General features: G+C 41.1%; 4 protein-coding genes across 16 annotated transcripts in view; 1 reads left to right on the top strand and 3 right to left on the bottom strand.

The window, feature by feature from the left end:
- Positions 1 to 41,459, bottom strand: part of LIMCH1 (LIM and calponin homology domains 1) — a 182,399-nt gene extending 140,940 nt beyond the window's left edge. For all 4 annotated transcript variants that reach the window (XM_031048955.2, XM_031048952.2, XM_031048954.2 and 1 more), the window contains exon 1: positions 41,224 to 41,459. In XM_031048955.2, the coding sequence (XP_030904815.1) occupies positions 41,224 to 41,319 (96 nt within the window). In that variant the 5' untranslated portion in view covers positions 41,320 to 41,459. The remainder of the gene's footprint in view (positions 1 to 41,223) is intronic.
- Positions 41,460 to 66,297: 24,838 nt separating this feature from the next.
- UCHL1 (ubiquitin C-terminal hydrolase L1) lies at positions 66,298 to 72,662 on the bottom strand. The gene is made up of 9 exons (XM_034064699.1): positions 72,516 to 72,662; positions 72,366 to 72,377; positions 71,868 to 71,996; positions 70,585 to 70,735; positions 69,217 to 69,302; positions 69,094 to 69,141; positions 68,636 to 68,705; positions 68,226 to 68,284; positions 66,298 to 66,721 (listed from the first exon to the last, which is right to left on the bottom strand). The coding sequence occupies exons 1-9, from the start codon at positions 72,546 to 72,548 to the stop codon at positions 66,635 to 66,637; spliced, it is 675 nt and encodes a 224-aa protein (XP_033920590.1). The 5' UTR covers positions 72,549 to 72,662; the 3' UTR covers positions 66,298 to 66,634.
- Positions 72,663 to 85,343: 12,681 nt separating this feature from the next.
- On the top strand, positions 85,344 to 270,227 carry APBB2 (amyloid beta precursor protein binding family B member 2). Of its 10 annotated transcripts, none has more exons than XM_034064730.1 (17): positions 85,344 to 85,461; positions 140,750 to 140,845; positions 156,980 to 157,089; positions 167,983 to 168,051; positions 172,274 to 173,074; positions 200,156 to 200,361; positions 205,203 to 205,265; positions 205,696 to 205,781; positions 205,889 to 205,949; positions 222,722 to 222,868; positions 227,234 to 227,361; positions 259,911 to 260,025; positions 262,610 to 262,697; positions 263,782 to 263,865; positions 264,346 to 264,461; positions 265,221 to 265,400; positions 266,004 to 270,227. In XM_034064730.1, the coding sequence occupies exons 4-17, from the start codon at positions 168,033 to 168,035 to the stop codon at positions 266,169 to 266,171; spliced, it is 2,262 nt and encodes a 753-aa protein (XP_033920621.1). In that variant the 5' UTR covers positions 85,344 to 85,461; positions 140,750 to 140,845; positions 156,980 to 157,089; positions 167,983 to 168,032; the 3' UTR covers positions 266,172 to 270,227. The 10 variants fall into 10 exon arrangements, with proteins under 10 accessions (XP_033920621.1, XP_033920620.1, XP_033920619.1 ...); XM_034064729.1 differs by having other exon boundaries at positions 200,153 to 200,361; XM_031048931.2 differs by lacking the exons at positions 85,344 to 85,461; positions 167,983 to 168,051 and adding exons at positions 119,305 to 119,325; positions 119,783 to 119,838 and having other exon boundaries at positions 200,153 to 200,361.
- A 470-nt stretch (positions 270,228 to 270,697) lies between these two features.
- Positions 270,698 to 287,311, bottom strand: NSUN7 (NOP2/Sun RNA methyltransferase family member 7). Its single transcript, XM_005149112.4, is given in 13 exon segments — positions 270,698 to 271,098; positions 272,296 to 272,945; positions 274,488 to 274,605; positions 277,925 to 278,042; positions 278,587 to 278,688; positions 279,260 to 279,403; positions 280,044 to 280,254; positions 281,732 to 281,915; positions 283,239 to 283,391; positions 284,566 to 284,696; positions 286,546 to 286,604; positions 287,006 to 287,236; positions 287,239 to 287,311. Coding segments are annotated over 12 exon segments (2,139 nt in total). The 3' UTR covers positions 270,698 to 271,098; positions 272,296 to 272,330.
- Between the last annotated feature and the right edge of the window lie 1,047 nt (positions 287,312 to 288,358).

Genomic DNA, 288,358 nt, shown 5'->3' with positions numbered 1-288,358 from the left:
CCTTCTACACCTGCCTTAGCTTGCAAAATAAACACTACCACAGCTCAGTTAAGGATGTCATCTAAAACTTGTCTCTAAAATGACAGAATGGATTCTGAGTAAGTCAGCTTCTTTTTGTATTACACATTTATACTAGAACTTTCCTGGTGCATGTAAAGGACAAGGTGTATTTGTTATAAAAGATTTGTCATTTGGCATGTAGCACCAACTGCTTTATTCAGTTTTCTGCAATTAGCGGAGTTAATTTCCATCCAATTAAAAGAGCAGGCTATGTTTAGTCTATGTACCATTCTAGCACATCAAACAAAAGTCTTTTGTGATCAGTGAGAAAATTCGCAGAGAATGCATACAGCATAATCATTTTGCATTATGTGTGAAATTCCACATCATTAACCCCTTAAGCAGAAAGTCTTCCACACAGTTTCCCTGGACATAGCTTCAGACAGGTCTTTCTTACCCATACGAAGAATAAATTGGTTCATTACCTAACGAAGCAGCCTGCCAACTAGGGAAACAAAAGGGAAGCTCTTTGTTGCCTACCACACAGATGAGCATCATGCTCTTAATAGACAGAACCAGAGTTGGAAGGCAATAAACACAGGTTTGGTTTTTTGTTGGTTTGGTTTTGCTTTGTTTTATTTTTTACAATTTACATTGATTATGAGTAAATATAAAGGCAAAGATAACTTCACGCTCAATAATTCAAAAGCCAGTTCAGTGGCTGTTGAAAAGTCTTGCTCTACAAAGAGTCAGGGAATGAAGGGGTTATGATGCCATTACCCACAAGCAAAATAAACTGAAATGCAACCCCCTTTGAAATACAGTTTCACGAGACAAGAAAATTGCCATTCCAACTCAGCATATCTAGTAAGAGATTTTTTTTCATATCAAGTCTTAACAGCACTCTATTTTCAATTGTATTTCAAAGATGGCCTATTTCTGGTTTCCCATTACAATCTGGATAGATAATAGTTTAACAAGCCTGGGGCTGAGACATCACCTTTTCCTATGTGTAAGACATAGCATGGTAATACACTTCCCTAGCAGCATTCAAGGCCAGGCTGGACAGGGCTTTGAGCAACCTGGTCTAATGGAAGGTGTCCCTGCCCATGGCTGGCGGACTGGAATTAGATGATCTTTAAGGTCCCTTCCAACACAAACCATTCTGTAACTCTGTGATCTTAGATATCTGAGTTTTATAGAACACATTGGTCAGAAAAATCCTGCTCCAGTCTATTCTAAAGAGTTTATTTTAGGCTTTAGGTAAAAGGACCAGAAATTATGTTCATAAAAACTGAACTTCAACTCAGCTTTAGTAGTCAGAAAAAACAAAGTTGCACTTAACGAGCAAGCAGCATTAGAAAGATTAGCTGAGGAAGTACGTAACTTCAGTGCACTTCAGGTCCCATGTTGTAACAAACCACTGTACATCACTTAGCATATGAAATTACTTTTATGCTTTATAGAATCGGATTACAGATCACATTCCCTCTGCTTTTAAATGCTTTGGTCCTTATTCACAGGTAAGAGATAAAGAGAGTGGTGTATCACAGCCTTCAGAAAACTAAGATGACTAGATAGACCAAAAGCTCCTGATCAAAAAGGCCAATGTAGTTGGATGATCCAAAATCTCTGCTGTAAAGCTCCTCAATCCAGCTCACACAAGGACTCTTAGCCTTTTCTCAGGCGCTGGAGTTGACAGAGCAAGTGCCCTGCTCTGGTGTTGCCAAGAAAATCCCGCATCCCTCACTAGTTTGCACTCATGCACTAGTCACCATCCAACATATGCAGCAGCTGGATAAACAGAGGTTTGCACTGAACAAAGATTTCTTTTGATTTGTAATGAAAACCATTACTGGCCATCACAGATCACCTGCCATGGAACCAATAATAGTTTTAAATGTAAGACATCAAAAGAGTATAAGCACGGAATTCAGCCTGAACTCTGATTTTTATGTCTCTTAAGACACATACTGAACACAGAAATACTTCCCACTTTTCCACATGTAAAACTTCTCATACCTGTGTTGCAGACCTGACTAAAACATGTTCCAAAAATGGTATTAGCCCCAAACAGAGAGGTTGGTTCAGGGCTTTTTTTCCCCATGAGGAAGCAATAACCCTCCTTAAAAGGAAAGTGTTCTCTTCCCATTTCCTTTTTCTGGGGTTCTATTAAATACCTAACTGACAATTATGGGCAATTGACAACCCAAGCCAGCTCACTCTCAATTCCTCCAAAAAGCTGTTTATGGACAGAAGCCAGAGAAATTAGGTTCTGGTCTCAGTAGTCTTCCTCATCATCCCATTCTGCCTCACAAAACAGATGTCCCCAACAGAAGCGATGTGCAAAGTATCTGTGAAGCTATACAAGCACAGCTAATGATAATGATACTCAGAGCATAAAGCCAATGACCCAAGCAAGTCAGGATGCAATTCCCTTTGGCTTTCTGTAGAGCACAGCACAATCTATTAGATCATTATGCACATCTACCCCTGCATGTAAAAGCAAAACACTAAACAGAAGGCTGTGGACACCTACATGACGTACAGAGGAGCAGAAAGCAAAATCCAAAGTACTAGCATGGCTCATGCAGAAGCAGCTGGATGACTGCCAACAGGAGTAATGAAAGAAGAGCAAGCATGCGATCTCAGAAGAATCAGTATGTGGCAAGGTGGATAATGATGACTCAGCCTGAAAGTCTGCAACCTTCCTGACAGAAAGGTACCTAAGCAGAATATTCTTAGGCAGATGGCTACAGAAAGATACAAAGAATAGAAGGACCAGCTTTGGCCACAGTATGGATCTCCAGGGGAATTCCAGTAGCAAATGGCTACCAGATGGACTTAATTACTAACCACTAGTTCTTGTGTCCACCCTGTTTTCCACCTATTTGGCAGACCTCAGTTAATTGGTTTCCAATTTGCCTTGAAGAAGGCAACATCAAAAATCAAGTCAGTCCTCTCAGCCACTGAGTCAGTTACTTCACCACAGAAGGTGATCAAGGTTGTCAGCCATAATTTGCCCTTAGAAAATCCAAGCTATTTCATATCACCCTTTTGTTCTTCACATACCTCCAAATGGCTTCCAGGTGAATCTACTTCTGCCATAATCTTCCTACAGACTAAGGGGGGGCTGACACCCCAAAACTCTATTGGCCCCTAGAAAAGATGAGCCTGATGTTTTCCCACTTTCAGCCGTCGTGGAACTCTTACAATAGCCATGACCTTTCAGTGACAAACATCAGCTCTGCAGTGACATTAGCCATCTCAGATGCACCCCATCACACAAGGACTTGTGCTTGCACAATTTTATTTAACAAGTCCCTTTCTTGATCTTCTCCCACCATGTACTTCACTCCCTCAAACATTGTCATAAGGCACAGGGAAGAGTGATTCCAGGCCTGAGAGAACACCTTATCTAAAGCAGAGAAGGTAAAGAACACCTCAGTGTTTCCATGTCCTTAATCACTATATCCTCTACTCCATTCAGCAGAAGGTCCACATTTTCCTTAAGTTTTCCTTTCACTGCCAACATACTGTGGAAGACCCTTCTGCTGCTATTTACATTCCACATACCTCCACTCCAGTTGAATTTTGGTCTTCCAAATTAGCTCCCTACATGTCCAGGTAAAGTTTTTGTATTGCTCTCACAGTCTGCTCACTCTTGTTTTCACCTTCCATAAAACCCACTTGCATTCCCTACTCATTGGCATTTGCCTGACCTCCTGCACATCAAAGTGAAAGGAACTGAGGAATGCAGCTGGGGAGATGGTCCTCGAAGACCAGCCAGCTCCCCTGGGTCTCTCTCATTCACATCAGCCTCCTGTAAGATACTTCCTACCAGTTCCTTGAGCAAGTTGAAGTTTGCTCTCCGAAAGTCCAAGGTGGTGGTTCTGTTATCAGCATTCTCTTCAATGACAATTTAAAATGTCACGATTGATAGTTGCTGCTGCCAAAGCTGTCATCAACCCCAAATCAATTCTTCCTTATTCACAAATAGTAAGTCTGACAGAACTGTTGTGTTAGCTTGTCTAGCACCTTTGCCAAAAGACTCAGAAACAACTACTAGGGGTAGGGACTGCAGCTTCCGGCCAATAGAGAGTCTTGCCCTACAGAAAACCATATGATTACATTTCTTTCGGTTTGCTGTCAAAAAGCACAGCCAAAATAAAAAAAAAAAAAAAAAAATCAGTGCTCTAGCACTGCTCTTCTCTCAAGATGCACAGAAGAACTGTTTTTTTGGAATATAGAGGATCCAATACAGAGCATTTCCCAGGCACAGTTTCAGGTGTGACTTCCACACAGATCCAATATTCCTTTAGCAGCCATCTGAATTCTTTAGAGGCTGAAGAGCTTATTTTAAGTGCATCAGGAATATGCATGATTCCAGTCTAGCTCTTCAGTATTCTTAAGAAAATGGAAAAGGAAGAAATGAAAGAGGCAGTCACGGAATTTGACAACGTAGTCTTTGTTTATCATTTTGAGAATCTCTATCTCTGGAATACATGGAATTTTCAGAAGGATTTGACTCTCACGAAGGGAAACAGCCCAGATGTCCAATACACAAATAACAGAGCCAGTGTACAGTTGTTGGAGAGCAAGCGTGAAAGACATCTGGCATATTTATGTTCTGTTTGAGTAATGAAATATGACTGATGAGGAAGTTGAATGAATGTTTGAATGTCTCTAAAAGAATGAAGACAGCTGATAAACTATTTTTTTTTGAGAAAAAGGTCAAGCCTGGCTCAAGGGTAAAATATGGAGGTCATCTTCTGTGGGAAGATTTTTCCCAGGAATCCTTTCAGGCTTTTCAAATGGCAGAGTTTTGAAACCACCTAGTAGGTGAACTCCTCTGCTTGGACACTCATACAGTTATGGGTCACACGGTTGTGGTTCAAAGAGCCTACAGAAGGCTGCAGCATATTAGATAGATAGCTGCAGATTTGCTTCAGTGTTGGCTCTGTGGACAACACTTTTCTGATCTCCATGCAAAGCCATCTTCTTCTTAGTTGGGAGCAACCTGTCAGAAGATGCACACACTACATTCTTTTCCAAAGTGGCTTCGTGCCTTCTCTTCTCCTAGTCTACAGTACAAGCCATTCAGCTGAAGAGAGATATTTGCCAATGCTATTTCTCAATCAATACCTTTCCCTCGTTAAGTCCCAATACCTCAACTAAATGCTGGCAACCCTAGCCATGCTTAGAACTTACTCTCCAAACAAAAGAGCTGGATGGGAGTCAAAGATGAGAAATGAAATTTCATACCATACCCAGTATTAAAACACTTAATCCTCCAGCTTGAAGAAGTAGACCCAAAAAAACAAGTGCACTCCTCCAAGAGGACTTCTGGAGAAACTACACATAAAAACAGTCTTTAGTAGTAAGCGATGTTTCAGTATTTCCCAAGATACTTTTCTGCTACTAAAAGTCACTCCACACTTAAGGTCCGACTGGAAGTTCAAAGCAGACTGCACAGATAGCAGTGAAAACTACTGAGAATTTCAAGAATGCATAATCTTTACTGTCACCTGGCAAAATAGTTGTTAGTGTTAAGACCTATAAATCCTTGCCAAAGAGGCATATAAATAAATAAATAAGGAACTTTAGTCATCTGATGTGAATTTGCAAGATTGCTGTGGGAATAACATGATTGTCCCTGTTTTCTATCTCCGCAATGCATACTGCAGCATTGTAAGAGTTGATCTGCTGAAGGCTCTGAAGACGGATCTGGACAGGCGGGATCAATGGGCGGTGGCCAGTGGTATGAAGTTCAACAAGGCAAAGTGTTGGGTCCTGCATTTGGGCCACGACAAGCCCATGCAACGCTACAGGCTTGGGGAAGAGTGGCTGGAAAGCTTCTTGGTGGAAAAGGACCTGGGGATTCTGATTAGTGGCTGCTAAACATAAACCAGCTTGTACCCAGGGGAGACCTCATCGCTCTCTACAACTACCTGAGAGTGGAGCAAGGTGGAAACTGGTCTCTTCTCCCAAATAACAAGCTGCCAGACAAGAAGAAATAGGCTCAAGTTGTGTCAGGGGAAGTTTAGACTGGGTATTAGGTAAAATCTCTTCACCAAAAGGGCTGTCAAACACTGGAACAGGCTGCCCAGGGAAGTGGCTGCGTCAACATCCCTGGAGGTATTTAAAAGACGTGTAGATGTGGTGCTTAGGGACTTGGCAGTGCTAGGTTAATGGCTGGCCTCAATGATCTTAAAAGGCCTTTTCCAACCTAAACAATTCTATGATTCTAAGTTTCTCCTTGTGCAAACACGGCAAATTTTTACACCAGACAGTCAACAGCTCTTGTCACTAATTACTGATGCCTAATGATATTTCATCTTACAAGCTACGCAAACTACGTTTTATCCACTCCATCTGCATTCACTCTACTACTCTATACTGTTAAACCAGCCATACCTTTAGACCAAAGTTAGCATTCACTACTCGGAAAAAGTGAACCAGTTCCATTTGAGAACACAGTATTGAAAACTCTTTCCATTATTGCTTAAGTCTACTAGAACTTGAAGATAAAAACAACAAACAAACAAACAAAAAAAACACAACAAAAAAAAACCTCACAAAAAAAAGACCCACCATAAAACCACCAAACCCTCGCTCCCCCAGCCAAACAGAATAACTCCATGCAAACAAAAATACCCTGAACAAACAGCCTCCCAGTCCAGCAATGCTGCAGTTTCCTTGTTTCCTTTCCTTGGTAGAAGGATTTCTTCTTCCATCTGAATAGAATTTTCTGAGAGCATCTTTTCAGCTTAGCTATGACTGTAACATTTTCCTGGCTGAAGTGGGATTTCTGAGGTCATTACACAGCCAGCTGCCTGTTTATTTTCATTTAGTTAAAACCAACCAAGAAGTCTTGAGTTTGCTACATTACCAAAATACACACATGGCACAAGAAAAGGCTTCACGTCAGGCATTAAGACTGCAAGAAAATTAAGATAATTCATAAATAAGAAATTAATACAATACCATCCAGAAATGACAAATCTAGATCAGTGTCAGAAGAAAACAAGTTTAGTAACTCCTAGTCACTAAACCATCAGTTTAAAGGACAAAATTAAAACACCAAAGTTCAAATACAGCAGGTCACTGAATACAGCCCTTCAGAACCATCTGAGCTCTACTCATTAAACTATATAAAGTATTTAGACAAAATGTCACAAATATTTAGATGGCTATCTGGCAATGCAAATGCATCTGTCTCATAGCCACAATGGCTTCTATAAAATGGCAGAAACAAGTTATGTCAATATCTGCCCAATTTCTAACAGCCTAAGCTCAAATCAAAGGCAGTCAAATCAGAACATGTTAATTTGGATTTAATAGGACAAGACTAAAATATCCATTTCACAGTAAAACACAGCTCCTTATTTTTGCTCCCTGTGAAAACATAAGGTGGCTCAAAACAATCCCAAAGCCAAGAGTTCTGTCAATGATGTCTTTGCTCCCGTGTCCTTTGTGCCCCCACTATGGCCAAGACACAAATCTTTCCCACCCTTAGGGATCCCAAAAACCTGACTTCTTTGTAAATTTTTTTCCAGGAAAGGATTTTGGCAGGCCAGTGATACTGACCTTTTCTTTATGAGCTATCCCTGCTCAACAAAAACTCTTGTTTGACCCAGAACTCGAGAGAGCACCTGCTCTTTTTCACTCCATTCAGCAGATTAACACTACAATTAGTCTCACTGGCCCAGCAACCCAAGTAGCACCCAGATGAGAAGATGGCAGGTCTCTACTTCCCTCCACTTCACTGCCAGTACAAAATACCCAAGAATTAACAATTTTTTTGTTTTGCAAACAAAAAAAAACCCAAGAGAAGAGTTCTAATGGACTTCCAAGATTCCCCGTGCCTCAGAAGTGGGATATCCTACTGAAACCTTATTTAGGAATAACAAACCATGCCTTTCAGAAAACATCTGAGACCAAAATACAGGATTCAACTGTGGACAAAGTTTTGCCCCATCACAATTCAGAAGTACTGAACAAGTGTCAGAGAAAATAGGTTTGCATCAGTCATGTTGTAACCTTTACACAATTAACTTGGCTAACAAAATAAAAGTGTTCCAATTTGACCAATTCCCAATATCCATGTAGCGCTCTCAGTTCATGCTAACTCAAAAGTTCAGACCTGAAGACTTGCTATGCACCAAGACATATGCAAACTGAGACTTTCATGAAGCTTTTCATTGTTTATACAGTTGGCAACCATTTACTGCTAAAGGCAATATACAGTAAAGGGTTTTTCTTTTTTTTTTTTCTTCTTTTATTCCTTTAGATGAGTTGATACCACATGTTTTCACAGACAAAAGAAAAAGAAAAATCTTTAAAAGCCAAAGCAGCCAGATCCATTCTGGAAAACAGCTTGCAAAATCCCAATGAACCACATCTGCAGAATAACTGCAGCAATGATATCAAGTGATTCTCACTAGTTCCTAGTTCCTGAGTACTAATGTAAAAGTTTATCCCTTCATTTTAACACAGCACTGCCTCTGAAAAGGCTCTTCCTGCCTTGGCTACCATCTAATTGTATTAGCCCCCCACCCTATCAAAAATAGTTAAGTATTCAATTTCCATCTATCAATCTAGTGTCCTCATCCCATGAGATTCTCTACTGACATCTCTACGAAATTAAGTAACTCAGATGTGCCTAGGGCAGCCAAAAGAAGCAATAACCTGTAACTGTCTTGGTAAATTTCACTGGCTTGGAAAGTCAAATATCTTGGACTAAAGCAGTCTTGCAGTGACTTCAAGGAGTTGTACTAAAGTACTGACTCCATCTCCCACCTCCAAGTAGTTAAACTGTCTCATTTCAAAGCAATTCAACAAGTTGGCTTTAGCTGCAAGCATTCCACATTTAGAAGTGTTGGTGTTCTTTAACATGAGCCTACAATAGGAAGCCAAACATACTCAGAAAGTAAACTCTGACTCTGACTCTGACTCGGTAACAGACTACTCTGAACTGAAACATGGAAGTTTAACAGGAAAGCACAGCCTAACCCTACAGAAAAAAAGGCTTCAGCATCTTACCAATGAAAACCCCTGGGAAATCCAAGAAGCCTGTCTTGTCTCTCACTTCATCTGTTCCTTGTAGGGAGGGGGAAAATTCCATCTGTGCATAGGGAGCTCCCAATCCGGCACTACAGACGGCATGCTGTTAAATTAGTGCATTCATTAGTACAGTGTTTTGGAAATGTGCCTGTACATCGTGTGAGGAGGAGAAGAAGAAGGATCTTCTATCAAAATTTAAAAAAAATAGCCCAACCCAGTCTATCCTGGCATCTCAACACAAACAGAAATTGCCACAGAATCTCCCTTATGACCTTGTACACAAAATAGAGGAGATCAAGCACCAGGGTAACTAGTGGTGCAACTGCAACTTGATCTCCTGAACAAAGAGTATATGACTTCATAGTATCATTGATCTGGCTTGCTTTTCTTTGAGATCTGTATTTGGCCTGACAGAAGTATGGACAGCTCTCCTGGCCTGCAGTTAGGTGTACATCAAAGAAGAAAGGTAGCTTTTCCAATTTCAAAAGAAACAGCCCCTTTCTCAGCACTGCCATAGATACTTCATCTTGACTGCCTTTCTCACTGCACTTCAGCTCCCATCAAAACTTTTACTTTTTACACTTATTTGAGTATGATCATCTGGCCTAAGAAGTCACTTCCCCACTTTTGCTCATTTGTATGGATAATTACTAGTTACTTTGTAGTACAGCCATTTAAAATAATTTTAAAATAATTTAAAAACTTGTTTTTACCATCCCTGGTTATTGCATTTCTCATAATGTTGATTACACTGGCTGTGTTTTGACACTTGGCAAGGTAAGTGACTCTTACCAACCAACTCCTGTCATCTACTTTAAAGGTTTTCTGCTGGGAGCTCAACTTCAGGGGCCCAAATCCATTGACTTACAAGTGCCTAAGAAAACTAATTTCTTCCCTTTCTCGGTGCCTCATACAGCTTCAGGCATCTAACATAACCTAGCTTGGATTCTTCTCTCCCCAGTTTTAAGGCTCAAACACTACTGATGCTCACATTTCTATATGCATAAATACATTCAAGATCTAGTTTTATGTTGTTTCTATTTCAGCCTCTGCCTTTCCCATGACTTCAAAACTCCTGCCTACATGTCTTCCATCTGTTGATTGAAGTTTCAAGAACATGAAACTCATCAATAAAATATAACTCAAGCCTGAATCTGCAAGCACTCAAGTGCAGCGGCAGTTTTCCACAGAGATGGAAGTCCTCTGAGTGCAGTAGAACTACTCGGGTGTGTAAAGTTACTTATGCGCTTAAGCACTTTAGGATCTGTCCTTAATTTTTAAACCAAGTTTTCTGCCAAAATGGCAAGAAGTTTCACAACAATCAGCAGTTCTTGGGAGATTTCCTCTTCTTGTTCTAAATCTTATAAGAACAGCTGTTCTGGAGAAAACTTGGCCATATCTGAATGTCCAGACAGGCTCCAAAACCACAGGTATAGGCTACAAGCCAGGGATACATGTGTAAGTCTTCCTGAAATTCAGTGGGACTCAGGTTTTCTTTCTCTAACTACAATCCCATCACAGAAGTCACAGTGATCAATAATGAAGTTTCAGCAACGGACATGTATTTGCTGCTCACATTGTAGCCAACACTATTAATGAGATACAAGGTTGAGAGAGTTTAGCAAGACTTTTTGCACTGTTCTCGCTAGTGACTAGTCCTACTGTATTAAGCTTAGAGTATCTTTCAGTATTGCAGGTCAGTGGGGAAACAAGAAAAACTAGACCATGCAGTATCTGGGCAGGGTTCTTGGGGCAGAGTGCTACCTTGCTGTATCACTAGAAAAGGCATTTGTTCAAAGCATGATTACAGTATTACACACGCAGGATTACCCAACAAACACTGGCTGTAACAGCCCTGAGAGCAATTCCTACCGAAGTTTTTGATCAGCTTTACCAGCTACGACTAGACAAGAAGCAGATACTTCACTGACTAACATTAAGAGAATTCATAAGACCTACTCAAGTTCTCTTAAAAACTCGGCTTAAAAAGAAAGAATATATTTTCACCTACAGTCATAGCAATTGCCTGTACCATTTTTGCCACACACCTGTCTTCCATCTTCTCCAAAAGAAAGTGTGCTATTTGTGAACCTTTCAAAGAGCAAATCTGGATGGAATTCTTTAAATCTTCTCTAAGTTACTCTTATTAATTCCACAAAAAGCATATTAATTTGTTTGTATTACCCTCTTGATGTTTCAGGAGACATGAAACCATTCATTTAGCTACTTATTTGAATCTTGTGCCACAGAAACCTTCTCCAGAAGTCATCAGAAATTTATGCCAACAGTCATGATCTAAGAGGTGGGAAAGATGAAACAATTTTAGATACTAAGGTTTACATTATGAAGTTTTGGGCTTTGTGGCTAAAGTATTCTTTTAACAGCTTCTTGCTTGGTCAACTCAAGACCAGATTTGCATTGAGTGGTGATCTCTATAGGCCTATTATATTGCTAATGCCTCTCAACACCTTCAGTGCACTAAACATCACCAACTGTGTTTTATTAGAGGCTAAAAAGATAGTCTATTTCATGCATTATGACTCAAATACAACAAGCTGTAAATGGAATCATAGAATCATAGAATAGTTAGGGTTGGAAAGGACCTTAAGATCATCTAGGTCCAACCCCCCTGGCATGGGCAGGGACACCTCACATTAAAATAACACAAAGTCTTGCTATAACCATCAATAAAGAATAATCAACTATGAAAAATGTTTGTTCAAAACCTAAGACAAACTCTCAGATTTGGAGTACAGAAGAAAAAACCTCCAATAGATTAGAAAAAATACATTAAAAATACTCTCTAACTCACATTCCAACAGAGACAGATCATTTGCTCCTACGTACAAACCCTTTTGAGCACACACAGCACCAAACTCTTGTATTACATCAGAGCTCTCTTCTCTGTAAGCAGTTCCTAGAATTTTGCAGCTTATAAGGTGCAGAACTTAAAGTGGTCGCTGATGCTCAAACACTCACTTTAAATTTCTCACCTGTTCTTTGGCTATTAGATGACTTCTGTAATCTCTAAGGAGACAACTTGGTAAGGATCAATAGAAACTCAAGTAAAGTCTATGACAGCTTTACACGCTCTAAATTGCACTTCATCTCCCTTCAGGTGCAAGTTAAGATGCATACCAAACTGTATTCAAAACCATTAAAAGTCAAGAGAAACTAAGACCTAAACTCTCTAAAGCTGATGAACTAAAACAAAAGCTCATGGTCAATGCATTGCAACAGCAGCAGCAATAAGTGCATTTACTGATACATCCCCTCATCAGCAATGACTAGCAATGGACATCAGCTTTGCAATGAGCATTGCTGGATTTGTCATACATAATCACAGTGGTTTTCTCCTGCCAGCTCTTGGGAGTTAGACAGAGGACCCTACATTGCATGACTAATTAATTTAAAAGATGTACAAATAGCCAAACCATTAATTATGGTCATCACCCACAATGCAGTCCCAAGTCAATTTTCAGTCAGTTTTTTCTTGGTTTGCAATTTCCTTCCTCTGCTTCACAGAGGCAATGTTAATGGCAAACAAGAGTACAACCTGCACAGTGTGGGAGTAGCATATTGTGCTACTTAAACATGGCAATGGGCCTGAAATGAGAACACAGGATAAAAAATGCTTCCCAATTCTGTACCATAGCGAAATGCTATGAAAAGGCAGTGGTAATGGGAAATCAGACATCTTCCACAGTTCTGGAGAAAAAATAAAAAAAAACAAACAAACCCAAAAACCAAAACAAAATCCAGCCAGAGCTGCTCTAAACTTTTTTAAAAGTCACAAAATTTAAAAAAATCTGTTCATACTAGGATTCCCAAGGGTCATTCTGATATGCCTTTTGTTTAAATACAAGTAATACTGAAGAAAAAGAGAGCAGAAAGGAAAGTGGACATACCATACGCATCTATCTACAAGTGGCAACACTCCCAAGCCTGCCATATAAATTTATTGCATCATCTGTGTCTCAGTCAAAATTCATTAGCTCCATATGCCTCTATGCGAGTATGGGAGAGTGTGCATGTTCACACATCTGCTTTCAATCGTTACACTGAGGAAATCCTACACAGTAGACACATGAAATGTCTTTACAACCTGTACCAAAGTGTGAAAGAGACAGAAAGAATTTGAGAAGGAGAACTTTTTCTCCCCAAAAGGAGGACTGATCTGCAAAAATGAGTCACTACATACCAAATTGTTTTGCACTTCAACTAAAGTGTCACTAAAAATTTAGTTTAGGGACTGAAACCAGTAAGTTAGGATGACATATCCTAAGAGACAGGTGTTTGCAATAGTTATTAGCAACTGGTATCATACCAGCTTCTTGAGAATCAACTCAAAGGAAGCTCGTGTCTATTACCCAAGTCTCCAGTGAATACAGATGTGATGGTATGCTCAGTTTGATTAACTAGGTGTAGAGTTGCAATAAGCAGGAAGATATGATTTTCTGTATACAGCTGTGACTATAATAAGCAAACAGAAGGAATCGGAAGCAAGGGAGGCCAAATATAGACCATGAAGCGTTAAGACCCAGAAAAACCTCCAAAGTATTCTCTACATTCTCTGTTCACTGCATTTTGTATCATGTAATGGGCGAATTCAAGTTCAAGTGGTAGGTACCCCAAGGACCTAATGAAGACAGCAGTTCCCAGCTCCAATCCACCAAGCAGGACTCTGTACTCTACATGAAGCTCCACCACAGGCACTAAGTCATGCCAATTGAAGGAGCTGTTAAATCAAACAAGGCCAAAACAGTGCCCATAAATGTTGCCTTTAACACCAGACTGCAAAAAAACTATTCTGATCACAAGCAACCTACAAACTGGAGACCATCTTTAACTTCAATTCCAGCCTTTGTGGCAAGAGCATCCTATCTACAATTCTTACAAAAGAGTTTGGGTATATTAACTGAAAGACATCTCCAATTTAATTTCCTTACAAGTCATATAACAAGGAGAACTCCTCCTTAACTCAGTCTCTACACAATGTAGAGACTGCTTAAACTTCTAAATTTCTGCCACAGATCCAGTTTTGAAGCATCTCCCACAGGTCTGAAGAAGGGTTTAAAAAAATTATACAAGTGGTATTGTAAATAATTTTCTTGGAAAATTAAGTTTTTGAAAAAAAAAGCTTTAAAAGACAAACAATGGGATTCCACAAAACCATTACCCTGTGTCTGTGCATTTCTATATGTATGTTAGCTAGTTGTTTTTTACATTAACTCTGCATTTGGAATGGCCAAATCTTTCCACATTTGCAGTTCATCATAGAGAGCTTCTAAGCCAGGTCAAACCCACAATTAATTTTAATGAACCCCATAAACTACTTGGGAGGGAATTTATAAATGAAACCAAGTAAGGAATAGTAGATATTGTCAAAGCTACTAGACTTCTACAAGCACAAAATAGCCTTCATACAAACATTTCCTCAGTCACTTGCTCTTGTGCAATAGCTTTAATTATGAAAATTTTCCTGGCAGAACAACACTCCTCCTCTAGACCTTTTTATGCCTCAAATCTTTTTTTAGGATACTAACTACAACCACCACTAATCATCAGTATACATGAAATTCTGAGAGTCAGGTGGTTATTCTAGTTATTTACTATTGTGTTTTCTTTTGTATTTTCCCAAACATTTTGTAATATCACACCCAGATACAATTTCATACAAAACACTTAAAATAGTGAAGGAGAAACATTTAAGGTTGATGAAAACTGAATATTGACCTCTTTACACAGTCAGGAGTATATCTTCAGAGATGATAACACCACCTAAGACAGAAATGTTATCATGCTGATAAGCAGTTGTTATTTTTTCCATATAGAAAAATAATTTCTTTGACCTTTATTTCCATTTATTGTTGAAGATGCTAATCAATACTACATACAGGGAACAGAAGCAAAGAGTCTACACATTTCTATGTACTTATTATACGTAGTAAATAAAGGTGGTTTTATATTAAGGAAAAAGAAGTGAGCAATTTTAACCTGTCACTTAGAAAGTTCTCATACAAAGTACTCAAATAAACTGCACAGAAGCCATCTCACTTGACTTGTCTAAATGGGATATTCTCGTCCAGGTCCTTTATCATAACATCATTTAATGCAAACTAAAAGCTATCCTTTCCAATCCTGATGCTTGACAACCATGACCTATGCTGAAATCGCATCTTTATCAGCAGTGCCAGTTTTCCCGTCCCCTAAACCTGGGACCTTTCCTGCCAATGTGTGCTCTGACCTGTAAGGCAAAACTAATGCACCAGCATAAATCTGATGACAGCATTTCATAGCAGTCACTAGTAAGTGAAGTGTCCAAATACATAAGGCCTCAAAATTCTGTTCCAGAGGATTTAAGCCATTGTGTTACATCTAACCAGGAATTCTGGCAAAATACTACTGAGATTAGGGAAAATAATTATGGAAATACTTATGGAAAGTCGAACCTCAGCACTATTCCAACTTGAAAGAACTGTTTTAATTTACAGTCAGAGATCAAATATAAGTCAACTGCTTATTGTTTGGTGGCTCCTTCCCCAGTAAGAGATTGCGCAGTGTACTGCAAGAGACCATTCATGATAGGACCAGAGTGAAATGTGGAGAGCAGCTAAGGATTAAAGGTTAAAAAAAAAGAAAAAAAACCCAGAAGGATTCGCAGGAACCATTTGCAGAACATCCATTCTCAAGCCATGTCTTTTCTCCACACTTCACAGAGCAGATGTCTCTGAAGAAGAATGCTTGCTTTCCATTGAGATCCTACGGTTTCCTTTCCTTGGAGACTAGCAAGCAGTCTTTGCACAGAGTCAACCTTCCTGAGTTAGCACACACCTAATTTGCCAATGCAACTACCCTCTACTGGCTGCTGGCTTGCTGCTATGCCTTTGGTGGCTGTAATACAGAACAGAAATCACAGTGATTGGCATGAGGCAATTGGCCATGCCAGGGTCCCTCAGCGCTGCCTGAGGGTGCCACGTGTGAGCTAGATCACTTCCTCGCTGCTGCAAATGCTGCAATGCTGACCTGTACAGCAGGAATTGATGCCAAGAGCAAAGCTGCCAGGTAGCATCTGTTTAATAAATCCCACAGCCTTCAGCTTTAAAAAAAAAAAGAAAAAAAAAAGGAGAAAATTCAGCAGCAACAGAGCTGCCCCAAAGCCCATCCAACCTTCATAAATAACACAAATGCATTAACCTTATGGTTTGAAAAAATAAAGTACAGTTTAGTTGCTAGGTATAGCCCTTTATCGATAAGCCATGTAAAGCTGAGTGGGAAAACAGCATTTTTGAAATCAGTCTACTACGGATTTATAAATTAAGATGTGACAACTTTTATGTGAGATGGCTGACACCTGTATTTCCTACAGCCATAAGTTAGATACACTATTCCAACACACTGGTGATACTGAACAGCCAGGAAAAACAGGGAAGAAAAAAAGCCAAAAATAACCCAACAGCAAATCCACCACCAAAACCAGCCCCTACCAAAAAAAAAAAAAAATAGAATTCTCTGGTACATCATGTCTGTGCACAAGAGCTTTCATTTCCCCCTTGCTTAAGTAACAAGAGTTAGAAGGCAGAAAGATCACAGCATCAGCCACAGAGGGACAAAATGCATAGCAATGAAAGCTTTCAATATCCCACAAGAAAGCAAGACAGCATAGAGCAGGAAGGTTTAAGTAACTGCAGCTTAATAGTGGTTTTATGCATCACAGACTCAACACTCAGAATGCCACTTTGCTCCAAAAGCCTGATTTATAACCAGACTTCTTGAATGTTTGAAGGAGTTGACTTTCTTTGTAATAAAAGACTTTCAGTGTCATGTTCTGCAAATAGAAAGTTTTCATTATCTCAGCCTTTTGCTACAACATATGGATGATTTTATTGTTCCTAAAAGTTGGCAGAAATTTAAACCACTAGGCAGCTTCATAGGAATGAGGGGGTTGAGAAACAGAGAAAAAATTGTGGGATGGGGGTGGAGTGTGGCATTCCATAGATCAAGTGGTATCATATATATCATTGTGCAGACATTTGTTCCTGGTTCTACTACATGCCACCAGCTACAAGCAACATGATAGCAGTTCCTAAATTTGTCAAAAAGGAAGAAGCCATTTGGACTTGTTGCAAAAGCTAAGGATAGAGGACAGAAAAAAAACCCCAACCAAACTATAGAGTCAGAAGATCCAGATCTGAACTGCTTTGAAGACCACCCTGGCTAAAGACAAACAATGCCCTTTGCTACCAGATTAATTCCACAACTAACTGAGACAGCTCAGCCCAGCAGCTGTAAACTGCGTCAGAACAAGAGCATGCCACTGGACTTGGCACAAGGCAGGGACTACCTCAACTGCCCTCCTCCAAATAGTTTAATGAATATATATATGCACCAGCAGGCAACAGGCAATCAAAATAAATCCGACATATCGATTTCAGCCACATACATTCAAACACGAGCAAAACTGGGTTGGTTTTTTCCTCTCCTGCACTAAGTTTAGGCAGGCTGCTATAAAAACCTCAACCTATCCCTCTTTCCCATTGGGTGGTGAATATGAACCACACACATCAATTGCAAATAAGAACACCCATAAATGTTGAATTTCATAACTGACCCTTAAAGGGGGGGAAATAAAAGAAAGGAAAAAGAAAAAAAAAAAGAAAAAGCCACATGCAAACACAACTTGAAAAAGCCACACACAAACATAGAAAAGGGTGTGGGGAACCAAACTGGACAATTCCAAAATGCTCCATCCCTGCAGAGCATCTGCTGAGCCCATTATAGAAGCTCATTTCATTGCTAAGTTTGATTCCCTGAACATATATCACCTTTAAATGACTGATGTATTGAAGAAAAGGATGGAACTCTCTTCAGGTTCCCTGAAAGAATATATTGTGAAGACAAAGCTGTAGCTTACAAACTATGTTTTCCCTAAAATTATATATACAAAAAGTGTGTATCAGTCATCATCCTGCAGTCCTTTTAGTTCTGGATCTGGTTATTTTTCAACCCCCAGCCAGCTATTTTTTTTCTCATTTTTGAACTAAACAGCAAGACCATGGAAGCTCATTTTGGGCCCCGGAAATAGTCAGGAAGTCCTGCACCAAGGCTGAGCACCGCAGCTGTGGTCTGAGGTTAACCTCAGGCACTGGGAGGCTGGGGTGAAATGCTGCCTCATGGCACATTTAAGAGCAGTCACCCTACTCTTAACCAGCCAGCTACAGCAGCACAGCCTTCCCCTCATAGCTCTGAGAGCACCAAGGCGGTGCCATTTTTTTGGCTTAACTTAAACACAGCGACACTTAAGAAAAAAAATAATACAGATTGATACACTTTTTTTTAACCCCATTGGCCCTAAAGAAAGCTAGAAACTTGGCCAGTAATCACGTCCACTATATTCCCTCCTTGATGGATAGGGTCATGATCGTGGTGATAATTACCCATATATCAGCTGCAATGAAATCTGACATTAAATCTGGATTCTGGTGTGTGTTGATCTATTACATTTCCAGCTGATGCTTTTTCCCAGGCTGCTGTGGGGCTTGCTCAGCATTTAAATGAGTTAGCCCATCGCTAGAACAAGTCTTGGCTACCCATGGCATCCCTTCTGCTGGCAGAATGGGGATAGCACTTAAAAGCAGAGGGGAAAGACTGCAAGTCTCATGGCCAGGAAGAATGGCTCACACCAGGTTAGCAGCAGTCATTTTTGAGGTCAGCAAGCCATTTGGGCAAGACCCAAGAGGAAGGGTGGCCTCAGGATCTGGGGGAGGAGGGAGGAGAAGGGAATTTCAGTAGCAGCTGGACATGTCAGGGATATTTGGTTTCAGTGTATGTTTTAGAAAAGGAATGGCATGCTTAAAGATGGACACAGGCAGAAGTCAAGCTGTGCGCTTGAAACAGCCATCCCCTTCCAGAGTATTCCCCATTAAGTCACATCGGTGATACAGCTGGATGAGTCCTGTCACCAAAGTGACAAGCAAGGCATTTCACTGAAGGCATTCACATGTCACCACTTACCACAGAACATTTCTGGGCAGCAGAGCTGGCTAACAATGCTGTCTCGTTTCAGATCTCCAAGTTCAAAAGGTCCATTCCTAAACTCAGCTGAAGACACTGCCTATTTACCTGCAGAGCTGCCTAATTAGAGGCAGATTTTGCACCTGAATGTGGAAAGAGTACAGTTGTTCCCACATATGATGCTATTAGTGCTGACTGGAGAATATCAATTAGGTACAAGTGTTTTGCACTGATTAGCTGTTAAGATTCTGCATATATATACCATGGAATGAGAGTATCAAGAATTCAAATGACTCATCTACTCTGCTGTGCACCAAGTCTTGTCTTTCTTCTAATATGACCCAAAATCTACAAAGCAAGAGTTAAGAAAAATAAGAGAAAGAGGGGTGTCCTGGGTTCAGCAGTAGCAGTCATTTTTCTCCTTCTTAGTAGCTGATGCAGTACTGTGTTTTTGACTTTCAGCCTGGGAACAGAGCTGATAACACTGACGTTTAATCTGACCAAGGACTCTGTGAGTCTCATGCTCTGCCAGGGAGGACACCTGATCCAAACTAGCCAAAGAGGTATCCCACACCACAGCACTTCATGCCTGGGATGTAACTGAGATTTACCTGGAAAGGCTAGCTCTCTGCTCAGTTGGGCTTGTTTCAGCAGGTGCTGTCTTATTCTCTTCCCCTGCTATTTCTCTTACCATTATTATTCTTGGTGGTAGCAGTAGTGATTTGTGTTATACCTTAGTTACTGGACTACTCTTATCTCAACCCGTGGGAGTTACATTCTTCCCATTCTCCTCCCCATCCCTCCAGGAGCAGGGGGTGGGAGGGGAAGGGAGTAGAAACTGCGTGGCTGACTTGCCAACAGGGATTAAACCACAACAGAGGGATGACTCTCTTACCAGGGAGAATTACCTCCCATGGGACCCTGCTAAATCACACACCTGGGGGTCACAGTTGCAAGGCCAAGAAACCAATAGCATGAAAGTAACAGGAGAATAATATGGGAGAAATGCTGCCACAAGAGCTCAATGGCTTGGTGGAAGAGCTGTGAATAGCAGACCCTTAACCTTACTCAGGCATTAGGCTCTTGAAAGTGCTATGCCATAGCAGTACCTGGGGATCTTTTGAAAGCCAAGAGTTAGGTCAGAAATCTGGCAGACGCCCACATCAATAGCTAAGCATGATCCCAGGTGCAGCAATGATTAGGAGATCTATGCTGGAGAGTTAAACCCTCACAATTAACAGAGAAAATCCATGAACAAACTATTTCCCAGCATGCCAGCCAAGCACAGTGGAAAAGGGTGCTGTGCTCAGACAGCCTCACCTCATAGCCAAGTCCATCTCCGAAGTCAGCCCCCAGAGAGATGGGTGGTCTTCTGGCTGGGGCTAAGGGCCAGCCTACAGCCGGTGGTATGAGCTGTCTCCAGCTGTGTTAAGCCAATCACCATCTTGATTCTTCTAACTTCGATCCCTTAACTGAATCTAACAGGGAGGGATGAAAATGTCAGGTGTCCTGTACCTATATTCAACACTCTATATATATGGCTAGATGGAATAAAAGCCCATTGAAGACTGACAATCAAAATCCTACTTTGGTCTCTGTGTGTCATCCTGTTTTGATTCATTAATGCATGTGAACATTTGTAGAAGGAACTTCAACTGAAGGTGTCATAACATTGTTATGCTGAAATTAATTTTCCCCTGAAATAAAGATGGTGATGCTTCTCACACTGGCAGTCACAAAAACCTTCACAGCAACTGAATTGAAAGAATAAATTTAAGCTTCAACATCATCTTTCCCCAGCCAAAGAATAATATACCAAGCAAGTAGTTTACATAAAGCTCACATATTCAGTTCATATGAACCAACAATCTACTTTTGACAAAACCAAATCAAGAAAAATTGTAGCTTAGAATTTGCCTTCACCACATATACTTAAGTACAGGAAGAAAACCCACCAAGCTCTTTAAGAGGTAGTCAGATATGACTAAGTCTTGATTCAACTTTGTTTATCAGATTTGTGACAGTTACTTTGCAAATCTTTTCTTCATGCATATTTCTCTGCTTTTTTATTTTGTCATCAATTTATATTAGTGTTCAGAAATTGGGTCCTCAGTAACATCTAATGGGTGAACTGAATGACAGAAGATATCAATAGAACACAGTTTTACTCAAAATGTTTGATATTGTTCTAATACCACAAACAAGCAAAAACTGTAAGACCCTAGTCAGAGATATAACAGGAAAAAAGCTATAAACGAGTCTACACAAATATATATATATATATATATATATATATATATATGTATGTATCTCCTAATGCCCATAACCTCAGTCCTCAACTTACAGGGTAACTAAACAAAGACTGATAAATCGTGCCAGTCTTCGGTAAGGCTTTCTGCAAGAGAACCTAAAAAGCAAAGACAGAGTTAGCCAGCTGCCACCTTCCACCCATTACAGAATACAAAGTCTGATTTTCAGAGATGAGAAACCGACGGTGCTCACACATATGAAGAAATGAATAAAATAAACATGCTCCAGATATGACAACCACATACTTGCCAGCAGGATACAACTACCTTCATTATTATATTTGGGGCTTTTCTTAGAGCCCTCAGAGATAATGTCTGGATCATGCACACTCAGCTTCAAAAATACTTTTGGATAGCGTCATTCTGCCAACTCCTCCCCTTCCTTCAAGGTCAGCTCTTTTGGGAAAAAGGGTGTATTCTCAGTTTTTCAGAAACCACCTGGACCTACAGGATTTAACATCAAAAGGTATTTTTCTCAGTCTCGTTATCAAGTGTCTGCCATGCAACTCTCCATGTTCTCTCTGCCATCAACAGAAACCTGCACAAAGCCACCTTGTGCTAAATTCTCAAGTTTCTCCTCTTTTCCACAAGAGACACTAGCTGCAAGCATTTTCCCAGGGTTCCAGCCAAAACTTTTATTCTCCTTCCTTGTGTCCCCATTTGGGAGCCTATCATCTACTCCTACCCACTATCATAGTGCAACTATTGTTCCGAGAAATGATTTCATGCCAACACACCAGAAAAGACTTGTATGATGTAGACCCTGTGCTTCAAAACCAGATAGATAAGGTTTCCTTTCTGATCAACACTTATCTTATGAAAATAGCAACAGAAGTCTTACAATGACATCCTAAAACTTGACTCAAATATATAGCTTTCTGAATCCCTGAAGCTTTTATTTAAGATAAGCCAACTCATGTTATAGTCACAGCACAAAAACAGATACAAAACCCCAAGCTTTTATCATAACATTTAGATGGTCACCATGTACTTTGGAAATTGCCAATTTTTTTAAAAACCTGAAAGGTCTCCAAGACACAAGTGATTCTCTGAGACAAGCCTGAAATTTCCCTTCTAGCTGGATGTGATACTTTGACTGCTGTCCCCAGTGCCTTTCAAGAATTAGTTACAGGGAATCATGGCACCACTTTAAATGCATGGTAGGTGTGCCTGTGTGCACACTTGATGCGCACCTTCTATTTATGCCTCCCAGTATCATGAAGAATCACTAGGCAGTAGGATCTGAGTTATCAACAGTCTGCCGCAAAATACTCTGCATATTGTACAACTGGAGAGTTGTACGTTGAGACAGCTGTACTCAGTGTTCCAGGTTGGGGCAGGACTTGTATATGCCCAAAGAAGGTCTATGGGATCAGAAAAGAAAAAAAAAAAAGCCCAATCATTATTTGCTTAGATTATCCCAGGCTTTGCACAATATTCTTTAAAGGATCCTTTATTTTGTCAAATGCCCACTACCTGTGAACATTTAGCACACCTAAGTTCAAAATGTTGTACTGTGGGTCACACATGGACTCTAAGTCATTCTACTTCCATGACACTGAATTGATTTATTGATCACCAGGATGAAGTCAAACTTACCATGGCTCCTTGTCAAATTTTTTATGGATCCTTTCTTACAGAATAATACTGTAATGCTTTAATTTCTCCTTCCGTGAACACAAAAAAAGTGACGTGCATCTATTCTTAAATATACTAAACAGTAGGAGGCAGTTTTTGCACCTTGTAGCTTGGTAGAAAGAAGTGAAATTTGTAGTTTTTTTAGCTAAAATGAATAAATAAATAATAGATCCCTACTTCAAATCTGCCACGACACAGTTTAGATTTTAGAGAGTTCCAAATGAATACTATTTTTTGATAATAATGAGCACCATAGGTATTAATCATTTCAATTTGATTTTTTCATTTTAATTACAGAAGTTAGCAAAGATGTTACTGAGATAAAGATTTAGAATAGCATAGCGATACCAAGACAGACTCAGTAAGCTCCTACCCACTGCCTTTACAACAGACAAATTTTGATCTATTAACCTTCAAATGTGAAATTTCAGCCAAAGAATTCAGAATACCAAGCAACAGACAACTTCACGCAACAGGACAGATGCTGGCTTGCCCAGCCCTCCTGCCTACCACAAGTCCTTTCAAAACTCCTAATTCATCATGACTTCTTGTTTCCAAAAACCGATTATAAGCATAAAAAATGTTACATTCCAGTTGAAATGTGCAAAGTAAGCCAGAAAATTTGTGCTGGACAAGGTCTTTGGTTGCCTTTATCCAGGGAGGTGAAGACAGAAGGTCTCCAATGCTAGTCAGATTACTACTAATTACAGCAGTTTATTATCTATTAGCAAGGGAAATAAGTCACCAGGACTGTATCCTGGTAGGATAATAGTTTCCCAGCTAAGGGCATTTCAGTCCTCCTTTTTGCCTTTTAGAACAGTAAGGGTGGCACACAGCCCCAAATCTTGTGATTCAACAGCACCCACACTGCTCTCTTAATTTAGGCTGGTGCCAACTTTAAAGCACACAGTCTACTGAGGTATGAGAGTGATGGAATTCAGAAGACAGGAGAAAAGGAAACTGCCTCAGAATTATAAAGATCAAAGAACTGGTATTAAAACAAGAAAAAAATATCAGGTCACACATATCACATGAGACTGAGAATGAAAGCCTTAGAGAGAAACAGTTCAGGCAAGGACAATGATATTTCCTTGCCTGTATAACTTGTATGTAGGCAGCAAATGTAGGGAAAAATTGCAGGGAGTTGAAGAGATGCTGTTATATTTCAACCAGCTATGTGGCTTGCTCAGATTCAAATGGCTTGTCCCACTGTATTCAGTTGTGTTACTAGTCAAGTCATTTATATCAAGCTTTTGATAGCTGATTACTTGTCACACATTGCTCATTTGCTGTGAGTGCCTGGCATCCCAGCACATGGAAGAGAGCCATAGTTGTGCCTCTGTAATACTACAGAATGCTAAGTACATGGCAAAGAATGCAAGGTCTTAAGAGTCTCAAATTAGCATACAGTCCTGAATCTATTTTTTCTGTACCACAGTTCTGGTACTTACTTACAGTCATGGCATGAAATAAGATTCATGTTTGAGAAGACCTTTTTTTGCAAAGATACTTTAGTGATGAGCACCAGAGAAGTCTGAGAATGTAATTTTGTCCTCAGGATTTGGTTTGAATAGTACATAATACACATGGCATAAGACTGCATGTTGAACAGTAAGGAGAAAGTGAAACACTGAATAGCTGTTCATTGAGAGCTGCACTATTCATTCTGCGCACTAAAGAGATACCCAGAAGAAACACAGCAGTGACCACGTATTTAATATGCATGCCCATGAAGGAGAATGGAGCTTGCAGAGACAACACTATTGTATTACTTTAGCAGGCCTGACCTTGCAAATTTCAGCACGTTTTCCAAGACTGAAGACAGAAACACATGTAATTGTTCAAATAATTCTTATTTCACTTGCATTTAGCCATCTTCAGCGAGACCAGGTTCGAGATGCCAGATGCTGTGTGAGTAAAGTTAAAAGCTACCTCCCTTGGCAGAATACAGCACAACTCTTGTTAATTTAACATTTTTAAGTTTTTACATGCAACTCAGTTTAACAAATGCTGCAAGAACAGGCCAGGAGATGAAGTGCCACGAGACTGAATGGTCAGAAAAGCTATATGCTCAAACGAAAAACAGAAAGAAAAATAATTAAGAAGTCAAATGGAAGAAGTTTTCTTGTGCTCTCCTGAAGTCAAATAGCACAGAGATATCCTCTGTACAAAGGAAATTTGCATTAGTGTTCACCTATCTTCATACAAGTTCTGCTGCTCATGAGAGCATGATGTTGGATTTTCTGATACAGTATCCATGGAAGCTATATTGGTGTAAGAAGTCAGATATTCTTAGAGGAATACACTGAGCCTTCCTCAGTTCACATAGTATTATACTAACTGATCTCTACAGTATTAGAAGCCATCATAATAGATTTCTAAAAAATCCATGTACTTCAAAAAGGCAAATAACTTCTTTTCCCATTTGGATTACAGAATTTACTTCTGCTACCCTAAATTAAAGCCATAACAAAAGACAGCAAACTGAATAAGGACAAGTTACTCTCAGCACACTAAATATTTAAGGCAAAATTATAAGCCTCCTGTAAAAATTTAAGTATATAATCTGATGGTAACAATAAAAAACACCAAGAAACCAGAAGGAGTCACTCTATCTAAAGTTACAAAACTTACCCTAAAATCAGAGAGAACAAAACTAGTAAACATCTGGATTCAGTAAGGAAAGGAGACGCTATCACCAGTGACAAGAAATACACGAAATATGGTTGCTGAAGACACACAAAATCTCCCTGTCAGGGACAAAATAAAGAGGTCATCATGAGCTACAATCTTGCCTTCAGCCTGGCCACCTTCAATGGCTGTCAAAGTCCAAGCAATATTGGTGATAGAAATATTACATAGGCATCTCTACAGGGTACTTTATAAAAATTAAAATGGAAGAAGGCTTGTGGGCTTCTGTGCACCGATGGGCTTTGGGTTTGTAGGACCAGGCTGGCAGTTTTTAACTTAATTGCAAAAAATCAAAGGTCCAGAAAACCATGTTCCACTGCCACTTCCACCAAGCTTACCTGGATCATCTGCCTGATCTGCACTGTGTCCTACACTTACCCTTGGCATAGCCAAATACAAGACAGTACAAACAGAAGACAAAAAAAGATTTAAATTCTTTGGTCTTCAAGAGAAATACTGACTCTCTCATTTAAGGAGAAAAAAAAACAACCCACAATCTGTGTCTCAGTACTTAACTCATAAATCTTTCTGCTGATGACATTTAAGTAAGCAAATCAGTTTTTATAGTCTTCAGTTTCAAGAAGATTATTTTTTTTACTACAGACATGGTAGCAGGAATTACTTTTTAAGCAGAACTTGATGTTATTTTGTCCTTCCAGAGAAATCTATTGTGTGTTCATGAGTATGATCTGACACAACTGCTTTTCCAAATATTTGCCAAATATAAAATGGGCTAGTACTTGTAATTAGTAGCATCTTAAACCAAAGTCAGTTAAGTCTCAAAATACAACGCATCAGCTGAACATAGTATTTGAAATTTATCTCCTGTTGAAAGGGACATCATTTCTTTTGTTCTTTAATTCATGGCTTTGTTCTTTCCAATAATGAAAACCACCTTTGTTTTATTCTTTTCATGCCCATGGTTTAGCCCATGAGAGAACTGCTCACCAGAAGCACATCAAATTCATTCAGTGCACTCTGGCAGCAGGATAAATCAGAATAAATTGATGAGCCTAGGGAAAGAGTATTGGTATGATAAAAATTAAGGGGTTATAACGATTCTTTCTAGAATTGCACTGAACATTATAGACACAATGTGTGAATAGGTGTCACTAGAGCTGAAGTCAGATGCAGACCATGAGAGAGCAACACATATGCTTAACATTCTCTTCATCACGCAAATGATCCAAGGCCAGTGAGAAATGTTATTAGAAAAGAAACAGATGTTACAAGAGCATGCATCCCAATCAGAGTTCTTCCTCTTACCTGCTTATTAATAGCAAAATAACCTGCACAAGAAAATAAAGCTTCTCCATTCAGCCTGGATCAGTGCCAGGACAAACTAAGCTGCAAATCTAAATCAGAACTGATTCTCAATTTTAATTACAGGAAGAATACTCACACATTAGCTTAAAAACAGAGCCCCAGACTTTAAGACACAAGTTACTTCCAGATAACTGCAGAGAAGCAAGAGGAATGGCCATTCAGGAAAACAGTGGCCCCAAAACACAAAGTACTATCCTCTCGTTACACCTAGACCAACTGTGCTGGCAAGAACCACTGTTGCCACCTCCACAAGAGAGGAGGGCATCAGGTTGAAGAAACACCACCTGTACCATCTGCACTGGCAGAAAGCACTAGCACCATGGCCACCATCACCACCATTACAAGAACCCTCCTCCCAGGATGATGCAAATTTGGAAACTACAGTAATCATCTTCAGAGAGTAAACAATACAAACACATGATGAGAGTGACCTTCTTGTTGCTTATGGACTTCACTAAGTGTTTAAGGAACAGTTGTACACAGAGCCTCAAGCTCACATATCGTATCTGTGGTGCCTCAAGAACAAAAAAAAAAAGCTGAACAAAGCCTGGCTTAAGGCTTTGGCTTGAAAATATTGTGGGGGAGGAGAAAAGGTAGATAAAAAGCAGAGTATTTATGATAAGTCTTTACTCTTGGCCCACAGGGCAAATAAGCTGGAACTCCAAATATGAAGGATGCAGGGCAAATAAAATATTTTAAGCACTGTAGAATTACTGGTTTAATGAGTCTGCCAAATGATGGCACACTCCCGATAAAGAGTTCTGGCTGCAGAAAGCTCTTAATCTCTATTAATAACTAACTGGGAATAATGTCAGCAAAACAGCTGTCAGGATGAAATGCTGTTCAAGTTGACTAGAGAAACAACTGCCTAGAGCTGTAAAGCAGTATGCTCAGCCCAACCTAAAAGCAAAACGCTGATGTTAATCATGAGCTTAACTAAAACCTACCACCACTACCTTCTACCTTAAAAATGGGGCATATGAAGGAAGACGCCACAAGCAGAAGAGGAGAGAAGCAACTGTTCCCTTCAGAAACACAGCAGCATATTCTGGAATGAACTTGAGAGTTGGGTCTAAGCCTCTTTCAAAGAGATCTGGCAAATCACTACCTGTTTGTACTCAGTGCTTCTCACTTTCCACTGAAATGGAAAAGAATATTAAATGCTAGCACAGAAGAACTGCTGAAGAAATAACTTCACAGAAACAATGTCCCAAAGAAGCTCTATTAAGCTCTCCTGAGCAGCCTACTCTAGTCAAGATTGCTATCACACATTTCTAGTAGAAAAAGCTGCATCCTCCCTGCAACATGATCAGGCCCAGAATGCTCACTCCAACCAGCACTTCCCAGAGGAACAAAAAATTCACAGTGAATTAGAAATGACTTACGTATCTCGTATTCTCTGAAGTGCCTGTTACAGGGTGAAGCTTGAAGCTCTTTATCCAGACTCTGCTCCTCCTCATCTCCTCCCTTCCCGCAACTAAATTTCTTAAAACTTATTTTTCCCTCTGCAAGTTTAAAAGAAAAACCTTGAAAGTATATGCACCAGGTTATGAAGATACAAGGATGGATGACTAACTACACAAAAACTATTCAAATGAGGTTACAATAACATTCTCCTGCATAAAGATTTTTAAAGTGCATAGAGTACATAGGATGTATACATCTGGCAGCATCTATGTGACAGATGCATCAAGTGTCTTGCCACCTATACTCCTCTGGATTAACAAATGAATTATTGAGCAGTCACTTACAGACAACAAAATCCCACAAACTTGCCCATGCAAACAGCAAGTAAATTGGTCCAAAGCCCTCTAGTCCAAAGTCATATTTGAAGTCAGATGGACTGTTAATAAGCAAGAAAGAGGCAACAAGAACAAAGTTGTTATTTTCCCACTTGTATTAGTCCAGATAATCTGTCACTGCACTGGGAGTGAAAGACCTAAAGTTACTTCACTCTAGAAATTCCCAAATGTGCTCTTTCCCTCCAACAACCTCATTAGACTTCTGGCAGGAAGAAATTACACCTCTGAGAAGCACAAGTGCACAGGCCAACACTGCTTCAAGCTCAGTCATTTACAAGATTGGCAATCCATAAATGCAATTGGCTGTGGAGGAACTGTCAAGACAGCAGCTCCTTTCATCTCATGCCATTGTCCTAAGAAAATCTGCTATGAAAGACCTCCGAACAGCAAACTGCATGAGTGTATACACATTTGGAGTGACCTCCCCTTACTAGAAGCTTTCTGCAGTGTAGAAGAACCATGCTTTTTATTGCAAAAAATGAAAGCTTAACTTCAACAAAGAGCACCAGCGAGAGTTTGACATGCACAGGAACCTTAACTTTTTTGACTCATCACATCTGCTTCACCAACCACTTACACTTTGAATGCTGTTGCAGTTTTTGCCATTCTAAGCCTCATCCACACTCCCTCTCCAATAAATACAGAAAAAGAAGCCTACGTTTTGCTCTGTCTGTACTATTTTTGCACACAAGTTGCTCATCTTTTCCCTTTCAATCCCAAAAGAAACCTTCACTCTGGTGGAGGCCACATGCACTGGAAAATGTTCACTTTCCATGGCTAACACTGACAGCCCCACCTCCACCAGCACCTATATCCTGGGTGCACAGGAGCCCAGTTCAAGCCTTGGGAAACTGTCATTTTGATGCTTCATATTGGAGTTCCCCATCCTGTACAAAGGCTGCCATTCCTGCTACTTCTTGAAGTCAGCTCCTCCTAGTCACGTAGCCCTGTACCCAAAGCACACAGTGACAAGAAAGCCCCCTTTGCCTACACCCTTATGTTCTCCCTTTTCTCGAGAGACACCAAGAGACAGGAAGAGACAGAAAACAAAAGCTTTCGACACAGTTTGAGATTGCACCACTTCCAAGAAGTCTGCTCTAGCTTTGATCTATTGATTTCAAGGCCCTTAATGTGGGAAGCTGAAATGCAAGTTTTCTCCACAGAATTTTAAAATAAACAAGAAAACACAGTATGGCACTGGAGAATTAAACACTGCACTGAAAAAAACTAACAAATATTGAGGGGGACAGAAAAGCCACAAGTATCAGATCTTCCTATAACCAGAATACGCACTCAAGAATCTTGGTTGAAATCCAGAAATGAAAAGTAAAGAATAAAAGCTTTTATTCAGCAGTGCTACACCAGAGACACTCTCAAACTTCAGTGAATGGAAATTGATGGATAAAAACCCCACAAGCACTGGTAGACAAGTTTTCTATTAAACCTCACTGGAATTTCACCTCAGAGCTACCCCTGCGAATTTTTGTTGTTATCCCACAACTATCTACAATGGATTTAATTACTTTCTCCCCTGAAGCTACTAACAAGAAGCAATGAGAGAATGCAATGAAGCAGCTAAGCATTTATTACTGAGATGCATTTTAACATGAATATACAGATCTTTTTGTTTAGGATACTCTGAGAAGGCTCTACCATCAACTGCAGTGCATCCTTCATACATGAGGCTAGAATAAATCCAATTTGATGTCTGTCTTTGAAGAGCACCCATACCAAGTAAATGCCTGCAAACCTAAGTGAAGACTGCTTCCCAGGAGAAAATAATCATCAAAAGATAAGTGAGGAAGGTGAAATTACTTCACAGCTCCACCAGCTTTATTTTTAACACCCTGCTCCCTTTATGCTCATCTCTTCACAGGAAATATCTAGCCCCTCAGCTGTAGTGTGCCAAACTAAGAGGCTCTGGATGGCAGGAACCATGATGCAACAGCCACCTATGCTGGAACCACCACACAACAGCCACCAGCTTGTCTTTCAGATGAAGACGTGCCTGGGCCATCCTAAGAGAGCAGTGTAACATTGCCTGCAGCCCACACCTCCAGTGAGCAAACAGCGGTTTGTACAGAAGTGCTTTTCCTTGACAGAAAGCATCCACTGGCCAAGCACCCTCAGCCAAGGAGCAACACGGGCAGAGGAGCACTGATCTGCAGGAAAGAGAAAAAAAGGCCACAGCAAGACTGAAGATCTGCATGTTCATAATTAAAATGTTTAGAGGGTACTTTTGCTTCTCTTTAAAACAGGCAAGCTGTTTCTAATAAGCAATCATTTGAGTTGCTTGAACTTTGTTGATTTATGATTTTTTTCCTTGTTATTACAAAACCGAAGGCCCCTTGTCGAAATAAAAACTGGTTTTGGGAGGAGTAGGATGTCAGGCTGGGCTTTTATATAATTTCTTAAAATAAAGTCACCTTTATGACTCATTGATTCTGACACCTGCTTTTTCTTGCCAGCAGAACTTTTTCTGGGGAACAGTTTATTTTCTTGACTATCTTTAATCGATCTAAACACTGGCAGAAGACAGACACCGCACATGCATGCTCCCAAATGAGGGCTTTGCTTTTTCAAAACCACAACTTCAAAAAACAACTCATCGAAATCAGGAAGATGATAAACGGGAAAAACACCAAACCCAAAACAACCCTCACTTACTCAGTTGCTGTGTTGTTGGGTTTTTTCCCCCCTCCATTTATCAGTTCTGCTTCTGGACTGAAAGAAAATTTCCAGAGCTGTTTTTGTTGCAACAATCTATGCAAGTTAGCCCACTGAAATGAATCACAACAATCACACAGAAACAAAGCCAAGGGATCCAGTGCTGAACGCTCTGGCACTCCGGGCATCCCTGCCCACACCAGTCTGACTGAGACAGGGTGGTTACTTCTGCTTCTCCTCATTCCTCCCTCCCCTTACCCAAAGCCAGTCAGAAAGAGCTAGCTGCCAAATAGCAGTCTTCAGCTAACACACCATGGTTCCTTTTTAAATTGGAAAAGGGAAAAGGAAAAGACAAGAAAAATTGTTAAACAAAGACAAGCAGTTAATAATACTTCAAACAATGAACTACACAAAAAAATGGGGGGAAGATTTTGCTGCTTTTCCTCAGACATTGAAGCTTCATTTCTCTGGCAGCAGACTGAAGAAAAATCTCTTATTTAAGAATTTTCTAAATTAGTAAAGTAGACACTTGGATGAATGGTTTTCAGGGTTCTTCTGGGGGGTGTTGGAAGGAGTGTCCAATACACCCATATCAGGTATAAAACATACACTGCTGATACTCAAGAAATTAAATCAAGTTCCATAATTTCCTAGAATACTTACAGGCAATTGAAGACTAAAATGATAGGTTTGGATTTGGAAGTTCATTTGTTTCAAGACACATACCAAGAGCTCTAAATTCCACCTGAGCCACAATCTTCTGCTATGATACAGCAGAAGATAATGTAACCCTGCTCACTTCATGGAAAACAGTGCTTGCAAAGCACTACAAAGAGATTTTTAACTCCAGCTCCCTGTACTCTGTAGCCATGCAACCATTCTCCTGCAGCTTGAAACCAGCATTATTTATGGGCACCAGCCTCTGCTTACATAAAAGCAAGACTCTGCTTCTCAAGTCAAAGCAAAGGTTACAACTCCATGCCAGGCTGTGGCCTGCTCCTGAAGTATAAATTCATCTGATATTCTTGGCCATGTGGTTTTAGTGAAAAAAACATTCTGAGCTTTTTTTCCTGATACTCTGGAAATGGAAACTTTCAAACCTGGAAGATACACTTCTCTTCCTCTTCAGTTCACAACTTCTCCAAGAGTCCCTTCCTGTGTAAGGGACTTCACATGATTCAGTGCTATTAGACATTACCAGTACTGTGTGTTAAAAGCCCATGAGCTGCACTTTTGCTGAATGTATCAGATCTAAAATACATTTTGGAAACTTTTATGTATTAATATTCTTGCAGATTTCAGCTCCTTTCTGCTTGTGAGAAAAACCTGAATTACAGCAACATATGATCTGAGGAACACAAAGCAGGTACCGGCCTATTTTATCTTTTAAATTAATCTGTAATCCAGCTAGAGATCTGATTGCTCATGATTGCAATACTGTACTGATACCTACCAATGCCTACCAAGGATCCACCAAACAATATTTACAGTCTCAGGATGAGGACTCTTGGGTTTTTGAACTGCATAGGGTATGTGCCACCACTACAGCTTGTAAATAATTGGCAGGCTGGGATTCTTCTGAAGCCCACAGAAACGTCAGACAGAGGCATAAATAGTATGGGGCAAAGACATCACAGAGACTTTGTTCCTTTCATGCTGTTCCTGAAGCTCACTGTGGGATCACAGAGTGCGAAAATCCCTGTCTTATTTCCAGCATGAGCCAGGATCATGGAGAAAACTCTGTGAAGGAGAGATTAATGAAGAGCATTACCCTCAACTTACTCATTCAGCCATACAAAGCAGAATTAAAGAATGGCTTCCCCTGCCTCCACCACACTGCTCCTTAGCCCGTGAAGTGCTCTGTGAATCACTGACAGTGATGCCAGAGCCAAGAAGCCACAGCAATATTATTTTTCAAAATCTTAGCTTGTCAAAGTTGATTTCAAAATCAAGCTGTCTTTGACACCAGACATGAGGCCTCAGAACACCAGAAACCAGCAAAACGAGGTTTCTTTTTAAGTGAAATGGATTTTCTGCTTTCTACAGCAACCAAGAAGTTGCTAGACTGTATTAAGTCAATTTTAACATCAGATGCATGTTGTATCATTAACTCTATTGTTGAACTAGCCAGTTTGCTAAGGGAAGGATTACTAGCAATAATTTTTATATATACACACACACAAAAACCCTACTCCAAAAGAACGAACTAGTTAACAGCAGCAAGTTATACTAGAACTGAGCAGAGTGACTATCAAGGTAGAGGATTCTTATAATCAACTAATACCCCAAACAAAAAACTTGTTAAGGTTTTAGTATCTAAATTCTCAAGAATTAAGCTTGCACATCACTGTCTCAAAATCTGAAAAGCAAGACAGGAGAATTTCTATTCTTTATTGGTCACTTATAGCAGTGCATAGCAAATTAAATAAAAGAATTCTCAACAAGCCAAGGAAATCAATCGCATTTACAGTTTTCCAAAATCAGGCAGGCTTGTCAAACATAGTTAGACTGGAAGGCAAACAGGCTTTACACTGCCTTGAGAAGTTTCTACAAAGGAAACTCAGTGGCATACTCTGAAAATGCCTGCAAAAAGCCATAGGTGTTTTGCCTTTGTATAGAGAAGCATATTCTTCTTGTAAACAGTCCCTTTAGCGCTACAATAACATATTTAACCAATAAAATAGCACTAAATCTAAAACTAAAAATAAAATAAAACTAAAGCAATGTTCACTCACTAACTGTCAAGAAGTCATGGAATAATCAGGTTGGTAAGGGCCTCAGAGGGCCTCTACTCCAACTTCCTGCTCCACACAACAGCAGCTCTCAGGTCTGACCAGGCTGTTTCCAACTTCTCTAGTGAGGCACAAGACACCAGGAATGGTGATCTCCTCACTTCTCTGGGCAACATGCATCAATGTTCAACTGGTCTTGTAGAGAGAAGAAACTTTCCCCTATGCCAAGTCATAACCTTCCCTATTTTAGTTTATGACAAGCATCTCATCTTCCTGCCACATACCTCAGAAGTGTCTGGCTCAGCCTTCTCAAAAACCTGCCCACAGGTACTGTGGGGCTCCTGCCATGTCTCCACAAAGAGACCTCTCCTGAAGAGGCCCAGCCCCATCACCCTCTCCCTCAGGACAAGTCCTCCAGCCCCAACCAGCCTGGGGGCTCTCTGCTCAGCTCCCTCCAGCTTACTGATGTCCCTCTCACACTCTGGTCCCCAAACCTAGATGCAGTATGTCAGGTGTGGCCTAGCAAGTGCAAATGAGAAGCAAACAACCACTTCCATCAGTCTACCGGCTCCAGAATAACCGTGACGGGCTAACCTCCTGCTGCTGAGCCTGTTGTCCCACAGGTCCCCTCAGGTCTTTTCCAGCAGAGCTGCTGCCCAGCAGTCGCTCCCCACCCTGCCCCACATACAGGGAGTTCATTTATTCTGTTTGTAAGACAAAAAGCAGTAATAGGCAGTATTATTCCCCCCCATTTTAAGCTGGGGTGTGTTAGAGTTCTTCACATTCTTACAAGGCTGTCTGAAGGACAAACACCGCCCTTTCACCTGAAACAGCTATTAACATAACTGGGAGAAGTTTCAGCTATCATTTTGATGCCATGTTATTGGTGCCATTGTGGCTGTCGTAGTCATTGTGATCTAAGGGACTGAGCAGGGCAAGGAAAGAGAGTACTTTCTTCTCTAAAGGATATATTGGAAGGAGGAGAAGGGAAAGCTTAGATCTTCAGGGTCAGCATGCCAAAATGTTCATACCTTCAACCTATGCAGGTGCCCTTTTAAGTCAAAATTTCACCTCTATAAATCTTGCTTATTCTGTAATATTGTCCCAAAACTGCTCTTGTTGGGATGTTTGCAGAAAACCAATGCACAGAAGTATCCAACTGTGGACAAAAAGATTCTAGACTGGTAGATTTTCCAAACAAAAGATAATGCCATCTTTATAACCTGTCATGAACAACATTTCCCAGAATAATTTTAGAAGGTAGAAAATGACTCTGATGCATTGACCTGCTATTTCTCCTCCTGACTTGGGAAAGATCCCACTTTCCTTTTTAAAGGACTAAACAAAATTTAAAACATTAAGAATGCAGTTATTACTAGCAGAATAAGTGCAATGAGGTTACATAGCTGTGCTAACTGATCTTCGCCACCCACTGCACAATGGCATTCCAGACTCCCATGTTAAGGGCAGATCTTTTAACCGTTTTAAAATTTTAGTACTGAAAAGGAGAAATTAATTCAGTTTTAAGACAATTAACAGCTCAGTCCTGCATTTTCTGACATTATCCCTTTATCAATAGTATTGTTGTTCTGATTAGTCTTACCTCTGTGCCAAGCGCTACTTGTAACATGGCTTAAACGGATCTCATGACAAGGGAACTGGGTCCATGTACACCAGACAGGAGGTCAGCTGCCAGGCAACTGGGAAAGAAGAAAATTTCTAGAAGGCAGCAGTCTGACAGGGTCAGAGAGTTTGGGCAGGTTCTTGCACCTCCTTTAAATCAGTTTTCATTCCACCTAATGACTAACTTAGCCAGAATGAAGAACATCCCATCTGCCCTGTCTGCAGTCCCTAAACACTGCCCAGGAGGAGATATAGAGATAGCAGTGAAGAACTCTCCATGTCCAGTCACTATAACCACAGTAGTAGTATTCTACATCCATACACATCCATCTAGGACCAGAAGCCAGCCACACACCTTTTGTCTTCTCATGGCTGCATTACAGACACTGTGAGAAAGATTCCTTTGGCCTAATTTTAGCTTGTCCACAAATCAGGCAACTTGTCTAATCCATCTGCATAGGTTTCTTCTAGCCTATCCTTGCTTACTTTAATAAATTAATTCCCAATACATTAAGTATGTAGGTAAGACACACTTCCAGTAGAAGAAAAAGAGAAAAAAAGAAAGGCCAAACACTGAGAAATTTGAACTGTAGGCACTACTTAGCAACTCATTCAATCACTTTCCTATAATATTTAATTAACAAAACCATGCAGTCTTAAAGTCATCATTTACACTTACCTGGTTGCATTCAAATCATCTCCTAAGGCAGTCAGACTAACTTCTCTGGAACTGCTTGCTGGAGAAAATGTTTGTTGGATTTGATCCATTCCTACCCAAACAACAGCAGTGGCACCCAAGGTCCCAGTCTGGCTAGAGGCACCAGTGTTTTAGGAACTATATCAGTGTTCAGAGGACTAGATCATACTCAAGGATTTTAATTCAGGTTCACAGCAAAGGAAGAGCAGATGTCCAAACAGATTTGGAAATACAAACTCTCCTGCAGGACATGGGTTACTCATATACTCAGTGAATCACTGAGCTTACCCAATACTTCTCATCAAAAGAGCTTTATATCTCTGATGTCCCTCATACTATGTTTTGAAGATCATATAAACAAACTTGCATATTCCTCAAGTTTCAGGCCCCTACAGCAGATATTCCAAACAAGCCCCTTCACCAATTAGAAAATGTTCTGTCAATGGTCTCCTTTAAGTTACGCTTTTGCAGTGGGAGCCATAAGCCTCAGCTCTCTGCACTTCATCGTCAGGGACGAGAGACATCCTAAAGAAACCCTGTTTCCAGACTCTGCCACAAGACAGTCACATGAAGTTTATATGCCTGAATCACTTAACTGGTTTTATGGCTTTATTACTCTTTTCATAGAGACAGTGCTGCAGAAGAGTTCTGCCATGTGGTATGTGGTATGACATCCAGAAGCACTAAGGAATACAGTCGGTCCCACTGCTTCTCCTAGAAGCAGCACCAGTGCTTCCATCTTTAATTCAGAAGTCCGACCCAAGTAAGTGTTTTGCTAGAAGGAAAAAATAAAATAACCCACAAACACACAACAAACCCTGGCAAACTTCTCCTTAACTAGAGAATCCTCATGGGGAATATATACAATGGAAAAGTAGCAGACTTACTAGAACTTGATGGGGTTTAGCCTACACACGTCTAAAGCAACGGCAAGGTCAGGCACTCACCATAGGGGACAGAAAAACTTCACTTGTTTATTATTACTGCACAACTATAAAGGAAGCACTCTTATCAGCTGGCAAAGTTTATAAGGAATGTAAGTCTATGGAAAAGCCATCCCTAATTGAACCAAGTCTTAACAATGAGGAGGGAGCATATTAATGAGGCAAGGCTAGGAGGTGTGATGAGGAGATAACAATACCCTTAGGAGTTACACTAGTACTAAATGTGACTTTATTACTGTACTACCCTCTCATGAATCTTTACAGCAAGAGTAAATGTTTATACAGATGTTCTTTCAACCATCAGTTATTCTAATTTAAACATATATACAGGGAACCTTGACATTTTAAGATTACAGACCATTAGTTTAAATTAGATTTGTTATTTTGCTGGTGTAACCCACTACACTTTACAAGGCTGATATATTCTTTCAGTGAAACTGAGATGCCTTAACTGAAATGAGATACCACACCTTTAATAATGCAGACTGATGTAGCTCTCTCATAGGGGCTTTTTTTTTTGTTTGGTGTCTTTATTTTAATTCCTCTGAGTGCAACTAATATGGTTCATTTTATCATTAAGAGGGCATTCTTCACTTAAGTAGAACATGCCAAGCTAAACTAAAATGCCACCACTGGTTTGCTGTTACTCAGGGGGATGTACAGTTGATATTTATGCAAAATTAAGCAAGGCTGATCTCTGTTTTTCTACCCAAAATGACTGGTGATCAAAGCGGAAAGTCCACAGAATTCCAAAAATCTCACCTTCTGCAACATACAGATGACGCCAAATCCTATCACTGCCTGAAATACTGTCTTACAAAATACAAAGTGTTAAACATATAAGCAGCCTTGTCAGTAAGAGTCAGAGCTCTGAGGAGCCCTTTTCCCTGCTCAGGTGAACACCTTAGTGCTGCTGGTTCAGAGTTCCACGGAGAGACAAGAGGATTATTACAGGGATCCACCCAAACTTCAGCACAACTTAGGACTCTCCTATCCTACAGCATCTAGATGAAACTAATGCTGGCAGAGGAAAAAGAAGACTTCTGGCAAGCCAGAAGACCTGCTCTGGTGAAAGGCCACAGACCCAAGGAGCAAAGACAAGATCTCTAAAATCTCTGGAGCAGAAGAAGGGAAGTACCCCAACATATAAAGTTCAACCACTTCATGTTTTGGCTCCCCATGTGTAAAAAGAGGACAGCCTCCCTTTCCATCCCCACTAGAGAATAAATGCACTGCAGACCACATGGTGGATTCCTGTCAGCACTACGCGATGGTGACAGTGGTCATGTGAGGATTCAAACCAGATGAGAATTCAACTAGCAAATCTTAACTGTTAGCAATAAAACATGCAGCAAGTTGAGTTTTCAATCTGCCCATTCCTACTTTAATTTCCTTGTGTGGCAATATTTTATAGCCCAAGATAGGTCTGAAACTGTCTCACACCACTAACATCCTCACTAGCCTGTTCTCTCCATCCTAGGGAGGTACACCAGCCCTGGTTTCTTTCATTTTTGTTTGAGATGCCATTTTAAAAGGGTCAGAGGTGAGCTGGAAGACACAACACACTAGGCATTTGTTGTCTCTAGACCAAAGAATAAACTGGTGAGAGACAATGACAGAGCCAGCAGAAGCAGATGGGTCTAGTAGCCAGACACAGCATGACCCCCATTTCTGGTTTTCACCCAAATTAGCAGGGCTTGGCACACTGAATCTTGATACCTATAACATTCCTTGATTTTTAGATTTTATTTCTTTTTAAGATTGACATTGTTTTTCAATAACTTTGGACTAACCTCACGTTCGGTATAATTCAGTCCAAATCATCCAGATTTAGAACAGTGAATGGTGACCTGATTTTTGGAAGAGATAATAACCCTCATGCTCCAGAGCTTAAGCCAAACTGGGATTAAAAGGAAATACAATGTGTTAGGCAAATTAAGTCACATTTGCTTCACTGGCAGCTTCTTCCTCCTTTCTCTCAGTAGAAGCATCAGCTCTGGGCTTTGCTGGAAAAGCAGATGCTTCCCTCACACCACAGCCATGGCACTCCAGGCTCCTGACACACTCCCTCAGGCAAGAGGGCAGTGGCAATAGTTACAGCTTTGTCATTCATGTATCAAGCAGATTAAAAAAGAGAGGAGGGAGCACAAGGAGATACAGGCAGTTCCCTTTGTACGCATGGGCCCCTCCGGCCTGCATGGAGGACACAAGGGGTTGAGAGCCCTTCTGCTCTGCTCATCAGGCCCTGGGTCACACAGGAACTGGCATAAGCCCTCCAGTCATAGCAAACTTCAGAATACACTGCCAAGAGGGGAATTTCCAGCTGACCCACAAGTTTCTACTCTTACACAGGAAGACTTGCAGCCCATTAATTGTTATCATGCCTGGAGTGGTTGCTGGCAGCTTCATTACCTAGAGAACTGCTTCACCATTGATTTCTTCGCTTCATTAGCAGTCAGCAGAACTCACGGTCACAAGGTATTTCATGTACCATACATATGATGGGGTCATGTGCCACTCTCTTGGACCTCTATTGCAAAGAAGGAGGTATAGGAAGCACCATTTTCGTCTTCACAAGACAACTGGAGCTTATCCACACTTCCTTTACCCTCTTCCAGACTGCATACTCACCTTTCCTTGGCACAAAAGCTCTTATTTTCACATTTCTTACTGCTTGTATGTCCCTCATCCCATACTAGCAAGTTCACTGTGTCAGTCCCCGTTCCCTGAAGCATTACACAGCATTACCTTTTCCAGCTAATACTGGAGTGAACTATTACAGTTCTGAAATTCCCAGGGCTTCAGGGAATCTTAAAGGCACAGCAATTTTAGTAATATTTTGCCTAACTGATGTCAGAAAACAGAATCCACCGAGGCTCACTAAATGCTACAGATTAAATTCAAGGCCTGCAGCTCAAAGGGAGCTGTTACCTGGTATATGAGTTTATACCATATTCACCCGTGTTCTGACCCGGCAATCAGATGAAGAGCTATTTAAAGTGTCTCTATTGTTACCTGCCAAAATATTTAACTATTAAATGTCACCCGCCACCTGCCTGTCATTGCATTTTGCCTCACGATCAAAGAGCAGGCAGCTCTGGGGTTCTGCCCTGCCTGCAGAGCGAGGCCGGGTGTCTCTCCTTGGCTCGGCCGAGCGATGGGAGAAGCGGCTGCAGGAGGTGCTCTCCGCGGGACGTGCTTCCTCCCCCACCGACAGCCTCTTCGCGCACTGCAGAGCGGTAGCTGCGCGGCCGCGGGCATCCCCTGCGGGCCAGGGAAGCTGGAAGGGCGCGGGGCCGGGGGATCCCCAGCAAGGCGGGGGGCCCTCGACGACCCCGGCTGGGAGCCACGCTACGGGACTAGCGCGCGCCCGCTCCGCGGCTCCGCGCACCTGCGCGGCTCCTGTTTACAGCCGCGCTGTTCATCCACCCCAACCCCGGCGGCGCAGAGGGGAAATGGGATTAGGAGATCAAGTTTGGAAGAGATGCGCGGGGGGGAAGGGGTAGGGGCTCACTCAAAAGCGCGTATCCTGCGCGGGCGCTGAATGCGACTCGAGCGGCCCCGGCCGCTTTCCCCTCAGCGAGCAAAGCGGAGGTGCCGGGACTATGCTCGGCATAGAATAAAATGCCCACAGTCTCCGCGATAAGGCGGGCAGGGAAGGGCATCGGGTGGTCCCGCGGGGTATCCTTTTCGCCGGCCATCCCGCCGTCTTACCTCGATCCACTTCTGAGCCTCGGTGAAGGCCAGCTCAGGCTGGGGGGGATCAGGAGGAGGCTGAACCTCTCCCAGCTCCAGCCCCGGACTGGCCATCTGCAGGGCCCCGGCGAGCCGCGGCTGCGGCGGGGGAGCAGAGAGCCCGAGGTGAGCCGGAGACGCAGCGAAGACGCCGGAGGCCGCTGCCTGCCTTTCCCTCCCTCGCAGCCGCCGGGGCGGGGGCCGGCGGCGCTCTGCAGCCCGGCTGGCTGCGGCTCCCTGCGGTAACCTCTCTCCGCCGGTGCCCGTCCGCCCGCCCTGCCGGCTCGGTCCTCCCCCCCCTGCCGCCCCGCCCGCCCCGCCGGCGGAGCTGCGCTGCGCTGCGCTGCCCTGAGCTGCCGGCTAAAAATAAAGCAGGCGGGCGAAGCCGCTTTGCCTTCAGCCCATGCAAATACCCGCGCCGTCGCCTCCCCGCCGCCAGCATCGCATCGCAGGCGGCGCTGCGACCAGGGGGGATGGCACAGCACCCCCGGCTAGAGGCGGGGGGCTACGACACCAATCCGTCCCTCCCCGCAGCGGCTAGCGGGCACCGAGCCACCCGTACAAGCGGAAAGCCGCCGGTTGCGGCTGTTTCATTAAACACCTGGTTCCCTGGTGTTCAAGGCCAGGTTGGATGAAGCCTTGGGTGGTATGGTTTAGTGTGAGGTGTCCCTGCCCATGGCAAGGGGGGTTGGAACTAGATGATCTTGAGGTTTTTTCCAACCCTAACTATTCTATGATTCTATGAATAGATGTTGCCGCACGAAGCACCTGAGAACCTCCAGCCCCCCGCGGCAGGAAGGTGCCCTGCTCGCCCGCCCAGACCCTCACACACATCCCTGGGACTGAGGGCCTCCCACCCCGGTGTCCAGCATCTGTAGGCATCTTGTCGTGTGGCAGGGGGCTGAGAGCGGCCTGGCAAGGACAAAGACAGGCGAGGGCAACCACGGCGCCCGACACCGATTTTTACCTTTAGGAAGTGAAGCAGGCGTCAAGGTGTGCTTCAAAAAATACCTGTGTGATACTCTTGCGTTTTCTGTTTATGCAGAGGAGAAACCGTTCCACAGAGACCTGCAGGCCGAGCTTGCATTGTGTGAGTAGTCTTTGCTCAAAGAGTTGCTCTTTGGCCTAAGGTTAAGTGTAGAAGTTTCTAGAAACAGGAAAGAAATTTTTTTCACAAGGCCTTTTTAAGCTTAAAACCCCTAAAATGTCCATTTATGTGTGTCGGAAAGATGATCCAAAGTCATTTGTGTGTATTTATGCAAGCATAGAAAGATACCAGTGTTAGAAAAATAGGTATGTGAACCCCTACTACTAAGGAGTTTTTGAGAGGAGTCATCGCTGGCCATGTTTTCAGATTGTGATAGTTGTCAACAAATTTTGATGAAGCAAAATCCAGGATCTACTTATCAACATTCTCTTAATTTAGGTCTGAATTCACCTCAGTTCAAAAGTTGGGATTTTTAATCTTGTTTATTGTTATAAATTAGTCAGAGAAAAAAAAGCCAATTTTTCAAATATTAATATATCACAAACCCGCATTGTTTAACTCTGTTTCCATTCTAGGATATTGTCTGTATTGTTCTCTACCTTTTGTTTTGCTCTTTGTTTGTTGTTTCAAATTTGTTGCAGTAACAGCAGGCCTAAAAACTAGAGATAAGGTTTATAGGGATTTTTCTGAGAACTGCAACTAAACAAAACCTTGATGAATGGTAACCTAACCTCAGACATTTAAAAAGAAATAATAAGTGTATTTTGAAATACTTGTGCTAACACAAACTATTTTCTGATTCTCATAAATATCACTAATGTGTATCAGACATCATTTAGATTTCTTCTCCCAGGGCAGTGGAAGGCTGACAATTTAAAATCATTAAAATCATTATCCTCTATTTCATTATTTTTACTGTACAATATTAAATGTCTGATTTTGCTGTCTGGTAATCTCAACATTGCCTCTCAGAAAACTAGAAGAGATAGAAAGGGATAAGCACCACACCACATAGAACATCCCTTCAAGACAGAGACCACCACATTCCTTGTCTTAAACTGAGAGGTGGACATTCATTTCTTATTTATACAGTCAGTTTTAATGGATCGCTAAAGACAATGTGCTCTTATACACACTCTCACACATATTCCTATGCACAAACTTACTTTCAAGCATACACAACTTTTAAAATGTATTAGTTCTACACAGAGATGCAGATATAGAGTTAGTGCAGTCTTTAAAGAGCCCTGTTGTGTATTTAGGAGTGTAAAAGGCACCCTGAATGGCAGCAGGAATCTGGCCACTTCTTTCCTAATCCTAATCCTGACCCTGCTTCCCATTCTGTCAAGTATGAGGCAGCATCCCTACCTCCCTGTTCCCATGGAAACACTTCTAGCATCAGCCCAGCCGGCCTTATTTACTTTTTTTTTTAAACCACCATCTGCCTGGGGAGTTTCAGGGTTTGCTCTAAGCCCCTTCAATACCAGTCACAGGGTTTCAGTCATTTCCTTTCCCTATTACAGCCACCCTGGCAACTGGTATAGTGCAATACGTGAAAAAATCACCTCAGGAACTCCAGCAAGATTTTCCTGAGTTCACTCTGCTGCTCCTGACTAGAAACATAGCAATGGCATTTGTAACAGCAACAAAGCAAGAGGATTTTTCATGTAGATCTTTGCAAAACTCTCTTGTTTAAAAAAAATGCTTCAGTTTAGCTTCTCTGGTTTTCTTTCCAGTAAAGCTCAAGCTTGCATCTCGGCAGTCCTTGGCATCTGAAACAAACTTGCATCCATATATTAGACAGAGGTGCAGGTATCAGTGCCAAGCTGTGTATCTGTGTCCAGGTACAGCCGCTCTTCCCAAAAGCAAACAGTGCCTATGCGCATATAAAGCAATTGTGGGAAAATGTGCAATATGGTGGCTACAGGGGAAGGTAGAAGCGGAGAAAGAGGGCCTTGTCTGGTTATCAGGGATCTCCCTGCTGCTGTGCACAAAAAGAGAAATAGAGGCTTTTAGGAGGATACAGTTTCAAGTAGAGTGCGGGTTCAGCTTGTATTAACTGGTTTGGTCTTCTGCTCAGTTTAGTTTCCTCTGCTGGGAAGTGGAACTCTCCCGTTCCTTTTTGTCTTCAACATAACACCTAAAATCTCTAAGCCTCTTGAACAGGAGGAGCAGGGGTTTAATAAGGCCTGACTGGTATCATGGGAGGCCTGATCTTATCTCACAGCAGCAATGAACAGCTTGCATCAAGGAAGCTGTGTCCCGGACAGCCCCTGCCGCTATCATGTGTATCCCTGAAGAACAGGTCTGGTGTTCAAGCTCTGAGCAAAACTACTACATGGCGTCTTTGTGGTCTCATTCCTTTTTCTGCTTGCATTAACCTGACGATAAATCTTTCTCTTCAAAGCAGATCCTGCAGTAACATAGGCACCCTCCTTTTGGAAAATATTATTTTTACCAGAAAAATACTGCTCAAAGAGCAAATGGGTGGAACACCTAAGGGTCCTCTATTTCTATTATTATGTCTTACCTGGCTTATCGATCTTTTCTGTGTGACCTTTTATAAATGTGCGTTAAACCAGCAAGGCCCTTGGGCTGGTTAAGAAGGGAAATTATCCTGCTAGCACCAGGGCTTTTCTGCATCCTTATCTCCTCCACAATCTGTCAGTCCTGGCTGATATTCTCTGAGCAGATCTTCTTTTCCCCCCAGACCATAATGTTCATAGCTGGGGATGTTGCTCAATCCTGAGCCAGATATTGGAGAAATCTGAGCTGAGCCACAAGCAGACTGCTCTGGCGAAATATCTTTACTGTTGTTTGCCCAAGGACTGTTCTCCATTTCATTGGTTCGCTTGTCCTTTCTGTCCCTTTAACAAACCACTGAATGTCACACAGAGAACTTGAGGCTGTATGGTATTTATTGTAAAAATTCTGCTTGGAATTCCTCCATTCTCCAGAGTATAAAACTGGGGGAGGCACACCCAGCACAGCTCTGTATAACCTCCAGGTTATTTCAGAGCTGCTCAGAGCTACCATGGGACTCAAACTGTTGCAAAGAGCAACGTGGCTGCCTGATGATGGTGTGGGAGTTGGACAGCTCTGGCTTAAAACATCCTTGCTGTTAATACCTCTCAACAGGTATTAATCCTGCTGGAGAGTGGGGCTTTTTTACTGACTACTGAAGGCAGGTTGTGCACTTTCACAGCTTGTCATGTGTGAAAGAGTGAAGTGAGAGGTGAGCTGAGCAAGCAGATGAGAGGAACCCTTACAGCAGTATCCATCAAGGCAGAAGAGTGTGGTGGAAGAGATCTTTACCAGAAGTTTACAATTTTCTTCCTTGATAAAACTAGATTCAAAGACAGTTCAGCTCTCAATGACATGCAGCCTGTCTTTGAGATGATCTCTGAGATGTCTTTGCTGGTAAAGATCCCCACTCAGAAGCAAGAGAGAAAAATCCCAATTCTGAAAAGTGACTCAAAGGAAGACTGTTCCTATTGAACAGGATCTTTAATTTATATCTTAAAAACTTATAAGCTAAACTAAAGTAACAGCAGAGCTTTGGTTATTTATAATTCTCATGAAAAAGCAATGAGTGTGATAATGAGAGCGTGTTGATTTTTTTCAATCACTTGAACAAATACTGTGACTTCACATTTTATTTAACCAGGGCATCTGCTGTGGTGCATTTGCTATGTTCAGCATTTGGCTGACAGCACCTGTTTGTTTATCCCAGCCATGCTGTCTTCTATCACCATCACCTTCCTTCTGCTACCACTCACTCAGCAACATATTGCCAGGCTTGGCATTGATGTTCTCTGTCATTCTGAAAATTACAGGAGTGGATGAATCATCTGAATTTGCTCTTTCCTTGGAGAAAAGCAGTATTATCCCTTCTCACCCAGTCCTGGGAGACTGTGAAGCCCTTTTGAGAAGCAAAATTTGGAATTTTATATTGATTTTTGAAAGCTAGTACATTCAATATTCACCAGGTAGCTGAGCACCATTTGACATTTTCCTATTTGCCTCTGTTTGCATTTAATTAAATGTTCAGATTTTAAAAGCTGTTGACTATCCCAGATCTGATATACTACTACACATGCTGCTATTTAACTAGCTATAGCCTAATGAATCAGAGTGCAGGCAATCCAGAATAAGAGATCATGTGCATAAATACCTGTAAATATTCAACATCATTTACAAAGCATAATTTTGTGTGTCTTTACCATCCTCTCTGTTCCTTATGAGTATCCCTGATCAGTATCTCTATGGTGTGACTGCTGCTATGTTTTAGGTGTGGGGTTTTCCTTGCCAGGCCCTCCGTCCTGACTTTGACACTTGGTGCTGCCTCTCCTGGAGCCTTCAGATCCCAGGCGGATAGCTCTGCTGATTGCATAGAGCCTGGCTCAGCTTGTCTTTCATCCAGAGCCACAGCCAGTTCTCTCACTCACCCAAAACAACTACTTCCTTCCTTCTCTATATTGTTCTCACCAAGACCTGCCTTTCCTCTGGTATAGGAAATTCCTATATCCAGACACCTCTTTAGTGAACATCCTCTTTTTCTCCACCAGCCTGCTTTGCTTTGTCCCAGCCTGCCATAGTCTCCTGTCTTTCAGACCCATTCTCTGTCTCTTCAGTCTCAGGTACTTCTCCCTTCCTGTTGTTCATACATAGTAGGAGGAGGAACAACACATCAAGTATAAACCATGAAAACCACTGGGAAAGAGAAGCAGAAGGAAAGAAGGCCAGTGAAAGGAGAAATATCACAAGTAAGTGGTACCAAGTTACAAAAGGTTAAAAAGACATAAACTAGGTTGACTGAAGAGCAATTGTATAAAAAAAAAGTGGAGGAGTGATGAAAGGGAAGTGAAACAAACAGAAATAATGAGGTACCAGGGTAAAGAGTAGACCTGAGCAGAAAACCAGTGGACTTGTCAGGCCAGGGAGAATGCTTTCATTCTGTGTTGGTAGCTACCAGGCACAGCAAAATACATGGTCTGTACATGTTCTTTCTAGAGCCCCCTTAGAATACAAACCATGTTACAAAAGGAAAATGACAACTCATGCAAACCAGCAACTGAAAATGGACTGTGAAGGAAAGCGTGGGTCTCTCACTCCGCTCTCTGCTCCCAAAGCTGCATAGTTCTGCTCTCTTGGTAGGTCAAGTTGGGAAAAGGATGTGGCAGGACAATGGGCCTTTCAACTGTTGTTATCAAGGATCTTTTTAGCCCATTAAAACAAAAGCATATTGGTGGGGAGCTGATGCGCGTATGTTTGTGTACCTGCAGTGAGACGCCCTATTTCTCTAATGCAAAAACAACAAACAGCCTTCACTTCTCTGCTGAGCTGGAAACAGCACAGAAGAGCAAAACAATATTTCTCTTCCAGTTTTCTTCTGAGTTTGCTTTCTGGCTACTTACCTACGATCTACTTTATTAACTGGAAGTGGAAGTGTGTTCTTCCAAACACAGTTTGATCCGGAGCAGGAATCTCCTCTTCCAGTATGTACTTAAAATAGCCCTCCAGCTGATTTTGCACTCTGCTCATTCAAAGGCAGCATCTTCCCCTGCTGCCACCCACCCAGCACACATCTTACCCCATTTCACTATCCTGAGTAAATTTCAAGCTCACAGAGTTGCTCAATCTTTTCCCAGTGAGGGGCATAGTAGAGGGGTTTTAGTAGCTTCAGGGAGATGTTCCTCAATGCTTATGTGCCATCACCTAGGAAGGGGCTCTTTTAAGCCAGCCAACATGCTCAGAGAGCCCATGCCAGCTGCAAGTTCAGCAGCTGAGTCTGTCTAGGCTGAGTACATGAAAAGATGAGCAGCCAGAGCAGGTTGTTCAGCAGTCTGCAGACCAATGCAGCAAGCCCTGTCTTCAAATGAGTGCTACAGAGCTGTGCTGTTCCAGGGAAACAAGGGGCTGTTATGTATGAGACAGGATGCAATGAAGGCAGTTAGAAACTTTTGCCAAACTGGTGTCAAATGGGATGAAAATCAAAAACTGTATGTGGAAAAAGAGGTGATTTGGAAACCAAGTCCTAGCTTTCAAAGTAAATTCCTAGGTTCTAATATTCATTTTCTTGGTGTATAACAAATTCTGTATAGTGGTAGCATAACCACGCAGCTCACCAAACATGCTGGTTTTGTCAAATATGCAAAAGGAATGGCAAAACCCCTCTCATCAGTGTTAGAACACCTATTTGCTAGGTAGCTGCCTGTGAAAGTTTGAGAGATCTGGGAAAAGCCACATCACTTTCAGCCTTTAATTTTAGCAGTGACTTGCATCATTCAGAAAGAACGGGTGACCAATATCTTCCCTTTACTTTTCTTAGTAACTATCCCTGTGGAGCAGATCAAAAGGGAAAACCTGTATCTGAAATTAACACTGGGCTTAATCCAAATTTGTTTGGGGTATTAGCTCATTCACAGAGAATTGGAATGTTTCATTTACTCAAGATAAGGAAATAGGCAGCTGAAAGTGAAAAATGGAACAGAAAAAAAGAAGCAGGCACAGAAAAAAAGGAAGACTGACTTCATGCAGCAGGACAACAAGGTATCTTATTTAGCAACATTGTAATTTAGTTCCATGACACAAGAATATTTGTTTGGGTTTTTACCTCCTGTGTATTGAATTTCTAAAGGTCAATATTTAGTAGAGGATTGTGTTCAACTGGGGGCAAAAGAAAGCAGGATGTGTAGGATGTAGGTGAGTTTATTCCCCAAAGGCAGGCTCTCTTACTCAGTGATCTCCTGTGGCCTGGCGATCCTTGCAGAATGGGACACTCTTCAAAGCCATGACAGGCACCACTTTAGGGACAGACAGCATCAATCATGCCATCCCAGACATGGATGGTCACGTGTGCATAAGAATCAGGCCATCAAAATCTGCCATCAGTCCAAAATCAAAATGAAGGCTATTATGTTTTCTTTTGTTCCACCCACCATTTCAAAGGATGAAGTATTATTTGCAACCCCACCTAAATTACTACTTTGCATTAAGAGGAGCTGTGGACATCTCTCCAGATAACAACCTTTCTTATAGTTCCTTAAACTGCAAGTACCAGCAGGTTGATATGTCTTAGCAATATTATTTCACAATTTATGTACACATACCAGCTGAAACCTCATTCACCGGAGCTACTGATGGTGGAAAATGTAAATCTAAGTGTGACCAAAGATGCACAATACTTTGCAATGTGTGTGGGACATTTAGATACCAAAGAAACAAGCAGTACAATGAGTATTTATTGGACATTCTTATAAGCTTTCAGTGCTCCTAGGGAATTACTTCCTCTGCTGTCCTCTGGACCTCTTCGGGATCAAACCTGACTTCACTGAAACCCCTGGGAACATTTCTGAGTTAGAAGGTCTTATCCTGCAAGAGTGTGGGTCCAGCAGGGTCTTCCACACCTCTCAGGCCTGGAAGGGCTCACATAAGCTTTGAACTTTGCTCTTTCAAACCCAGACATAAATTCATTCTGCTCCCAGCTGGTCAGATATGAGCCAACTCCAAACCAGTAACTCCATTACTGTACCACTGAATGTGACTTAAGAAGCTGGGCTTATTTGCTCAAGCCCAAGTACCTAGGAGCACATTTTGAAGCAGCTGGCTGTCTCCCAGCCTGCTTGAGGACTCAATGTGGTGACACAGGTCTGTCTGTTTGACCATGGTCCATGTTGACAAACTGTCAGGGAAGAGAAGGGTATTAGACTTTGTTGAATCACTGTCTGAACTGCTAAATGATTTATTATATGAGAGCTGGCCACTCATACAAAGTGGAATTAATGAGATTGCCAAGAAATCGCTGCTATTGAGCATACAGCCAAAAAACTTCATAAGCATGGCCCTTAAAATAGCAAAATAGGGGGGAAAAATCCCTTTAAATTTATTTTCATAACTTTCTCATATTATTACTTTTTAAATTATGTCTTTCTGTCTGGCCAGCAAAAGTGTCTGGAGTTTTTCCCAGTTTAGAGGCCCCAGTGCTCCTCCTCTGTGGGTCTCCAAAAGAAGCCCAAAGGTCAAGAAAACCACAACTGATCATTCAAGAGAAAGGAAAATACTTTCTGGGAGTTGATAATCCATGTTACTGAAATGGTTGCCAACACCTGTTGTCTCATTCTCTGGCACATTTTGGCCACTGGTGGGACTGCCCATCACAGATCTAGCCAGAGGAAAGGGCAGGCAACCCATCAGCTGCAGAACTCTCCTGCCTGTAGTTGATGGAAGCCAGCATTTTGGAGCACATCTACATTTTTCCATTAATCATTAGTTTTTGAAAAGGGCTGTGTTTACCAAGTGGTTTTTCTTCTTGAAATATAATATTCATTGAATATGTCCTCACTGAATTGGTGACCCGTGCTCAGTAAACTGGATAGGGTTTTTCACAGGATGTTAAAGGAGTTAGATACTCAAATCTCATAAAAATTAATGGGATCAAGCATCTAAGTCCCATTTATGCCTCAAAAAATTCCTCTTCTAAGACACCACTGACACTGTGTTTGTTTAGCATGGTAGTAGATCAGCAAAGATCAAAATGATGGTATGCCTCTGAGAGACTGGAGTGCTAGCATTGAGAAAACATTTTAGAAGTCATAGCTCTAAGCTCAGGTCAGACAGCACAGGGAACACTAGAGTAATTCATTGTTCAGCAAACTTCAGTTCATCATCAACCTTTTCTAAGGGACAAGGGGTCTCCAGTTAGCTTTAGACAATTTGCGGAGTGATGCTTCTCTGAAAACAAGTATTTTAATCAGTTTTCTGGGCTAGTTTAGAACATGCCAAATATGTGTCTGTGCACTACTTTTGGACATTTCAATCAAGCTTCATTGCAAATCCTTCTCTTTATAGACCACTTTGCAACCAGAATATAGCAAAGACTGTTGTGCAGGAAGGGATGATCAGTCTCTGGAACACCTTGTGAGACTGGTCAGCATCTGTGAAACTGGGAAATCAAGACCCTGTCAGCAATAAAGACCTTCAAATCTTGTTGGTGATCAAGATCTATGGGATCTTCATCCCAGTGAGTAAGGGAGGTCATGCAAGTGGTTCTACAGAGTGGAAGATTGTCCAGCAACACAGAGTGACTGGGCTATCAGCTGTGGGAGCTCTTATAACATGAGATTGTTTCCTTGGTAATTTAAGGTAGCTGATATCGATACATCACTCAAGTATTCATGATCTAAGCCTAGAGGGGGGCAGGGTACCTCAGTAAGGAAAATAGAGGCTCACGTGTGGGGAGCACAATGTCTAGAGAAACAATGGCTCTTCAAAGCACAGACTGCGGCAACCTGTCTGTATGTCCTGGCATCACTAGGTTGCTGCAGTCTTCCCTTCCACTTTCTAGAGCAGTTAATTTCTTCAGCTGCTGAAACACTGTGTAAGAGTTGAGTACAGAGCATGAAAGCAGCAGAAGGCACTCACAGTGTAAGAGAACCCAGCTGGAAACTGTTGTGGTGTGTGTGTATGAGCATACTGGAGATTTTGTGCTGTGGAGAAGTACAAGAGCTCCTCACACACTCCATTAATACTCCTGGTTTGTACGACTGCTTTATTGCAGAGGTTGTATGGCTCTGGTTTTCTGAGGCTTTGAAAGCACTGGGGCCTCCAGAAGCAGTGCAGGGGAAAGAATAAGACATCAAGAAATTCCTCAGCCCTCATGCAGGTAAGGAGGAGTTCTCAGGGAAGGATTCTGCTTTTCAATATGTAGGATATGGACCTGTTTTTTTTTACTAATTCTTCTGCACATTCCTCATGACCTTGGGAAGAGCACGTAGGCTTTCTGAATACATTTGTATTTTTCAGTGCTCAAGACTGTGAAACCCAGGGAGGAAAGAGAGATGAGGTTTCTGCAGCCCAACCCAGGGAGGAGGCGATACAGTTGGTGAGAGCACATCCTAACATCCAGGATCTGCTTCTTATTTCTCTTTTAAACTTCTGGCTGTCAGTGTCTGAATTGAAAAGACTTTATTGGAATGTTCTGCATTCAAAAGCTTGTGATAATACAAAAAACATCCTCTGACTGATTTCTTCTTACAGAAATACCATTCAAAAGTCTGGAGGGAGATGTTTACATCAACAGATATCCTTAGTTTATAACATGGTGAGTGACTGTGAAAGTTAGGACTGACTTTCCAAACCCATTTAATTTCTCAAGTGACCATGACACAGTTAACAAATCCTTTACAGAAAACATGTACAAAAATAAGGAAATGAATACTAAAACACGTAATAAATCTTTGTTCTCCACAGAATAAATACATTGTGCTTATCATTTATAAACTGTGGCCTACTTCTGCATAATCGTAATAATAAATCTGGCTCGGTTATTGTGTACATTCTACTATCTGTGTATTTACTCTTGAAGGATACTGCTGTAATTTCTGAGAGATAAAGGGATTAGGATTTTTCCCAGATATTTGCAAGTTACTAGTTGTGGGTGATAATAGCAGGAATACTGTCAGAAAGGAAGGTACATAATGACAGTTTACCTTAAAATTATACGTGCAGCTAAAGTTGCACCTGGGATTGGAAAGAGAATAATGTTGCTTTTCAAACTTTTATATATATGTGTGGGTGTATATATATATGTTATTGAAGGAAAAAAACACAAAATGTTTTGGGGCGTGACTGAAACAGTTGCATTTGTGTAGAAATACACCTTTCGTTACAGTTTAGAAAGGAGCAGTATGTTTTCCTTCCTGGGTCAGATGTGTTTAACTGCTTGCTACCTTGCTTTCAGGGATGCCTTGGTATTGATGCTGTGGCAGCTCTCTAGCTGCAACACCTACAAAGCCCACCACGCTGTTATGGGCGCTTTGCATGCTGAGGAGAAGCCATGCTGGTGGGCTGTCCATGTGAATTTCACAAAGGGTTTTGACTCTGTGAATCAAGGTAATATGTTGATATTCCTGGATGAAATAAATACTCCTTAATCTGATGAACTAACAAGTCTTTTTAAGGGGAATGTTTTTTTAATTATATTTTTATAAATGTTTTATGGTTACAAACAGTATTAAGTGAACTGGCATATTTGCTCTGGTGTTACTGAGAATAATGTTTGCTAAACTACTGATGAGCCCTAAGGATGCTGACTGTGCTATTGATACATGGTGTTGTTAAGATAGAAGAGCCCTTGTCATGAACAAGTTACGTGCAATGAGAAAGATGATGGGGAAACCATGTATAACTTGTCATGTGTAAGCAGTTGTTTTTAGTTAGCTCCTGATAGTAATGATAATCATTTGCACATTAATTGCTTCAAATGCCTTGCAATGTATTTGTATTTATGTTTGCTCTGGAAAAAAGTCAGAAGTTGTTTCAACCAGGACCATCTGGTTTGCTGTGGATGTTTAAAGTATTGATGCAAAAGCAGTTGAAGAAATTCACTGAAGAAAAATCTGTCAAGGGATGTTAAATACGAAGACACAAAGTCTGCCTATGTGGTGTCCCTCCAGCCCCTCAAGCTGGTTCAGTATGTAAGGGCACACCACTATATGTTTAGTCTCCTCTTACCTTCCATCCCAAGGTCATGATATTGGCCATCCACAGAGGCTGGATATTAAACCAGTGTGCTTTTGGGTCAGATGCTGTGTAATCTATAACGCTCTTGAGACCAGAAATCTACTTGCAATTTGAGATGCAGCTCAGTGTTACTGATGGTTTAAAGGGTTTTTTACCTTCAGTGTGCTTTTTTGAGATGGCATAATCCTGATAGCGTCAGAAAAATTGTGGGCAGGAAACAAAGCATTTGGAAAGTTACAGTGCCACCTATGGAAGGAACGAACGCAGCACCAGCCTGCAAACAACAATTATTGTCTTCAAAAACCTTCTTTTATACCTTCTTCACAACCAGGTCGCTGTTTTAACCATTAGCTGTAACTAAATGTTAAATCCAACAGAAAACTTGGAGCACTGCACTGAATCTTAGGGCACTACTGAAATCCTTAGAAAGTTTGTTTGTTCAGCTTTCCTCCCTAGCTCCCTCAAACTGTATGTTTCTGCTAGTGTTGTTCCAGCCTTGCATTTGTGTTTTCTAGTGGTCCTCCATCTCCTGGTAACACAGAGCTGCTTGGTGGTCTCAGTTAACAGCTTGGGGATGCCAAGTGGATGGGCTAGTAAAGGTAGTTAGATGAGACTTTGCACAAGATAGCATTGTCCAAAGTCTGATCACCCAGTAGCAAAGGTTCTGACTGGGAGGTCGGTAGTTTACCTCCAGCTCCCTATTGTACTTGCAGCTGGTGATTCTGTATTATAGGAGCTGGCGACCACCAGCAGACTGTTACAGTGTACAGCGAGTTGTACAGCTCTCTGAATTAAGGTTTGCATAAAGAAACTGGATACATATTAAGCCAAAGAGAGGTCCTGAGGTGTTACCTTCATGATGAGGAGTTAGAAACTGGTGTGGAAGAGTCAGATTCAAGTCCCTGTTCTCGTGACTGTTTTGTTGCTTATGAAGTGGAGGACCACCACAGGAAGAGAGAGAACCATTCACCATGAAGTGCCAAATAGCTTAGTATTTAAACTTAGTTAGAGAACTTTAGTGTATTTTTTTAGCAGCAGAGAAGGAAAAAGGACATAACCCAGGGCTGTCTGCCATGTCTGTTTTCTCCGTCATTCACAAGAGCACCTAACATTAGGAGAGTACTTGTGGTAAAAGCATGGTAAGCAGGGAGAAACACCTCCCTGTTGCTGTCACAGTGTGTTTAACTCCTTTTAGAGTAAGTACCCCTCATTCTTCCCATTGGTTTTGCAAGGGACCGTGCTGCCTAACTGAAGGCAGAGGTTTCCCTGAGGAACAGCATGTGTGGGAGCAGGGCTTTGCTCTGTGTAGTTTGAGAAAGCTGGTGTCAGAGCAGTGTGTTTAATGTAAGGCTCTGATGAGCCAGCCTGTCTGCCTGGTCTTCCTGCTTTTCTCTACCAGTTGGCCTCAGCACTGTGGCTTATCACTGAGCATCCTCATTGCTTTGGGCAATACTGGCTATGGTTTGGGAACTCAGCCTCTTATAAATCTGTAGGGTTTGGTTAGGTGAGTAAAAAAAGACCCAGGACCTAATGTACCATCACTTGGCACTTTGCCACCAACTTCAGCTAGTTTAGGAGTTGGTTTTACAAGCCTGAAGGAACTGGATGAACTGTTCTTAAGCTAATGAAGGGAATGGTTAACTCCAGTTACTTTTATTCTGCCTTCTTGCCCACACTTCATTCAGACCCTGGTTCTGGAGGACATAAGATCAAAAAAAGCCCAGCTTCACTGTGCAGCTGCATTCCTTGTGCCTACCTACAGCAAAGTGCTTCCATTTCCAACACTGGCAAAACCTACCTGCAAAACAACTCTGAGAATATGAAAATAAAAGACATATGACAAAAATTCACAGACATTTTAAAAGGAAACACTTTAAAGACCTTCAGTAGTGAAAACTACTTTTTGCATTTATTTGGTATTCATGGAAAATGCTGAGTTATCTTTTCAAAAGCCTTAGACATACTTTGAGGAAAATATTTTGAATAAGCAGGGAAAATCAAAATTTGTCTTCCAGCAGGACTGATGCTTATGATCTTAGATGCAGAGGTAACAAAACCATTGTTAACTCACAGAAGCCTGACTAGCTGAGATGAATGTCTAGGTGCTGCCATTCCAGAAATACAGCCCCGTGGTTTTATTGAAACTGATACCTTCCTTTATCTGTCATGTAGGTGAATACTTCCTTTTTCTAAGAGTGTACAACTCTGCAGAAAGCAGTCTGTAGAAAATAGCACAGGGTAAGATGATGCTCCACAAGAATAAGGGCATGAAAATGAGTCATTATCTCTCACTGAGCTGAGAGCTCCATGGGGTCTCCTGAGCAGAGGCATTCTTTGCACAATCAAGGGAGAGTATCACCCTTTGAGATATGGTGGAATTGAAGACGATATCTTAGGACAAAGACCATTCTGGAAAACAATCCCTACATCATTTCATGCTGGTTAAACCCCAGCATAGCTCATGCTGTGTGGCTGCTGTGAAGGAATGCAGACCTGGGTTGCTTCTGTCCATCTGTTGTGTCTCATCCGGAAGGCTTCCCAGACTAGCACACTTAGAGTTGTACTAAAACAAGCACATCTGGGCCACCAGACAGAAGTGAAACTCATTACCAATTCAAGTACAAAATCTGTATGGTAGAATACAATACATTTCTATATGAAAAACCCATTCAAGACCATGAACATTTTTCATACTAACTATAGTTTTAAACGAACCATGAAATGAGAAGCCTGTCCTCCTGTACTGTGTGCAGCAGATGTGTGTCTGAATACCATAAACATGCACTGTCTGTAGTTCCGGCAAACATTTTCAGTAGCCCATTCCAACAATTTCTGGTGTTCTTCCTTTTTCAATGCAGAAAGGTCAATTGTAATTCCCTACAAGAAATTACATGAGTTTCAGAGTACTTTCCTACATTATAGGTTATTTCTTTATTTTCACAGCTTATAAGTATGTGCATATCAGTAACTGCAGAGATTTCCTCCAGCTAGTTCCCTTATTGTTGCTGCATGGATTTTTAAGGGTACCACTGTGTACCCTTTTGTTTTGTTGCGGATTTCACTGTTCATGCTTTATTTGCAAATAAAGTATGCACAAGCATTTATTTTGCCCCAGATAAGAATGAATATGAATAAATAAATAAGCAGGTGTTGAAAGCCCTTTCTAGTTCCTTATGTCTGTGTTTCCCTCCCAAAACAGAAGTCATTCTGAAAGCTTCACTGAAAGCTTGCTTTGAAAGTGAGTATTTTTTTTGCTTGCTGACTGTGGTACTACATTTGCTAAAGAGATGCAGTGACACAATGGTTTGCTTCTGTATTATCCATGTCACAGGCCAGAATTCTCCGGGGTGCTAACGTTTTCAATTAAGCTGAATTTGTTGGTGCACAGTGGAGCTATTTTTTGTTTAAAGCTGGTCCTAAATGGGAATGCTGAGTGCAATGCCTGGTTTAACTGTTTTCGGTTCTGTGTAGAGTCAAGGCATGAAGTCCCCTCTCACAGGGGCTGCCCACTCAATCTGCTGTTTAACCTGGTGTTGAAGTTCCTTAATATAGGTTCCCCACCCCATACATTCACCACTGTTGATTTTATTCAGTGACTCTGGCAGTGTTGTAGGGGGATACCTGGAGGAGTTGATTGCAATCCTCCATCAGAAAGAGTAGCTCAACAAAATATAGCCAAGGCCGGTCTTTCTGCACCAAGTCCAGGTACTAAGAGCCTAATTTAAATCCTAGAAATGTAAACCTGAGAATTTAAAAGATAACCTATCCCAGCAGACAGCTTCCCCTAAATTCAGTGCAGTAACCGGTCTTCTTTGTGTTCCTAATACTTTTCCTCTTACACTTTAACATGCTTCTCAGCAATATGTCTCAAGCATTTTTAAAAAGTACCATGCAGGATGTAGTGACTGCATTTTGGTTTTATGATTTCTTATTTAACCTTAAAGTTTTAAAAATAGTTCTATATATTATGATGACTCATATTGTATGTTGCATATTTTACACAATGTGGATAAAGTATTAAATCTGTTACATACATAAGAGAAAATAACAAATCTGGGTCAAGTCAGTGACTCATTCAGGACAGTGCATGGACACCTGAAGATAAACTCTGTGGCTGGTTCTGGCCCTCATTTTCTCTAGATCTGCTTGCTCCTCTGGAGAGAGCCTTCACCTGCTGGTCCATATTGTACGCATGAAGTCATTACATGGATCTAACAAGAAGCATACCTTAGCCTGACCGCTGAAGCACACTGGATGGAAAGATTGAGCTCTTGCCATAGACACAAAGAACAATGTGGACTGAATAAACCATATCCAAGTTGTTATTGTTTTCTTTCCTAAGAAGCTTTATAGAGCTTATTTCTAAGAAGCTTTCCAGCAGCATTCTTATGAAAAAATTTTTAAAACCCCAACCAGAGGGAAGCTGCTCTGTTGGTGGCCACTGCTGGTGAACACTCCAAAAGCTTCCTGTCTGAGAATGAAGGCAGAGACAGCCCACACAGGTCTGCGTGCTCCTAATACACACAAACGTTATCTATTATATTGCAGTGTGCAAATATGCTAGAAATGTATACTTTATTTATACAAACTCACGTTACTGCTGCGGTAAAAAGTATTTGAGGAAGCAGTTGAACTTATGAACGCTTACACTTCAGACTAGAGTCACACTGTTGAGATCCACATTTTCTGCCTGGTTATATTCTAAACACTGGATTTAGTCTTCATACAGCTTAGCTGTAATTTCCTGTGGTAAATGGAGTCTGATGAGTGAGGATATGAAATCTTGGAAAAGTTTAATCATTCTACGGAAAACTGTCCCACTTGATGGAGTAGAATCAGTGCAATTTTGTAAGAAGGATTGGCAGTTTGCTAATTCCCTGTCCAATCCAGAATGAAAAATACCAAGTGAGGGGCTTCCACTTAAAAGCAAATGGGTTTTTGCCCTCCTAATATGATGGGATCAGGATCTGAATCTAAGCAGATATGGAAATATCATCAACTGTCTCACTAAGGAAATCGCTTCAGCTTATACATAACTTCAACCATATGCTTGAGCCTAACTGAAGGCTCGACTTCAGTTGAAATCACTGAGTAATTATGAGCTGAGGTGCTTTGCAAAATCAGAGCCCAAGTGGTACACAGTAATTAAAAATGAGCTCTCCTGTTGCAGCCTAGGTGCAGACTTCAGCTAGTGTATTTGAGGAGAGAACTTTTCCCTGCCCCACCAAATCTAATGGAGTCTGCTGCCAAAGTGATAAAATGACATTTCTTGGCATACACATTTCAAATCAATGTCAGTAACAAAAATAATGTTGCTGTGGAGCTACTGTTTCAATTTTTTTGAGAAGAATTTGCTGGTCCTTTGATTGCATCTCACAGTGGCCCAAATGCACCTGTAGATTCTCCTTTCAAAAACACCAGCTAAGGCTATAGGATAAAAAAACCCCACCAGAATATTGTTTGCTGCTGGTGGGACACATATCTCAAGTTCTGAAAATCAAAGAGATTTTAAGCTGATTTCTTCCCATGTTTTTTTCAGTCTATGAGTGTGTGGTTCTCAGATTGCAACACAGCAAGCATATTTGCTGCAGGAAACAGAGGTAGCAGTCACAGGTTCTCCTGGGACTCTCTCCTATTAGAAGCTTCAGAAGTGGCAGCCATGAGCTATACGCATCGAAACTGCAGCTAAGCAGAGGATTAAAGCCCATCATCTGACTGACATGTATCCCTGCAGCAGCTGTGCCATGTGGGCAGTACAGATGAAGCAACTTCGGTAAAAAATGTCATGCAAGATCCCTGGCTGCTTAACCAACAGCTTCTCATTGCTCCAAAACACTGCACTTTCCCAAAGAGCAACAACTTTCCTAAACCCTCATAGCCCAATCCAGGGCATGAACATGCATCAGAATGATTCAAACCAAACAGGATTTTGCCACCTTTTATACATTTGCATGATGTTTTACAGGGAAGCTCCTTGTCAATTCTGCATGTGTTAAACATTTCTCAAACTGCAGCAGGGGTTACTTTATGACTTGCTGTCAGAGGGTCATGAAAATTGAAAACCAAGTCTTAAAGTGTGTCTCATATTTAAGGGAGATCTTGTCTGCCTCTGTATATAGCACTGGGCTGCACAAACACCTCTAATAGCTGCTTTCTGAAGCAGGGAACAAATAACCACTCAGTATTTAACCACTTCTCTCACCTTGTTCAGTAAGAATTGATCCTAACAGATACATTGTTTATAGAAATGACTTGACCATCAGGTCCATTGCTCAATGAAAGAGGAAAGAATGGTTGGTAAAGTCAGAGAAAGTATCAAAGTAGCCAAATTATATTATTTTCTGAATTACCTTGTTCCTTCATCAATATTTCTCCAAACCATTCCATAAACCCACCAGGAACATGGCCACAGCTTTGCCACCTCACTCTTCTGTAGGTCAGAAAGCATGAATACTGCGATCACTGCTTTTTGTGTAATCATCTGCAGTTTAGATTTACACACACTCCTCAACTTCCTAGTGTTGATAAACATTTTAGTGGGATGGAAGAAGAAAAAGGAGGGAGAAAGTAGTGTTTCTTGAATGGTGATGCAATACACATCTACTGGAAAAATATCTTCAGGCATTAGAAGGGGACTCGGGAGACTGTATGTCAATACAGACCCTCATTTGCAGACAGACATGAGTTTGCCTGACTGTTCTCCAAGTCAATCTAGTCAAGGTTAGCCTAACACCGAGCTTCAGCAAATAAGCCATGCTAAGAGGCAGAGTATATTAACTCAGGCCCAAAGCCAAAGTAGAGTAAATATAAAACTCTGACTCAAAAAGAAACCCCAAACCCAACAAGCCACATGTAGTCATAAAGTCAGTTTTAATTCCAGCTCTGCCATCAATTTCAAGCATCACCTTAGGCAAGTCACTGAACCTATGTCTCGGTTCCTTACTTGCAAAGTGGGGATAGTAAAACCACATTTCTCCCACTCTCCATACATTAAGTGGAAGCTGTTCTGGTAGGATGTTAACATATGCACATAGAAAGACTTGACAGGAAAATGCAATTCAGTCTGGCTACAGTGCTGTAAGTAATAATACCTCTCAGTATGGTACTGAGTGTTCCTAAGCAATGGAATTGACTGTCTTGTTTTTTTATGGTACTCTGCTTGAAATGCTAAACCCCCTGAAATACCTTTGCCCCATCTTGTTCCTCCAGCGTCAAGCAGATCTCTTCACTTTTTATCTTGCTGCAGGCCTCGCAGTATCAGCTAAACCCATCTGAAACTGATCTAAGCAAAACACATGTAAGAAATCTTCAAATCAGTTCTACATAGCTCATTACCTGTGCATTAGGCTTCATCTAGAACCACATTTCTGATGAATGGCAATTCTTTAAGGGGCTAAGAAACTTTGTTAAACCATCTTATGTTGTTCATGATACTGCCGGAAACATAACAATTGAAAAAATGCACAGGGATTCTCTCCTTCTCCCATTTTCCATATCATTCTCTACTCTTTTTCCTGTTCCTTGTTCCTAGCAGGGTTTGCTGTCACCTGTAGGAATGTTACACACCTCAGGGAGGACTCCCCACATTTCTGTTTCTAATTTATTGACTGTGGGAGAGGCTCCTTCAAATCCTCCCCTGGCCCAGCTTTCCCCAGCTCTTTTGAAGAGGCAACCCTCCCATTAGTGACAAAATCTGCATCACATCTTAGATGCATTTGATCTGTTCTTGCAGCCCTTCTCGTCCTTCCACTCCAGCCAGACCGGAAAAGCAGCAGTCAGCAACCTCCAGCTCTTCCTGCAGGAATGGCTCCCCCATGCACGGCAGAGGGAGGAGACTCACAATTAGTTCCTTGTCAAGGAGCACTCAGTTCCCAAGGCTGGAGCAACACTAATCACTATTCCAGTTTTTCATCATGTAATAGGTAACCTGAGGCAGTTTAACAAAAGCTGGTTGTTTAATCCTGGTCCCTTGCAAACTTACAAAGATAGAGATGCCCTCATTTCTCTGATGACTTGTTCTAGCACTGTACTACTTTCCCATGAAGAAGTACCCTTCTAGTTTCCAAATATCCCAACTGAACCTCCCAAGCTGCAATTTATTGTTACTGCCCTTTGATACACCATCTCCAAACTACCAAGGAAAACTGTCATCTTTGCAACTGCCACTGAAGTAGCTATAGGCTACAATTAGATCCTCCCTTAGCATCCTCCATGCCAAGTTATATAGACCCAGTTCCAACAGCCTCTGCTTGTAGACCACAGGCTCCATGCCTCTGACTGCCTCAACAGCCTGCTGCTAGATCCTCTCCAGATTCCTTCACATCCTTCTTGGACCGGGCAGGAGGAGATGGGGATGTGGACAGCACGACAGCCAAAACTGAACATGCTATTCTAGGTGCAGCCTCATCAGTGCCAAGTAGAAATGGGTAACTTCCCTCCATCTGTTGGCTTTGCTCCTCCCAACAGAGCATGTGATTTGCCTTACAAGGAAAGCACACGTGTGGGCTTATAGTCAGTTTGGCATCTCCTGTAACCACCAGGACCTGTTGAGCAGGGCTGCAACTTAGCCCACCACCTCCCAGCCTGTGCAGAGACATACAGTGGCTCCAGCCAGGCTCCAAGAAACCTCACTGTGCTGAAGTTTAAAGAGGTTTCTTCCAATACCATCCTCTCATCTATTGAGGTCCCTTGGGTTTGAAGAATTCGGAGTGTCAGCCACTCCCTGTAACAGTATCACCCTGTGCAAGAATTTCAAAATGACAAAATGCAAGTGATACTTTAATTCATCACAAAGGACTTTTAATGCTCTTACTCATCTTTTGAACGTGCTTTTCCCAGTTCTCATTTGCTCCCATTTGGTTCACAGTCTCACTGAGCTGCAGTCCTATCAAGAGTCAGGAGTCAGTCTTGGCTGGAGTCATGAGTCTAGGCTGTCAGCAGCACCAAGAGAGGGATGCTGTTATCACAGGGTTTACTGCAAAACTCTTGTTTTCTCCCTATGCCCAGTACTGGGGCTGGTGGAACTGGTTCCTGGAGCTCCTCAGTGCCTGTGCATCAAAGGCAGAGGATATAATGTCTGGTTCCCTTTTTCAGGTAACTGTTTCTCCATCTTAAGTATTTGTAGACTGATAAGCAGGTCTGTTTATCAATCTAAAAAGCTGGATGCTGCTGGAGTTATTCCCCACTCTTTCTTTCTTCAGAAAGAAAGAAAACTCCCCCCCAGAAAGTATACTATTTAGCATGGAAATAGTACTGCATATATTGTACTGCACTATATACTGGACAAAGAGGTGTGTGGTGCTGTTTCAGCTGCAAATAACCTATGGACCCAACCCAAAGGCTCTTGAAATACATGAGGCTTTGGATGTTGCATCATGCCCAAGTTAACTTTTGTCTAAAATAAGGGTTGGCTATTCAGCTCTGAAATCAGAAGTGTGCTTAAGCAAGTGAGTGCTCCCACTGGAAGCAATAGGTCTACCTGTGCACTTAACATTATATATGTGGCTGAACAAAATTGGGCCTGGATCTGTTTCGCCCCTGGGAACGCCTAAATCAGACTTGTTGCTGAAAGTTTCCCAATGCTGCCACCTACAGAATAGGTTAACTACAGCTTTCAACACAGCTGAGAAGAAAACTAAGGAAATAATAGTTTGGTTCTAAACCAGCACTGTGCAGGTCTGAACAGGTAAGCCTGAAATCCTAACTGAGATTCTGAAATATTTCTCAAATATTTCCAAGGATAGTTCTATATGTTAACTGTTAAAAGTCCACTCTGGAAAGCTGCACAAAAATGGCAGAAACCTGTTAATTCAAATTTAATTAACAGATTCCTCACACATGTGGAAGAGCAGCAGTGGCTGCTGCCAGTCAGATTTCTTTCAGAGCAGGCATAAAGAACAAAACAGGTTTCACAAGCTCCCACCCTTCTCAGTAGCTATCACAGTGAAAATTCAGGTGTAAATTCAGGAAATACACATTGGGTTTTAGATGGGAAGTGGAGAAGGTCAAAAGACAGAACGTAGTTAAGGAGGATGCACAGTAAATTCAGGAAAGGTAACAGTTCCATATGGAACTACAGATTTAAGATAAAAATACAAAGAGGAAAACAAGAAGAGGCAAGAAACAAAATAAGCCTCACTTCAGATAGGATGTCACCAACAGAAAATATTACATCACCAGAGAGCACTTGCTCATGAAAACATGTTTTGATAACCTGGCACTCTGGAAAAGCCTACAGACATTTACACCTCTGGTTCAAACACTTCTGCTAGACTGTGAAACAATAGGCAAAGACTGATGCTTGAAAACTTGCAAATAGGTAAACCTCTTGGTAAATATGCATGAAAATGATTTTTGAGCTTATACACACCTGGTATGACCTTAAACATTTCCCATGTTTTCTATTTATGGCTTATTCTATATGGTTGTAACTTGGTACTGTTACTATGGCAAAAGTTTCCATCTATGCACCTTACAGATCCTCACCCATCGTTCACAACCTCCTTCTTCTGAAGCAACTCTCTCCCAATTCTTCAGATATCCAGCAACTCATTTTCCTCTTTTTACCCAGGTTGTTTTGAAGTAAAGCCCAGCTGTTTACCTGCCCCTGTGGTAATTTTAGCAAGGGCAAACAGCCTTGCTAGTGATGTTACACAAGTGGATGGGTAACATTCATTGCTTAGTTGTTCTTGTTATTTCTGTCCTGTGAGGCTGTACCTGGAACCAGAAGGTTAAGAAAGTAAGAAAGGTCTGTCAGAACCCTTTCCCTTGTTTTTCCAAGAGGCCAAAATTATTCGAAGTGTTGCCTTTCAGCAGATCCTTAACCGCAAAGCTTGAGCAAGAGTGAAAAAAATTTATGAAACAAGAATAACTTCACTAGCCCTAGAGATTTATGTTAAAAATTCAGATTAAAAAAAAAAAAAAAACAAACCAGAAACCAACCAAAACCCAGACCACCACCACAAAACCAGAAACATTTTACTGCTGCAACCACAGTACAAATACAGTATTATGCCAGAGGCACTTTCAGGTTGCTTCAGCATGAACTGCCTGCCTGTACACAGGCAGTTACAGCAGGTATGCTTGGCAATGGGCTTAAAGGCAGGTGAAGGGTTCCCTGTGGAATTAAAGCATGCTCCCCCAGGTACAGCATACAGCTGATTTCTGTATTCTCTCATACCCTCTCCTCAGCCCATACCTGGTTTTTATTGCTCCTTCCATCCTCTTTTGGTCACACCACATGCGTTTCCTCTCCTGCAGGTTTCGTTGCTAAGCAGCCTAAGCTGCAGGCATAGCTCTGAGCCACAGGCATGGCTCTGAGCCTATGCTGGAGCAGGAGGCTTCCCTCCACCCTGTGACAGCTTCTACTAACAAGCAGAGCAAAAATGCTGTTGTAGAGAACAGTGAGAAACACCCAACAGACATCTTCTCAGCAGCTAACATTCACCTCCCTGCTAACAGAATCTGATGTTCAGAATTGAAGTACTCTGAACTTCAGCTGAGCCTCAGAATTCAAATGAAGATGTGTTGCTAGCTTCAGCTATCAGTTAATTATATGGGCAGTAATAAAGCTCAATACTAAACACCTTCAGACCATGCAACTGCTTTAATTACAGCTTCTATTTCGAATTACCCTGCAAAAAAGCCTGGAAGAAAGAACAGTCTGCAGCATACACAGAGCACCAGCAACCACCCAAGAACTTAAGTTACCTAGCACAATGGTAGCCTGACTGGCAGGCACAAGCTAAGACATAATGCATTAGAAAGTCCCAAGCTAAAGGGTGTTTTATCCCTTCTCATAGCTACTTAAGTATCACCAAGTTGTTGAAGGTAAGTAGCTAGACTCAGGTAAGAACAGTTCCCACAAAAAGTCATAGTTGAGGCCAAGGAGTATGTATATATTAAATCTCTCCACCTTAAACCTAAAATTCTATTTTGCTATTAATTCACATAGTGTCAGTTTCTCCTTTAAGGTTATTTGGTTAAGGAACAGGTAGCATAGCCTTTCAATGCCTTCCTAATAAAAATCAGAAGCTAGTAAGTGCACACTGGCTAGCTGAGAATTGTGTTCAGCATTAGCCAGATTTCCTTTAGTCAAGGTAGAAAAAAAATCTCTGTTCCAATACTGTCTCTCATAAGGAAACACACTACCAATCAATTCACTGGGTATGCTATTACTTGTAGCACTAGTAATATAGAGGCAGTACCAACAGCCTCTGTTTAAGAGCATACAGACTTAAGCTGATATTTGAGTGTTCATTTACCACACTTTACCCCTCTAAAAATAAATATATTCAAGGCGACAAACTGCAGCTCAAGAGTTTCAGACTGAACATTAGGGAAAGCTTTACCAGAAGGGTAGTGCAGCACTGGAACATGTTACACACACATGTGCATGTCTCCATCATTGGAGATCTTCAGGACACTAGAAATAGGAGTTGCCCTGCTAATGTGAAGCTAACATTAACTTTTTGCTGAGCAAAAAAAGGCTTATAGATGATTTCACACAACTTTTGAAGAAAGTTAGTGATCACTTTAGACCATTTAACTTCCAGCAGAACATTTTATTCTCATTAAGGACAAGGAAATATCAACCAACAGCTCAATTAACATGACACAGATTAAACAAGCCCTGTTAAGCATTTTCTACTTAACATGTGAAAAAAGTCTACAGACATCTGATGTGTCCAAACTGTTCACATTAAAACTTGAGCTCATCCTTCAGCATAAGCTCAGCTGATGTTGCTCCTGTGTATAGCAAAAGGTGGAAACAATTTAAGTTACCGGAACAGCTGTGTTTAACAAGTACTGAAGCACTGAAGTTTAGACTGCATTTACTGGTGTGCTATTAGACTGCTTTCCTTGCACCCCTTCAGAGTCTCAGGCAGACTTGCAGAAAGCCACAGCAGAAAAACGAACTTCTCCTTTTTCACGTTCTGTAAATTGTCTGCAGATCTTCGCAGAATCCTTGGCAGAAAAAGAAAAAAAGCTGTTTAGATTATCAGAATACACTTGCTATAGAGACTAAGTCTTTACAGCTCTGCTCTGGGTCCCACCAATTAAGTTTTCAACTCCTGTAGTACCAGCTAATAGACAGGTTATCTGTTATTTGAAAGATTTTCAGTAAAATAAATCCATATTTTATTAACATGCTTGCTATAGCCAAAGGAATAACACATGCCATCATAAAATAAATGCTTAAATCAGTACTGTACACCATCTTGGATATTGACTGCCTTAAACTATCTCTGTAACTCATTTTGATTTTTGGGAAACTACGGATAATAAGAGCCATCTTTTGCCACAGTCTTTCAGCTAAACTTTTCTTTCTTTCTTTTCTTTCCTTCTCTCTCTCTTTTCTTTCTTTCTTTCTCTCTCTCTCTCTCTCTCTCTTTCTTTTCTTTCTCTCTCTCTCTCTTTCTTTCTTTCTTTTTCTTTCCTTCCTTCTTTTTCTTTCCTTCCTTCTTTTTCTTTCCTTCCTTCTTTTTCTTTCCTTCCTTCTTTTTCTTTCCTTCCTTCTTTTTCTTTCCTTCCTTCTTTTTCTTTCCTTCCTTCTTTTTCTTTCCTTCCTTCTTTTTCTTTCCTTCCTTCTTTTTCTTTCCTTCCTTCTTTTTCTTTCCTTCCTTCTTTTCCTTTCCTTCCTTCTTTTCCTTTCCTTCCTTCTTTTCCTTTCCTTCCTTCTTTTCCTTTCCTTCCTTCTTTTCCTTTCCTTCCTTCCTTTCCTTTCCTTTCCTTTCCTTTCCTTTCCTTTCCTTTCCTTTCCTTTCCTTTCCTTTCCTTTCCTTTCCTTTCCTTTCCTTTCCTTTCCTTTCCTTTCCTTCTTTGGAAATAATAGGAAATAGGAAAACCAAACACCAGCTATAAACAGCTATTTGTGGGATGAGAAGCTGGTATCTTTGCTGGCATCAGGCAGGCAGCATATACAGGTCTCAGAAAGCAGAAGGGGATGGTTTTTGCAATGGAGTCATCCTGTCCAGGAAAGTCCTCTGAGCTCCAGAGCTTGGTGCTCCTGCAGTTGACCTGCCACTGGATTTACCTTCTGCCTTTGATCCAGCAAGGCCAGGCTGGATGGAGCTTTGAGCAACCTGGTCTAGTGGAAGGTGCCTCTACCCATAGCAGGGAGTTAGAACTGGATGAGCTTTAAGCTCCCTTCCAGCCCAAACCTAGCATAATTCTATGATCAGGGAAGGGTTGTCGAGTTCCATGCACTTGCTCCATCTTTTTACTGGTTATAGTCAAAAGCTGCAGTTCAACTCTAATATCATTGGGTACCTTCACCTATTACTGTTAAGTAAGCAGGGTTTCCTAACGCAGTCCCTGCAATCCTCCACTTGCTCTGTGGCACAGTACTACCTTGTTTGCACAGTGTAAGAAGCAAGCCAGCACAGCTCCTATACACTGAATGCATTGCCCTCGCCCTTCTGTAAGCCTTGTTTCCAGGTAAACAAGCAGCAAGGGAGAGAAGTCTTACCTTCAACAGCAAGTCAGCTGAGCTTGTGCCATGGTTTACAGGAAACGGCATGCGCCCATCTGTGAAAGAAAGCCCTATCACTAAGAGTACTTATTGCTTCTGAATTAGCAGAACTGAGCATAGTGGGCCCAAGAAAGAAGTACACTCAAAGATACCAGGGCAGTCAGAACAAGTTCCCCTGAGTGAGAAAGGGACTAAGTACTGCCAGCACTATAGGAGATGATATGCTTTACAAGAGGGCCTGGCCTTTAATGCAAGCCACCTTTAGTTAAAGCTTTCAAGGGAATGTGTAAGTTATTTATTGTCTTCGAGAGCCTCAAGCAAACAGCTTAACTAGCACCAAGTTAAGCCCCCAGGGTTGTACAGTATAAGGTAGACCCAGGTCAACTGCAGAGTTCTCAGAACCTTACCCAATTCATACAGATGTCCATCCACATTTGCAAACAGGATGAAATGGAAGTTCACACTGTTGTCCTCAACCTTGGGAAAGACCATCAGATACATTTGTTAGATTGTTAAAAGCCAAGTACTGTGGACCCTACTTGTGACTACGAGACAGAGGAAATGTCCACAGCAAAGGAACAGCAAAGCACTAAAACCAAGTTCAACTGAAGAGGTCTCTGCAAGACCTCTACAAGGTCAAGTACCAGAAATCCTACTGTACGGTCACATATTCAGTCTGGATCCAAAACCAAATTTTCAGTCTGTTTTTGAGGAAGAAACTGCTGCATGAACATGTGCCGTTAAGTCACTCATTTCTTTCCCCATGAGCTGTAACTGTTACCTGCCACACAAAAATCTGTACTGCTCTACTACCTTCATTAGTTCCGCACCCCCCCGCCCAAGACTGTACACATTCATCTCTTACCCGACACTGTCCTTCTTGTGCAACAGAATTGTGAACTTCTTGTATAGCCTTAAGAGAAAGCAGACACAGGTTATCACATCCTTAAGTGCTGACAGCTGTCAGCAGTTTATGTAGTTCACGTACCTTATTATTTGCAAAATGTTTTGCTCTCTCTTCAGGAGAAAGACCAGCTGTTTCATCAAGAAACTTCTTCAGGACAGACCCTTCATCTGCACAAGATGATCAAAGATTTTATTCAGTATAGGCAAAATACCAGTTACAGTTCAGATACAGTCCACAGTAATCACTGCTTGTTGCATTCAACCTGGAACTATCCAGCATAAGCATATTATAACTGCCACTTGAAGCTTGTTATCCAGAAGCTATCAACAACAATCCTACACAAACAGAGTTTGAGTGCTTCAGGGTACTCTAGCGGCTCATCTTGGAATTCACCTTCAAATGGGATTTAGCTTTTCTGACTCTCCGCTGGCAGATTTGGCAGGTGTTCGGTCCTGCTCTGGAGAAAACTCAAGAAAGGTGCCAGCTGCAAGGACACTGAAATATCAACTAACAGAATATGGGCAGCTGAAACTAAGCTGTCTCACTCCCTTCCAGTGAATACAGCACTTGTTCATGATGGGTTTAATTTGGGTTTCCAGAACATAAACTAGTAATACAGTACTAAGGTGCATAGACTTCTAATATTACATGAAAGACATGCTGCATCATTCATTTCACTCATCGAGAGTGTGTTATTTCAGAGAATCTTTTTAAGAATAAAGCAAAGCTACTCTCATTAAGCCTTCCATAGCGTAAGAAGGAATCCCACATCACCCAGAGGGTTCAAGTTCTCCTGGAATAATCAAAGGAAGCTATAATTCTCTGGTCTTTGAATAATAAAATATTTCCTGGACTCAATAACAGCTTTTGACAAGTACTTGTAATCCTATACCCTAGGAGTTTCCAGCCACAAGTTGCCTAATCCAGTTTTATATCCTTGTCTATAGGACAATCAAACTATTACCTCTGCAGGAAAAGTCTGCTTAAAGACCCTTATCATCCTGTGTTACTTTGCCAGCAAAAAGAAAGCATGTTTTAGACTGATTCATAGGCTACCCTGAACACACTGTTCCAATTCGACATAAGCAGCATGAAAAACTTTCCAGTTGACATCAATGCTAATGTCAATAGCTACTTTTGAACATGATGCTTCCTAATTACAAATAGTCTTTGGCCAGTCCTATAATGTGTCCTTTTATCTTGCACTGCTCACTAGGATGATACCTCTGCAGCTGCCAGATAGGAATCGAAGTACATTCCCTTCTGTGATTCAGGTAGCATACAAGACCATATACCTCTTCAAGGGCTGGAAGACTCACCGACTGAAGCGGTACAGCATGCCTTAATTTGGCTTGTAAGAAAGCCCCAAGGCCTCCCCATATCCACTCAATCTGTCGTATTAAAAAAAAAAGATGGAAATTCAAAGCACTTCAGGGCATTCATACTCACCAAGGTTCAGCTTGTCTTTATTATTAGCAACTGCATGTATCAGACCAATTGTCCCACAGGAGTTGCTGACTGTCTGCTTCAGGAAATACACCTTGGAATTGATTTCTTGGTTCTTTATTTTCTCAGTCTGTTGTTTCCTGAAGTTCTCATGCTGTAAACATGTAACTGTTAAGCATTTCATCACAGGGATATCTTTTTATTGTGCAAACTGCTAGCCAAATGAGTTCTGCAGGAGAATCAATACCAGGACTGGACAAAGATTTACCCAGAAATTCATCATTGCAGCCCAGGTCCAGCAAAGCATTTGCCTATACCAGATGCAGGCCAAGTCTTAACAGACTACCTACATGACTCAGTGATACCTAAAGGCACTGTTCTCAGCCTCTCCATCTGTTCTATACATTGGAAATGGTTTGGGGTGGGAAATCATATAATGAAGAGACCCTTTTATATCAACTTTCAACAGTTTTTTTCCATTTAATGAAACTACTTAGCACATTTCTGCATAGTTTGCCTTTTTACCTTTAGTTTACATCCCTGTATGAATCCCCCCTCATAAGCATAATGGATTGGAAAAAAAAAAGCATAAAACCCATCACTACTGAAAGGCTATAACCCTTCCTTTAAACGATCCATTTAGTATACTTTGAAATGAAGTCCATCTCATCTACTTCCTTAACATTGATTGCACTAAGTGTATTCATCATACGTAAGTAATTCAGGCCTCTCCAGATGCAATGATTCAGCATGGTAACAGACCTGCTATCTCTCACACTGAGGATCACTCATGGGTTTTTTTGCCAGCCCAATATACAAAGTGTAAGAGCAGCATTGGAGTAAAAGGCCTTGTTTTGTTGTTCAGCTCATTCTACTTCATACTATTTGGAGGCTGAGGCCAAGCACCCAATATATACTGCCTACCACCCACCTACAACCCCAGTGCAAGCCAAAACGACTCCCAACCATTTGAAGCTTGGGAATATGACACAGGCTCACTCCTCACAGCAACCAGCATCACCTGCTGACAACTGGTGGCTACAGATAGTGCTGCTGACAACAGTCTGGCTTTTAGTCCAGGGGCATTTGCACCATATGTGGCTTAGTCAGCCTGCCCAGGGCAACAGCAGAAACCCCAAGAGCGACCAGCTGTTCCACAGCACTGGGGCAGCCAAAGGCTTGGTGCCTGAACGCAGCCCATTTAGCTGTGGCTGCAGAGGGCCTGTGGAGCAGACGGACCCAGGAGGGACACAGCAGCCAACTCCACCGCGGGAAGCACCACCCACCTGCTCCGTGAGGGGAAACAGCAGGAGCAGAGCGCAGGCCGGGGTTGGCACGGCACCAAGCGCCTCCTCCTCGAAGCCCAGCACATCCACGAAGCGCCAGCCGGGACCCACCCCGAGGCGGGACAGCACCTGCGCGGGGTACACTGAGCGGGTAGCACAGCCAGGACATCCTCCCCACCTCGCCTCACCCCCTCCCCAGCACCTGGGCCCGGCCACTCCCCCCTCCCGCCGCGCCCCAGTGACACAGCACAACGCGCGGCACCGCGGCGCCACCTGCCGGCCGCGCCCAGGTGCTGCCTCAGGCACCACCCGCCCGAGGGCGCGCGCCGGGCGGAGGGTGCAGCCTCAGGGCCGCTCCGCAGGTGCGCCCGCACCCAGCGCAGCAGTGCGGTACCGCTCCGCGCCCGGCGGCGCTGCCCCGCAGGGCGGGATGCGCAGGGATGGATGGAGAAGATGCGGCGCGCGCCCGCCGGTGGCGTTCCTGAGACAGGGACTCACTTTGTTCAGCATCTGGAAGACAATGTGAGGAGAGAGGGGTGAGTGCCAGTGGGAGGCGGCGCCCCACCACTCATCACCCTTCCCAGGCCACAGCCCCCTGCCCTGCCCCTACCCCTACCCCGCGCCCCTTCACCGCCGCCCCTCTCACACCTCAGGGTTGATCTCCATCGGCTGCCAAGCCATGGCTGCAGGGTGGCAGGGAGCCGGGAAGAAGGCAGGCTGCGCCCCAACCACCACGATGTTACCCTCAACACAAGCACCGAAGCTCCCAACCGACGTCGACGCTGAAGCGAAGAGCCGCCCACCCGGCTCTTATATAGGGGCGGGCTGGCCCACTCTACGCCGCGACGGGGGGAGAGGGAGGAGCAGAGCACGACCAAGGCATGGGGGGACTGGGGGGCCGCAGTGCCAGTAGCATCGCGGGGAGGGGCGTGCCCAGCGGAGCGAAGTGCTCACGGGTGGAGTGTCAGTGTCGGGGAGCCGGGGCGGGTGGAGAGAGCGCGGCCGGGGCAGCGGGAGGGGTGGGCACCGCCCGACCCCGAGTCCCGTTTCCTCCGCAGGAGCGGGATGCGATCGGTTATGGGGAGGACCCCGGCCCGCCTTACGTCTGTGTGCAGAAGGTGCTAGAAGCGTCGACGTGCGTACGCGGCCGCCTGTCTGGCCGGGCCCTGCGCTGCTGTACCCAGCTTGGAGCGTCCCTGCCCGACCTGGCGCTTGGCTCCGACTCCCCCCGCTGGGGCCGGGTCGCGCTGCGCTGCGTTGTGCTGCCAAGGGAGGCGAGCGACAGCTATCATTGCGAGCAACGTGTTTCTCCACCATGGTCAGACCAGCCCCACAGCTCTGTTTATCCTTAGAGCATGTGCCTGAGTGCTGCCTAAGCATTGGGCCCAGTTGTGTGTGTATTCCATTAAGTACATGTAGGTTCTGATGTTCAGTGTAAGCAACAGATACTTATTTAAAAAAATTCTGTATGACTAAAACTGTCACTGAAGTGACCATGGATTGCATCTCAGTTTGAACCAGCTACTGAACCAGTCCAATGAAGTTGGTTATAAAATGGTCATGGAATCACAGAATGGTTTGGGCTGGAATGGGCCTTAAGGATCATCTGGTTCCAAGTCCCGTGACATGGGCAGGGTCACCTTGCAATAGACCAGGTTGCTCAAAGCCCCATGCAACCTGGCCTTGAACACTTCCAGGGATGGGGCAGCCACAGTTTCTCAGGACAGCCTGTGCCAGTGTCTCACCACCCTCACAGTAAAGAATTTCTTCCTTGTCTTTACATATAGCCTGTTTCAGTTTAAAGGCTCCCCCCTTGTCACATCCTTACTTGCCCTTGTAAATATTGGGCTTTTAACTTTTATTCATGATGTGACAGTTTCTCCAAGCGATGTATTTGTACTAGAACAGCTTTGAACACTGAAACAAAAACAACCTACTTGAAATACTAGAAATTATATGGAGTCCAAACAGCCTTTCAGATTTTACTGATAAACAGCCAGATGGGAACCTTGTGGATAACCAAGAGATGCTTCACTGTTATCTTTTAAATAATTAAGATACTGAACAAAATAATCAGCTGAATGTCTTCAGTCTGCTTGGTTTTGATTGCTTTCTTCCTTTGGTTTTCCACCCTGTTTCAGAATGATTTAGACCCTAGTGCAGCAAAATTTCTTAAGTACCTGCCTAATTTCAAGCACGTTTAAATTAACGTTCATCTACTGCACTGTAAGTTAGCGGGAATCATTCAGATCAGGTGGTAGCACACCTATTTTTGAACTGAGATCTATTTATCAACCTTGTTCGGTTTACAATTAACTCCTAGGTATAGAAGCTTACAATTTAATCTTCGAAATAAGGACATAAAAGGTTAAAGACACAGGGTCATATTGGTTCTACAATGCAACAAGTGTTAGTGAATTAAAAACAGGATAGCAAGGAGGGGTTTGTATTTTATGGGCAAATCTGGGATGTTTCCAGACAGGGTAAAGCCTTGAGCAGCCTGGGCTGATATTGTAGCTGATCATGCTTTACAGCAGGAGGTTGGTCTAGAAACATCCTGAGAATCCTTCCAACCTGAAGTATCCTGTGTTTCAGTCTATCACAGTAAAACGAAGAGCAGTACACACTGTTCAAAACCAAAGAGCTCTGAAGAGGACGGGGAGAAGGTTCACAGTTGTCATGGTTTGAGCATGTTTTGAGGGTGTTTTTGTTCAAGGTTTTTTCCAGCCAGGTGGAGGAGGGGAGTCCGGGAGGAAGGAGAGACAGGACACCTGACCCAGGCTAGGCAATGAGGTATTCCATACCATAGCACGTGATGCCCAGGATGCATACTGGGAAAGAGAAAGCTGGAGGGATGGAGCTCTAGAGGAAAATGGAGGAGGGAGCACGTGGTGCTCGGCCAGGCAGGGTGGAGTGAGTTATGGGTTGGTGGCTGGTGGGGTGTTGTATTGTTTTCACTTGCTGTTTGCTGTATCATTATTATTTGTAGTAGTAAATGGCAGTAGGGGTTTTGTGTTATGCCTTAGCTATTAAACCGTTCTTATCTCAATCCGTGGGGGCTACATTCTTTGGATTCTCCTTCCTAACTCTTCGGGAGTTAGGGGACTTGGTTTAAACCACGACAACAGTAAACAATAGTATCATTTATTTCTGGTTTTACCCCTTACATTTTAGCTGAAAACAGTCCTTGGTACCGGTAAGAAAGCTAAAATGGACCAGAATCAGAATGTTGATTCTATATGTAGTATCTTTGGCTGTCTTTCCTTTATATGATCAACTCTTCATGCACTGTAAGATGCAAGTATTGCAAAACAATTGAATAGGCAGTATGTGCTAATGGTACCTGATATATATGTAGGAGAGACTGCATGCAGCTCCTCTAAGAGGCTGGCAAAGCACACATCTTGCAGCCTACAAAACAGAAGGCTAAAAATGGCAATAAAAATCCTATTTCTGAATTTCTCAGTGGCAAATGGTGGTTATAACTTCAGCCTGCCTCAGAGCAGTGGCAGTGCTCAGATCCCAGGTTATGGAGTTATTGCTGGGATGGCTCCTGTGCTCAGGCTATTGGAGACTGCAAACAGCTTGTGCAAATGCTTCAGTCTCTCTGTGCCATGAGCAGCATACAGGGACCACAAGCAGGAGTGATTGTTTCTAAGGGAGAATATGCCAAATCTGTCAATACATTAATTTTAGCAAGCAGTTAGTATAACAAGATAAACCTTCTAAAAAGCTACCACCGTTGCTAAAGATGCCTGCCTCTGGAAAGTCACATAAAAAGTCAGTGCCATCCAGTCATATCCAGTCTCCATCTAACTTCTTGCAAAGACAAAGTCTCTGGACCATCTTTCTTCAGTGCAGGTAGATATACCTAGCACATTTAACCCTATACATTCCCATTACTGCAATAAGCAGGAACTAGGCTTGCAATTAAGGGCTGTTTCTGAGTTCAGAAGATTTAACAGAATTACCTATGAGAAGCAGAGGGGTGAAGGAGACAGAGCTGGCCTTAATCCAGAGCTCCTGAAATGGAAGCTGAGCACAATGCCATATGCTCTGGGACATCCCTTGGTCAGTTGGGATCAGCTGTCATGGCTGCATCCTCCCAACTTACGGTGCAGCCCAGCTTACTGGCTGCAGGGACAGTATGAGGAAACAGAGAAAGCCTTGATGCTGTGCAAGTCCTGCTCAGCAATAGCTAAAACATGGGTGCATTATCAGCACTGTTTTGGTCACAGGTCCAAAACACAGCACCATGCCAGCTGCTGTGGAGAATATTAACTCCATCCCAGCCAGAACGTGTACACTGTGTGACAAGGTACCAAACATAAAAATCAACAAACATATCTGAGGCCACTGCAGGGGCAGCAGGCATCAGTGATGTGTGTAAGGCAGTAACATCCCCCTTCTTTCCTGGTAAATTGTCTGGAGCACAGCAGTAATTCCTGCCCTATCCTTTATTAGAAGATCAGAGGGATCAAAAGGGCAAGCACAATGACTGCTTTTGTAGAGGGCCTGGGTCCATGAAAGCTTTGAGCAGGAAGAGAGGTGTGTATTTCTGAATTGCAGCTAGGTTAATTTAAATACTTCTGTGAGGAGCCTTGGTGACTGTAGCCCAGTGCTGTATGGCAATGTAAGTCCAGTCACACCTCAGCACCCGGCTGCCCAGAACTCTGGGTTAAAATGTCTCAAATGTCAAGCAGGAGTAGGACTGGGAAGTGAAAGAAGTTCAGAGCAGATCAGACCTGAGTTGGGAATGAGGGAAAATCCACAAAACTTTCTTTACCTACTTTAAAGGTTGAAGAACCTAGGTTCTTCCATCTCCCCTACAAGAGGGGATATTTTGGCTAGGACTAAGGACTGCTGAGGTGGATACATGCTGAAGGATGTTACCTCTGGGTCTGACCTATGATGAAGCTCAGCTGGAGAGGGGTAACTGAAGTTAAGCACATGAAAGTGGGCTGATGAGAGGGCTTGCTCTGCTAAGCACTGTCTTTGTGTGTATTGACTTCCAGCAGTGGCTCTGCAATTGCTGTGAACTACAGCTAAGTCTTCCAGCACAAACCCAAACTCTACAGAATACTCTTCTGGAAGTCGGTAGGTGTTAAATGGAAGTAGCTTTGAGGGCCTGCCTTGAGAGTCTTAGTTCTGAAGAGTGAAGCCATGGTTTTCTTGCATTCAGATCTGACTGGCAGGATGCTTAAGATTCTTCACCTTGTTCCTCTGCAAAAATGGTGTCCACCACATGGTGATGGTGTATATCAGAGGCACAGTGATAGTAGGCTTTGTTTCATGGCAAAAGTAAGACAAAGAGTGACTCTTTTTTCCTTCCACAAAGAAAGGCAGGATGGACATGACTGTTGTCAAGAATGTCTTAGTTTCCCATCAAATGACATACTATTTGCTTTTACTTGATATGAAAGCTTGCAAGGCTTGTCTCAGTGGATAAGGAAGACAGTATATTGGCACCTGGGCAATCGGCATGTTTCTCATTTCTCTCAAATGCTTTCATTATAGATGTTAGCAAGCCACCCTTTTTCCTCTATAAAATACATCTTTCTAGTCTACTCTAGTAGAGGAGAACAATCCCTCATTCCTTCCTCTTTTGTTAATTTATAAACTCTTGGGATTAGTGCTTTTATCTAGAGAGGTAAAATATACATCGCAAGTAAGAGCATCTCATTTTGTACAACGTTTTACTCTAATACCAATAATCATAAAATCATTGAATCATACAATGGTAAGGGTTGGAAAGGACCTTAAAAGATTATCTAGAGTAATAGTTAATAATAATAAATGCTAATCTTGATGTAGCACTTGGATGATCTGTGATAAGGAATTGCATCCCTACTTACCTTTTCAGCCAGTTGATGCTTTCCTGAGATTAACAGGAACCAAGAGTAAGTAAGATGAGCCATGTGTATTAAACTACTGGTTGCAAAAGATGTAAATAGCAGCACCTGACCCTTGCAGTTCACTCTGGAGTACACTACTTTTGTACACTCATCAGGCTAATATGGCACCCAGAGAGCATTCACAGCCTCTCTTCTGGGGCTGCTAGAAGGGTTTACCTTATGTAGCCTGAGCTTCTTGTGAAACAATAAAAGGCCACTTCAGATCACCTCCTGCGCACTGTCTGCTCTTAAGCTGGAATACAGCAGGGAAAAGAAAAAAAAAATGAGGAATGCTGTCAGTCAGTAGAAAGGATATCAAGACAGTGATTCACTGTGCTTTTCAGGTGGCAGAGAGTCACTTCCTCAGGTGCATGGGGTGCTGAGGGAAAGCCATAAGCCACTTCCCAAATACCTCTTTACATCAGTGGTTTCCATTCTCAAGAATTAAACCTTTTCAGGGAAAGAAGGTGCTGAGGAAGGATCTAACTTCTGGACCAAGTCTGTTGTCACCTGTGATCTCTTAACATGGTAGCATGGGTTTGGTTTTTTCAGGGGAATGTGAAGAGCAAATAAGAAGTGAGAGGTAGGGCTCTGCCAGAAGGGAGTAAGTAGCAAGAGTTTTTGTGTCTGTTGGGAGAGGAGAAAGAAGGTGTCTCTTTCTGCTTGCATGACAACAGAGGCACCTCCAGACAAGAACTCTCCCGTGAAGGAGGTTTATTGTGAAATGTTGTCACTCCTCCAGTTCAGCAGCACGAAGTGTTGTACACTATGTCCTGGAGGTCAGCCTCTTCTTTTATGGGGAAGGAAGAGGGGATAGTAGTGATGTGGATAAACCCAACTGTGAAAGGCCTTCCTTCACCCTGCCTTTCTTATGCAAATGGAACCTTTAGCAGAATTTAAAGTAGCTGACACTTTAAATCAGTGAACAACAAAGCCACATCATAAATAAAAGCTGTTTAGCTAACTCATTTACAGAATCCTGAAAGATGCTTGCTTTGTTCCAAACATCTGCTGTGGTCCTGCATTCTTGCTGTATCTTATGAATAGTCTCCTGGTGAAATGTTTCCATCTGATTTTTACATGGATGTTCACCCCCACCATTCTGAAAGAAGCTGCGGTCAGTGTGGCATATTTTCTGAAAACTCCAGTTCCGTAACAAAAACAGGTACAAGCTACCCTGAACTCCTCCTATACATAAACAGGGACATACCACAATGTTTACACCAACTTGTGCTGAAGGATTTATTTCCTCTTGAGTGCACCTATACATGCACACTCTTGAGAAGTGTGGGGATTTTGTTTTTACTTGGAGAAGTGCCCTGAGGTAAAGCCTCAGCTGCAGGCAGATTGTGAGAAGTTCAAGCATGGTTATTCTGTAAGAGCTACGCCACCTTGGGAACAATGCTGGCACAATGCTAGTTCAGTAAGTGAAGCTGAGAACCTGAGGTCCCTGGATTGCCCTGAGACCTGTCTGCCTATCTGGTCCTGTCCTGAAGTGGGCCGGCTCTGCAGGGCTGCATGGGAAAAACATTTTCTGCATTTGAGCCAGTCCCAAACTGTCCTTCCTCATAACTCCTAAGGTCTATGGCATGTCTTAGAGTTACTAGCCACAATATATGTATGTATGTTTGGTGTGCAGCTCTGGCAGGCTGGTGATTCAGAAATGACTCAGATTTCTCAGTGTGACCACAGTCTCACAGACCAAGGTCTGAGCTGCTCTTGCTTCTCCGCTTTGTAATAGCACACAGAGATGTTAAACAGATCCCTTAATCATGCTAGTGGAATTGTGTAAAGTATGTGCTTTTTAAACCACTGAGCTCTTGCCTGTACCAGTTCCTATGTTAATTACAAATTAACAGTAGCTGTTCACTTGTACTTACATGACAAGGCTTTGATTTCAAAATATGTAAGAATGAAAGACTTAATCCCACATTAATAACCACTTTTCCAGAAGTACATCTGGCAGAACGTATCTCTTTGATTAAGTTTAATTCTGTAGCAAAGTATTTTACATGTATATATCACTAATGAAAACCAGTTGTGTTGTACATGCTGCTCTTACCAGCTGGGGGATGCAGCAGTGCAGAGGCCCAACTGCTCTGACTCTGCTGTGGATGTCACTGGTGGAAGGTTATTAGTTTTCCCTCAACTGCAAGCAACTAACATTAAAAACAGAGTGAAACAAGCCCAGTTGGGAAACATCACCCCTTCCATGCTTGCCTTTTGACCCAAGCCACTCTGATAGTACTATATAGTGCCTCCTGTGAATCTTCAGAGGCTGATCTCAGAGCATCAGCAGCAGGGAGAAAGGGAGGCTTTTCTCTCTCTGCTCCAGGAATTTTTCCACACAACACAAGGAGAGTATTTCCACCCCCCAACTTAAGAGGAATGTTTAGGCAGTGTTTGTCACTGGTGGAAAAACTTTTTCTCATGATCAGTTTAACAGCCACTGTTTTGAAGTGTGGGTGTTAAGAACACCATCATTTGGCCCTTAAGCCTTGTTTCAGTGGAGGTGTTTACCGTATACAAAGCTGATAGCACACTGATACAAATCCCTGTCTCAGTAGAGAAAAATATTTAGATGGTGAGAGGAACTACGCTATGGATCAGAAAAACAATGGGACCATATCACATTCTGCTGCTTCAGATATAAATACAAAACATGCTGCTCTTTCCCATGTATGTTTATACACCTAGGGCAAAATTCCCGTTGAATGCATTTGCAGCCTGGGCTTTTCTAGCTGTATTTAGAACATTAGACACCAGACTTCTGTTTCAGAGACAAAGCACTGGCCTTATGTTGCCAGTAAACCTAGTGATTTTAACTTTATCTTAGCTTTCTACACCTCTCAGTTAATGCATACTGGTGCATATGAATGTGTATCTATGTATATGTGGCATATGAGAGGGTTAGCCATTCTGGCTTGAGATGTGGGTTTCCTGACTGCCTCACAGGGAGCTGTACTGCTGCACCACCCTCAGTTACTTGTCAGGAAGCAGAACTGGCAGTGCAGCACTTCCAGGAAAAGTTCCAAGGTTTGAGAGCACCAGGCCTGAAACACAGCAGCTGCCGGCAATGGAGAGATGTTGGCCTGAAACTTCTAAGCTGTGCTTTATTTTGTGCTTTTTTGAACACTGCTTTCTCAAAATATTTGTAGCCTCAAAGGAAGAGGCATTGCAAAATCTCTGTTCTGTTCCTAATTCTCAGCTGTAGAAAAATACTAGTGATCATACGTTTCAGTGTCCATCAGAAAGCAGGTTATACTTCCCATTTTAAGCAGCAAAGGCAAGAGCAGCTATATATTAGCTGTGCAAATGTGAGCTATTCTCTTTATTTGACTACTTATAATTACAGGCCTTGCTCTGTGGCAACTTTTTATCATTTCTGTCCACATTAAATAATAATCAGAGTTTGCTGAAAAGTCGGCTCTGACAGCACCTACTGCCTTGTAGCAGTGTGCCTAAGCAGCTGCTGTAGCATTTAGAAATTGCATTAAGGGCAGCTTTTTCTTACAAACAGCAGCTTTCTCTTGCCCTGCCTCTCCAACTAGAAGGAAGTTCAAAATGAACTGTTTTCCTGCAGTGGTCAGTTGGCATGTTCTCCTATCTCAAATACTGATATCACATTCACCCTGCTCACCTCCCCCTGAACTTGCCTGTAATGATGAAAAAATAAGTGGAGCTGCCCCTGTCTGTATAATATATATACATGATGTAATCAAGAGCCTTCTATGCTTGGGGGCCAGGCCAGACCACCTTTCCTTCACCCCACATGTAGGAAGTCTCAATATACCACTGTATAACAAGCAAGGAAAGGAGAGAACAGACAATTACATCTATTCAGATGGCTAAGAGTTCATTTATAACTTACAACCATTCCTGGATGCAAGACTTTGCATTCCTGGAGAGCTGTAAGAAACCTTGAAATTATCAATCCACCTTGATTGGCATGCCAAGAAATCAGCAAACTGCTGGCCCACAAATTGCCCCAGATTGCACTTGTACCCATATGGCCTTCATTAATGTAGTGGTAACATGCCTAAGAGAGCCAATGCAGTGGACAGTAGATGTCTCCATGAGTATATCAGGAGGCCTTGGTTTAATTCCTGGCTTGATTAAACTACTGAAGTAATCTTACCTGAGACTAATGTCTCACGGTCATTACTTTTCCATAAATAACACAGGGAAGTTCCTCCATGTCAGAATTAGTCTTTTAGGATATGCTTGCCCAGGGACCACTAATGAGACAGGAACTCTTAATAGAAGCAGTACATGTTTTCGTGCAGGTCCTGCAAAGCAATGTGTCAGCAATATATTCTAGCCTGTAATGAAAAATTACGTGCTACAAGTCTAATTCTTAATCTAGCTCTGTGTGCAATGCGTATGGAGTTTTTTTGTCCCTTCTGGAGTGTTACTTGCTTTAGTATTTTAAGATGGAGATGTAATGTCACAGCGAGCTGTGTGAAAATCTTAGAGAAGCAGTTCCAAAAAAATTACTATTCTGCTATAATTGATTTTTCCTAATTAAATTTCTATGTTAAGCTTGGGTTTATGATCAATATATTCAGCAAAATGTTATTTGATGGTATAGGTTCCTCGGAAATACGAAGGTACAGTTGTACCACTAGATGGTACCCTTGCTTATTTCATATTCACCTCTTTCCTACCTTCCTCTGCAATGAGAAACAAGAGATGGGATCATTGGGTTAACTATGTCCCGACACGGACTAACCTTTAAGTAAAAAGCTGTAATATAGAAGAAAGTGGGGGAACAAACCATCAGCTTCTCATCAGCACCGTCAGTCACAAAGCAGGGTCTGCAGACCCGTGCTGTACTGAGGAAGGTCCGGTGCCGGGGGTTACTTGCCAATGGAGCTTCCTATGGACAGTCACTCCTTGCTGCAAAATTGGATGGACTGTGACCAAAAGAAATATGCAGATACAGCTCACAGATAGAAACAGCAAGATGATGATGAAATGGTTTTTATATAAGCTGATAATATAGAAAGGCCTATTTTTCCCCATTATAAATGCTATTTCATGAGATGTTTGTATCTTAAGTACAGAGGCAGTTAAGTGTTCTGTATCTATTCCTGAAGCCATGACTGCATGAACTATTTCATAGTACTTGGAAGTTAACACAATGGATAGCTCTAAACTGAGAGATCTGTGTATTGAGCTGAGCTGAGCCTATGCAAGCAGCACATCCACTCGGAAATGTTTCTGAGATGTCTGAGTGTATTGAGCATCTCTCCATTTATGACATATATGAAAATTCCTTATTAAGTTTCTCCAACACTTCATATTTATGACTCTGCTTACTACACTGCAATCCAAATTCATTATATAGACTATGTAACTAAATGTTATTCATAATTTCAACCGCATAGTGAAAACCACAATGCAGTGCTTTTGCATTTCTCATCAGGGGAACATGAATTTATGAGTGTCATGCTGCCCTGTCAGAGAAATATATCAATAGCCTATTCACTAATAATCTTGGGTAACCTGATAGTTGTCTCACATCTATCCAGCAAATAAAGTGCAAATTCCAGGGAGAGTTCAACTCCAGTATGCTGTCAAAGTGTAAAAGCTTTCCCTCCTTCTGGATGATGTGCTTTGTTGAAGAGGGAAGCACCCTGATTTGCAAATGCTGGAATTTGATAAATCACCTTTGGATGTCTCAGGAGGTCCTCAGTCCTTCTGGAATTGATTGTGATTACGTTTCTATTAAAGGTCATTAGAACTATTTGGAGGCTTTTCTGGAGCTTCATCATAGTTCTGGATCTAAAAATACAAACTGTAAGTTTTAGCTTATAAAAATGCTGCCTTTTTAAACAGATTAAATCATGTCCAATTCTAAGACAAATGGAAAAATGTGGGTGCCAGTACATTCGAGTTGCTAAGTACTCACGTATAATTTCCAGCTGCTTTGTGTTGAATTACTACATCTTTGTCTAGTTTTTGCTTCTTCTTGTGCACCCCTGTAGTACTCATAATTGCATTTTCTTTTTCCTGTTCTTTAGGGTGGTGGATGTCAATCTGATTCTCTCAACCCATAAACATTTCTAATTTTAAGATGCTATGTTCCTATTCATCTTATTGACCCATTCTGTTGCTCAGATCGTGAATGTTCTGCTTTTACCAGGAGCACAGCTGTGAAGCCAGGGGACAAAATACTGAAGAAGGTTCTAGAACACATAGAAAAAATATTCTCTTTCAGATAGACTTGCCATTATAAATGGTGCAGTAAATTTTAAAGTAGACTTGGGCACTTCAATAGGATTACTAAATGTGTTTTCATTACAGGAAAATGAGACTGGCTGTTTCATTATTGTAATCGTTCTTTGACCTCCTTGTATGTCTCTAGTCACTCCAGTACAACACTGTATGTTACTACTGATTGTTTTGCATCTGCTGTCCCAGGGAATTCCTAGCATTGTTAGAATGAGTAGGACTAAAAGGTCTGTTAGCAGTTACAACTTTTCCACTGAGCTATCATCCCGTGTTAAATGTTTTGCTTTAGCAATGAGCAACTTCTTCCCCTGTAATCTCAAAAGCCTACCTTGACAGCGCAGACAAAATCTACGTATTTGGAAGACTTTAAACAGAAGGATCTTCCCATAAGTGTGTACTTTTAAGCATAACTGTCTGGGGTGTTGTTGTGATTCCCTACTTGTCCACCTCAAGATTTGCCTAGGGATTTACTCTCAACCTTACCCTATAGTGCTGAAAGCAGGTAAGAGTAGGGAAGTTTCCAGGACTGGTCCTTTTATTCATTTGTTTTCTGCATTTGAGAACATCCCTTCTGTCCATGCTGGCTACTGAACTCTTCAGACCCATCAGAACAGTGCTGCCTGAAACAGCATGCTGGTGGGAAGTATCCTCTGTTAGCCCATGGCTAGTGGGATTCACTGTTCGTCAGCCATGCAGCATGCCAGGTTGAATGGGGCTTTGAGCAGCCTGGTCTAGCAGGTGTCCACGCCGATGGAACTAGATGACCTTTAAGGTCCCTTCCAACCCAGACCATTCTGCAGGTGTTTGACCCACCCACATCACATGCTGTGATGAGTCTATGTCCAGTGTGAAAAACGATCCATTCTTCCAGGTGGGTCCAACCCTGCTTGGCTATTTACCACTCTGTGTTACCGTCTTAAGAGTGCTGGGATAAAGCAGGTGGCATATGGGGAGTGTCAATGCAACTGCTTCACCTCTATCTGGGTATCAGTATATTTGCCAAGCATAAGCCTGCCGCTTCTTTTTTCCACTAAAAATGGTATTTCATTGCTTTCAGGGGTACACCTGCCCCCACTCACACACCCTACCCCTTCGCGAAGCTCTGCTCTGGGGGTTACCGATGTGCCCCCAGCGCCGATCGCCTGAGGGGACACGGGCCGCGGCCCGGGGATTGGCCCGGCAGTAGCGGAGGCCCCGGCCGCCCCCCGCCCGGTGGCCGGCACGCAACATGGCGCCGCGGAGCACAGCCCCCCTGCGGGCCGCGGCTCTGGGCGGGGGCCAAGGCGGAGGGAGAGGAGGGGCGGTGGCGGCCGGAATCGTTTCCTGGGTAAGCGCAGCGGGCTGGGAAGCGTTTCCGGAAGGTTGGCTGCATCCCGCTGCGGGCTACGGGCGCCTCCGGGACTAGCGGCGCAGTGCGGAGCGGCGCGGCGGGCAGGTACGCACCGCGGCAGGCCGGGACGGAGGTAAGCGAAGGGCAGCGCAGCTTGTCTTGCGGAAAGGTCCCGGTGCGCCGTTCCCCGCGGTGCCGCCGCTCCGGCCGGCCCGTAACCGCTGCGAGCAGGCCGGGGAGGGTCCAGCTGCCCAGGCCCGGGGCGGCTGCGGCGCATCCCGGCCGCAGGCGTGCGGGGCTGAGGCTGCTGCGGCTGCCGGCTCCCATCACCGCCCCGCTCGCGCTGCCTGCTTTCCCCCGCTGTATTGCGGTGCTGGGGCCGCTGCTGCAGGGAGCTGGCTGCAGCCCCGGTGAGAGCGGGGGCTTTCTGACGCGTAGGGACGGCGGCGGGTATTGTTCTGCTGCAGGGCGAGGGAGTTGTTTGGTGAAAAAGCATCTGAAGTGTCAAAAGCTCCTGTAGAAACAGCTTTTTTCCTTTTTCCTGTGATTCTATTAGAGTTGAGCGCTGTGATTCAGCCGTACTTGAGGATTGCAGGCAGGGTTGAAAACGCGAGTGTGCAAAAATACAGCTCTCTGAACAAAGCATGAACCCCGTTTAATTCCACTTGAAGTTCCCAGGAATTCGCCTGAGTCCCGTGACAGCAATGAAGCTGTTGAGGCTAGAAAGAGAATTAATTCAGGCTGAGAAAATGGGAAGTGTAATGGTTTGCGTTTGTCCTTCATTGCTTTGCTTGCTAGTTCGTGGTGGTTTATAATTCTTGGCTGGGCTCCGGCTTGCTAGGGAGGATAAATGCAGATCTATGCTTTAAACACAAAATAGCTAAAATAATGATTAAAAAATCCAACCCTGCACTGGTGCTGGCCTGGTAGGCTTTGTGTGTTGTGGATGTTGTTAGTAGTCATACAGGATAAGAGTATCTGCCATAAGCAGTGTGGGATAACAGTACCTGAAATAGGTTTCAGTATCTGAAGCAGCAAGCTTCCCCAAAGGCCTGCTGTACTGCCCCAGAAGCTGAGGTGTTCCGGTCGCTGCTGAGATGCTGCAGTCTTGCTGTGTCCTCCGTCTCATCAGTGTGCTTCTTGTTTCATTGTAGATTTGACATGTCATCATCCTGCCATCTCATGATCTAGTACTTTCTGAAAGCCTGAATGAGTTGTCTGCCTCAGGTTTAAAACTATTTTCTGCCTGCATGATTACATTTGGTTAAAATAAGTGTGCAGATGTCCTAGCACTTAAAGGGAGAGACATCCTCTTACTGTGACCTTGGGACAAAATCTTGGCTGATTAATTTCCTTGTCTGGAACAGCTAAGCTGAGTGTGGGGTTTTTTTGTGCTTGCTTTACAGTGATGAGTGTTTGATGGAATATTTTCTGGCTTGTATTTTTGGGGGTTTGGGCCACTTAAGGGAAACTGAGTTTTGGAGAGGACTGTGCAGGAGGCAGAATAGTTTTATCATGTGTTATGAAGGATACATGACTTGGTTGTAATGAGAAGGAAGGTTCTTGGCTCCGAAGTAGCAGGAGTGAATGTACCATTCCAGGGAAAAGAGGCATGTAAGCAATAGAGTACAGCAGTGAGGGAATTGTTTTCTAGGCAAGGGAATGCATGACTTGGAAACTGGGGTTATTTCTTTTGTTCTGTTTCTGATTTTCTGTGCTGCAGCTATATTGAGAACCAGTGACAAAACTGGTTTTTGGTGGAGCACTGGGTGGACTCTGCTGTGCCCTTCGTCAGGAGGAATGGTGGCTTCCTTAGGAAATGCCTGAGGAGCCTAGAGCGGGCTACTGCTGTGCTTGAGCTGAAGAGAGTGGTGACTTCAGGAGCTGGTTAGGGAGGAATTTGAGTGCTTGAGATTGCCTACTGTAGCAATTTCTTTATATTTTATTTTTTTTAGCAGAGGCTGTGAGAAACTGAAAGGAATCCTGGTGGATGGTAGGAAATAGTGAGTAATCAACTGCGTACATCTCTGTAGGATAGCAGATCTGTGCTTTTTGGAAGCTCTGACTTAGGTTGTGCAGTCATACTTGAACAAATAATTTGTGCTGAAAACAAACCATACCATATGTGCATCCCTTGCTAGTAGAAGACAAGGTCTTGCCTTTGTTTCCTGTGAGCAGGGAGCTCCGCTGTTAGGAACAGCAGAGCAGATGTGCTGGGTACATTAGCTTGTCACTGACCAAGCTGCTGCTGTCTGCTGCTGTGGAGAAAGTAAAGGCAATGATGGAGTGTGTTAGGCCAGGACAGTGGCAGGAGGGGTGGTGGGGTGGGTGTGAACTCCTGGGGTTTGCCAGGCACGTGTCCTCTCCCCTGTGCTGCAGGTGGGACAAGGCGCAAAGAGGGACTGGGAACAGAAATGCTAAGTTTCCTAGAGGAGGTGAGGAAAGCCTGGCTTGTTTAGCCTAGCAGATGAGGCCTGAGAGGGAATATGATTGCAATCTGCAAATACAGCAGGGATCTAAACACTAGAAAGGGTAGAACACTGTTGGCAAAAGAACAAATGGATATAAACTGGCATGAATAAACTTAAGCTGGAATTTAGACAGTTCCTTCCCTAAAGAGTGTGGTTCTAGAAAAACCTTCAAATGGGAGAAGTGGGAGCAAGCCCTCTTAACTGGCTTTTGAAGATATACTGAAGAAGTTTGTTTCATATGCCTGGCTGTGGCAGTAGGAGATGAGGCTTGATGACACAGGAAGAGCTTTTCTATGTGCTCAAGTTAACTGAAAATAGATTTTTTTTGTGCCAGTGTTTCTTGTTTTTGAAATCTTGCAGAAAAAATAAAATGCTTGCTTTACAATTGGCATTGCTGCTTAGAAAGTTTTGTGAAGTGCTTAGTGGCCACTTTCTGAAATGTTTTGCGAGTTAGTTGACATGTCTTCCCTTCCTCCAAAATAAGTGTTAGCTTGCAGTCACATCTAATGGTGTGGAAATTCCTTTAAGTCAGAAATGTGCAAAAGGAGAATGTAAGTTCATGTGTGTGAGCAACTTGAGCTTATTATCCTTCAGGTTAAAAAGTGAACTACAGAAAACCTTTTTTCCTGCCATTGAAGTAATTTATAAACCCTCACAAAAAAGGAGGTTTTGGGGGTAGCAGACCTAAATGATGTGAACTGAGATCAGTGCTCCAAGCTATGCTGTGGCTGGAGGACTGGAATAAATGAAGTTTAAAGCATGTATGAAAACAAGCCTAGTTGAACTAGTGGTGCATGGGGTTTGTGTTGTTTACTGTTGCACAGAATAGGTGAGTTACCTAGTGTGGTGGCTGCAGTAGTTGAACTGAAACGGAAACATGTAGTTGGTCTTAAAAGTACTGCATGTGCAGTATGGAATATGACCAGCTGCAGATGCTATATAATGGGTCCTGTGACTATTAATGGTACCTGACCACTTCTGAGAGATGTAGTAAGTATAGAAATGAAAGAGGAGCTGTGATGGACCAAACTAGTCTCTCTCTAGCGGAGTGTACTGCACAGTACTCGAGCAAGCCATATAGTGGTTAGTTTTACCTCCAAGGAGCACCTCAAAGATGCCTTTGAGTGCTTCTGCATTATTTCCTTGCGCTGTGTCTGAAAGTGGGTGCCCTGTGCTATCAGGAGGCATGAGGAGCTCTTGCAGGCTGACTTACACTTTAGGCTTATTGCCAGCTGAAATCAAATGTAAGAAAATTAATTGAGGAGAGTTGAAAATGGGTGCAGTTATGATGTGCTTCATTGACTCTGTGACTAGCATCCCTTCTGCAGTTAAAAGGAGACCTTGGGCTATGTACATCTAGTTCATGAGGCTGCCAGTTCCTTTGTTGGCTCCTCCAAAGCCTCTTTGTGAGCTTATGGATGTTTTCTTAATTTATAGCTTTCCTATCTGCCACCTTAAGAAAGAAATGGGATCTTCTTGCCAGCTTCCTCCTGCCTCTGAGCTGGCTGCAGCTCCATGTGCTGATGAGCTCCAGACTTGATGAGCAAGGTCCCAGAACCTCTATGCCTATTTCTCTTTCCTTGTCTCATTAAGGATCTGGGCAGAGAATTTGTCACTGCAGTCCCCAGAGCTTTAAGGAGCAGAGGGTGCTGTTGGGATGCTCTGTGTGGTGTCCTGCTTTAGTTTCTTGGGTTTTTTTAATCCTTCTCCTTCAGCCTGCTCCCTTTGTGATGTGTTGTTCTCTGCAACTGTTGTTTTGTTAGTTTATTTTCTTTTCTTCTCCTTGTGAGCAGATGCCCAGAGAAAAATAAGAACAGGGTGATCTTGTTCAAAACCTCCTCTATAGATGGTCTCTGAGCCTTTGGCTGTTCTCAGCTTGGGGTTGCCAGAGTTGGGTGCAGCCTTTCTGTATTTTGAAACATTTAATGGCTTTCAGTTCCATATGCTTGTCTAGACTTGCCTACAGCCCTCTGGGACCTCATTGCAGCCTCTACAGCCTTTGTCCAGGAATGCTGCTTGTTTGTGGGTCTGGTTCTGGCTGTGTAAAGAATTCCTTCCTTCTGCTTGTTCTCAGCTGGCTTTCTTCATAGAGTTATAGAATAGTTAGGGTTGGAAAGGACCTCAAGATGATCTAGTTCCAGCCCCCCTGCCATGGGCAGGGACGTCTCACACTAAACCGTATCACCCAAGGCTCCATCCAACCTGGCCTTGAACACTGCCAGGGATGGAGCATTCACAGCCTCCCTGGGCAACCCATTCCAGTACCTCACCACCCTAACAGTAAAGAATTTCTTCCTTATATCCAGTCTAAACCTCTGCTGTTTAAGTTTTAACCCCTTACCCCTTGTCCTATCACTACAGTCCCTAATGAAGAGTCCCTCCTCAGCATCCCTGTAGGCTCCCTTCAGATACTGGAAGGCTGCTATGAGGTCTCCACGCAGCCTTCTCTTCTCCAGGCTGAACAGCCCCAACTTTCTCAGCCTGTCTTCATATGGGAGGTGCTCCAGTCCCCTGATCATACTCGTGGCCCTCCTCTGTACTTGTTCCAACAGTTCCATGTCCTTTTTATGCTGAGGACACAAGAACTGCACACAATACTCCAAGTGAGGTCTCACAAGAGCAGAGTAGAGGGGCAGGATCACCTCCTTCGACCTGCTGGTCACGCTCCTTTTGATGCAGCCCAGGATACAGTTGGCTTTCTGGGCTGCAAGCGCACACTGAAGCTGGCTCATGTTCATTTTCTCATTGACCAACACCCCCAAGTCCTTCTCTGCAGGGTTGCTCTGAATTTCCTTTTTACCCAACCTGTAGCTGTGCCTGGGATTGCTCTGACCCAGGTGTAGGACCTTGCACTTGTCATGATTAAACTTCATGAGGTTGGCATCAGCCCACCTCACAAACGTGTCAAGGTCCCTCTGGATGGCATTCCTTCCCTCTAGTGTATCAACAGAACCACACAGCTTGGTGTCATCAGCAAACTTGCTGAGGGCACACTCAATCCCACTGTCCATGTCAGCGACAAGGATGTTGAACAAGACCGATCCTGACACCGATCCCTGAGGGACACCACTCGTTACTGGTCTCCAGCCGGACACTGAACCATTGACCACAACTCTTTGAGTGCAGCCATCCAGCTAGTTCTTTATCCACCGAGTGGTCCACCTATCAAATTGATGTCTCTCCAATTTAGAGACAAGGATGTCATGTGGGACAGTGTCGAGCGCTTTGCACAAGTCCAGGTAGATGACATCAACTGCTCCACCCCTGTCCATCGTCTTTGTAGCTCTGTCATATTGGTCAGGCAGGTGCCTCTTAGCTCTTCTGTGGTAGAGATGGTTAATGATTCTATGTTACGCCAGTCATGATTTTGTGGGCCTCTGTCTTGCTCAGCAAGCTGGCTTTTGACCTGCCTGAAGAGTTGCCTACTTACATATTCTTTGTGTGGAAGGCATTCCTGACCATGAGCGTCCTTTTCCAGGAGCCTGTTTTGGTTCTGTGTGTCCTCTTAGAACAGGAAGATCAGAGCTGTATACAGTTTTCAATATGTAGGTGAACTTTGGGCCTATACAATGGCATAACCATGTTTTGTTTTCTTTCTTAAGGTTTTGTAATGTTTGACTTGCTTTTTGACTGCCAGTGAGTTAATTTCATGAATCTGTGAAATTTTAATGTCAAGATGTTGCTCAGGAGTATGGTCAGTTTGGAATCCCTTTGTTACATGTAGCCACTGTTGTGTGTTTCCCATGCACATCCTCTTATATTTCTTGTGTTTACTTGCATTAGCTTTCCTCTGCAGTGTTGTTAACTCAGACTCCCATGATTGTCTGGAATTCCTCACATCTTGGTCTTGCTACCACAATACATCTTTTTTTTTATTATCAGCAGACTTCCTTCACTCACTGCTTATTCCCCTTTCCTGGTCTCACATGAATGTGCTTAGTTTCCTTAAGAAGCCTGTAGTTTTTCTTATGGAACTTGGTTGAAATCTTTTTGGAAGATATGTCAGAATTAATGGGTGTACCTCTGAGGAACTTGGAGAAGGTTTCTCTCTGTACAGACTGCTGACTCTTCTGCAGCAGCCATTTTCTATTCACCTTCTGCAAAGGATGTTTCAAGTAGGTGGTTGCAGAGCTCTGGCAAAAGAATTTGACTGAAGCATTGCAGAAGGTGCCCTGGGATTGCTAATGGATGCTGGTTTATCTTAGATCTGCCTCATCATAGAGGTCTTGGTTGTGATTGCTTAAGCTGATGGCCAAGGGTTTAATGGTAGCTCCCCCAGTGAGGTGACTGGAAATTAATGTAGGGGTCTGCCCTAACAAAGACAGTGGGTCACTGGCCTCCATCACCTGCAAGATGATGAGTAGACCTTGTGTGGTGGGGTTTTATGCTTTAAAAAGATCAAACTTGATTTAGCTTAAGATCTGAGGTGAACCTTTAAATTATATCTCCTACCATCAAATCCGTTTTCTTTTTTTAACTAAAATGTGCTGAGCTTCCGTCTCCCCTGAGAATGTGCTATGTGTTTGGGTAAGCGTTTAGATGGTGATTTTTACTGCTGAACAAACTTTGCATCTGTGCACTGATTAGTGCCTTTTTAAAATGGTCTGCATAACAATTAGGATGATTAACTAGATGCAGAGTTCTGCCTTTGTCAGTAGTGTGTTCTGCATTTGGTACTGAACACTGATCTGATGAATGAAGTGGGATGCATGAAGTCAGATGTGGTTTACTCTAGGATATTCAGAATGTAAACTAACTTGAGTAATAATGCATTAAGAAAAATAATATGTGACAGAGGAAGGCTTGCTGCAAAATAAAATATGTAATTTTTTCTTCTGGTCTCAATACTAGATAGCCAGTGTCTGTAATTCTCATTTGTTTTAACATACGAATGGTGCTGCTGCTGAAAAGTACTTTAAGCAAACTCCTGGCAGACTTATATTTGACAGTTTAATCTTTCTGACTTCACAATTTAAAAACCTCTGCTGAAGTCTCGGTGGTGTCCTCCCGGAGCTACACCAAAATAGAGTCATACCCTCTGATTTGGTCATCTGGTTCTTACCGTTTGGTTGTCCTTTTCTTCTGTAGAAGTCTAACAGAAATCTTTGTCTTTCCTTCGTGTTTCTTGCTGGATTATATTGCATCCCAGGTAATATGTCCCATCAGCTTTGCCTGCCCTTGGGAATACCCTCCTGGAAGCACAAGATATGCTTTGCTATGATAGGCTTTTAAGCAGTTTTATAGTGTGTTTAAATCTTTTGTTGAAGTTGTGGGTTGTTGTGGGGTTTTTTTTGTTTGTTTTTTGTTGTTGTTTTGGGGTTTTTGTTTCTTTAATGCAAGTGCCGTTTAATTTTCAAAGGCACTGAAAGCGACATTTCTAAGCCACTACTGCAGAATTCAAGTGCAGAATATGTGCTTTAAAATACCCCTTGGGTTTGATATTGGTGCTAAAATGTGTAGAACTCTTAGTCAGAACTGCTTCTTTCAAGTGTTTGTTAGCTGGTTATGGAGGCAGGTTTCCTGGTATAATTATTGTTTATAAAGGACAGATTCCAGAGGGAAGGAAGCTGGCAGGCACTAAATGTTCCCTACCTTTATGAATTAACTTATTTGAACAGAAGAAACTACCATAAAGTTTACATATTTTGTTGCTGTTGTAGAAATATGTAATTCCTTTGCAGTGTTCTTGGGGTAGAAAGCCCTCAAAACAGTTATTAATGACAGTAATTTGGTGTGAATAATACTGGTACAAATGAGTTAAGCCTTTATCGGAAGCCTCACAAGTATAATTTCTCAGATGGGCTGGAGGGAGATGCTGCAAGCTGTTTACTGGCCAGCTGCCTGATTGAGCAAATGAGTTTGACAGTAAACCATCCTATGTATTTAATATGTAATTTCATTATAAGGAACTATAAGCAGACTTTGGGTAAATATGACAACTAATTCATTGCTTTTGTTGCCTTGTTGATTCTACTTGCAAAGTGGATTATTGTTAGGAGGGGATGTTTCTTAGCAAGGTTTTGAATTGTGCAGCTATAGAGGAAGGTGAGCAGAGAACTAGCATGAATGATGAAAGGTAATTGCAAGGAAGAGAAATAAGGAAGAGGGTTGCTCTCACATGGAGAATTTGGTGCTTGCTGGTTTAAATTGGGATTTAAGTGCAGCATAGTGGAAAGATAGTTTAGTTAGGTAGTTTAAATGTGTTGAAGATACACGCATATAGGGCGCAATCTGTGAACTTACAGAAAGATTCATTTGGTAGCAAGTACAGCAGGGAACCCAGGTGTTTGTGATAAACATGGTATCAGAGAAACCTCCAGCATTGTGGGATGACTTTGTTCAAGGCACACAGGATGCCAATGAGATGTGAGCAGGAGAGGCAGGATCTCCATATGATTGATTCCCTGACACCAACCTGGGTGTGAAGAGTGCTGTTTGAGGAGCACGTGGTGTGTCTGGACCAGGCACCCAGGTGAAGCAGCACAGCAGGATGTGCCAGCAGTTCTCTCACGGGACACTTCTGTTGCCTGTGAAATGGCTGGTGCTGTATGTATTCTCTCTGTATCTCTGTGGAGATGCTGGTCAGCAGAAAGAGCCACAAGGGTAAAAGTATCAAGACAGTTACATTTTGGTAACTCCCTTTAATAGAATGATGTAAAGTATTCCAAAGGAATGAAAGCTATTTATGCAAAAGTTTCTTGCTGTTTTTCTTCCCTTTTGAAAGTTTAAATGGCTGTTTTTCCTGGGTGTATAGAGCTGTTTTCCTCTGACACAAGAAAATGTAGGACCAGACAACAGGTAAAGTCTGTGTTGCTGTATCAGCAATGTTAGAGGTCTGTTTTAATGTCTTGAAATGTCTGGGGAGAAGCCCTTTAGCTAGGACAAATGAGTCCAGTGCTGCAATGATGGAGTGGGTGCCTGATTTCTGGGAAGGAAGAGGGGTGATGTGGAGCTGGTGTGGCTTGGAAAAGGCAATCCAGTGCTTGTAGAGGGATCATACCATAGCACTAGCCTTCGTCCCAACTTCATCTCCTTTGTCTTCTTTCTACAGCTCTGCCATACTGCAGAGACCTGCATATGCTGGTGTTTACCAGTGTATACTTATTTGGATAGGTTAAGGGAAACGTTATGAAGGTAATTTCACTTGAATCTGAAAGATAGGGGGAATTAATCTGCTTGGGAAATAACTATTTCTTTGTGGGCTTCTGGTTGCCTTCCTCCCCTCTGCCCTGTTTTTTCCCCACCACACTTCATGGAAACAGTGACACAAGGTGAAAACTGTCAGTAAAGGGAGTGGTTTAACCTAACACCTGTATATGAAAAGCTGCATCTATTCAGGCAAATAAGATTGGGTTGTTTGGGGTTTTTTTTTTGAGGAGTTTGAAGTTTGTTAGCTTAAGATTACCAAACACAAGGAAAGTGACAACATCTGTGTATTTGAATAAAGAAGAAGTTTTCAGTTGTTTGCTTCTCAGCAATGTTTGAGGTTGGACTTACTGCTAGATGAATTTGTAGGCTGCTGACTACCCAAGGATATTGAAATAACTTGGTGACAAAGCAGCGTTGGCTTTAAACGTGCTGTTTAAGCATTTAAGCACATGCAAGACCTGCTAACAAGCCATACTTGACTATATAAATGTGTTTTAACCTTATTTTTATAATCTTTGCATGCTGTTACGTCAGCATTCAGCTAACTGCATTTTTTTGTCAATTCTTGCCATGACTAAACTTTTTCAGTAAAATATCCTATATGTTTCCCTTTCATACAAGTGTGGATTTAAACTTGAGTAAACATACTGGTCCTATATATGCCAAAATACAGGAAGCTGACAGGTAGAGGCATATGAGCATTTAGGGACCAAGTAAGTCTTTCTTGAAAACCAATATAGATGTGTTCTAATGAGATGAAGATGATGCTTTTGTTGGGGAAACTGCATATGTGGTCCCTGGGAAATGTCTTTTCAGCCTCACAGCATGTTGTTATTGTGGTGCCGTAAATTTGCTACAAACCTTTGATGGTAAGGATTGTATAGAAGTGTTCTTTGGGTAGCAGTGGCTCTGGTGACACTGGGAGATGTGGCACAGGAAGAGGCACAGGAGTTGGCAGCTGGCCGCTTGCCATTCTGCAGCACAGTGCTTTGGTCAACTGCTGCTAACCCAGCAGGTAGGAGTGCTAGCTGGGTGGAAAGCATGTTGTGGGATTTATCCAGAATAAATAGCTGATTTTACATGGGTGAGGCTGAAATTCTTCTACTGCATCTCCTTCCACAGCAGAATAGAAACCTGCCTTCCCTGCAATGCTTGTACAAGTTTTTGTGCAAGTGCAAGGTAAAACCTTATCTTACGAAGTTTCGTTGAGTTGTCATGGGTGTCCAGATCTGTATCACTTTGAAAACCTGTTTGAAGACTGATAATCCAAACTTCTCTGAACTCTCCCAAAAGGTTAATGTCAAGGCATTTGGCTGGCTTCTCTGCTCCTGCTCTGTGCTTCTGCATAATCCCTCAAGTGTAAATATAGAGCTGGAAAAAATAGCACTCGATCTGACTGACGGTATTCTAGTTTGCACTAGGTCTTAAATTAAGAAATAAAGAACTTCTGCTGTAAATCAGAAATTTTGAGTTTATAACCCCTTAATTTTTGGCCTGATAAATCCTATTACTCCCAGAAAGCTGATAAGGTTCATCTCTGTAAGTCTTGAGGATGTTTTAAATATGTGGATTATTTAAGTAACATGTGTGCCAAGGTTTAAAATAAGACTGCTAAGCCACACAACATGCCGGCAATAAAAACAGGAGTGGACAGTGTGGAGCTGATACAGGAGATGCCAGGTGACTGATCCAGCTTCATACCGTACTAGTCTTGAGCTTTAGTTCCTGCTGCCTGTATTGCTTTTGCTCTGTACATGGATGGAAGATTCACAGGATGCTGATGTTTGCACTAGTATCGTTAGTTCTTGCAAACTAAATGGAGTCAGTACTGGTTGCAGAGCAGCATTGGGCTCTTGTAGGATGTCTTTGCTTGGCATGTGGTTTTAGCATGTCCCAAGCTTTTCCTGCTGCTTACTGTGAATGCTTGAGAGCTTCTTCAGGCAGCCAGCATTCAACGCAGTGAACTGGGCTTTCTTCCCCCTTTTGGGGTTGCTCTTTGAACTGAAAATGTGAACAAATATTTTTGGCATGGGTATATGCAGCGTGCTGCTGTGGCATGATGTGAAGCGTCTTTGCAGAAGGTGAGCTTGAAAGGAGGTGCTGAAATTCTAGATTCATCATGGTAGAGGATTAAGCTGTATTTGTGTAGATTTTTAAAAACAGAGGAGATGCTCTAAAGAGTGACGCACATACCGTGTGATTCCAGAATGAAGATACTGATGCTCCTAAAGGCTGGCTCAGGAAAGGCGCTTGCTAAAGGGTTCAGGTGGAGGCAGGAGCTAGAACAGAAATAGATGAAGCAGAATTTTAATTACTCAGAGGAGTTAGATGATGAAATGGGCTGTAAAACGCAGTAGTAAAATAAGCCTAAATCACTGGCATGGGATTAGGCACTAACCTTGAAATAAAACCCCATGAAGCAGTGGGGAGGCATGCTCTGTACTAAGTACAACATAAACCCACTTAATGTTTTCTAGGCTTCTTTCTTTTCTCCCCTTGTCTGTTTTAAGGACAGACCTGAGTTTGTCTTGAAATACTTTAAAAGTACCTAATTTGGAAATAAACATATTTTGTTTCACAGAAGTTGAAGTCTGAGTCTTGGAGTTTCACACACAAGCTATGTTCCTTTGCATTTTCTTGGCCATTCCTAATATAGTAGTGTGTGTAACTCTTATAATTTCTAATTCAAAAGCATAAGTTAACTCAAATGCTTTCACAGTGCAACAGGAAGCTTTAAAAGGTCTTGAGACACCCTGTGCTAAGCTTGTCAAATGGCCACAGCTGGTTGGTAAAAACAGATGATTAAAAACTAGTGTTTTCCAGAGTTGTGTTGAGCTCATAGGTATGCCATGTTTCTTCCTCTCAAAACTGTGGGTGAAAGAACCTTTTCTTGCAAGCAGAGCAGTGCACACATGAATGCTTTGATCTGCTGGAGGCAGAGATAGAAGGTATCTGCGCACCATAAAGAAAATGGTAGCAAAATTATTGGTGCTCTTGAAATGGATGTTTTCGTAGTTATCAGCTGTAACTAGAAAGCATTACTAGCAAGAGCTCAATAAATGCTTAAAGCAAAACTGTTTCTCTAAAGGCCCTTCAGTTGCAGAGAACCTCTCAGTTTTGCAAGGTGAGAGTAATGCAACTGAAGCAGATTGGTGGCTACTGAAGATTGACAGAGGCAGAGCACTACAGTGAAGTAACAGTGTGGGTTATTATTTAAACAAAAATAGTAGGAGCAGGTATTTAAAGAAAGAAAAAAGGCAACTCAGTTGGTAAGTCTTAACAGTAGCGCTGTTAAGAAGCACCAGAGATAGCTTCAGAAATTGAACTGTTATTGTAGAAAAGTTGCTCATTTTAAGACCCAAGATCAGGAAACTTGCTTTCTTGCTTCTGAACAGGAGAAATTTTAGGAGACTTTTACATGCTTAGTGATATTTCATGGTGTAACAAAAAAAAAGTCTGTTTAATACAAGCTTTTTCTTAAAACCAAAGGTAAAGTGCAAACTATTTATAATCTTAGAATGGTTTGTGTTTTGTTTTTTTTTAGTTAGATGTTTTAAAGTTGGATGTTTTAAAGTTAAGAAATGGCATGCTGATGAGATGTCAGCAAGCATAAACATTTAATGTATATTAGAAATGAGAAGTTTTGTCTTCAGAAGTGAATCACAGGCCACTATAGGAGAAAAGGGAGAACAGTAAGTCTTGTCTTGACTTCTTTTTCGTGCATCCTAAATGAAGTTGTGTAGGTAGATGCTCTGTTCTGCCTCTGTGCTCGAGCTATCTGTGAGGAAAAGTTCCTCAGTTCCTCAGTGTTAGGCTGCTCAGAGGTGTGACCTATAATAATAATAAAGTCTTATGGGGACCAGGAAACTTGCAGAAGTGGTGCAGAAATGGGCTTAAAAGTGGCCAGCTGAGGTCTGTGCTCTCAGCCATGTCTGTTATAGTGCTTCATGCTATCATGAGGTAGCTAGTGTGTGATGTCAGACCTGCTCCTCAGCTTTGCAGATGAAGTCCTGCTGTCCTCTTTGGTGTGGAGGTGTCCTCCATCAGGTGAGACCAAGGCTGGCTTTACATCTGAGGAACCTAGCAAAAGAGGCACAAAGGCCAGGCAGTGTGACAGTCCCCCAAAATACTAATCGTGAGATGTGAATATCTTTAGCTGTATTACTTTTTTGCACTGAAAACTCTGAATGCAGGTTGCATGTTAATAATGGTCATGCTGCCGGAGGAAGCCTCTGGTTGCCACTGTTCGGGCAAGCGGCACATTTTGGATTTTACTCCTGTGAGATGATGATTGACTGCTGGCCTGTGTCACAAGGGCAGTAAAAAGTGTCCTGGTGAAACCTGTGTTAGGCATGTTTCAGCTAGGATGCCAGGCCTTTGGGGCTTGTCAGTGTGCACCTTGTTTGCTTCCATGGGCCTCTGATGCCCCTTCTGAATCAAAAGCATTATTGTCCCAAAATGCCTTAAAAAGAAAGGTGAGAAGCAGGGTGTTTCCAGTTGTTGATTCTCTGCCTCCCCCCTGAAAACAAGAGTTTTTTTAATGAGGAATAATTACCATTTTCCTTTTCCGAGTAGGGCCATTTGGTGGTACAAAAGCCACTAGTCTTTTTTTTTTTTTTTACAGGAGCTAGAAGTGATGATAGTATACCAGACTCTTCCAGGTTGCTTTTATCAGAAGGGATCTTCCTGTCTTAATATTCACTGGTAATCATTATCATTTAGGTCCCTCCGTCTTTTTCTTCAGAGGAAACAAATCCTTTAGCATGCATCCTTGTTTTGTGTGTGTCACTAATTGCTCTTCTCTTTCTGTAGGCTGTGGCCAGCCACCAGATTTGGGATTGTGGTATTATCATTAAGAAACTCTATTGGTGTTTAATCACATATATGCTATGCTTCTGAGCAGTTATGAGAAGGCTTTTACACATTGCCTGGGCATCCCAGCATGTGTAGTGAGAATAATACTTGAGATTTTATGTGCATTTCTGACTGACTGCCCTTAAGACTGGCATGTATGTGGAAGCCTTCAGCATACAGAGCACTGACTTGGAATATATAACTAGTAGAGCTTTACTCTGCTGAATTCATTCTCATGTTCTCAGAGACCTGAACTGCCTTAAATTTAGTGGCTGAATTTCCTGTCAGTGACCCTTTGTACAAACATACACTTGTGTAGCTGGGGACAGCTGTGCAGGGTTGCTGAGGAAGAGCACTGTGTGACGCCAGCTGAGCTGGAAGGTCTCATATGTCCCTTCCCTGTTATGGAATGGCTTGGCACTTCCTCCCAAGGCTTGTGGCACAGTCGTGCTTCCCTGCAGTTAGTTGCTTGGCTAATGCCCCGTATTGGTGGGTGTTGGAGATAGAAATGCCACTGCTCTGGATCAGGTATTGTGTGAAGAAGTGAAATTAACAAGTATATTTTGTTAAGGAAAATGTGGATTTTCTTGGGTTTTTTTTTGTGTTGGGAGGGAAAGCACAAACTTTGAATTTCTGTTTCTCAGCAGACTGCTAGTTCTTGGAATAAGCGAACCAGAAGCTGTAGAAAAAGCTTTTATTTTCTTGGATGATTAAATATATTGCATATTCTCAACATATACATCATCCCTGTTTGTAATGAAAGAACTTCATGGGCATTTGGGTAGTTTTGTGTGTTTGTTGATTTAGGTTTTTTTCAGGTTGTTTTTGAACAGATTTTAAACTTCTGCCCTGGGCAATGAAGTATTGTATTTCCATTCTTTGCATATTTCTTGGTTTTGATTTTAATAGAATATGAACATGTGCATAAGCCATTTATTTTCCTAAATGGCAGCAGGCCTGATGTGTTTGAAGCAGTATTGTGTGTTTACAGAAATGCAGTCTTTTGATATGTAAAGTTTTAAAACTTATTAAAGGAAAGAGTAATTAAAACTATGGATGGATGATGGGACAAAGTGCAGCATAAATATATCCCTAGGCAGGCTGTGCTAGAGTAAATGGTCATTTTACCATTTTGTTTGATTTGTTTTTTTGATTTTTTTTTTCTTCCCCACTCTCACCTTAAAATATGAGTTAGGATAAATATATTGACTTTATCTGCTCTTTAATAAAACATTTCTTATGGCGTGAAGTGGGAAATGCTAAACTAGAGGAGTGGGTCATTAGAGTTACAAAGCTCTTGATGGTGTGGCTAAAGGGGAAATAACAGAAAAGGATCCCTGTAGGCTGGGGAAGACTAGTGATGGTGGTATTGCCACAAAAACTTTAGCAATCGGAAGTATTAGGAATGTGCAAAAGATGTGTTAATCTTGATGGTATTAAATGAGATATTGTAGACCTCTAGATGTATCCAGCCATGATACGGTGTAGTGTAGAAGTCTTGTCTAGGAAGAAATGAGTCTTTTTGATAACGAGAATGATAATTTTAAGCCCAACTCAGCATAAGGCTCCTTATTCTGAATGCGTGCATTGGCTTTGCCTCAGGTAGTACTCAGCATTTTATGGGGAGATTATTGGGTTTCTGGGATTTCTTGGCTCTCATTTTCTTTGGTCTTTCCCAGTTTCCCTTCCAACTCCACAGCAGTTTTCCATTTTTCTTAGCATGCTTCTTCTCTGTGAATTCATACAGTACTCCTCTTTGTGCTCATGGGTCTTGAAAAGCTAATCGAAATGAAACTTTGCTAGTTGTCTTTGGAACTGGCTCTAAGGATGACTGGACTGGCTTGCTCTGCCTGGGAAAGGGGACAAGTGCTCTGTATTTCCTGGACTGATGCTGGCTGTGTAGTTTCCCAGGCTCTGGGTGAAGCTTGCGATTTGGTCTCTCAGATCTTACCAGGAGGTGGATTAAGAAAGCATCAGCAGAATTTTGATTTTTCTGTGCTTGCTGAAAAGGCTTTGGCAAGGTCTTTACTGCATACATAACAGTATGTTAAATACACAAGGCTGCATAGTAAATTTCTGTTTATTAGATGCTATTGTTACCTGAATATAATTCATAGGTTGTGCTTAACCTAAAGTCCATGTCTGTCCCCCCTGCCCTTCCTAGTTTGGGGCTTCGTTTGTGTTTCATAGTTGTCTTTAAAATGCCAAACACCATCTCCCTCCCTGATTTTTTTTTAATGTCAGTATAGCACTACTGTGGGTAAGTGATTGCATCTTGGAACATAGTGCTAGGGAAGGGTGAGCAGGCCTAGGAACAGTTAAGATTTTCTTGCTACCACCCTTCCCTAGTTCATGGTAGGTAAGTTAGGAGATGCCTATTCCATCTCCATCCCATAAAGACAGGGAGTCATGATCCATGTAGTGTCTGTTCTTGTTCCTTGCAGACCTGCATAGCAAATGAAGATGGCTCTGTAAAGTAGACAGGGACAATATTAGAACAACGATGAGGGATGGCCTCCCTAAATACTCTATGGTATTTAAAATCTTAATGTCATCAATGTGAGATTATATATATAGTCATTGGTGAACCTTTTATTCAAGTGGTAAGCTCTGTGTTAAACTCAAAAGAACAGCATAGAAGTATGTTCTTATTCTCTAAAGGAAGGCTTTTGCCACCTTTGTTAATGGTGTATGGTATCTGTCTCTAAGTAACCTGTTGGAACTGGGGTGAGTAAAGTAAGACTGTGAGCAGGAGTAGTAACTTTGGATTGCTTATGACCAGAAATTAAATATGACATTGTGTATGGTTAATTCCGTAAAAGATGTTTCCAGGATCCTCAAAGACCTTTGGATCTGAATGGCTTGGGATGAAGCTACTAAGTTACAACAGGGACTTTGATGTTCTGGAAAAATATTTTTACCTGCTAGAAAAATATTTTGTGGGTTTTGCTTAGCAGTGTCTGATTCTTTGTCTTTGCTTTTGTGTTTTAAACACTACTTCGATGCCTGCAGAACTTCTGTTTTGGCCTGCTGATGCTAATGGGATAGATGGGCTGAAGTACTTCCCTGTGATCCAAGTGGGGCCTGAGTGATGTTTGAAAGGCCTGTCACTTTGTTCTAAGAATTTATGCCTTTTCCCTTCGCAGATACTGCAACGTCTTGACACTGGGTCTTTTGCATCTTGAAGAGCACAAGCCAGAGACAGCTTCACTTTTGCTTGAAGTCTCTGGCTCTAAGCTGGTTTGGCTTCAGGCTGACAGCATCTAAGGAGCAGCCAAGCTGGAGCATTTTTTTGATACTTTTTCTGACAGACAGTGTTGCCTTTATAGTTTCAGGATATTGTTTTTCACATGTGTGCTATTAGTCCTAACGGTTCAGCTGGTGCTTCTTTAAAATTGATATATATCCAAGAACCAAGAGAAACTACTTGTCTGAGGAGAAACTGGAGACTGAACTAGACTAGTGAAATACTGAGGTCAGGATGTTCTTCAGATGAAAATGTTAGCTTTTGACAAGTAGTATGTTTTTATAGCAAGAATACAGCTCAAAGCTGACTGCAGTGGATTTGATGAAGAGCAGCATTCAGGAAGAGCATGGCTTTGTGTGGAAGGCAGGAGCACAGCAATGGAAGTTTACTAATGGTTTTTGTACATGATTAAAGGAGGGCTGAGGCAGGGGAGCTGTGGCACAGAGCAAAAAGGAGGTGTAAGTACTTGTGTCATGTGGGTCTATTCCAGTCTGCTTTGGTGGGTCAGACCATAAACTTCTCTCACTCTGAGTTTTGCTTCCTGCCAAGGAAAACGTAAACTTGCAGTGGTGTTTGAGGATTTTCGGTACAGATGTACCCTTTAACTGCAGTCAGGACAGAACACCTCCCTCTTCCATGTGCAGCCTGTGGTAGCAATTCTTGTGTCACTGTGTGACCAGAAATACAGAATAAGATGAATAAAAGCTTTCTTGCTGTATTTTTTTTCCTCCAAGTTCAGATGGATGGGAAAGTTCAATGTGGCTGATGAGTTCTGATGTATTTGTTTTGGAAAAAAAATAAAAACTGTAAGGTTTCTGTTATCTTCATTTTCTTTCTAACCCTGTGGTCATAGCAAAATACCTAACTTAAGTAGTGTTTTTAGCATTGTTTGGGGAAAATACATTTAGAAAAGCACTTTATTGTGGAATAGCTTTCACATTACATAGAAAAATAGTATCTAATGACCAATAAGATAATTTATGTTGTTAAGGCAACCATGTTGCAAGACATGAAAATGAAGTATGGGTGCTGTTGAATGGTGCCAGGAAGGTGCCTGCCTTCAGTTCCCTACGTAACCACGTTGTGCTTAATCGTGAAAGGATCTGTCTATGTCGGTAGTGCTGGGGGATTTAAGACGTGCTCCAGTGTCTAGTTTATGTAAGAATTCCTGCATATATTAAGTACTTGGTAAGTGTGCTGGTGCATTTTGGGGGGAAAGTGGAGGGAGGTGGCTTGAGTAATGTTGTGCAGTTGATAGTACAATAGATAATGTATCTGTTTCTTACTGAGTCATAGATTTGAGGTGTAGGTGTCACTAAGGCATCGTTTTCCTTAGCCCCTAGAGAGATTTCTCCACCTCAGTTATTGGCATGGGTGTTACAAGTGCCAGCTGCAAGTTCAGTCATGTAGATGATAACTAGCGTGGTAGATGCATCTCTAGGGTTCATGTGACATCCAGGAATTGGCACGAGGGAAATGCATCTGGCTGGTTGATCATTCACTTGCAGCTCAGCTCTTCTTTTGTTAGAGATGGCTAAGACAAGAAAAGACTTCATAAATGACCTTGAGTCAGTGCCAGACTGTTTCTTTTGAAAGACTACCCAACAGGTTGTTTAAAAACTTATGCAAGATTTAGCAGCCTGGCAGCCTGACCTGACGCAGGCTTTGAATAGCATGTGCTCGGGAGCATTTCCCCTTTGCCATGTCAGGATACCCAGTTTAATAGCAGGCATTATGCTCCTGGCAGGATTTGCAGACACATCCAGTTGCATTGGGCTCCTGAACTCCCATTGCTGAGGCATTCTGTTTTTTAGGAGTGCCTTTAGTTGCCTTCAAAACCCTTTATCAATATGGCCTTACCATGGTATGGAAACCAGAAAGAGTTGCATAGAAAAGAGCTGTCTAGACACTGACTGATGCTGCTTAGATGTTTCATCATCCTTTTCTCCCATCAGGGATCTTTTGGCTGGCAAGGAGGGGAAAGCCCACCAGCTTGTTTGCAGTGTGAGAGGTTGGAAAAGTGTTCCCTGGTACTGAGTGGGGCTCTTTAAGTTGAAATGACTAGACTTTCTTGAAAGTTTAAGTTTTTGGGTGTTCTTAAGTAAAAAGAGGCGATGACTTTCCTGAAAGTTACCTGATACCCTGAGGTATGTGCAGTAAGAAATTTGGTTGAAGTTCATACAGCAGTACATTTAAATGAAAACCACAAAATGGTTGTGGCTAAGGATTGCTTTTCATGAATTTCCTGTTCAGCTCTTTAAAAGCATTAATGTTAAGATACTCTGTTCCAAGCTCTTTCTTTTCCTTAATATAAAAGTTCTTTTTTATTATTATTTTTATTGATTTTTCTATTTTTTTTTAATTTTACCTGCTGAATATTTACAGCAGAGAAGCTGAGAGAGGTTATAAAGTGAAAGTTTGGGGATTAGCTGAAGGCATGGCCATGCCAGTTGCAATGACATAAGAAAGGTGCTGCGGTTAACTCTTCCAAGAGCTGGTTATTGAATCCAAAAGAAGTTTGACTTGGAAACCTTCAAAGATGCCATTCATGCTAAATGTAGTATGTAGTTTTAGATTTATGCTATTTTTCAAGTGCTTTAGCCCACACCATTGAGTGCAAGTGGTAAGCATATGTGGAGAAGTCGAAGTAACGTGTATCTCACTGAGGCCAGTCAGGCTGTAACTTGGTGGTGTATCTTACCATTATAAATGTAGTGTGTGGCATGCTTGGTTGTGGAGGAGGACACCATTCTGCTTGGTGTTTCTGAGGACATGCATGTTTAGGGGTTAGAAAAGCAACTTGGGAAGGATGTTGCTTATTTGACTCCAGTGTCATGCAGTAGTGTGGCAGCTGTGGTTTATCTGCCTCTGATGTGCAGACGGTAATAGCTGCCTCAAGTAGAACTTGTATAAATTAGTACTTCAGAAATTCTTATCAAGAGTTAAGATACAGTGTGGTTACTGTGAATTACTGCTGAAGGAATAATGATGAGATGAAATATGGAATATCAGACACTGTTTTAACTTAACAGCTGTGGTTTCTGTGATATACATAAATCACTTCATATGAAACAAACTGCAGTTTAAGAATTCTTTTAAATATTTTAGTGTGTTTTATATATATATATGTATGTATGTTTTTAAAATACTGCAGATTCTGAGAGGAAATTTTCTTCTGTCTCCCTGATGGTCTGTGAAATCCTTTGAGGGAGAAAGCAAAGAGTGTGTAGAAAGCTATATCTGGTGTTAAATGGCTTCTGAAATGCTAAGCTGATAAAACCCTGAAGTTGGTTTTTGGGAGGTAGTGTTCATGGGGTGGGAAGGACTTTACTGAAGAGCAGCTGATTCCACAGGGCCAGAGGTCAGCTGCCCTGGAGTGCCCTTTGGGCTCTTGCCTCAGTCCCTGGTCCCTCTCCCGTGCTAGAGGTGGGGTGGGGTGACACTGCCCCCCTGGCTGGGAGCTGACGGCAGTTGCCAGTGGCTGTGCAGAGCAGGAGCCCCTCTTTGGTGTCCATCTCCTACCCCGCGTACTGTGAAGCTGAACAAATTCCAGTGCTAGCCAAGCTTGTAATCAGTTAGGCACGAGATGAAAAGGATAAGAAAGAAAAACAAAAAAGCTATAGCTGGGTGTGAAACGTCAGCAGGGCTTCATTAAGGGCTATGTGATTGACAGCTGCTTGGAATTCTCATTTGTGTATGTGCAAGCTGAGCCAAAGCTTCCAGTGCATCTGCTGGGAAGGCTAGCGTGATTGTATCCCCATGTCTAACTGGTTTTTGCACATCTGAGGATGTACTCTGCTTCTAAAGTACCTGGTCCTGTGCCACTACTCTGTCCAGTGCGAATGTTTACCTATCCGTTACCCTGAAGAGCCTCTGGTCTGAACATTCAGACTAAACTTGATTTATTTGAGTCCTTTAGCTTTGTTCTATTTTGTTTTGTATCATCAGTTTTACACAGCTTTGAGTTTTGAACTCTTGTCACAGTTTGTAGTCAGCATGCTTTTTTTTTTCTTTTAAAAAAAAGGTAGATGTGAAGAGCATGAATTCAACTTCAGAAATGCTCTCTTCCAGCCCCTGCTGTGGCTCAGTGTGGGAGGGGAAACCAAAATCTGGAGTGAAAAACTGTTGTTATGGCAGCAGAAATGATTCCTGATTGAGACTTGTTATTCAGATGCTGCTTTCATGTTTCCTGTTTCAATCTTGAAAGAAGTCTGTGTATTATATGATGGATTAAATGGCTTTTTAATAAGCACATAACTAGTATCTCCCAAACTCTGTAATTTAGGCACTTACATGAATAATAGCACATGATGTATAATAGCATGTTGCCTTCAATTTTCCAGACTTTAATAGAGAGGGCAATGATGCACAAATGTATAACTTAATTAGGTCTTAATTTTTAGTACTTTGCAGCCCACTTTATGCAGATATCTTTATTTGTATTGTGGTGCAGTTGAATCACTGTAATCATCTTCTGAGCAGTTAGGCTGCCAAACTAGGTGAGCCTGCAGAGATTAATATATACAACTCCCCAAGACTTTAGTTTTCTTTCCATTCAGCAAAGTGTGCTGGATGGCACTGTTGAGAAAAAATAATCTATTTTGAATTCCTGGGTAAGTACACATTTGTATACTAATATCTAACGCATTCTCTGACCATTATAACCTTCTGTGATGGAGCCATGCCTGCACAACATGGCTTGTGTCTGAAGGAGAGCGTTGACTCCTAGCATCTGCAGAAGACAGCTGCCTTCTGGCTAGGGCTTTCCTCTGTGAGGCTAGGCTCTGAGCATCCTCATGCGAGGGAGCAAGTGGTTCCAGTTTCCTTCACTTCCTGTATGATTTTTGCTGCTGCAGAGTTGCTGCATAAGGGGGACTTTCACCCCATTGTAGCGGAGAGAGCAAACTTGCACACTGTTTCTTGAAAGGACTAATAATGCACCTGTCTGGAATGTGTTTGTCCTGGGGCTGGTGAGCATCTTGGGCCCTTGCAGTGGGTGTGATTTCAGGCAAGTCCAAATCTTCAGTGTTTGGTTTTTCCCAGTTCCCCTCTGCACCCCTTCTGTGATGCTGTCCACAGTGAAATGTTGGATGTGATGAGGTACAAGCCATCTTTTTCTGTAAGCCATTAACTGAAGTGAATTTTTTTAGTGAAGAGTAAAAACTAACATATATCCCAGAGGTGAGTGTAGAGGGGAGTGGCAAGCAATGGAATGTGCTTCCTATGATGAGAGCTGATGAGTTTCTGGGGGAGGACTTTCAGTTGTATCTCCTCCACTGAGCACAGTCATGTCTTCCCACTAGCCAGGCTTGTCAGTTGTTAGTAATTCCCTGGTCTGTGAGAACAGACAGGTAGGAAGGAAATGACAAGCTACATCTTGTGATTGTGTGTATGCAGCTCTAATTGGTATGGGATTCCTGTCCCACCTTTACTGAAATAGTTATTGATGAGTTATTGTAATTACTAACATTTCATCCCTCACTGGTGATTTTTGAATCACATTTAAGGGCTTCATCTCAGTGATATTGCTATCAGGAGAATGAGAACCTGGTTCTCATCTTCCATCTAGAGATGATGACTGGACCTTCTGTAGGGAGTGAAAAGTGGATGGGGTCACACAGACTAGAATGGGTTACTTTTCCTTGGCCTGTGTCATGAGTCAAAGGGGCTTTTCGAAGGACACACTGTGGAGAAGATGGGAATTGGATGAACTGGAAGAGGGTATATGCTGGAGGAAGACATACTGGAAAAGCGATGTCTTGGACAGAAACACTGGTTCCTTTCCTAGCATAGAAAGGCAGATGACATGATAGATCTTGATGTCTCTGAAGACCACTTAGTTAACTCTGAACTCAGAAATTAATCACATTTGCTTGGCTTATGAAATGGCAGAAAAAGGCATAAAACCATTATTTTTCTTCAGTTGGAAAGAATTTCTTCTGAACTTGTCTCGAGGCAGTAAAATGCTTTAATCTAAGGACTATTGATTTATCTAAGCTTCAAGCTAGGACATTAGGTCTCTGAGAATAGATTTTTGCCCACACATGACTCTAAATATATACTTCCTGAGGTTGAAGGGGTTGAAAAGTCTCTTTAGCAGCACATGCAGTACTGAGAACATCATTAAGGAATGTGTACGATCCAGATGCTGAGTATTCAATTTCTGAAGCAATTTAAACTTTGTGCAATTTATGTAGAGCATCCTCTTGTGTCTGTGATGTGTGAGGCAACAAGAGGAGGAGGAAGAGAACTCTGGCTGGGGTAGATGGCTTCCAAAAAGGTCTGACAAATCTCAGGATGGAAAACGCACCAAAGTGTCATCGAAGTCACTGGTCTACATATACATAAGAGGCGAGACTGGAGCCTTTAAAGGACAGCTCATCTCCCTTCCTGAGCTGTACCCACTCTGCAGTTACACATGTATGCACTGTCTTGTACATGCAAACAAAAACTGACAGACTTCCTTTTCCAAGAAAGTTTCTGTCTTATACTTTGGTGTGTGTCAGCAGACTGGAATTGTTCAGGAAGCCTATTTTGAGGGTTTTTCCATTCTCAGAGCTGGACATGCTACCTCTCTCTTAAGCAGGTTCAGAAGCATCTTTCAGGGTGACTAGCACAGCATGTGGTTATAGAGAAGTCCATGATGTTGTCTTCTGGAAGACATTAATTAGGCTAATGTTATTAATCATCTCAATTACCATGGCTGCATCTTGAGCAGAGGCTTTCTGTGAGCTGTTCCAAGTCCCTTTCTAGAGCCCTTAATTAATGGTTTAATTTAAAACCTTGTGAGATGTTACAGCTAGCATAAAAGCTTGCATTCAGTGCTCATTTGTTAATACTGAATTTCATTGGCATTACATTTCTTGTCTGTCCACGTCACTTCTCTGCAGACTCCTTGCATTCCTGTCAGATACTGCTTTACATGAGAAATTGTCATCTGCTGATGTTCCTACCTTTTATCTCTCCCTACTGCAGCCTTCCTTTCAGTTCATTGGACTGTGAAATACTGCAAAACATAAGGACATGGGAGACAAGCTCTTGCTCCTCTTTGCTGTTACCCACACCAAGCCCATATTCTTGCTGTTGCTGTTGGTCTTCCAAACAGGGTTTGATATGTGGCATCCCACCACTTACCTGTTACCTGCTTAACCTTGGCAAGCCTATGCTGCCTGGGGAGGTGCTTGTGACAGTCCTGGTCTCCCTCCTCTTTGGTTGGGTAGGCAACACAAAGCGTGGCTCATTTGAAGTGCTTCAGGAGCTGCTGAATGTCAAAGCCGCTCTCAGGGACTGGTGTGCGTGTTGTGGCTGACCAGGGTTACGTTGCAAGGTGAGAAAAGGAGAAATTTGGGCTTGTGGCCTTCACAGAGCAGTCCAGTATGAGTTCTTTTATGCAATGAAGGGTGGTTTGTGTGAATGAGACTGAGTCTTGCCTTAGTAGCTACATCTATTTAAGAATTGGGGGTGGGGGGAAATGTTTTGGCTGAAATGATCAGAACTATTTTCTTCTTTGGCTGGTAAATATCAGTTGCTCTAAAAGCATTAAAAACTTGGATGTGTTCCAGCCTCATATTCTAGCCGTTCTTGTGCATTTCCCCTCCTTATTTAGCTTTATGCCAAGAAACACACCAATTCTAATCATTCAGGCATGAGAACACTATTTTCTTTCCTTTTTTTTGTTGTTTGTTTTCGCTCACCTTTTTTCTATGCATGCATATCCTGTTAACTTTTAAAAAACCACTGTTTGGAATTAATACCAAGCAGTAATGACGAGTGTGTAAAAATTTAAAGTAGTTAAAATTATTGGAGAGGGGGGTTCCATGTGCAGTTAGATGAGGGTGCCCAGCCAGGCAGCTGGCAGATGCTGTTGGGTACTCAGAACTGCAAAAGGAAGGGTTTGACTCCAGCTTCCAGCTGATTTCCACCACCTCCCACCCAAAGTTCGTTGTTTTGACTTCAGTATCTGTAGGTACGTGACTGCAAAGTGTAAGCTTTGATACACGTTTCCAAGTATTTCAGACTTTTAATGAGCTCAGTACTAATTTTTAGTGGTCCACTGTCATGGTTTGAGCATGTTTTGAGGGTGTTTTTGTTCAAGTTTTTTTCCAGCCAGGTGGAGGAGGGGAAGCCGGGAGAAAGGAGAGACAGGGCACCTGACTCAGGCTAGGCAATGAGGTATTCCATACCATAGCACGTGATGCCCAGGATGCATACTGGGAAAGAGAGGGCTGGAGGGGTAGAGCTCTGGAGGAAAATGGAGGAGGGAGCACACGGTGCTCAGCTGGGCAGGGTGGAGTGAGTTATGGGTTGGTGGCTGGTGGGGTGTTGTATTGTTTTCACTTGCTGTTTGCTGTATCATTATTATTTGTAGTAGTAAATGGCAGTAGGGGTTTTGTGTTATGCCTTAGCAATTAAACCGTTCTTATCTCAATCCGTGGGGGCTACATTCTTTGGATTCTGCTTCCTAACTCTCCGGGAGTTGGGGGACTTGGTTTAAACCACGACATTTTTGGCGCCCAACGTGGGGCCCGAGGGTTTGAGATAAGAACAGATCTGAGCGGATTTATGGTCTCTTGTCACAATGCTGATTTATTGGCTCTTAGAGGTTTTTCTCTGGATCTCGCTGTTTCGGGATTTTGCCGGGTACTTTGTGTATGGATTGGATGTGTTTGTGTTTGTCGATCATGGGGCTTGGGCTAAAGTTTTTGTTTCACTGTACTTTGTGTCGGAGGCTTGTAATACGGTGGGGCTCCGGCAGCAGGGGGGGATGGACGTGGCCGTGGACTTGGACTTGTACCAGGCCGTCCTGCTGCTCTTTGCCATCCTTGTCCTTATCCTCATCGTCGTCTGTGTGGAGCTGCGTGAAGCCAGGAAGGAGCGGCCCCGGGAGCTGCCGGCAGCTGAGGCTGCCAGGGAGAGCGGCACGGGGAGCCAAACGGCTGTGGCAGAGCAGCGGGAGCAGGCAGGGGAGGAGCGGAGCAGGGCGGTAGCTGAGCGGCAGGACCAGGCAGCGGGGGAGGTGAGTCCCGCGGCCGTTCTGACCCTCCGACGGCCGAGAGTGTTCCCCGGAAGTCGCCCGCCGACCCCCAGCAGGATGCAGGAGACCACGCAGCATTTCCCAGCAAGGCAGTGGAGGAAGATCCAGACTCAGGAGAAGAGAAGCTGGTGGTGGGAGAACTGGCAAGCAGGGCAGCTACATCAGCCCTGATCCCAAAAGTTAAGCAGAGTCAGGTTTGGGTCTTGTCTAAGGTTTGACAGGTACATAGAAGCACCAGGAGACTGTCCCCAAGGCTGGACAGTCATGAGTGGCAGGGCATGTGGGACAGTATGGCCAGGTATCTGATCCACTGGGCCCCTCCAGTGCTTTGGAAGCATTGGAAGTGGAAGGCAGCTGTATGGAGTCCCCAGCAGCAAGCTGTAGAACTGCTGAAGGGGACAGTGAATGATTTTGAGCCTGGTGGGCCCAGATACTTCAGGCCATCAGTCCAGAGATGAAACATAGAGATGTCTCATGATCGGGGGGTGGACTTATGAGTGATAGTGTATTGGATATGTGGGATCTGGGCATGATGTGAATGGTATGGAATAAGGGGTGGATAATGTCATGGTTTGAGCATGTTTTGAGGGTGTTTTTGTTCAAGTTTTTTTCCAGCCAGGTGGAGGAGGGGAGTCCGGGAGAAAGGAGAGACAGGGCACCTGACTCAGGCTAGGCAATGAGGTATTCCATACCATAGCACGTGATGCCCAGGATGCATACTGGGAAAGAGAGGGCTGGAGGGGTAGAGCTCTGGAGGAAAATGGAGGAGGGAGCACACGGTGCTCAGCTGGGCAGGGTGGAGTGAGTTATGGGTTGGTGGCTGGTGGGGTGTTGTATTGTTTTCACTTGCTGTTTGCTGTATCATTATTATTTGTAGTAGTAAATGGCAGTAGGGGTTTTGTGTTATGCCTTAGCAATTAAACCGTTCTTATCTCAATCCGTGGGGGCTACATTCTTTGGATTCTGCTTCCTAACTCTCCGGGAGTTGGGGGACTTGGTTTAAACCACAACACCCACAATGGCTTTTTAACTCAAAAGTAATCCCTATCCTGAGGAAGTAAGGCTTTATCGCTTTATTAAATTAAAACATCATGCCAGATTTCATATACATGGTGAACTTGATGTAAAGTTATGGCTAAAGTTCAGTTTGATAACAGTACCCATTCACACACATTGCTCTGGTTTTGCTGCAATGAACTACAGTTTTTAGAGATTCATATCTGTTCTCTATTTGAATGTTAAAAGAAATGTTGGGGTAGCTTCCGGCAATAAAACTAAACTGACCAGCCTTCCTGTGAAACTTCCGTTATTTCCTGCTTCTGTTCTGGCTTAAAGGTGATGGTATTAAAAAATGAACCTTTTTTTCTGTCATTTCCATTTCTGATTTTATCCAAAATGTGAAAGCAAGGAAGCACTGCAACGATAATAAATAACAATTTTTAAGTTCATCATCGTTGCTCTGTTTTCAGATTACAACAGTCAAAGCTTTAGGTTTCTGTTGTTGGTTTTATTGAAGAGGTTCTTCTATGTCTGCCTATATTTCCACATATTAAGATCTCAGTCTATACATGTATAGATGCATAAGGAAGAGGGGAAAATGAGTTTGTAGGAAGAAGCAAGCAGCTGAATAAATACAAATTCTCTGTAAAAACTGCTTAACTTGAACAACTGGAATATTAGGCCAGATAATGGCATATATGTTACTTTGGGGGGATTTATCAAGCAGTGTGTTAATGCTGCCTTGCTGCTCCCAATGCAAGCCTGGCTGCTGAGATCAAATGGTGGTTGAGTGTTAGTCAATCATTCTATTCATGTGGGTCAGATATTTTCCAGCTCCTAACTGGCTTCTGTATACAGCATGCTGATGGTACCCATCATCACAGAATTATGGAATTGGTTAGGTTGGAGAAGACGAGTAAGATCAAGTCCAACTGTTGACCTAGCACTGCCCAGACCACCAGGATGTCCCGATTTTTTTTCTAGTATCCAGTCTAAACCTTCCCTGGAACAATTTGAAGTAATTTCTTCTTGTCCTTGTCTCTGTCAGGTAGTTGCAGAGTGATGAGATCTCCCCTGAGCCTCGTCTTCTCCAGGCTAAACAATCCCAGTTCATTCAGCTGCTCCTTTTAAGACTTACACTCTAGACCCCAGGTTTTAACAACAGTGAAGGAATAAAGGAAGAGTTAAAAAGAAAAGTATTGGATATGTAAATGAGTATAATTTGTGAAGTAGGTTTTATTTGTTGAATGTAAAACTTAGAAGCAAGCTGACTTTAGATGGTGGTGTTTATGGCAATAATAAAATGAAATAATGCAAGTAAATGATTTGTCTTGTTCAGTCAAGTGCTGTTGGAATTCTTCTTGGGTAGTGTTGCTCCACCCCCTCCCTCCTGGTTATTGTAGGAGGATTATCTGCATTGCACATAAATGTGCTGTGGCTACAGAGGAGATCTGAGTTGGTTTCATGAAATCAAGCTCAGGGGCAAGAAGTTATGTTCTAGAGCTTGGGCAGCAGCATGCAGCCTTGGCAGTTTGGGGTGGTGCCATCTCAGGGATGGATCTCTGCTTTGGAATCTACATTGCTGCTATTTCTAATGTGCTCCTGTACCTTAGTTGATGTTACTTGAATTACTCTTGTTTTTACATTTGCAAGATGATATTTAAAAGAAAAGGCTTTATAGGTTGAGGAAAAATAATTATCACTTGTGACAAGTCACCTTCAGGCATTCTGTCTTCTGCATCTTTACTTTGTAACACGAATAAAACTATATATGTGTAAGCAACATCTCTTGAACTCTACTATTGTGTTATATAATAGCACTATTACTGAAGGTTATATAAACCTGAAGTTTTTATAAATACTAAAGGTTTTTAAAAATACTGAAGACTTTATAAATTGGCTTTGGGTTTATGTGGGGAAAATAATGCTGACATATTAATCAAATTTATGGGATTAAGATGAGGAGGAAGTTAAATACTGTCAAAGTGTATTTGAATTTGCTTGTGGAAACACAAGCAGGATTTTATGAAAGATGTTAGGAAACAATCTGTTCTCTGTTACTGTTTTAGAGGCCTGCAGTGAAAGAGAGGACTTTTGGTTTTGCACACCCTGAGGAATGTGCTGTCTTGTAGGTGGGGTACCTCTGAATGCTTTTAACAGCCTAATCGGCACATAAAACCAACCCAAAGGCTGCTTTCTTATTATAAGGGCTGTGCTTGTGTGGTATGCGTTTCTGGTTAGATCCAAGTAGGGAATTTTTGGAGGCCTTTTCTTTTTTCTGTGGTAACCCTCTGAACAAAATACTTGAAGAACACACCCCTGTGATGTTCCTGGGTCTTCTCTTTTGTCAGTGATCTGTTTGAAAAAGCTGTGTCTAGAAGAATGCGCGTGACTACCTTTTTCAAAGTGTATCTTTTGACATATTTCTATACTTTTTAATATAAAGAAAAGTATTCTTGCGATGTGTCCTTAAGATGTTGTTCAACAGCAGTGTAAGCCAGCATAAGCTGGTGGTTTTGGCAATGATGCCTTTGTAGGTAAGCTTCAAGTGGTAGACCACAGGGTTAGTGGTATGGGTTGCTGCATAAGCAGGCTTTCATGTTTGAAGCAACTGGATGTGTTTCATGATTTCTGGAGAAAGCAAGCATTCAGTTCCCTGGGGTGAATTTTCTTGGTAAGCTGTCAGACTTTATTTTAACCTTCCAAAAGCCAGCTCTCATCTGATGGTAGAAAATAGTGCCCAACTGTTCAAGTTGGTGCTGAGAAAGAAGCAAGGAATCCTTGAAGAGGCTGGACACCTCAGGTATGTGGCTGGTTCAGTGTTGCTGAGCATCTTCTCCTCAGCTCAGCTTGTTTCTTTGCAGAGGATCAGACCAGGTGACTGGTACTGGATTTTGTACTGTATTTCTCAACTGGCTCTTCCCTAGTGCTGGGTATGTATTTCTACGTGGCTTATAGTACAGCAGAGATGCTGACATAGTTCATAAAAGCAGAGCAGTTACGCTTTAAAGATACCTCAAACTGTGGAAGAACGTAAACTTCTGAAATGCTAATATGAACTCTTAAGACCTTCACGCTGCCTGCAGTGGGCTTTTGGTTTTATTGTTTGCTTGTTTATAAAGCCTGCACAAGCTCAGTGGGACCATGGCTGGCATTCGATTCCGTGTCATTGGGAGACTTTGAGGATGGGTATGTACAACCTCAAAATCCAAGCCCGTACTGGAGAACAACATAGCAAAACATTCTTATGGTTTCCTTATGAATATCTCTGTATGTGTGGGGTTGTATTTTTTGGTTTTGGGGGTAGTAAACAGTGTCAGTCCTAGCCTGGACTTTGTGGCTAATTGAAAGTGGTTTTACTCCCCTACCCCAGAGGCCTATAATTTGTTATCTGGGTCATATGAACTGTGTGCACATGTGCTCTACTTTCATAGCACCTGGAAGCTAGAGGTATTTTTCCATGGAAATTTTTGGGCATTTGTGGTGTGGAGCCACTGAAACTGCACAGAGATTTTTTTTTTGTGTGCCTGGGTATCCTAGGCAACTGCTTATCAGCAACATATTAACTCTGTGTTAGAAGGAGTATTGAGCAGTTCAGGTATGGAGTTGTTGGATTAATCGGATGAGCATCAGGAACATGAGCTTGATCATGTGAGGATGACTCTTTTACTGCTGTCATTCTGGGGCACCCAGCAGCTATCTGCAGTTGGTTTGGGCAGAGCAAGATGGTGTTAACTTTCTCAGACCTACCCAAACAGCGTACCATATCTGAACAGTGTGCTGTTCAGGGTAGCTACAGGCAGAGGTGATTCACCTTGTCAGTTAATAGGAAGAGTGCTAATCCTCTGGAGGATTCCTGTCATTCTTGTGATGGAAGTTGTTCTGGGCTTTCACAAAGCAGTCTTGATGTTGTAACAAAAAAAACAAAGGTGTGAGATGCTAATGTGGCCTTATGTCCCAAACTATTTCTGTTGGTTGTCGTCCTTGGAACTGTTGCTGCTGGAGTATCGGCTGTCTAGAAGCAACTGCTTTCTTCACTGTGGGGTAGCTGCTAGCTTGTGTGTTTTGGAGCAAATTATGGTTGGACATTTGAGTATATAGCTTTTTTACAGCTGCTGGATGCCTCTTTCACTTCTTAATCTCTCTATTACTCCTGCCTTTTCTGAGCTCCAGCAGGGACAGTCTGGTCTAGTCATCAAGTATAAGATTAATAGAGATGTTCCTATTGTGGCATGTTTCTTGAAGATGCTGTAGTCAAGGTCAGTGAGACAGGCTGGAAATCACACAAAAGGAATTGACTCGACATAATGACTGTCACTCCCTAGAGATATTTGTCTTAAGCATATATAAAAGTGCTTGTGGACTAAAGTTTGCTATTGCTTCAAAACCTTAGTCAGCATGCATCATGGTGAGTGCACAGGAGGTGCATTTTTAAGCTAGTATAACCAAACAGAGAAGTAGTTTGAGTGCAGGGGGATGCCTCAGAGAAACTTCTGTATAGAAAGTGCAACAAGGTATATCACCTAAATGGTGAGTTGTGGTTCTTTCAGACATGACTCAACATGTGCAGAGGGAGGAAATATTTGAGAGCTTTTTAACATTTTTTTTTTTCTCCAGAAGATAGTAGTAAATACTTCAGCAAAGCTCATGCTAGGAAGATCTGCTGTGAAGAGTGTTGCAGCAGGCCTTGTTTGGAGGTGCGGCAGTGAACGTGCTTCAGATTCACTGGCAAGGAGTATGCCTCTGGCTGATATGTTTTGTGGTGGGCACTTGTGATTTCTCCCTGTTTAAACTAGTTGTTTGCATTAGATTGGTGGGGACGAAGTTGAAGTACTCTGTTTTCCTTCAGTGATGTTGAAAATAATTGGATTTATGACATCAAAGGAGGAATACAAGCCAAGGGTAGAAAACTTATTCCAGTTTTACTGTATCTAACAGGCTTTTATATTTCAAATTTATTACACCATGTAATGTTATGCTTTGCTAGTCTGAAGTAAGCATTTTAGTGAAACTGAGTGCTCATTCACTAGCTTTCCCCATCCCACTGAAACTCAGTGTTATTGAAAGTGCTTTCTGTTCCACTGAACTTGTTTTGTGGTTTATTGGTTTGTTTGGTTTTGATTTTTTTTTAATTTTTTTTTTTTGGACTATTGCCTAGCATTGCTGTTTCATGCTTTCGCTGTGAAGTGGTACGTTAAAACAGGATGCCTTTGTCCAGGCTCAGGCGCTGCCATTTTGAGGGGGGGAGTTGCCCATGAAGAAGTGGGTGGTTGATGATTACAGGCCTCAGGAGAAAGCAGGCAAAATGGGGCCCTGGTAGTAAAGTATACCTTCCCCAGGGTTTCCCCACTGCTTTACTTTTGCTCTGTGAGTTCCCTGAGCTGTGAAGAGCTCCTGGCTCTTAGTGCTCAGTGATATCTTGGTCAGTTGAGGGAGTGCCTATGCCATCTTCCCTGCTGTTGCTGGGCAGCAGTGAGGGCAGGAGGTCCTTTGCTGTGGGGCTGCCAGTGAAGTCCTGCTTGTCCCATCGCCAGCCTTGCTGAATGGAGGCTGACCCTGTGCTGATCAAGCTTTGCTGGTAGGAGCCTTGTGTCCTGTGGTAAATAGGTTCAGCAAAAGGTGACTTTTGAGACCAAGCTGTCCATTAGCCGTGCCTCAAGGTTGGCACTGTGCAATTGCCTTGGCTGTTGTCTGCGGAGTCTGGCTTCTGGGCAGTGGGAAGGGGAACATAGCAGTGGGGGCTCTTGCTAGGCTGTGTTCCCTCGGTTGCTTTCCTTTAGGTATTTTTGGGCTATCCTTCTACTAAACCCCCCATAGAAGACTATGGTGTCTAGAGTGTGGTGTTTCTCAAAATCCTTTGCAGTTTCTCTTGGGAATTGTGGATCTATGATAAAACTCGCAGGAGATGGGGGGAGGATTTCCTTTTTCCTTGATAAAAATAGTCTTTGGCCAAGGAATAATCACGATTCCCAGAAACTCAATGTGCTGGGCAAAAATTGGACTGTTGGGAAGCTCGTGGTGCAGACTTGCTTGTGAGCTCCCAGAGGGGTAGATGTGTGGTACTGGCTCTGACAGCTGACATGCTGAGAGGAGAGTAGCTGTACTTGGGATGTGAGAGAGGAATATTCCATAGAAATAGTTGTCATTGGCTGTGGATTAACTTTTTTTAGAGTTTGGGAAATCAGTCTTCGATGTCTGGGGCTTGTGTCTTCTTTGGAAACAAAGACCAGCAAAAGGAGGGAAGTGAGTACCTAAGATTATGTATGTTTCTGATGTTAAAATGGGCATATTTTGTACATCATGAGGTAGATTCTTGTTCTGCTTCACAGTTTTCTCAAATATAATTACACATTCTTTGTGCTCTGATTATTTGCAAAACTGAGCAATTAGTCCAGAGGCATATATGTATGTAGGACAACTTGATGGGAAAACCCAGGAACAGGGAGTGTGGATAAGGAAGCTGGCCCTGCTTGTGCTGGCCCTGTAGTGTTCATAGCAAGTGGAAGTTCCAAGTGAGACCAGGCTGGCTGTAGGCTGTTTTGGAGGTATAGGGTGACTGTATACTGTAGTACACTGATGCTCTTTTCAAACTAATTGCTGGGGTTTAATGCCGGACACTGCTTCCTCCTGTGGTAACAGTACCATACCCCTGCAGTAGGTACTGATTCTCTTAACGTATCTGGTGCTTGATTCCTTATAGGTCAGAGGGAGAATGAAGTTGTCCCTGCTTGCTCTGCACAAGTTGTATTTTGACAGGTAAGATAATGCAACAGCAGAAATTGAATTTTGACAGGTTTTGCCTGATGGGTAATACATATAAGACAGATTTTGTTACTTAAGTCACATTAAGGAGGGTAACTTAAATGAATGTACTGTTGCTGTGTTGGACAAAAACTGCGTCTGAAGTTAATCAGTAAAGACCTGGCTCTATTTAAGTCAGTAATATGCTTGTTTATTGCTTCTTCCTGCTTAAAGAAAAGGTTGTGTGATTCTGCTGTTTTGGACCATGGGGAATAAAAACATTCGAAATATGAACTGCGGTCCTCTTGCTTACCAGTTACCATAGAAATCTAAATAAAGAATGCTCTGCAAATAGTGCAAATATAGCAGTTAACTTTCACAGCTCTCACTTTCTTAAAAAGACATGCCTTTGTTCAGATTTCTGCAGTAACTGAGCAGTAAGGGCTACTGCACACATTCTGGATAAAATTGCTATATCAATACTGTATTTACACTATTTGCAATGTATTCTCAGTATTGCAGAACTTTTCCATTACTCGTTTTTAACATCAGCTTGTGTTGAGACTGGCTGTAGTACCCGAGACTAGACAGAGCTGTATTTCATTCTTTATAAAAGCTGCAAAATGCTCAATGTCTTATGTATTAGGGATGACTCACCGAGAGAACTGTTCATATAATTCCAGCAGAAACATAACCCAGTGACATGCAGAGCAGCCAGTTGAAAGCTACAGCTAGAAATTCAGGAAGCAACAAGATGCCTTGTCTGGAAATGTGCTCCTCCTATGGGGACCACTCAGACTCTCCCCTGGTCTGGCTTTCTTGCTCAACTCATTGCATAGCCCAAGAATGGGGAATGGAGGCGAGCTGGCTTTTAAGTTCTGTGAATGGCGTGGTCTGACTTAGGGCAAGTCTCAGTGTATGACCTAGTAGCCTTTTAGGAGCTGAGTGTTGCTACAGAATAAAGTTGCTTCAGGTTTCCCCCCTGTCCTGAGGAACGCATACTATGCATGTCTTATCCAGTGGGACTTGGTGGTATTTTCACCAGTTTTCATTGTTTTCAAAATAGATATTAAAACTTTCTATATTTTTTTAAAGCAGTCACTATGGTTTTATCAGTTTTCATCTGCTTCCAGTCATCTCATATAATGTAAATCACTTTCATATAATAACAGTATTTTTCTATTATTATTATTTATTTATTTTTCCTGGTGCTGTCTCCCTGCTAGTAGTAACCTCCTTGCAGAAAGAGAGCTAAGCATGTAAGAATTTTAAATGAGTTTCCATCTGGTGTTGTTTTTGGCTTGGTAACAGGAATAAAAATGTTTTGCATTTTTACAAAGTAGAGGATTTTTTTTTCCCCTCCTGATAATTCAAAACTGAATCTAGACAGCAAAATGGAAATTTACAGATTTCCAGAGCTAGGTCATTGAGCTGTGCCTATACATCAACACACAGCTAGAAACAGAAAAACATCTGCAGCATGAGATGGATGAGCAAACTGGGGACTTAATGGGCAAACCTGAGCTGATATGGCTTCCCAAAAGCTCTGAGCAATGTAGCTGTAGTTGCTAAATTAACTCTACAAGTCATCTGTAATGAAGCCAAGCACAGTCCCCATGCCTACGGAACATTCGGGTGTTGGAATGCTAACACCTAAAGGAGTGCTGCACAGAATTAACCAGTCCAATATCTACCTAACATCCTGGTGCTGGGTTGGGGAAAAACTCCTCTTCTTGTCTGGGGAGTGCTGAGGCTTTTGCAGATGTTGTCAATTTTGCTGTATTTGTCCAGAAAGTGCAGGCATCTTTTAATAAACAGGCTGATGTTGCATGAGAACAGTACTGGGAGATCTGTGTTTCTTTCTCACTGACTTATGTTGTTATTTGGCAGGGTTGGCACTGGTCTGGATTTGGCTCTGTGCTGTGTATGCTGCAGAAATGGCCATGGAGAGTGCTTCATCTTTGTGTCATTCTGGTGTGGTCTGACCAATGTGTCTAGCTTTCAGTGCCTCCACAGGGGGATCCATTCCTGTGGGGTGTTGGTGCTTGGCTGTACTTCTGAAAGCCAGGAGGAATAATGCTGGCATCATTCACTGTGGCGGAGACCACTTATTTTGAGGTCAAAAGGATCTAGGGGACATACTTATTATTTAATGGATATTTGACAATGTTTCAAGTCTGTTTTTTTGATATTTTGTCAAAAGAGAAATAGTTGTTTCAGTCGCGGTTTTACCAGGCTTTTGTGATAAGAAGCTGGTCTGAACTGAGAGTGATTATTTTTAATGGATCTGCAATTGATCTTTTTCTTTTCCCTGTCCCACTTCCTGAAGAGCCTACTCAGCAAATCTGGCAACTATTATATGAGTTGGCTGTGTTTTTGCATGCTTGCAAAAATAGTAGATGGTAGAATTTTAGTTAAGCAATTTTCTCCTTAGATTTGTGCTAATACAGTGTTGCATTTCTCTTCCTCCACTAACTCATCAAAATTGAAAGCGATTCTCACTAAGGCATAATATGAGAAAGAAAAGTTGAATTTAAATACAGTGCTGCCAAATAATTGTAGTCTAATGCAGAAATACAGATATAGCTTTAAGATATAGCTTAACTGCATTTGAAACAATTTCAGCTGCAAACTAATAGTATGCTTTTTTTGACTTCTGTTTATACGTGGTGTTTGCTTGTAGCTATTGGCTCTTTTTCTCTCTGTCCTCCCAATAAAGAAATTAGTAATTTAATAAATAATTTATTAAATAATATTTTTCAGTTTCATCAACAGTGCTTTTGTGCTGTGGAAGATGACTGCAGCTGGTAGGGTTTAGATCCGCCACTGTGCCTCACAGCTGTTCTGATAGCAGCGCTTACAGTTGGGTATGCTGCTGCAGGAGCAGCAGCTCTGGGGAGGACTAGGATGTACATGAGCTCAGGTCGCTTCCCTTCATCCTGAATTATTTATCCATTCATGGAGCTTTACATCAGTGTTAGATGCTTTGGGAAAGTGCAAATAATATTTTGACAATGGTATTTAGTTGTCATAGATGTTGTCCTGTAAGGATCGGGTTATATCCTTAAGACACTGAGCATCATCTCCCGCAATTGTTAAGGGGAAATTGTGGTTCACGACACATCAACAGTTGGTCAGTCTTGAGCCATTTTTATTATTTCTTGATCTACGGCAAGAAGTTGATGTAATTTGCTGCATGTTTGCTCACAACTGAACCATAGTGTGGTGGAATGAGTGATGATTAAAACTGTGCTGTTCTGAGGTGTCTTGCTGTTGAAAGTTGCTTCTGTGGATTGTAGTGTTGATCACTAGTGAGCTGGTGCAGCAGTTCACTCAAAAGACTAGCTCTGTTAGGACAGTGATAGCTCTTTACATGCTCCAGGCGTGGGCTCAGGTATACACCTTATCCCGTAGTTTGTAAATTGTTCAGTCTCAACAGTTTCAGGTTTATTGTTGCTCACAGTTGTGTTCCACCAAACAGAGCACCTAAATGGAATGCTTTAGAAGAAATGCTGTTGGGTCATGACCATTGACCCTTGAGTTTTCTTTGAGTTGAGGTTATTTCTAACATTAGCTTTGTGCTTCTCTCAGTTGTGGGTGTTTATTACGTGTTTATTCTTATCCCTTGGAATGTTAAACTGATGTAGTAGATTTGTTATTAGTAACATAAATTCCTGCTTCATTTATCACTTGAACCAAAGAATCTTTATGTAGCTGCTTTTTTTTGGGGGGGGGATTGTTTTTTTGGTTTTTTTTTTTTGATTGGTTGGTAGGGTTTTGTGTTTCAGTTTTGTGTTGGTGGGTTTAGTTTAGTTTATTGTGGGGGGGTTGTTTTGTTGGGTTTTTTTATTATAAAATGCCTTTATCAGAAATGAAGGAAACCGTAAGAACACAAAAGAACAGTATAGCTTAGGTTTACTGTATTTGCATATTACCCTTAGTCAGTGGCTCTGGAGATATTTTACACAGTTTCATCAAGCCTCTTCTGCCCTGAAAATTAGGAGTTAAGAATGTCAGATGATGTGTGACTCTAGGCAGCAAGCAGCACTACTGCAGTAGGTGACAGTAGGCTCTTAACTCATCTTGCCTGCCTTGTGTGGGCAGGTTTGGCTGAATTCCTGAAGATCCATCTTATCTTGTTAGGGGCTCTGGTGTAAGAACAGTTAGTCTGAGTCTCCTCTGACTGTTGAGGTATTCTTATTTGTGAGTAATATGTGACTTTGCTTTAGTATGACTCTTACCATGTCTTGTTTGCTGGTTTATCGCTTCCTTGTACCTTACTATAGCTCTTTGGTTTAGAAATTGCAGATGTGATTGAAATGACTCCATGTTTTGTGCTCAGAATATACTTCAATGGAGAGTCTCTAAGTACTGTCAAAATGAGTTATAAATACACTTGCAAAGGATGGAACAGGTATAGTCTTCCAGGTTGTTTTAACACACCTGTCAGGAAGTCGCAGGTACTAGCTGTGAGGGTTGTGGTTTTCAGTAGGTTTGTAAACTCTCCTACAGTGAGCTTAAGCAATTTGTGCAAGGCCCTTCCCACTGTTAGTAGTAAACAAAATCCTTGCTTCCATTCTCTGAACTATTACTCTGTGTTTAGCCTCAGCTATGATTTTTCATTATCTTAACATTTAAAGAAATCATGCAGGTGAGGTGGGTTCAACTGATGTATAATTCCCCCCCCCCCCAAACAACAGATGCCTGCAAGTATTAGGTAAGTTGCAGCTAACTAGGAGGAATACACTTCACGGAGCAGCATGGTTGCAGGTATTTACCTTTTACTATACTTGAGAGGGTGAAGCAGCCAAAGGAAGTCTGGGGTTTATTGGCGTTCCAGGTATACTCTCTTACTGTGTAAATAAATGGCACATTATCCTTGCTAAACCAAATTGAGGCAAGAAGAAACTGATCTTCACCTGAGAATGCTAAAACCCACTCATTTAAAATATCTGTAGTATCTTTTTTTTCTAACTGTAATCACTGTTCTTATGTTTCACTACCTCCAGTAATCACTATTACTTTTTTCTTTCTGCATAAAACTTAACTGCCACCTTTACTCTGAACAGGGCACCATGGTGTCTATGTATGGGTGAGTAATCTACATTGTGTTATGGGGAAGACCTGTGGTAAAAAGGTGTGTATGTGATTTCTTTAGATTAATTTCTAGGTGTTATTTTATTTAGGAAAACTTAGAAAAAGCCTTGGTTGTGCAATAGATAAGAAAAGTGTTTTCAACAGTTATTTTTAAAGGAATTGCATTTGTTGTAAGTACGAGAAAGCAGTAGAGTATGTTAAACTTTTTACCTGGTATCTTCATCAGGCAAACCTAGGCTTTGTCTAAGCTGGGTTAAATTATATAATTGCTGTGTTCTGTGCATCAGGCAACTGATCTTAATTTCAAAGTAACAGTTGTACTTTTTAAATGAAAAATGGAAAATAGCAGAATTTTTAGTCACAAGTTAAAACCAAACCTTTCCTCACAGCTGGAGAGAAAACAGCGTATGTTTGGAAAAGTCAGGCTGTTATCCTGAGTACTTGTATTCAAAAGGCAGATGCCCTCTGTTTCACTGTGGTGTGTAGGCTAAACTCTTAGGTTTTGAAGTAGGTGGTTGGACTATCCACAGTATAAGCAGTTTGGCTCATACCTTGCTGGGTGATGCTGGAATTAAGGAAGGGCAGGAGAAGGCAAGCATTGCGCTGGCTGCAGACTGGGATGCTGGGAAGGCCTGATAGCACCTCGGTCTTAATGGGCCTCTGTGACTGTGTGGTGTTTATGTGGCAGGGTTTTACTAGTACTGGGGCTACAGTGGTGGCATCTGTGGGAAGCTGCTAGAAGCTTCCCCCATGTCAGATACAGCCAATGCAGCTGGCTCCAAGATGGACCCACTACTTGCCGAGGCTGAGCCCTCAGCCATAGTGGTAGTGCCTCTAGGATAATGTATTTATTTAAGATGGGGAAAAGGGGAGCAACCTCAGCCAAAGAAAGGAGTGAGAATGTGTGTGAGGAACAGCTCTGCAGTCACCAAAGGTCAGTGTAGAAGGAAGGGAGGAAGTGCTCCAGGCACCGGAGCAGCGATTACCCTGCAACGCATGATGCAGCCCGTGGTGTGGTAGCTGTTCCCCTGCAGCCCAGAGATGAGCCCACACTGGAGCAGGTTTGCTGGCAGGACTTGTGACCCCATGGGGGACCCTTGTTGAAGTAGTCTGTGTCTGAAGGGCTGCATCCCATGGAAGGGACCCACGCTGTAGCAGTCTGTTCCTGAAGGACTGCGCTCCATGAAAGGGACTCGTGTTGGAGCAGTTTCTGAAGAACTGCAGCCTGTGGGAGGAACCCATGTGGGAGAAGTTCATGGAGGACTGTCTGCCATGGGAAGAACCCCATGCTGGAGCAAGCAAAGAGGGGCAAAAGAAGAAGTGGCAAAGACAACATGTGATGAACTGACCACAGCCACTGTTCCCGATCCCTCTGTATCATGCAGGGGGAATGAGGTTGAGAAAATAAGGAGTGAAGTTGAGCTGGGGAAGAAAAGAGAGGTGGGGGAAAGTGTTTTAAGATTTGGGTTGATTTCTGATTACCCTGCTCTGGTTGGCAATAAATTAATAAGTTCCCCAAGTTAAGTCTATTTTACCCATGACAGTAATTGCTGAATGATCTCTCTGTCCTTACCTAGATCCATGAGCCTTTAATTGTATTTTATCTCTCCTGTCTAGCTGAGGAGGGGAGTGATAGAGCAGTTTTGATGGGCACCTGGCATCTAGCCAGGGTCAAGCCTCCAGAGTGACCTGGCTTTTGAAAACAGATGCAAACGTGAAGGAAAAGAGGATTGTCATTGTCGTTAGAAGGTCTCTCTTCAGAAGCATTTTAGTTCATTTTAATGTCAGCATTCATCTGTCCCTGAATTGGTGAAGTGAGATGGTTTTGGGTGGTTTTTTTTTATTTTAATTTTGTTTTTACCCAATAGCAATTACAAATTTTCCATCAGAATATGGCAGAACTGAAATTACTCTGAAGTATTCTTCACTGAGAGGGAAGTGGACATGACCCTGGGAAGGAAATGCTGTCTCCAGTTTGGGAGAGTTGGTGTCAGTTGCACGTGAGACTGGAAATGGGCCAGGTGACTTGGGTAACTTTTATTTCCTCTCTGTTTAGTCTCTGGGGACTGTTTTATTTTGGCTATCATAATATGACTTATACAAACCACAGTCACTTCCTTTTCTGGTTTTCAGGATTCACAGAATTAGCCCAGTTACGGATTTTTTTTTTTGGCTTTACAGGATTTCTGAAAGTCATCTTGTGAAAAAGGTGGCAACTGCTTGTGCATTTTTAACTGCTCTCCTCTTCCTTATCACCGGTTTCTTATGCAGAAGTGGGAAGAGAAGCTGTCACTGCGTTTTGGTTTGTCAACTTTCTGGTCATGCCTGTTTGGGATGTGTGTCCAGCCTTCCTTAGGTGTGAGGTAAACTACCCCATTCTCAGCTAAGGTAGCCCCAGTGTCAAATACCTTCTCTTGCTGTAATTTGGCTGCCCCACACTGCTGGGTTTGAAAGCTCTGGGTTTTGCTGGCTGTACCAGCCACATCAGCATTGAGTTAAATTTAAACATAGATCTTTACGTTCCTGCACAATGACCAACAAAGAGGTATGTATGTAGTTCATCATCTAGTGGTCCGCTACCAGCCAGCGACCTCTGCTGTGTGCATTTTGCATACAGGTATCTTGGATTGGGACTTTATCTTTTAGGAGAGTATTTTATTAAGTATGGTGAGCTTTTATGTGTTATGTATTTTCTGCTGGTTTGATATGGTGATCTTGCAAAAAGATAAGGAGCAAAGTCTATCTGTTAGGAATATTTACTGAATGTAGTAACTGTTTTTTTTTTTAATAATCCCCCATGTTAAGGTTTAAGCACACAGTAGTGTGCCTGTGCTATCTTAGTTGTGGATTTTTAATGTCTTTTTGGTAACTAGAAATAGATTTAATATTTTAATTTCTTTTAGCAGACTGTCTTTAGGTTGAGTTCACAAGCTGCTTGTGATCAGCATTAAATACCCCAGGAGATCAGGTGGCAGATGATGACTGGGATGAATGTACTGAGAATTTTAAGGCATCTTCTCTCATCAGGCTTTTAAACACATGAAATCACAAAATAGTGTTGGAAGGGACCTTAAGATTGTCCAGTTCCAACCCACCTGTCATGGACAGGGACACCTCACATTAGACCATGTTGCCCAAGGTTCCATCCAACCTGGCCTTGAACACGGCCAGGGATGGTGCATTTACCACTTCTTTGGTCAACCTGTGCCAGTGCCTCACCACCCTCACAGTAAAGAGCGTCTATCCTGAACTTCCCCTGTTTAAGTCTGAACCCCTCACCCCTCGTTCTTTCCCTACAGTCCTTAATGAAGATTCCCCCTCCAGCATCCTTATAGGCCCCCCTTCAGATACTGGAAGGCTGCTGAGAGGTCTCCACACGGTTTCTCTTTTCCAGGCTGAACAGCCCCAACATTCTCAGCCTATCTTCATACAGGAGGTGCTCCAGCCCCCTGATCAATCTTGTGGCCCTCCTCTGGACTTGCGTAAGAGCTCCATGTCCTTCTTATGTTGAGGACACCGGAAATGTGCACAGTACTTCAAGTGATGTCTCAAGAGAGCAGAGTAGAGGGAAGACACTCCTGTCTTGGCATATTATGTGGAAAGTGTGTGATGGTTTAAAAAAAAAAAGAAAATGTTTATTTAACGCATTGTTTTCTCTAAAGGTATGATAAAGACCTGACCAAATGTGTCTGTAATTGAAAAGGAATATAACAAAACCCCACTGGTGTTTAGTACTGAACCAGGGTGCAGAATTCTAGCCCTGTGGGTTTCGCTGGGAACAGCTTGGTCTGCCAGTTACTGCTATGAACAAGGCTTTCTCCTTGTTCACCAAAATATTTTTCCCTAAATTTAAGGCCACATTTAACTGACAGTAAACTGACAGTACCTTTCCCTGTGGTGCTGCCTGCCTCCCTTAGAAAGGGATGGATGCTTTCCTGATGCCTGTTAAGATTTGTAAACTTCAGCTGCCTTTAAGCTAGTGTTAGTGCTTTCTCAAACTTTGTTTTTACTTTAATGCTATTGAGACTGTTGCTGTTCAACTTGCAGGAGTGCTGGCATCTCTTTGTCAGGTAAATATTTCCCTGACTAGGTATCCAGTGAACAGGGACTTCCATGGTATTTCTCTAAGTAAAACCCTGTTGCTGCCTGTTTCACTCAGCCTCCTGCATGTGCTGAAGCTCCCAGAGCTTTTGGGTGTTGCTCAGCCTGGCTGATATTTCTGACAAAAAGCATCTCTTTAAAATGCTTGTTCCTGTGAGCGGCATATGCCAAATACTTCTTGATCCTCTGGCAGGGGCTTTTGCTTGATCAGTGCTGGGATCACCCTTCCGTTCCAGTTGGCAAGGAAGGAGCAGGTGTGTCCCTGTGTCAGCTACTTCATCCTCCTTCTGGACCTTCAGAGAAGGAGGAGGAAGACCAGTTAATCTGTGCTAAAATTAGATCAGGCTCCCATCTGAAATCTGAACTCTTGTGGATTTTTGTAAGCTTCAGATACAACTTCAGTGAGATTTATGTTCCACCCCATCTCCTATTTTTAAACAACATTGAAAATATGTTGTGGGCAGGATAGGAGTTGAGCACACTGGTGAGGTTATGGGTGTCATCCGAGTCATTAGTGCTGGCGGTGCTCCTGGCCTGTTGTATGTGCCAGATATGACATCTTTCAATGAAGTTTGAAGGCACGATGAAAGGTTATGGGCACAGATTCACTTTGGACTGCTCCAAAATGAACGCTTTAAAAGCGGTTGCTGACAGAAACTATGAAAGGGTGTCTGTCCATCATCTTCAAGCTATTCCAGCACACCTTTTCCTTCTCCCTGGCATCTTTGTGCCCCCCTGTCCAAGATGATCAATTTGAGGACCCAGCAGAAAACTAATCCTTCAAAGATACCTCCTTGTGACACTGTTGCTGTAATGAGGTGGCTGGGCCAGTCTAAAGACCAGTAGCCATTGAAAGGGACAGTTGGTTTAAATCGTGTAGATATAAAATTGTACTATTACATGAAGCATTTCACTGCCAGATGTGGAACAGCAACTCAGTAAGTTGAGTTTTAACTGAAGACTCTGAGTTGGCTGGCCTTGCAGGCATCTGAAATGTATACCTGTATCCATCCCCATACATACTTACATGTACATACCCATACGCACATATCTCTAACAGAAAGTTGTGGAACCACTGGTTCTCCCCTGGTAGGTCTGAGCACAGCCAGCGACCTAGGTGGGTAAACTGCAAACAATGGGAATTATTCTTCTTGGCTTCTGTGGACTTCAGCTGAGGTTGTAAGGGCTTGCATCTCATACTGCTTTTTAGCAACTTCTGGCACTTTTTAGGTTTTGAAGGGCCTGGTAGAGCTTTTTAATGTTTTGGCTTTCAGGTTTCACTTCAGCTGTGTGTGTGTGTTCAACCTTGGTGTGATTGGTTGGTGGTTTTGTTCCTGGAGCTGTAGCTCTGCACTTGTACTTGAACTGAGAGGTTCTGAGACCTCTTGGAGGTGGTGTGTGTGAGAATAAAAATATTTGTAAGTTCCGAAGGAGTTCTGAATTTTATTTTTCAGTTTGTGGCACAGACCTCAATCTGGGTTCAGTGAAATTAGTGGCTAAATTCACATTAGACTTACTGGAGGCTTCCTCAAGACCTTTCCATCAGTACTTCAGTTTGCTCTACTGCATGCCTTGCCTCTTGTTGTGGAGCACCTTCTTGCAGTTTTTGTCACAGGTAAGCCAGAGGGTATCTGTGCACAGACAGCTCCAGAACTCTCCTGTCCAAGCAGCATTGTTCTAGTCAGGACCGGTACTACCAGTTGAACCACACTGGTTACCTTTGGTTTTTTTTCTTTTGCTCTATTGATTAACTTAACTGTTGTAAGTAGATTTGACTGCCTGTGGCTATTGCTGACCCTAAATTCCTGCAGTACGTCCAAGCAAGATGCTTAAGCATAGCTGGCATTCTTGGTACAGCATGAATGGGTGTGCTGGGAATTTGAGGGCCTAAAACAAAGCATTGCAGTGCATATCCAGGGCAACATTTTATTTGGGAGCAGAGGAAAGTGCTAAATTCAATTTGGGAGCACTGTGTTGAGATGAGATTCTTCTTGCTGTGGTTATATATGATACCTCTCTCTTGAACTGAGACCTTAGTTTAAACAAGGGAATGGCAGGAGATTTTAATTCATAGCCAGAAGTGATAGAGATGTAATAGAATAGTTAGGGTTGGAAAGGACCTTGAGATCATCTGGTTCCATGAGCAGGGACACCTCAGGCTAGACCATGTTCCCAAGTGAACTAGTGTGAGGGAATATTCTTAGGGTAAATTTTGTTGCTTTCTTTTGAATCATCTGGCAATAGCTGCTGTCAGGTCTATTCTGAGATCATATTTCCTGTCTAAATGAAAGTGGTTCTAGCAGTGTACAAGGTATTTTACTGAAGACTTGCTATTACTGCAGCAACATACTAATTTCTGTAATTTGACTTTTTGGTATTGATATGAAGTGTAAATATTTGACAGTGTAATTAAGTATGTGTAATGTCCTGGAGAAAAATTTCCTTCCAATTGAAGAGGAAATGAATTTAGGAACTTTTTGATTTAATACAAACATCACTGCCTCTCTTGTGTATGTGTATGAGCTTATTTAAAAAAACCCAACAAAACCAACAAAAACCCAAGCACAACATTTGCTAATAAAAATCTAGGCCTTAAAACCTTAGGAATGCAGAATGTGAAAAGAGGCAAAATGAGCATATTTTGGGCATAGCAATATAGCTATTAATTAATGTACAACCTTATTGTTTTATTAAATAAAACCCTTGTAAAGTGATTTTCACTTGAAAGAGCTTCCTAATCAAGGAACTTTTTATATTTTTTAATAACTTAAATAAGTGATTTTTTTTAAAATTTATTTTATAAGTAGCTGCCCTATTGGATTTGTGAGCATGTATTGCTTTTTCTTTCTCCTTTTTTTTTTCCCCCCTAAATAGAAATATGGGGTGCAGTCCCATATCATGGATGTGATGTTTTGTCTGCAGTTGTCAGAAAGGGTTTTCCAAATTAGTGAAGAATATGCTTGTATGTTGCAGGATAGAACATAGCTAAACTCAGGGGAATAAACTTCTGAAGCCTGTTGGCTGGTTAAGGGAGGCTTTGTGTAACTGAAGGCAAAAATATAGTGCATGTTGTTCTGACGTCAGAGGTCATACAAAAACCAGTAGAACTTACTGGTCCACACAGGAAGCAAATGCAGATTATCTTTAAGGTCCCTTCCAACCCAGACCATTCTACAGTTCTATACAGGAGTAACATCTCTGGCATAGAAGTACCAATTTTCTTGTCATGTGACGGCCATCCTTTGAGTTTACTCTTTAGGTACTGGTTCTCATGACCCTTCTATAGCTGATGATTTTGTATATTCTATTTTCCTAATTTCTGTGGAAAGTATTTTTTCCTGCTGTTGCTATCTCTAATGGTTAAGCATCCTTTTTCTCAGGAGAGACTGCAGGATCTCTTCTACCAGTGGCCTGAAGTCAGCTTAAAAACAAAAAATACTGAAAGTATATGGCTTATTTGATTGGTTTTAGTATCATAGCAGGATTTATGACACAGTTGGAAAATGGATACTTGTTTTTTTGCAGATGATCAGAAAATTAATCTCATTCTTTTCATCAGGTTTTTGCACCACGACTAGATCTCCCTATGAGAGGTAGGGGACTGAAAATACTGCAGAGCACTACAACTGCAGGCTTAAGAAAAGAGTTCATCTAAATATCTTTTAGTGCAAATTGTGAGACCACAGGTGCTGTATTTTTTCATCCTCCTTACTGCCTGAAGCAATCAACCCTGGATAGTGAGTCAGCTTGCCAGCAGCGATGATTAATAGAGGAATAAGCTAAATAAGGATTTTTTTTTGTATTAATCACTGACTATTCTGAGCAAGAAATATTCCAAGTACTTGCTGACCCTGGGTACAAACAAAAACCCCAAATACCAACAATTGTTATTTAAGGTGATGGAGATGGGACAGGTCTGATAAATACTTCTAACGCTAGTTCTGTCTTAATTCTGCCAAGCATGGGTGTAATGATCTCTTCCAGATCTGTCATCGGCTTGCATAAGATCTTTTAGTGTGGGGGAAAAAATGGGCTGTAATTTTAACTCTATGCTTGTTTCCACTGGAATGAGAGAGGCTTGTAAGATAGAGGAGAGGATCCGTTCTTTTCAGTTAAGCGCTTCCTGTGCAAAAAGTTTGGAATACGTTGTCCTGATATACAGAATCGGTATGATTTCTGTTAGTACACATTACCAAAGTTGAAGGTTCTTCATTGTCTTTTAGCTGGCTTTGAAGCTAGAATTATGAGGTCTTGTAGCAGCATCCTTAAAATTGATTATGGCTAAAACTGGAGAGAGACTTGAGCTTTTTATTCTGCCTTTTTTTTTTTGTGAACTCATTTTAAGTGTGCAGTCTGAGAGTCTGCCTGAGCTTTAAGGAATGCAGTTGGGTCTCCTGATGGACAGATTTCCCTATACAGATTTTCTTGATATATATGAAAATAATGTAAAAGAAATAGTATGAAACAAGGCAGACATGGGACAAAGACATCCTTCTAATGGCATAATAAATGTGCAGCGTGAGTGGATGCCCAGGCTAGTGTGCAGGCTGTGTGAAGGCAGCAGTGCTGGTGGAGTGATTGGCTGAGCAGGATGCTGAAAGGCAGAGAGTGCCAGAGAAGCCAAGGTGGCCTTGCTGAGTGCCTTGTCCCATGATGCTGTATGTCTATGCCACCTGGCATGGTGGCTAACAAGGATGCTCTAAGATGGAACACCCTGCTGTGTGCAGCAGAAGCCAGAAAGTACTGGAGAATATTAGGGGGGTTTGGGAAGATTTATGTAGTGATAATGGTATTCAGAATAGGAATGAATAACTGAAGTCAGTTACTGGAGAGTTTGTGCTCAGAACACAGGTGAGTGATAATGCTTTTTGAAAAAACAAGCTGACTTGCAAATTCAGATTTCACTTCAGTCTCCCAGTTTCAATAACCCATCTTCATTCAGGCAGGGTTACATGCTAAGGCTGAGTGTGGCTCCATTTTAATTTATCCTGGTTTAGCTAATGGTTTGTGAAATTGTCTTAATGGTGGGAAAATGCATCTCTTGGGAAATGTGAACAAAGAGCTACCTTGTTGAGAAAACTGTCTCTGGTTTGTGGGGCTCTTGAGTTGAGCAGATGATGTAATATTTTTAACATCATCTTGTGAAAGGGTGTATTGCATTTCTTTGTGTCCTTATTCCTTCTGTAGCAACTCATCCTGGTTTGCTGGGTTTGACCTATCAATGTAAGTGCACAACAGGAGGTAGAGAGAGAATAACATGCTAGCGCCCTGGAGGGGGAAGGTTGGCTTCAGCTAAAATGCTGCCTCCATATCCCATGGGTATGATATGTGGTAGAGTGACTGGATCGCTTGCATTATTCATTGGCTCTGGCTTCTGCTGTGACGTGGGTGTTTATCACATGAATAGTTGTGCAGTGGGTTGCTGCAGAAAAGGTGTGTGTGACCTGAATACTCATCACCCACAGGTCTTTCTCTAAGTGACAGATAAAACCTGGTCTCCAGTGTTGTATGTCTGCTAAGAAGTTGAATCATTTGGAAATGTTTTACTCTCAGACAGCCTGTGGGGGGGCATCTTAGTTGCTTCCACCCTCATAGTTGGGCTCTGTTGCATGTATCAGCATGAATTCCTAGGCTTTTCAATTTCTTGGCTTTCAGTTCCTTCCTTAAAATTTGATGCCTGTTGTGAAAGTAAGTTTTATTCTTGGCATATATTTGGAAGAATGTTCAGCTAGCTGAGCTGCACCCCATTGTGCTATGTGTAAGATTTTTTTGAGAGCCATTCCAGGCTGCTTTGTTTTCAAATATTATTCAAGTTTCTTTCTTTCCACTTCTAATATTATTTTTTTTATTATTATTCTTTTTATCACAGCTGCTTGATTGTTTTCACAGCATGCTTGTTTTGCTGCTCAAGTGCTAACAGCAAATAGTGTACTGGGTTTTGGCAAGCTCCAAAGCTTGGGTCAGGAGGGATGAGCAAACAGAAAATGTAGCTTTATTGCCATCCACTGGGGGCAAAACAGGCTGCAGGGGTACCCAGCCTGTGCTTGAAGAGTTGCTATTGAGTGATATGTACCCCTATGCTGGTTGTGCTATACTTTTGGTATAATAACCCAGAAACTGTCAGCCTCAGCTCAGATGAGAAAATGTGGTTTTGTTATAGCACCTACTTGTCTGTTTCTTGTGAGTCATGATAGCAGTGATGCTGAAAGCTAGAGAGAAGGGGTGGGCTTAGGGGTGAAAGGGGAGGACACAAAGCTTAGTTGTCCTGCTGGGGGATGCTCTGTGCAGTGCAAACTGTCTGCCACCCAGTGTGTGGGAGATGTGTTCAGAATGCCTGTGTGCTCTCTACCTCTTCCACTGGCTTTTGAACACCGGATGTGTGCTGAGACCTAGCACCAAAATAGCATCTGACTTTCTGGAACAGCTCCTTGTCCTGAATGGCTGGTTCACCCTTAGGAAGCTGAATTACTTGTCAGTGGAAATATCAATTCCCTCAGGCTGTAAGGGTAGGGTATTTCCATAATAATTGTTACTAGTAGGATATTATGATTTATGAATAACTATACAAGTAGAACACAAATAGAAGCAGGTTTTTGGCATGCATAGTCTGACAGGACCAGGTAAGCTGGAGCCTGTGCTGTGCAGGGATAGATGTCAGCCTTTCTGAGGCTGGAGATGATTTTTGCTTCAGTGTCAAACCACTGCTTTTTCTTCCTTCTGCTTTGGTGTTTGTGCAGCATAGCTCAGCAAGCACTAAGACTTGGGAAAAGCAGCAAGTTGTGCAGCCAGAGCACCAAAGTAATACCCTAATGTTTGGAAGCAGTCACTGGTTATGTGGATATCTATATAAATGATTTAGAGGTGATGGTGGGGAGGATTTGCTGAAACAAAAGTACATGTTTGGTCCAGACTGGTATGAAAGGGAAGTTTTTGATGTCTTCTGCTCCACCCCTGCTCCTGCTGCACCTTCTGTGTAAAGCTTCTTAAAAAAGAAACAAAACCCGCCTTCTAATATCCACTCTGGACATTTTAAATAAAAAAGAATAATTAAAACGAAGGGGACAGAATTCAGAATCATTCAGAAATAGTGTGTCTTTCCTTCACAGTCTCTCCTGTAGCAACCCCGTGGTCAGCATGTGTTGTGGAGAGGCAAGAGACCCATGTTCATGTTCCCTGTTGGACCAGGAGGACCTGACCCATCTTCTGTGCTTTTCAGAAACGTGTCCAGAATATGCTTTTTAACCTGAAAGTGGAAGAATGGGACCCCTCCTGCAAATAATGGATAACCAAATCTCTTCAGTTTTGTTGGGCTTTTCAGAGTTCATAAATAAAACAGTGCCATGTGTATTTCAGTGTTCTAGCCACTAACTGTGAAAGAAATGCTTCTTTCTGACCTTTGAAGATTTGTGAAGGTAAAATACCATCTAAGTGATGCTGTTTTCCTTCTGGCTCTCTAGGGCAGTAAATGAATTAATGTGTAAGGTGCTTCCTTCTCTGGATTTGGCAAAAAACTGCAATCAAAGAAAGTAAGATGCAGACAAGGAAAGGTAGATGCTAAAAATGTCAGGGAATTTTTTTGGAGGTGGTGACAGCAGCCTTGTCCTTCACCCCGTCTGTAGTGACTCTTTTACCCATCATATTATGTGTTCTCTGTGTTTGTCCTTAACAGACAAGTGCAGAAGTACAACTTGTTAGTACATCTGTAAAGTTTCTTTTTGTTAGTCTTTTGTAAGAACAAGATGTTGTTTGCTTTAGGTTTGTGTTTGGCTTTGTTTGTTTTGGTGTGGGTTTGTGGTTTTTTTAACTATTTCCAGATTAAATCCCCCAGAAACGTGAAAACAAACCTCAGCTCTTCCTAGTCTCCTCCTGTTGGAAACAAACCCCAGCAGCCTCAGTTCTTGGGCAGTTGCGTGAGACTCACCCGAAGCCAGTCCTGTCTGATGGAGTGGAGTTAGAAACTGGAATGTGGATTCTAGAAGGAAGGAGAAAAGTTTGTGCCAAAAATAGATGCCCAAGATGTACTTACTAATTATTGATGTTATGCTGGACTACTTCTTTGTTCTATTTCTAAATTGGAGAAAGAGGTGGAAATTTTAAGGGATAGGTGGGATCCTGTGATTCCTATTTAAAGACAGTTTAAGGCCAGGTAACCAATCTGATAACATAAATGCAGCCATTTGTACTGAAACCACTTCAGTCTTCTCTGTACAGACATAATATCCTTAGTCTCATGTTACTTCATAAATGTGCTTCCATTCTAAAAGCTCAAGAATTGGGAAATCTTTAGCTAATTTTCCCACTGCTGGTTTGCATGTTACTGATTTTCACCCTTTCACCCTGTCCAGCACAGGCCGGTTTGCAGGCTGTTAGCAATACATAGCCATTACTATAAAGGATACAGGAGTAGTGCTCAAGTGTGATGTTATCCTTAAAAATTGTATTCCCTAATGCAAATAGGTGGGTTTATTTTCCTACAAAACAAGCTTTTGAGGTGAAAAAGCAAAAGACCCTGTTGATCTCCTTGGATAGGCATGACACTTCCAAGCCCCGGCTGGCTGCTTTCTGCTGGGGCCATCACAAAGTAGTTGCCCAGCAGAACATGGGGAAGAGTTGGTGAATGTTTTATTGTTTTGGTGTTAGGTTTTAGATCAGGTGGATTTAAATTGAGACTAGCTCAGTTCATGTCAACAGAAACATCTGAGAACCTTGCTGGTGCAGGGTTTTTTTTCTGATTTGAAGGCGAGAACAAAACCATAATGCCATTGCTGAGGAGCACACAATTTATGTAGTATGCTTCAGGAAAAGACTGTTACAGAAGTACCAAACATATTTTGATACTGAATTACTCCAGTTGAAATTGTGCAATTGGAAACCTACCTCTTTTATATTTAAGCTGAACTTTACAGTTCCTTACCAAAAGCCCCAAAGTTGGAAAGGAGAGCAATCAAAGCTACCAGCCTTCTTAGTTCTTGTCAGAAAGCCACCAGGCTCAAGTGCAGGCTGCAGTGATTCCTATCTTGGTAAGTTCCCGCTAAACTTCAAGAAAGTAATTTTGGTCCGAGTTTTGACATTACAAATCTGTGGGGAGTCTCTGTCAGATAAATGTCTGTCTCTGTTTTGAGAGATCTACAGGAGTAAGTTTTGTTCTAGCATTTCAACAGGAGTGATAACTCCTTACTGGCCAGTGCTTTCTGAGTTTTGGTTTTCTGAGTTCTAACTGAAATTCTGTGCTGTGCCCAAGATCAGGTTGTGCGATGACTTGTTTCTGAGGCTATGTGAGGCTTGGATGTCAGGTTTGTGTCCCATGAAAATCCAAGTACCCAGCAATATCTAATCCCACTTGAAGTATATGTAGCTATTGCCCCATCTTTGCAAAAGAAGAAAATAGGGCTGTTTAATTTTTGGAACTTGCACCTAGTATTACCCCAACTGGCCAGTTGTTTATTTCGTTAATGGTAACAGTATGTTCCTCCTTTGTCATCTGTGGGCGTTAAACGTTTGCTAACTCATTTTCTAAGAAGAGTGCCAGTGTCTGCATGCTATCTGCCTTCCAATTTACTGCTTTTAATAAAGTCCTAGATGAATTGTTCTAGCTTGCATAGCTCTGGGAGGCTGAGCTTGCTGCACTGTTGGCTGGCTGATCTTTTCTTTGAAATACTGAGATTCATAAACAGGAAGAAAAAAAATCCTGTCTCTATCCCCAAGTTGTTTTCAAGTCTGCCAATTTTCAAGGCAGGCAATATGGTAAAAATGTGAGTGGAGAGGTGGATGTGTTCAGCAGGACACTTGTAGTGGAGGGCAGATTCTGAACTGGGAAATAGAAAATGTTGGGTGTGTGGCAGCACAGTTTCAGGAATTTGTGTCATCAGTGTTATCCCTTTGGTGAGAAGTCAGATGTCTCTTGTTGAAGCTGTTTTGCAGCGTGCTCTTTTGTTGGAGAGCTTGGTCATTCCTACCTTTGAGCTGTGTTTTGCCTTTCAGGCTTTCCTCTGATCTCAGAACTGGTGGCTGACCCTGTCTTAGTTTGGATCAAAAAATTGTCTTGTTTTGGGCGTAAAATGATTTTTGAGCTACTTGCCTATATTTTTTAGTTGAATTAACTACTGTTTGTGTTGTGGTTATGCTGGGCTTGGTTTGGAGCAAACTAGATTTCATATATAGGATGAAGAGGACTAATTATAAAAAGAATCTATCTGTTTGTCTTGAGAAGAAACCCCTTAAAATTATTTGGAAAAAGCCAGGATGTATGCCCAGGCTGGAGAGAACTTTGGGGTGTCAACACTTAACTTAGAAAGTCTTGTTTGTGCAAAACCTGTGAATCACAAACAGAAAGAAATTGCTAGTTTCTTGGCTTTACTGGCATGAAGGTGTTAACATAATGCGTGTTTTCTTTCTCTCATCCTTTTTTTTCCCCCTCTATCTCAGACACTGAAATCTGATTGTCTGATACAAAAGTACACAAATGTGCCTGCTGCCTTGGATAGCAGTATTAGTTTAATGAACATTGCTCTGTTTTCTTCCTGCCCCCTTGAAAAGTGTTATTTCATTAGTGAAATGAAAGGGAGTATGTTATACCTATTGTATCTTGATTTCGTCAGAAAGGCTTAGATTTTAAAATTATTTTTATCTGGCTTATAAAAAGGTCTATTTTGAAGTTTCCAAATGATAAATACAATTTTTAACAAGAACATTTTTAGCTCTCTTAAATGATCTCTTCTGTCTCAGTACTTTCTAGGATTTATAGGTCTTGGATTTCTGTTAGAACAAGGACAGGGAAAAAAAATCTCTTTAAAATGGAATGTAATTGGGCTTGATTGAGCCTGGCGTTTGCTTTATTAAGGGAAAAATAATATCTTTAAGCTCTACATTAGATGAGATTTGTATCTTCAGTCTTCTATATCTATTTTCTTCAGATGGGAGAACAAATATAAAGTTGAATAATACCTAGAATCCTAGAACATAATTTGACTGACAGATCTGCTGCCACTGATGGAGTGGTGGGGAGATAAGCTCACTTCTGTCACTGTGTGGCAATGATTACAATGTATTTTTTTGGTACCAAACCCCATAGTTAATGTAATCATTTACCAGGGGATGGAAGGGTTGAGAGATTACTGTAATACAGCATACAGACTTTACAAAAATAATCATATACTTGATGTCTACTAAACACAAGCATAATTGAAACAGCTTTTCACTTTATTTTCTAAATTAGGTTATGAACATACTGTTGGGTGAGGACTTTTTGCTAATTTTTTTCTAACTTAGAGGCCATCTCTATTGTCTAAATGAATTTTATTTATGATAGTCACTGCTTGTGCTTGGGGAAACTGCAGGTCTGTGATGCAGTGCAGAGAGAGAGAGAAAATAAAGCACACTTTGCAGTGGCTATTGCATGCCCAAGCTGTTGTAGTCCAGCAGCAGCTTGTGACACCTGCCCTGTTTGGGAAGATCCATGCACTGCAGTATATAGATTTTCTGTTCCACTTACTCTGCATGGGTATTCTTGAATGTAGATAGTTTTTAAGGATTTAAACTGAAAGGTGGCTGTTTGGGTCACTCAGTCACTTGTGCTTGTCTGATTCCCAGGTTCCTGCTGCTGCAGAGGGCAGTTGTGTAGGTTTCTTCTGGTAACCTGCACCTTTGAGAGCTCAGTAGTGTTCATTAATCCCTCTCTGACTCGTCATAAACAAAAACTCTTAATACCCAATTTGTTCTTGTTTTGCAGCTTGCCTGATTTCAGCAGTGACCTGTGGGGCGCTGGTGCCCAGGACTCCAGGACTTGGTGCTCTGGTACTGGCTTTCCAACAACGAGCTGGGGAGAGTAAGTAACTTGCTCTATATTTGGGGATCCTCGGGGCTGGTGGGGCTCTTTCTGCACTTTTCTCGTCCCACATCTCAAACACTGAAGTCTCAGATTTCTCCCAGCAGAGAGACCCCATCCAAGGTACCTGTATTTCTATGCAGTATTTATATTGTTTATTGTGATGCTTGTTAAGAAAGATGCTTTAGCTCTTCTAGTACTCCAACCAGAGCAGTTCTTAGTTTATCCATTCGTGCAGTATTTGTGCAACTGCTTGCTCTGCTGCCTCACATGAGAAAAGGCTGTACTCAACAGGGGTGTTTCATACTAATGCTGTTCCTCTGTGGTGTCAATAATACTCTGTTAATTCAGACACCTATGTTGGATTTCAATGTTCTGTGCAGCAGAAGTGCAGTCTCCTGCAGTGTGTTCTCATGTTTTTCTGTGGGCCTTGGAGTGGGATGGAGGCCTACAGCAGCAGCTGCTTTGTAGCGCCAGCTTGAGACCACCTGTGTGTATGGATTATCTGGTGGCATACTCCCCAGCAGCTTCTGGTGCCATGGTTTTCCTTTGATTCTCATTTGACCTTACAGGTGTGGGATGTACTTTGCAATACTGGCAAGCCATAGGACTTCTCGTCTTCAGAAATGAGATAGTGAGAGGTCTGGCATTGTCTGTCCATGAAGAAAATACTGTTAACTTGGAGACTTGAACTAAAGTTGCCTGTAGGCTTGCCTACGCTGTACAAACAGTAGTACTGGCAGAGCCCCATGGAGAAACTGCACTGTTTGCTAGATGCAGGAAGTTTTCCTATCAGGATTGCTGCTCTGCCGCCTTGAAATACAGCAGCACTCTTCTGGGTATTTGCTCATGTGATCCTTACAAGGGTATTATTTTGTACAGTCCTAATCAATGGAGGTGAGCTGGCAGAGCTTTCAGATGTATCCCAGCTGTATAGCCACTGGGCAAATCTTATACGTGATTCATGTTCTTGCTTTACTTTGAGGGGTGCATAGATGCAGACTTTTCTCCTGTAAGTTTATTGTTTGGATGGTTAATTCAGATACAGAGAGGACATAAGTTCTAGTACATAGCTGAGGCATTGATTTCAAAAAGGATCTTTCATGCTGCATATAACTTTTTTTAGAGAATTCCTTCTTTACAAAGGACTTCACATCCAAAAGAATTTCAGAGGTTCTATGGTTAGGTTCCCATCCCCATTCCATCCCAGCTCCCAGATAAAGCTGCAGTTTGGTGAGATGAGATCTTTCTTATTAAAGCACTCTTTGGGCAGAGAGAATGATGGGACTCCAGCCACAGCTAATGTCATGTTGGTATGCAGCTGTGAGACGCACTAATGTTTTAGCCAGTGCAGTTAAGATGGCTTTTCAACCCTGAACCCTTTGTCTTGTTTGCTTTTGTCTTTGTCTTCATGCTTTTTGTGTATGTTGATCAAGCAGATCTGGTGGTCTGTAATACACAGGAGACTGGGCTTGTGATGCAACTTTTTTTCCCAAGTTTGTTTTTTCACTTTCTATATCTACTTGACAGAGCCTCAATTCTTACATAGGAACCAAGCAGTATTCTGCTAAAACAGAAGAATAGAATTGTCATGCAAATTATTGATTTCATATACAAAGTCATTCATATGTCTTTTTTTCTTTTTTCTCTTTTTTTCCATTTTCTTCCCTCTTGGTCCTCTCCCTTTCACTGGAAATAGCCTGTAAGTCCTCTTGCTGTCCTGAGTAATTTTATGTATCCGTGAATGAGACTCAGAATTTCCCGTACGTAAGGTTCCAGTGTTTTCCTTGGGGAAAAAGTTATTGGGTTGAAGTCCTTCACCTTAATAGGACCAGTTGCCCTAATTAATCTCACTCTGCTTTGTTGCCATATCTTCCTCCAAAGGCCTGTCCATCAACACATTCTTTTGGGTGGATTGCTTGCTATGTGGTGCTTGACTGGCCTCTGTTTTGCTCTCAGAAAGCACTCTGCCAGGGCATGGTGCAGCCAATGCTGTGGTGTTAGCTAGGTATCTTGCAGGCAGCTTTGTGAGACCATCCCTGCTAATCTTTAACCAGCATTCTAATGGCTGGCCACTTTGAAGCTTAGGTCATTGTTTAGTGCACTTGAAACTCCTCACTGCAGCTGCTCAGGGAGGATACAGCTTGCCAGGTCCTAGCTTTTTAAGTTAAAAGTAAAGGTTACTCATTTTGTGATAACTCCAGGTTTTGGACATAATGGGGTCATTGGAGGTTCAAGTACCTGTGCAGTTATCGCTGTTTTTCACAGTCTTTTAGCAAGCATTGCAGGCAAGGCATGAGAGTCATGCTCTGAGTGGAGCTGGTGATCACCACATCATTTCATTCACAGATGCTGCAGCGTAGACTAATTCTTTCTCAGATTTCACTTTTCAGATTAACACTTATGTGTAACCTGTCTACAGAATACATTTTAAGAGTGAAGTCCACGCCAAGAACAAACTCTGTGTGGACACAGCAATAGCTCAGGTTGTCCTTCACGCCACATCAGCATCTTCCTCCATGCCCTAGTGGGATCTCTGCTTCTCTACTGTTAATAACAAAGTTCAGTTTTCATAGCTGTTCTGGTATTTCTGCTGAGACAGTAATTTCTGTAGTGTGTGTTCTCTGTTAGGGGTTGAACCAGAATCAACAATTTGTTTCATAGCCTACTAGAAAATTCATGGTTGCTGTCACCTCAGGATGTACTGGTATTGGTGACTGCACTTTAGTTAATCAGTTTCTTAAGAGTAATTTAAAACTTTGGCTACAAAGGAATAAGGTTGGTTGAACGTGAACTTCAGGCCCAAATGTGGCACAAAAGATGCACATTCTGTGATATTTTGTAGAGAGCGTGTAGGAGCTTAATGAGTCCCATTCTAGTTTACTAATTCAGCCTGGTTTGGTGCTGAAGTCATGAGATATCTATAGTGCTTGTTGCTTGGCAAATATGGTTGCAGTATCTCCATGGTAGCTCTCCAGTAGTGTGTTGCAAGCCCTGATAGCAGAGGCTGTCAGTTCCTGCTGTGTTATCATCACTTAGGCCTGGAGAGAATAGTAGCTTGTTTGTGGAAGTTGTTATTCACAAAATCAGGCTAATTCTCTGGTGCCTGATTTGGTTAATAATATTAATAGGTTGTGAAGGAAACCCTGGAGGAGCTTCTTAAATTGCAGGAGGTGAATGGAATAACCTATGCTTCTGCTCTCAATGTTGTCATCATTCATCAACACCTTTTGCTGCTGGTAACAGCAACAGCAGAGATGGTGCTGGGTAGTGTGGGATATGGTTCAGCCTGTTTTACTACCTTAGTATATCATACTTTCAAAAAGAATTACATTTCTTGCTCTATTGATAACAGTTGTCCTTGCAAACCAAGGACACAGCTCTTGCCTTGGGGAAGATTGTTGTGGAGAGGGGAGACCTGAAAAGAAATAATTGAATCTTGGCTGGTTGTTTATCTTGAGCTGGTAGTTTATTGTCCCCAGACTCATCTTATTTGTCAAAAATTGGGAAATGGTACCATGAGGTAGAAATTAACAGTATTTTAGAAAATGTTAAATAACATGCTTTTTAAATGGAGCACTGCAATATTTGACATGGTTATTCCTGGCTCAGTCAGGATTAGGAAGCATCAGTGACACATGACAGATGTTTAATTATTACAAGAATTAGGTCTTCCTAAGAATAAGCTCTTCCATCAAAAAAGGTGAAACTCCTCTGTGATAACTGCAGATAATGAACTGTACCTTGACATGTGACTCAGTTAAGTTTTTTGTTTTGGATGCTGAGAATCCTTTCCACTACATTGTTGGAGAACAACATGACACGTGACACATCAGCTCTAAGGAACAATATATGCTCTATTGCAGCAGCAGTCAATACAATTTGGGTTGTGTATGAAGAGGGAAGGAGGTACCAGGAATATGCTTATATTATTCATTATTAGCTTTCAGGAGAGAATCAAAGAGTTTCAGTAAGAGCCTGTCTCAGAACTACTCTTTTGTTATTTATGCACATGATTTTAGTGACTGACACTAATATAAAACTGTATCCAGAGGAAGGGTCATATCTGTAAATCATTAAACATCTTAGAAGGCTGACCAGATTTTTACCTCAGTAGGCTGGATATGGGTCTCAAATACTCTTTCAGTTAAATAAAACTAAAAATGCTACGCTATCTGATTTGGTTGTCTCTCGTAGCAGTTATTTTCAAGAGAAGATGAGGCTAAAGAATTACTTTGGCAAAATGTGAATATCATTTTCAGTGTAATTGCTGTTTTGTTAACTTTTTCAGAAATATTTCAGTATGACACTTATATATTAGTCATGAGGTTATATTACAAAGCTATAGAGGTATTTAGTAAAAGCTTCCTTCTAGAAAAGCTTAATGCCTTCTGTCTGGCTTTTTATTTCCTTGTTTCATTAAGTGTTCTTAAAGTAATAATATTTTTTTCCCATGGTGCTGCAGAAGTTACTCTTTCCAGCATTTCTTTATTAACTAAAATGTTGAAGGGTTTCACATAGCTGATGAACAACTGTTTAGTCAATAGAGGTGTTGTATGAAAGTTCTCTGTATCATATGGCTCTGCTATAAAACCTGCCAAAACTGGAAACAAATGTGTTGTGGTTTAAGCCCAGCCAGCAACCCAGAAACCACACAGCTGTTCCCTCAGTCCCCTTCGTCCCCCTGCTCCCAGAGGGATGGGGAGGAGAATTGAAAGAATGTAACTCCCACGGGTTGAGATAAGAACAGTCCAGTAACTAAGGTATAACGCAAACCACTGCTGCTACCACCAGTAATAATAATGGTAAGGGAAATAACAAGGGAAGAGAATACAACTGCTCACCACTCACCGACCGATACCCAGCCTGACTGAAGAGTGATCTAGCCCTTCTGGGTAACGGCCCCCAGTTTATATAGTGGGCATGAAGTGCTGTGGTATGGAATACCTCTTTGGCTAGTTTGGGTCAGGTGTCCTATCTCTGCTTCCTCCTGGCTTCCCCTCCCCCCTGGCAGAGCATGAGACTCACAGAGTCCTTGGTCGGAGTAAATATTACTGAGCAGCAATTAAAAACATTGGTGTTATCAACACTGCTCCCAGGCTGAAATTCAAAACCACAGCACTGCACCAGCTACTAAGGAGAAAAATGACTGCTACTGCTGAGCCTAGGACAAAAGGAGAGGTTTCTTTTGTGTGCTCTGTTTTGATGCTACAGCATTGTTGTCTATGGAGTTGCTCATGACTGTCAGTGTATTTTTCCTTCATATCCCTGTGGGTTAAAAAACAAAACAAAACCCAGTAGGCTGAGTTATTTTCTTGCCAAAAATGTAAATGAGTTGCTTGCTTCCTACAGCTAAGACCTTAGTCCTTCCTTCAGTTCAACAGCAAAAGAAATATACTGCTTATGTTTCTAGAGCTGTAACTGTTTGTCCAGTTTATGGCAAATTGAGACGTTCAGCTGTGCTTGGTAACTGCACCTAGAAAAAGGGGCTTTTAAGGAAGAAAAAAAATAGTAGTAATTAAAATCCTGAATCATACCTCAGGAATAGTTCATCTGCTTTCAGTTATTCTTAGGCTTGATTGCTTCAGAGAAGCAAGAAAGCCAAGAAATTCTGCAGAAGGCAGAGTGAAAAATCTGTTCACAAAGTTTCTTCCAAATCCTATTAAATGAAAGCATCTTATCCTTTGAAACTTGATAGTCCCAATTTTAGGTGTTTGGTTTTGGTTGTTTTTTTCTTTGTGATCGATTGATTTATTTATTAAAGAACATTTTGTACTCTGGATATTCTTGTCAGTCATTAATGATACAATTTTGGAACCCTGATGGATTTGTGTCTGGAGATGGTAGTTTAGATTCTCATTAACTTCTCAGTGAATTCCACAGAAAAACTGTTGATTCTTTTTAATTTAAAAAAAATGAACAAAAAGTCACATTGAAGAACAGCAACTCTTATTCATACATTTATCCCCAGCACATTAACACAATTCATAACTTTGATTTTGTTAGATGATTTTATACCCTTTTGAAAGGCCATTCTTGGACTGCCTTTCTTTGATGTTAGGTATGTTCTAATTTCCAGCCTAAATTTAGCAAAGACTGCCTTACATGCACTCATTTCTTGTGCCAGCAGTGTACTTTAAATTTGCTTCTCTCAGCCTTCATTTTGCTGTAAGCCAAACTCTTAATATTCTTGTATAAGGCAAAAGACTGGTACCTTGATTATCTTCCAATTTCCTGTGTTTTCCATTAATCCCTGGTGTGTGAGGGTCCAGATGCTACTGGGCTGTTTCACATGAGGTCTGGGCATTACCTCGCAAGATGTATCAGTATTTTCTCAGCTCTGCAGGAAAGGTTGTAACCAGGGAACATATTTACATGCATCACACTGGAAGTACAGAGCACATCAGTGCCCTGCTGCTGTGCTGGGTACCTTTCTTTTGTCACATCCAAACATTTGCATCATAGCCCAGTAATGACAGCAGAATTTCTTAATGATTCCCTGAATGAATGGCCTTGTGCTCCATGTTACTTCATTACGTTGCTATTACTCTCTTCTCAACATCCAGCTTTTCTTTTGGTGATTCCATATTTTTCCTTGTAGTAGAGTGTCAAGCAGATTTCATTAATGCATTTTGTGGCAAGGTCAGTAATGGTAGTATTAATTGAATTTTAATTTCTCATCCAGTATTTTCCATTTTTCACTTAATTTGTATTTTACCTTCTCTTACTGTGTCAAAAGGAACCATTTCATAGAAAAGTTAGGGTTGGAAAGGACCTTAAGATCATCTAGTTCCAACCCCCCTGCCATGGGCAGGGACAACTCACACTAAACCATATCACCCACGGCTTCATCCAACCTGGCCTTGAACACTGCCAGGGATGGAGCATTCGCAACCTCCCTGGGCAACCCATTCCAGCACCTCACCACCCTAACAGTAAAGAATTTCTTCCTTATATCCAATCTAAACCTCTGCTGTTTATGTTTTAACCCCTTACCCCTTGTCCTATCACTACAGTCCCTAATGAAGAGTCCCTCACCAGCAACCTTGTAGGCCTCCTTCAGATACTGGAAGGCTGCTATGAGGTCTCCACACAGCCTTCTCTTCTCCAGGCTGAACAGCCCCAGCTTTCTCAGCCTGTCTTCATACAGGAGGTGCTCCAGTCCCCTGATCATCCTCGTGGCCCTCCTCTGGACTTGTTTGAACAGTTCAATATCCTTTTTATGTTGAGGACATTAGAACTGTACACAATACTCCAAGTTGAGGTCTCATGAGAGCAGAGTAGAGGAGTAGTAGAGGTCATGCTCCTTTTGATGCAGCCCAGGATATGGTTGGCTTTCTGGGCTGTAAGTGCACACTGCTGGCTCATGTTCATTTTCTCATTGACTAACAACCCCAAGTCCTTCTCTGCAGGGCTGCCCTGAATTTCCTTTTTGCCCAACCTGTAGCTGTGCCTGGGATTGCTCTGACCCAGGTGTAGGACCTTGCACTTGTCATGGTTAAACTTCATGAGGTTGGCATCAGCCCACCTCACAAACGTGTCAAGGTCCCTCTGAATGGCATTCCTTCCCTCTAGCGTATCAACCAAACCACACAGCTTGGCCTCATCAAAAAACTTGCTGAGGGTGCACGCAATCCCACTGTTCATGTCACTAACAAAGATGTTGAACAAGACCGGTCTCAACACCGATCCCTGAGGGACACCACTCGTTACTGGTCTCCAGCCGGACATTGAACCATTGACCACAACTCTTTGTTTGCAGCCATCCAGCCAGTTCTTTATCCACCAAGTGGTCCACCTATCAAACTGATGTCTCCTCAATTTAGAGACAAGGATGTCATGTGGGACAGTGTCGAATGCTTTGCACAAGTCCAGGTAAATGGAGTCAACTGCTCTACCCCTGTCCATCAGTTCTGAAGCCCCATAGAAGGGGTTCTATGGTTTTGTGATTCCACCAAATTGTTGGGCAGGATTTCCAATTAGTGCAGCCATGCTGGCTGTCACCAAGCAACTTGTTTTTTATGTGCCTTAGCATGCCTTCCAGCACCAAGATACTGCGAGGCACAGAGGTGAGACTGGTCTGTAATTCCCCAGGTCATCCATTTTCCCCTTCTTGAGAATGGGGGTTGTATTTCCCTTTTTCCAGTTGTTGGGAACTTCACCTGACTGACATGATTTTTCAAATATAATGGACAGATATATATAGAGAGAGCTTTACAGATTTATATAAATCATTTATATAATAAATGTATGTTCTTCTTTTTAGAAGAATCTCTACTTTGAAGTTTCAAAATACAACCCACACTACATTTGTTACTGCATCTGCTACCACCAGCTCCCGGAGGGGCAGCAGCAGCAGCTAATGCTGTGACTGTTGTGTTGCAGACTGGGAATGTAATTTGCCTGGGCTAAATAAAAATAGGAAATTCTGATAACAGAAGGGGTGAGTAATAAGATATGAACAGAGTTGTTATGATTTTGTTTTGATATTTTGCTTTCAAGACAGAGTGGAGATTGCTTAAGACAGAGACAAGTAAAGTCATAGACGGTTTTTGCTGGTGGTATAAAAACTGTTCCAGCAGGAACTGTTTAAAGACACGCAGGTTTTTTGTGTTGCTTTACAATTCTCTTCTGCTGTCCTCACTTTTTGGAAATCAGCTGAGCTCAGCTTTATCTTAGGCTCAATTTGTCTTTTCAGGGCTTTCTAGTAACCATGGGAATTAGAAACAGCTTTGGCTTGAAATCCTGGTCTTCTGGCAGTTGGTGTGTTCTGCTGTGCTCACTACTGCCATGGAAGGGTAAAACACAGGGACTGCAGATTAGATCATTCAGAGGCATTTGGTCAAGATGGGTAAACTGGGAACTTTTTGTCTTAAATAATGAAATAAAGTAATTTTCTTAAATTACTTTTCAGTATTTAATGGAGGATACAAGCAAGATGATGAAAGATAGTGGGTTTGGTTTTGGTTTTCTGTCTGAACAGTTTGGAGAGAGAAGCTGTAGCTTATCCCAATACTTACCTGAGAGCTGTCAAACATAGAATCTATAATGTTTCTCTAGAGTTTTCAGTTCTTTTTTTTTTTCAGCTTCCAATATTTTCACCCATTCTTGGATGTACAAACATCAAGGAGCAGCAACATTGTGTTTACCCCTACAAGATACAAGGTGGGGAAAAGTGGAGAGTAGTGACTAAATGCGTGCTGTAACAGAACCTAGCTGCGCTTGGAAAGCTCCCCACAGCAAACAAAAGCATAGTGGCATCTCTAACTTCAGAAGAAATAAGCACCTTTTCATTTAAGATTACTGCGGGTATCTGGCAGTCAGCTTTAAAAAATGCTTTTTATTGATCTTGGTGTAAATGAGATTCAGAATGCATCACTGCAAAATTCAGTATTGCCTTTGTGGCTGAGGCTTTACAGGAAGATCTTTGTTACCTGGCACTCATTGCTTTCATCCTGTAATGTCTTTGCACTCCAGCACAGCTCCTTGGCTTGCCATGTTTCCCTTCTGGAACACAGCCTGAACTCACTGCAACCCCAGAGGCTCAAAGCACAACAGTAGGGGTCTCCTCAGCCTTCACTTTGAACAACTTTTTTGTGTGTGTGTGTTTGAAACTTCTAATTTAATAAATCCCTCCCAAAGAGGAAGCAAAATTGAGATGGTTAGCTGATACCAGTTAGATGGTTAGCTGATACCAGTTCGGATATGAATTGGTGGAGTTATTGTGATTTGCAACAAACTGCCATTGTTACAGTGTTTTTCTTTGTGTTAAACTATATATGCACTGTATAGATCTACATAAAATGTCCTAATGCTTTCTTTTACTGATTGGTTGAACAAAGTCTGCATTAAGGTAACTTAATGTAGAATAAATAAATATAAAAAGCAGGTGTGTTTTACTGAGTATGTATTGTCTGTGCAGGGGATTAGGGTCAGGGGATCATGGATGACTTGAGTTCAGCTTGCCCTACAAGATCTGGCTGTGGAAGTAACTGAAAAGCTAAATTTCAGGGGGAAAGAAAGCATTTTTTTATGAGATAGGGACTCTGTGTCAAAGCTTCAAACATGAATTAGGGACACTATAGGAATTTTGTCCAAGTGCCTAACACTGGTGTTATTCTTCAGAGCAGAGTGGGAAATAGTAACATCCATCCCCACATAGAATCATAGAATAGTTAGGGTTGGAAAGGACCTTAAGATCATCTAGTTCCAACCCCCTGCCATGGGCAGGGACACCTCACACTAAACCATATCACCCAAGACTTCATCCAGCCTGCTCTTGAACACTGCCAGGGATGAGCCATTCACAACCTCCCTGGGCAACCTCACCACCAGCACCTCACCACCCTAACAGTAAAGAATTTCTTCCTTATATCCAATCTAAACCTCTGCTGTTTATGTTTTAACCCCTTACCCCTTGTCCTATCACTACAGTCCCTAATGAAGAGTCCCTCCCCAGCATCCCTGTAGGCCCCCTTCAGATACTGGAAGGCTGCTATGAGGTCTCCATGCAGCCTTCTCTTCTCCAGGCTGAACAGCCCCAACTTTCTCAGTCTGTCTTCATACGGGAGGTGCTCCAGTCCCCTGATCATCCTCGTGGCCCTCCTCTGTACTTGTTCCAACAGTTCCATGTCCTTTTTATGATGAGGGCACCAGAACTGCAAGCAATACTCCAAGTTGAGGTCTCATGAGAGCAGAGTAGAGGGGCAGTGAATCATGACTAAGTGGGCAGGTGACACAGTACCTGGAAAAGACAACCAAGAATAAGAAAAGCCCTTATGAAGGAAATGGAGAAAAGGGAAAGCATTCTCCATCCTCAGAAATGGAGAAGAGGGAAAGCATCCAAATAAGAACTTGTTAGGGGAGAAGGCAAACAGAAAGTATACAGGACAGAGAACTGCAAGTGAGAATGATTGCAAGAAACAAGAATTTGAGTACTGCGAATTTGTTGGAATGAGAAATGGCAGAGTCGCCATCCTTTCAGGGCAGGACAGGACTTTCCAGGTCTCTGAGTGTGTCCAATATCACTGCATCCCAGACAGGTCCAAGTGTGGTGAGCCCATGGTGGGTGTGGCACAACTCGCCATGGGCTGTAGTGCAGGCAGGACATCCCTTGGCCATGGGGTTGTATTTGCCTTTCTAGTTCACAGAAGACTTTTATCCCATACCAGCAAATGGGGATGACAAGGAGCCAGTCCTTTGATAAACAGGGCAGCTCCCTGTCTCTCAGTAGATATAGGTGGTGGGAAAGCATGACCTGGATGTGAGTGCTCCCAGACATCACTGGAAACACAGATAGGTCTGCTGGGTAACAGCAGACTTTTAAAAAGGAAAAAAATAAAAACCCATCCCTGAAATGACAATACCTTTTTTAACAAGGTGGTACTTACTAGGTAAAATGTAATGGAAATTAATCATTAATGACCTCAAAAAAGGTCACACTTGCAATGGTATAAGATACTTGGCTAGTAGACAATATTATGCTTTCTCCAATAGGCAGTTTTGCTTGAGAGATCTGCATCCGATAGCTGTTCCCAGCACAGAAAATGAATGTGCTGTCTCTGTATGTGCCTCTAGAAATCAGCAGCACAAATTCCTAATGGCCTGGCTGTGCATTCTGCTGGTTTGCATTTTGCTGGTTTAAATGGTGTTTTGCTCATGTTGTCCTACATTGATGCTTAGAGTGGCTGCTTTGAATGCAGGGAAAGTGAGCAGCATTTGACTATGGAAAGCATATTTGCATTATGTATGCAAATATGTACAGGTGTGTGCAAAATCTGTGTATATACAAATACGCTTTCTGGTCTCCAAATGATAATCAGCCTCTTTCAGTGTCTGAACCCTTTGCTGTAGTGGGCCTATTTTGTATAGAACCTGCAGCCCCTGTGTGTTTTTGAAACAACACAAGGCATTCCTCTTACTCATTCCCTAGCAAGGCTGTTTCCTGGTATTCAGAGCAAGACTTTGAAAGTGGGATTGTGTTGTTTGTCAGAATATTAAGCGGAGAGTACTGGGATGTAATTTCTTGAGGTTTTCCCCTGAGAAATGTCGTGCAATAGCCTTTTTTCCCACTCTGTGTGTCTGCTCCTTGCTCGTGGAATGATGTAGTCAGTCATGCTTGGATGACCTGTAGGTAATTTGCAGTCATCTCCTTTTTTCATATCCTTTTTCTTAGGCATGTGAAGGTAAGCCTGCTGGCAGTCTATTGTGTGAGATTGTAGAAGGCAGTTTGAGTGTACTTACATTGTGTTTGAACACAGACATGTGTATATAAGAAAATATGTATATAAGCAAACTTTGCTTATAGAGAACTGGGGAAGGTCAAGGAGTTGGCTGGCCATTTAATACCTTCATAAGCAGGAGCATGCATGAACAAATAAATGCAGGCAAAACCAAAAAAAGGTTTAATGCCCATTAGAAGTATGGGGGTTGGACTATCATTATCTTTTGTTTGTCTTCAAACGAAGGACAGTGGAATTAGTTCAAGCCAACTTGATGCTGTGCACCTGCCATATGGACATGACTCGTAGTTTGACACTCTCATTTAAAAAAGAAAAAAAGGCACCAGAATTTAGGGTTTTTTTCTGTAGTGTCGAAAGGTGAACACAAGCAAAATGAAACTCTTACATAGTAGTTATAAAAACGAAATTGTAAAGAAGACGCAAGAAAAGAAGCTCTGTGAGGAAAATGGCATAGGGATCTGACAGCCCCAGCTTAAAGTCATGGCAGGCCTCTCTGCAAGATGATTTATGCCCTCATTATGTGTGATGGTGAGTAGCTGGTAGCTTTATCACCACAGGTCCTAGAAAAGGCTTTGCATGAGATGAGGTGGATAGTGCTTTCAGGTGTTCCCCTGGGTAGCAGGTATACAGTGATAAGTGCCCAGGTTTTGTTTCCATCTTTGTAATTGCTTGCAGTGTGGGGCTTGTCATCTGAAACAACTCAGGAAAGATCATGGAGAATTGTCAAAAAAGAAATACTTAGGCTGAACCAAATCAAAGCATTTCTTGAAGAGAGCCCATAAAGATTATGTGCATTTGTGTATATGTGATTTATAATTTAACTATAAAGATGTAAAAATCACTGTAAAACATTTTTTAAACAATTTGGCAGTAGAATAATAATCAAAAGTCCCAGAAAGCTCTTATAAAACACATGTATTACAAAACTAACATGAGAATACAGATACTAAGAAGACCTCATCTGACATATTGTGTACATGCAGGCTTAACTCAGAATTATGTGCAGTTGTAGATGTCTTGAGTTGTGTACATTCAAAACCAAAACCTGTACATACATTGTATTTGAATCTTTCAAAAGGCATATTTGATGCCTCCTTCCATTTTGTTACTATTCCCACAGATCTATATGCAAAATAAATGCTCATTTTCAAATGCTTTAGCTATGGCATTTCAACACCAATGAGGTCACATTTCTGTTGGAATTCTTGAGCTTGCTGAAACTCACGTGTGTCTTTGAGAGTCATCTGGGTGAGTGGATGTGTTTTCAAAGGCAGTTTGAGTTGGCTGTTCTGGTCATAGTTCAAAGATGGTTTTTGGAAATAAAGAGGAAAAAAAAGAAACAAACCCAAGCAGAATCTTTCTTTGTCTTGATCTGGGTACATCCCTGCTGGCACATACAACCCAGTATCAATATTGGTTCGGTTTAAGTTCACTTACTGTGTGACACTTGCTTCTAAATTGACTTTTGACACTTGGCTTTAATGCAGGTTATAATTCTTTGCAGTTCCCCTTTTATACAGTAGCTGATGAAACATTTGCTGTAATGAGAATATATCTTATCCTTTCTGCTGAGATTTCTTGAGTTTTAATATGTGGTATTCAAAATGGTCACACCTTTGGGTCTCACTGGGCCTCTCCAAAGAGTGGTTTATTCCTATGGTGGACACACTTCTTTAGGAGAACTGGCTAGTTTAATTCAGTTGTGCAAGAGCATAATTGTGGGGATTTTTTGTCGAGATTTTTAATTTACAGCTGTTAGTTTTTTTTAATTATGGGATGGGGCAGAAAGCCTCCTCTAATACTGTGGTGCTAGGTAGGAAAGGAATAAGGTGTCTCAAATGGAGACATTTCATATGATTTAGTGTTACCGCTTTAGAAAAGTGTGCACCTTCTAGAAAGTCAACAATACATTTATGAAAAGTTAATAATCTTGCAGCTTCAGTTGTACTGATCAAGTTCTTTCATTAGCTTGGGAAAGAAGTTCTCAATACTGTCATCTGCTTGCAAGTTTTGTTTCCCCTCAGTATTTCAACCTTGCACAGCTAAGGACTGTTCTTTTGTATTCTGCTATGAATTATGAACTTGATGCATATATATTTGGGGGGAGTAAGAATGCTTATGAATTTGGGGTGAGGAGAGGCGTTATTTTTTCTACCTATAAATTTGTTGGGGTTGGTGGTGGTGGTGGTTTTTTGTTTTGTTTGCTTGGTTGGGGTTTAAAATTCTATATATTAGGAAAGCAGAAGCACCCATCTGCAACTTTTTTTCCTTGCACAACATTAATGTGTTGAATCAGTAGGCCACCACAGAAGTTTGAGAACGCCTGGCCTATGGCAAAGAGGCCAAAAGGAATTCAGTTCTTTTTGTTTGGGTATTATACTGTCTACTGTCTGTTTGGGTAGTATACTGTCACCACTCACCTTTCATCGTAAAGTCAGAGTTCCCCTTTTTATTGCAAGAGAGTACCATCTCACTGATTCATTGAACTTTCTCCACTGAGAAGCACTGAGGAGGATGTGCTTTGTCAGCACTGATTTGGGAAATGATGGAGATCTTTACCTGATTTTTGCACTGTCAGAGATGCAGCTTTGTAGGTGTATATTTCAGCAGTAATACATAAAGGCTGTAATAGTGTTATGTGTTTTAACTAATTTTAAGCACAGGCTGCCATAGTCCGTTTGTCCTCACTAGCTTCTGATGCTAGATAACCACCATAAGTCAGTCCAGGAGCCTAATCTGGCTGAAAATACCCCTGTATGTGGAATTTTCAGCTGTGTGGCTCCCAGACCAGCGCACTGGAGAACTGCATAGGTGCCAATATATATATAAAAAGCTTCTCTAATTCAGGAGTTAGCTGATGTTCTGCTCCATCAGGGGACTGACGTATCTGACGAATTGTGGAAATCGTCCAGTTTTTAGTGCAGTGCTATTTCATCTCTCTCCTAATATTTCTCTCTGTTTCTTGGATAGAACAAGCTTGTGCTTGTAGCTGCAGCCAGAGACAGTAAAAATCCTTAATGAATTAGCCAAATCACTCCTCAGAATTTGTTGCTGGTTTGACCCTTTCAGCCAGGGAAAGAATGAAATAAAAGGAAATGTATTTTTATAACTGGTGTGCTTGACGTGCTGTGCATATTGGAAGACATCTGGGCACATGAAGGCTATTCCCAAAAATGTTAAAGCTGAAAATCAGCTGAAAGCTGTATTTTAGCACAAAACACTTTACACTGAAGACAGGAACTTGGTTTTAGACTACAAGATTTTATGCTAGTTTTTTCACAGGTTCAGTACCAGTTCAGTTAAGAGTTTGGATTTGTGATTTGTTATTCCAGGCTGACCATAAGATGTGCCATGCTTTTCTTGTTTGCTTGGGGTTTTGATACTTCTGCTACAAAGAAACTGATAATAGTCTGTATTCCTGTAAAGATGCTTTCGTTTTTAGGCTCAGGTTCAAATCGATCAATGTTATGTAGCAGGGTTAAGTTTTGCTTTTGTAGCAAATTATTCATAAACTTCTTGCTTAACGGTTGCTTCTTAAAATTTAAGACATTGTTATTAAATCTCACCTATTGCCTAAAACTATATTTAAAACCAAAAGTGAACTCTTTTCTTGCAATGTTTGTTTTTCTGTCTGTACCATGGGCCAAAAAAACTACTGTATGACCTGAGACTTCTTTGTGCGTTAAAATTTATGTGAGCTTATTAATGGAGTCCAACCACTAATAGTAAATTAATGCTGTATGTATAGCACAACTGTTCATCTCCTCTGACAACATGACTGAATAATTTATAGATGTAGTTATCCTGAAATTTGTAGGGGTCATTAGCATTTTAATGAAAAAGATACAGCTGTGTTGTACTAAGTCTTTACTTTTTTTCCCTTCTCCCCCAGTTAAGCATTTCGATCTGTGCTTTGGGAGCAGCTGACAGTGTGCGGTAATGTGCTGACTGGCACTATGGGCAGGCGGTACCCAGGGGCTCACTATCGGCCAAGCAGCTCATGTACGTATGCAATTGGTGTAATCTATTTGTCGCTTTATTACTTTTGAAGGCTGCTAACTTTATAAATTTTGCAATAGTATTTGTAAAGGATGCTGACATATTCTAATCGATGCCAGCTCTCCTGTGTGTGTACCCAAATGGTAAGTACATTGATCTGTGATTAAACTGCATGATTAAACTGCAGAGGTGTTTTCTAGAACTTTATAAAGCTGCTTGTGGTACAAGTTGACCAAGTCTACTGCAGTGTGCTGTGTTTTGTGCTGTGTTTTGTGTTCAAGGTCTTCATTTATTATAGGGTTCAAAAGTTTAGCTACTATTTGTCTTCACTCCCATCCTAAGTTTTTAATACAAAATATCTTCAAGTTAACAAACTACTTAAGCTTATCCTAAAGTGTCACTCCGCACTGTAGCTTTAATTGCTTATAACTGCAACTAACATCTCTAGTTCAAATTATTTATGTGCTTGAGTTCAATATTATTTGAGTTTTTTTTTTCCTCTGGAAATATAATCCTATAGGATTATATAATGAAATATTTCATATATGTATGTGTGTGTATATATATATAATGAAATATAATCCTATAGGATTATATTACATTATCTTTTACTGATGGTTGTCTTGTGTAAAAGTGCAGTGGCAACTCCTCAAATTTACCACCTGCACCTTCCACTAAGTAAGCAGACATATCTCATGCTGGTACAGATGGCAGCCACCACGCTGCAGTGGCTCCACAGTGCAGGCTGCATGGAGTGATCTGACATAGCCTTTCCTGGAGAGCTGTGTGGTAGAGCACCAACTCCAGAAAGCTGCTGAAGTCCTTGTGCACTTCCTGTTGATCTCTCAGGCTGCTGAGTTGAAGCTGTGATGGGTTAACTTTTGTATTCACTCATCTTTCTGCTGTAGCAGAAGAACATGGTCCAGTGTGGCTTTTCTTGACATCAAAGCCAGCTTAATAATCTTTCATTTCTGTACCATTCCTTCTGTTCCTTGAAAGACTTCTTTAAAAGCCTTGATTACGCCAGGCATCCAGCTCTACACATATTTGTGTTGGCTGATGCAAGTAGGAAACAGCAGTGACAACTTACAGCTGTGGCAGGGCAGGGACTTCCTGCCATCAGATGTGAGGAGTTGCATGGTGATGTCTTGTTTCAGAACTTGACTTAGTGAGATTTTCGCTAACCCTGAAGCTAAATTCTAGGAAGCAATAAAGCATGTTTACTCTCTGCTGAAGACTAGTCATAGATGTAATGAAGTTAAAATGTGTGTTAAAATGGTGCATTAGAACCAGCCTAGATACTACTTTTCAAAAATGTTTGTCTCTGTTATTAACATTAGGATATTGTCTATATGACAATGCAGGAAGTAAATGGTTGTTGCAGTTTTGACAGATCTCTGGTGGTCAAGTGCTGGAGTACAGAATTGGACTGATCTGTTTGAACCGCTTGATGTTAAATATAGACACTAGCATTCAAATGTGTCCTCTTGCTGTAGTATGGGGCATGATACCCACATCTCATGCCTAGACTTGAAGCTGATAGCTTTAAAATGATCTAATGTAGAGGTAGTTTATAAGAGAGAAAAACAATGAGCATTAAATTCTTACCAGAAGAGCCTAGGATGCTTTTCCTTTTGTCTAATTGAGCAGTTGCAGACAGCGAACAAGTGGAATTGTTTGTCTGGGGCTCCTAGCACCTGCCAGGGCCAAAGCTTGTGTCGGAACCAGTTGGCACCAGAGCTCTGTCTTAGGGCTGAGATATCAAAATACCCGATTCATGATTGGTTTATCCTTTTGTTAGGCCAAGAGTTTCATTTCCTTAACCTGTCAGGGTTTCTAAGTCAGGAAACTTGCTTTATTTTTTTGTTTTGTTACGGTATGATTTGCGCAACTTCCTAGTGCCTAACATAAGTGCTTTGGGCATTCAACAATAGTGGTATTGAAATTGCCCAGTCTTTGGGAAATGCAGATCATAATGAAATCTCTGATAGCAGATTAGATCTCAGTGGAAGCACTGGTAAAATACACCATTTTGCTTTTATTTTCTTTGCATAAATAATGACTAATTGCACCATCTCAGCTATTGTATTTCATGTTCACAGTTGTTACAGACTTAATGTTGTACAATTAAGGACTTGGTGCAGCCTTAAGTCCTAGTCCCTGATTAATTTTTATCTTCTGTACATATATATATACCTACATGAAGTCCATAGGGAAGATTCGGTTCTGTGTGGAAAATGGCAGTGGTATTGCTTCTTTGGTAGTGAGATATTTCATCCATTTATGATATTGACTCTTGTTGAAGGATTTCATAAATGTAACGAATATAATAGTGCATGGTCTTAGGAGAATGCAGAATGTTTTATATTCAAGGAAACATGTAACAGTTTAAGTAGAAAATAGCTTATTTGAAGCCCAGAGCTAGGAAATCTCTTTGAAATACAGGTGCTAAACATAAAAGGAACAGCAAGGCATTTAAAATCTAAAACTAAAAGCTGTGAATTTAATAGGTGCCTACTAGTTTAGACTTTTTAGAAATGTAACTAAAAAAGCAGTGATTTCTCTTCGTTACTGACAGTAAGCAAAGAAGTATATCCCTGGCTCTGTCTAGTTTGTCCTGACTTAATACTCCCTTGTGTGCATTTTGTTTGTTGGGGTTCTTCTCTGTGCTTTTCTGAAAAGTATTGACTGAGACTGTACAGTTTCCAGCTATTGAGAGCCAGCTTTTGAAACAGACTTCTCTCATGAGCTTCATATATATTTTCTAACGTTTGCTCATACAACCCACTTTGTGTTGGCTGCAGCAGCTCTCCTGAAAACAGCACTGAAAACCAAGTTGTATTGTTCAGGTAGCCTCAAATTTTCTTTCACACTGAAGTGTTTTTTTCTGTGCACAGAGTGAAAGGGTTTTATATGTCTAGAAAAAGCTTTTTAAGGGGTTGTCCATGCACTTCCTGTCCCCAGCATTATGGTAGTGTTTTGCACAATACTGAAATCTTAAGTGAAGTGTTTCAGAGAAAGTGGAATTGGTTTCAGTGCCGTTCTGCTGACATTAAATGTTCATGAAGGATTTAAACACTAACAGTGATGAACTGCACGGTTTTGTGAGAGTGCTTGGAAAAACCAAACAAACCAGCACACCTCCTTTTCAGAAGACACCAGAAGTGAAGAAATGCAGGAATTTGTGGGTGGTGGTTTCCGGCACTACTTGCTGACCCTTAGAGCGTGCCAGGGTGGAGCTGCAGTGGCACGTCAGCATTCACCTTGTGCCTGAAGCTTTGCCACTAGCCCTCACTGCCCATGGAAGACAGTGCCATGTCTCCCACCCTTAAGTCATCCTCTGGTCTGTGGCAGGCAGAGGTGGACTTTTATTTCTTTTTTGAACTATTTGGTCGTTTTGTACTTAAAAACAACTCGAACTACAGCTCATGTGGAATGATTTATTGATACAGTTCTGCCAGTGTAATTATTAGACCTGACTAGAGTTTTATTTCAGAAGCTTCTGATAGGGGTGATATTCTTCCCCTCTCCCTCTCCTCCCCAAGCAAATCTTTTTTGGGAAATACCATTTTGATGAAATGTTCATAAATCAAGGATGAGGGTGAAAGGGAATATCCCTCCTGGGAAAGCATTCCCCTGGACTGCAGAGGGAAGAGGTTTGAGTCTCACTTCTTCCTGATCATCTCCCATGCCAGAGCTTCTCTTATAAATAATTAAATATACTTAAGGGCATAGAGAGCAGGGTTGATTTTATAAACTCGGGGTTTGATTTCTTTCCTGGAACACTCAAATTCTTGCTCTGCCTTTGTCTCTTCAGCTTCCCAAGGAGTGCCAAGCTGCTACCTTACTTGCACTGAGGCTATCCCCTGCTGCTGGTCTTGCAAGGGACTGTTGCTCAGTGAAACTGCTGGAAAGTCTTTGCTGCAGTAAAATAAGTAAACAGATGTGAGAATGGTAACATTATAAGTAACAGCAAACCACTGAAAAAAACCCAAACCCAAACTTAGAATCATAGAATCAAGTAGGTTGGAAAAGACCTTTAAGATCATGAAGTCCAACCTGTAGTCCAAGTTCTAGTTTCACAGTCAGTGCCAGTAAGTACATTGCGAACATTAGCCCAAGATGAGGTGGTGTGATGAGCCTGTAGGTTTGATTTGGAACCACTTCCAGAGTAACACGAAACTCATTCAGAGAGGCACTCTGACCCTCAAGGAGGAGTGTGTCTGCTGTGCAGCTCCTGGCAGAAGCATCCCAGTAAAACATCTGCAAAATCCTGCCCTAAATCTTACCTTTTCTATCTGGGGAAAGATATCTTGGTGTAAATGAGACACAAGCTTTAGTGCTGCTCAGATCGTGTAAAGTTGCTGAAAAGCTGCACCTTATCATTGGAGAGGAATATAGATGATTCATGGAGTGAAAATTACAGAAGCACCCAATGACACATACATTGCTCTCTGTTTAAGCCTATCTTGTTTAGGTTTCTACCTTTCCTGGGAAGCTATGTGGAGACTTGCACAACAACTTCACTGAGGTCTCTTGGGTGATCTTGGTGAAGCCCCAAAACCTGTGCTAGTTTCCACAGATAGGAGCTGATTCAGAACCTGCGTACAAAAAACTTTTTTTTAAGAACTGTGTATTACTCTGAGTGCATATTGTCATTTCCGGTTTTATTTCTCAGCATAATTAAATAGTACCCCTGTTCCAGGTCCATTCCTTCTTCACAGTGAAACAGCGAAAGAGATAGAGTGCTCTCAAGCTGAAGGTTTCCTGGTAATTCTGCTTGGGGTTGTGCATATTCATGGAGAACCACCACGGTACCAGATTTGTACCTTGTGTTTATCCCCTTTCAGAGGAGCCCCAGTTCCTTTGCTGTTGAAGTGCCTTGTGGAGATCTGTGAGTTTGTAGACAAGAAACAGGAGTAGAAGATTTTGGCTAGTGCATCAAGAACTCAAGACTCCCTGTTGAAATTCAAGCCAGTAGTACTAGTAGCTGGTTCTTTTCCATTTGTTTGATGCCTTCTACAGCCAAGTTTGCTGTTTGTTGAAACTGAGCCCACTTTTAGCCACACTTCAGTGTAATTAATATAAATGCCAATCACTGCAGTTGCTTTTTTGTTATGTTCTCTTTCCACTTCATTATGGATTGATCTGTTTAGTTTATGAGGACCATAAAGCAAATACGATAGTTTGATTTTATTTATGAGCATGTGGTTTTGTTTTATATATGAGCACTCTGGGTAGAAGTTTCTCAACAGCATTCTCAAGGATCTCTACTTGCTACAGCAGGCCAAGATGAAAGTTAGTCCTGCATTCTAGTACCGTAATTATACTGGGAGAGTTACTAAAGGGTATGACCATTTTAGTAATCTCTCAGCATTTTGTCAGCTGAAGTGCTACTGCAACAATTAGTTTTAAATTGTTTTATGTTTTGAAGTATTTCTGGTTTGTCCTGTTGGAAGTTTGGTTGAAGACAGTCTGTAGATTTGCAGGCAGCCTTCAGCCTTGCTGACATGTGGCTGTGTAATAAACCTTATTTTAGTTCAGTTTTAATTGAAAAACAATTTAGACGTGTGGAAACCTTTTCTGTGCTCTGAAGTACATCCTATTCCATTACTGGGAGCAAGGGATGTGCAGATAGGACATATGAGTCCAACTTTCAGACAGTTTTAGCAGGTGTGATTAAAAGTGCACATATAATATGCTTACCTAGGTGAGATACAGAATGTTTTTAATGAATGTGGAACAGAAGCAGTCTTGTCAGTGTGCACAATCTTAATCTGCTTTCCTTGAGAGACCTGATAGTCTCATCTTCCAAAATCTAATGCTCTGCAACTTTCTAGTACTCTTACTTTTTTTTGGTGACATGGACAGGGGGATTGAGTGTGCCCTCAGCAAGTTTGCTGATGACACCAAACTGTGTGGTTAGGTTGGTGCGCTGGAGGGAAGGAATGCCATCCAGAGGGACCTTGACATGCTTGAGAGGTGGGCCAGTGCCAGCCTCATTAAGTTCAGCCAAGCCAAGTGCAAGGTCCTACACCTGGGTCAGAGCAATCCCAGGCACAGCTACAGGCTGGACAGAGAAGAGATTCAGTGCAACCCTGCAGAGAAGGACTTGGGGGTGTTGGTTGATGAGAAACTGAACTTGAGCCGGCTTCAGTGTGTGCTCGCAAACCAGAAACCAACTGTATCCTGGGCTGCATCAAAAGGAGTGTGACCAGCAGGTCGAAGGAGGTGATCCTGCCCCTCTACTTTGCTGACAGGTCTCCGCTTACTGTTGGCAGTTTGAAAATGTTTACAAACACAAATTGAAATGAGAGCTTTTCATTATCTATATTGAGACTTTTGAAAGACATTTTTATTTCTTTTCATATAGTGGAGAGTCTACTGAAAGATTATTTCCTCTTTATTTAATTTTCAGGTTTTCATCTCTAGAGCCCAGTTTGACACTGAGTACAGTCATAGAGTAAGAAGAAAAATATTTTGGTGTACCGTGCTCTTTCAAATGTGTTTTAAGATCTCAGCTTTGAGGCAGTGATAGTCATAGGATCATAGAATGGTCTGGGTTGGAAGGGACCTTAAAGGTCATCTCGTTCAACCCCTCCAGACATGGGCAGGGTAACCTTCCAATAGACCAGGTTGCTCAAAGCTGTGTCCAGTCTGGCCTTGAAGATCTCCAAAGGTGGGGCAGCCAGAACTTCACTGGGCAACCTGTGTCAGTGCTTCACCACCCTTACAGTGCAGAATTGCCTCCCAATATCTAATCTAAATCTCCCCTCTTCTAGTTTAAAACCATTGCCTTTGTCCTGTCACTACATACCCTTGTAAAAAGCCCCTCTCCAGATTTCCTGTCACCTCCTTTAGATACTGGAAGGCTGCTTTAAGGTCTCCCCTGAGTCTTCTCTTCTTCCAGGCTGAATATTGCCAACTCTCTCAGCCTGTCCTCGTAGAAGAGGTGCTCCAGCCCTCTGAGCATCTTCATAGCCTCCTATGGACTCACTCAAGCAGGTCCATATCTTTCTGTGTTGGAGCCCTCAGAACTGAACACAGTACTCCAAGTTGCGTTTCACAGGAACAAAGTAGAGGGGGAGAATTACCTCCCTTGACCTACTGGGTACATTTTTGATGCAGCCCAGCATACAGAGTTGGCTTTTTGGGCTACAGTGCACATGCTGGATCATGTTGAGCTATGTTGTCCCTCCATCAGATATTCGGGCTCGAAATAACAGGTTGCTCGAAACTGTTGCTACCAGTCTAGGTAATTTGAGGGTATAAAGATTTCTGGCTAATTTTGATAAGAGCTTAATGTGTTAATATCCATAACTTTATCTGATGTAATTCAGAGGGCAGGTGAAATCATGCTGGCAGGCCATCAGAAGTTTGTTAAAATATGTTAGTTTAAAAAGAGAAGCTGAGATGTCTGCATTATGTGCATGCTGTTGGTTGTGCTTAGAGAAGCAGATTGTGCTCAGGACTATGTAGTGTTGTTTCTAGGCTTTGCAGGGACAGCGGAGCATTTGTGAGCTGCAGATAGCAGGGCTGCAGAAAAGATGTGGGGGAGGTGGTTAATGATGATCTTTTTTATTATTTTTTTTTTTGCTTTTTGTCCAGCACAGCATCTGTGCTGCAGCTTAACTCATCCATTGCATCTGACGGGGGCTCAGTTAACATATTTGCTCTTTCTGTTAATAATGCTGTGAGCTATGCTTACTCTCTTCCCTGCTTTCTCTGCCTGTGCCTCTTGGTCAAAAAGTGTGGTATTGAGCTGGTGCCATTATGAACAGCTGGAAAACTGGTACTGGACCCTGCAGGTTTCCTTAACCCTGTTAAGGAATCGATCATACTTTAAATGGTTCTTGCTTCCTGAATTAGGAGCTGCTGAATGATCTATGTTAAATTTGTGTGGGGCTGAAAAATCCCTGGTCTAAAACAAGCTAAATCAATCTAAGTCATGTGCCAGATTCGTGGCTGTTGATTCCTTTCTGTTACTCCATTAAGCCTATGGGTAGGCTGCCTGTGTTACAGAGTATTTTGGTTACCTCTTTTATTTTTTAAACCCTGAAAAAGCTTATCCTAGCTTTCTTTTTCATGTGGTTTCATCCTGCTTTGGTTTGGGTAATTCTGATCAGCTCTGATTACTCATTGTTTACCTTCAGACTTGGTAAGAATTATTTTTGCCTTCAAAAATAACTTGGGGCTGAAGTTGCAGGATATGGGAGACCAAGCTCTTCTTGCTATATTGGTCATCTCAGTTGCAGAAATTGAAGTTACAGTTTCTGAGCTTGTACCTCTATGTAAGATAGAATGAGGTTCATGCTTGTGCCCCATGTTAGCATGGGCATTTAAAGTAGAGTTGTTTGTAAATAACAAGTAAGTGTGAGGTGTGATCTTTATTGTAGAGATTGAATAATTTGTACATCAATTAAAAAAAAAGAAAGTTAAGACTCAGAAGCTTAATTTACACAACAGAATTAGAAAAAAAATGCCTGAGGTTTACTTAGCAAATGTTGCTGTGAATGTATACATCCGATGACAGAAGGTCTTATTATCTGTGCTTGCAAGTAGCCCATAGATAAAACACACTCCATCTTCTTGCTGTGACAGTGCTGGTTTTGCCTGCCAGACTGTTCCATTCTGCACAGGGGGAGAAATCTAATTAATGGGGAGAAAATTGAATTTGGAAAAGACTTAGTATACCATCTCATTTGTTCCCTTAGTAAATTCAGGATTAGTTCTGACTGCATGTCATGGTTATGCTTTACATAAATGAAAGAATTGCTCTTTATTTCTCCAAGTGATCACTCGATTTAAAAATACTTGAGTAGCGTGAGATGACCCAGGTCATCTGCAATACAGAATTTTAGTCAGGTAGTCAAATACACACTGATTATTTAGATATATCTATCTTAACAAAATTGTAAGTAAAGGAACAAAGGTTTTAGCCTGTTTCTTTCTGTACTTTTTATTTTTCTTTTGTAGCTAGTTAGAATCTGGTTCTGAGAGGCATCTTGTCTCTGATTTTTTTTGCTGGATGAGGAATTTGGCTGTGTGGGAAGGGGGGAGGGTAAAAATAGCAAATGTGAAAGCATGCTCCACTTGTGTGCTAGAACTCATCGCAGGATCTTTTCCTTAATATTATTTAAAGACAGATCAGCATTATGGATTTCCATTAATAAAAGCATCACTAGAACAGAGACAGCACTGCTGCCAGACTGTTGCAGTCAGTTGGCAGTGTGATTAGCTCTAAAAGGAAAAAAATGTCATTGTTGTAGCAGCAGGGGCTGGCAGAGGGTGCCTTTGGGGAGGCAGGACAGAAAGCTGATTACTGGACAGTGATTTCAGTAGGACTAGGGGAAGTGGGAATAGGTGGACATAGGAGAATCTACTTTTAGCAAGCAGGTCAAAGTGATGGTTTTGTCATGATGGGAGGACAGAACCAGAGTGAAGCAGACAGGGCAGCAGTGATTCCCTGCTTAAACAGGGTGCTTGGACTAGATGAACTTGCCAGGTCCTTTCTATCTTCAGCAACTCTGAGGTTTGTATAGAGGAGCCTGCAGATGGATTTGAGAGCACATGTGCAAGCTCTTTGCAGCCCTGTTCCTTTCCTGCTCTTGCATTCCCAAAATGGCTTTGCCCACTGTTGGAATTTGCTTTCCTGCCTTTGTTAAGCTTTCTCTTTCCAGTTTCCAGGCTCAGTCCAGCAGAGATTAATGCTGGAGGGAGCAGCAAAAAGAAAACCACTGGCTGTAGGAACATCATTGTTTGCTCTGATCTACAACAGCACCTTATTCAAGTGTTTTCCTTCCCTTTTCCTTCTGAAAGTGTTTAATATCCTCTGGAATTTGTTTATATACATAAACAAGAAGGAGTACAATGACACTTGCCACTAAGAAAGTTTCTAGTCTTGATTTAGCTTTCAGCTGCATTAATGTTAATCCAGACTTTATTAGGGTGCTTTTGGCTGACATTTTAACTATTACCGTTTAGCTGGTCTTAGTCAAAAAATGAATGCAGATATAAGAACATAGTGTGTTAGTGTATTTAATTAAGAATTCATGTTTTAGCATTGGAATTCCTCCTTTGGAGCGGAGGGAGTTAGCTAGTGTTGAGTTACAATCCTTGTATAACGGAGGTGTTCTCTCTGGCTGCTTAGGATTTGGCTAAAGCCAAAGTGTACAGGTCCCCATAGCATGAGCTTGTCATTAAATGTTCTGTATTCAACAGATTAAAGGAAATCTGCTTTATGAAAAGGTTTGTATTTCTTTCCTATGTTTCCTAATCATAATGGCAGAAAGAGTCAGAAGTGCATAGGAATGCCTTGTCTCTCAGTGTATTCACATCCAAACTAGAGACTAAGGCAAAATGGTTTCCTTGAGAGAAGATGGCCAGGAAGGAGTCCTGTACAAGAGCTTGCTGCTAGCTTGCTTTTTATGATTCCCTTCTGTGGGATCAACCCTGCAGCCTATGCTTCCTGGTTTTACATGCTGGATCTCATACTGCAAACTTTCATGTAAACATGCCTGACTGCTCTGTTTCTTTTTACCAATGCTGCTGTAGTTTCCCAAGGATGCTGTAGCTGGGTCATGGGGGAAAACACAATGTTTTCTAATGTCATGAAGTTTTTTGCTAGAATATGTTGATTAAAACTAGAGAATATTGTTGAACTTGTGGTTCTCAAGCATACATTAAGAAAAATGTCATTATTATTTTTAATCTCTGTAAACTAGTCTCTCCCATACTTTAATCACTGTCAAATATCACGGAAAGCTCAAAAGATCCTTATTGTTATGTTCCAGGGTTTGTTTAGAATGCTTAACGTATCTCAGGAACTTCTGAAATGTGGTAGTTTTATTTTGTGTTTTCCTTTGGTTTTAATTCTTAAATGATCCCTCTTTTCAGATTTCAAATTATAATCTATTTCCTGATGCATTGCTGACGCCCCGTGAGCCATGTCAGAAGTACTTCCAGGTCAGATGCCCTTTAAAAGATTCTGCTATGCAAATATGTGAAACTTTTCTTTTCCTCCTTCCCAGGCCCATATTTCACTTTCATTTTGCACTTATCCATGAAAGAGCAAGCACTCTTTTCTTTTTAACAGTGCTTTTTGAATAGATTGTGTTCAATTTTTAACAAAGTATTCCTATAGACAAAACAATGCAAAAATGTCTTACTAGAGGTAAAGACAACTCAATCATGCACTGTTTTCTGTTTGCAATGGCGTTTTCTCTCTCTTCTTTCCAGCTCTGTAAGATTTATGACAAGATTGAAAAACCTCAATAAAAGCCATTCAAGCAATAGTATTATTTGTATTATGATGCTTAGAAAATTTAGATTACTTTGTGTTAAACACATTATAGTGGTAAAAGTATATTGATCTGTATCTGTAGGTGTGTATCTAAATGTTAGAAGTATGCAATTGAGATATTTGTTTTTAAAAGTAAACAAGATAAACCCATTAATAAATTGCTATGACAGATCTTCTACCTACTTAAGTGCTGTCTTTAAGCACCAACATTTTAATATTGTTCCCAGTAATCATAACATTCTAATTATTCTTAGTTTTTCACCAGTTCGATTTTTTTTTTTTAATTATAATACCCTATTTTTACTCACCACTCTTCATCTGCTTTAGCTGAGATACACATATCAACTCGGAGATTCCTGGTCTGCTTGTCCATTTGTGTTTGCTTATCAGCAGAAAGCAGTTGAAGGAAGGGTGCCCTGTGCCAGTATTGTCCTTGCTGGTGGCCAGGAAGCATGAGGGAACTTCCCTAGGTGGGGGGGACGGGGTCTGCCTGCGTCGAGGTCCCTGGAACAGGGTGTCGGTTGGCTGGTGTGGTGCACTGCACTGCACCAACCTGTGTTAGGGATCCCTGGGGTGAGGGAAGCAGGGACACTGGGAAAAACAAAATAGAAGATAGGGGAGGTCGGTGATTGGGATTTCAGTCTTGAAATTACAGGCACAGGAAAAAGTTACATTTCCTTGAAGTTTTCAATTATAAAGTTGGAATGTGCTTCCCCTGGGAAGTCACATGTTTTGAGAATCACAGTGTCCTCTATGAAGGAAGAGGGACAGGCTGTTGCTCTTCTTCCTTGTGCTGTTCTACTGTGCAGTCTAGATTTTCTTCAGTGCATTTAAGCATTTCCTTGCATTCACATTTTTGCAAAATTTTGCATTTGCATTCAGATGTTTTCCAGCACTTCAATTAGTCCTGGTCTGGTAGCAACTTCTGCTCCTCAGGTGCAAGTCCTGCCCTTTTGTATCTGTATTTCTTCTCTTTTTTTGCCTCTTTTGTTGCTTTTCTTTTTATCTGCTTCCAAGAATGGAGGGAAGCTGGCTGCATACATCCCAGATCCTGGCTATGAGTGCAGGGTGATGGCTAATGAGCAGGTGCCTGTCTCTTGAGAGAAGTCTGCTTTGCTCTGTGCACAGCTTGTCATACTTTTTGCATGTTCATTAATAATTTTTTGGGTGGGGCTTGGAGCAACCTGGTCTAATAATGGAGGGGGGTTGGAACTAGGTATCTTTAAGATCCCTTCCAACCCTAGCCATTCTATGATTCTCTGATCAGTGGATCATTTGAAATGAGGCCAGGAGGGTGATGGTGTCTAGTGAAAGGTTCATTTTGACACTTTCCTGCTTATGATCATACACCAAACCAACTTAGCTCCCAGCTTGCAAACACTGCCTGGGTCACAAAGACTTCTGGAGCTTTGGCTCAATCATGGATCAGTGCCAATGTTCTTCATAAATCAGTGGGGGAGCTTTTTGAGCAGATTAATAAAACATAATACATTTTTTCAGTGTTTCTATGTGCTTATTCTTACAACATTTTTTGATAAGTGAAATGCGAACAGCAGGATCCTGGCTGAAGATAATCTGGCAGGCAGATACTTAAGCTTTATCTAGGAAGATTATTTTTCTAAGAAACATTTTTAGTGGTAAAAATAGTGACAAACATTTCATGGAGCAGCTCACTTGTAACAAAGGAGAAGCATAAATTTCAGTCTTCTTCCAGATTGTGGCAGTTTTCTTTATTGATGGAAACCAGAAATGCTTGTTTTAATTTGCTGAAGCATAAAATAAAATATAATCTAGTGAAATCTGTAGGTACTGCATGATTCAATAGATTCTAAAGGTCAGGTAGTGGGTCAAAATTATCCTGCCCTAATGTTTGGGGTTTTTTTAACACAACTTCCAGACTTCTAATGGATTGGGAAAAACGTAAAGCAGCCACTCCATAAACCGCCCATTTCGTGGTTTTGATTAAAACATGTGCTTTGGTAAAATCATGTAGGATCAGATGTGACCTTGCTTTCATTAGACTTGGTTAGATTTAGATTAGTTGCAGACAGCAACGTGTGTTGTTGTCTTATATGAAGATTTAAGTTGTGTTTTGTAAGTCTATTGTGGCCAGAGCTGAAATTGTTTCTAGGATGTTTGTGACTGTTACGTAAGCTGATGGCTTCTTCACAGTGTGCATGGGGTGACCTCTCTTCCAAAGAATTTGCAGTTGGTCTAGACCTAACTGACTGGGGCTTGAGAAAATGGCAGACATGAACATTTGTAAAGTCCACTTTAAATTCTGTTTTGAGCAAGTTTTAAAAATTGTTCTTGATGAGTGATTCAGGGAACAAAGAGTATAGCTGCTCTGCTTGGTTTTAAATGAACCACAGTGATGGTTGGAAGTGTGCAGCTTTGACAGCACATCAAAGAGGAGGGAACACTAGCAACTATGTGTGCGTTTAGGTAACATTGTGGAGTGTTCCTTTTCATGCTGTGTTTATGTACATGTTATTTTAAAACCCACATATTTAATCTATTGTAAATCTGTACAGCCATCAATTCTGTCATACATCAAATACACAAGGATGCAGCACTACTCAGCTGGAATGATCTGTCATCAGCTAGCTCAAATTACAGCTTTTTATTCCTGGGTAAGCCCCAGACACGTTTTTATGTGCAATATAAGCAGTCAGTGATACCTGGGAATTAGGAACAGCAGCAAGGGTGTTTCCTGCTGTGGCAGATGGGAGTGATTTATTAATTGGCCTCTAATTTGGTTGCTAGGTGTCAAACAATAGTGACTATTACAGTATGTAAATTGAGGTGTTTGTGGAGTTGTGCAGATTAGTGAGAGCCAGAAATAGACAGTACAGGAACAAATTACAGTTTAAAAAAAAAAGTATGTATTGTCTGATTATTTTTCATAGCCTAGAAATCTGTTCCCTCAATAAACTTAATACTTTTCAAAATGTGAGCTGCACCCCTGCCTAACAAAATTCAAAAACTTTCCTACAAATGGATAAATTAATGGTTTTATTTAATGGTGGAATACGTGTACTGTGCCCTAGGATGTACGCTTTGTCCTTAAACTTGAACTTTGTGAACTGTAGAAATAGTGACCCATCTTCATCTCTAGAGTAGCCCTTTCTTTAAAGCTGATTGAATTAGAGCAGGATATTTTGCCAGGGGAATTCCTCCCCCCTCCAGAAATGAAATGCACCTTTTTGAAATAATCTACTATTTGCATTGCTTACCTTCTGACTCTCTACTTCCCACCTCAAAATAAAAGAAAAAACACAGGGAAGGGAAGAGACAGACAGACAAAGAACAGCGAAAATGCAGGTGTTAAGAGACAACAGCTGACTGGCCAGTCAGGCTAAAAATTAACGGTACTTTAATTCTGCCCTTGCTGAAAAAGGGTCTCTTAGATGCCTGTGTCTCTTAGAAATTTCTTAGATTTTCTGCTTCCTAGTGCTTAGCACTTGAGGAGTTCTTTCCCTTGGCATCATAGGTAGATATGAACTGCTAGAAGGAAATTATGATAAGGATGACTTCTGGACTTTCAGACATTTGCAAAGGGCACCTCTCCTGTCCCCAGGCCTGCTTGAAACAGAGACATGGAAAAACTGCCCTGAAACTGCCTTGTATAGTGTCAAGCTTCCTGGTTATTCTCAGCTTCATGGTCCCAATGAGCTTTTTTTCTTTTCTTTTTTTTTTCCTGCCTCTGTTTTTCCTTATTTAATAAGTTCAGCTTTTGTCTGTTCTCTTACCCACTTAGGTTGTTGTAATTTTCCTACTGTAAACCAATTATGTAAAGTGCTGCATCCTTGTACCAGAAGCCCTAACAAAATAGTGTAAGCAATGAATTAGTCTGTTTCATGACTGTCTCTTTTGCTTTTCTAGTTGACTCTGGCGTGGACGCATTGGCAGTGTTTATGGCAAGCGGCAGCACGACGGACGTTGTGAACCGCAACAGCCCTGCCACCCCACCCAATACGCTCAACCTGCGCTCCTCTCACAATGAACTTCTGAATGCAGAGATCAGGCACACAGAGACCAAGAACACCACTCCTCCGAAGTGCAGGAAAAAATATGCGCTGACTAACATTCAGACAGCCATGGGTCTTTCCGATCCAGCAGCGCAGCCCCTTCTGGGGAACAGCTCTGCCAATATAAAGCTGGTAAAGAATGGAGAAAACCAGCTCAGGAAAGCCGCTGAGCAGGGTCAGCAAGATCCCAACAAAAACCTCCCTACCACTGCAGGCGTAAACATAACTTCTGAGAAGTTTGAAGGCAAAGAACCGATCCCACAGGATTCCTCTGGCTGTGAAATACTACCCTCGCAGCCAAGGAGGACCAAGAGCTTCCTGAATTACTATGCAGATCTAGAGACATCTGCTAGAGAGCTAGAGCAGGGTTTTGTTATGATGGAAGATAAATCTGCACAAAGCAACAGCCAGGCATCTACCATTATTGTGAATGGGGAAGGCCTGCCCCGGAAACAAAACAAGCCATCAACCCCAGAGGATGGCCAAGTTGCTGCAGTGTCATCAAGCCCTGAGACTAAGAAAGACCACCCAAAAACAGGGGCCAAAACAGATTGTGCCCTCCATAGGATTCAAAACCTGGCTCCAAGTGATGAGGACTCCAGCTGGACTACGCTGTCCCAGGACAGTGCCTCGCCAAGCTCACCTGATGAAACAGGTATGCAAGTAAAGGCTGCTCACAGCCTCTGGTCTAGAAATATGTTGCTTCACTCTTCTCAGCTGGTGGCTAGAAGGAGAGATGTGATTTAGTGATGCTTTAGTAGTGGGGAAGCTGCTTTAGGAAAGGCACCAGCAAATGCTACAAACAGGATCCTACAAATAGGCTAACTGCACCTTTTCTAGTTTTAAAATAAGTTTTCTTTGCTAATCAGTGGGTACATGTTGTGAGAAGTACATGATTACCTCGAGATGCTAAACTACTGATAGCTGCCTGCACACAACAGACTTTTCTGAACAATGATTTTTTGTGTTCAGCAAAGATTCTTACTTTTCTAATGCAAACCTCTGAGTGTCTCCCCTTTGCCCCCAGTCATTTGATGAAATTCTTTTATTTTTAAAGAAGGCCTCCCAGACCATTTAATTTCTGTGTTTTGGTGTTTTATGTGCAACAGTTCCATACAGTAACTCAGAAGCTGAAACTGTGGCAGTTCATATTTTGCAAGCCCGGGCTAATTATTTATTTGAGCAATAGTGATGACTTCTGCACTAGCTCTGCTTTGATGTACAGCACATCTGTATTATTTTTTAAACTCTAGAGATCTCATTTATTCCAGTTAATGGACTCTATATACTGGCTTGGGTATAAAGCAAGTGATAAAGGTGTGTGGGACTAAACAAGCTTGTCATGCATTGTTTGTGTTTTAAGTGGTTTTGTTATTACGGCACACAAATTATATATTGTTTGGAGGCTACTGCAGTCCAAATCCACATAACATGTCAGTCGTGCATGATTATGACAATAGTGAGTTAATTTAATGTGTAGGGAGCTTCAAAATCACAGCCAGAAGCACTCTGTGACAAATAATGAATCTTCTGATCTTCTTTTTTATATGTAACAAACCTTTGCTGTTAAAAGGGAAAATTTTCATGAAGTCGCCTCTTCACATGCAAATGAAAAAGTTTTCAGTTTACTGAAGTTGCTATTTGGGTTAATGCTGTTTCTTGGGATACTTGATATAATATATGTGATATCACTGATAGCATTTTCTGGAGAAGTTATCAGCAGGAGGCATTTAGATAAGTTAATGCTGAGCTTGTTGGATCTTTCTGTATTTGTACTTGATCCTGGTTTGGCAATGAGTAGCCGTGGGTAGAAAATCTACGTTAACTGAAAACTAGCTTGTTTAGTAACCACTGTGGAAATAAAGGGGAACTTCAGCTGCTGAGTATGGGGAGTTTCTTTGTTAAACAAACAAAACAAAAAAAAATTAAAAATACCAGTTCATAAAAGCCTTAGAGTTCACCTCTTCTAAGGCAGAATAAAGGGCTTTTTAAAAACATCTACCTTCACCATACCAGCAACCAGTGAATGACAAACAGGCAGTTACAGAAAAGACATTCAGGTATCCAAGTTCAGTCTCTACAAGAAAAGAGTTTCAAAACCAGCCCTAGAAAACCTCAGAATTGCCTTTCAAGAGCGAAGTTGTAGAGAGGTTTCTTTCTTATCTCTGCGGTCACTGTCAGAGAGTACTGAATAGGACATAGGACCTGTTATACTGGATTGGATCACTGGTTTTAAGATGCCTGTGTAAGTATTCATGGACTCTTAAAACATCCAACATCCAACTTTTGCAACTTACAGACATCCATCTCTTAGGATTATTGACTACCTTGAATTTACCTCCACTCCGATAAAAATGTTGCATTGTTTCCAGTTTCCTTAAAAAATGAACTAACAATTGATAGAAGAGAGCTCAAGAAGTCAAATGTAGAGTTGTCATGGATGCCAGGATGACTCATAACTTTTACAAGCATCTCCACACTGACTAATTTAGGGGCAAATTTTCTAGTTGTCCTTAGGTTCTCCAGCTTTCTAGATTTTAGTAGCGTGCCATCCCTAGGCAAGTTCATATATCTCCAAGGATGTTTGAAGGGCAATAAAATAAGAGGTGAAATAAAAGTTGAGTAAATGAACTGAACTTTCTTTTCTGAGGCAGTGTCAAGAACAAGTAAGTGTTTTGCATGGTAATAAACTGTGCCTTTTCCATCACTTTCCCAAGAATTACTTGAGTTACTGTGGTGCCAGTTGGCAAGCATTCACCTCTCACTGTGCTAGGTCAAGCTACAGGAGTTACCTCACTTGCCAAAATATTGGGTGCTACAGCAGTGGGTGAAGTTGGAGGTGCTGGAGGAAATAGAGAAGCACTTGCTGCTTGCTGAAATCCACTTGCACCTTTTGCCATGCTTGTGACAGAGAAGTAGTTTCCCAGAAGCAGAAAATGCATCCAGTATGTTTGTTAGCGGTGGTTGACCGAAAACCTGAGAATTCCCAGGGAACTCTGTCTAGCCCCTCTGAGGCCACAGAGTAGATGTGAGCCCCCACATTTAGGAATAGGCAAGAAGAAGAAATCTCAGAAAGCAAGGACTGGTGGTATCTTGGCTCTCTTGTGATTGTCTGATATGGTTTTAAACCTCCCTTCTGTGGACGTGTTGCCCCAGCGGGCTTGTGCCAACTGTTCCAGAGGCATGTGGTGCTGTCCTGTGGTAGATCTTTCAGTTTTCTTAATGTAGTCTTTCATTCCTTGTTGTCTCTGTGTGCCAGCATGGGTGAAGAGAAGCCCTCCTGATTTTGGGAGTTATGCAGCAAGCCCTGGTGGCACCCATCCTAGCAATCCAAGATTTTGAGTGCCGTTAGGGCTCCTCACTGCCACTGCATCTGCATGGGAGGAGAACATTGCATGGGGTCTTTGCAGCTCAGTGCTCTCCAACCCTTCCTCCAGTAATAAATGTTAGGGATCAAAGGAAGAAACATACCTGCAAGAAAAATCTGCAAAAGTAGACAGTTTCAGTCATACGACTCCTTGGATAGTAGGGTGAGGAAAGACAGCAGTTTTGAGAACAGTCCATTAAAGAGTGTTTTTAAAGTCCATTAAGGAGTCCATTAACTGTTTCCAGCAGTTACATGGGAAATTACTAATATTCAATCCAGATATTATATTTTCCACTTTAGGATGCATAGAAATATGGTAGAAACTCTGTTTTCCTGAGAGAGCACTGTTTAAAGTAACAGTATACTTCTGTCAGGGCTTCTGAATTGTTTTGTCCTTCTCTTCCCTCTGTTAATAGAATTCATTATTCAAATACTGGAAAACTAAATGTTGTTTTGTGGGGGCTTTTGTTTGTTTTGTTTTGAAGTGTTTTGGAGGTATGTAATTCAAAGGCCCTGGAAAAATTCACATTTGCACTGAGGATGCTTCATTGTTCAGACAAAATCCTCCTGAACTCTCCCTAGGGCAGGATACTTTTACTTGTGGTCTAATGAAAAGGTGTTCTGAAGAGGCTTGACTTTCTCTGAATGAGGTCAACCCAATTTAAAGATGTCAAACAAATGTCTGGTTATTAAACAAACCAGATAATATTGCTGATCAGTAATGTGGCTAAACAAATATAATAGACACCATTAATAACAGGGGCACCAAGCACCACAAGCACAGTGCAGTATAAGAATTGTGTTTTGAGGAAACTTCTTTCTCCTCCAAAGAAATTATCTGTATCTGATTGTTGAGAAGGACTATATTGACATCAGCTTTCAGAGAATTTTATGAGCACTTACAGCTTTCTAACCTCTTTTTCTGAGATTCAGTGCTTCAAAAATGAATTTGAGAAGCAGAAAAGACTTGTAGATGGCAGAGCGATAGAATGTTATCAAGATGCATGAAAAACAGCAAGGTGCTTGGTGACAGCCAGCATGGCTTCACTAGGGGGAAATCCTGCCTGACCAATTTGGTGGCCTTCTATGATGGGGCTACAAAGATGGACAGGGGTAGAGCAGTTGATGTCATCTACCTGGACTTGAGCAAAGCATTCGACACTGTCCCACATGACATCCTTGTCTCTAAATTGAGGAGACATCAAATTGATAGGTGGACCACTCGATGGATAAAGAACTGGCTGGATGGCTGCAAACAAAGAGTTGTGGTCAACGGTTCAATGTCTGGCTGGAGACCAGTAACGAGTGGTGTCCCTCAGGGATTGGTGTTGGGACTGGTCTTGTTTAATATCTTTGTCACTGACATGGACAGTGGGATTGAGTGTGCCCTCAGGAAGTTTTTTGATGAGGCCAAGCTGTGTGGTTTGGTTGATACACTGGAGGGAAGGAATGCCATCCAGAGGGACCTTGACATGCTTGTGAGGTGGGCTGATGCCAACCTCATGAAGTTTAACCATGCCAAGTGCAAGGTCCTGCACCTGGGTCAGAGCAATCCCAGGCATAGCTACAGGTTGGGCAAAAAGGAAATTCAGGGCAGCCCTGCAGAGAAGGACTTGGGGGTGTTGGTCAATGAGAAAATGAACATGAGCCAGCTTCAGTGTGCACTTACAGCCCAGAAAGCCAACCGTATCCTGGGCTGCAATCAAAAGAAGCGTTACCAGCAGATCGAAGGAGGTGATCCTGCCCCTCTACTCTGCTCTCGTGAGACCTCACTTGGAGTATTGTGTGCATTTCTGGTGCCCTCAACATAAAAAGGACGTGGAACTGTTGGAACAAGTCCAGAGGAGGGCCATGAGGATGATCAGGGGACTGGAGCACCTCCCGTATGAAGACAGGCTGAGAAAGTTGGGGCTGTTCAGCCTGGAGAAGAGAAGTCTGCGTGGAGACCTCATAGCAGCCTTCCAGTATCTGAAGGAGGCCTACAAGGTTGCTGGTGAGCGACTCTTCATTAGGGACTATAGTGATAGGACAAGGGGTAAGCGGTTAAAAACTTAAACAGCAGAGGTTTAGATTGGATATAAGGAAGAAATTCTTTACTGTTAGGGTTGTGAGGCACTGGAATGGGTTGTCCAGGGAGGTTGTGAATGCTCCATCCCTGGCAGTGTTCAAGGCCAGGTTGGACAGAGCCTTGAGTGATACGGTTTAGTGTGAGACGTCCCTGCCCATGGCAGGGGGGCTGGAACTGGATGATCTTGAGGTCCTTTCCAACCCTAACTATTCTATGATTCTATGATTCTATGTGTCAAGCCCTAATGGGTTTCAGGCAGCAGTTTCTACAGGCAGGCAGGGGCTTGCCACTGGAGCTGACTCACACCCAGGACCCTCCCCAACCAACCAAGCTTGCCTTTCTTGGCCTCAGGCACGTCTTCTCCAGGATCTACTGCACCAATCCAGCTGGTCTCTTATTTGAAAGTCTTGCAGGTAACCAGATACCAGCTCCAGATGTCCTTGAAACTGCAGGTGGCCCACAACTGTTTTTAAATCATGGGGGATGCTTTCTCCTCCTCTCTCAGGAGAATTTTCTTAGTCTAGCTTTCAAAGTAAACACATCATATATTGTTACACCACCTACCTGTTCTTTCTCTGTCTCTATGTATTCATCAGTTTCACCTACGTTTTAGGAATCTCTGTGGTGTGAACAGCAGAAGCCAGGCACATCCCCAGACCTAGGGGAGGATGTGTGTGATGCTAGTGATATTGTCTGTTTGTGGGAGGTTTTTTCCCCCTTTGGTGAAGCTCAGCAGAACACCTCTAAAACATAGGCACATTTCTTAAACATTTTTTCTTCTTATTTTATCTTTATTTGAACACCACCACCCTCCTTCCAGAACATGGGGAGACCCACATTTAGGAAGGTTCCTGAGATGTGGGATGCTCGGTGCTACAGAGCTGCAGGTTTTTTTGTTCTGGGACAGTCATCCTTCCTGCTCACTTCAGAGCTGTGGGGGACTGTGCAGGGACAGCAGCCTCCTCTGCCTCCCCTGTTCCTCAGCCTTTGGTTCACCCAGTGCCTTGTTTCTCCCCTGTTGAAAACATTACTCAAAGGGGAATCAAAAGTACAAGTCTTCTCTTTTTTTTTTGGGGTGTGCTACCACTACATGCAGCTACCATATACCAAATGCCTGCCTGCTGCTAGTCTCCAAGCAAATCCAGGAGGGCAGTTTAATAGCTGGTTACGAATAATCAAGTTCCACCCAGTAGAGAAATGGCAGCAGTGAGTCTGGCTCTTGGGGATCAGGAGTGTCACTCTTTTAAACAGAGCCTGGTATTCTGAAATAAGTCATTTAGGTAGAATAGCCCTCTAATACAGTAAAACTTACAGCAAATCATAAATGAGTCAGATTTATACTGATGGTCAGCGCCTCCTCTGATTTTAACCAGCATCTTTGACAAAATTAAAATGGATGTCCTCTTGAGAAAGCAGTTTTTCCTTTGTAGTATCTATCCCTTATCATCACAATAACAAGTATGGTATTTACTGCATAACATGTTTTCTGTGTTCCTGATTATGGAAAAAGATACATGTTAGCAGAAATACATTCAATTATACTGTGGACAAACCCTACAATACTAGAAAAAGAATGTATTATCAACGGTACAATTGTAAGGTTCTAGGTAAACATTCAGTTTTCAGATTTTGGGGAAGGGAGGCTATGGTTCACATCTGCTATGCATCTTTAGGCCTGTCAGCTTTTAATATTGAGCTGTTTTTTTAATCCTGCATAAACCATGTATCAAGAACAGGGAATGTTTTATAGTGTTAGGCTCCACCATTTACTGACTGCTTATGAAATAGGAAGGGTGGCTGCTGCTGTATATCCCCAGTGTAGGTAGCATTCTGTATATGGAATAACTAACTGCATGTGTATCTTCCTTTTAGCTATCCCTATAAAAGGACTTCAGGGAAGAAAAAGTAAGCTAATTTAAAAGAAATAAAACCTAAAAGGCCACACGATTACACCATGTTCACAGTTGCTGTCAGCATTCGGAGTCTAGTGGTAGAAGGCCACAAAATAAATTGTACTTGATAGTAAATTGAACTTGAAAGATGACTCTCTCAAGTACATGCTGCTATCATTTCCACAGGGAGACCGCTTATTGCATTTGGACAGTCGGGTTGGTTTTGTACACCCTTTGGTTTGCAGTGGAGCTACCTAAATCTGTATCTTGGATCCTCGGATAAGTGCTCTGACTTAAAACCAGAATTTCTACAGGAAAGAGCAGTGAGCAGCACCCTTTTGAATTGGGATAGTTAATAAAAATAGGTGTGAAAAATGAATTAATGTGTTCACAATCAGGAATGGCAGGATAGATGTTTTATACAATTGTGATTAGCATCCTCTCCCAAGCTCTGTTTGCAGTTACGCTTTCCAGCATATGTTGTATGGTCACGCTTGCAGTTTCATACTTACTGTTTACCAAGAAGCCAAAGAACAGTTCTTCATTTCATCAGAGCCATTCATTTTCTAGGGAGGGCTTGGTTCAACTACCTGCCTGGTGTCCCTTGGGATGCCTGCTGGTGTCAAAGACAGGCAGCACACGGGAAGTAAGTATGAGGATTTGTGTTCTGGAGGAACAGCTATAGGCTAAGCATGATGCACATCAAGTAACACTCACAAATGAATTAATCAGCTGCATAGAGCCTGCAACATCTACCCTGCAGAAACTAAATTTGTTCCTTTTCTGGGTCTGGCTTTGTCTTAAAAATCACTCCCTGGTTAATTTCTGCTATATTGTGCCTAAAGGGTCTAGGGCGGTTTGTCATATTTCTGAACACAGCTTTTTCCCAGTGTGACATCTGTCCTTGGGTGCTCTGAGTTCAAAGACACTTGCTTTCTAGTGGCTGTGCTTTGACTACTAGAGCACTGGTGTGCCTAGCTTAGTACTTTAGCTAAAACAGTGTCAAATGTGGCCCTTTCTTAACTGAAATAGCTTTGTTAATTTTGATGTTAACCATTTGGGTTGCTGGCCACTGGTCAGGAGTTTAACAAGCTAGCTTATTTTGCCCTTGATGCTTCCCCTCTTGCTCTGTGCTTGTCTTCTCAGGGACATTTTCTTTGCTAGCATAGTAGAGTATGTAATTTGTAATCTGGGCAAAATCAGAGTGCTGCTTTGTGTAAGTGCAGTGCAAGATTTTGAGTGTTTTAAAAATAAATATTTTTTTACTCAGTAAAGTGTATAGTTATGGGGTAAACAAATGCCCAGGCCTGGCTATTGGAAAGTGAAAAGTGACAATAGGGAATAGAGGTTGTTGTGAGATAACATAGGGAACTGAATGCCAGCATTGTACTGTGGCCTCAGTGGAAGCTGTAGAGTAATTCACTATGCCTTCAGAGCACAAGCTTCCCCCAACTCCGTAATGCAGTTTATGTTGATGGGTAATGCTAAGAAATGCTAGGATGTGCTTTTTACGCAGGGCTGCTTGTGTGTTATAGTCAAGTGGAAGGCTCCTCTGAACATCTATAGGAAAAGGTCAAGTTTCATAAATAGTGAATAGCTTAATTGTGTCTGGTACTTACCTTGACAAACTACTTTTGGAAGCTTTTTAAGCTTCTGTGTTTTTCAGTGGTGACTGGGTGTCATTCTGTATCTTGCATGTCCTCTCAGATTGCATGAGTGGCTGAAAAAGCTCCTCTGTACCTAGCATTGTATGTTTTTAAAGGTCTCTCCTGAGACCATGGAAACAGTTCAGGTCCAGTCAGATTCAGAACCAAGCAAAGAGGAAAGGAAAACAAACCACATAAGGGAAAAGAGAGAAGGTAATGGGGAAAAGTCAGCATCCCATCCTCTTTCAGAAGGATGATAAGGCAGGAGGTTGCACAGAAAAAAGCCATCATCAACTCATGTCAGGCTAACTGCCCCCCTTAAAAACAAAAAGTTCCTGTTTCATAAAGCTGTACAAGTAATAATAATGACCAAAATCGATCCAGTAAACCTCTGCCTCAGCACTTCTGAATTCTGCATAGAACTTGGGCCAAACTTCAGTCCACCTGACTGATACTTTGAAATGGGTATAGAAATCTCTGGGGAAGGAAAGGAAAAAGCAGTGTTACCTTTGGGAGGACTCTTAACCTGCAGGCCCTGTTCATTAAGGCAGGCTGGGAACAGGTACATTCTGCTAGGTGGGCGCTCTGTGCAGCCTTGTTGAGTGCTTGCTTGTAGTCTTCTGTGCTCTTGTATTTTAGCTGGGCGAGGTGTGGGTACAGAAACAGTGTTGCTGCTCAGCGGAATGAGCCTCTGAGCTTGTGGAGGATCTCACAGCTGCTGGGGTAGCAGCAATTCACCTAGGTGTATGCCAATACAGGTGTCTAGTACAGGTTTGGGAGTCCCCTGCTCAGAAGTGATTCATGCCTCTCTCCAGCAAATCTTCTGCAGAGTGGAAACCCCAAGTCTGGGCTGGGGCAGTTGTTTCTCTGAGCATCTGCAGCATCAGATTCCCTAAGCAGTGGTGGGCTTGTCACTGGGTTGGAAAGCAAATGGAAGATAACTTCCCTGGTATATTTGCACTTGCAGACACTTCTTTTACTCTCCCTAGGTTAGCAGCTTCTTTAGACCCCAGAGTCTTAATGTGCTGGTTCCTCGTATAGTTAACTCCTACACAAATCAACTTTAACTGATTGAAATTTAATTCTGCTTTAATTAACAACATGGGATTGGCTGAATTGAAGTCATAGGTCCCTTGAGTCACAACTGTGCTACTGCAAGCTGTGGCGTTAAACGCACAGAAACCCACAGTATGTACCACCAAGACATGGACTAGATGGTGCTGCAGGCAGCCTTGGGTTCCTTGCTGCTGCAGCAAGAGATGGTGTGTGGATTCGGGGTAGTACCATGTCATCTCCATGGGCCATGAGAGGTCTGGTATGATGGGATTTAGCATACTGCAGAGACCTTGCTCTGAACTCAGTGCTTGCTTGAGAGTGGATGTATGGTCCCTGACTTAAGGGACATGAAGCCTTTTTTAAGCAATCCCATGAAAGCACATACATTTGCCATTAAGGCTCAATTGCTTCATTTTGAGATGTATGGAGCCCCTGGGTACTCAGCATTAGGTTGTAAATGTCCAATATCAGGATGCCACAGAGCTCAAGGTAATGACATTAAGTGGGTTTCCTGCAGTGCCTGAGATCTGGATTTCTAAAGCCTAGCAGTGAGTGTCCTTCGGTTTGCTAGTAGATTTATCCATGATACTTGAGTGATGACAAATCTTTGGCAGAAGGGGGGAGGACAGCCCTAAATATGAAGCATATATTTTTACTCCCTGCTTGTAGGGTCTCTAGTGCATTTGTATTCATTTTTATATCATGCTGTGCTACAGGGATTGTTTTTAACTGCTATTTGTTATGTTGATCATCTTATATGTACATCATTTGATACACTGGAGTGATGTATTACCTAGTATAATTTTAATGTAAAATCTTTGCAGTAGTCAGTCTCAGAACTCTTCATGAAACTGTTTCGTAATGAAACTGTTTTCTTCTTAAACAGTGACATAATTTCATATTGACTGAACTTTTTACTATTATTTTGGTTTTACTTGCTTTTGAATTGGGATTCTGCAGTGCTAAATTTAAATATGGAATGCTTCAGTGTTCACTCAGAGATAGTTGCAGTGCACTGAAAGTATAGTAGTACTGTCATAATACTCAAGTAGGAGTTGTAGGTCTGTAGAGCGTGTTTTTGTTTGCATGTTACTGATAAAATACTCTAAGGTTATGGCTTCTCTTACTTTTTAGAAGTGTATTTTTGGCTCTTTCCTGAACTGAGAAGTTTTTGGTAAGGAACAAAGGAGTTCATCCCTCCTGCCCTTCTCAAAATGAAAGCCAAAATGCACAACTCAGATTGGCCACATTAATTTTTAAATTGGAATACATTCCCATTCAGACTTTAATTTAATTTTACTAATACTCTGCAAGAAAAAGACAGTCAGGTTACCCTGGTCGTTTTGGCTGACATGATTCTTGGCTTTGCTTAAATTATTGATTATAGTGAGGGGAGGGACTTCGCGATGAGAACAGCGCTCTCGCTAATAGAAGCCTTTCACTAAATCAATTTCTACCACTCCTGCAATGCACCGTCAGGGAGTCGAGGTTAGCAGCCTTAAGAAGAATTTTGTCTTCAAAGAGTGGATCTTTGCCATACGTTTTTAAAGTCTTTTTGTGTTTATGCAGGCAGCTAAGGAGAAAAAATAGCATAAATATATTTCTAGGAGTTGATTTGCAGGGCAAGGGGCTGTTCTGGTCCAAAGTTGAGCTGATTAAATCTTGATGTGATTGATATCTAAAGGCTTGTGAGCTGAAAGTACTGTTTCAAAAGCTTGTCTCCTGAGCAGAGTCAGTCAGAAAATACATCAATGTCTTGCAAGCTGAAATCAATTCAGTAGAGAATGCACTGTTATGCACACGCTGCTGTAATTCCTGTGTGGCCATCTCTCTCATTTTTTCTTGGCTTATCAGAAAAAGCGGTCATTTATGTGGTCAACATGTAGTTTTTCCTCTGCTATATGTACTGGCAGTTGAATGGGGGCGGCTTGTCTTTTCTCCCACTAAAGCACCATTCTTCATTAGACTACTTGTCTGTCTAAACATATTAGTGTATTTTCCCATTTTTGAGTTGGAGATGCTACAGAGACGGAGAATATGAAGCTGTTGGGACATGTATATTGCAAACTTAAAGGATGCTGGTAGCAGATCAGTACACACTGAACTATACGGGAGCGTCTAGTGACTGTAAGTAGCACTTCTGTTTTACTTAGTATCTCTGGTTGGCAATGCCACTTTGGATATGGAATATACAATTATTTTATCTGCTAGTAAAAATTCTGCTCAGTGGAAAATCAGCTGGTATCTAACAGCTTCAGTTGCAGAGTGCATGGTGTGCAGTTAATACCGTAAAGGTATCTTTCTGAATGCTCATCATTTCAGTAGTGAATTGACAAGTGATGTTTCAGACTTCTGATCCATAGCCCTTGAATGTTTTTACATAGGTTTAAAATATGTTATGAACTGGACTTCTAGTTTCTCCTTCACATGTCGGAGATTTCTCCTCTCCTTTCCTTGCTGTCAAAGGGGAGAAAAAAGTTGTCTAATGTAAGATCAGTACCCCTAGTCATTCCCTGAAGTTCGAGGTAAAGCAACTTCTGATGTACTGCGTAGGGCTTTGGGGTTTAGAAACGTAAGGCAGTTTATAGCCAGTATTTGTTTGGGATCTGTCAAAGCATAGTGACTAGTACCTTGGACATTGGTGGGTTTTGTTCATTTTGCCAGCCCTAAATCAAGCAATTTGGCCAGGTCAGAAAAACAGTCTTTTGTCAGAAAGCTGGTTCACAGAAACCTGTACACAACTTTTTGCCTTTGTTTGTGGAATTATAATTAAATAGCATAATTGTACTTGCTCCTTACAAAAACAAACTAATAACAAGAAATAGTGATCTGGTTTGGCCTTTGTAAAATTGTTTGACATTTAGTTCAACAGTTTTGTAGGCAAGCCAACATCACATGTCATGCTCTGTAGCTATAGCAAGCTTTCGAGGTAATATTTGGTGTTAAACTCAAATTACCTTATTTTCTTTTGTGCTTAACTAAACCAGAATAGTGAGTCTCCTTTTTTTTTTTTTTTGCCACTGGAGCCTGTCAGTAGGTTGACTTAGGAACTTTGTAATCTCCAGACTACATTGCTTTCTGTGTTTAATTGTGCTGAAACATAACCAATGTTTTCCTGACAAAGAGATCTGAAAAGCAGGAAGACGACATCAGAAAAACAGATTTTGGGGTTCATCTGCCACTGGCATAGAATAGGAAGTTTATTTGATTTTCCATACGGGATTGTTTTTTGCACTAAGATGGGTGTGTTGGGCTTTGTAAAAATTATATTACCTCTGAGTATTCAGGGTACATATTAGGAAGTAAGGCCCTTTTGCAACTATCAATGTGAATGTGTGATCATTAACAGAATATCCTTTTTCTATATTTCTCATACAGAATCATAGAATCATACATCATATTGTAATGTCATGGCATAATAGTCATATCATGTCATAATTGAATTCTCACTTTTGTAACTGTGAGATTCCTGTAAATTTCCCAAGTGTGCTTCCTTCTATGTGTTTGACTAACTTATTTTTTATTTTAACCTTTCTTTTCATGTATACAACAGAAGCTTTACTGTAGGTGAGGGAGTATATCTAGCATTTGCATACTAGGTCTCTCTTATTTTCTTCTGCTAAACCACTGCATCTGTAGATAGGGCAAGTGGACAGACTGAGCACTGGAAGCAGGAAGGCTCTTCAGAAGGAAGGGGAGGGAGTTTACAGTTGTTGCTCTTTTTTATTATTAACATACTTCTTTTACATCTTTAATTACACAAGAATGCTTATCATGCATTTATAAAGGCTATAATGTAGTGCTGATTAATAGGAATGAATGTTCCAATTTACATCAGAAACCAATTAAAAGCTATTGAAAATGTATACATTTTTCTTGAAACAAAAGTTATAAATTTTTCTTGAAACAAATACATCTTGACCCCAAGCAGGAGTATAGAATGTGTCTGCAAAAGCAAGAGTCAGTTTTAGGTCATTGTTTATCTTTCAGGGTTTTAATTCTAATTTTTTCAGCTTTTTTTTTTTTTTTGGGAATGAGGACGTGTTGTAGTGAGACTTTTCTTTGGTTTATTTTGGTTTTGGTTTTTAATGGACAAACTGCAATTTTCTCAGGAGTCCAGGAGCTGGGATTTCAAAAGCACCAGATAACACAAGACACAATATAAAATTATAAAAATTTCTGTCAAAAATGCTGAAAACAAGCGTAAGTTCACAGGAGGAGCTTTTCATTTCTCTGGTGTTTTAGAAGTATACTTGTGGAAGGAATGAGCCTTACAGCTTGAATTCTGCAAGGATGTACAAACCTACTACCTCATTTGGTAATACACTGAAGGTCATCTAGTGGGACGTGCTTTGTTATTTTATAACTTCCTGATGGGTAATCTTGCATCCAGTATGTTGCTGTCATCTCTCCTTTCTATTTCTGTATTTTTCTGGAATGCACCTAGTACAAGGGAAGCAAAACTATGAACGTTTACTGACATAAGAGCTCTTTCGAACTGTAATAATTGTCATATGTGAAAGTCTGTAGTTTAAGAGGTGTTAATTACAGCTTGAGCAGTTGGCTTTGTGGTAATCACTAGACGAGATCTGCTTCTAGTTACTACTCTTCGTGGTAGTTTGAATATGTTCCCCTTATTCGTAAAGATATTTAAGCCTGACATGTATTTGCCTATAAAGAAACTCGTATCTATTAGATAGCTCTGTGCAATTTTTAGTATAAAAGTTGTAACATCTTCCTGTTAGGTACATGTTAATATAAAATTGAAGGTGACAAATGTGTACGGATAGTAATATTCAGTCCCATAACTCTTGTATTTCTGTTATAGGAGGTGGTTGTGTATCTCAGGATAACAAACTGTGTACCTTTGTACTAAGGAGAACAAATTTATTGTGGATTTTTCTTCTGAAAATATACATCTCCCTTAGAAGAAGCTTGGATATATCATAGGATCATAGAATGGTTTGAGTTTGAAAGGACCTTAAAATCGTCTGGTTCCAACTCCCCTGCCCACCTCACACTAGGCTGTGTTGCCTTGAACACTGCCAGGGATGGAGTGTTCCATCCACTTCCACTACTTTGTTGGGCAACCTGTTCTAGTGCCTCACCACCCTCACAGTAAAGAATGTCTTCCTTATATCTAATCTGAATTTATTGGATTGAGGGTTCTCTTATCAGATGTGGCTTTTTAATCTGACCCAGTATAATTGTTGTGGTTACTTTTATCAAAGTCTACCAACAGTGTCGTTAATTCCATTATTTCCAGTGCAAACTAATATACTGACTGGAAGCTAAAGATCACTTTACAAGAGTTGAATTACAGTTCCATTTTGTACATCACCAGATAGTACATCAGCTTGTAAGAATGGTGTGTTGAGCAGACCTTAGGCTCATGTAGTTTTTTAGAGGTTGCCTCTGACAGTGGTCAGCAGCAGAAACTTAAGTGAGCAATAAAAACAAAAAACAGGGCTAGCATAAAGGGGTTCTCCCTTATCAGATCTTCTTCAATTTCAGCAGTTGTTGGGTTTAGGGCTTTCAGACTTGGTATGTCATTCATGTTATTTTCTTTAATTGCTCTTGATAGACTTTTCTAACATGATTTTTAAAAAATAATTTTTCGCCTTATTTATATTTCTGGCATCCACAACATCCTGTGAGCATGAGCTCTGTAATTTAATTATGTCTTGTATGAAAAAGTATTTCCTTTTCTTATAAAATTGCTCTCCAATAATTTCATTAAGTGCCCATTGCTGTTCTGTTATAGGAAGCAGTAAATAACAGTGAATGATAATTTCCTTTCTATCCTTCCCTTCTTCCCACCATTCATGGTTTTACAGATTTCTGTGACAATGTTCCCTCTTCCCTGTCATTCCTTTTCCAAGCTCAAGAGTGCTACTATACTCAATGTCTCTGCCTGCAGAAGAATTTTATCTTTGTCTTTTCTAATTCTGCTACCTTCACTTTTATAATAGGGCATATGGAAGTGCATGTGCTAGTCCTCTGATAGTTCAACTCTAAAGCAGTAGGCATTAGGATTTTTGTCTTGACTCTAGTTCCTAACACAAAGCCTCTTCAACTGCCAGTGAGTACCAAGGTACTGCTTTCAAAGAGCTTTGTGACCTCGATCCTTCCAGAGTGGCAAAAGGTAATTAATTACCTGCCATTGTATGTGAGGATTTTAAGAAGCAGATCAGAAGAGTAATAGTAAAAAAACTTTAAGAAATTAATAAAAAGCAGGAAGTAGATAACTGTGGTGAAGGAAACTCTAAAATGAAGACTGCACATTAGAAAAACAACTCTTGAAGCCACGTGTGTCCTAATCCTGTAAGACCTATTTGCAGTCTTTTGGGATTTTTGCACAGCAACAAAAGCAAATATAGATCTAGAAAGGGAAAATTTCTCATCCTGTGTAACTGTGGTTTTCCTGCTTCCCAAGAGCACCTGCAGCCCTTTGGCATGTCTGCACATTGTCAGGTTTTCACCAAAGATTGACACTGTTTTCAGCTGGGAGAAGACCCATACTGTTGCTTGTGCATCTCTTGTTTCACTGTTTGTGACAACTTGTGATGACAAACAGCTGTGTCATTTCCATAGTGCTAATAGATCTCAGTGGCTTGTGGTACATCATATCCTGGAGATCTTTTGTGTATTGTTCTACAGTGCTTTGGCATGTTTGCCTTCTTACCAAGAAGGTGCATGTTTTGAGGAAGATTCTAGGTCTGGTTTCACAGTAAAGGATATGCAGCTTTAAGGAGAGTTTGTTCTCAAGTTTTTAAAGCAAGTAGCTGTTTTGCTAATATACTTAGAATTGAAAGCAGTGCTAGTTGCAAGTGAAATTCTGTTGTGGTTCTGCAGAACTGTAAAATTAATCCCTCCCTTTTTCTCTTTCAGGTATTCGTCTAGTATAGAACTCTAGTTCTGCTGTGTTAGGTTTGTTTCTGCCTCCTGTTTGCTAATTTAGACTCACCAGGATTATCAATGCCACAGTTACTTTTCTGAATTTTCTTCTAATTCATGTTAGTTAGTATGCCAGATATACCATTTCTGTCTCCTGAAAAGGAGATTTCAGAACCTACCTTCAGTGATGTGTATAAATCCATATCTTTGAAAAATAAACAGAAAGTTTTAGTGCTGGAGTGCCATAATGTGGATACGAGAATGAAAATAATTATATTTCTAATGGAAGGTGGATGTTTTCAAAGGTGATTAACATCTCTGAGTTTGTTTAATACCAAAAGCTATCTGGCTAGTATGAATAAAGATTTAGTAGAAAGTTTATACCAATGTAGTGATGTGAAATACTTAAATAGACTTCCGGGCTACAAGAGCCCCCTGTGCGCTAACAGCAGGCTTTCCTTTCCTCCTAGGAGTGAAATACAGCCAGCTCCCCTGATGCTTTCATCTGCTGTCAGAATCCTCTGTTCATAAAGCCTTCCTGTTGTAGATGGTTTACATTGTGTTTCATATACAGCTCTGTGCATTGTGCAGGAGAAGTTCAACTGAAGCAATATTACTTTTGAAAAGGTTAACATTGTGGCAGTTTTGTGTTGAGTTTTTTTGGGTGGGGGTGAAGTCCCAAAGTCTGAAGTCTGGAAACTGGAGCTGAGTTCATGTTACAAGGCCTTAACACAGCCTTTAGCTGCCTGAGCTTCTCCTTTAAGATCTTTCTCTGCAGGCAGACTGTAGGCCTTGAGGGCAAATGCATTGCTTCCTCTGCTTGTGCAGTATTTCATGTTTATGCAGCTCTAATGGTAAAAGAGTGGATTTTCACCATAATAACTTCTCCATTCCGTTCAGTACTGTAGCAACATGAAATGAATATGGAAGTGGGGAAACATTAGGTCTTTGGATACCATGTTGGGGAAAAAAAAAAAAAAAAGGCTTTCTGTTTGTTCTCCAACATGCATTTGACTTTAAAGTGGCAAACCAATCCATTGCATAGATGATTGAAAGGAACATTCTGCTTTTCACTGATAGTACTATACTGACTAGATTGGGTAAGATGGGGTGAGAATTACTTTTTTGCCACATCAGGAAGAGTAGCCTGTCGTGTGGGATGTAAGGGGGCTCTGACACTTGGACACACTGGAGAACTGCAGCTGGTGTCTGTGCACCTTAATCTTGTGTTTTGAGTGCAGAGGGCATGCACAGATCTGGGGAGCATGCAGAGGTCTAGCCATGACTCTGAGCAAGCTATTTAATGCATGTCAGACCTCTCCTACTTCTGCCTGCCTATGTTAAAAACAGGGGTTGCTGTATCCTCCCTCACCAGGTTGATGTTAAGATGAAGTCCTTGTTTTCATGGTGTCGTACAGCATCTGCCAATATCGAGCAATGCATTGAGGGATGAGCAGAGCTTGCATTTGAGATGGGAAATGGCTATTCTTACAGGTTTTGCTTTTTCTTGAAGCAAAACATTTAATTTCAGAGAGTAACTCCATTGTAATTCAATTTTATGTTCTGTTTTCATTGAATCATTAAATTTGGGGAAAGTTTTTTCTAATGCATTTACACACTGCTGTAAATGAAGCTGTCAGACAAAAGCAGCTTTAGTCAAACCACCATTTGTATTTGTATGTCTGTGCCCCTGGACAGCTTGCCTGTTCTAATTAGCCAGTCATATGCACAAAACCCTCTAATGAGCATTTCTGCAGTTGCTATTCTAAAGGAAGAAGAGAACAGTGACTGCTGGTCAGTCAGATTCCGTCTTCCATGCTCTATTTTACTGTTCGTGTCATTCAGATTAAAGAGGCATTTACTAATGTCACCAAATTTAAACTATTGAGCCTCTTTCTATTCCTTGGTTGAAACAAATCAGATTAAAAGTTTGTAGTCCAAGTATGTTGCCATTTAGTATCAGGACTTGGTGGGAAGTGTGTTATAGTTAAGTAAAGGAATAAGATTTCTCCATCTGTCTTTGGTGGTATGTGTCAAGTTAAGTAGCACCCGCTATTAGCAAAGGTCTAAGGGAGATGAGACCCACTTGTGTCTGCAGCCAGTCCCGGTATAGCAGAGAATTACGGATCAGGAGATTCTGAACTCTGTAATGTTTGATGCTTGTAAAACAGAATTTTACTTGGAAAGAAAGCATTATAGTGCAACAGTTCTTGTGTGGAGAGTTAAGGCTGTTGAGGTGACCATACTGCTGTATGCCATACGTTGGCGCAGCATCTCCTCATGCTCTGCAGGCATCTTCCTTCTTTAAATCAGAAGGATATCTGTGTTTAACTGCTTTTTTGTGTCAGCATTTATAGACTGAATCTTTGTTTTGTGTGATTATTGCAGATTGTTTGTTGTGAGAAATGAAATAGTTAATAGTCTCTTCTGTGGATGGTTTGACATTAAAATATTGATTCACTTTGAACGGATGGAAGAATCAGGCTCTTTATTTTAGTAGAGAAATATATAAATTCAGAGCTGCCACCTAAGTGATTTTTCCCTGTTTACTTGCCAAATGGTGGCTGCTGTTGCTGAGATAGTTAAATTTTGTGGGTCGAAGGACAGCACATGTGCAGGTTGCTTTTCCTGGTGTACTTTGCAGTGTGTCTGCTGGTGCGACAGTGCATGTGCAGGCTTCGCTGTGTGAGTCCAGCAGTCCCTTGGCTGAGATGGACATTTAATTTTATTTCTGCTGACCAGACAACTCTTCCCCTCTAAAACAATACAAAGTAGTTAAGTAGGGTATGAGCTTGGAACACAAGATCGTATGCTGCAATCCTGTTCTGTGTGGGGAAAGGCATGGGAAGAAGGGATACTATGTCAAAGAATATTAGAAAAGCAGGTGCAGGTTGCTGCTGGCCTCTTTTAGCCCTGAAATGTAACTCACAGGACCATTTTTAGTGACTTGCTAATGAGGACGAAGATCCTGCTCTGGATAAATAATTTGTTGCTCAAGAGTCCTCCTTGGTGAGGAGGTCCTTTAAGGCACAATCCCACAATGTGCGGTCACAGTGGGTTTAGACCAAGTTAGAGGTACACTCTGCTCCGTGTTTTTATCATTACCTGTTATTATTTTTAAGGAAAAGCTTTTGCCATCTAGTGGAAAGAACAGAGAACTAGCATTTCAGATAAGCAAGAACCCCATTAATACTGCCTCTCTGGAACTTGGGGTTGGCCAGTATACTTTGAATGCCTCTGTGGTGGCTCACTCCCCCCCCCAGCAGGATGGAGAGGAGAATCTGAAGGACAAAAGTGAGAAAGACTCATTAATCAAGCTAAAGACAGCTTAATAAGTGAAAAAAAAATTGCATATAAAAATGTGATGCAAACACAGTCACTGACCACCACCCATCAGCAAACCAATGCCCAGACATTCTGTCTGGGGGCAGAGTGGGAAATCGAGAAGGTCATGGCTCTATGCAAGCACTGCTGAGCAACAGCTATAGTACTGGTGTTTTTTCAATGCTTTTTGTGGTCACAGATATATAACGCAGCACCTTAGAGGCTGCTAAGAAGAAAATTTAACTTCAACCAGCCACAGTACAGTCTTTTGGTTGCCCAGCTTTTCTAAATGTTAATCAGCCCCCTAATGAAGAGATGGAGATCTTGTCACACAGTGAAGTTTTGCAAGAGCTGTAGGAGGTGCCTCCACTTTAGCACTTTCAGGGAGCAATTCACCAGCCTTTGTTCCAGCTGAGGTGGTCCTTCCTCTATGTCTGCCATTTCATATTGCCACCGCTGCTCCACCTGGCAAAGCAGCTCCCCTTTTCCAGGTGGGACAGGTCTTCCCAGAAGACTGGCTTCTCCCTGATCCACAGCTTCTGCCATGACAGCCCACTTATTCAGATTGCCTCCAAAGTTTTCTTTCCTTCCTTTTCTGGACTCTGCTTGTTTCGTGGATGGATGGTTTTGGTTGATGAACAGGCTAGTCCTCTTGTTCTTACCTATTTTTGGCCTGTTTTCCAGGAAGAAACACATGGACCTTTCCTCACGGTCTTCCTCTGGTACTTTTCCCTGTTGCTGCTGCTATTAGTATCAACTCCTGTAAACTCAAGCTGCGGTGCTATTTTCTCACAGCTTCAGCTCTGGACCTTGGGTTGTATTGCCCCATAGCAGACACTTTGTGGAGCCCTGAAATTCTCCCACTTAAGCAGGAAGGGTAGTACCATCCTGAATACTTGTCCAGGGCATTAACAGTTCTGAGCTTCTCTCCTGAAGTCACTTGCCCTTGATTTTCTTTAGTTATTGTGCTTGTACTTCGATCCTTGTGGCAACAGCTTGGGGTTTGGTGGTTGAAAGGGAGAAGAAGCCAGGACATCAAAACAAGTGATATTAATGGTGTGGGTTTTTTTTCCTGAATGTTGACAAATCTGCGTTCTTCTCTCTTCCTTAGGATTAGTCATCTCTGCTTGATTGCCTTGTGTGCCTGTAGTAACTCATGATTTATACAGCAGGATGAAGGTCACATCACATGAAAAAAATAGTACAGGTGATTCATCCCAAGCTTCCTTAGGGTTTTTAAGAAGACGGTGTCTTCTGATTATGGTTTATATTACAGTTGATCAAAATGGCAATTCTTTTTGGCGCAGATTGTGTCTGATTACCTTTATGCCTGTAAATCCCACGTTTCAGCACATTTTCCTGGAACCTGTTTGAGAATGTTCCTCTCCCTGAATGCATGCGGCTGGTTCAGCGATTCTGCAAGGAGGACGACAGGGTTGTCATGACAACCAGTTGCATGCTGTGAGGAGAGATGATGACAAATGACCGGCTTCTGGCTGTTCATCACTCTGTGTTGTGTAATGTTCCCCAAATTAGACAAGCTTGCCTGATTTATAATCACTTGTCCTAGTGGCTTGCATTTTTGCTGCATTTGTTTCTGAGAGAGCATTTGCACTTCTTGCAGCGATGCTTAGGCAAGGCTACCTGGTGACTGTCATTGCTATGAATTATGGGAGTAGGGGGTACCATTGATTACACTGTAGTGTGTGCAAAGGGAGGAGAAAAATTGTCTTTGCAGTCTTCTTTTTTAACCTGAGGAAGTGAAGTTTGCACATTGAATCATAAAATCATTGAACTCACTACAGGAAATAGATTAAAATATTCAAGGCCTGTGTTCTTTCTGTTGTGCTGTTTAATAGAAATGCTCCTTTAATTTGGTTAATGCCTTCATTCACACAACATGTCTTCCCCTCCCTTCCAGTGCCTGCCTTTATCTTTGTGTATAAGGTGGGGGAAGAATATGCTTCTTTTAAGATCACATCCTGGATCTGCTGAAGTCACTGGCATCTTCTCATAAAGGCTTTAACATTTCTGTGGCTTTCTTTTCCTTTAGTTTTGCTTTTATTTAGGCCCAGAAGGCAGGAGGAAAACATTTTTATTTCAAGATTTTGGAAGTTCTGAAGAACTAAAAACAGTTTTCCCCATTCCTTTCCTTTTTAGTAAAACCTATTTATCCTCCTTTTTTCCCAGTTCCTTTATTGTGCTTCCTCTCGTGTGCCCAGAAGGATGGCGTATATAATAGCATGTGATATTGTGGGCTAGTTCTTTCATATGTTTCGTCCCAGTAATGAAGAAAGCCATCAGATTTGAAGCTAGTGGTTTCCCATTGCTGCCCAAACACTAGGACAGCGTGTTGTTAGATCCTGTCACCATCCCATTTTTTGCAGTTTTTGACATAGGAAGCTTTGGTGCAGCTCTTCTATTTACAAACAAGGCACGTTTCAGTTTCAATTCTTTCATTTACATTGTGTATCCACTGCTGGAATGTGAGCAATGGGAAGTGGATTTATAGGCTTATTATTTACCAGATTATTTTTCTGGATTTGGAAACATCTGAAAGTGTTCCTGTTTGGACCATTGTGCTTTCAGCCTGGATGCTGAACACTCCTTTTCAGTTAACTATGGAAATACACTTTTGTGACAGTTGTAGATAATCAAAGTCTGGATCAAATCGTGTGTTTCAGTGGTATCCCTTTTATTTGGAGGATGTTTGCAGAGGAAAAGAAAAATTGTCACAAAACAGTCCTACTGATTGAAACAACTAAGCTAGGAGTACACAAAAAAAATAATAACTTTCTCATCTTTATTTCTATATGTGTATTTTATTTCTTAACCTATTTAGATAATTTAGATCATGTGCTTGCAAGTATTATTGAGCCTTGCAGACAAGTGGTCTCACTTGGTCATTCTGCTACCAAGCAGTGAAACAAGCCCTCGTTAGCTGGAAGGACAGACTAGCTAACTTCCACTGACTCCAGCAGACCTACATTTGCTTCAGCCAGAGGCTGTGCATTTACATCTGCTTCAGCTTCCAAGTAGGTAAAATAAGGCCAGTATGTGGAAATGAATCCCTTAGAAAGCAGAATACACACGTCCCTTTATTGTTGCCATGATACCTATAGAATTTCCCTGAATATATTTTCTGTATTGCTGTGAGTCTGCCTTGCTGCTCTCTCCCAGTTTTCCAAAAAAGTGCTTTTAACTTTTGAAATGAAGTTAAATTGTCCCATGATGTAGGTGTACCTACCTCTCAGGTACAGGTTTTCCAGCACTCTAATGGCTCTCTACAGCACTATTGCTGTCTCTGTTTTGAAGTCACTTATGCTGCCAAATTCGAGCCCTTTGGGACTGTGGTTCCTTCTATTCAAGAGTACTACTCTTGCCTATAATTACGTGCCCTACCCATCCTGTTTGATGGGATTTGCTTTCACCTGAAGAAGAGCTGTGCATCGAAATACATGCCTGGTTTTCCAAGTACATATGCCAGTTCTACACAAAAGTTACTGCATTAGACCTGCTGACTGCTTAAGAATATTTTGTTTAGGTTTGCTTGGCCTTTAGCAAACCAGGTTTGAGGTCCCAGTTCCCTCATGCACAAGGACCTGAGCAGAGGGGCACTGGCTCTTTGGTTTCCACCAAATTCTCGTTCATGTGGAAGTAGCACCTAGTTGCTGCTTTTATTAATTTTTGTTAGTGACTAAATGAAAGCAGAAAGTTTGTTTATTACAGTCTAATTTAAATAATATTTAAATATTTGCTTCCATACAGTTCTATTGCTGGTGCATGTTTCCTTGAGGTGTCAATTATCAGCTTTCCTTTCTATCACATAATGAAATCTTTTTCTTCCAGTCCTGGCTAATGTGTAAACACACTAGTCATCTTCTATTACCTTACCTTCAGAAAGAGAAGGAACTAGATTATGTTCCTTCCAGACAGGCATGTTGAGATTTGTTACTGAAATGAGGTGGTACACTTCCGGTCTAAAACAAGAAGAGATCCTGCTTAGTTTAGCACAGGTGCATTATCATACTGACAGATTTTAGTGCCAGACTGATGATAAACAGGCTTATGACAGCAGTGGGTGGAGTATTTGGTTTGTTTTATGCTGATAAATACAGATTTTGCTAAGGATGGCAGAGAAACTAGTTTTCATGATAAGGGAATTTGGTACATAGGGAATCAAGCATCTTGCCAATATTCTTCCATTCCACCTTTGTTATAACACAAAATCAGCCCTAATTGAACATTTTCCTCAAGTTTAGTTCTTTTTTTTTAAAAAAAAAGATGAGTAATTATAGTCTCAAAACTTTAACACAACTTGCTGATAAATTAAAATATGTTTTGGTGTACCATTTTATTCCTGCTCTTCCAGGAAGTGGCTCTGGAGCTCCTGCCACTCTCATTGCATCTGTATTTGTTTCTAAATGACTGCATTTGGTCTTCAGTGATGGATTTTGAGCTGTGCCTGCAGAAGAAAGCCTGAACTGGTTAAAAGCTGCTCCAGCTTCATGGCATTTAGTCTCTCTAATTATGAAATATCCACAGATTACATCAGCAGAGAATGGCTCAGACATAGTCAGAAACAGCAGCTGGAAAGCTGCTCTGCATTTAGATGCTGATCTGCATTTAGGTTTGCATCTGCTGTGATGCCACCAATACAACCTGTGCTTAGTGAGCATTGACCTTGGCTTACAGGGGATGCCCAGCAGGAGGGAACGGTTTGTGGAACAAAATGATGGAAAAATAAATGGTCTCCATTTACTGCATAAGTTTGCTTTGAAAGAGCCTGCTGAGTGCTGTACTTTTAATTTCTGTTTAACTAAACAAGGGCAACAAGTGATTCATAATGGCAAGAACTTGATTATTATCCTTTCCCTTGACACAGCAACAAAGTGATAAAAATACTAGGTTTGCCGGAGAGGTTGGTCACCAATTACATGTGCTCTTCAGTGAATTATTTACAATGTTTATTACCATCTCTTTCAATATCCAAACACGTTCCTAGATCAGCCTCTGATAGTAAAATAATTTTGGCAGAGGCTGACATTTGTAGAAGGCAGTTATAAACAGCAATGTATTACATTTATATGGGTTTTATCCTGTCTTGTTTAGAATACAGAATGTGTTCACAAAGCTCCCCTAGCTAGAATTAAGAGTTAAAATGGCTGGCTTTATGGTTTTGTGGAGGTACATCTGTGTTGCTAGTTGTTTCAAAAAGGAATTGAAAAGCTTGTTTTAAGTAACAGACTTAATTTTTCCGGTATTTTTGAAGTTTCAACTGTTTTCCTCAGTTATAATGCTACTGGGGTGAAGGCTGTGTTTGTTTTTTTCCGCTATAGGTTCCATGGTTCAGCCATTCAGACACAAGCATTTAGTTCATAGAATCATAGAATAGTTAGGATTGGAAAGGACCTCAAGATCATCTAGTTCCAACCCCCCTGCCATGGGCAGGGACACCCCACACTAAACTATATCACCCAAGGCTTCATCTAACCTGGTCTTGAACACTGCCAGGGATGGAGCATTCACAACCTCCCTGGGCAACCCATTCCAGTACCTAACCACCCTAACAGTAAAGAATTTCTTCCTTATATCCAATCTAAAACTCTGCTGTTTAAGTTTCAACATGTTACCCCTTGTCCTATCACTACAGTCCCTAATGAATAGTCCCTCCCCAGCATCCCTGTAGGCCCCCTTCAGATACTGGAAGGCTGCTATGAGGTCTCCACGCAGCCTTCTCTTCTCCAGGCCGAACAGCCCCATATTTCTGAGGGAATTGACCAGACGATTTTAGCAAGTGGGAATCTCTTCAGACTGCTTTACTCTTTTGTACATTTATTAAAATCTGAATCCATCTTTGGTACCTTTCTAAAGCCTTACTGGCTTTCTGTTAGTTTTTTCTCTGTATTTTAATTTTTAAAAAGAAATTACACAAATTCCCTGTTTGGTTATAAAAAGGAAGGATAAGGCATTGCAGGTGCTGCCCTCTCCCCTTGGGCTCTCACTTCTGATTATTTCATTTTTTTCATAATTTTCCCATTCTTTTAAAAACATATCTATCACCACTGTGTTGCTCAGTCCCTGAAGAGACGAAACAGAGGCTGCATGGTGGGGTGCAGCAAGCAGATTGCTCTTTCTCAGTTCTGCAGAGAACAGTGCCAAAGGTTTTCAGGGAACATCCTTGTGTCCCGTCATGTTGGACCCTGTAAGAAGGGACTGTGGTGCCAACTGTAAGCCAGCTTTAGTCAGAGGGGAAAGATCAGTTTTCCCTGAGGGACTTGTCGTAATGTTTTTATGTAATCTTCCATTTTAGTCTTCAAAATCTTCTACCACATATCTTTTATTGTCTTGTCTTTTTGCCAGGTTGGCCCATGCTTCTTCCGTAACATTCCCATGAATAGCTGGTTTGGCGATCTTTCCCCACTGTGGACAAGATTTTAATCATGTGTCTTTAGTGAGATGAAACTCCAATTGGAAAGTATCAGTCCTGTCTTTGCACCCTGTTCATTCACATGAACCTGCCTGCAGAAGACCAGCTGTGAACTTCTAGCTATGTTGACCTTTAAGCTGGCAGGGCTGTGTTTCTGAAGTGTGGTGGTGACAGCTCAGTAATCTTGGGCAGATTTCCAGATAGGAGCTTGCTGATGAGGACTTGCTGGCATGTCTGAGGCAGTGTGGGGTGAGAGCTGGCCTGCCTCAATAGTGACGGCTCTCACACACCCTTGTGTTTGGACAGGGATGCAAAAGGATCAGCTGCAAGCTGAGTGCCCAGTCTCCTGTGGTGAAAGCTGACTTTGGCCTTCATCTCCAGAGTGCATGTAGGCTGTGGTACCACTCTGTTCAGTAGGGCCTTTCTCCAGAAAAGGAGAGGTCTGTAGTGCTGTGTAAAGATGTATCTCATTCTTGTGCAGCATTTTAAATCAGTTACATCTTAAAATAGTCTTTCTGCTGATAAGAATTTGACTCTTGTTGTAGGAAGACAAGTTATAATACAAATCCAGGTTTCTTAAACCCAGTGTCTGCTTTCTCATACAGCTTAGCTACACTGGCTCTTTTACTTTAGTTCAGTGTTTTTTTCAGAATTTTTCTTGCTCCTGTTGCTTTAAGAATATTATAAAAGAAATGTCTTACAGTATGGACTTTGAGAAGATTATGGTTTACTGCAATACATGTGGTAGGTAAACCGACCCCTATACAAAAGGATACATTCTTTTTGTGAATCATACTTTAAATTTCTGTAGCAAGCCATGCTTTTCATATGATCACAGAATTAATACTTTCAAACCCAGGGGCTTTATGAGCTTTGAGTCTCAGTAATTCATTATGTTTTTCTGGTGTTCATTTACACAGGATCTGCACAATAGCAGTACCAGCTGTGCATAGCCTCCATGGGTCTGCCCCTGGTGCAAGAAGAATGGTTCGTGTCTTAGTAAAATCAAATTTCTCTCTTCCCCCCCCCCTTTTTATTCCCCTCTGTTCCCAGCAGATATTTGGAGTGATCATTCATTTCAGACAGACCCAGATTTACCACCTGGCTGGAAAAAAATCAATGATGTTGCTGGGATTTACTACTGGCACATACCAACGGGAACAACTCAATGGCAGCGTCCCGTGTCCATCCCAACAGATCTCCAGGGTTCACGAAAAGGATCACTTGGCTCCATTACTCCATCACCTACTCCAGAAACTGAGGTAACGAAGTGTCTTCTTGTAGGCTACATACTGTGAAGAAAATTGAAGTAACTTTCTGAATTTGCAGGTTTAAACTGAGCTCCAGAATATGGGGCCTGGTAATATCCTGAAGTGTAGCTATTTGTTGATAGTATATCGTAAGTATTAATTTTGTGTGTGCATTTTCCAACGGCTGTGCCCTCTGAAACATCCTAAACTTTGGATGTTTAGGATGAAATCAGACATATCTCAGATCAATTAGCCAGTGCCTGATGAACATGAAACTACGGCAGCTCTGTAGCACATATTGAAGTGTTGCTACATTATATGGATACATAAAAGTTCTGCACATTAGAATGTCTTTTGGCTGGGCTCTGCATCTTCTTGCTTTTGATTCCCTTGATAGGAGCATCACAGAAACATGAGTCTTCATTTGGGACTCCAGTTCCTTTACAGGGTAGTTTCTATCAAATAAACATGAAGTATTCTCAAGTGTAAGTCCCTTAATATCCTGCCAATATAAAATATCTGTACGAGTGAATCACTGTGTTGCAGTCAGCCTTTTAACAAGAAACAAAGTCATTCTCCTCCCACACGTGCCAAAAGAACCCTGCCTTTAAAATAGTCCTTTCAGGCACAATGGATGGGGTTGATTGGTGTCATATAAGTAGAAAAATAAACTATCAGAAAGAAGAGTATGCTTCAAAAAAAAAAAGGCAACCACTTTATTTTCCTGTGCTGAGAAGACCTCTGTGGAATGAAATACTAATAGAAAATCAAATTGGTTTGAAATTAGCTTTTTTTCATAGTAACTTTTCAGAACAAAGTCCACAGATTTATGACATCAAGGAAAGGCTTTATACTAGCTTTGAGGTTTGGATGAGGCAATCCTTAGGTTTTATTTATTTATATAAACTGTATAGAGGTGACATTTCTTCTGTTCTTGAGTTTGTTGATACATGCACCAGAATAACTTAAATGAAAGTTAAGAGGAGTTAAGGGCATTTGAGTATTTTTACCATCTCGACCCTGAGACTGTTATCCTCTGTAGCCTTAAACATGTACATTCTTGTTCATTATTTTAGAAAGATTGCTCCCACATGTTCATAAATGCTACTTTTAAGGGTTGCAAACTTGACCACAACATTTCAGTTGTGGTTAGCATCAGTCACGCTCTCATGGAATGTACTGTGCACAGCAAGCATGATGGATTTGTGAAAGGGTTCGTGGAGAAAGAACAGCAGTTGTTATGATTCAGGTAGAAAACAAGAAAAGAAATCCAGAAATGCTGAATGTAAGCTTCCAGTATAATTTCCCACAAGGTACACATGAGGTATATAACTTCACTATAAAGTATAAAATATGGATTATAGGGCTTTAATTACCAAGTTATCTTTCACAAAAAATCAGTATGGTTGCTCATTGCAGAGGGAAAATGCATATATTCATGTAAAATAATTTTTTACCTCAGTTTAAAATGTCTTGACACTGAAAATTTCAGATCTGGTAATGTGGCAGGTTTATTCACAATTTTGTTTGCTTTAAATGAAGAATAGTTTATGATTATAAATAATGATCATTAATGCTCAGCAGCATCATGGGTATAATGTGTGATTTTAATACAGTGTAGATGTATTAATTAAGACATTTGAGGAGTCATTCTAAAATGCTGTGTATGCGAGTACTTAGGCTCATCTAGGTTTTTATACAGCAGTTCTATTTCAGCAAGGAATTTGATCCAGCAAAGATTTATGCATATACAGTTCCGTGGCAGCATCAAGACCATATACTGTAGTGTAAAAAATGATACAGAAAATAAGCGGGTTTCCAAAATATGTATTAGTATGATATTATATGGTTATTTTAATTATAGGTACAGACAAAGTCATTTGTCTCTTGAAGGTTTCTGCATTCACTGATAAGCATCTTGCATACCATTATTGAAACAATACTTATTTTTTGACTCTGTGGTTATTAGGATAGCACTGCAGTACAGTACCAGCACACTTAGAGTAGTGGAGTTCAAAATGGGAGTGTGAATTTGGCTCAAGACTTTGTGCACTGCCAAATACTGAACTGCTACAAAAATGGGTGCAGCTGGAGTTACAGTGGGAGCTGTTAGGAAAGGTGTTGCATTTCTTGAAAGTACAGATGTTAAGCTTTGTTAAAAGGGAATTGGAGGTAAAATTGTTCGGGTTTTAGCTGGTTCTGAGCAGAATTCCAGAACAGAGCAGTAAGAGGGATATAAGGTGTGGTGTGGTCTTAAGATAGGAGTAAGTAATGAAATCACTTGTCATCTAGATTTAATAGCATCAGCTATCATGACTCTTTGTTTTTTCATCTCTTCATCAAAACTTGCCAGCGCCTGGTCATCTCCATGTCACTTGCAGGTGAAACAGGTGCAGTCCCTGTTCACTGCACTGCAGCCTCCCCCAAGTGCTCCCCTTCTCCCTCCCTGTGAAGGATTAATCTGGGTATCTGTGATACAGTTAGTGTGACACTTCACAAAAGATGTGGAATCCAATCTAGAACAGGGACTCCCAAATGCCTTTATCCTGGCACTGTCATTGGTAGCAGCAGTTGTGATGGACAGCTTCCAGCTCCAAGTTGGACCATGTGTGAACTGTGTTCCCTCATTGCTGTTTGGAAGCCTGTGCTCTGAGATAATCTGGTTTGGGAGGGCTGGTTTAGCTCATTCCCACATGCTGGAATTTGTATTGCTTACTTCTGAAAAGGTTGAGGGATATATAGGTCTAAGGCAGATGAAAGAGTATGATCTAGCATTGAGGATTGGCATGGGAACATTTCATATCTGTCCCAGTAGGCTTCCATGAATCCATAAAAAAAAATAAACTTCCATCTATATCACATTTGTTTGTGAAGCATCATTTGCTAGTCTTGAGATGAGTTTATTTGGGCTCTTTCAGATTTTGAGTTTGTCAAATAAACATTTAGACATGCCTTCCCCCCACCCTGAGTAATGCCTTTTTAGCCTTTGTCTTGTTTCTTCCTTTTTCTTTTCTTTTTCTTTTTTAATTTTTAAATTTAAATTATTATTTTGTGTCCCTGTCTCTTAAATGATGTGCTATTCAGAAGCTTTGCTTCATATAGTAGAATGTGGCTCACAGCTGAGGGCAGTCAACAAAGAATGGATCAAGTCAGCCATTTTGATGTTGTAGCTTAGTCTGGATGTTTAGCACAAAGAAAAGCTGTTACTGTTGAACAGGAAATCAGGGAAAAATGGGTAGGGAGGAATGATGCTGCAAGGCTGCAAGGGAATTGTCCTTTCACAAGATAATCAGTAAATTTCAATCCAGAGAATTATGGATTCATCATTATGCAAAAATCCAGCAGATTTAACAAAAATGCTAATAAACGTTAAAATATGAATAATCTGGAACATTCCTGCCTTTTCTCCCCCTCAAAAGCATGAAAATGTATTTTGGTTTCACACAGCTGATTAAATTTTACTTGGTTTTCGAGGTCTCTTTTCTCCTGTGTGTTGCCAAATTACTTCGTGAATCCTCATCCTTTGTAACATTCTTTTCCAAATTTTAGAGGCTTTGCTGCCTCTTTCCCACTTCCTGTGGGGAGAAAAAGCTGTAGGGTTTAGTTTTTAGTGGGAGAATTTGGTGATTGTAGTTGTGTTGTCCTGTAGCCTGGACAACCTCTAGAAGTTCTCCTGTGGGGACATAACCATTAGCAGCTAATAATTAAAGAGGAGGGGCTTAGTAGGGAAACCTAACAACTCAATTAATTCAAATGCATTTTAGGGAGGAGTTACGCCAGGGAGCTGTTTCTCACAAATTCCTCCAGTGAGACTTATTGAGAACGTTTCTGAGGTGAGAGGTCTACCCTACAAATTACTGCATTGGGCCACATGAATAGGAATCACTTCATCTTGGGGCTGAGCTGGTCATTCTGGGGGAGCTCATCTTAAAGGGGCCACTAGGTACAGGGATACTTGGTTTGGTGAATCTACGAAGAGGTGGCTCTGGGTCTCTTGAGAACCAAATCTCCTGTCCCGCCTGGCCCTTGTTCAGGACTCTGGGATTTCTGTCCTCATGGGGAAGACAGCACCAACATCACCTGTTCCTCCCAAGTTTAACAGAGAAGGATGAACTTCAGGTTGCTGTAGTGCTAAATGCACTGCTACTTGTTTGACTGTGCCAATGAATGCCTCTGAAACTTTTGAGAAACGTGAATGGAAATGAGAAGGGTGGCTTGTTTGGGTTTTGGTTTGTTCCACTTCTTTAAAAAAGCTGCTGGACTTTCTTCAGCAAGAAGTCTCTCTGCACTCCTTATTAATTCTCCTTCCCTTCACTGTCCTTTTCTTGTGCTCTGTCTCTAGAAATACTTGATTTTTACCTTGTATATACCTTATCCTTGTATATACCTTATCCTTGTATATATATGGTTGTTTCAGTATTTCCAGTTCCAATAGTGTTGGGGTCTTTTAGCAAAAGCGCCAATCAAATAGAAATCCTAATGTTTCCCCTTAATTGCTGTTTATCAAAGGCTGTAGCAGCTGTGGCCAACATTCATATTCAGATTCATTTTGCTTGCTTTTAAGATCATAGTTAAAGAGTAGTTTCATTGTCTGTTCCTAATTTATATTAACTTTCCTTGTTTCAATCATTTGTTTTGGTAAGTAACTGTTAGAGGCATGTCTTCCCTCCCCTCAAATGCCATGGTATAGCGGAGTAATTAGTTAAAGTTTGAGGTGATCTGTTCCCTAACCCATCCTGTAAATATCAATGCTAACAACAGTGTCTTGTGTTTTTTTCTTTTTTTTTTTCTTTTTTTTTCTTTTTTTTTTTTTATCAATGTGCTTCTTCCTGTGTGAATAATTATGTGTCTAGAAACAGCCATGGAGTGATTTTGCTGTACTGAATGGGGGAAAGATTAATAGTGACATTTGGAAGGCAAGTATATTGTCAGATTTTAGAACCTTTAATACTGTTACCCTTGTTTTTTGCATGGCAGTGGCTGTTTTTTTTCCCCTTTTCATTTTTCCATGAATGTCATTCATAATCTAGGCCAAAGTGAATGGGGGTACTGCTAGGGATGTCTAGCTCACAAACATGCTGCCTTTTCTGATCTTTACACTTGGAATGGATTCAGTCTATAAACTAGCAGGGCAACTGCCATGATGTAATAAATAAGATGCCTGCAGTGAATGAAATGCAGCTTGAGAATATATGCATGCCTCTTTTCAACTTCAGCCAGAAATACTATTGCTTCTTTGCAGGGAGGATTTAATTTCCCTTTGAAATAAGAAATAACATGGTGGTGTATTTAATACTATATTAGTAGTGCTTAAAACTATACTAATAGCTCTGCTTTTATCTCTAGGATCTGCATGCAGCCACTGTGAACCCAGACCCAAGTCTGAAAGAGTTTGAAGGAGCAACATTACGCTATGCCTCTTTGAAGCTCAGGTACAATGACTTCAGAAGTCTGCATGGAAATCTCAGCTCCGTTTTGTGCTGTGCTGTAATTTTTATATGACTTTACGATGACTTTTTTTTCTTCCCTCCTGTAACAGAAATGGTCCACAATCTGATGATGATGATTCCTGTAGCATCAACAGTGATCCAGAAGCCAAGGTATGTAAGAACATCCACAATAAGATAACAGTTAAAAATTTGCAATTGTAAACATAACTTGCAAGGTGCAGATGTCTCCTAGGTTTTGAAATGAACAGTACTTCTCCCCTTGCCACAATGTACGTTGACTGTGCAAAACTATTTTCATCAAAGGAATTTGCAGATTTAAAGCTTCATTCAGTTTGGTCAGGAAAATGTTATTTATTTTAAAATCACGTAAGCCAGGAAATTGAATGTAGCAGTTTAATATTCTGCTGTCCAACTGTAATAACTGACCTCTTGCACAGCTGCGTGAGGTTTCTGTCCTGCAAGAGAGAAGGCTCTTGTCATGGCTGGATAGCTTCCTGAGGCATTCAGTGTCAAAATTTGCTCTTTATTTTTGAGTTTACCTCTTTTTTAAGTACTGTTTTTTGTTAGTGTGCCTGCTTGAGCTCAGAGCTAATACCAAGACTTTTTAGATCAAAGAACATCATATTTTAAAACATAGAATGCAACCTGGTTGGAGAATAAAATTCATAGAAAAAAGTGAGATCATTATGTGAACAAGCACATAATTAAATCAGAATTTTTACTGTTGTAATCTAAGATATTTGAGGAGAAAGAAGCAGTACAAGGTTTTGACTGCTTATATACATATCTCCAGATTTGTCTTGTTCATAGTTTGCCTTGTTCTTGCATCCATTTTTAAGGATGTATGTGAATCTCTGTAATTGGAAATCCAAGTAATTTATAGAAGTGTTTTGGCTGTGCCACACACCTGCAGTGATATTCAGGATCAGAAGCTACTTATATGCAGGAAGACAGTATGTAACAGTTAATTATACTAGCATTAATGACATATTTTAGGAGAGAAAACAGACTGATCAGGGTACTTAAACTTCTTTGTCATCTTGATTATTTGGCTTGTGATGTTTAAATCAGATGTGTTTTGCTTGGCAGGCTGACAGCTAAAAAGCAAGGGTTTCAGCTGTGCTCATTACAATGATAAGCACTAAATTCTGAGCACAGTAAATGGAGTCAGAGGACTGATGAGCTTTAGGTACCAGTTCGCAGAACCAGAAAACTGTTCCTTTCATTATAAGCCTTATGGTGTGGAAAGCATTATAGGGAGTCAGTCTTTTGATAAGTCTGACTCTTTATGAGGTGATTTGCACTGAGTAGAATTAGGAGCCTTTCCTGCATGGGGAACTGTTGGCAGCATTTGTGTGGATGAATAATACGTGGCATCGTCTCCGTTCCCCTTGTTGCTTTCCGTTTAAACTTCAAAAATTATGGTGCTGATACCCATACGGTGTCTGTGAAATAGGTCAGTGCCAAAAGCTTGTCCTCTTTGGTGTATCACAGCTGGTTTTGTTTCTCCTGTTTAAGCAAAACCATGCTGATGACACAAACAGGTGTCAAAACTGAGCACTGAAACATCCATAGAAGTGACTGAGAGGAGCAAGGGAAAAGATAGAGGGGAAAACTGTACATGTTTGGTCTGGGTTGTTCTTTTTTTGTTGTTTTTAACCACTTGAGTCAAATCACCTTACTTGCTGTCTGTCAGAGCCTGATGGGGATGTTGTGCAGGGTCAGCCATGACCAAGTGTGTGGACCAGCAGGTGAAGCTCAGCAGCATTGGTGCTGCTTTGCAGCGGGAAAGGCTGTGGGCAGAGCTGTTCAGTGCCTCTGCCCCAACCACAGGAAAAGCAACTACTGCATGGCTGTACCTTTCAGGGATGGTAGCAGCAGGGAAGTGGCCCAAAAACAGCAGGGAAAATCTTCACTGGTGGAAAATGCTCTGGATCTTTAATTCTCCCATGGATAGGAAGGGGGTATGGTAAGTGGATTCCTTTCCAGCCCATTTTCACAAAATACTAAGACAGAGAAGTCTGATAGGATTTGGAACTGATGACCTGAGACTTGGAAATGAAATTTTTATCCCCTTAAGCTTCTCTTCTGCTGAATGCTGTGCTTTCACTATATTTGATCGAAGCTTGCTTTCATTTGGCAGCAAGCACAGATGCTTTTTTTTTTAATTTCAGCATAAGGAAACTTTTTTTTTAATTCATTAAACTCGCTGTTGGAAGTATTTGTTAAAATGGACCTCATTAGAGATTTTTTAGCCTATTTAAATCTATTCATGATAGTGGCCAGTACATTTGGGAGGAAAAGAAGAATCAATTTCCTCACTGAGTAATGCGCTTTCAGCAAAGGGAACCATGCCACCTTGTGGAAAGCTGAAGTAGTTGTCTTTCCACAGAGTGTCAACTGCAAAGATTGTAGCACTGCATAGATGTCAGTTTTAGGGAAAGTGTGTCATATAATTAATGTAATTCTTGTAAGAAGAGTGTTTTATGCAGCAACGCAGTTAAGCATGCAAAATTGTCAAGAAACAGCAGATGTTTCTCTGTATGTCATGTACTTTAAGATGCAGCTTCCTATCCTTGGCATCTTCATGTAGGTTGTCTGCACAGGCCATAAAAGAGAAGGGGAAGGGAAAGAAAGGTGAGAGTGATTACATCCAGCTTGTTGATTTCAGTAATTCATTTTGGTATGAATTACTTGAAGAGATGGCTCATTGCACTTGACAAGAATCCTAATTCTGCATGTGAAGCATGCACAACTGGAAATGAGTTTTGAATTGGTACTTCCCAGGAGACAGATCATAACCTTCCTGGTTAATTTATAGAGCAAACTGCACCTTCCTAATTGAGTTTCAAGGGAGGTAAAGATATTTTACCAGTCCTACTCTGTAAATTTCTCTGGGCTTGCTCTTTCTACATTGTTGTAAATTATGATGGCTGAGTGTAAAAGTATAGAAAAATGCTGATTTTTTTCTCATGGTTATGTAAAGAAACTGAGCCTCCTGGGAAATCTGTCTCTAAAAATGGGGCAAAAAATTGGAATCTCATGTGACTCAATTTCTCCAAAATAATTTCAGAATTGGCTTGTTTGGCCTGACATTTGGGCTTGCCTTTGTTCTGTCCTTTTAAACATGGCTTTCTACAAAGGCTTATTGTAGTCTTTCAGCATAAAGCACAGATTTTTGAATTCCCTGCCTAAATGAGTCTGTTCAGTAGACCTTCACTTTCTAGCCTTACCGTTTTAGAGTAGTTTCAGCTACATATCAACATCTAAGAATAGGAAGAATGTGTTTCTACCAGCAGAAGTACTAGGCAGTTGCTCCAAAACTCTGTTTTCTACTTTAGAAACCAGTAAATGCTCAGGATCTCAAAGGAAGAGGAGGAGACTTTCCAAAAGGGGTGGAGGTAGGAGATGCTGATACCAGGTATTTGAATTTGATTACGTACCTGTAGGTGAATGAAAACACAGTTGGAGACACAGAGAGTGATTTGGTGAAGAACTTCTACAGATTACCTGGGCTTTAGGGATTAACCAGTTGGTCTTTTTGGAGTAATGTGAGGGATGCTGACAAACTGACTTGTCAGACCATGTGGGGCTGTGATGAAAGTGGCCTGTAAATAGCACTGTCAAAATAATTTTACTGTTTGTTCCCCAAAGAGTTAGTATCCATCTCTCGACTGCTTTTCTTGCTATGGAGGCAGGTATGTGTGTTTTGGAGACATCCTACATTTTCTTGTTTCTGGTCTTCTCCAGAAGCAAATGTCCTGGCTAGACACTGGACCATTTGTAAATAATTATCATGTCTCATTGGTGTTAGAATGGGTCTGATTTCTGACGCGAGTGAAGACTTAACCAGAGAGGAGGAGTTTTTGCCATTTATACTAGTTCCAAGAATGAATGATCTGTGCAAACAGGGAGTATTTCAGCAGTTTCACAGCCTACCTCATTTTGCGTATAATCATCTCATGAGCACATGAAACACTACGTAAAGCCGCAGTTCAATTAATTTCAATGAATAGTTTATTCCATCTTAAGTCTCCTTATGGAGATAGATTAAATTGGAAAGGAAAATTTGAATTCTCTAACAGTTTCTCGTCCAAAAGAGTACTTCTACATTTTGGGTTTGTTTTTTTTTTTTGGCCTGGACTAGTCTTAGTAGTCAAGTAACTGGTCAGCTAGTTCAAGTATTACCTTCCTTTGATGGTAAAAACCTCTTAACCTCAAATTTTGAGGCAATTTTTTTTTATGTTTAGCCATCTTGTAATACATTTATAGAAGGTGATTATGTCTCTCCTTCAGCTTAGTTTTATTAAAGTAAACAAGCCACGTGGTTTTAATTATTCATAATGAGGCTAGAAGGGTTCTTGCCATCTACTTACGAGTCCATGTTTTCCTGACTGTTGTAGCAGCTCGGTGTTTGCTGTCTTCAGTTCTTAACCATGGCAATCAGATTTGTTAGTTTGGTTGGAGTTTTTCCAAGGTCTTGCAGGGTAGCTTTAAAGCATCCGTATCTCTGTTGGAAAGCTCAACACAGAATTTAATTTACTTTTTCAGCTCCTAACTAGGTAATCAGTTCAGTTGCAACTTAAGCCATAATTAGACCCAATGTTTAGAAGTTTCAGCAGAAGGAAAGTTCTGGTCTTCATCTCAACAATTTGAATAGCGCCTTGGTCAGGAGGAGGGAGTTGGTTTGTTTTGGGGTTTGTTTTGGGTTTTCTTCGAAGTATCTTATTGCCAGTAGCTGAAAGCTTCTTGTGAACAGCAGAATTTTTGTATTTTGGGGATTAGCCTGAGCAGTGTGTGCATAGTTCTTTTGCCACTAAGCTACTGCCAATAGAAAATTAAGTGCATCTTTGAAGATCCTGATTTTTGCATTGGTGAGACCGTGTGGAAATGGCTTCACAAAATGCAGTAAAGCTGATTATACTTGCTGCTCAGAGATCATCCTTAAATTATGTTCTTAAGTATTTGAAATCAAAAAACTATAGAGTAAGAGTTCAGTAGTTTAAAAAAAATAGTTGCCTTTTCCTCTTGGCTTATCTTAGGCTTTCAGAGAGATGAATAACAGTCTGGGAATAAAATACTTAAAAAAAAAAAAACAACAAAAAAACCAAACAAACAAATCCCCAACATAAACCCAGAATTAACATTGTAGTGGAATTTGGGGTTGGGGTACTTTTCCTTGTTCTTGTCAAAACCAAAAAGGTGCCCTTACTTTCTTCCCACTCTCACCACCACAGTGGCTTTCAAAATGATGAGTTAAAACTTAGCTCTTCTGTTTGTAACGTCAGTGAATAACTGGAAAGAGGTCAGTCTTGACAATTCCTATAGCATAGCAAAAGTATCTCTCTTTCCATCCTTGCAGCTTCTGGGTAGCAATGGTGAGTGATGGTAGCAGCAGTTTCTAAAATGGTTACTTGTTTCTCATTTGGCTGTTTCCCATAAACTGTGTTAAAGTATCACCCCAGCTATGAAGATGCTGCAGGCAAATTATGCAAGTGCTTGAAAGCATTCTGCTTCAAAAGCAGTTTTAGAAATAGCAGACTAAAGCACCAAAATAGTTCTCAACATTTTATTTTATATTTTTCTTAAAAAAATAAGTCTTTAATTTTGTACATTAGAACTTTTGGAGAGTGCTTCTCCATTATCTCTCTCTGGTTGATATCTACTGTTGTTGATACCTATTGTGTCATTAGGTGATGTTATAAGTGATAATGTCATAATGTGAGGTACCTCATAATACAGATTTCCATGTAGAGGATGTTTGCTTCCACCTTGTCCCTAAGTGTAGTCTTGTTTAATCAAATACGGAAATTAGTCCAGAACAGACAAAGATGTAACATTTTCCCAAATCTAAGCTACAAATCTGAGTTATAACATGCTTAATTCATAGAATTGTAGAACAGTTTGGGTTGAATGAGTGACAGAGCACTGGAATAGGTTGCCCAGGGGGGTTGTGGAGTCTCCTATGTTGGAGATATTCAAGGCCTGCCTGGACAAGTTCCTGTGTGATGTACTCTAGGTTACCCTGCTCTTGCAGGGGGTTGGACTAGATGATCTTTCAAGGTCCCTTCCAGCCCTTGGGATTCTGTGATTCTGTGAAGGGACATTAAAGATCATCTAGTGCCAGCCCCCCTGCCACTGGCAGGGACACCTCCCACTAGGCCAGGTTGCTCAAAGCTCAGTTAAGTGGCCTTAAACACTTCCAGGGATGGGGTATCCACAACTTTTCTGGGTAACCTGTTTCAGTGTCTCACCACCCTCACAGTGAAGAATTTCTTCCTAATATCCAATCTAAACCTACCCTCTTTCAGTTTAAAGCCATTACCCTTTGTCCTATCCCTATATTACCTTGGAAAAAGTCCTTCTTCACCTTTCTTATAGGCCCCCTTTAGGTACTGGAAGGCTATAAGGTGTCCTGTAGCCTTCTCCATATTGTAACAATTGTTACAATATACGTATGATATAACCATCTGTTTCTTGAGCCCTTCAAGATTTATAATTAGATCCTGCAAAATGTTACATGTTTTTCATTCTTGGAAATCCCACATATCCTCGGAATATAATTAGATGTAAAGCTATCATGCATGATCAGGACATGGATGATTGAACAGCAGGAGGAATAGAGACAGAGAGATTTCACTTGTAGCCTCCCTTAGAAAAATGTATCACAAAGCCATTCCTCACATGAAAGAGAATGGAAACTGCTTTAAAAGTTACCAGTATATTCCAGGTTTGTAATGCAATAGTTATGTATTGAATTATCAGTATTTGCTTTATTAAGATGTAGTGTACCAAAGGGTTGTGTTGGGTGCTAGATTTCCATAGAATTGGGAAAAGGTAAAATATAGGAATATATTTGTTCAAATTAGAGTATCTCCTTGACCCATAAAGTTTCAATATTGATGGTAACTTTGTCTGCCACAGGTCTGTTGACCAGGAATTGTTATTAGAGTAGTAAGAACATAAATAGCAATTACATAACAGGAGGATAAACAGTGCAGGTGGGAGCTGTGTGGGTTAACGCTTTACTCTTGAAGCAGTTTCTGCTCTGTGAGTGCCATAAGTAGCTTGTTGCATGGGCAGTTTAGGGGCATACTGGTGACCTCTCCTCACAGGCAGGTAGCTTCCTTCCCTGACTGCCAGCTGGGAGAGATGGTGCTTCAACCAGCATGAAATCACAACCATGGTGCACCAAGTGTGCTGATGTTGCCCTTGAGTAACAGGAAGTCATTTCCAAAGTTGAAACAGTGATGTTAAAATTGTAGCGAGTATCTCAGGAAGTGTTGGCCATGCTTGAGAAAACATGAATGTACCTGGATTTTTGTTTGGTTGGTTTTTTTTAAATGATGCTGTTTCTTCCAGTGGTGGCTGTTTCAAGAAGAGTATTCTGTTGCTTGACTTGTTCAAAATGCCACTGTCATCCTCAGCACTGTTTCTCATGGATATGCATGATGCATTTTTTTCTTGGCTGGGGTCTGTGTATGGTGTCTTACTGTACACAACCATTTAACAAGCCATGGTTGTTGATCAGAACACAGAATCATAGAATGGTTTGGATTGGAAGGGACCTTAAAGATCATCTAGTTCTAAGCCCCCTGCCATAGACAGGGACACCTTCCACTAGACCAGGTTTCTCAAAGCCCCATCTAACCTGGCCTTATGTTAAATGTAGAAGAGTGGTGTTTTCCTGGTGTTTCTGAATGGAATGGGTCTAGTTTTAAAGCTTTTGTGTCAGCCAGTCCACATTAATTGACAGTAGCTGGGACTGGCTTCCAGGCATCTTGCTATTCCTTATGTCTGTATAACGAAAACCAGAAGAGCCTACCTGCTGCTCTAAGAGAGATTTTATTTTTTTTTCCTTGGAAGAATCTGTGCTTCATCACCATTCATTGTTTTGTGGTGCACCACACTGGGCAAGGAGTGCTTTGTGTATGATTGGTGGAGGAGTCCTCAGGAGTGGACAGAAACCAGGGGAAGAAGCAGTCTTCATTGTACTCATGTCCCACAGACAGAAAGCTCCTGGTGCCATTCTGCAGACCAATAGATCCAGTGCTCAGGCAGCTCCTGGTTTAGCTCAGCCTCTGCTGGTATTGCTGACAGGCGTTCCCATCAGCTTGCTGGCATCTTTGCTAATATACTGCAGAGGTAATCACATCTTGCAGCCTTTCATACTTACCACTGGAGACCAACCATTTCAACTCTAAACTAGTATCTAGCCTCTGTCAGCTTCAGCTTTAGAATGGCCCATTGTCGTGGTTTAAACCAAGTCCCCCAACTCCCAGAGAGTTAGGAAGGAAAATACAAAGAATGTAGCCCCCACGGATTGAGATAAGAACGGTTTAATAGCTAAGGCATAACACAAATCACTACTGCTATTACTACTACAAATAATAATGATACAGCAAACAACAAGTGAAGAGAATACAACACCCCACCAGCCACCGACCCATAACTCACTCCACCCTGCCCGGCCGAGCACCGCATGCTGCCTCCTCCATTTTCCTCCAGAGCTCTACCCCTCCAGCTCCCTCTCCCAGTTGCATCCTGGGCATCACGTGCTATGGTATGTAATACCTCATTGCCTAGCCTGGGTCAGGTGTCCTGTCTCTGCTTCCTTCTGGCCTCCCCTCCTCCACCTGGCTGGAGCACGTGCTCAGAAAAGGCCTTGAACAAAAACACCCTCACAACATGCTCGCTATCAAGCAACTGTTCCCAGCCCAGAAGACAAAACACAGCACTGCACCAGCTACAAGAAGGAGAAAAATGACTGCTATGGCTGAACCCATGACACCCATTGGTTGTGTACTGCCTTTTGAATGTCTGTTCATCATCTTGGTGCTACAAAATGAACTGATCAGATGATATTTTTTTATTTCTCTTCAATTATTTGCATTACCTTGCCAGTTTAGGGTAGCTAAGGGAAATAACCTGTTCTAGTCTGCAGTGTCACAAAGCTTACCACTTCATTGCATAGTTTTTTAATGAGAAAAACTCAGTGTGTTTATCTGTGTGCACGTATATATGTAAAATGTGTTACATTATATATCGTATATACACAGTTTGAAAACAGCATAGTACAAGCTTACTGTATTATTTGTGTGTTACAGACTTGCTGAAAGGCATGTTTACGGAGGAAGTTAATTTAAAAATTCATTAAAATGGAACATTGTGTGAATAACAGAGCAATATTTAGGTAGCTTTAGTCAGCATGTATTTTGGTATATATATTTATTTTGGTATTAGTTCTACCTTTAAATTCCATTATGAAAATTTTCCTTGTCAAAATTTCCTGCATTTTGTCAAAGAGAAGTGGGAGTGGGAGGCAGTACTTATCTCTAAAGAGATTTAAATACTGGAGATATGCAGTACATCATGCTGTGTTGCCTCTATGTGGGTATGCATTATTCTATATGGTTGAAAGTGATTGCTCTGTGGTGCTGGAGGGAGGCAGTGTGACATTAAGGCAGTGAGTCCTCAAATGTGGTGTACTAGGGCTCAAGATTTCTAGACTAAGGGTGCATATTTATCTGAGTCTTTTTCAAAGAGTGGGAATTGGATCAACTTCATTGACTTTGGATCCTGTTGTATACATAATTTCTGCAGAAACCAATTTATTGTTAACAGTGTTGCTTCTAAAGAGACATGAAATCCTAAATCCAGTGGAGCCAGAAGGTTTTTCTCAATTGATTCATCAAGGTCAAGAGTTCACCTAAAGGCTTTTTTGGTGTGGTTTGGTTTACTTTGTTTTGTGGTTTTTGGAGTTTTTTTTAGAGTTGGATGTCAAGCATATTACCTTTGAAATTATCACCACAGTATGACATAAAGTACTGCTGGCTGCATTAGAACCACTGACATCTATCACCCTTCAGAAAAGCCCACATCAGAAAAAGGCCACTTTAATGTTGAAGTTAAAAAGTGCAGAGCATTCTTTTAAGAAATGAATGCACACATTCTTTCATGCCGTGTGAACTCTTGCATGGCTTGTCTTTACTGACAAAGCATATGTGTGTGTTGGGGTTGTTTTCATGTGTTGTAGAATAATGAAACCTGCGTGAATTGTCCTAACAGTTCAGTTATTCTTGCAGGATAGATCCTAATTTGAGCATCATTATGGCTATCATCCTTTATTAGTTTCCAGTCAAAAATATTCTTCACTAAAGAAGTAGCCTTTTCTTCACTAAAGAAGTAGCTTTTTATTTTACGGTACTGCAAAGTGCATAAACCCATCCCTTTAGAATGTAAAGTCAAGGTATCTGCAAACCACCTAAAAGCCAGTGCTTTACTGAAAAGACTGGAAGAAAGAATAAAGCAATTTAAATTTCTTCAGACCTACATATAGCAAAAGAGTAATAGTAGAGAAATAATAGTGTCCCTTCCATTTTTTGCTCAACTCACTAGATCTTTTACATGATTCAGAAATACAGTAATGAATAAGAAACTGGGGTTCAAAAAATCTTGAACCAGTACAATAGTCCTGCAGCATTTTCTTGCCTTGAGAGAGCAGATTTGACCTCTGGCTGTGAGCCAGCAGGAACCACTGAGGCAAAAGTATTAAACTCAAAACAAGAGAGGGACTTTTGTCATTCTGTGCATTGGAGTCTATGAGTCTGAAAAATGAGACTCTAGTGTCTTGGAGAAAGAGTAAGGGACTGTGAGAGCACAAAGTTCAATATTGACCTCTGGAGAAGTAATTTGTTCTAAAGGTTATTTACAGTATTTGTAAAGCCTTTGTATTTTATTCATCTATAATCATCTGATTGAAATAGCAATTACAGGGGATTTGTACATTTTGTTGTGACCTGAGTATCTGTGTGCTTATTTTTGTACTGCATGCACATTTTCAGCAATTCATATAATACAGCATGAACTGCAACAGAAAGCTGGAAATATTGAAAAATCTCATTAACATGGTTTTGATTCTCCATTTTTAATTTTTTGTAAATAAAATTTTCTATGTGACAACTGCCAGTATTTGAGAAAATGGATGCATTGCTGTCTATTCATGTCAATTAAATGGAAGTGTTTGCTTGTTCATTGGTTGCTTAAGATCTTTTATTCTTTTGTTACTCAGTTTAGCTTTGATCATCTCCAATATTTTTATCTGGAATCAGTGCAAGCTTTCTTGATGTAGAGCAGGCAAATATACTGGAACATACTTTCTTCTCAGAATAGGGTGGCTCTATTTTATGATACTTGATCATCCAAAGCATAAAATATGATGCTTTATTTTATTTTAAAGCTATTAAAGAAATGCAATTTCCAACATTGTGTTGGCTGCATGAGAAATGGTTAACTGTGACCTACATGCTGTGTCTCAGGCATAAGCCTGCTCAGTGGTCTGTAACAAAAGGTCTTGCTAAATAGTGTAATGATTTATGTATGTCTGTAGGCAGATAAAACCTTTAAAAAGAAAAAACAGGAAGGGAAACAAGGGGAAGCTACTTAGAACCAGGTCCTGTAGGTTCAGAAATAGAGAAGAATTTAGTAGCAGGAATTTAAATTGCCAAAGCAAACATACTCTAATATCAATGTTCGTAGTGGCTACCAACAGCTGTGTGATCTGAAAAACAATCAGCTCATGGTTTTGTAATGTACATTAGGTGGTTGTTCTCAGACTAATGTTCTAATACATTTTCTCCCTGTAATAGGATCTTTTCTACCCATGCCCTTATGATCTATCCAGTTTCCAATGCTACCCTGCCATCAGTCATACATAATTCATCTCTTGTCCTCTGTCTAGTAGGGGGTTGTATTTTCTTTGGTTCCTTTGATTTTATTGTTTTTAATGTTACATGCTTAGCACTACATGAGCACAGCCAGTGTGTGGCATCTGCTGACATGCAGAGAGCATAGTTTTGTCACAGTTCTGTGTTCTTGTCAAAGCTCCTTCAAGACTTCCTCTTGGAAAATCTGCCAAAGAGCAGAAGTTCATTCATTCCTTCAGACCAACAGCTCCCCAGCTTTAGGCAATGCTTTAGGTCAGAACTGCACTGTGAGTGAGGTTTACAGCTTTTTAGAGTTTGGATTACCATTTATGAGTTTGGTTCTTTGGCTACAGATCATTAACCCTTCAATATTATTTGAATTTGCAGCCGTGTGAATATCTGTTCCCCAGAACTGTAAAGCTGAGTAGTATATACCTGATATGTGTATTTTCATTTCTGTTCACCCGCCTTTTCATGGGGCAGTGTGTGATAAGGTGGCCTTTTTTCCCCTGTGTGTTTTCTTTACACAATGTTCTGTGTAGCCCAGCAGGAAATGCAGTGTCTCCAGTCAAGATGAATGTACAAGACTATTGATGTACCATGATTTAAGTGATGTTTTTTCATTCACTTTTCTCCAACCCATGGTGTTTGTGGTAGTATCTTTTATCATCCCAGTCCCAAACAGCAGTGTTCCAAATACAGTACACAGTTCTTGTATTTCTTTTATCCTGCTGTATTTATCAGCTTTCTTTGGTTTTCTTCAAACCTGTTTTTCTTTGCCAGCTCTTGGAAAGAGTCTGAGGACAGGCAGTTTCCCTTATCTTTATTTAGATATTGTTATTTAAATCATCCTATGTAGAGTTTTGATTTTAAGATAAAGCAGGTGGTCTGACCAGGCACAGGAAATTGTAGGATTTCATTTTGTAAGTTAATACTAATAATGTATAGTACAGGAGTTAGTTGTTTATTCTCTGGCAGACAAAAGAAATTAAGTAGACTACTGTAAGCCAAAAGCTGGCATCCGGATGACTTTGACATTATGATGGGCCAGTAATTACTTATCTATGAGCCTTGAGCAGAGGTATGTAACCAACTGACATTACCAGGTTTGTCTGTTTTACTGAGCTCATAGATGAGGAGAGCTGCAGCCTTATTCTCAGTTTGGCTTGTTGTCCTGGGTTCGGCAGTGGCAGTCATTTTTCTCCTTCTTAGTGGCTGGTGCAGTGCTGAGGTTTTGACTTTCAGCCTGGGAACAGCACTGATAACACCAATGTTTTTAGTTGGTGCTAAGTCATGTTTACTCTAACCAAGGACTTTCTGAGATTTCTGAGATTTTCAGTAGAACCTCTGGGTCAAATACGGGGGGAAAACCCACCAACAATAAAATGTGAAGTGGATCTCATGTAATACAGTTGCTGGCAATATACAGAGGGCTAAAGACCTGTGTGCACACACTTCCACTGTTTTTCCACCCCATAGCTGTGTGTATAAATACTTCTGTTACACTCATGATGAATATGTGGTATGTATTGCATGTTACTCCGAGTCATATTTCTGGGGCTGAAATCTGCATGAAGGACTTAATCACTTCTGAATCATGTCATCACATGTATTTAGTTGACCAAGAAGTTGAAAGTTTTTGGTCTTTGTGTGTATTTTGAGTGAAAGAATGTGTCTTGTATGTGTATACTCAGGTACATGTGTTGTCTCATGAGTGGGGTGTTGGGTCTGTCTGACTTTTACTGAAGAGGTTTTTTGTTTGCAGTGAGTCTTTGGGAAATCTCTGTGTTTTGATGAAGCTGTTCAGAAGCACTTTATTGGCTTACAGCATGGGCTTGTAAAACACACAAGCAAAAATTTTCTGAGTACCAGAAGCGAACAGGGTTTCTCACATCTATCTGGCTTGGAAGCACCAAGAGGGGGTGGAAGCAGGAAAGAAAACCAAGACCTTGACAAGAGGGGAACATTAGGATGGACAAAAGCATCCCATTCAGCTCTCTCCATTATCATGACAGTGGGCTGGGAAGGGAAACAAATACAAGTCAATGCCACCATTGGATAATTTTAAACATAAAAAGAAATGGTCAGGAAAAAATACCAAAACAGTTCACCAAATTTACTAATAAGAGATTTACCTCTTGTCAACTCAAACTGGTTGTCTTTCATGAGGTTTTTGCCTTCTTGAGATATACCCTGTTCATTGTACCTTTATGTTCAGAAAGCAGCTAACACATTGCAGACATGGTTGAAATATGAAGAATAATGAGGAAACAGTACACTTTATATATTTGGTTCTTCACCTCTTTTAAGATGTAGAAAATGTTTCTGCTAGTATGCTGTTATTTAGTTTAATATTGAAATACTTGTAAAAAACCTCTTTCTTCTTGCACAAGTAAAAAAATCTGTGTTTTAAAAGCTTTCAAAGATAAATATTTAATACCCTCATGGGCATCACAGCACTTTCAACAAGACTCACGAGCATTTAATGTGCCAGAAACAATTCTGCCATCTTGAGATTAAATGACCTTAATAATTGCTAAAAAAATATTTTAGTACCTCTTGTAGCCCTGAAGTGAAGAGCATCCTGAGTTCTGACTTCTCCTTTGCTTCCTCTTTCACCTTCTCCTTCATCTTCCTTTAAAATCTGAAAGTCAGCACCTTTGTGGGTTTCCAGAAGAGCTGGGTCAGGAAGCATAAGTGTAGGAGAATTTGAATATTGGTTTCCTTCTTGGCAAAGCAAAGGAAAAAACTTAGTAATACATCCACAAAAAAAAAAAACCCACAAAAAAAAACCCCAGATCTGGAGGCATGAGAGGCTTTCATTTCTTACCCACACTCACATAGGGTTTCACACAATTTGTAGAGTGTATGTGCTGTCTGATGCCTTAGATGAGATGCATTATGAGCAACTTGGAGTAGGTGCCAGAGGTACAAGAGGCAGGCTCTTAGGCTGAGTTTTCTGCTCAGCAAAGTAGGCTGGATGGGTGCATTGTACAAGCTGAAAGAAGGCTGGGAGAAAATTTTTAGGGGGAAGGAGGGAGAGACACATTAATCTTTTTACCCACTGGTGAATTTTATTCCTCCCTTAGTTTGCCAAAGTTGGCATATTATGCATATTTAAAATACCTTGGTGTTTTGGGTCTTGTTTTGAGGACAGTGTTTCCCAAATGGCACTCTAGTGGTGGTGTGTGAGCTTGATCTACTCACTGACTTCACAGCAGTTTTTAAGAGGCAGCAAATGAATATTCAATGTCAGCTTTTGAGCTTGGGAGCTGATATATTTACTGCATCTCAAGAAGAATGATTAAGTGGTAACTCCAGCATGGACCTGCTGTTGCTGCTCCTGGGCTGGGTCTGCTCCTGCCTGTGTGATAGGGTCCTGCTGGAGGCAGTGGGGCTCACAGCAGCCACCAGTTTCAGCATAACTTCAGACGGTTCCCAGGATCATTTCCTGCTTTCCCAAGCACCAGCAGGATGCTCTTGACAGCAAAGAAAGCACTGTGGCACAAGGCAACAGTGCCAAACCATGAGTGTTGGTCTTTCAAGGTCAGAGTTGCTACGAATACGTGACAGGGAACTGGATTAACTGAAACAATTGCAAGTCAGTTTGCCAGAAGAGCATAGCGTTCCAGAGCAGCATAACATTTTAGAAGAAATGTATGAATAACACTGAAGCAAGCAGGGGTACCAAGGACTGAGAAGTAAGTGACATCAATACTTGATCCATCTCAGCAAGGGGAGGCTTGGGACGAAAGACCGGAGATGTTATAGGATGGCATGTTTTCAGTTATTAATTGCAAATTGCACTATTGGAACTTGTGCCTGCCAACTCTACCTCTGTAGACATCTTCATGGTTAGCAAAGAGAACTTGGATGTAAAAAGTGGGTGGAGCTTCATGTCAGTGGTGGTGCAATCACTGACTCAAGAAAAGAGTCACAGGGAAACCCAGATTGGTGTGGCCTGTGCTTTTGAAATGTATGTGAAGACTGAGACTGATGGACAGATGCCTTACTTTAGGATTATAGGGTGGGATTTGATTTGGCAGCATTTGATGGTGGTGTCGGTTGCCATAGTAACTACCTAGAAGATAGCAGGAATTTTGTATCATTCAGGAAGTATTATTGCTGAACCTTTAGGAACCATCTTAAATGTTTGGTATGTCTATTAAGGAGGTACAGCAATCAGTCTGTTGTGCATCCATCACTGGTGGTGCATTGCCATTTGAGAGTGATATACCCATACTGTTCTCTGGAGGAAATCTTGGTCTCGTAGACAAGCTCCTGTTCACTTTAGTGTAAGGTCTGTATGTCACCCATCATAAAGCCTGAGAGCAAATGTGCAGGGTTTTTTTCCAGAATTAGTTTTTTATTCTCTAGTAAATGTAGGGTACAGTTGGTGCCATTCTGTTTCTCCCATTTAGTTTTGTTTGCAAAGTACCATATGTACAAACTAATGTTGCCTTGGCTTGTTCTGCCAGTCAAGTAGTCTGGTTGGCTAAACATCTTTCTGCTAAAAAAATGTATAATTCGGTTGTTTTATTTTAAAGGTCATTTTTAATTTCTTCTAGAAAAATCCTGCTTTCCTCTTACGATAGCTTATCTCTTTGTTAGTGCTTTGAGTTTGTTATTGTTTGCTACCTTCAGTAAACTTACTGTAGAAATGATTACTGCAATCCACAAAAAAAAAATCAGTTTTCTGGTTAAAAGCCAGGCAGGGAGTGTGAATCTCACAGCTGACATAATCCACTACTATTTTCTTTCTTTCCAAGTAGAGCTCTAGATACTAGCTAAAACTTCAATTCTACTGTAACTGTAGTTATGCTTTTTCCTTTACTTCTCTGTGTTTGTACTATTTATTGCTATTTGTACTATTTACTGCTCCCTTGTTTCCTCCTTTATATTAACAAAAGTATTTTTATTATAAATCATTACTGTTACTTCCATGGATATCTTTCTTGGCAAATCGTGTATTCTTCTTTGTTCCTTCAAATATTTTCACCTTGACATTCTCAAATTATATTTTTATTTACTTATTCTTGAGCATAAGAATAAGTAAAGGCCTTACCTACAAGGCCTTGATTTTGTTCCCCTTCTAGCTGAGGATCTTTAACCTTAGCTGTCTATGGTTTCTGTTGCACGACTTGATTTCCATAGCTGGATACAGCAGTGTGTTGTGTACTCCAGTACATCTTAAGATGTTTTCTGGTTTCTTTTCAGTGCTTCGCTGTGCGATCCCTGGGCTGGGTGGAAATGGCAGAAGAAGATCTAGCTCCTGGAAAAAGCAGTGTTGCTGTGAACAACTGCATCAGACAGCTCTCTTACTGTAAAAATGACATCAGAGACACTGTTGGGATTTGGGGAGAGGTAAGAACAGGGTGAACTACTTCTCTTGTAACATCCCTCTCGTGTAAGAAAACATCTTGAAAGAAGAACTTTGTAAGCAAATATGTGCATGCTCTGTGTCTGGGATTTCCCTAACCCAGCTGGCACTGCCAAGAAATGTAAAAATGGCTCAAGAAAAGTGCTGCTATTTTTGTTCTAAACTGATCAGGACACCAGCCCAAAGATCTCTGGTATACACCTGTGGAATTACAGTGTTGGGTTCAGACAAGCCAAAATCAGTGGAGGTCTTTCTCCTGACTGAAGGTTTGAAAGTGGTGCTTTGGAACAGAATTATCAGAGGTTTCAGTGACAAAAGGGCTTTAAGGAAGCCCAGATTGGTGTGGCCTGTGCTTTTGAAATGTGTGTGAAGACTGAGACTGATGGACAGATGCCTTATTTTAAGATGATTATCAGTTTTTCAGAAGGAAGTTAATTTTTTGTCATCAGTCTGTTTGTTGGTTCCTCTCCAGTAACTCTTGAGTCTGTTCACCTGTGTCATCCAGTTTTGAAGGATGACAGATTCTCACACATTAAAGGAAAAATAGAGAGCCCAGCTCTTCTCTTTCTTGGTTTGCTGATGGGTCAGTGCACCTTCAGCAACTGAACCACGCAAGCTCTGTGCTTCTTTCTGATTTGGCAGGAAAGACAGGATAATGCTGTGTGAGCTCAGGGGGAAACATGATGAAGGAAGCTTGAGGTATTGTGGTGTCAGAAATAGATGTTTAAGATGGAGTAGGTGTGGAGGGATCAGTAAGTGAAACAAGAAGAAAGGAAAAGGTAGGGTTATAGTGGTGGGACATACAGGGGACATAGAAGACACATCCATAAAAAGCATCATTATTTGATTGATCATGGAACAACTTAAACTTCATCCAAATCTTACTCTCTGCCTCTCTCCTGACATGTTTTAAGAAGGTTAGACTAATGTGGATTTACTACACACAGTTTGAATGCCAGAGTGATGTAAGAGTGAATGTTGGAAGCTTCACTTGTGTGATCTAAATGAAACAGCACTGCCAGACAGAAGAGGAATTAAAAGACTTACCTATTTCAGTAAAAATTTCAGGAAAAACATCCTTCAGCCTCCTAAGTTATTGTTGCAGTCCAAGGCTTGAGTCAGTGTCCTGGTTACAGCCACAACAGTGCAGAGACACTTCAGAGGAGGAACTGGGAGAAAGTGCCTGTTTAAAAATTAAAACTGTGTTTTGAGGAACATATTTGGAGTGTCTGTTCAAAGTAATTTCAGAAGGGGTTTTCTATGTACAAAATACGTATTGTACATATAAATGAATAACACTGGTCTTCTTTATCCTTCTGGGAACAGTTCTATTTAGTTAATACAGCTAGCCAAGTGATTAGAGATTTGTCAGCCATAGACAGACATAGACTTACTGCTGACCCTGGGTTGAGAAAAACCCAGTCTTTTTATGTGTGTAAAGTACATTGGGTTTTCATCCATTTTTCTGCTGGAAGGACTTTGATCAACTTGAAATACATCTTTTACCTTGAAATCGTGTGCTTTGTTTTGGTTTAAGAGTTAATGTTTGGATTTTTCCATATTTCTCTCTGTCAGTCCCATTGTTCTGTGTTGGAAACCCTCACAGGTTTTCAAGCCAAACTGGTGAAAAGTTTTCGTCTTCTTGAATGGAAGTTTTAATTAGGAATGCTGTTCATTAAAAAATATAAAATATAGGCCTGACAGAACAATGTGGTGCTGTGCTTGAATAGGTGGCCCCTGAAGTAAATTGTCTTTTTGATTTTTAAAAGAAATCATTACAACCAACCACATTTTTCAGCTGGCAATGTAATGCTTCAAGAGTGATTGGAAGAGGCATGTTTTAGAGAAGAATCTGAAAAAAGTGCTTGTCACTGACATAGCAGGTACAGCACACACAGCAGGAATCTATTATGAAGCTAGAACTGATGACTGCAGAGACAGTTTTAAGATTGGCTAAAGATTTATTTTAGCTAGAATGTAATGAAAGTGAAATTTGGGCTGGGACCATCCCCAAGTTTTCATGATTTAAAAGCACAAAATCTAACACAAAAAAAAGAAAACACATGCTGGGTAAAATCCTGAACCTGCTGCAAAAGCTTTGTCACTGGCTGTAATTTTTGGGGTTTTATGAAATTCAAGAAATTCCCTGTAAATTCCTATATTCCATGGTTCTGTAGTAAAATCTAAGAAGAAAAACTTAACTGATCTGTTTGTGTTGCTACTTTGCCATGCATTCTATTCACATATACTTCAAATTCACTTACATGAGAAAGGATTGTTGTTGCCATCGACCTATATGCCACAATTTCTAAGACTTCACTAAACGACTGTTGGGGTTGAGCCTGCCTTCCTTTATTCACTTTCTCCATGTGGCTCTTCCCTTTCCCTATCATGGACCATTAGGTCTCTGCAGCTCTCCAGGAGTCTGAAACACTGAGGCCCGTGTTCAAGCTCCCATTCTGTTTGAATAATTTCTTCTTGCCTTATGCAGTGTTTTTATCTCTAAACTAGCTTATGTATAATAAGGCAACAAAACTTAGCAAAATATATTGCTTCTGACTGCAGCCAAGCTATCCCTTGAGCATTGCAAGGATAATTTCCTATGATTAATGTTGCTTATCTGCCTATTCTCTAATCTTTTCCAGCTAAATTGTATTCAGTTTTATTACCGTAATCCCAGTGTATTTTGCATGATGAACAGAGTTTAACTTCTTTTAATAATTTCCTTCTGGAACAAATACATAAGTAGAAATGGGTCCAAAAATCAATCTTTGTGACACTTGGTAACATTCTTCACACAATCTGTTTACTGCTTCTGTTCTCCAAGCAAATTTCTCACCCTTTTTCTTTGTGATGACTGTTTTCTGTTTGGTTTCCTTCATCACCTGGCCTGCCTGGTGTCATCCTGGCTTTTGTTTTTTTTATCACCTATGTTTCTCTTTCTGTATGCCACAGGCATCTCAGTGCTGCTGATTTGCCCCATTTCTATGCATCGTTATAGCAGCTACATCTGTTTCGGCTTTTCTAGGAGCAGCCCATGTATCCAGCCTTGCATCTCAGCCACAGCTGTACTTTTTCCATCAGGCAAAATGTTCTTCTGTTGGGATTGCATAACCAACCCACATCCCCTGCCTCTCCCATACCGCCTCTTGGCGCTTGCACTGCCAGCACTGTGTCACTGTTCCCCTTTGAATCCCTGTTAGGAGATTTGGGGGTGAGAGAGGTGATCAGTAGTGACTGCCCCTTGCTGTGTAGCCTGGAAACCCTGGAAGCAGGCCCTCCCAGGGTGATGTGAATGTACATCTTAGACACAAAATTAGATGTCATTAAGACCACTGTAACCAAGTGGGAAGAGGGTTTCTATGTCACTGAGGTGAAGAAAAAGGTTGTTGTTGAAACATTTGTCAATAGGAAGTCAGACCCTTTCCGTTCTTCACGTTTGTTTATAGATTCTGGCACAATAGAGAGGAAATAAATTACTCTATATTTAGCTGATAGCTTCCACCTCATCAGCAGGAGCTTGTCTTACCTTTCAGCAATAGGTCTAGGTGATTTCTGTGGGATTTTGTGTTCTGTGGAGTAGGTGTACACTCTTTGAGAAGAGAGCTATTAGATGTGATAAAAGAGGTAGCAGACCTTCTTCAAATGCTAAGCACAGGAGGAAGATTAGCATTTGTGAATTAGCATCAAAAGGAAAATTGCCTCTAAATTTGTTTCCTGTAAGGGGAAAAAGCATTCTTCTTGTTCTTTCATGCCAGAAGACTTAGGGAGAAATCCTGGCTCCAGAATTCTGCAATCACTGGAAGAATTCACATTTGTGTCTTAATGCTAGGGTTTTCCCCTTTAATTAATGTTTCTTCAAAGAGTATTCTATAAATCTGTTGACATGTACAAATTGCTGTCTGTTCCCATGACCCATTGCTTAAAGTTTATGGAAACAAAGCACATTGTTTGAAGGAAGAAACTGTGCCTCAAGAGTACAGGTTTTGATGTAAGCTGTTACTATTGAAACAGTTCTTGACTTCTCATACATTTGTTAAAATTTACTGGAGAATGGATAAACGCATAATTTGTTGAATAACTTGAGGTTGAATGAGTCAAGCAGTTGCATTTAAAAGATATCAAAGCTTTTTGTGATTAGGATAATTTAAAAATACAGTAGTAGCAAGATATCATCTTGGATCTTTTTCACACCAGAAGTAAATGTACTTGTTTTCAATTGGTCTTGGAACAAATGGAAACTTTGAGTAAATGAAGCAAGTCTAAACAGCACAGGCATAACACACACTGATCTCAATCAGTTTGAGAGGGAGACTTAATATGTAACTGTACTTTGTCTGGAGTTGCAGGGCAAAGACATGTATCTTATACTGGAAAATGACATGCTGAACCTGATCGATCCCATGGACCGCACAGTTCTTCATTCACAGCCCATTGTGAGCATCAGAGTCTGGGGTGTGGGACGTGACAACGGCCGGTGAGTATTAACTCTCCTTATCCCTCTTGGCTTGGTGCTATTTCTGACTGCTAATAGAAAATACACATACACCTGGAGCAAATACAAACCTATTCTTTTGCTGGAGTAATTGTGTCCCAGGGGCTATGAGGAGGTGGGCAAATTTTCCTTTTGCTTACTGGCATTACCTTTTTTAGTCTTACGCTTTTCATAACGTACCACTTACATGCTGTTTTGATAAGCCTGTATTGAGCAAACCTATCGGATTGATTCATCCAGGTGCATAAAACTGCACATGCAACTTTATTCTGTTTTAGAGATTTATGTAATCCTTTTCAATATAAAACCGTGTGTTTAAATACATCCCGTAGTATGTTTCTTCTGGCTATGTGAAAGCATGTCTTCCTGCTGGTCCAAATTATATGTGCTATTTTGACTTTATGCATGTTTTCCACTTTCTTGAGATATTTGATTTGACAGAGAAAAAATGAAGATTGAGGGAAAAGTAATGTTTTTAAGCCATGACTATTACTTAAAGATCTTGATGTAAGACAGTTCTGAAGGGTGTGCAGACAACTGTCTGTCCCTGAAGCCTGACTGCCTGTGAGCTGAAGTTCTTCCTTGCCACAGGGAGCGACCATGGGTGTATGCTAGCATTCTTCCTGTCCTGGAGGCAGTCTTTCCTTAGCATTCCTTCCTGACCCATCATCTTTTGGTAACATCCTTCTTTGTCATTTAGCATTGCTGTGGGAACAGAGTTGTGAAGGTGACTGATACATAGCTGAACAGCAAACTGTCTCCCTGTCCCATTGAGCATTTTGATGCATCAAAACCATTGCCATTCACATCAAGTAATTCCATGTTCTTTGGACAGTACCCCTCCTGATACATGGGTAGTAAGTTGAATGACATTAATGAGCTGCTGTGTTTTTTCTCGATGTTCGATTATTGAGATATTTGCAGTAATAAGGGGGGGGGGAAGGGGGTTTGTCTCTGAATTTTGATAGGAAATGCCATTTTGGACCTGAAAAATCTTTCCTAGTACAAGATTTTCTGACACTTCTTTAGTCTCACACACCCACACACACATACACACTCACCTGCTGAGTTTTGATTATCTCTGGCCAAATTTCCAAAAGGAAAGGTGACCTAATTCCATCTTTCAATATTTTTACTTCTATAAATGACTGATGGTTCATTTTGTTTTCTTTTTTACTGTATTTCCCCTCCATTGGTGCAGATTTTTGAGAAATCTGAAAGGGACAAAACCAGTTTGAAATGGTGGGAAGTAAGGAAGTTTTAACGTCTTAAGAATAAACCCTTACAGTGCTTTGTTTGCCTGGGAAAATGAGTGCACTGCACATTTCCCTTCAAGTCAGATTTTGTAGTAGCTTGTTTTGGTTAGGAAATAGGGCATCTTAAGGGCACCTAAATGTGATGCAGCTTTACAAGGTAAAGGAAGTCAGCTTTGCACTTTGCTAATTGTTCTGGAGTTTTTATAGTTCTTTTTCCAATATTTATATTTCTTTGAAAATAAAATCATTCCATTATGTTGTTTATAAAGTATGTGAGTCACATTTCTCCAGCCTGGGTACCTTCTGCTTCTAAAGACAGAACTGGTCATAGAAATATCCATATTGAAAGGAGACATCAGAATTTGAGAAATGTGACCTTTGCAATCATGTGGCACCAAGAATGTTGTAAGCTTCTGGGGGTGGGAGGCAATAGCAGACTCTCCTAGAGGAATATAAGCCCTGTCAGTAGGACAGAAGTTGGTGGGGAAGTTTGTGTGGGCACAAGTCATTCTCTCTGCTCTGACCTATTGATCTACCGTGGTACCTCACAACATTTACCTAAAGCTATGTACCAGGAAATAGCATCTCTGATCCCACTCTTTCCCATTTTCATTCCGTATCTGGGGACCAAAGATGAATTCCAGTTCTGTTGACACTTCTGCAGAAACTCATGTCTCTATTAAGGAAAAAAGAATAGTTATGGAGCATGTGGGAGAAGTACAGTTCCAAGTTTAAAAACAAACCAACCAGCCCCAAATAAACCCAGTGCTTTTCCTTTTGATTATAAAAGCTAGAAGCTTCCTCTACTGTTTTCCTGAAAATAGGTGGGTTTTCGTTTTGTTCTGTTTTTTTTGTAACACTGACAATACAGTGAACCTGGCAGAGCAAATAAACTGATCTTTTCTCATCTTTTTACCATCAGAATAGGGAGCTGGCCTTTCTGTGTTGAAAGTGAACATTTCTTGTTGCTAGAGAACATGATTTGTCTTGATTCTTTGCTGTAAATAACAGCAAGAAATAGTTTATTGTAGGTTTAGTATATAAACACACAATCAGTACCAGCATTAATATTTAATTTGCTGGCACAGTAATATTCTTAGCCACTTCTACCAAAATCTACTTTTTTATCATAAGTTTGACTTCAGAGCTTTCCTATTCTTAGCCCTTCTCAAGTATTCATAAGTACTTCTACAGAAATTTTGTGTCCAGTATGTCAGGGCTGGAGCCCACTCTTTTTGAAATTTAACTTTATTGACCCATTAAAAAAATAAAAGAAAGACTACTAAAAGAGTTAGCCATTATTTGTAACTTAACTCAGACTGGGTATGATGATAAATAACAGGAGATCCAAAAGACATGCAGAAAAAACTTATTTATGATTGAGTAATCCAGATGTACAATGTGTTTTGGGCATAGAGAAGTTCAGTACAGGAAGTGTGCTTTGAAGGGTAGCATAAACAATGTAGCTATTTGCTGAAGAAGTACTAATGCACAAGAAAGAAAAACGCATGGTGACAGCAGAACCCAAGCTGAGAAAACCATATTGTTGAGCTGAAAATTGTATGGCATCTCTTTTCATGTATACATTAGCATGCAGTCCTTGGGCTCATCCTGGTAAGATTACCTATTGGTCCTGAGGTGAGAAACACCAGTGCCACTCACTGATTACAAAAGCAGCTTTCCATGAGTTTGTCATCGTCAGAGAAAAGTCAGGGGATCGCATTGTTGCTTGGATGGATAAATTGTCCAGGAAGTTGATGAAATCACTGTTTCTGGGGTGAAGCTCTACCAGAAGTTGTTGCACATAGATTTTGTTGATTAGCTGCATCTTCTGGCCCAAGAGCGTGTATAATAATTGGATTCGTTGTCAAAGGCAGTGTATAAATTATAAAATATTGTAGAAATGTGTTTTTTCCTCTACTTTGAGCTAACAAAACGCCATCACAATCTGCAGGCCCTCCTTTTTAACTCTGTTTTTTTTTTTTATAGTAGTTTATTTGGGTAGCTTTTGCTTTGGAAGATGAAGAGGTTTTCTAATGACACCTGACCAGATGATTTTCTAAGCTATGCCATAATGAAAGATTGATGAAATACAGAGATCTGCTGATGAAAGTTTAATCTGAGGATGTGTCTACTAACTCACCTCAGGCAGAAACATCCTCTGGAAGGTTGAAATCACTCTCTCCGTACATTACACTATTATCCTGACCTCTACAGTTCTATGATAAGTAAAGGCTTCATCGTTTCATTGGCTTAGGCTGTGTGGTGATTCTGTGTTTTGAAAGGTATCATTCCTTGGTTTAAAGTAATCAGTCAGTAGAACATGTTTGACTTTAAGAAGCACCCTCATAAGATCGCAAACAGAAGCAGGTTCCCACAAATGGGTGGTTATGCATGTGTATATGAGTACATATGTATGTCGACTCTGAGCTCCTATGTTTGATACGTATATATGGGTATTAAAAGAAAAGAAATATACTGCATCTGTCCGACTGTTTGATAGACTTGATTTCTTGTGATACTGTGTGATTTTTAAAAGTAAAAGCCACTATACTTTGTAGAGTTGTCTTCTCTTGCTGTACTAAAAACAGAGCCATGATGGTTCATTTCGTATTATATGTTAATAAGAAAAGTCCTCACACTTGTTTAAATAGTTTGATTTCAAGATCAGTAGGGTCATTGTCACTTGGAGGGTTGGTGGTATCACAGATGTATTAATGAACAATTGTCAGTGCTGTGTTTTCTTCTCTAACAGGCCATCCATGACATGGTTTTTTCTGGGCTTTAAAATCATGCTGTAAAATAAAGCCTACTGAAGCTATAAAAGGGTTGTTCTTTTCTCTTGTGAGCTGCAGGACTGTAACATTAATCATTCCTCATGTTAGGTTTTGTCTCTCCTCCTGGGTTGGTGGTGCATGCCCTTTGCTTTCTGAGCAGCTTGCTAACAAGGAAGAGAGAAAAGGCAGTGGCCCATCAATTTTGCAAAAGAGGTTCCATTAACGCATTTCCCTCAGTCCTGCTTAATCTTCATTGCTCTTCCACCAATTCAAAGCCTGCCTCAGCTTTTAAAATCTGTACGGGACTTTAATTGCCTAAAAGGGCACGATTTCTTCTCTCCTGGTGTCTCCATATAACAACAGTATATTCTGGCTGAAAGATTCAGTGGCTAGCTGGCCAGGAGGGCTGTGTGTGTGTGTGTGTTCAGGAGACAGCTTTGATGGGGCTGAATATGGAACTGGTTACTAGATGTTGTGGGCATGTGGCATGTTGGATGAAACATGTAGCATGTGTCTTTGTTCATCTGCCATATAGTGCAGCTTTGTTTTCTCTGTGTAGCTTGTGTGTTTCCCTGGTAGGCTTAGGAGGAAGCGTGGTTGTTGTTGGGTTTTTTAAGTAGTGGAGAGGCAGATTCTCTGATATTGGAGTTTTCATATTATGAGGCTCTCTGACTAGACAGTGTGAAAGGATTGCTCCCCATCCTCTGCCCTAATAATGGCCATTTTGCTGGGGGGAGGGGGGGAATCTGTTTATCTCTGTGGATGTCCATTGTCCTGCTTTGAACTGCTGCTGGTTTTCTACTGCCTAGACATCAGGGAATAAAATGAGGCTGGGAACCAAAAAGGGAAGAAAGGCAGAGAGAGAACAACTGGATTAAAGAAAAGTAGGACAATGCATGCACCAAGGACAAGGCTCAAGCCGCCTCTAAAAGGGAGAGCAGACAGCTAAATGAATAGATATCCCAAGTCAGGTGGACATAATCTTGTAAGGCTGGCAGAGAAGAAAGGCCTAACAACAAAACTGAAATCACCTGAGCTCTCTTGTTTCAGGAGATGTTAAGGCAAAATCTGAGAAAACTTCTGGGGTCATTTGAGAAAAGGGGACAGATCTGTGGAAAATTAGGAGAAAATTGTATAAAGTGGTGGCTCAGATTCATCAGAATATGAGGAATTAAAAGTAAGATACTGTTTTGCTATTATCTTGTTTCAACAGCTAAATAAAAATGGCCTGGTTTCAGAGGTAACATCTGCACTATCCACTGACTTCAAGAGGATCTCTGTATGTTCACTGTCTTTTAAAATCAAATGTCTAAATGCAGATCTAGGAACCTTTCTCTAGACACCTGGAATTAGAAATTTTCATTTGAGCAACAGTGCTACATCAGGCTGTTTTCTTCGTAGTTCTGAGTGTGTGTCAAGAGTGGTAGGCATGTATCTGAGTAAGAACTGTTAGAGGACAAAAAAAGGGTGAGTGGGGGGAGCCTGGCAGCTGTGTCGCAGGTCAAGTGCCTGTCTCCTGGGTTATGATTGTATTTCCTAGCTGAGATTGTTCTTACAAATATCATCTATCTGATACATGGACATAAGATATTAGAAGGGATACAGTTAGGCAAGCTAAGAGAAGTACGGGCAATAAATTCAGGTTTGGTAGTTGGGATATCCTGTTGTATCTATAATTTATCATTCTTCTTTTCAGAAACTATTGTGTACAAACAACACAACATCAGGCTTCAGTGATGCAGTGTGGCTTATAGCTGCATCTGTTGGGGGAGGTATTTAAGGTCTCTCTGGATTCCCTTCCCTTTGAGGTGATGATTGAATGTGCTCTGAGATTGAGTCTTTCTCTGATTCCATGAGAGAAGCTTATCAGGCTGGGCAAAATAATAACTTTCCTTCCTGCAATAAAGAGACATGGTCAAGAAAAGTGGGAAATAAAAGAATTTAAAGCTGAGATGGTTTTTGCACCCGTTCTTCTAACACCCTCCAAAGAATGTGCAATTCCAGCTGAACTCTTCCAACTCTGAGATATCATTAATCAGTATTCCCCTTGGTACCCGTAACCTTGGAATAAAGATAAAACATACTGTGGGGCAGAGAAAAAGGATTTTGCTGGCTTTCCTGACCCATATTCTTAGCTGTCTTTTTTAGAGTAATCTTTTGTTTTCTCCTTTTCCCTAAGCTAGCTTCCTCTGAATATACTTTTCTATATGTTTTGGTAGCATTTTTCTTCTCACTAAGAAATAGTTTAGGTGATTATTTACACAAAACTTCCCATTTATATCCATAAGGCATGGCATTACTGTTTTCAAGTGCAGCCTGTTCTAGGAGGGGATAATGAAACAGTACAGCTGTTACAGGGGAAAGCCAGTCAAACTCAGAGAATTAATGTGTTTTCAAGCAAATGTGGTTAAGTGGATGCAAAAAGCTGTGTGTGTGCATTCGTACTTCAATTAAGGAAACTGACTCGGTTTTGTTTCAGGATTTAACATGAAAGACGTGGTAGACTGAAGTTTCATTGAAATAGGCCTCTATTAACTTGAAATCAGCACACAGTTTTGTATCAGTGAATGGTTCTTTACCAGCAGTGGCTTCAACTGTGTCAGGGCAACATCCCTCTATCTTTCTGCTTAATGCCACTAATGAGATGGAAAATGATTACATGTGACAGTGAGGGATTTTTCTGTGTCATGGTGTTCATGAACAGTGGATTCACCCTTTGAGAGCAGCTGAGAAAAAAAGATATGCTCAGGGAGAATTTTGGCCATAGAATACTTGGTCACTTTCAACAAGCTTAAATGCAGAAACAGTAGCTGAAAATCGTAGCAGCAGTAAGATTAGCATGAGTGCTAATTAGCATGAGTCTCATGGAGCAAGGGAACTGGGACAAACACAGAAGAGGAGAATTGTAAGGATTTCTGTGAGATAGTGGGACAGGAACAGAGAGCCCCATGAAGGAGAGCTCAGGGTAGTGCTGAGGCATTTCCTTGTAAAGAAGTGGGGAAAATGGCAGGAGGCTTCCCTCTGTATTGGAAAAAACAACCAACCAACCATTTACAATGTGTCAGTTGCTCTGCTAGCAGCTTGAGTGTGGCAATGAATGCTTAGTCACCTTAAACAGAATCCTGTTTAAATATTTTATTGTAGAATGTCTTTATTACTCTATATTTATCTTCAGGAAATAATGGGAAGTATTGCATAACTTGGGAATTGGGTAGAATCATAGAATAGTTAGGGTTGGAAAGGACCTTAAAAATCATCAAGTTCCAGCCACCCTGCCCTGGGCAGGAACACCTCACACTAAACCATATCACCCAAGGCTCTGTCCAACCTGGCCTTGAGCTCTGCCAGGGATAGAGCATTTACCGCTTCTTTGGGCAGCCTCCTCCAGTGCCTCACCACCCTCACAGTAAAGAACTTCCTCCTTATATCCAATCTAAACTTCCCCTGTTTAAGTTTTAACACATTACCCCTTGTCCTATCACTACAGTCCCTAGTGAATAGTCCCTCACCAACATCCTTGTAGGCCCCCTTCAGATATTGGAAGGCTGCTATGAAGTCTCCACGCAGCCTTCTCTTCTCCAGGCTGAACAGCCCCAACTTTCTCAGCCTGTCTTCATACAGGAGGTGCTCCAGTCCCCTGATCATCCTCGTGGCCCTCCTCTGGACTTGTTCCAACAGTTCCATGTCCTTTTTATGTTGAGGGCACCAGAACTGCACACAGTACTCCAAGTGAGGCGTCACAAGAGCAGAGTAGAGAGGCAGGATCATCTTGTGTTTCTTCTGGGAGGAAGGCTTTTTTTAAATAGCACTTGGAATTGTTTGACTGTAAAGCTTTCAGTTACAAGAAATAGTATGTCTAAACCTGGACTACAAATAACCACTGTGATGTAGTCACGTCTTAATTAATAATAATGCAACATACTGACTGAGTCCCTGGCTTAAAGACTTTCTACAAATCTGTGCTAGAAAATTTCCATATATTCCCTATGATCCCAGCTATTAAACTCAAACACTTAAGGATATAACTAGAGTAATCTGTCAGCTTAAGCGGCTATTGCACAGGTCCCTGGAGAACAGCCTGAGATGCCTGTGAAAGTATCTGTGGCTCAGGAGAACTACTGCCTGCTGGTTTGGGGTGGAAATCTGATGTTTTCTTCTATTATTCCTTTCACTGTATGTTAATTAAGCAGATGCTACATCCAGGCTCTATTCCTATATTTAACTGCTGCTTTAACTCAATGGCAAAACAGTGATGAAAGTGATGTAAAAAGCAGCTGCTTGCCGGCTCTGTAGCTGTGAATAGAGAATATGTCCCTCCCAGGCTCTCCACAGCCCTCCTGTTTTCTATACCCAGTTAAAAGCTTTGGTCTTAACTGACGATCAAAGGTGATTTTCACTTATTTACTTTGTTTGGTCATGCACTTGGGTGCATGCACAATCTGTTGCTTCCTTTCAGGGGAGGCTATGTAAACAAAAACCAGCATCCTCCTCCCAGACCAGTTGGGGTTGATTGAAGGTGCCTGCCTTTCACCACCTTCATCTTCAGCAGCACTGAAGTTAGACTCTTAGTTTCACATCTGTCAGATGATATGTCAACTGTAGGCACTGTGTATAGAAGGAACCACCTGTGGAATGAAATTTCACAAAGGAATTCTGTTTTGACAGCCTTTTCAAGGCTGTCCAATAATATAAATTTCTTAAAAAAAATACAAAACTTTACTGTATCCTTTCATCCTTACCTCCAGACCTTATCAAGCATAAGCTCTGTAGCAGATGAAAGAAAACCAGATTAGCCTACTAGTGTTTTCACTTTGATAGTCTAATGTATGTTGACGCTAGTAGCACAGGTATATGAAAAACCTTCTGAGGAGCCACACGGAGGATAGACCGCTGAAGAAAAGAGCAGTGTTTTAAGAAATTGTGCTGACAATGCTTACAAGCACCATGCTGGCTGAGATGTTCCGTACAGCTCTTTGTTACCTTGATTATAGTATGTTTATATGAGCAGCAGCAGACTTTCCTGTTGTGTGGTGGCTTACTTGTAAAGGTCATCCTCTTGTAAGACTTGTATTTACTAAGCTTATTGTTTTCTATTGTAGGCAAAAATTTGCATTCCTAAAAATTATTACTATACTGGGCAAATAATTTCCGAAAAAGTAATTCAAAGAAAAAACTTCCCTGTGCAGTGGAAAAGGTTTCATTCAGTTCTTTGTTACTCTGCTTAATGAAATGTGGGACATTAACAGCTTTCTAATTTAAAAAAAAAAAAAAAAAAAAAAAAAAAAAAAAAAAAAAGCAAAAATACACCCAGAAAATTACCTGTCTCTAGCTCTTTTTCCTGTCCAAACAGCTGATGATTGTACTCTACCTGCAGGTTAGAGGGAGGTATGATGATTCTATCTTTACTGTGTAAATATTTATATCCACCTATATGAACACACTTTTCATGTTTGCATCAGTATTACACTCCTAATATCAAGAGAACTTGTGACATAACTATGTATTTGTAGACCACTGAAGATCTTGTGGAATTTGGTATATGCTATAGTAAAAGAAGGTCCAAATTTTGTCCTGTCTCTTTAAGCACAGTCATTACTGAACTGCACTGGTATAATCATTTGGAATGTGCCTCTAAAGTGTAAGAAGATGCTCTTGCTGTCAACTTACCACTTCAATTATTTACACAGCACATCTGCCTTGGGATGCTTTTCCACGTTTGCTACTAGCTGATAGCAATTCAGATATTTATATGTGGTACATCTTTATGTATATTATCTGCTGTCTTACCCATTACATGTATGTAGAAGGCCTTTTCACTTCAGGTTTTTAATTCTGAGGATAGTATGTTGGCCTCTTTACTTTCATTGACTCCACCAGAGAAAAGGGCCTTAGTCAGTGGTGTTGGCACAATTTGCCCTCTGTCAAAGGAGGTGGATCTCCTGCTCAAGTCTTTTTGATTGGTGCAGATTGATTAGCAGAAACTTAAACACAAGTATGAGCAAACTAGAAGTTTTTTTTTAACAGATAATTCAAGTGTCTTAAACATTTAGGGTTTGTTTTTACTGACTTTGTTTTTCTATTTAGAAACTGTGTTACATGAACATCTGTATTTTTTGAGAATAAAATTGTGCTTAATGACATTGAAAAATCTGTGTGCATAATATCTCTTGTGATGATCTGCTTCACATAAATTCTCATCTTAATTCCATAAAAATAATTTAAATTTATAATTTGAATCATGCATTAAACATAAATGTCTCAAACTTTCAATATTTTACTCTCTGAAGTTCCCCTCTCCCCAACTTCAGTAGTTTCAAAGCTGGCTGGGTGTACACATGGTGCCCCCTGCATCTTACCAAATTCCTCTTATAATCGTTGGGAAGTTTTTTATTAACTTCAGCACGAGTTGGGTTAGTCCATAACTTACAGATGTGGAAAACCTGGATACTGCTCAGCAAAATGTTAGTAATACCTCTGGGAGCGGCAGGATGGTGTAAATGTTCTTTCTTTAGCAGAGCTTGGGTTCCTGTAGAAGAACAAGATAGCAGGTGCAAAAGTAAAAAGCCTACCTATGAATCTTAGAAGGGTCTGAAAGAGTTTGAAGTCTACAGGGTCAGGCAAGGTGGCCAGCTTCAGTATTTAATCTGCTATCCTGCTGATCTTATGTTTGACATCAATGAAGTAAGTGAATTTTTCACTTCAGACAGGAACCTGTGACAATGAGCTTGCCTGTGGTCTGGGTTATCTGTTACATGTAGCAGTGTTTGCAATGTTGCTGTACTTGTCAAAAAGATGCAGAAAGAGGAGCTGTGGCTTACTTAAAGAATAGTTTTTCAGAACCTCAGGTGGGAAGAATCCATCTGGGTTCCTATGGCCTGTCTTCTGCAATTTCAGGCAGTCTCATAACAGTTAAGATCCTTCTTTCAGCAAACTGATCACAGATATAGTTCAGTTTGCTAAGGATGTATTGAATGGCTTTTGCTTTGTAGTTGTGTATCATCGCTCTTCAGTAAGAAGTTTATTTTCTACCCTTTCCTTTTCATGGTGTCGAGGAATCTAAATAAACTTCACCTGTACATCTTCAACAATGTAGTTACACATTTAAGATAAAAAGTACCTACTCCCACCAAAAAAAAAGATGCACTAAGAAAGATTTTTTTTCTTTTGGTAGCACATTCATGCATTTTAAGAGGAAAATTGCTTTTCATCTCTGCTTTTGCTCAGCTGCCATCAGGAACATGATGAGATGAATTAGACAAAACAAACTGATTAACAGCTTTTGCCCTCTATTCGTTTATAAAGTACATATGTGGCTTCAAGGGCCTTAGTTTAAAAAACTAACAAAGCTCTTCTAGGATATTTCCAACCGAGGCATTCATAAATGGTATATTCACCACTTTTGAGCCTTTAGGATTCAAGGTGGTATTTCAGACTTCCTCCATCTGTCCGTGGATGCTGGAAACTGGTTTTGTGAAAGATTCTCTTATACCTGTCTGAATCCAGGATTTAAATTTTGTTAAATGTTTTCTCACTCATCTTTCACCTTCTTCCTTCTTTTCTCAAAGATAATACAAAATTTCTGATAAATCAGAAGATTCTTGCCACGCCTGTTTCTGTTTTGTAATTTGTGACGAAAATATGTGATCACAACAATGGGAGGGGGTTTTGTTTCCTGGAAGTGTCAGAATGTTTTGCTTCAGAAACGGAATGGATGTCTCAGAATAGCAAAAGGCAGGAAAAGCTTGGGAAATGTTTGTCTCTCTGCATAGGGCAGGAGGGGAGCTCCGAGTGCTGCAGGTAAAGGAGCTGGGATGCAAACCTACTTCTGTTTTCATCTCAAGTGTAGGACTACAGGTCTACAGGTCTGCAAGTATAAGCCAGCAGTGTGAGTGCAGCTGCTAGGGCTGACTACCTCTCCACCTTCAAAAATGCACTCTTGGCCTTACAACATAGATTTGTTAATATAACATCATTTTCCTTTCGTTCAAACTTAAATAAACAGCAACCTGAAGCCAGATTCCTTACTTATAAACTCATTTTCTTCTTCAAATTTTCTGTATGTGAAACCCTTGGATCCAGTCCTGGCACATGCTCAGGTTGAACATGAGGGTATCAGCCACTGTCAGTGTTTTTGTTTCTTCAGTCCAGCCACAGCTCTGCTGGTATTACTAGAGCTGTGTGATGGAATATACTCAGTATTTTGCTCTGAGGTAAATAGCTTCTGGCCATGCAGTAGGAATATTTGATCCCACACCACTGTGCCTAGAGTATAAGCTAATTTCATTTACTTGAATGCCCTGCTGTTCACTTGCAGTTTAACCAGAGAATTGGACACACCATCACTGATGAGTGAGTGGAGATCTGCCCAGATTCATAAGGGTGTTAAATATCCGCTCCCTGGTGATGAGCTTGGCTAAGCCTTGTCTCCAGTGAGAAACACAGCAGCTTCAGGGCATACAGCCCAGCTGGGGCCCTAATGAGATGGCGGCACCTGATAGATGAGAGAGGCTTGGACAACATGTTTTGCATTAATACACAAGGCATGCCCTAAAACACCCCTGCTGCCTTCACTGTGGCACTTTTGGCAGTGCAGGAGTTGGATTTCTTAGATCTTTGGGAGCTGAGAGCTCTCCTGGGCAGTTTTCACCTTGCCAGGGCTGGCTGCTTGTGATACTTCTGTCAGTGTGAATTTGACTCGTTACCTGCTGCAAGCTCATTTCTTTATCAGCCCATAGGCAAACTGCAATACAGAGGTCCTTCCTGCCTAGTAATATGACTGTAAGCTCACAGCTCTGTTTGGCAATGGGAAATGAGACTCGGTGTAGTGTTTGCACTGGAAATTCTTTCACAAGGTTTATGGTAGCAGTTGTCTGTCAGCCAGATGCTGAGTGCTGCAGCTTCCACGACTGCTCTCAAAACTTAAGTTATTGATGCTAATTCTTTAAAACACAGTTCATGAAAGAAGATTTCTGTGTGAGTTTTCCCTTTCATTCTCAGGTTACATATATTGGGCCAAGTAAACTGCAAGGGATGAAAAATGAGACACCACCACCCCCCAAAGCCTATACCTAGAATTTTAAATTCATATTTGAATTCACATTTTTGGTGGGATAGAGGTTTAGTAAAGTTAAGTTTTGCCAGAACAAAACCCACGAAGCACAGTTCTAGCTACTAAGCAAATTGTATGTGCACAAATGGGAAGACATTGGCCCCAAATTGTGTTTCATTTTCAGAAAATGCCTGCTGGCCAAACCCTGGGAGATTTTCCTGTTGCTGGTGGCAGAGGTAAATCTGTTGCCCTTTTCATAGTCAGCAACTAGAACCAACAAATTCAGAGGAACTAAAAGTGTGAGGTAAGGGAAAGGGAAGCTGAAATGCTGACATAAGGGCAAGTTATTTCTCAACAAAGGCAGCATGTTTGTATCCAGTCATACTGTTACTGAAAGGGGCACAGGCAGTAAGTATCACATCTGTCACATACCAGAGTATCAAAACCACACAGGATTATAATTCAGTTCCAGTTCATTTTCTGGATAGCCAGCTAAGAATTTCAAGACTGAGATGTAGTTTTAATTACAGGGTTTTTTTACAGGATTCCAAAATTCTGCTGAATCTCTTTTCTTATACTGAAGAATGTTCAGAAAAGAGTGGTTCTCTCCCACAGACTGTTCCAGCATATTAAAATGGCACAGTCTGGCTTCTATCCTTAGAAGCCTTTTAAGTCAGTCTGACATTGTTCTCACAAGTGCTGTTGTTTGGCCAGCTGGAAGGCTACCATATCCTGTTGAATGCTACGTGTTGAGAGTAAAAGCAGAGAACAGCAAAGAAATAGGGTAGCTGTCATAGATATCAGGTTAATTCTGCTTTCATTTGCAAATTTAAATCAGTTATGTTAAATACATAATGGAACCTGGATTAAAAATGTAGTACATGTGTATTCTATTGCATTTAACCAGTTTCAGGTGCCATTTTGCTTGTTCATAAAAATGCCTCTTTCTTTCCCCACAATTAAGTTCTGCATTTATGTCAAAGCTTTTGAGAATTTACTTGTTTGCTTCAGTGCAGAAACTATCACATGGATTTGAATTCTTGTTAGCACTGGGCGTCCAGCACATCCAAGAAAGGGAGAGTTGGATCTGTTTCTTCGTAGGCAGCATCAACAGATTTGTTTATGAAATTCCAACCTGTTACTCCTGTGGAAATCAGTGGAAAGCTTTCAGCACAGCACAGGTTGTTGCTTGGTCCATGATATGTAGGAGGGAGGGAGGGAAGGAAGGAACCTCACTAGATTCTCAGGGTGTATTTAGGTGGTGAACAAGCGTCCTGCTCCCAGTGCATCTGTGTGGCTGGAAGAAGTGACTTAACTGCTTTTCACCCTCTGAAACCTGCTGGTGTAGATACCCATGGTCATGTTCCCTGCCCTGCTTTCACTCGTGTTGAGCTCGGCTAGTTTAAAGAGGCTGGTTGGTAAGCATTTGCCATGTTGGCTCATTTTCCCTGAGGAGGGAAAGATCTGATCCCTTGGATGGAGAAGGGTGATGTGTAGGGTGATGACCCATGTCCTCACACCATTGCAGTTGTTCCTTGGTTGGAGTTTACCTGCCCCCAGTCATCTCCTGCATCAGGGAGGAGTGATGCACAGTGCCACAGGTAGCTGTGAAAGCTGAATACCTCGGGTAGGGATTTAAACCCTGCCACTTTCTGAGCAGAGCCCCTGGGGAAGCAGCTCCTTATTGTTCATTGAGTACGTTTGATGGGGAGTTTTGCCAAATAAAAACCAGAGCTCCAGAAGCATTGTGTTTACCAGCAACATCTCTAAATTAGGTTTACTGTTATTGCATGTGCCAGTCCTCACAAATCAAATTATTTGGTGTGTTTCTTTTTACAGCTCAAGGATAAATCTCACTTCTAGCATAAGCAGGTGTAATTTCACTGAAGTAAAAGGCAGTTGCACTTCTGTCTGAATTTTTTGATTTGTCTGTAAATCTTTGCTGTCTTTTAAAGATACTTGCTTTCACTGTTGCATTCAGAGTCATGCTGTGAAAGCTTTGTACTGGTTTTGGAAAACTGGGAGGGGAAGACTCCCTGCGCGCTTCAGCTTTCCCCAAAAGATTGCTTCTGTCACAGCAGATTAATCTTGGAATTTTACAGGCTAGAAACACAATGCGTAGCAACGGAGATTTGTTGAAGGTGGGGGAGGAGGAGAGGGGCCTCTTCCGCAGGTCAGAGAGTGGGGAGTGGGCAAATTGTAAAAGCCATGGGAAGGGAGGAGAAGACACACCCCTGATGAAGCGGTGCCTTCCAGGGAGAAAGCAACACCCACTGTCTCACAGCTGGAACCGGCAAACACAAGTGTGCACAGTCTGTGAGGAGAGTGGGAGCTGACATGATGTGCTTCAACTCAATGCAAAATGAATGAGCTGCTGTTCTCAGGGGCTTTTCCGCCCCCGTCGTTGAAGTGCAACTACACGGCTGCATCAAGTGTACTTTGCATCATCTGGTGCCTAGTTACATGCTAACGGAGACGGGGGCTAGGCAGAGCATTGAGTTGGGTGCTTGTGTATGACGTGCTTGGCATTAAATTCGTGTTTGCTGCAACAAAAAAGGTAAGAAACTTGAAAAAGTGACAAGAGAAAACCGTCAGCCTCCCACCCCAGACAGCAGTCTCATGTTAGGAATAGCTATGTATCAAACTGTATTTTCAAAGCTATGGTTCATTAGTCTAACGCTTCTGTGTGGATGCCTGCAAGGCAAATTACAGCTCCTAGTGTGACAAAGGCAAGTCGGATTTCTTTTCTCCAAAGCTGACACTTAACAACCTTCAGGAGAGCGCTGTAATAGAAATGCTGGACTGTGTGCTGAGCGGTGAGTATGTGATGCCGTTTTCCCTCTCCTTTATCCCTTCTGATGTTGCTCATTTGAGCAGTAAGATAACTAATGGATCCTAATGATTAATAGGTTTGAAGGACTATGTTCAGCACAGAATTACATGTTCTTAAACTGGCTGTGGTTACTGGCTGCATATTGAACAGCATGATTCTACAGAGGATGATCACAATTTGTTTTTACTGGTAATGCTGTATTAATGGATAAAAAGATGCTGTATTTAAGAATAGTAGAAACCTCATTTAGTGAAGAGAAGAAACCCTGTGTTTTCCCCCAGATGTACAACACCTGTATAGTTATTTATGTGTAATTCCCAGCTAACTTCTGGCTAGCCAGTCTAGGCTTTCTTCTTTCAGCCCATAATTGACAATGGAGATTGTGCAGTTTGAAATGATTGCAGAGCTCCAAAAGAAGTAAACAGGTTTAAAGACAGAAGTATTGTACTGGGGGGGGGAGGGGGGGGAGGAGGGGGAGGATATACATGCATGTAAAAATATACTTAGCTGAAGTGAAATAGTTAATGGCTCTTTTGACAGAAGAGGAAACTTCATGATTTAAATGTAATATATTACCTTGAGATCACTGTGCTTGCTTAATCCTATCTCTGTTCATAAAGTATTTGCAGCAGGAGAAATGTCATTGATTTGTTAATTGATACATAGCTTTGAATCCTCATTACTCTGGGTGCAGGGAGGAGGGAAGAGCGACATTCATCTTTGTCTTTAAACTCAGCATCTTCACTCCTAAGTTTCTCTCATGTTATGGAACCTCATTGCTCTCCCTGCTCTGCAGAATTTTTTCTTTTTGAAAGGATAGCAAACACTTCTGAGTCTTGATCTCTATCAGGGAAATATATGAAGTGTTTAATCTCTTAAAACTATGGCCTTAATTAGGTCTTTGTAGCTGTTGCCTTGCAATTAATGTAATTATAACAACTTGTGGGTGATGGAAATGATATTGTTTAGCCCTGGAGCATTTCGTATTAAAAATTGGGTTATTTATTTTCATAAGGAGTTAGAGGAGGGGAAAGGTAGTGGGCGTTCATTATGTAGGACCAGTTAGATTTTTTTTTTTTTTAAGTACTGGTTAGTTTTCCCTTCTTCAACAGTGGATGTGTATGAGTAAATAACCCTATCTATAAAGATATTTTAAAAACTAATCAGAATTCAGATGAGGATCAAACTGTGTGAACTGGTATTTAAGGTAATTAAGGAGTTGCTGTAGTCTGTTGAGCAAGGTTTTCTGGTTTGCTGTTTGGAGTTTGCTGCGTTTTGTGATGTGAAGTAAAACTCTGTTACTGGGTACAAAATTCTGTTCTAATCCATATTAGAGTGCTAGTATTGATTCAACTGCTCCATATAGCTTTAATTTGTGTTAGAGTGCAGACTTTGCTCCACTGTAGTTTGAGGTAAGCTGAGATAAGTTTATTGTCTAGGTGAAGTTAATCCAGGTCAAAACCTGACATTTAACAGTTCTAAGTGAGGGAATATAAAGTCAGTAAATTGTATTCAGTTTAATTTCCTGCTATTAGAAAATAACCAGCATGTACCTGGTTTGGTATCTGCCAAAGAAAACAAGATCCTCCTTTTTTTTTGTTGTTGCTGTTGTATTTTGATGTGATATTTAATGCCTTCTCTGGATGTTTTTAAGAAGTTTCCAAATTAGAAATATCTTTATGGCTGAATTTAATAATTCTTAAAATAAAAAATATCAGTCATAACCAACTGATACATCTAAAATGGTGGGCTAGTGATCTGGGGAAAGGTGGCCTACTGTTCAAAGTTCCTTCCATGCTTCCAGAAATGTGCTCGTTTTCCCTAACAAGCCAAATATGACATTTCCTAAGGAGAGGAGGCCTGCAGCAGGTTATAAAGGATGCCCGTAGCTTACTTCAGGAACAGAGGTGCCTGGGGTGGCCATGTCCTTCAAGGAGCTGTAACTGCACTCTTTCATCTCAGGTCTTCAGTCATCATTCGGTGTGTGCAGGTGGGAGAAACCCTGAAGAAATGGTGACCTGAAGTTGCTTATTTATAGAGAGGCCTTGAGTAATAACAAGGAACAAGCTTGCTTGTCAGATACCACTGTGATGTCTAGCACCCAGACTATCAAGGGGACTTACTGATTCAGAGCTTCTGGTCTCAAGAACACAATTCAGTCTTTCAAAAATTTGGATTCATATAACATGTCAGGCTGCCTCATGTTTTATTTTTAGTTAAAAAATAGAATCTGAGTTATAGTAGTCTTCATAATATATAATAAGCAACAGAAGGCTAGATCAAGCCATTAATTTTTAAGCAGAAATCTTTTTGCTATCAGTGGAGAATTGCTTAAAAATTGATGGCACAATCTGGTCCACAGTGAACAGGGGGCTTCTGCAGAAAGCCTTAGTTGTACTATTACTCAGTGTTCATCCTGGTGGTAGCAGGGACCTAGAAACCCAAGGCTAGTCTGCTGGAACAGTCAGATATTTGCTGGAAGACAGAAGGCTTAAAGACTGTTTTTAAAAAAAAGTAAAAGTTAAAGTCACAAACCCCTTAGAAAAATTCTGAATCACAGCTGTTTTCCTTTCAGGGAAAGCAACTGTATTTCTCTAATGGCATACATAAGTGAAGGACATAATAATTCACTAAGCAACAGAGAGGCTTCCAGATGCACAGAAATGAAGGTTGTTTCCTTTATTTGTTAATCGTGTGTTGCTGAGGTGTAAATACATTTTACGTAAACATTTGCTGCATTAAGTGCTACTAGACTTCATAATTGCAAATTAGAAAACCAGAGTAGGGCCTCTTCTGTGCCTCAGAGGATATGCTTGGGAGAGTACTTCCAACTGTAAATGAAGATGAAAGGCTTGTGACATGCATCATTATTCTCAATCAAGTAAAACATATTTTACTCCACTAAAACTCTGCAGTAATTGAAAGCAAAGACATTTCAGTTGGTTATTATCTCTTGGGAAGAGAGATGGTCTGGGCTGTTGCTGTATGGTCCCACATGAACATGCTGCTTATAGGTATGGTCCCATGTGAACATGTTCAAAGATCATGGAGGTGGGAGGGCAGTCCTCTACTTGCTCAGGATGTAGGTGACACATGGCAGCCTGATTTTCTCTGATCTGCTTAAAAAGACAACTGAGGAGATTGCAGTCAGACTCCAGGGAAAGCTACAGGAATGAAGAGGCATGAAGTGCCTCTTCAACCTGTTAACTTTAACCTGTTAACCTCTTCAACCTGTTAGCTGCATGCCCAATCACAAAAATGGGTGGTCTGTAGACTTAGCTCTGCCAGGTACAAGGGAGTAAACTCCTAACGCTCTCCCAGGCTCATGTGCAGAACAGTGCCCCACTAAAACAGCAGCTGAGCATGGGAGCATCACCTTGATTTTTCACTGTCTTATTGGAGATTCCACCAAGAACAAAATCTGTTGGGTTTGTTGGTGTGGTTTGCTCTCTGTCACACTGTAGTCTTACAGTGGCCCTTGTTGAAGTCAAAGACACAACAGTAGCTACCCTGAAGTGTCTGGAGCCCAGGACATCTGTCCTGGTCACAGGAATGAATGGCCACTGGGAGACTTGAGAAGCTGGGGCTCTCAGGCATGTCTTTTCGTCCCTGACAGCCTCCCTCTGCCCAATGCTGAGATGGGCCCGTAGCTAGTCCTCTCTGTAAGCACCTCCAGCTGGACAGTGCATCTCCATCCTGTGCATTGAGGCTACAGTCACAGGTAAAAAGTTGACCTGGGAAGGACTGCAGCGGGTCACCTTAGACCAGCCTCCTGCCCAAAGCGGAGCAGGGTTCAGGATAATGTCAGGGCTGGTTTTGGTTGATGTGTTTCAAAACCTCCAAGAGCAGAGGTTGCACGGCCTCCTGGAGTATCTCTCTGGGATTACCCATTCTTGGCAAAGAAACTTGGGTTTGCTCTGTTTTTCTAAAGCTCCCATGAGTGAGTGATAGACACCAATTAGATCCTCATCCCCAGGCTAAACAGGTATATCTCATTTCCAGGCTAAATAAGCATGGTTCCTGCAGCCTTGGTTGCCCGCAGCTGGGCTCACACTAGTGTGTCACTCTCTCCCATGTACTGGTAGGCCCAAACCTACACGTAGAAATGTAGATATGGCTTCATGAGTGCCATGTGGAAGGTGTTTTTGGGAGGACAGGTTAGCATTGTGTCCTGAGCTTATCCCACTCCCAGTGAAATCTCAATTATCCTTCAGCTTGTGGGGTGGGCATTGTATGCCAACAAAAACAATAATTCCATAATTCAAAAAAACTTCCATCAGTCACTGATGTACAAAAGGTGGGGCTGGAAGGAGAAATTGTCTTATACTCAAGCACTGCTGCATACTGTGCAGACCTCTCATACAGGATAGTGCCCCATCAGTTACACTGCTCTGCAACTGTCTGGCATCTGCTGTGTCCCAGGGCTGGGACAGCCCTCTGGGAGAGGAGTGTGGAGGTGATCAGGGATGCAGGCACCCTTGGCAATGCTGTAATGTGCTGCCTCCAAAGGTGATTGAAATCCAAAGGGGAAGGAGACTGTTCACCCCCTTCCGGGGCAGGCAGCGTCCCCTCGGGGCTCACTCTGGGACAGGAGCTCCCTTTGCACACCTCTGCAGGCTGTTTTCCTTGCAGGTTTTGGCCTTTTCCCCTCAGAAAATAATCTCAAATCCTATGTAGCAGCCCTGACACAATTTTCTAGGTATTATCTTCCCATGTTATTGGCAGGCTCTGGCTTGACCTCTTTTAACTCGGTCAGCTTGGAAAAGGATATGTAGAGCATTCCGAAGCACTTGCACAGCTGCTCTTGCAGCATTTCTGGCACTTGGAGCCATCAGCAAAATCTGCTGTTTGAACTGCAGCTTTCCTTGTCTGCTTTTTAGCCTTGGGGTGATTTTAATTTATTTATAGAAGTTTAAAGGTAAATCAGCCAACCATATCTGACCTACCAGAATGTGACATTGAATACAGGCAAATAGTCTTTTGTGTAAAAATTATTCATAAATTACAAGCACTCTGTGAGGAGATACTGGGCTAACTGAAAAGCTGTCATTAACTGGTTAGAAACAGGATGCAGCCCCCCTTGATTCACGTGCATCCCATGGTGTGGGAGCCCCGCTGGTCCCTCGCTGTCTGGTGAAGTCCAGCAACCCAACTGCTTGTATTTTTCTCTTACCTTCCTGAATTTCCTCCTGTGCTCTTTTCTTTGTCTGTGCTGACAGCAGCAGTGGTGATTGCTCTGTACAATTGTATCTTGTGTAACAATAGGGGAATAAACAGATCTCCCTCTGAGTTTGCACCAGCAGGTCATGTTTTGCATCTAACTGTACTGTGTTCAAAATCTAGTAGATCCAATGCATGTCTTTCCCCTCACCCCCACACCTCCCAGTACATAGTATCTAAATTGGTGGAATATATTTCCAATATAAAGCTTTTTCTGTTTGTCCACTTCATATAAAGCCAGTGATTAATGCATGAAGAAAATTATTTTGCTTCTCATACTACTTAGAAACATTGTACTTTCTGGAAAGTAAAAGTGATACAGCTTTTCTATTATGATTGTCAAATTGGCACTGAAATATAGGGGCAAGGGCCATTTAGGCTTGAAAAACTTCCAGTATTTGCAATACTGAGATCTAATTTTAACCTCTTAATATATAAAATGCTAGCAATAAGCATGGTGAAGTACTTGTTGATTCTGGAAAGCCCAGTAGAAAGCCCATGTAGCCAAAGCAAAGGAATGAGTGGAGTTTTGGTTGAGGAGAACTCTACAGGTCACCACTGAATATTGAAATAGGGAAGCTCCCAGTTCACTACATGGAAGGAAGTGGAACAAAGCAGCCCATGTTTCTTCTTTACAATGCAGCTAATGCTCCCATTGTAGAATTTCTGGAAATGTCCATTACATTTGTTAAATATGGATCTTCTTTCCAACTTGACTGCTTTTGTTGAACAGCCCAGGCTGGAAGGATGAGAAGACCATCTGATCCAGCCTTTCATGGGAAAGGGAGCCTAGATGAGTCTGTCTAGCACCCTTTCCAGTCACTTCCTGAAAACCTCCTTTGAGGGGGACTCTACCATATCCCTAGAGAGGTTGTTCCAGTGAATTGTTGTTTTTCACAAGGAGCCACATGGTGATTAAAAGGGGCAACAGGTACAAGTTGCACCAGGTGAGGTTTCATCTCAAAATAAGAAAGAAATTAGGTCTCTAGGTATGTACATATGCATCCATGTATGGCTTACATTTCAGTGTTGGACAGAAGAATCAGCTAACCATGTGCAGGTTTAGTCAAAACCTGGCTTAGAAAGCCTATGTTTTTCAGATCTACTTACTAAGCCATTTCTTAGTAAGCAACAGATCAATTCCTGTAAGCTTTGCAAGCTTGATAAAGTGAGATGTCTAATGGGAATTGGATCCCTTCCCTTCAGTGTGCTCTGTCATTAATCCTGCCCTTATTGCTTGAGATGAGATGATTTTTCCACTCCACTGCTTTTTCTCAGGGTCAGTCACAAACTAGGATGCTGTATGGCCCCACATTTTTGTGCACAGTGCATGAATCTTGCTCACATGTTTACTGGAGGTGAGACCTTCCTAAAAGAGGGGAGTTTTTGAGATGCATGCAGGGCAGGAAAGCAGGACTAAGACTAAGCGTTCTCTTCTGGAGAATGATTATTAACCGTGTAGAGACACTGTACATTGCATAAAGTGTTGTCCTGTTTTTAAGAAGGGCTGGGCAGAAGCAGGCAGCAACCCACCTCATTCCCAGCACAACTAACCCTTTGTGGTAATGTGATGGGAAACTGTGTGCTTTTCATGTGACAGCTCCAGAAGTGCAAGTGTACCTGCAGACTCGCATTGCCGGTGTTCCATGATGCCTGGTGTGACCTAGAAAGCAGGTAGCAGGGGCTCAGGCAGGGAGCAGGGCAAAGCAATTCAGCAGGGGGGGAAGGGATAATGGTTAATTTGTGATTGCAAAAGTGCTTCAGAAATGAAGGTATGTAGTGGTTTTATACATCGTGGCTTCAGCTCAGTGCTCGTGTGAAGTTGCTCCCCAGGCTGTCACTTCTTCACAGTACAACTTTCAGAGGAGCCCAGGTGACCTTGGGGCGTGAGCTTTTGGAAAAGGCATTAAACAAAATCATTACAATCTTTCTACTCTTCCAGTTTAAACAACATAAGGTTTTCACAGCCTGATGAATTGTTCTGGTTTGTTTCATCTGTGTCTACTCTAAATTGTCTGCTTTAAATAATGTTATTTTGGAAGGACAGTCCATGCACTTTCTTGTAGCTGTTTTTGCGTCCTGCATACTACTTCCCGGACTTGTGTGTGGTATTTTAAGCTTGATTACCTCCCACTGTTGAAATGTCTGTGCTGCCACTCTTAAGTTCAGCTGATGCCTGTTGGCTTCATTGCATGTTTCCAAAAATATGAACTTCCGAGCAACAGGATTCAAGGAAAGTAAGTATCTAAAGGAAATAGTGTCAGTATACTTAGATACACTATGCTACTAACAAACAGCAAATGTTAAGTGTACAGCACTTTCAGCTACCCTGTCTCGTCCTATGCTGGAGCTCTGACTGCATGAGTGCTTTCTAACTTGCTCTTTCTATTTCTTCATGCTTCCCTGGATTCAGAGAGAGGTAAATGATTTTTGGTTTTCCATGTTCATGTTTATCTTTCTGGCATGCATCAAACAATGTTGTATCAGTTTGCTTGTATTGGTGAATAAACTTCAGAGAGTATCTCTCTGTCACCTTGCTATTAACAGTATTGTCAAGTTGATATTGCCTGCTGGGTTTTTTTTGGGGGGGTTTTCAGGTCCCAAACCCTCTAGTACTAGAACAGTTTAAAATTATGCATAGCTGTGGGGTTTTGATATTTGCTTCTAGTGTTTGAGTTTAAAATTTAGATATTGTTCTCTGCAGTTTGAAATGCAAGAAAGTTGTATTAAAATACTGAATTCCTACCTTTTACTTAAAAAATGAAAAACCCATCAAACTGGTAGTGGTTTGGGATGGGGTTCTTTTGGGGGAAGGGGAATTTTTTGGTAGTGTTTGGTTTGTTGGGCTGGGGTTTTTTCTTACCCATCCCTCTTGGCAGGGAATTTCAGAGCTAAGTTTAGCAAGAGTTGGAAATGTCGATGTTTATTCCTATTTTTGGTATTTGTTTCAGATATGGCTGGGTTGGTTGCTTGTCTTTTGAGTTAGAAGAAAAGTTGTCCCCAGTACATTTGATTTGTTTAGATGTACAAAGGGATCATTTGGGATTCTCTACAATGCTTCCTGTTTCATGGGAGTGCAGACAGTAAGGCATTGTAGTCAGGTGCTTTGCAACACAAGGGCTGCAGCCACTCCAAAGGCTCTTGCTGATAGAATTGCGTCCCACAGATGAGATTCAGGGTTTGTTTGCTTTTCTAAATTACAGGGTCTTGAAAGTGATACTGGGCAGAAGGAATGTGATTTAGAGATGTGGACTGTTCCTCATGTTTGCTTTGTGGAATATAATGAGAATAGTTTCCAGGCTTCACAGGGTTTAATCAATTCTTTAGGCAGTGTTGGCCTAGGCAAATGTTTGAACTTTCTAGACTGTGGATTTGCAATTTAATGTAGATTTCATGCATGTGAGGAGTGATGATCCTCTTAGACTAACACTAGCAAAAGTGTGCTGCAAGCAGATTTGTGGGTAGTGTCTTTGCACGGTTGCTGTGTTCTCTGTCTGAATAATAAAAAACAAAGAAGAACTAGTAAGTATTGCTTATAAACCAAATCACATTGCAGAGATTAAATGTTCTAGTCTAGTCTGTCGTCTTCAGTTAAATCTGTAGTAGTGCTTTGAGCGTCTCAACTTGGTGTATTTGTTTATTAAATCTTCAAATATTCCTTATAAACCAAGGCCCACATCTTCCAGTTAGATCTGTAAGATTGAAGTGTTGTTAAAAATACCTGAAGTACTTCTTTTCAAAATTGAATTTCTAGGATTTGCTGCAGAGAGCTGTTCAGATGTTCACAGGAATAATAAGATACTCCCTCAGTTACAGGAAATTCAACATTCATCAAAAATGCTAGAATGGCCAACCTGAGGAGTTAAACTACCACCACTTTGTGATGCTGCAGAGGAGAAGCAGCAACTACAATGGCCTTGAGGACCTACCTTATTTGTGTGCCTTTTCTTTGAAAACTGTTGCACAGGGTAGGAAGCAGCCCCCTGGCTGTGCACATTTCATAAATGTTGTGAAACACTTAAAACAAAAACAAACACCCTGAAAAATTTGCAGCAATAAAGTCAGTGGTTTTCACAGGGTCTGGCCCAGAAGTTGTCTTCCTCTAAGTCCTTTTACAAAACAAGCTGAGGTCTAAGTTGCTGCTTGACTTTCCAGTTTGTCCTATCTGTCTAGCAGTTGGTGAGCAGCAGTTAAGCCCCATCTCAGCCCTAAGCACCAGCTGGATGTGGCACACTGTTAGCTGGGACCCCTCATGCTGTCAGTGCTGCAGAAGCACAGAGTCCCCAGGGCAGTCTTGATGACCATGGCACATGTGATGGCTTTAAACTGATAGAGGGGAGATTTAGATTAGATATAAGGAAGTTCTTCCCTATGAAGATGGTGAGATGCTGACAAGTGCCCGAGTTGTGGCTGCCCCATCCCTGGCAGTGTTCAAGGACAGGTTGGACAGGGCTTTGAGCAACCTGGTCCAGTGGAAGGTGTCCCTGGCAGGCCATTGGAAGTGGATGATCTTTAAGGTCCCTTCCAGCCCAAACCAGTCCAAGAATCCGTAATACACTGTCCTCCTTGCCCTGACAGTAATACTTTCAGTCATATGATTGTGAGCTGAGGCTGGGAATGAGGACTAGCATGGAACATAAACCTTAGTACAATCTGTACTGTTGTCATTATGTTAATATGTCACAATGTCATTACATTGCTATGCCTCCAGCTCATGGATCTGGAGAGCTTCAATACTGAATTGTGCTTTGACATGATTCCACCTACATCAGTCATAGAATGGTTAGGATTGGAAAGGACCTGAAGATCATCTAGTTCCAACCCCCCTGCCATGGGCAGGGACACCTCACACTAAACCATATCACCCAAGGCTCTGTCCAACCTGGCCTTGAACACTGCCAGGGATGGAGCATTCACAACCTCCCTGGGCAACCCATTCCACTACCTCACCACCCTCACAGTAAAGAACTTCTTCCTTATACCCAATCTAAACCTCCCCTGTTTAAGTTTTAACCCGTTACCCCTTGTCCTGTCACTACAGTCCCTAGTGAATAGTCCCTCACCAACATCCTTGTAGGTCCCCTTCAGATATTGGAAGGCTGCTATGAAGTCTCCACGCAGCCTTCTCTTCTCCAGGCTGAACAGCCCCAACTTTCTCAGCCTGTCTTCATACAGGAGGTGCTCCAGTCCCCTGATCATCCTCGTGGCCCTCCTCTGTACTTGTTCCAACAGTTCCATGTCCTTTTTATGCTGAGGGCACCAGAACTGCACACAATACTCCAAGTGAGGTGTCACAAGAGCAGAGTAGAGGGGCAGGATCATCTGCCATCAGTCTGTGGCCTTTTGCAGGGCTGGAATATAGCCCTTGATTGTAGAAAGGGAAATGACTTGTAGCATCTCAAAACCATCTTTCTGGCTAATGAGGCAGTGGTGGCAAGGTTGACAGGAGTCCTGTCCCCTCCCCACAAGAGGAGGTGGTGGGCAGCATTGAAACACAGGAAGCGCATCTGGGAAACGACTTCTGCAGCTTCACAAGGATCAGGCTGCTGGAAGGAAATTGGAGTGAAAGTCATGCAAATACTCTCAGGCTTGGAAGTGCCGGGCTCTGAAGGGCTGCACCTATAGGTATCAGACCTATCAGCTCTGTAATTGTTTTAACACATTTTGGAAGCACAGAGCACTGTGGCAATGATAAAACATCAAAGAAAAACTGTCAGACTGTGTGTTTCAGGCTGCCAGATTAAAGCCTCCGAGTATTGCACAAAGTAGCCATAACTCCTCCTTGAGAGTTAGCAAATGACGTTATCAAGGAATGAAGCAAACAGCCTTTCAGCAGGGGATAATTTGCCCTACAAACTTTATGCATGAATTAGAAAAACAAGCTATGCTGTGTCAGTGCCAGACCATTTAAGGAGAGTTTCATAAATGCAGAACTGATGTTTTGTTGCAAGGAAGCCCTTTTTCAAGGCTTAAAAAAGAAAAGTCTCCCAAAAGTGTGTGCTTGGAAAGGCATTTTAACTGCATAGATCAAAAATTAATGGCCATGGTAATGTAGTGGTGGCCAGGTCTGCCACTCTGGGTTGTAGCTGGGGAGCAGCCAGAGAGCCAGGAGCAGTGTGGGGTGGAGTGCTTGGAGTGAGGAAGAATTGCAAGGCTTTTGTATGTTTTTAGGATTGCCAGCAACTGTCAGAAATGTAGGGAGAAGTAATTCTCTCCCACATCTCTCCCAACTCTAATCACTGAGGAGGAGTATGTGTGGTTAAATGCACTATAACTACCTGGGAAAAATGGGAAGGAGACTCGTGGGACTAGTTATTTTTCTTCCTCCTGCTGCAGGATTTGTTTCCAAAGTAGTTGGTATAGTCACCTGGAGGATGGGCTGTGGGTTTCCTTCGGAGGGTATAGAAGAGAAGCAGTGGTTTCATTCAGTTTCATTCTGGTATCTGGTAGGTGAAATGGAATTTGAAAGGCCCTCACAGTAAATTTTTTACAAACCAATTTTGCAGCTTGCGTGAATGCTACTTATTTCATCTAGCTCTGGTTTCTTACCTTTGGGGTTTTCTCCCTAAATTCACAGACTCCTTGATGTGACCTTAATAAAAATAAAATGTGACTCCTTAATAAAAAAAAAAACAAGTGAACCAACCAAAGTCTCAGGCTTCATTTCAGCTATAAGTCATTCCTCTTTCTCCTAGGTGAAAGAGCAGACCTGATTAAAAAAATGAAGTGTTAATCCAGAAGGTCTGTGATTTCTGTCATACATAATACTGCAGGGCTTCTTGGACCTCATCTTCTCTGCTGGTTGTGATACAAGAATATTTGTGTGTCATGAAAAAAACTCCACTGGAGCGTGGTCTTGTTGGTGTTAGATTTATCTCTTTTTCTTCTTACGTGTCACCTCTCACTTTCCTTTCTCCTCCTCTGCCAGTGAATGGCAGCATCCAGCCAGATGCCTTCTGACTCACTCTGCTGGTCAGCTCTTTGGGAAGCCTGAAGGTTATAGACTCAGGAGATGGTTCCCCACAGCCCAGCAGTGTGTGCTTTGTGACCCTGCAGTCACAGGAGTCTGTACATCAGCACAGGGAAATCAACAGTCACCTTCTGTAGGCTGTTCTGGATGAATTTCAATCAATTTTAAGCCAAGGCCAGGCAATACCGTTTTCTGGTTCAAGGATTCTTGTTACAATTTGCAGTATGTAAATCTGTAAAGCAATTTACATTTTCCTGCCTACCATTTTAATACAGTTGTTTTGAATAGCAGCAATTTAATTGTGATTGATAAGAGTAAAAAACATTATTCCAGACTTCAAGGGTAGGGCTTTGGTTTTGTTAACTAAAAAAAACCCCAAACCAGCCACAGTTCTACACTCCTTTGAAGAAACAAGTTTACAGAGAGAAGGTAATGGAGACTGTGCTGCTCTTTCAGGCTGTGCTTAATAGGACTTCAGCCTAGAAGAGGCAAATGGCAATGACTGGTACTCCAACAGGACAGCATTAACATAAATCATGTTTAATGTCATTCTGTTCACCCAGGGTTGAGCAGCTAAATGATGCTTAGCCAGGTGTTAAATAGGTATGGCTATCTGAGGTTTAGCAATTACTGTAGACATTGCCAACTGAGGAGGGAAAACGAGCAAATAAAAATGAAATTCCTTTCTCCTTAGCACCTTACATTGTCCTTGCAATTCTCTAAATTGCTTTATAAATGCCTGCCTCTGGTCCTGTACTCTTTCAAAAATTCTACTGAATTTTTACCTGTTGAGTGGAACCAGAGTTACCCACTTGTCCAGCAAAATAATTCTCTTCCTTATTTTTCTGGTTTTCTAGCTCTTTTCCAGAGCACTGATTTATATCCAGTTCCTGTAACTGGAAAGATGTTTTAATAAAAACTAGAAAACCCCACAACCTACTATGCAGTACCTCTTCTCTATAATCCTGTATCAACAGAAGTGGTGTTAAAAAGTTTTAAGAATATACAGCTTTTTTCTTCAACGAAGTATCATTGATCAATGTCACTGTGTGCTGTCAGAAGGGAGAAGGATGGTTTGTGTGCTCATTTTGATTGATGATTTGAATGCAGCTGGTGTTGGCGGGGTTATGTATGATGCAGTACCACAGGTTTTGAAGAACTCAGATTTCCAGCTCTGTCATGGCAGATTTACAGATGCAGGCCCTATTGTCTAAAGGTTTATGTATATTCACAATCCATGCATGTAATTAGCTGATTTACTTTTTCAAGCTGTTCAGTTATTTATAAGATGAAACATTGGTGTGTGAGTCTGAAGCACCACCACACTTTCACTAGCTTTCAGTAGTTGAAACTGATGTACTAGCTGGTATTTCATGTTCTCCTGTAATTGTGCCATACTGCCTTGTTTATGAATGCATACAATTACAAGCAGAAATACTTTGAGGAGCTGCAGTGCCAAGTGCTGGAGAGGCTGACTCTGTGTTACATGCACCACTGCAGTACTGAGGCAGCACTTGCTGAGCCCAGGCACGGACCAGGTGCCCCTGGTAGCACCTTCCTGGCACCCTCCAACCCCCTCACAGGAAGGAAGTGGTGTTTTTGCACTTCTTCAGGGTGATTCAGCACAAGTGGAATTTCACAGGACAAAAATGAGACATCTCATGCAGCACTGGGGACTCCCCAGGCTGCAACACCCAGAGACTTGCTGCAGGCAGTAGAGTTATCAGTGTTTCTTAAAGAACCCACCAGTATCCAGCTGTCGATGAAGGCATTGACAGCAGCCCTGCAGAGAAGGACTTGAGGGTACTGGTGTATACCTCTCACACTAATGGATGAAAAGCTGGGCATGACCTGTCAGTGGGCTTTCAACATCCCAAAAAGCCAACCCTATCCTGGGCTGCATTGAAAGAAATGTGACCAGCAGGTCAAGGGAGGTGATTCTGCTGCTCTGTTCTGCTCTTGTGACATCCCACCTGCACTACTGTGTTCAGTTCTGGGGCCCCCAGCACAAGAGGGACATGGACCTGTTTGAGTTAGTCCAGAGGAGGTCATGAATATGCTCAGAGGGATAGAGCACCTCTCCTATGAGGAAAGGCTGTGAGAGCTGGCCTTGTTCAGCCTGGAGAAGGCTCTGGGAAAACCTTGTAGTAGCCTTCCAGTACTTCAAGGGGCTTATAAGAAAGATGGGGACACATTTTTTAGTAGGACCTGTTGTGAAAGGACAAGGGGTAATGGTTTTAAACTAAAGGAGGGTAGATTCAGACTAGGTATGAGGAAGGAATTTTTTACCATGAGGGTGGTGGAATGCTGGGACAGAAGTTGTGGATGCCCCATCCCTGAAAACATTTAAAGTTATGTTGGACAAGGCTCTGAGCAACCTGATTTAGTGGAAGATGTTCATACCCAGTACAGGGGGCTTGCACTAGATGATCTTTAAAGGTCCCTTCCCACCCAAACCATTAAAAAAATAGTTATGCAGCAGTCTGTGGAGGAGAACATTAGGTGGCCTATAGGCTATACAGGCCTATAGGTGGCCTATAGGGCTGCTACCAGCTCTGTCAGAAAATCAACACATTGCATTTTGACTAAAAATAACATCTTTGTGGGCAGTATCTGCCCTTTGACAGTGAGCAAGTTTTTCTTGCATGTAAAGGAGAAGGGAGAAATCTTGATGAAGCTGTGGTACTTATGGCTAGAATCTAGATGGGAGCCTGCAATTTGCTTTTGAAACATTAAGCTAGGAGAAACCCTTTCTAAAGCAAGGCTTGGCACATGTACAGATGAGCCAGAAAGCATCATCTTTTTTTCCCAGGAACAAGATTCCAGCTGGAGCTCAGCATCTCTTGAAATTCCAGTGCAGAAAAAGGGAACAACATGCCAAAAGGCTCTTGCAGATTGTGGCTGAAGTGCTTGGGGTGTGCTTCATTGTGTTTCTGCATGGTTCTGTCATGTGGAATTGTTTCCAGATCTCAGCTCCTGTTAGTTTTGTGGGTGTATTTTAAAGTATTATTCACCAGGCTATTATTCACCAGTATTATTCACCAGGTTGCAAGCAGTTAAACAGAGGAACAACCTGTACCTGTCACTGAGCAGCCTGGACTGCAGGCAACTGCCCTTTTCATTGCAAGGCTCATTAATGACAAAACCTAGGGCTGATGAATTAGGTACAAGGTACTGAACTGCAGGACACTGTTCATATCTCATACAGAGCTGGAAGTCTGGCTACCCATCTGCCACAGTCTGGTTCTCCCTGGATAACTTCAGTAGAAAATTCTTCGATTCATTGGGCATCTGTGATGAGCAAAGAAATTGGCAATCCATGCTACATTAAACCCTGCTCGGGATATTTACAGACTTTAGTATAAACTGAAGTATTACTGTATATAAAATCTGTGGTTTAGGAATATCTGTCCTATCTCTTCACCAGTTAGAATGTTGCTGCTGATTATTTGTGCAAGAAGAGAAAAGGCACTGAAAGGAGACTTCAGGTATAAGGGGCTGTTGGGAGCTCCAGCCTCTCTTCTCTGGTCTAATTCTAGTTAGCTACTCAGCATAGCTCTGCTAGGCATGCAAAGTCCCAGAGATATCTGGAGACAGCAGAAAGGTCTTAAAGTTGAACTGGGCTATGGTTGCTCAGAGGACATGAAGAAGCAGAGGATCAAGGCCAGGGAGCAGAGTCTGCTATAGCAAGAATAGCAACCAGGCAAAGCCAGGCTTATTCCTGACTCTGTATATACCAGTTGGGCTTTGTCAGAAGAGCTCCAATTCTTAAATAGCCTGGGACCAAATAAACATAATCCTGGCACTTCCATTGCTCATGCTAGAAAGCTGTGCTGTGGTGACCAGCCAGTGCAGGGCAAAAATCTCTTTTTTAGGGCAGCTTTATTTAACTTCTGAGAAATAAGGTCAAAAATCTGGGCCAATTAGTGTGAGCAGAGCTCAGCAGGTTCACATTTCCCTTACGCAACCACATCTCTAATTAACTATCTGCATATTTTAAACACTTTATGTAGTCCTTGGAAATACTTGTATGCTGTTTCTCAGGGGGGTTGGCATTTAAGAGCTGCATGTGTTTTCTGCCTTAGCTTGTAATTCTCTTCTCCACGTAATCTTCAATAAAAAATCTGAGTAATTTTTTCCGTGTATTTCCAATTGCAGTTGGAATTACGGGTTGGCAGTTGCACAGGTTAGGAAATTGTAATGAGCTCTGTCGTGATATAGGCTAAGCATCGAATTTCAGATACATGTTTCATGGGTATGCAGCTTATTACATTTGTGGATCTGCTTTGTCAAAAGCATGTGTTTTATTCTTTGACAGCCTACTGTTAAATGAAAGTAGAACTTGCTGTTTTGAAGATACTACTGATCCTAATGCCTTAATTTGTTTTTCTTGTTTCTAATGTGTCTGTTTATCTTATTTATACAGGGACTTTGCTTATGTGGCAAGAGATAAAGACACAAGGATTCTGAAATGTCATGTGTTTCGATGTGACACACCGGCAAAAGCCATTGCCACAAGTTTACATGAAATCTGCTCCAAGGCAAGTGGATTTAAAGTCATATGCATTCCTCTGGTTAGAGCTCACTGAGCCTAAATTAATCAGTAATTGTACACATTGATAGTTTAGTTTACATCGATGGCAACAAAAAACAGTATAGAGAATTTGTAAAGGGAAGGACATGAATGGATGGAATAATGGGGGGGGATGAGTATTGAGATTTGAGAAGCATGAGAGGTGCTTTTGAGTAGACGTGTGTATAGAGGCTGAAGGTTTTCTTGAATAATAAAGAAGCAGTGGACTGAAAATTGAAAAGGAACACACAGCTTCAATTAATAATAAATGGTGATGTGAAACTCTGTAAATAAATCAGGCCTTGTTTGAATGCTATTATTCAGTGGTATTGTCCTGCAGGCCAGACAGGAAAACAGTTGCTAACATAACATGTTCACTTAAAAAAGGGGGAGATGGGAGAAGAGTGGGTTAAAAGTCACACTAGTTACAAATACTAAAGTATCTTTATTCCTGCTTGTGGTAGTGTTGTCTGTAATGCTGGAGAGGACCGTTCTCTTCAGTCATTTTTATCTTACAGATTTGCCACTATTTGCTGGTTATTAATTTTGATGTTCTTGCATGATCAGTTCATGAGTGTCCTCTGCACAGTCATTTCATGCAGCTGTAGCAAGGCAGCACGTCCTTTACAGCAGGCAAATCTGATTGAAACGCTTTATACAGAGGCAGTTAAACAAATCTACTTTAAACTCTTTTTTATTTGTTTATTGAGCTGTGGTGGATTTGTGGTTGCATTCCTGTTCTTAAAAAATACTATGCTGCTCATTTTGGTTTCCCTGAAAACATGTCAGTGTGCATTCCAGCATTGGCTGTGGGGATGAATAACCTTATCAGTTATCCTGGTGTGACTTGTTCCTCCTCGTGAGTCACGGCTCTTTTTAAAAAGCTCATTAGGAAACCTTTGGGGTTTAACATTCTGTGCATTTACTGTATGCCTGTCATTTGCTTTTTAAGTTTTGACTTCATGGTAGTGAATGGAATCAGTGATGTAGGAACTTGATGATCTTAAGGTCCTTTCCAACCCTAACTATTCTGTGATTCTATGTCAAATTCCCCTTTGTAGCCAGCTGTATTGTGTAAATGTTTTTGCAGCGCTGCAGCCATGGCTACTGAACTTGCAATGCTACATGGGAACAACATGAGCATTTACACTGTGCATTCCTGTAACATCCTGGGCAGCAGAGTTCTGCCTGAGGCAGAAGGTGGCCCAACAACTGTGCAGAGCCTGTCAGGCTTGCCTAGGCTTGGGTGTCTGAGGAAATGCAGGTGGCAGAACAAAGGCAGCTGCTCAGGTTTGCCAGGGAGCTTCAGGCTGTGCCTGGTGAAGGTTAATACCAGGGGCTGCAGCAGTGGCTGGCTGGAGAAGCCTAGACCTCTTATGTCCAGCCTTTTTCTCCTACATCTTTCAATTGTCACACGTTTCCAGCAAAGGAAAAACATGCTACACAGGTTGTACGTATCACAGCTGCTCTTACCCAGTTAAGGTCAACACCAAGTAGATGCTATGGTAGCTATACACAGGGGTGTCAAGGGGAGTAGAGTTGTCACATATATGTAACTATGACATGAAATTCCTGGCATTAATTTTGGATTAGAGAGTAAGTAAGCATTTAAAACTATAACTAAAGTAACACAGATAAAACAGGATAGTGTTGTTAAAGTAGAGCATGTTCCTTCATAATTCAGCAGTAGATATAATCTTGATTCAGGGAAGCACTTGGCATGTGCTAACTGACACACTGGTCTTCTTGGCTCAATCAGGACTCCTTCCTAAGCTAGTGTGTGTCGTTTTTCATCTGTCCCTGAAGCAAAAAATACATTCAAAATATGAAACCTAAAAGAAAAAAGAGGGGGGGGGGTGGAATTTACTAGGAGCATCTTCAGACCAAGTGACATATGCTGGAACACCAGTTATCTTTCTAGTTAATTAGTTAGCAGTCATAGCATAAAGAAGCACATGGCAATGCTTCATATATGAGCTTTGGAGAACTTCTGTTAGCCTCCGTGTCCCTTCTCAAACATGTATCTGTGGGGAATAATCACCCAAAGTGGTAATTTTGAAGTGTTGCATTGGGTATTTTTTCTCTTTTGCTAATATTCTACATTTTGGGGAAAGAAGAGGTTGTATTCGCATGGGATTTTTAATTGCAGAAGAAAACATAAAAATGGAGGAAGAAATTACACAGAGCACTAGATCAGAGAGGAACGTTAATAATGAACACTCTTCTTGTGTGTTAAATATTTATATTTCTTGCTGTATTGCTCCTCACTGCAATTTTGCTGTTGATAAAAATGGCTGGAGGTTTTTTTCCTTCTCCATCGATCTTTCATCTAGGCTTGTGCACCACTTACGTTCTTACTGCAGTTAAGGAATGGTGAATAAACTGGGGGAAAATTAAAGTTGTTGTTTAAAAAGAATAACCTGTTTAGTCATGTAGCTGCTGACTTCAGATTTCACAAACTAAGGCTGAAATAGGAGTAAATATATACTTGTAGTTGCTAATGAACTGTGTTAAAAAAATAATAAATGCTGTATTATCACTGTCACCTTTAGATTATGGCCGAACGGAAGAATGCTAAAGCTATGGCTTGCGGTTCATTGCAAGGGGGGACAAATGTCAACCTTGATGTTCCTCTGCAAGGTATTGTGTATTACAGCTCATATCCTCAGGGTGGTCCTGGGTTAGATGTGTTTAGTTTCTGATGCTGCTTTTGACCAAAATGGAGCATGTTGGGTGCAGAAGTCTGGAGTGTAATCCTGTCTTTTAATTACTGCATCTGACTGTAACCTCTTATGTTGATATTAAGCATTTTTATTATCTGTGTTGGCAGGAATGGAGTCCTGCTCAGTTATGTCAGCTTGTACATTTCCTTTTATTTCCAAATACAAATGTGGCAAATGCAGCCTTACCTGTTTGTGGCTACTTGCACATATTGTCCTTTTCAAATCAAAATACCTCCTGACTTGAGACTGCACCTACTGGCCAAATCTTAAAACACAGTATGCTCCATTTAGTCACTTGGATTTGGGGGAAATGCAGGAGCACTCCTAGGTTTCAGCATCTATGTTAGCAGTTTCCAAGGCAAGGGGTGCAAGTGGGTCATCATCCACCTTACGGGGGTTTTGCACACTCTGCTGCATGGCTGAAGAAAGTGCCTTTTGCAAGCCTTTATTAGTCATTGCTTAATAGTTGCTATTTTGAAAGTATTCCAGGAGAACAAACACACTTTGTGTTAGCTTTGCAGGAAATTACATGCTTCTGGATCCACCAGTTTATACTGAATATCTTACTCCTAATCCATACATCAGCTTGTGTAATTGTCTGCTCAGACAGTACTATTGATTACTTGAGGACTGTGTTTAATGTATTAACAAGGATAGCATTTAAAACACATTCCAGATTTTACATAGTTATGCAGTGAATCTTAGGTCTGTTTGTCTCAGAGATTCATTCATCTATATATTCTGGTTTTTAATATGCCAGCAATACAACATGACCTTGTTCTTAGCATAGGTCAAGAATTAGGTGGTGCAAAGTTATCCATAATTCCTTTAGAAATTATTGACCATTGTTCTTGTCAGAAGGAGTAAAAAATAGTTTCGATCAATACAATATCTTCAGAGCACAATTACTGGGTAAACTGTTTCACATTATTGATGAAATAAAAGTGGTTTTCCCTGCTGTGAATGCTGATAAACAGAAATTGATTTTTGTTCCCATGCAGTAGATTTCCCAACACCAAAGACAGAACTGGTACAGAAGTTCCACGTCCAGTACCTGGGCATGCTGCCTGTAGCTAAACCCGTGGGTAGGTGACTCTTGAGTGAATTCCAAAGTACCTCGCATATGACTTAGTAATTCCAATGGCTGGACTCTGGCTAACCAAGTGTAATACCTGGTCTCAAAGGGTAGCAACTCTTGTGTGTCAGCCATACAGGTCACATTCAGGGCCTCATTTGAACATGTGTTTTGCAACCAGAGTATTTTGGGAGTTGCAGAGAAGGCAGAGTTCCTTCTTTCTACTGCTTTTTCTGCTACTAATGAGAAGGGCCTTAGAAAACTGGAACTGCACAGCAGCTAAACATGATGCTACCCTGTTTTTAACTAAGCCAGAGGCACCTGTTTTGTTTTTGCAGATTAAGAAAACCAACTTCACAACCCTTCTCTCCATTATCAAATTAAATTTAGTAAGGAGTCCAAAACAATGTTTTCTGTACTCCTGTGAAAATAAAAATGTGTTGCTTACTTGTGTATTTATTTTTTACTATTGCATTTTCTTCTCTCCTAGGAATGGATACTCTGAACAGTGCCATTGAAAGTCTAATGACTTCTTCTAGCAAAGAAGATTGGATGCCAGTTACTATGAATGTTGCTGATGCTACTGTCACAGTCATCAATGAAAGAGTAAGGCAGACTGGCTTGTTCAAAACTCATTTAACATAATAATATGAGTGTTGAAAACCAGGAACACAGGAACACTAGTAGAGGGAGTTATGCTAAAATTTATTTGCTTATTTGGCATTTTATTTCTTTCCAGAACCTGCAGAGGCTCTTACTGCTTTGATCAGCTTCAGCTTGGCTTGCCATTCCAAGCATGTTCTCAGAAATAAATTATTATAAGTATTCATTAGATACTTAAATTCAGTGTTATGCTTTCCAGGAATTTTGAGCCTAAAATGCTGAAGGTTAAGCCCTAAGTAAGCAATCCTAAATTCTAAACTGTATTTACCTGTATGGGAGCCAAGAGAAATATTAAAATCTGTGTTTCACATCACTGTCCTTTGTAGAGCATTTTTTATTGAGATGAATACAATGAAACTTCCAAAGAATGCCTTTTGTTTATGTCTATTGATGAAGCACTAAACCAGCACCTCTGTAACATAGCAGTGATAGGGGAGCATCTTTTGGAGTCATGGTAGCCATGTTGGTTTGTTTCTTTACAAAACAAACAGTTTTTAAAGTACACAGTGTGCTCAGTGCTAATGCTCAGAGCCTTGGTCCTCTGGTAGTAGAAAGGGAGATCCAGCCCAGGCCTGGGCACACTGCATGCATACAGATAGATCAAAAAAGGAGTGTTCCCTGCCCTGTTTAATCAACATAAGACTGACAGTAAAGTTCACAGAATATCGAATAGTCATGATCAATCATTTGATTCGTAACCAGAATGAAGAGGAGATCATGGTGGAGTGTCGTGTGCGGTTCCTGTCCTTCATGGGGGTAGGCAAGGACATTCACACATTTGCCTTCATTATGGATACTGGAAACCAGCATTTTGAGTGCCATGTTTTCTGGTGTGAACCGAACGCAGGCAATGTGTCCGAAGCTGTTCAGGCTGCTTGTATGGTAAGTGACCTTCCGCAAAGGCACCTCAGAGGACTTAGATTTTTCATTGCCTCCATAAATAATCAGCTTTCCAAATTTGCAGTTACGTTGATTTCAAGACAGAGAAAGAACAGATAAAAATAGGATTTGTGATTCTGATATATTTAATCACTTAAAACTCAAACATTTTTAAGTTTGAAGTGTCAGTTTAGTGAACAATGCTCCTTTAATCATCTTCCCTCCTGACCTCTGCAACTTCTGTGTAAGTTAGAAGTCTTCTCTTTCAGTATACAAGTTATCTAACGCTGGAAAAACATATTACTTGTAGTTGAGTTATACAGTCTAGCAACAATGTAGTGAAGATAATCCTTGTTCAAGAATAGCTGAACTCAGAAAACTTTTTTGAGGGCTGTTTGTATGACTTAGAATCCATCGCATGCTGAAGAGCAGTTTCTGTTCACAGACTGATAGAGCAGAGTCTCTTTAACTTCAGCTGGGCTGTTTGTCACAACCAAAATGGAGGTTTGACTATATTTAATGAGAAAGCACTAGGAGTGTATTTTAAATGGTGTGTGAAAGTATTGGATGCAGTAAGGACTGCAGAATGCTTCTGCTTTGTTGCAGTTGCGGTATCAGAAGTGCTTAGTAGCCAGACCGCCCTCACAGAAAGTGCGACCACCCCCACCTCCTGCAGACTCCGTGACTAGAAGAGTTACAACCAACGTAAAACGAGGAGTGTTGTCTCTCATTGACACTTTGAAACAGAAACGCCCCGTCACTGAGATGCCGTAGCTGCGCCAGAGAAGAGCCTCCTAACCCTTAACTGAAGATAACACTAGCTATACTAAGGAAAGTGAATTGACGTTGTCTGGCCTTCCATTTCAAATTGCTGATGCTTTGTCTTCAGAGAATTTACCCTTATCGAAGCAATGTTAGACAAGCATGTTCTCGTTCTTTCCACCATCGTGTGATATGAAAAGAAGCATGAATAATTTTTTTGCTGTCAGTGAGTTACACCATGAACAATGGAAGGTCTGTTTGATTGTAAATACATGAACGTTACCTAAACTCACACACAAAAAAAAAAGAATATGGCCACGTCCCTCCCAGTGAACTCATGCTAAAGTCCTTGGAGTGAATGATGCCCAAGTTGCTAGTTTCACCGTCTTGAGCTGAATTTGTCACAAACCAATCTTAACTCCTACAGCACTTTGCTCTGTTTTCAACACTGGAGTAGGTACCAAGTGTTAGCTACCATTGAATTACTGTAGATTAAATACCATGTTTTATTTTTTACAGAACTACACCTGTTAGTTTTAAATTGTTTGTCAGCATTGGTCTAGCAACCACTTTAATAACTCCCCGACACGCTTCTGAATCGTGGTGTCATTATTTCATCTCCCAGTTATACATCATGGTCTTAGAGAAGAATTGTGCTTAATACTAAAGCAATGCTGAAAAATCCAGAAGAGTTTTCAGTGACTGAGTTGCAGGGTGATCTACTGAAGCTTTTCAGCTTTAAACATACAAATGCAACTGCTGGCTGTTAAATTTATTCTCCTAAATCTGCCATTAGTTCATCACAAATATCATTTTTTTCACAGAGGGCTCAAACCAATCAGGAGTAAGAAAGAATTAGTCTGTAATTTTATTGTCTTACAACTCTTACAGAGACTAAACTATTCCAAACCTTTTCCATACAAGTGTTTGATGAAATGTTCAATTCAGCATCTGGTTGCACAGTTCCCCCTTCCCCTCAGAGTTTGTTGCTGAATGCTGAACACGCCCCAGAAAGATCAGTTGTGCTTCTTGTCAATTACAGAATTCCATTAAATCTCTTCCAATACTCTCATGACAAAATAAGAAGAGTAGTTTTTTCTAACAAGATAGTGCTTCAGGGGGTACATAGAATCATAGAATAGTCAGGGCTGGAAAGGACCTTAATATCATCCAGTTCCAACCCCCATGCCATGGGCTGGGACACCTCACACCATGTCACCCAAGGCTCTGTGCAGCCTGGCTTTGAACACTGCCAGGGATGGAGCGTAAATAAACATAAAACCTGATTTTGTGCTTTTGCTCCACAGGCTTCTTACAATTGCTTTGACTTACTACCACAGGCCTTGACAAAGCCAGCCCAGTGTTGCTGCTCAAAAGTGTACCTCAGGCTGATGTTCAAATGCAGTCACACATCTTGAGTCTCTCCCTTTGCTGTCTTCTGTCTCAACCTGCAGATTGGTACAAATTTTGGAAATGGAACAGTAACGATATTTTTAACTAGCATTAAAACTGTTTTGCTTCCATCTAGAGAGGTGTTCCAGGCTGTAACTGCCTCCCAGGTCTGCAAATCTGGTCATTTAATTTTAAAAGAACATTGGCAAGGTTGTTATTACAAGAGCTGTATTTTTTTATTTTACTATGCAAGAAACTGATACAACATTTTATTTCCTTGCTTAAAAAAAACTAATGGCAACACCTGGGCAAAGCAATGTAGGAACAAAGGGGAAAAGAATGATGATTCAAGAAATTTCTGCATTTTTCAATGCAGAAAAATCATTAAGTGAAGCTCAGCATGATGTATGAGCACGTGTCAGCTAATGCTAGCTATGCAACTGTTTGCTGTAATTAAATTTAGCTCTCTAGAACACCCCCTGAAGAGCTGATCTTCACCCATCTCTCATCTCCTTATGAGCACAGTTCTGCACCCTGGGCACTGAAGCAGTTATTTCCCTCCCAAGGCTCCCATTGCTGCTACCCCCTCCACAATGGCTCTGCTGCTGGTGGAACTGAGGGAGGAGCTGTATATGCCAGGCAGGGAGAGCTGAGGTGAGGGGATGCCAACAACCCAACTTCAGCAGTACCAGAGGTTAAACTGACCATAAGACCAGGTTGTGAAGCGTGGAGATGGCAGCTTACAAACATGCTTGTTCAGCTTCTAGTGCTGATCCCAATGATGCCTGCTGGGAACAGGGTGAAAACTCACTTCCCCTCATGACCAGATGTGGTCATGATCCACATCAAGATGTTGTGGCAAGCACCATACCTCTGGGTAGGACCATGAAGTTGAGAGATAAAACTTCCTTTATTTATCATCGTGCTAGTAATTCAGATGTTGGCTTCAGTTTATTTTAAATTACAGAAAATAATTTGTCAGTGTCTTTTTAAAGTTCCAGCCAGGATTTGGGATTTGCAGCTGTTCTACACCAGTGAAGTTTAAACCGTAGAATTAAACTTTGTAGTTGCATCTGCACCGTGCTGATTCTCCCCAAGAGAGATCTGGACTCTCTTTAAACAAAACCAGCAAAGAGTAGCATAGAGGTAGTTCTGCATCAGGGTTGTCAAGGCTACCACCATCCCATTCGCTTTCACTGGCAAAGGGTGCCATTACAGAAAGGGCTGAAGAGAAGACAGAAGGGGATTTGAAATGCCATAGGTCACCTGCCAATGTATGTTTTGAGTTTTGTGTCTGTTAAGAAAATATTGTTGATTTTGCCAACACTTCAGTAGCATGCTTAACCAGCTGACTGTATGTGGCCTTTTTGCTTCAGTATAGCTCCATATTCTCCAAAAGATTAAATACACACCCAGGGTGTTTGCAGAACCAGCCTAACACTGCAACACCCTTATCTTTTGTCAAACAATATAGTACAAGTCTTTACCATGGCCAAAAAAGTCTGTCTGGGATGTGTGTTTGAGCAACTGCCACTGGTTCAGTCAATGTTGCAGCAACCCTACAGTTATCTATGCATTTTTTATAATCCCTAGTGGTTCCGTAGGCCGGCAGCCATGTTCACTATGCCTTGTATGTCTAATGCCATATTCTAAATTAACCTGTTAAATACAGCTTAAAATATTTTTATTTTATTTATTCTATTTTTACTGAAATATCCTGCATTGTTATGTTGATGTATTGTCTTTACTGGACGTGCTCTTGTAACATTCTCCACTCTGTATACTATAGGTTGCCTAAAAAAGGCAGGCTTTGTAATTATTTGTAGTCACATTTTTATTGAAGTCTGTAGAAAAATCATGTAAAGCAAAGCTAATTGCTTCATTTTTTTCAGTGCAAGTAGTAAGTTAGAGGTAAGTATCATGTCAGTCATGTCATTGATGAGCTCACTTGCAGAAGCAAGAAGATTTATATTCACAGTCAACAACTACGAGATAAAAGCTGTTCTTCGGAAATCCGTAGTGCTGGCTGTAGGTTTTATTTAAGCCACTTACTGTTTCATTTGAAGGGGAGCAAGGGCATGTGGGAGATGTAAGGCTACAGAGGCCATCCACAGTAGGGTGGAATGGGAATAGCAGAAACTTGCATGGAAGGGCACAGATTCCACTTGCAGTAGGAGGGTTTTGTGATGTACCTGATGGGCAGCCACCTGTACCCACAGAAATAATATGCCCCTCCATGACAGAGGACCAAAACCTATGGAATATCCAATAATTCTGCGTCACTAAGAGTTCTACATCCCTTTTAATTTTATTAAGCATTTCATAGATCATTTAACTAGGGATCTAAAACTGTCATAAGTCACCCATGGCAAAGAGAACTTCCTTATTTCAACAGCTAGTAGGGGGTCAGCCTTTCAGCATTACCATTAACCCAGCATTACTTTCTTGGGAAGGTTCAATACATTGCTAAAAACTTGTGCTGGACAGTCAGTGAAAGCAGGTTTGATTTGTTTTAACAACAGTAAAGAAGAAAACGCACCCGCTGTTTATGAGCAGAGCTCAGTCTTACATAAAGCACGTGACTGACAGCAAAAAGGACAATTTTCCCTGCTGTTGACCACCTCTCCACATCTAAATGTAATCTGTTCTGAGAATAAATTTAGCTGCATAAAACAATGGTCTCAACTGTTACTGGTTCTAAATTGTGGTTATGGGGAGGGAAAAACAGCGGTGGTTTAGAGGCAGTGGTGGAGCAATGGACACTTTTGGCTCTGGAAAACTGAACTGACAGTTTCTAGTTGAAAATAACAATTGCATTACAGAATATTACTGATGTGAGATGCAGTTTCACTGTAAGAAGTCATTGAGTCAGATGACAAAAGTCAACTCAGCATACAGGCTTCTGCCTACCAGCCAGCTCAAGAAGTTGCTTCTGTGTGATGTTCGGTGCTTGCAAAGCAAACTGTTGACCTGCAGAGCCAAAATCTCCACTGCCCTGCTCTGATCTTCTGACATCAAGATAATCAGAGGTTCAGCCTCTGACATTCCAAAGATGTAAACTCCTGATAGCAAGAAGAGGCCAGGTGGGGGATGCCATGACGCATACTATGTAAGTAGCCAAGAAATTTTGTCATCAGACACATGTATGTTCTTTTATGAGTAATTTTAATTCTTTTTGATAATGAATTTTACAGATTTTGATTCTCAGATAGTTTTGTGCTCTAAGTGCAGAATCTCTTAAGTATATTTTAAGTATTTAACAACCATATTGAAAAAATAAAGATGGTTGGGTTGGTTGGAAACAAGAGCAGGGTTCTTCCTTTTATTGTAACAGGTAAGGAGCACAGGTACACTCACAGAGATATGAAGCAGGTGATGGACGCTTCTGAATAGGACAGGTGGCTCCAATTAAAATGCTATAAGAAATTTTCAGTGATTCAGCAATGCAAGGGTATGCATCTGAGAAGCCAGAGGCAGCTGTTACACTGCCAGTGTAGTATCATTCACATCCTTTCCTCTGAAGGTAGAGCTGATCCAGCTACATTGACTGGTGTGGGTGAGGGAGAAAAACAGAGATGTTAAAATGTTTTCTGTGGATGGGCATAAATCGAGCCTCGTATGTCACATCAGTTAAGATTCCATTCCACAGTGCTGACACTACTGGCAGCACTTCTGCCAACTATCTTAAATGATTGCCTAGAGGAAAATTTCTCTTCTGGACCACAGCAACTTCTGCCCTTCTGTATTGCTCTGCTGTCTTTGTTTCACTTCTACACTTCTAAATACAATTCCTGAGGTTCTGCTTACTGTCATTCCATCATTGATTGTCATTTTCCTTCTTTATGCTGTCCTTGTTTAATAGGAAATTGTGCTATAATTAAAAGTATATCTGAGTGTCCCTTTTATCCTCTGCTCAGATTACAAGACAATTGTGAATACTTTACAGGTATATTTTATATTTGCTAGCAACAGGGAGCAGGTTAGCAGCTCACAGCTCTTTCCAGAGACAAGCCCCTCTGTGTTGTCATTACTCAGCTGGCTTGCAGGAACACTTTCAAAAATAACTTCCTTGGACAGTAGCAGCGCTTTCCAACTGAGAGATGCTTGTCTTAAGTTGTGAAAAGCAGTTATGAGCCATGACATAGTCTGACATGACATTATGATTATTCCATATTTTTAGCATGAGAATATTTTATCCAGTTTTCAGTGTTAGGATTTTGGGGCACAGCTGAGTAGACACCAAGGGAGTAAGCAGTTGAAGACCTGTGCATGGGCTTTAGTGCACTCAGCCAGTTGCCTGTACCAAAGTTCCCATCTAATTTTAGAACTAAAGCTGAGCTAACTGGCTCACTATGCAAGGCTTCATTTCGGTGTGTCAGAGTCTAAATGGTATCTAGTACTTGTAATGAGAAATAGTCACTTAAAAAATAGTCTTACTTTAAAAAATCAATTTGAAATTGAGTATTCCTACAGACCTGTGCAGCTGAGGGGAGTGTGTATGTTTTGACTTGCTACTTTAAAGTGTATAGCAAGAAGCTCTAGGTTTTTTGACCTTACACCCCCCAACAGTCTATCAGCCTTACACAGCTGAGTTAAATTCACTTTTAAGTGTAATTACTGGTTTTAAACATGGATATATCTGTGCTAATATCCCATAATATATATCCTTCCCACAGCAAGATTATCCTGCATAAAGGTATCCTGTAATCTAAGTGTATTGATTAATACATACAGGAATCTTTACCTTCTGTATAAAGGCAGGGCAATGTATGAAGATTCCTACATCCATGGTCGAGGATGAAGCACAGCTGGCATGACTGTTTTACATGGAGGTGGTAGAAGTACTCTGCCATGGAAACCCTTTGCCCCACTGCAGCAGTGGAAGCAGTGATGAGTCGATATCCTGGCTCTGTTTCCTTGTGAACTTAGGTCTGGCATTGCCACTGGAGGAAACATGATTTTTGCAGGCTTCAGTACAACCTGCTTGTGTTCTGCACGTGCCTTTCTAGCAGGCATCTGCCTGCCATAGGCCTTGCCCACAGGTGACAATGGATGTGTGTTCTTCAGCACTTTAGGCAGAGCTCTGGCTGAAAGGGGGTGCATGGGTTTCTTCAGCTGAACACCATTTTTTGTTTGGCTCACACTCTTCTGTTGTATATTACTGACTGCTTTAGACATAGCAACTTCAGCCTTAATATTAGATACAGTTTGACCATGAAGGAGCTCTGCAATCTTCAGCTCTACACCACCAGCAGCAATATTACGTGTAAGTTGTGTTACTTTCTGCTTTTTTTTTCCTTTCTTTGGTTTTTCTACAAGAATGTCACCTAGTAGTTCTTTTGCTGCTGCCTGACCCAAAATGTCTTCAGCAGACAGATTTTCAGAAGAATCTTTCTGCAAAATTCAAAGGAAACAACCTAAGCCACAACACAGAGCTGCAAACTCCATGAGAAACCTAGCAGGATGACACACCTGATGAATGCTAACCAGCATATTTACTCAGGAAATTAAGAACGTGACTGTTGTGTAAAGAGAGGTCTGAGCAGTTGCTTTTCAGAGACCCTGCCCTTTACAGGCCTGAAGAGGCGAAACTGAATTCTGGACTTTGTACTACATGTCTCCCACACTGACCTCGTCTGTGACGTGTCTGTAAGAACATGCATGTACATTAAATGTGTATCAGAATGAGTTACTGAAATACAGAAATATTACCAATAATATTAAACATGAATCATTTTCATGATAATGAAAATCCTTGCACATAATACAAAAGCAAGGAACTCTTAAATTAGTTTAACTAGGAACCAAATCAACATCCAAGTATCTAAAGAGAAGCAACAGGGAAGAAACTATTTACAACTAGCCAAGAAGAGGGTTACTGTAAACCAGAAATTTCAGTTTAAATTCTAAGTACATGTTTTCTGCTTTGCAGAAAATGTTCATTTCCAGAATCACCTAAAAATTGTCCATAGGAGCAATTGCTTCTGTGCACTAGAATTTGACTAAAAACCTACTCAAATTAGCTACCTGAAACAAAAGTGTTTATCTGGAGGGAGGCAGTCTGATAGACGGAGGTACATAGCATGATTAACTAAAACTCTGTAGCTCAGCCAGGTTCAAAAAAGTATTTTTCATTGAAAAGAAAGAGGTGAGTAATAGATAACTTGAAAGGCTTTTCATGTCTGATTCTCTTAATAAAATCTTCTAATTTCCCCCAAGACACATGCTTCTTTCAAGCACTGTAATTGCAGCATGACAGGAACTGGTACAAATAACTAAATAGGGTCTCATATCTTTAATATTCAATGAAATTTAATTACCACCCCTTCCTCTTTCAGTAAAAAAAGTCCTGCTTTTCTCAGACACCAGAGGAAGATGATGATGCTTGGAGATGCAGACTAGCCCTTTAAGGCCTATTCTCAGGAAACATGCCAAGACTTTTAAATATACTCAGCAAAAGCCCCCTGCCTTTCCAGCCAGATTTGCATATGCCTCAATTTTGGAAGGAAACATATTCATACCTATGTTATTCAAATTATAATGAAGTCTTTATCCCTACAGTGTCACTGCTTGGATACTGGAAGAGCTTGGTGACCCATACAGATACTTTGCTAGATACCATTTATTATGAGTCTAATCCAGCTGGTTATTTCGTTGCAAGGTGTAACAGCATCCATACATTTCCTCTAGGTATTCCTAGTGCTGATTAGGAGACTGCATGAACAGCTCCAAAGGAAAAGGCACATATTGGAAAGCTGTGCTCAGCATAAAACTATAGAGGTGGGCACATTTCAACTGCTTGCCTATTCTTCGTTCTTAAGACAACTAGAGAACAGCCAGGATTTATTTATGTTCGATTTCATATATTCATTTGTGGAAAATGGCACTGTTCTTTTATTTCTGTGAAGTCTTTAGGTGGTAATTTTCTTAGCTTACCTCTCTTGCCAGAACAGCCAGAAAACAGCCGCTGGAGATTTCTGATGGCTCTGTTTTGAAAAACGTTTCAGTGGAAGCATTTGAATCAGAGCAAGTACCAAAATCAGGAGGAATAAGCCTGTAAAAAATAAACAAATGACCATAAAATAATATTGAAAGCTATAAAAGGAAATAAACAAGATATAGTAAAACTAATTTTCCAAATTACGTGTTTCAGTAACAGTCTTGTGCAGCCTATCTTCACTTTTAAAAACTGCAATTCAAGACAGACATGAGAATGAATCTTTTTAGAACTGTTTTTTTTTCCCCAGGTTTTCCAATAATTCCCATTTAACTTTTTCCCATAACTAAGTATTAACCACCAGAAAATAAATATGTACAAACATAATTAACAAGCTTGTTCTTTCTCAGGTCTGCAATTACTGAATTATCAAGTTGTCCATGTAGTTGGGAAATGCTCTGAAAACACTAAGCAGTACACAAGAAACTGTAGAGGTGTTAACTCTGAATTAACTACATGCTTATCAGAACTATCTACCTAAGCTAAAAATCTTAGCTGAGGAAAACTTGCCTATTTTTAATAATTGAGTTTTGCAGTGCATCTGTGAGGAAGGAAGGAAGCATTAGCTTTCTCTCATGTTTCCCCTGTATTCCAGTAGTCCCTACTTGTTACAAACAGGCCTCAAGGACCTGGCCTGTAAAGCAGCTAAACTAGTACTAAGCTGTTTCAGTACAGAAAAATGCTATCAAAATGCCCTGCTTCAATTACTGCCTCTTCCTCTTTGCACTGCTGAGGACTGTAAGATACAGCCCCACAGTGCTCCATTGATCCTCTTCAGACAGAGCTTTATTCAAAGGTGGTTTCAGAGAAACACATTCAGTGTTTGTAAGCAATACCCTGACTCATCTGGCTTGTCCATTTCTAAGGGGAAGTCTTCAAAACTGTTCTCAAGTTTTCACCATAACCTGATCTCGCTTATGTCCCTCAGAACTTGATAAAACACACTACAAGGCTCATACCCTTCTTGCATTACTAAATAAAACTCTCTGTCCATGGACACACAGGAGATTTTTGCTTTTAGATCAGGTGATTCAATGCAAGAAAGTGATAATCTTTACTCTGATTGACATAAACAGGTTACTTTTACCAGGAATCCCCTTAGCGGATGGTCTAACCATGAAAATTTACGCAAAAATTGGACAGGCCAAAGGGAAACGCATGAATGATTTAGATTCTCCTCTGCACATGTTCGCAGTGTGTACCTTTACATAAGGTAAGGCCTTTGCTATAAATTGCTTGCCACATCCTTAAGGTAAGCTCAGCTTAGACAGGGGGTACATCTGAAATTACCTTTGCAATTTCACACCCTGAAGGCCAACTGTATGACCCCGCTCCAGCACAGCCTTGTTTTGTTCGACACCACTTTGTTCATCACTCAGCAGAGTAATTCCAAAAGACATAACAAGCACCACTGGTGTAAGAGTTTCCCAAAAGATCTTCTTTTTCTTGGAAAATTGGTATTGAGTAGCTTTGTGATGACTACACAGGATGTTTTATTAGTATAACTTGCCTCTCAAAGCCACTACTGTTAACACAGGGGTTCATAATTCTGCAACTGAGTTTTTCATTCTATCCTGCATGCTTTTAGTCAAATAATTTATCTAATTAATTCCAAGGAAGGTGTACAGGGAACTGTCATAAGCAGTACATGCATCTTAAACAGCTTGAGCTTTCATCTTAAGCATAATCACGATATATTTTATTTATGGCGTTCTGTTACTACTCTGTTTATGCTGGTTACCAGAAGCTTTATTGTAACAAGAATTACTCATTAGAACACCCAAGCTACGTGCAGGGCAGTGGAGGAGGAACCAAATCTGGAACTGTTATTTATGAAGGTCAGTGAGTCTTCAGCCACAAATCTGCTGAGGTCTGCAAGAATCCTACTGTAGCTTTTTTCTCCCTTTCTCACCATCTGAGAATGTCTTGTATTTGAAGGTAAAAGTAGCATCTGGTGGTTTGACAAGTTTCATGCTGTTTCTTCAAAACATGGGCTAGATTTTGGTTTGTCCTTTTTGGGCAGGTGAGGTCTTTAGACATGGGGGAATTTTTCTGAAAAAAATTAAAACTCCAGAAAAAAAAATCCTATTTTTTTATACACATTGTTACATTTAGCATGAATTTATGTGTTATTTGCATTCAAATAATTCAGAGACCATTCTGTTCCAAGGTCACCCTAGTTTTTCCCATAAAATAGTAGCTGTATATAGATAAAGACATGACAGACTTGACAAGTTTTCAAATTCCAAAGGCAAATAGAGTTTACAGCAAGAATCCATAAATCCTCTTGGGGCAGTGTAGCATCATTGGCAAGACATACCCTGATTTCATCCATTTGGCATAAAAATTCAAACACGCTACTCTTTCCCATCAGTGATTTGCAAGAAAGATGCATTCTGTTGTACTGTATCTTAACATCACACATAACATATCTCTTCTTAAAATTCTTTGGACTGGCCATAGCTAACATTTACCATTTTAATCATGTGAAATGTAACTGCATTTAATGATACCTTGAACCACAGAAGCTTTCCCTACAATAGCCAGGTCATTAACATCAGCTAAGATAATAGAAAATCTAAATATATAATATTGTTCTCCTGTGCTTTTAGCAACATAAAACTCTTTTAACCTGCATGCTGTAAGCAACTATTATCTCTATGTACAAGAAAGTACCTTGTGACAGTGTTTTGTGTTTATCTGCTATGATTGAAAGGAAAATCCAGGCTGTATCCACAAGTCTTAACAACTGCTCCATCTGATGGGTAGGAGCTCTCAGGTTTTAACTCCATATGAAGTATACATTACATTTTTTCATATATATTACTATTTGTTATGGTCGCACAGGATGTTCTCTTACTGTAACCAGTTGTGTGTCAGTCCCTCTACCCCACAAAAAAAATATTTTGTCTAAATACAAGGATGAACATTCCTACAGCAGAAGTTCTTCTTTTTCTATGTTATTCTCAAATTGTACGTTTTAGTTTCTTTTTCCTTTGAAACTGATCATTCAGGGTCAGAAGCTGAGAACATGCTAGCAAGTCCCCCAACTTCTAGTCTCCATTTTACCTTTAACTACCTTCATACTCTGAATACTGATAGGACAAAGCAATAGCTTTGGCAGAAGCTCACCACAACGTTATTTCCAACTAGTGACGCTTTTCTCCCATCTTGATTTCAGGTGAACAAATAGATTACATGAAAAAGTCAAAAGGATGCTACTTCAGTACACACATAACATCAAAAGGAATGGAATAAGAGGCAGCAAAAACCTATTTTACATGTTAATCTTATGCAACAGTTAAGTCTAGGATACGAATTATGCTACAATTTAAAGTGATACTGCAATTTTCCACAGACAGAACTCATTCTGTACCTATATGGTTGTACTTCATCTCCTTCCACTCCAGATTCCAGTGCTTTCTTCACTACTCTTTCATTTTCTTCCGGGTAAGTTGAACAAGTGCAGTAAACAATAGCTTGTACTTCCTTAACTACAAAACAAACAAGATCTTTCTACAGTTCAAATTCTCCATACACACGGTGGTTTAGTGAGAACTGAAAGCAACACAACAATTTATGCTTGTATGTCACTTCTACCCATAAAATACATCCTCGCGCACCCATCAATATTCAGTTTCTAGTGGGTTTTAATTATAAAAATCTTTCCAAATATTTGCAGATTTCAGCACAAATTCTAAGCACCATCCAGGTTTTTCACACAGCTACCAAAGGAGGGGAAAAGAAAGTGGCAGCATGCATGCAGGGAGTCAGGCTACCCTTACAACTTTTCCAAAGCAGAGTATGACCAAGCCAGTAAGCTGGTTCTCTGCACAATGCTAAAGATTTCTATACTAATGGCTGGTGAACACTAGGTCACAGAAACTTGAGGAGATCACCATTTAGGGGTTTTAGTTACAGACTTACTGTTAACTAATAGAGTTATCAGTGTATTTTTACCTATAGAAAAACTGGTGATAGCACAATGGAATTGATAGTACAAGGTCTTCCCAGAAATTGGAGAGCTGGCACACTTACATTTCATTGCATGAATCAACTCATTAAGCTGCCTTTCAGCAAGAACACTGAGTTTATCCTTGGCTACAGTTCCCCGGAAAAGGTCTTTTAGTAATTCTGCATCTAAATGCAAAGAGTTGTAAATTTATTATTGCAACTTGTACTAGTGTCTTAAATTCAGCTGTTTGCAAAAAATGCTTTGATGACAGACCTGGTTATTCCTGGTGCAGTGGAAAGGCAGTTATTACAAATTAACAATCCCAAGGAGTGCCTAAGCGATTCCTCCTTCCCCGTTTACCTGTAATCACTAGTGCCTCTTGCTTCTATTTGATGAAAATTATACAGTGAATAGACTTATACAAACAGTCAATAAAGGAATGTAGTCAACGGAAAATCATACGCACATTGGTATCTTGAAATAAGTTTTCTGCCTACAGTCTTTTTACTTTAAAAGAAAGGCTATGTACACTCTGATCCCCAGAATAACCCTCAAACTTCATATCATCAGCTTGAAGCAGACACACAGAATTATCCAAGTTATTTAATGTGTATGTCTTATAGTAATTTAAATAAAGACAGGGGGGTTTTTTTGTAACATGATATAATCTACTGAGGCAGCTATGATGTCCAGACCACAATACTTGAATACTATTGCTACCAGAAAGCATGAGCTAGCTATTGTATCAAAAGTTACCTCCATGCTCATTTAAAATAAAGTCTATTGGGTCACCAGCACCCAATCCAGAGCACTGCGGTAGCAGCAAAATAACTTTTGCCTTTTGAAGTTTTTGGTCTATTGGTCCAATCTCAGTGAAGTCTTCATGTAACAACTGAATATCTGAAAGAAAGGAAAAACTCTACAGTTCTACATGCAAGCAAGGCTGCCTATTCTTAATGCAACAAAAGGTGAGCAGACTGTGGTGTTACATAGGCTTCCATAGAGCTAGAGGCTGCTAGACCCAGATCCTGCAAATTATACCCCACTGATTTCAGACAGATGGAAGGACTAGCTCCACCTTAGCATCTTCCACTTAAAAGACTGCTAATGAGATTCCAGAATCTGGCTGCGTTTTGTTCTGATTGTATCCTCCAGGTAACCTGGACAAGTTCATGTGTTTTGGATTAACACTCTCAAACAGGTGGATATCAGACTGAAAGCAACAGCCAAGACACCAAATAAATGGACCCGAAAGTTCCCAGCTACCACCTACACCAACTGCTATACAGTAACTACTTTTATGGAAAATTCACCCTGATATTTCAGGAGCCTATGACAGGATTAATCTGCAACCTTTGGTTAACTTAATTGTAGCTGAAGAGCTGTCAGTTCACCTTGTGACAAAAAATAAATTCTTACTGCCCTCCCCAAATCCTTAAACAAGGGATCTCCGAATTCTGCCACCATTACGCCATATTTATATGCATCACAAATGTCTATAGTAAAATACTTTCTGTATGCCAACTGTTTTAAAACCTACTTGTACATTCCATGTGGCTGAAAAAGTTTCTCAGTTCTGCTTCTTTTTCTGAAGATTTCACACCACAAACAAAAATTGTGGACATGCTGTGATTTGTCAGCACTGACAAATGGGCAATGGTCAGATGGGAGTCTACATGAGCCACTATAATGTCATCACCTGAATTCAGCTGTGCCTGTGCAGCATGTACAGCAAGGCTGCGAGACTTATCCTGGAATATAATGATACAAAAATCAAGTATCATCAATTAATTTGGTTCCTCTGAATGCCAACCTTCTTTTCCAGATTAGGAAAGTATATAATTGTTTTCATGGGAAAGAAGGGAAAAAATGGGAAAGAAGGCAGGGGAAAAACTAATCAGGGATAGCTGCTAATATAGAATTAAATTAAGTATAAACCCAAACTTCTTATAAAGTCATGCGCTAAATTTAAATAATCTAATTCTAACTAATGCATACAAAAGCATACTACCTCTAGGCGAAAAGAATGTATCATCCCCGTAAGGAGGAACTCCTGGCAAGAGCCAGCTCCAAAAGAGACACAGACCACATTATGCAGAACTCATCCTCAAAGGAAGCTTTAGAGAGAAATACAAAACTATTCACATAGCTCTTGACGATAATTATGGGAGAAATGAAGCCTTTACAGATCAAAGACCAAGATTTTACTGAAATCTGAACAACATCGAGGCAGATTTGAATTCAGAAAGCACAGGGACCTCAACAAGAGTAAATGATGTCATACTACAGGTGATGAAAAGTCAAAGAATGAAGATATGTTTAGCACCAAACATGGCAAACACTGATGATAAGGGAGGAGGGGGAAGCACTAAACCTTTACATTCACATCCATGTCTAAGTATCCACTTACAGCATTCAAATACCATTCTACTCACCTCACTTTGAATATTCTTAAATAGTAATACTCAGAATTTGTTCCTGTGACCTATGGGCCTCTCATATATAGTTCTTTCCTGTATGTATATCTTCTATTCAAAATATACATACTGAAACAGAATACTGAATTACTTTGAAAGTTAGGTAATATATTTTGAAGCTAGAATTTCCAGAAAATGCTAAGCCTCAAGCGAAAATGCCCTTTGAAATGTTTTTGCTAGGTAATCAAGAATCATCAAGACACTTCAGATTATTTGTCATTGCGTGTTGTTGCACTGCTATTCGAAGCCACTACTCTACAACAGGAACCTCTGACCTGTCTCGCCTGCAGTCTAATGGCAAGTCAGGGAAAAGACCAATGGGACTTATGGAGGTTTAGGAATCATGCTGCACAAAATACAAAGAGGTGTCATCATTCCATCACAAATAAGCAATTGAAGAGGAAGAAAGAATATTGGCATACCAATGCTAACTGGGGTAATGCACACAGAGTTACACGGAAAATTTGCTCGCATTTTCAATGGTGAGACTCCCTCTTTGACAACTTTTGATGTTTATTTTTTAAGGTTAAATTTAAAACATTCCACTAACTTAAATGTAGCTGTCAATTATAAGCATTAACATTTCCATGCTAAATTTAGTAAATGAAACAGTTTCTAACCTCCCAATTATAAAAAGCTTCTAAAACCTCATGAATATGTTGCTACCTGTAATAGGACAGACACACAATACATAACCTAATTTAAAACCTTAGTTTGCAGATCCTATGATTCAAGGGTGACATTAACTCACCTGCAGTAAAAGTTTGCTATCTGCAAAAAGATCTAAATTAAGCAGTTCTTCTCTAAGAGAGGAAGGAAAAACCAACACATCACCGCAATGCTGGTCCACACCATACGTGTAATGGTCCAAGTCTGACACAGACTCAACTTTTGCAAATCCCTTCTCCTTCAAATCTCTGAAAACATCTTCAGGGCTGTTAACATACAACTCTGACCATTAAATATACAAGAGTTATTTAAGGAATACAGTTCACACTGATTACATGGATTTTTGCCTTGTATTTTTCTAGTGTATGTGTGTATACATATATATACATAATTGCAATACTGCCTAATACAAGAGGGGAATTTACTCTTTTTTAAGCATATAAATACTGGTTTGAAACCACTAAGTTAATAAGTCTGATGATAAGTTAAGAAAGAGGTATGTGCTCCTAGAGGATGATTCAAAGCATCGAAACATATGTCCATTGCTCAGGAGACACTGTGGCAAATTTATGCTGGAATACTTAAGTTCTTTTTTCAATTTAGCCCAGCTTGCCAATGAATTTAATGGCTGATAACTGAAATAATCCTTGTGTAAATGTAATGAAGGCAAAAATGATGAGGTTTGCAATTCAAATATCATAAAGATTTAAACGCATATACAACAAAACGTGTTTGCTGAAATGCAGTTTCAGACAGTACCACAAGCTTGTATGGTATATTAAATGTAGATTTAACACAGTAGCTTTTAGTTCAGTCTTATTTAAGTGCTGCAAAATCACAACCAGAGTAAGACACATTTTCTATCTTGAAGAGCCTATAACCTAAGCACAGAACATTGGTCCAAGACAAGAGTATGAAAACAAAGTTCTTGAAAACCATATCTATGGATTACCTGTCTAACAGAACTGGTAACAGGATAACCTGGTATGGTTCATGTATTAGTTACTACAGAATCATAGAATAGTTAGGGTTGGAAAGGACATTAAGATCATCTAGTTCCAACCCCCCTGCCATGGGCAGGGACACCTCACACTAAACCATTCCAGAACTGGAAACATATATAGTTACATTTACAGTAAACCACTGAATATACGGATTATTAAAGGGTATTTTTTATTTCAAGTCTACATTTTGTTTTGTATCTGTCTTAACACCCTTAGCCAAGATTATTGCTTACAGTAACACACTTTTAAAGAAGTTTTCTCTATTTTTCATCGCAGAGTTTACTCACCCATATAGTATTTTCTAACTTTATTCTCTAATTTTATTAGTGAAAGACCCACACAAGCAACAGAATAGTAAGAAAAACTGTTTCACAACTTTTTTACAGTTCATGAATACCACTACTGCACTGTATAGAAACTACAAAGAAACATAATGCAATGTCAGTGGACCAAGCAGAATCTAAATGTAAGAAACTTAAATTACTGGTAATAATATAACCTGGAAATTCTAGAACAAGTGTGTAGCAAACTATATCATTTCCTATGTAAAAACATCAATATTAGAAGATACCTAAAGGACCTTACCTAATTTTAAATGTGTTTATCCAAACACACAATGGTAGAGCAGAAGCCCTTTGGTGCTGCTTCCGTATGGTTTCTGGTAGAACATATTCAATTGAAGGAGCATCATGTTTGATGCGATACCTTGCCAGTGCAGCTGCCAGTTTAGTCTTAAAACTACAAAAAAACATATTCACAAGCTTAGTAAGTTTTATACAAGTTTACATCAACTATTAACATGCAACATTTCTATTATATTACTATCTTGCTCAGAAACCAAAAGCGAGGCCTCGTTTTGCAAGCTGCTACAGAAAATACAAGTGAGGCATTTTCTATCCCAGACAACTTTATAGGCAAGGTAGTAGTACATAGCTAAGACTGTTTTACTTAAATGCATGAGACTGGAATTATGACAGGTGAATATGTCAGTTTTCTCAGGCAACTATGAAAAAAAACCCCACAAATACGTTTTGGAACTGTAACCTATGGGATATGATCATCAAATTTTTTAGCATGTTTGAAGATATAAACACATATATGTGCAGAATGAGCATTTGATGAAAGCTGGCCTCTAAGTCTGTACAGAAATAACACAAGGATGATGGCAACCAGGAGTCAGTTCTATTATTATTATTATGTGAAAATGTCATAGGAAATATTCCCAGTCTTTTCTTTCCACAATCTTTATGAATAATCTTGATAGATGATAATTCAAAGTAAATACAAATTGCTGGTGAGCTACTTTAGATGTCAAGGTATATTACTTCCTGCCCTCCAGAAATACCTTGCACTTATGAACTTCTGGGGCTATTCTAAATTCAGCAGCAACACAACTATGTTCAAATGTCTGCTGAGTTTATCAACAGACTGAGAAAAGAAGAACATTACTTAAAATGTTTATTTCACATATATCCTTTTTTTGTTAAATATTTATTATTATAGATAATTAGAACAAAGTTTCATAATAGAAGTTTTACTAAACAGATAGATGTTACTCCATTCCATTCCATGACCTTGAGACTCTTACATAGTTATGAATGTTTACTGAGTATTTAATTTCTTTTCTAAAATTGTATAAAAGAATTTCAGCAACTCCAAAATACGATCCTAGCAAAGTAACCCACAACAGAAAGACGGTTAGCTACATTTTTCTTAACTATTGGAACATGAAAGTTTCTCTCCAAACTAGGTTCTCATTAAAAATAAAAACAAAGCCTACAAAATTTGAAGAGACCTCTGTAATAATTAAGATCAAAGACCTCTGTGATAATTATTTTAACAAAGGTACTGGTTATACAAGTCTGTATTTTTGCTAATATATATCAACAAAAAGAGGTTATTGCATCTATACCTGTATAGATAATGCTCTATTTTCCGAACGTCTGCTACAGGTTCATCTTCATCAGAAATCTCTCGTGCTTGAAACTTTCGGTCTTGTAGGTCATAAAGCATCACAACAAGCAAGCTGGTTAATTCATCTGGCTGTAACAGAAAAACAACTTGATAAAGTGACACAAAGCATGCCATACTTCTGCCGCAAGTTCCATATCAAACAGTAGTCTCCCATGTCAGCAGCAGAATAAAAACTCCAATGAAGCTCTGATTTCTAAGTATAATTCCTATGGAAAGTTAGAACACTGAAATTCGAGGGCTTTTAAAAACTCAAATATACAATTTAAAAGTCATTTAGCTTATCTAAATTAAAACATTCTCCATACATGCAGATAATATACCCTATCATAATAGCTTTTAATATTACCAGAATTTAAACCTTGAAATTATTTTCTCCTCCTATAGCAATTCCTTGCGTAGCTATGCTTAAAAAAGCCTTTTGCTTATCAATTTGTCCCTTGTGGGACTGTTCAGTGTGTAACAACCGATAAGCTCGGCTATAACAATCATTCTGCAACTGGGACATATGTAAAATCTCCTTCTCATGTCTAAATGTTTAAAGCACGGAGCATCTTCTCTGTTAGGGACAGTAGTTATCAGCACTTTACTTATTCTTGTCTATCCCTTTTCATGAAATTCCTACAGTTCTTATGCCTACAAAAATTCCTACCCTCTCAAAAATAGGACTGAAATTAGGTAGGAAACTCAAGTTATTCAGGGAATACTACCAAAAACTGTTATCTTACTTCCTTACAAAAAAAAAAGCCAAAAATCAAGTGTGTTAGATCATTTGCCTGCTCACATCAACCTCCACAAATAACATCTTGTGATTTTCAAAGGCATCAAAGACTAAACTGGAAGAGATAGAAGCAGATTACTCTGCTAGCTCTAGACTTTCTTTTCATGTCAAAGCAGGAAAGCACATTGGGAGAGTAAACTGGACCAGTTTTTGTCAGTACAATATTTGTGTTCAGTACATTGCCTAGGAAATGAAACATGGGTTCAATGCATTTTTTTGTCTGATGGGGTTCGCTCCGTGCTTTCCAACTCCCAGGAACAGGAAGGGAACATGACTTTCTTCACCACTCACAAGGGGACACAGCTGGGAATGAAAGCACATTGCAGTAGCATTATGGTTCACTCTCCTACCTTCTTTCTTTGAAGAATCACAGAATACCAGCTTGGAAGGGACCTCAAGGGTCATCTGGTCCAACCCTTCTTGGCAAAAGCAGGTTCTAGACAAGCCCCTTGTCCAGCTGAATCTTGAAAGTTCCCAGTATTGGGGAGCCCACTTCCCTGGGGAGGTTATTCCTACAGCTGATTGTGAAAAATTTTCCTCTTGTGTCCAACTGGAATCTCCCCAGGATTAACTTGTACCCATTACCCAATGGTTCCTTTAAATGCTGCAACATAGTGATAAGGTCTCCCCTGAAGCTTCTTTCCTCAAGGCCAAATGAAACCCTCATACAGCTTCCCAGGCCTTTCACCATCTTTGTGGCCTTTCTGTGGACCCTCTCCAGCCTGTCCACATCCTTTTTATATAGCAGGGTTCTAATCTGAACACGGTATTCCAGGTGTGGCCTGACAAGCACTGGTTACAGTGGGATAACAACTCCTTTATCTCTGCTTTTGGTGCCCTTGTTAATATAGCCTGTTGGCTTTCCCTGCTGCAGCTGCACACTGTTCACACATATTGAGGTGCTTGTCCACCAGGAGCTCCAGGTCCCTTTCCACAGAGCTGTTCCATTTGAAGCAGTAAGGTGCAACAAGAAACTCAAACAACGTATCTAGTACCTTGGAGATGGATTCTTTAGACAACAACAGCAGCAATATTTCAGTCTCAGAGGCTTCAAAACAAGTGGTTTGAAGAATTCTGCAGAATTCTCAAAAAATATTCTAATTACATTAAAAATATTTCTTCACAAAAATGTTCACTTACTATCAAATGGCATGGGTAGATACAACTATCTAACAGCATTTCTTCAAGAAGATCTTGATCTGCAAAAAGAAAGAAAATATTGACAAGTTATGCTATGAAATCTGCAAAATTCTATGGAAGGAAAAGAAAACATTATAAATCATTAAATAAGAAGCTGAAAGTTTAAACATCATGAAAATTAAGGGCAAATTCAATCACAAACAGTAGCAACTCCAAATACATATAATTCTTTTCCATGAAAAGGTACAGAGTTTCAATTTTTGGTTTCACAACATGTTAGTGATACTTGGAGATATTTAAATATTTGAGGGACATGAGTAGGCTAGTAGTAGTAACCTGTGATTTAACAACAAATCTTTAACAAAAGATCTATGTTGTCAGGCAGAAACTAAACATTGTTCTGCTGTTTTCTCTGCTGCATCGTTTCTGTTGGCAATTCTTGGAAAAGTTTTGTACTTACATTTTAGAGCATTGAAAGCCAGTTCATAAGACAGACGCTGGGAATACACATCTTTAAAAGCCAGCACAGGAGGTGCTGAGTCACCCACATATCGCACCAGCATTCTATCCTTAGCCTTTTCAGTATGAATGCCTTGAAAAATCTTAGCTGCGTTCATGTATACGGTGTCGTGACAGCCTTTCTTCTCAATCAGAGTCATTGTTCTTTTTACAACAGATTCTTTTTCATCTTTTTCACTTCACTCAAGTGTGAAGTACCATTTATAACATCTTCATGCAAAGACAAGTTATTATTAGGCTCAGGCATTTTTCCAGTTGCTGATTGTGTAACTCACAATCCTGCTGCCTCTGCAAAAAAAAAAACAAAGTTTGTACTTAATTATGACATTTTCTTTTACTAGCATATACTTTTCCCCTAATTTTCAGGTCTTGAATACAATTTCTTTTATTTTTTAGGCTCTATTACATGTATCATCTGTACCTTCTATATGTCTATCATCTTACATATAGTATGCATATATAGTTTTCTTAGCTTATTTTCACCAATGCAGACACAAAGACTGGTTACTTATTTCCAAGAGGCCACTGCTTTAATAAATGATCCTAAACAGACTATATGCAGAGATTTGACTCTTTGTGTCTAAAAAGAAGCAGAGTATCTCTTACTAGGAATTCTCCTTCAATAAAGCCACTACAGAAATTTCAAAGCAGCCACTCTCTCTTCCAAAGACCAACATCTTGAAAAGGGTTGCAGAGAATTCCACATGCTTATCCACTAAACTGCATAACTGTTCCTAAAAAATGGATAACAGAGATCCCCTAGGTGTTAATGTAATTACTAGATTACCTAAACAGCACAATTTTAAATGCAGAAAATCTATTCTGACACCTCTGAAGACATTATCCAATCCTCCAGACGCTTATCTGTGTTACTTACATTTTCTACACATCTTTCATATACAGTAAAATGAAACCTACTTTCCCCAGAGGTGGAAGTGGCAGCCATGGAAAGCCTAATGCTGAGCCAGCATTCCCCTGTTCAAGCTCCCTTTCCCAAACACAGATGACACTCAGCCCATTCCTCACCTCTCCAAGACCAGCCCAAGTCAGTGTCCACCCAGCATAGCATGCTCCAGGCAACTGACAAGTATTGGTTCCTGAATTCTGGCAGCCCATCTGGAAGAGGCCACATCTCCTTCTTTCCTAGGATTTGCTCCCCAAAACCAAGCTGCTAACCCTGTAGAAGCAACTTTTTTGTGTGTATTTACAGATACCCTAGACATCAAACAGCTGTTTCTGGTGGGAGTTAAGCTACAATAACCCTAGTGCTAGATACAGCATGGATGGATCCATG

Source organism: Melopsittacus undulatus, chromosome 7, assembly GCF_012275295.1.
Source record: "Melopsittacus undulatus isolate bMelUnd1 chromosome 7, bMelUnd1.mat.Z, whole genome shotgun sequence".
NCBI classification, from domain to species: Eukaryota; Metazoa; Chordata; class Aves; order Psittaciformes; family Psittaculidae; genus Melopsittacus; species Melopsittacus undulatus.
Note: the sequence above shows the minus strand (reverse complement) of the source record. Positions and strands in the feature narration are given on the sequence as shown.

Excerpts from the sequence above, each read along its gene's own strand:
- UCHL1 (XM_034064699.1), bottom strand. The coding sequence starts at position 72,548 with ATGGCTTGGCAGCCGATGGAGATCAACCCTGAG. Across the intron at positions 68,706-69,093 it reads CACAAGAAGGACAGTGTCGG|GTTGAGGACAACAGTGTGAA; the intron begins GTAAGAGATGAA and ends GTCTTTCCCAAG. Across the intron at positions 66,722-68,225 it reads CAGCTGACTTGCTGTTGAAG|GATTCTGCGAAGATCTGCAG; the intron begins GTAAGACTTCTC and ends TTTTCTGCCAAG.
- APBB2 (XM_034064727.1), top strand. The coding sequence starts at position 157,044 with ATGGGCAGGCGGTACCCAGGGGCTCACTATCGGCCAAGCAGCTCAT. Across the intron at positions 205,266-205,695 it reads TTAATAGTGACATTTGGAAG|GATCTGCATGCAGCCACTGT; the intron begins GCAAGTATATTG and ends TTTTATCTCTAG. Across the intron at positions 263,866-264,345 it reads GCCTGTAGCTAAACCCGTGG|GAATGGATACTCTGAACAGT; the intron begins GTAGGTGACTCT and ends CTTCTCTCCTAG.